At 39.8% G+C, this 283,352-nt stretch overlaps 5 protein-coding genes and 1 pseudogene across 6 annotated transcripts; 3 read left to right on the forward strand and 3 right to left on the reverse strand.

Moving 5' to 3' along the window:
* The first annotated feature begins 402 nt into the window (after positions 1-402).
* Positions 403-144,609, forward strand: ipo11 (importin 11). The gene is made up of 30 exons (XM_061729353.1): positions 403-511; positions 6,602-6,751; positions 9,912-10,012; positions 15,111-15,183; positions 19,626-19,829; positions 26,973-27,105; positions 28,859-28,917; positions 30,770-30,818; positions 39,245-39,315; positions 39,459-39,651; positions 40,342-40,494; positions 41,008-41,051; positions 42,886-42,976; positions 44,313-44,360; positions 46,786-46,891; positions 52,286-52,412; positions 61,582-61,615; positions 61,738-61,778; positions 61,876-61,992; positions 65,863-65,976; positions 67,540-67,655; positions 75,004-75,080; positions 93,188-93,267; positions 93,371-93,451; positions 97,673-97,768; positions 100,073-100,186; positions 100,893-101,014; positions 106,169-106,264; positions 109,273-109,357; positions 143,481-144,609. The coding sequence occupies exons 2-30, from the start codon at positions 6,614-6,616 to the stop codon at positions 143,643-143,645; spliced, it is 2,928 nt and encodes a 975-aa protein (XP_061585337.1). The 5' UTR covers positions 403-511; positions 6,602-6,613; the 3' UTR covers positions 143,646-144,609.
* On the reverse strand, positions 79,046-79,772 carry LOC133450826 (alpha-N-acetylgalactosaminide alpha-2,6-sialyltransferase 3-like; annotated as a pseudogene).
* A 98,385-nt stretch (positions 144,610-242,994) lies between the features above and the next one.
* On the reverse strand, positions 242,995-244,624 carry htr1aa (5-hydroxytryptamine (serotonin) receptor 1A a). The gene has a single exon (XM_061730032.1). The coding sequence runs from the start codon at positions 244,540-244,542 to the stop codon at positions 243,253-243,255; it is 1,290 nt and encodes a 429-aa protein (XP_061586016.1). The 5' UTR covers positions 244,543-244,624; the 3' UTR covers positions 242,995-243,252.
* Positions 244,625-246,276: 1,652 nt separating this feature from the next.
* On the forward strand, positions 246,277-254,770 carry rnf180a (ring finger protein 180a). 2 transcript variants are annotated; one of them, XM_061729354.1, is made up of 4 exons: positions 246,277-247,445; positions 252,797-253,046; positions 253,910-254,035; positions 254,357-254,770. In XM_061729354.1, the coding sequence occupies exons 1-4, from the start codon at positions 246,477-246,479 to the stop codon at positions 254,563-254,565; spliced, it is 1,554 nt and encodes a 517-aa protein (XP_061585338.1). In that variant the 5' UTR covers positions 246,277-246,476; the 3' UTR covers positions 254,566-254,770. The 2 variants fall into 2 exon arrangements, with proteins under 2 accessions (XP_061585338.1, XP_061585339.1); XM_061729355.1 differs by having other exon boundaries at positions 254,360-254,769.
* Positions 254,771-257,640: 2,870 nt separating this feature from the next.
* rgs7bpa (regulator of G protein signaling 7 binding protein a) lies at positions 257,641-268,721 on the forward strand. Its single transcript, XM_061729357.1, has 6 exons — positions 257,641-258,585; positions 259,427-259,593; positions 265,320-265,450; positions 265,802-265,943; positions 267,438-267,508; positions 267,714-268,721. Exons 1-6 carry the CDS (start codon positions 258,436-258,438, stop codon positions 267,803-267,805), a joined length of 753 nt encoding a protein of 250 aa, XP_061585341.1. The 5' UTR covers positions 257,641-258,435; the 3' UTR covers positions 267,806-268,721.
* A 1,366-nt stretch (positions 268,722-270,087) lies between these two features.
* Positions 270,088-277,187, reverse strand: c7a (complement component 7a). Its single transcript, XM_061729358.1, has 18 exons — positions 277,172-277,187; positions 276,954-277,015; positions 276,730-276,808; positions 276,478-276,619; positions 276,246-276,390; positions 276,004-276,142; positions 274,605-274,748; positions 274,233-274,476; positions 273,905-274,018; positions 273,647-273,813; positions 273,314-273,542; positions 272,964-273,135; positions 272,588-272,675; positions 272,099-272,231; positions 271,805-271,993; positions 271,594-271,690; positions 271,241-271,425; positions 270,088-271,147 (listed from the first exon to the last, which is right to left on the reverse strand). The coding sequence occupies exons 1-18, from the start codon at positions 277,175-277,177 to the stop codon at positions 270,960-270,962; spliced, it is 2,523 nt and encodes an 840-aa protein (XP_061585342.1). The 5' UTR covers positions 277,178-277,187; the 3' UTR covers positions 270,088-270,959.
* Between the last annotated feature and the right edge of the window lie 6,165 nt (positions 277,188-283,352).

Genomic DNA, 283,352 nt, shown 5'->3' on the forward strand with positions numbered 1-283,352 from the left:
TCTGCTCTCTGAAACACGTTTCATGTTCAGTTTAATGCTCAATAGTACACATATATGGTTCTTTAATATATTTGCATTATACTAAGATGCATTCATTTTCAATGGCTTTTGTCCTTATTGGTTTTTCCCCCTTACCTTGCTTTTACTTTTATACTTTAAGTAGTTTTGAAACCAGTACTTTTATACTTTTACTTGAGTAAAAAACTTGAGTTGATACTTCAACTTCTACAGGAGTATTTTTAAACTCTAGTATCTATACTTCTACCGGAGTAATGAATGTGAATACTTTTGACACCTCTGGTAAGAAGTCACATTTCAAGAGAAACACTTGTTCAGATTGTTCAGGGCGGAGCTTAATCGTGACGTAGCCTGTCAATCTCCTTCGTCATCTTAACGCGCCCGCTGTGCTAGCCGCGCCATTCCCACCACAGCGTGTGTTTCTCTCTCCTCCAAAGCTGCAGCGATCGTAGTTACAGCACAGATTCTCCCCCTTTTCCATATTAATTTTTAGGTGAGTCCCGTTTCATATACATTTTCATTAGCATGTGTTTCACTTACACAATTTAACACCAGCGACGTTTTCGGCCCTTGGTCTCGGATTGAATAAGTTTAGCTCGCAGGCTAGCTCAAAGTTAGCTGTGATGTTTGGAGAAATACAACAACATGCCACTCTGGTTTTCGTCTAGTTTCGTTGAGAACGAGGAGTTGTCTTTACTGTCTGCGCACATGACAGGCCAGCTGGGTCAGCTGCAGCGACATGAACTTCATAATGACAATTATGGAGCTGATTAAAGTCATCTGTGAATTGTAGTTGTTCTGGTCTTACATCATCACACCAGTGTGTGCATGTTTGGGACCATTCTGCCCTTCAAAACAACCCTTCAAAATAAAAACAACTCGTTTCCTACTTGATGACGAACATTACTTATAAGCAGTACTCGAGTTGTAAAAGAAAATCAGGGGGGATTGTGGATTTTATCATATGGGGACAGATAATTTGTGCTGATACAAATAATATAATATATTACAAATAATAGCACTGACCAAAACACCTGCAGAAATACTGCAGGAATGACATAGCAGCGGTTAAATGCAGCCTTCTGTAAACTTTAAATATCCACTGGACTTACATCAAATACATCAAAACACAAAAATAAAAAACAGTTTTCTGAACTTATCAATATGACTCTGTCATTCACTGGATAAGTAAAATGGATCACTGCAAAAACTCAAAATCTTAACAAGAATATTTGTCTTATTTCTAGTTAAAATGTCTCATTTTAGTAAAAAAAATCCCATTACACTTAAAACAAGACTCATCACTGGAAAAAAACAACAATTTTCACCAGTTTCAAGTAGATTTTCACTTAAAATAAGTAGAAAAATCTGCCAGTGGAACAAGATTTTTTTTGCTTGTAATGAGAAGATAAATCTTGTCCCACTGGCAGATTTTTCTACTTATTTCAAGTGAAAATTTACTTGAAACAGGTGAAAATTGTCAAATAAGTTATTTTTCTGATGTTATTTTTCTGGTGATGACTCTAAATGTTGAAATAGCAGTAAAACCACATTTATTGATGAAATGACATAAGGGATGGAAAGGGGGGATGGAGGTTTTACAGGGGGGAGGATTTTGACCGTTTTTATTTCAGGGCGGATGCCATCCCCCCTCAACTCGAGTACTGGTTATAAGAAAACAAGGCTTTGCTAAGAGAAGCCTGTGGTCAAATGTAGCAGCACCATGTCAAATATCTATTAAATGGTTAGGGATTAGAGCTCAAGCGTTGGTTGCAATGAAAGTGTGTCGCTGGTAAGCGAGTATTTGACAACTAGTTTGTGTTAGTGACAGGGATTGTGACACACTGTACAAAACACCAGACATTTAGCTGTCTGAGTCTATTGTAAATAGACGGCAAATTATTAGTAGGAGAGTTTCTTTAGTGCATCAGAAGGAAAGTGCTGGCAACAAGTCATCTTTAAAATCATTGTGAAATTTGTAAAGCTTGTGCTTACTGCCATGTGTGGTATTACTTCAAGTATGTACATTATTTATCTAAATCAACAAATTACAACATATTATGCCTCTATTCAAATACAATTTACTTTTGGTACATTGAGTCGTGTGTTTTTGAAAGTAGAAACGGCACAGCAAAACATGATTCTTTTGCTTCTTATTATTATCACTCTGTGTCTGTCCCCATTTTCTCTTCCTCCTGTTTTGCCCTGACTCAGAGAACCCCAGGTTTTGTGCAGCCAAGGTTTGAACTGAAACAGCTTCTGCCAGATAATAGTATGTTTATACAGATTATGGAGTTCTTGAAAAGCATTGTGTGGCAGGTACCATGTGATTCTGTTTCTCCATATGTTGTGCTCTTTTTTTTTTTTTTTTTTTTAATTTTCTTTTTTAAACCAAGCATCTTTTGTCTCACACATCCAGTAGCTGCTAAAGTTATAGCGAAATACTAATTTTTTTTTCTGGTATAAGTTACAGAGGGTTAGACAGTTTCATTATCATTTTGTCGCAATGTATACAAGTTCTCGGTGGATGGCAGAAGACGTTGAGTCTTGGAAATCAAGTTACTCTGATAGCCTGAAAGCCCCACCATGAGAGTCAAGAATCTAAAGACATATTATGAGGAGATTATTACATTTTTCATTAAAGTTTGTTTGGCTAAGTCTTTAGCCTATACTTTGGAATATGCCTTGTGATACAGAGTCATACCTGGCGTTTGAGATGCCCCTGTTGAACACAGATGTTGGTGATATAGGTGGACAGTCAAACAAAAAGATTACATGTTGTTTTGAAGTAGAGTTGAGTACAGTCACCATTTTTTCTAGTGCACTATTTACACACGACTAGTATCTCTTTGTGACCTTGATTATTAAAAAATGTACACCGCAATGTCTGTGTTTTCCACAGCGTATTTGGACATAATATGCAAAGTCTTTGTTTTACTATAATTTTCAGACATAAATCCTGGATTTGTCTTCAAGGTCTTGCATCCTATTAAACAATTAACATTTAATTTGGATCAACTTTGCGTGAAAACGCGTCACATTTTGACAGTTGCCCAAACCTGAAAATTGCATGTAGGCCTATGAGCTTTAGTTGCCATTGCACTTGTAAACTGGATGGTACAGGAAACCAGACCTTTTGTTGATGTAAAGTCTTTGTACAGTGCTACCAGGTTTTGAGCTTTATGCAAAAGAGAACGTTTTTTACAGCGTGTCGTTACATATATTAATCTCATCATGGCTCCTCTGCTGGCTCTGAGGGTCTTGCTTTTTATTCGTCTCAAAAGCTAAATGCTGACTAATTTCTTAATTTTTATCCACCAGCAATGTTATAGCATTCAGGTATATGTGATAAAAATGGACTAATATCATTATGGATGCAAAATATGTTTTGCCATAGCCAAAATTGCACAATTAAAGAGACAGAAAAGGATACTTGAAAAAAAAAAAAAAAAAAAAAAAAAATTAAATCCCAACCACAAATCACTTAATTACTGACATGCATTCGCACGGAATTTAAAATGATATGACTTCTCTGGTTACTGAAAAAAGGTGGGTAATTTGCAGCAGCATTTTTGCTTTCCAAATTGCAGACAAAATGCATTAACACATGATCAATATTACAGACATCCTCTGTAATCATTACAAATTACTGCAGGTTTCCTAGATAATATTAGTCTTGGGTGAATAAGGCCTTAAATAGCAATTTTACTCTAATTACTTAACTGGGCTCATAAATGCATGGTTAGTCATGTCTGACTGTTCTCACAGCTCCTATCTGTGTCTCTGTTTTTGCACTCTGTTTGGATTTTAATAGTCAGGGGTAAGTATATTGAGGATCCAAATAGATTCAGTGCGTTCAAACTAGCCATGACTTCTACTTGACACACCCTGATGATTTTTTTAAGTGTGAGGTCACAGTTAGCCTCCATGATCTCATCATTCTGTGTGTGTTTTTTTTTTACCGGTCTGTCTGTCTATAAAATGGTAACACATTTGTAATGAATATTTGTTGGATGGGCAGCAGAGCGAGTATGTGGGTTGCACCCATGAAAAATTTGCCAAATTTTCTCATTGTCATTTTTGCCACTGATTCTTGTTTGGTGGACTGGATGATTGAAGTCTGAAGAAACAACACATATTGACAATTTAACAATGAATCTATTTAACAAACAGGAGCCTCAGTAGCGTGTGGAAGAACCATACACAGCCACAACAGCCTGACACCTCCTCCTCATGATGGTCACCAGCCTGGTCACACACTGCTGTGCGATGGCATCCCACCTTCAAGCAGCATTTGTCACAAGTCAGCCAACGTGGTTGTGTTGGTCACTCAGGCACGAACAGCACACCCAAGCTAATCCCACAAGTGTTCAATGGGGCTGAGGGCTAATGTTGTAAGAGAAAATGTGAAATATCCAAACAAAGCAATACGCTAAACATGGTTCTGAAGAAGCTATGCAGTCACAGTTAAACTGTCAACACAGTCTGTGTTGTTACTAGGGCTGGGCGATATTGATCAAAAGTCATATCTCGATATTTTCTAGCTGAATGGCGATACTCAATATATATCGATATTTTTTCTGTGCCATAATTGGGGTTTCCCCCAAAGCATTATAACATAGCATCTCTGTTAGCTTCATTTTTTTCTGAGGCAAACCCTTAAAAAAACAGTCAGTTTTAATACAAAGCCTCGTGCCAAATGTCACACAGGTACATTTATTAACAGAGGTCTGCACAATATCAAAATGTATAAAACAAATGACATAAAAATAAACTGCCTGCATATATAGAATAAAAATGCTTCTTGAATAAAATAAATCAAATATCCCTTTCCTGCATAACAATTAAATTAAAATACACTGTGCAATTAATACAATGTAGACAGTAACAGGCAGACTTTTCCACTGAGGTTGACAGTTGTGCAAATAACAAAACATTTGTGCAAATCTCAAATAAAACATTCAAGTCAATTTGTCACAAAATAAGCTATATCAAAATCATAAAAAAAAAATGTTAAATCGATATAAACAATATTGTCTCGTACCATATCGCGTTTGAAAATATATCGATATATATTAAAATCTCAATATATCGCCCAGCCCTAGTTGTTACTATGCAATAAGGGCAGAACAGAATTATTTTATTTTATTATTTGTTTCCAATCTTAGACCAAGTCTGTTTTTAAACTGCTAATATTTGATAAATAAATGATGTAAATCAACTCAGACCATCTGGCCATCCATCCATTGTGCTTTAACCCTGTTCTTGTATACTCAGTTTATTAAAGTACCAAAGAATGGTCGAATCATCAAGTAAATTAGAATAATAAAATGTCTGATAGGGTAGAGCCTGAAAAAGCGGTCGGCGGCCACCAAGTTGTGGTTATCTCTGATCCTGGCTTTTGTGTTTCTGTTGCTGACGTTTGAGTAAGGACCACGTAATGATGTAATTCTGATTTGTGATTTTAGGACTGAAAGAAGCTGTATTCAACATCACTGTATGTGTTGGTGTCTTCAGAATATTATCTTATAACAAAGTACTCCAGAAAATCTTAGGTTTGAAGGAAAAAAAACAGGTCCCATCAAGATACTAGTGTGCATGTGGTGGTGTAGATGGCAGCCTTATTCTTTTTTACTTCTTTTTTTACTTCTCACGGGATAAAAAAAAATAAAATTCCTCGAGAATATAAAAGTAGTCTTGTGCCCATTGTTTGAATGATATCTCAAATGTAGAAGTGCTTTTCTCAGGGAAGATGACTTTCTATTTTCTGTACTTTATTGGAACCAGTTTCTTCCCTACTATGTTCAACAGTGACTTCAGCCATACTTCAATGTTTGTATTGCAACTTGAATGTGCACTTTTCTTCCAAATTTTGTACTAGTGTTAATTTAATTCAAAGGGTTGAAAATTACCTTTTACAAGTTCTCATACTCATACAAAAAAAAAATAATAATAATTATAAATAAACTTGTGAAAGTATCAGTTTCGGTGACATCTCAGCAGCTGGCAGCTGATTTTGCAGAGGCGTTCTTATGTGAAGAAAGAAAAGACTTTAATGCACACGGAATTCCAGAAAGTCTTTCTTTTTTTTCTTTCTTCTGGTGGTGAATATTTGTTTTTGAACTGTAGATGGCAGCCTTGTTCAACATTTATTCCCCACATCACCCATAGAATGAATTAATATAACCTTTTTACTTCTAGTGGGCTTAAAAAAAAGATTTTCCACAAGAATATAAGTATTTTTGTGCCCATTGTTTGGATAATATCTCGTATGTAGAAGTGCCTTTCTCAGGGTAGATGACTCTTTCTATTTGCTGTACTTTCTTTCATTGGAACACCTGTTTCTTTCCTACTATGTTCAACAGTGATTTCAGGCATACTTGATCTCTAATAAATTATTAGAAATAATAGAGCGAAGTCAAGTAAAAGCAAAATATTGTTTTCCTTCGGACACTTTTGAAGATGCTATTTTGGTTCTTCGCTGTAGATGATCTATGACACCAGATGATGAATGAAAATGTTCTGTGTTTTTAGAAACAAAAACATTGAATTCTTCTTTTGCCTGTCTCTCCTTCTCCTCTAGATATATCCAGCTATGGATATAGACAGTGCCAGTTCAGTGGTACTGCAGGCCTTAACCCAAGCTACCAGTCAGGACACGGCTGTGCTGAAACCTGCGGAGGAGCAGCTCCGACAATGGGAGACCCAGCCAGGCTTCTACTCAGTCCTTCTGGTGAGGCGTGATGTCACAGTGAAATAAATCTGTCAAAAATCTGAAAGAAAAGCCTCTAATGGAGTTGCTATTTAAGTGGTACACGTTGCAGGAGTGAAGGTGTTGCTGTGTTAAGCTTTGAGGGGAAATTTTAGTTGGCCCTCTTCATGTTTCTTTCTGTTGATGTAACCTGCCACAATGTGGTTCAAAGCTTGTCATAAGTTTAGACCAACCCTTCCAGGACCTTATTCTTGCAACAGCATTCATAGCTGTTGTGATGAGGGTAAGCTGACAACTGAATGTGGCCTTCATAAGGTCACAGAAGGATGCACCAGTTACCTCACTGGGCATCCAGAAAACTAACATTGGCAAATAATCTTTTCGGGGCGTGCATGTTATTTTATTTCTTTTGTTTTTAATTTTTTTTTGGTCTTGTTCACGTGCATGTTTTTTTTTATTATTACATGCTTGAAATAAACTGAGCTAAAATCTGTTTAATTTTAGCAGTTTTGTAAGTTAATTCACAACATAGAACGGAGGATGAGGAGGAGCAGGAATCAGTGCATCAGCATGAAATTAATATAGAATGAATACTCAAGAAAGATAGTTAAATGTATTTGTTTTGGTATCCCAACAATGATGTGCTTTCTGCATAAATGTTTTGTTAAGTGCTGCATCTGTTTGGAGTATACTTTTTGTTTGTTTGTGTGTATGTGTACCAGTAGTCATAAACATTGTTAGATTAGTGATGCTCTCTGGTGAAAGTGAAATTTCAGCAATAGTTTGTTCTTGTTACTAAATTACTTAATGTAATAATAATGAATAAATAATAATGTAAAACAATAGATATGCATTTAATGCAAATAAGGATTTTGCGTAGATTGAACATTTTATACTACTATGTACAGCAAAACAATTGTGACAGACTTTAATGTGCTTGTGTGATGATCTACAGTACAGACCAAAGGTTTGGACACACCTTCTCATTCAAACAAATGGGGAAGCGTGTCCAAACTTTTGGCCTGTACTGTATATAAAATGCCATTTTATTCTAAATCCTAGCCATTGAGCTTAAAGTTGTGAAGTTGTAATTTATATGAAAACTGTTGTTTGTCAAAGGTTGTGGCGGAATAAAAAAAAAACCAAAAGAAGTGAGACGTATGTTTCAACAAATTTTGTAAAAACTGGCCATATTGATATGGTTTCAGACAGGATTCAAAGTTGCCAGCAGACATCACCTCATACCCCAAAGCATGAACTATGACATTACTCCTGAATTATTGAAAAATGAGCAGATCCTGAAAATATTTCAGTCATTGTTAATGGTGTTAGAGAGGCAAAAGGTGTTGCCCTCAACACACTCCAGTCACATTGCAGAAAGGAACTACTGAAGTATGACATAACATACTGTTTTTTGATGAAAAGTGATGGAAATATAGACACTATTCCCCAGAAAGAAAAAAAAAAGCATTATATGGGCTTTGATTTGTATTGGCTGTAATCCCCTTTTTTCCTCGACCCCCTCACCTGAAGACAGTGATGGATCCCAGAATTAAATGAAGGGGTCTGGAAAATAATACAGTTTGATTTTAATTAATTATATAGAGTGTGGACATATATGTGTGTGTTTATATACAATCTCATAAGTGAGAAGAAGAGAGTGCAACACTAAATAGATTTTTTCCCAGCACAAGCTTTTGCATGTCCAGAAGTGCTTGCTGACATATTTACACATTGGAACACTATTACTGAACTTGTTGCTGTCCAGTTGGCTGGATATTCACAGAAATTTGTTTTCTCACATCATTTTAGGGATTATAGTGCATGTGCAAAACATGCACATTTTCTTTTCACAAGTAAAAAAGGAGTAATACTGTAAATCTCTTCAGATATAAGTTTGTCTGAGGTCTAATATACTTTGTGGAATTAATTTTTGAAATAGGTATCTTTTCACAGATTAATGAAGAGGAGACAATTTGGATGATGTCACAATGATGACTTGTGGAGATAATTTGATGAGACAGCATCTAGGAAGTCTTTGAAGATAGCCCTGACTAGTATCCACTTCGGTTTTAGTTTCACTTTTGACAACAAGTGACCACATCCTTCAAAATCTGTGCGGCACATTAGAAATGTAATACCTTGCACGTGTGCACGCTCATGAGAGATGTTTTGATATGTTACCTGCCTGTATGTTGCTATCTACTCATTCACGTATGTTACAGATTTTCATACATATAGTATAGAAACAACACCGTCTCTGTGGCAAGGCTGAGATGCAGTTACCGTAACCTTACTGCAATTCTGCAGTATACATTTGCATGATTACATGACTTCAGTGGGTTTTGAGTTAAAGATGATTCATCTTCCTTGAAAACTTGTCGCAGCAGGCGGTCTAGGCCCTAAGTTGAAAAGTAATTCTGTGGGAATTCTTTATCCTTGTTTTGTGAAAATGTACTTTGATGAAATTCAGACTGTGGTGTAGCTTTTATCGTTGTATTCACAAACTTTTTTTAAATGTCAAATGGTGCTCTCAGCAAATTTAGATTGGTGCTTCGGTGCCTCTGGTGCCATGTACTATAGCAATTAAGCCAAGGTGCACAGTGTGCTGCATCTCATTTATTTTAGGAGAGCTACGGCTGTCTCGTAGCAGATGCGGTGCATCTGAAACAACAGCTAAACCATTCGAATTTGAGTTTAGTGACAGAGAAAAGATTTTTCTCTAGTAAACTGGAATATCATGTTCAAAAGATGAGTTCTTTTATATCCGTATAAAAGCAAAAATGTGACCCTAACTGTGTTACTGATAAACCCGAAAACACAAAGGCAAAGATTCCTCTCTTCACTGTGTGGTGGTGAATAAATCTAAATATATATGGATGGTACACGGCCATATTTTCACAGGTCGGAGATGTTGCTGGCTGCAGGAAGTAAAAATTATGCAAGGATGTGCAGTTTAGAGATTCAAAGTTGAAGTGAAGTTTTTAAATGTTGTCCCTGTAAAGAGCGCTGTGAAGGCGTCAAAGGTCAGTGTTATACTTTGGTCTGAGTTACTGCTGTTTTTCACTGGTGACTTGAGCTGTTGCATTAAATTGTGTCTTTAGATGTCCTTCTACACAGTTCAGCTAACAACGATGAAATGTTGACACAGATATCCATTTTTTTGTCTCCCTCCCCACAGAATATCTTCAATAACCACATGCTGGCTGTGAATGTGAGGTGGCTGGCTGTGTTGTACTTCAAAAATGGCATTGACAGATACTGGAGGAGAGTTGCACCTCAGTAAGTGCCTGCATGCATCTGTCCCTCTCTCTGGCTGCTAGCCCTGCTCTCACTTTTTCAACCAAAGCCTTTTCTTCTGTCTTTGTGGTGTTGCTCATCTTTACGCTTTCATTCAATGCAGCCTTTCGTGCATTATCTCTATTTACCAGACATATCTTTTTTTCCAGTGCTGCAGGATTAGTTTTCTTCAGTTTGTCAGACTTGTAGTTACTTTTCTTTATTTTTTTTGTCTTTGTTTCTCTTAATTTTGGTTTCTTTTAGTTCCAACAGGTATATCTTAAATCAGCAATTCTTTCTGCTCAGGTTTTCACTACTGTCATCTTTTTTTTTTTCTCTCTCAATTATTCATGTTGTGATTTCATTTTATACTCGGTTTATGCTTTTGAGACTGTTTTTTTTTTCAGATGCTACATTGGCTTTGAGTGATAAAAGCTTTTTGTCTGTCTTTGGGTAATTAATTGGCTTCCTTTATCAGATTTAAATTGAACATTTCCTCTTAAAAATCACAGAATGGTGGCTATTCAGATGTAATCACTTCTGCCTCAGCACTCAGACCCTTCTTTGACCAATCCAAATACTGCAGCTATCGCAGGTATTGACAGTTTTCTTCACTTACCGAGTTTTTGCCTGCGTCTTGAAGTAGTTCAGCAGTCTGTACAAAGCCTTATTTCAATAATGTGAGAAGGTACACCCTCAAATTTTAAGGTTTTACCGATCAGGGAATTAGAACAAAACTGCCTGCTCCTTAACAGGTCTTATGTCAGAGGAAGAACACGACATGGCATATTACACTGCATCTCTATTCATCTATTCAAAACACAGAGGCAGTGGGTGCAAAATTAACTGAACACTTCTGGAATTAAGAGGCTAAATAGCAGCCAGGTGCTGGTAGTCAAATGGGTTTGATTGACTTATTATCATTGAAACCAAATCAGTAAAAACATTTTGGCTGCTCTCTGATCCAAAGTATTCAGGTGTGATTTTACATGATGCCAATGAGGAAATATATCAGCAACAATCTTACAAAAAGTGATTGTTGCCGCCAGTCCATCTGGTAAAGGTTATAATGGCACTTCCAAATAGTATGTCAAATATTCTACAGTGAGAAAGACTAACTGAGCGCAGCGCTCAGGGAAGTTGGAGGGTTTCAGACTTGCGTTCCGGCAAACTACAAGACTTATCGAACACTGTCCTTTGGACAGATGAAACTAATGATTCCTAAAGCCAAGCATATTATTTCACCCCAAACATCTCAAGAAAACATGGGCATGGCAACTGTGAAGTACGGTGGTGGAGACATAATGGTTTGGGCTTGTTTTGTGGCCACATGACCTGAGCGCCTTGCAGTTGAACGTACCTCTCTGGAGTCCATTGAGAGCCTGTCTGTTTTAGAAAAGATAAACAGCGGTTTAAGTTGATGCCTCCAATCCACAATCCCTACACAATGAAGAGAGAAACCACTAAAATATATAAAATGGTTTTACCGGTAAGTTATTATTTCTAAAAGTGGTCTTACAAGTATGTACATTGTAGCCCCTTTCACACAGCCAGTTCGAGGCGGGAACGTTGCGCCTTTAAGCCGCCTCGCTGTTCTGTGTGAAAGTCACGGAGGCGGAATGGGGGGGCCAAGTGGCCCCACCAATAAGCCGGCAGCGGAGGTAGTCACAGAGCCGAAACGGGGTCTGTGTGAATGACACAGCCGGCATGCCGGCATGCCACTAGACGCTGACGCTGTCGTCACGCCTCTGATTGCGGAACGCCGGCATGCTGTGTGAATTTACAGACGGGAGCGGCGTTATGCCGGCGTTGTATGGTTCTGTGTGAACCAACAAAGGCGGCGTATTGGCAGGACTTCTTTACACCAATATTGCGGAATCTCTGTGTGAAAGGGGCTAGTTTTTCCAGGCACTGCCTTTTCATTTTGCCTTTCATTCCTAGATAAATAAACGAAACAACCTGTAAAAAGATGGTAATGCAATATGTGCTTGTATTAGGATTGAAGGTTAAAATCCACAACCAAACATGCTAAACATCTTTAACTTGTTGTACCCAGGAGCCCCCGGCACAGGGGGCTCATGTTGAAGAGCGTAAGCCTGACATAAAGCTTGGCGTACAGGTACCTAGAAATAAATGTTGAACTTTTTGGTACTTTTATAGAAATGTTTTAATTTTTAGAGTAACTTGACAAGTATTGGTAAAATAAGATCTTTAATTATTCTTTTTTAAAGGTAGAATTAAACTATTAATCAAAGCCACATCACTGGGAAAGGAGAGTTATTTAGTTTCATTTCATTATTTCCTTACTTTTTTCTCTACCTTTTCTAGATGACTTTTAATCTTAAAGGAGCTTGAGGCAGGATTTATGAAAAAAATTCGTATACGTTTTAAGTTTTCTAGTAATAATGTCAGATGAAGCCTTCCAAATCAAAACGAATGAGCCCTCTAGTGTATCTCTCCGTTGCCTTGAACAGGCTGTGTGCTGCAAAATGTGCTGCAATTGTGGGCCCGAATTTCCCGCGCTGTCCTGCGGATGTGACGTCACATGACGCTGCATGCGCGTTCTCCCCGTTCTCCCGTGCCGGCTTCGCTGTTGGCTGCAGTACCCCCAACGGCCGTCGTGGCGAAGGGTGGCGCTAGAGAGTCTCATTTCTTAAAAGGAGCCTCATGCTCCTTTAAAGGAGCTTGAGGCCGGATTGTGGCAAGTTTTATGAAAAAAATCCGTATACATTTTAAGTTTTCTAGTAATAATGTCAGATGAAGCGTTCCAAACCCAAAAGAATGAGCCCTCTAGTGTATCTCTCCTTTGCCTTGAACAGGCTGTGTGCTGCAAAATGTGCTGCAATTCGGTCCCGAATTTCCCGCGCTGGGCTGCGGATGTGACGTCACATGACGCTGCATGTGCGTTCTCCCCGTTCTCCCGTGCCGGCTTCACTGTTGGCTGCAGTACCCCCGAGGGCCGTCGTGGCGAAGGGTGGCGCTAGAGAGTCTCATTTCTTAAAAGGAACCTCATGCTCCTTTTAAGGTAAGGAGAATCCAGACAAACAAAACATTTATATTATATTATTATATTATATGATAAATGATACTGACAGACATTTCAGGATGTCATAGATGGGGAATATAAAGAAAAAGAACAAAAGATATGGCCAGCTGATGAAGAAAAATGTCTACACTCCATTATGCCTGCGAGTCCCATAGCCCTCTTATTGTGAATGACTTTTTCCCTCTTGAGGGCAATGGTGCCATTATTAATGCTATTAGTTCCGTCTGTGCTGCTGTTGTGACAAGCTGAAGTGTGCTATGAAAAAAGGTCAATTGCTTTTTCATGACTGGGAAAACTTTGTCTCATGTCATAAAGTAATGATGTACATGACCACACAGACACAAGTGTGTCATTTGTCCAAAATCTTTTAAATTATGATAATGAACATTATGTTCAATATACTTAATGTACCAAAAAAACCCAGTATTGGGTTAATGAGAGCTCGCGTTCACTTTATTTCATTTCACTTCGCATTTTTAAGCTTCTTCATTACTGTCAAAGCCAATAAGATGGTACAAATATGAACAGCAGAGCAAATGCACAAGAGAATAGAATGGTATAACACAGGAAACGCATAAAAGCTTAGAATATGCATATGAATCAATATGCTTTTAGCTTGTCTGACATCCTCAGGCAAACTTTTCCCAGGGCTCAGCACATAAAAACTTCAAGAAACAAGTTTTCTTAAAATCTGAAAAAATTAGACAAGAGTCTTGAGAAGTAAAGTAAACTTTATTTGCTCTCTGCTTCAGTCTGGGTTGTGAGCTGTTTATTATAGAAAATACTCCTTACTCCGATTGGTTTTGTGCCTAAATTGATACTTGGCAAACTCCTTCTGTGGCATAGCCATGCAGACTTCTGTTCCACCAAGAGATCCTGTTGAATGGCAGCAGATTCTGTGTCAGGCCAGGTAGTTTGACTCAGAGTATTTGAGTACATTTTGTGTTACGTTTCCTTGTTACCAAATGCATTTAATTAATATTTGTACTGAATGGCGATCAATTGAAGGGGAAAAATTTCAACTCTTGACCTCTTACTATATCTTTTCTGGCCTGGTTTAGTCCAACCGTTCCCTCACAGAGAAGAGTCACTGCAGATCAAACAAAGCTGCTATGTGTTTTTATCTTTACTTTGTGATGATGTGCTTTTTTTTCCTTTTGGGAGGGATTTCTCCCAGGATTTCCCCTCCAGTAGAAGTGGATGTCCACACCTAATCTGTTTTGCTTTGATGTTTTCAAACTGCGTCCTCACTCCAGCATGTATTGTGGTGGAATGGCAAATCTGTAAAACAGCCAAAGGATTTTGGGGATTTAGTGTTTCTCCCCTTGGATATCTCTGCCGTCTTTGCATTATGAATCATATTTGCGACTTTCCTGTCATCTTTTCCCAACAACAATCAGATTTTCTGGCTCTACAGTCACACAATGCTACTTAGTCATGCACTTATATCAGTGTCTAATTTTTAAAGTTTTGAGTCACCCCCGTATTCCCAAACTTATTCAGCAGATCTTGCTCCTCTTATTAACTCGTCCGCTCTGATCATTTATCTTTCATCCACATATTTTCTCATTTTGCCCACGGTTATAATATGATTTGTGATTTACACTTAGAAAACTGTGTCTTGCTTCAGGAGCAACTGAAATAGACAGATCATGGTCAATTTCAGTTAAAGTTTATATTTTTGTGCTTGTTGAAATTGTCAGAGTTTTCTGAAAACTCGCCGCTCGTTCACAGCGTCTGAGTTAGAGGATACCGCGGGTATTTGCCGTGGTTCGCTAGGACGCCAGTGTGGCAGTCCCATCTTCAGCCAATTTAAGCCTTCTTTGTATTTGTCTCTATTTATGTGATGTCTATTTTATATCAATCTCATTTTTGCATGTGATGAATGTTAACAACATCTTAATGATTGAAAATCTCCAGAATAAGCTTCATGATGGATGAAATGAGATCTGTCAGAGGCATTGGACAATTGTCTTATGCTACATTGGGGTGTCTGTTCTACTCCACTGGCATCCGTACCACCTCTGAATATCTCTTTGAATGCTGTGTTTACAGCGCCTTATCAGAGGAGGAGAAGACATCATTGCGTGCCGGTCTCATCACAAACTTCAATGAGCCTGTCAATCAGGTGAGTGCAGAAAAATGGGACACTGTGGGGAGGAGAAAGATTTTCATCAAGATTTCCTTGCACAAAATCATATAAGTTACAAAGTAAAAGCTTAAAAGCATTTCAACACTTTGTGACAATATTGTATGTAATAAAGAAATGTCACTAAATAAGACGGCTTCAAAGAATCATCAATGACAAAGAAATTCTGTTTATTAGTACGTTTTTTTGACGGATGAGACTTTTAGTTATTGTTTTTTTGGGTTTCATCTCAAGAATGCTGTAAGTAATTGAAGATTCAAGCAGTTTGTAATTTATCTATCTGAGGGGTGTGGAAGGTGGCCCTAGATGATGGTTATCTATCCTGGTTTTGAGAGGTTTTATCTCTGAGAGGCGGTTCTGTAATGTTAAGGTTGATGGGGTCCATGTGGCGAGCAATGAATACGATTTAAGCACCATATGTTTCAACAATCACAGCCTCTCTGTCTAAAATTGAAACTCCACGAGAAATTGTGTGTTTTGTGAATGATTTCTTCAGAAGTTGTGCAATTGAAAAAATTGTTTTGACTTTTTTTAGAATTCAAATTTGAGGATTTTGAGAGCTTGGAAATTCAGCATTGCTTAGGGTTTTATTTATTTATCTTTTAACATGCATTTTAAAGAAAATGGAAGATGTGTTGCTGTGATAGACTGGCGACCTGTCCAGGGTGAACCGGCCTCTCGCTCTAATGAGCTGGGATAGGCTCCAGTGCACTCTGTTCAGGATAATGCGGGTATAGAAGATAGATGGATGGAAAATTAGTTATATAGGTTATGATTTTCACAAACAATAGTCACAATATGATTAAAAAAGGAAATTATGTTGAAAATCCTGTGATGGTAGAAAAAGTTAAAGGAAGCCCAAACTTCCTTCCCCCTGGCAACTTTTCCCAGCTAATCTTGGGGGTTTCCAAGATGTTCTCAGGCCTGCTGAGTGATATTGTCCGTCCAGCATGTCTTGGGTCTTCCTAGGGGTCTATTCACACTGGGAAGAGACCGGAAAACTTCATCTGGTTAGGATGCCTCCTTAACCAGATGCCCGAGCCCCCTTACCTGGCTCCTCTCAATGCAGAGGAGCAGGGGCTCTACTATGAGGCTCTCCTGGAAGCCTGAGCTTCTCACCCTATCTCTAAGTGAGAGCCCAGGCATGCTGCTGAGGAAACATATTATGGCCACTCTTATCTGCAATCAGGTTCTTAGATCACTACCCACAGCTCGTGATCATAGATTAGGGAAATGGGTGAGTCCGTATCAGTTCAGACCCCGATCTGATCTACCTATCACTCTTACACGGCATTTTTCAATTACTGTACATCTATCCATTTTCTATACCCACTTAATCCGATCCAGGGTGACAGGAGCCCGATGCAGCCTATCCCAGCTCATTACAGGAAAACACTTAACCCTGGTCAGATCCATCACAGGGCCACCTACAGTTTACATACACTCTGCAAAAAGAGACACAACATTTTTTGTTCACTGTCTGAAGTTAAATCAGACTGAACTTCTCCTGTTTCAGGTCAGTCAGGATTACCAAATAATTAAATTTTGCTAAATGCCACAATAATGAGAGAGAGAGAGAATTTCTTGGAGAATTTTATATTCATTTGTTTGAGGTCAAATTTTTACATAAACAAAAAGTACTATGTCTTTAAATAACAATGGGAAGCCCAGATGATGATGATGATATGGGGTTGGAAGCTCCTGATAAGTTAACTGACAACATGTGAGTTAATTGAAGGCACACCTGGGGATATATTTTAAGGCCACAGCCCAAACACTCTGCTTCCTTGTTTGGAATCATGGGAAAATCAAAAGAAATCAGCGAGAGAATCGTGTTGCTCTGCAAGTCTGGTTCCTCCTTGGATGCCATTTCCAGATGTTTAAAGGTGCCACGTTGATCTGTTCAAACAATTATATGCACGTATAAACATCATGGGAATGTCCAGCCATCACACAACTCAGGAAGGAGACGGGCTCTGTGTCCCAGAGGTGAACATGTTTCGGTCCGAAATCTGCAAATCAACCCCAGAACAAAAGCTCAAGACCTTGTGAAGATGCTGGATGAAGCTGGTAAGAAGGAGTCATTATCCACAGTGAAACGAGTCCTGCTCTGACATGGGCTAAAAGGCCACTCAGCGTGAAAGAAGCCATTACTCCTAAATAAACATAAAAAAAAAAAACTGAGTACAGTTTGCAAAAAGACATCAAGGCAAAGACCTTAACTTTTGGAGACATGTCCTGTGGTCTGATGAGATAAAATGGAGCCGTTTGGCCATAATGACCAACGTTACATTTGGTGGAAAAAGGGGGGAAGCTTGTAGGCCTGAGAACACCATACCAACTGTGAAGCACGGAGGTGGCAGCATCATGTTGTGGGGCTGTTTTGCTCCAGCAGGAACTGAAGCTCTTCATAAAATGGACAGCATCATGAAGAAAGAACTTTACATGGATATATTAAGGCAACATCTCAAGACATCATCCAGGAAGCTAACACTTGGCACAAATGGGTCTTGGGTGCAAATGGATCTTCTAAATGGTCTTCTGGGAGGAATGGGCCAGAATTCCAGCAGAGTTCTGTCAGAACCTTGTGGGGGGTTACCCAAAACATTGGACCCAAGTCATGCAGTTCAAAGGCAATGCTACTAAATACTAAGGAAATGTATGTGACTTTAACATCGGAGAAAGTAACATAACATTCTCTAAGAAATTCTCTTATTGTGGCATTTAGCAAAATTAAATCTTTTTTGTAATCCTGACTGACCTGAAGCACGAGTTTAGTCTTTTTTGACTTCAGACACTGAGACAAAAAATGTTGTGTTTTTGCACAGTTTATGTAAACGTCTGGTTTCAACTGTATATCGACAAACATACACATTCGCACACAAACACACTTACAGGCATATGAGGCAACAGGGCTAGCCACTAAGCCACCGATGCAGGCTACCGAATAATCCTTTCAGCTTTAACTTTATATGCATATATATGAAACTAAAGCAGAAAGGATTGTTTAATATTCAGAGCCTCTCACAGTTTTGCATGCACCGCCCTATTCGAGAGATGTCATTGACCTTGAGCCTCATCGGGTAACTTTGAATCTTGAATCGGCATCAGCATTAATATGCGCTTCCTGGAGCCAAACTGTTGTGTCTTAACTAGAGTTTTTCAACAGTGAGTAACTTAGTAGTTGTTGTTACTGCAACAAAATTCCAAATAATGAGCGATCAACTCTTGTGCTCAACAACTGCATAGGTGGTATTTTAAAGGGGACACAATATTCTTTTTTTCCCACCTCAGACTGAGAGCATATATTTGGGCGTTTGACTACCAACTCAAAGGCTTTATGAGATAATTGGGCCACACAACTACTACTGTACCAGTACTGAATGACTGCCAGTATTGAGTAAGGCAGTACTGCGCCAGGTTCCTAATCTTTTTTCCCCACTCAATTTCATATCTTGATGCATTTGCTGTACCTTTTGAAATGAGTAGCACGCAGCAGTGAGAAAGATTATAAAACAGACACACCCAGCTGAAGAGGTGGGGTTAGATGCAAACGCTGCTCCTTTAAACCAGCTGCTGTGAACAGAGCTTTGCAAACATGATGGGGGCTGTTGAACATCACAGGTATGCCACGAGGACTTCAGGAAATCGAGCTGCATTTAAAAAAAAAAAAATATTCCATGTTGTAGCCTGGTAGTCATTCTATTAGCCTCGTCAAACCCATAGGACTCCAGAATTCATCAGACTTCTATAGTCTATATAAATATTACCCTATTTACTTGAAATGTCCCATTATTGCAGGTGCGACTACACAGTAGAACAGGGCATCACCACTCCATAGTCTACCAAATCCTCCCGAGGAGGTTATCCTGGAAAACATTATAATGAAAACATTATAATGATATGTAAATTTATTTAATGTATTTAAAACCTCCTGCTTTGCAGAAATCCATTTTTAAACATTCTGAGAGTGGGGAAGCTTATTTTCACTCCAAAATTATATAAGCCAAAATAATAAACTACCGATAGTAGTTGAACATTTCATTCTTTAAATGAATACCTTTTTGGGGAGCTGCTTCTTCTCACTTGTACATTCATCCCTCACATTTTTGAGTTGAGACACTCAAAACATTTAAACGGCACCAGCTGATGAGATATAATGTCCTTTTTATTGTATAAACATTTGACTACTTCTTACATTAATATTCCTTGTGTTGCGTACAAGCCGACAGCATAAGTGCAGGTTACTTATGGAAGTTATATATTCTGTCTTGTATCCATGTAAACGACTTATTTTAAAAAAGATGTCCTAGAATAAGCTATTTGAAAGGTTTTGAAATATAATTGCCTTCATATTTGTTTAAGCACCTTCTGCTGTAAATATGTGGCCTCTGGTTATGTTTTCCTCATTTTTCTAACAGATAGCAACCCAGATCGCAGTACTGATAGCCAAGGTGGCCCGTCTGGACTGCCCGAGGCAGTGGCCGGAGCTCATTCCCATTCTGCTAGAGTCTGTGAAGGGCCAGGATGGCCTGCAGCAGCACAGAGCGCTGCTAACCTTCTATCATGTCACCAAAACCCTTGCATCCAAACGCCTGGCGCAGGACAGACGTCTTTTCCAGGATGTAAGTTCACTGTTTCTCACCTATTCCTTGCTGGCTTTTATGTAGGTTCTTTTTTGGAGGGGGGGGTCACTTGATAGCTGTTTGTACCAGAGCACAGTGTTCTGGATGATTGTTTCAACATCAAACTTACTACATATGTCTACTGTAACTGGACAGCTGAGATTGTAGCCTCTGTTATGGTCACAGCCCGATCTGCTCCTGCCCAGAAAAGAAACTACATGTCACATTGACGCAGACTGTGACAGGTCTGCATGAAAGCATTGACTACTACTTTATCATTTTCCACCTGGGTAGCTGGTTTGCTACTGCAGTGCTCGTAATAAGTACTAATGGTCAACATTTATCCCTCCATCTCATACAAGGTTTGATACATCTGCCCTGTGGCTCCATCTGTGCTTTAAAGGGGAAGTAAACAAACAGAAGCTGAAGTGGCTTAATTACAGAATGAGGCAAACAACAACAAACAAGTATGGACACCTACTTTGAGAAGGTCCTGTATATAGCCTACATGTATAGTTGCTACATAGAACTATAAATCCCTTTTTTTTTCTGCGTATCTGCATAATGAAATGAAAATCTAACTCCTGCTTTGGACCACTCACTTCATAGCTATTTTCTTGTTTCTCCACTTTGACTTATTTACTGTTGCTTTTTCCCTTAAAATGGTTTGAGACTAAATAGATAAAGAGTAATATTTTTTGGAGGATGTCTTAAAATAAATCTGTATGCACATATAAGTGATTAGTACCATGATTTGGTAAAAACCTTTATCCATGATACATATATGCATTTTAATCTTGCAGCAGATGTTAGTTTTCTTAAAATGCACAAGTGCGTATGTGTGCGTGTGTGTGCGTGTGTGTGCGTGTGTGTGCGTGTGTGTGCGTGTGTGTGCGTGTGTGTGCGTGTGTGTGTGTGTGTGTGTGTGTGTGTGTGTGTCTCACTGTTCCTGTACAACACTAGACTCTAGTCTACCATATTTTATTAATATTTGGATTCCATATTCTGACAGAGGAGCAAAATCACCAAAGTGAAACACGAAAGGACAAGACTGCGAGAAAGACAAGACAGTGATGGCTGCAGTGTGTGAAGTGTGGTGACTGCTGTGACGTTTGTGTGATGTGTCTTAGTGGTGAAATGTGTTGCAGTAAAAAAAAAAAGACACATGCCAACATAAGACAAACAGCAAGTCCTATTCATCCTTTTCTTTTTGTGTCTGTTTAGCTGCCGGGTGCATTTGGGGTTATGTGGCGGCAGTAACGTCGAGATGCAGTAGCAGTTATGCATACTCCTCAGTGTTTTATTCGTTTTTATCCTGTTATTTTACTATTTATTCGCCTATATTTAGTACGTGGCAACATGGCAGATCAGAGGTCGAATAATCTGAATGACCTGTACAAAATCAGAATCTTGAAGAAAGACAGTTCTATCTTGGCTCATCCAAGAGTTTGCACTTCTTCTTTCCAGCAGCAGATATAATGTACTGAGATGTAGGATCAACAGGTTTAAGAACTCAATTGTACCTGCTCCTGTGGGTCTCCTCGACAGTTCAAAGTCAGCACTTTTTTTTTTTTTTTTTAACTAATCAGTGGTGTTTGTATGATGTATATTTTATACTGTTTTTTATCCTGCACTGGTGGCTGTAGCACAGATTGCATCTCTGGAGGACAATAAGGTTAACCTTGAATATTCTTAGCAACAGTTCCTCTTACAAATATACATTTATTGTAACCTATGAGTGAGTCATAATCTTTTGCTGACAGTATGTGCAAGGTGGGTTGAAAGGAGAAACTTTGGCTAGAATTAATGTTTTGTTAACAAATCAGAGCGAAGGTGACTTTTAACCATCCGCAATTTTGCAATGCCAAGAGTATAGAAATACTCCTTTTCTGTACTTCTTTTGTAGGTTTTGCAGATGTTCATAGTAACATAATAACAGAGAAAGTGGTGATTAACAGTAGGAGTGGGGGAAAAAAATGTCAGTCAGTCAGTTCAGCGGTCATGAGACGCAGTGACCGAGACCAAAAGTTTGGCTGTGATTCAGAAAAGCCCTGCCAAAATTGTGTGCCTTTAGGAAACAAAGTGGGTCCAAGTCCCATTAAACTTTGCACTTTTTAAATTATGCGCAGACTATTTTGACTTTGAATAGCCTGCACCGTGCTCTCTCCTCTGTCATAACGTACCAGACTGTGTGCCCAGCGTGCCAAGAGTGCAGTTTCAGCAACACGCTCAACCCGCTGGGCCGAAGCGATCTTGGCTCACTAAAAGGCATCAGGTTCTGTAAATATTTTCATTGACTATTACACAGCAACACCTTCTAATACTATTTCTACCTTTTGAGATGTTTCTTTCCACCATCCTAAAGCTCCGGTTTCAAAATATAGTTGTTGGAATTTGTAAAGAGAAAAAAACATTAAGAAAATTAGGCACTTTTACATGAATGTTGGAGAATAAAGTCTCAAGACTCATTGAAGTCTCAAAGACTTAATTCTTTTGTTAATTTTCCTTACATCTCAATTCAGGCAAGTGTGTGAACATGACAGAGACACCTGTGGTGCAGGGGCAGTATTCGTCTTTCACGCATCATTAGATGGGTTAGATATTCAATTTTTGAAGTCAGTTTTCTCACATCATGTTGTATTCTTTAAACAATTCATCATGTTGCACGTAGATGCAACTATCAACTATTTTGGTATTTGACTAATCTGTTATCTTTTGGCTAGACAGATGAGCATTTACAACTGAGATGGAAAAAACTGAGATTGTGTTTTTATGTAATGCATCAGTGCTAGAATTTCACAATAACATTTTGTTATTAATATATTTGATTATCATTATTATGTTAGAGATGTTCTGATATAATTTTGTCCCTTTCTGATGCCAATTCTGACACCTGGGCTTGGGGTATCAGCCAAAACTGAGTACTGATCTGATACCAGGGTTATTTTAATCGATTGATTTATTTTTAAATAACTAGTTAAACTGTTAGTGTTTTTTCAATTAATATGAAAAAAGGCTATTAAATAAAGAAATCCAGGGATAAACCTTGCATGTAAAACACTTTGACATTTGAATTCTTCAGAGGTCCAAATGTCCATCGTAAAGCTGACTGTCTGCATTTCTCTAAGCTGACATGAAATATGTCTTATTTGGAGAGGGTCGTTTCCCAGATGTATTTCTGACCCGAAATTGTGACAGATGTTCAGTTATGCAGTGAAACCCAATATTTTCAACAACCAATAGGCTGGTTATGTTATAAAATTAAATCTGCATTTTTTTTTTTTATCTCATCATGGCGTTTTGTTTCTGGCTGTCTTTGGGAACGCCAGGGTTTTGTTTATAAAACGATATCAGATGGTGCACAGACGTAAATACTCACAGATGCCAAATATCCTCACTTTCAGCAGTGTCAGGGAGCATTAGTGATACCTGGATCACAACAACTCGACTTTTGTAGCCCTGGAATCAAACGGCACGTGTGTCAAAAATAGCTGTGATGGATGGAAGCTGCTGAAAACATCAGTTTTCTACCCCCCTTTTTTTTGCTGCTATTGAACAGTCTCCTCAACACTTCTGTTTTTCCAAATGAGAGGCCAAACTATCAGGCAAAGCTCTGCAAGTCTACCGTGTACAGTGTCAAACCATTGTCATTATGCCATAAAACTTTACATCAGGGTAACAAACATGGCCTGGTACTGCAGTTTATCGTAGGCAAAAGGGAGTTATTTATCTCATTATTATTGATATCTGTCAGATTTCTCTTAACAGCTGGGGAGGAGCCACATGCACCTGCTATGCATTGGTTTGTGGGACGGCAGCTGTTCAGACTTCTTGACATGGTGACATTGCTGTCTCAATGTTATAGAAACGTGCCATAGGGGTCTTTCAGACATGACACCGACATGATCAGTTGTCATCCCATAAGCACGACGTGTCTGAAAAGGGCTTATGGGTAGGGTATTGAGTTGTACATTTGTTATTCTCTATGGAAGTGTCTTTTTTTACACCTGGGTAGCACCTCTCTCTGAAAAACAAAAACAAAACACTATTCTGGCATACTTTGGTCCAATTATCTTTATTTACAAACTTAAGGCATTGGTTGTCAGTTTTGTGGTATGGTTGAAGTTCTTGAGATCAGATAAGCAATTTTACTCTGCATTTTCATGATCCACTGGGAGTTGGGTAACGTGGTGTAATTTGTTCTGATTATCAGCTGAATATCCAACTTCTTTAAACTCTGGGTGACAGCAGATGATGTATTAAAGAATTTCCTGAAATGTTTGAATTCCTTTTTCCAAAGCTTGCATATTAAATGAGTTATGTTAAACTAAAATGACACTGGCTGCCTTTCCTGCTGATTTTCTTATTTTATTTCACGCCATATTGCTTCCTTAATAAAATTAAAACGTCTGTACAGCTGCTTTCCTTGTTAGGAAAAGTTTACCAACTGGAAGTAAAAATATGAACAATGATAATAAGTTAATCATTGAATCAACAAAAAAGACAAGATTCCAACCAACTACCTGCCACATAAGATGGATATTTTGATATTGATGATTGATATGTAAGAGTTTGCAAAGGCTTTGGTGGTGCTTTATTTATATATTGACTATTTCCACCACTGTTGCAGACTAGTAATACATAAACTCCCATTGGTTTATGTAGCTGTTATCTAATGCCCCTTTTGCACTAGTACCACCTCAGCTCGGTTCTACCCGTTTTGCCCTTTTGCACTAGGGCTGAGACGGGTAGAGCCGCTCCAAGCCGATACTTTTTTCTGTAACCATTTCAGCGAGGTTCTATATGGGGCTGAGCAGGGACTATTTCCGACGTCACCACCCTCCGCGCCAGTGATTGGTCGGGGGGCGGGGCCGTCAGACATTTGAATCAGGAAGCGGGAGTCGGAGCGAGAGCGACTCGCGGCGATTTTATTATACAGCACAAACGTCTGTTTGGTGATCCAACTCTGAGGTGCAGATGTTCATAAACCTGGTGGCTGTCGAGAAAATTAAAAAAGGGATGTAGACGGGCTGTTTTACTCTCAGCCGCTCGCGGCTCCAGCTGATTTCTCATCAGCGCCGACATGAACAAAGGGGTTGCGCAATCGAGTACGTCACAGCAGCTTCACCCCAACCCCCCCACTTCTCCCCTGGCTGTGGAAAAACAAACGGGTAGAGGCGGGTAAAGGCGTGACGAGCCGAGCCGGGCTGAGCCGAGACTAGTGGAAAAGTACCAAAAATGTTTAACGCGAGGTAGAACTAAGATTGAAGCAACTTTGTATAAATGATTGACACTTTCTGATGCCAGTCAAAATGCAAATAGGCAGCAATGGCAAAATGGATATGATAACTAGCACAGACCATCATTCCAGCAAGCTTTTGACCACACAGAGAGAATCTATATTTTCAAACACGGGAGAAAACTGCATCTTTGCATTTTTATTGAAGCATAAAATGTGCTTGTGAAAACCCACAGACATGTTCATATATGGCTGTTTTGTCGTGACATTTAGACCAAAAAAAGAAATACCACTATATAAATCATGTATGATTATTCAGAATAAAAATACAGAGTGCGGCTATTTGATGTATACTAGTCTTGCCCCCTGAGGTGTGATGTGCGTTCAGAGATGTTTCCATTCCCTTCAGAGTCATATTTGAATTTGAATGAAGAGACATCACCTGAGGTAGTGTAGCCTGTCAGCCCTCAGCAGTCTGCTTCTTCCTTTATTTCGTTTCTCATCAAAAAGTGCAGAATAACTGCCCAGTAAATTATTTATTTATTCATTTATTTACGTGTTTGTTTATGTTGCCTAAACTCTGCTTTTGAGTAGCAATAGTGGGTCAGTATCCAGCAGAATCATTATTCTTAGTTTGAAGTAATGGTCAAACTGCTTTCTCTTTGCATGGCTTTGGTGTAAGCTGAATAGGAAATTGTCTTGCAGAGAAGCAAATGGTTCTTTTTTTCCCCCTTTTATTATTGACATTTGGCCCTCTATTACTTTTGTCGGAGTACACGTGTGTTGGGATTTGGTACTGTAGAGTTATTCAAACCAACACATTTGCCTAGGGCCAGCAAAATTATTGGATTGTTAGATGCAATATAGAACTGAATTACCTGAATCAGCCATGTACAAAACTGCTTTTTTTTTTTTTTTGCCTGTAACCTGTGCTTTATTATCAGCAGATTGGATCGAAGCAGTCAGTTTGCCATGAAATTTCATGTTAGACGGAGCCACGTTAGTGTATTTGTTCTGTGGTTTGTGACCTGAGCTCCTCTTTCAGTTCTTGTCGTCGTTTCATAATGTTTATCAGTGTGGTGGGATCTTGATATGGATTGTAGTCGACCGTACCTCAGGAAATTACATTAATCTTTGGAAAGCCTCCTCTCCAGCTTTACTGATTGTCTCTTTTTTATTAATGTGAAAACGCATATGATACAACTGGCTGTCTTGGTAGCAAACAACAAGCCTTCCGTTCCTTTGCTGCAACCTAAAACATATTTTGCAGGACGGTCTTGTTGCCTGTTTGTTACAGTATATTAGGAGTCTTGCTGTTGATCCTTATTTTCATTTATACATACGTATGTATGTGTATGTGTGTGTATATATATATATATATAATTTTTTGACAAGTTTTCATGTTTGTTTTTGTTTGCTCTTTGTAGAAAGGTAGAAAATGTAGTATATTTATTTTTCATGTTTAACATGTTAACGGAGTGTCTTGTTTGCCTTAGGCATTGTCATTATTAAATACTTGAACTTTAAGACCCCATTGTGTTGCCATTGAGATTTAATGGTTACGGCTTTTCTGTTTTTATTTATTCAAAGCACCAAAAGCATATTCCAAAAAGTTGATAGCCTTGGCAGGTGTTATATTTAAATCTGTTCAGCTAAAAGTTGACCTTACTTATAACAACATCACAAAATGCATCTGTCTGCACTTACAAGATTATCGTTTTATGTAAATGCATCAATAACTGCTGTAGTTTTCTTTTGTTTCACGTGCTGTTTACATGCAGTCAAATCTGCTGTGCTTATGCATTTGTTTCTATATTCACTTATTCAGCAAAATAAGCTTACATGTGTATATAGAACAATGTTTATCTGTGTGTGACTGATCATACCGTTATATTTGTTGCCAGCTGGCATCAGGCATCTACAGCTTTGCATGTTCCCTGTGGAGCCATCACACCGACTGCTTCCTCCAGCAAATCTATGCCAGAGATGAGGCTGCAGCGCTCGGCTCGCTGGAGAGAACACTGCTTTCTCTCAAAGGTAGCAACAACAGTTTTGAAGAACCTCGATAAGAATCATCAATAAACACACAATACAACTGCATTGCCATGCAAAACAATTGCATTTACACATTGCTTGATTAACTGCGCAATATTTCCGAAAAGATGTGTGAGCTCCTTGGAATTAACTGATGTACTGCCTTCATGTATCATAAAATGTGATCTGACCTTCATCTAAGTCACAGAAACACAGAAACACTTATTAAACATTCAAGCCATGGACCAATAACCAGTGAAAGCTAATTGGAGTCAGTATTTTGTAAAGCGTGAATCCAATTAATGAAATAGGATTTACACATTCTAGGTTGATAAAATAACAATGTTTTAATTTTGCTTTTCATAAGAAGCATCGGTTGATGGGAACTATGAATTGTGAATAGGAGACATTCAGAAAAAAAAGAAGGAAAATTGATCTGCATATACATATGACTTTGTTTTTCTCCAATGTCACCAATGTATAAAATACGCACAAAAGGACATAAAAATATTTCTATAAAATGTCTCTTTTAATATGAGACCAACATTTCTTAACATTTTTCCTTTAACAACCTGTCAGAGTAGATTAAATGTTCAGTAATGATATAATAATAAGGAATTAAATCATTTCCTGTGTTTGTCACCAGTGTATAAAAAACACCAAAATTATTCAAGACATTCATAAATTATTCCTAACAATGTCCTATGAATAACTCATTCGCAAATATAATTTCTACAACTGCATAATTTCAAAGCAGACAAAGATTCGCGCCCCCCCAGAGATCTCTGGCGCCCCCCCAGGGGGGGCCCGGGCCCCAGGTTGGGAGACACTGGACTAGGGCATCATTTTGAAAAGTGATGATACGCAAGTCATTAAACATGCAGTGTGTCCAGGGTAGAACACCATTGATCAATTGGTGCCTGAGACTTGCCAAACGGCACCGTGCCAATCTGCAGGGCTACTGAGAAGGGTTGTGCCGGCTGATGAAACCATGTGTAACCCAAAAAAAGGCCCAGCTTCTCAACATCAAAACATCATCCTTGTGATGAGGTACGGTGGAGGGAGCATCCTGGTTTGAGCTTCAGTCGCTGTCTCAGGCCCCTCAGACCATTAAGGAGGGTAAATGACTCTCCACATTAACCAAAATATCCAGCAGGATAATGTCAGGGTGGATGTCTGCAGCTAAAGCTTAGTAGAAGTCGGGTAATGCAGCAGTGTCCACCTTACCCCCGTGAGCCTAAATCCAGCATAGAATAGCTTTAAAAAAAGAACAGCTGCCGTTCAGAGTGGCTCAGTCAGAGCCCTGACCTCAATCCTAACACGGCGTGGTGCGATGCTGCCGTCTGCACTGAAGCAGCTCTGTGAAGAGGAATCCTCAAAAGTCCTTCTGAATCTCGTCTGGTCCAGATCTACCAAAAGAGCAGACGGAAGCTTTTCTTCCAACACTGGGATGTTTAGTGAGGCGTGTTAAATAAAGACCCAACTTACAGTTGTTTTTAAGTTGTTTGTGCTGTCAACTGAACCCTTCTTGTATTTGGTGGTCATTGTGACTTAGATGAAGATCAGATGGCAAATTGATGCAGAAAACCCGTAAACTCCCAAGGGTTCGCATAAATTATTTGCCGTTTTAATGTGTTTTTGTTCATTGTTTTATTTCTGGACAAATGTTATTATTAGTTTTGAATTAGATATGATCAGTTTATTATTTCTAACAGTCGTGTGTTGTCTTTCTTTCCCCCCTGTTTTCCCTTCTTAGTTCTTCGCAAATTGACAGTTCATGGATTTCAAGAGCCACAGCAGAATATGGAAGTCATGGTGAGTTTTTAAGTTATTTTATCATGTCTGCCTCAGAATCTCTATTTTCATGTTGGAGTTTTGGTTGAAAATGACTAGCGTCGCACAGCGCTAAATCTGGATGTTATGATGACTGGAAAAGCCTAAAGCCTCATCTGGGTTCAAAGAGCCGAGAGCTCTGTTTGAGGTCTCTCCCACTCCTAGGGTAAAGAAACTCCATCTCCATAAAATTGTCCTTTATGTTTAGTTTAAATCTGCCAAGGAGGGACTGGAAAGGAAATATATATATATATATATATATATATATATATATATATATATATATATATATATATATATATATATATAGATCCCCCCTAGTTGTTTTTTTAATGGCTCTTGACTGAAGTACTCAATTTCAGTCAGCTGATATATTTTGCATTATATATACAAAAAAGCCAAAGACAGATAAAAAAAAACCTCTAAATACTTTAATAATTTTAGAATAAAAACACAGACATCCGGAAGGTTTGAAGTTTCATTATTTTGAATGATTTAGTGAGTGAAATGGCATTAACTTGTTTTGCAAAAAAAAAAAAGAGAAATGTGAGCACAAAATAAATAAATGAAAATAGAAACTTTAGTCCAGATGCCTTTTTATGAAACAGCAAACTAAGATCTAGATATGCAAAAGAGGGAAAATGTGAAGTGGAAGAACTAAGAGGAAAGTTTGTGCATAGAGCAGCTTTTAGAGGCAGCAGTCACAAACTGTAAAAATCTAAAATGGCCAGCGTGTGCCATCACTGCAGCATCGTTGCATCTGTTTAATTTTACCGCTGTGAAACTCAAACGGGGGGACTGGTGTTTGAAAATGATTCCCTCATTTGCTCTTTTGAACATGGCATGACAGAGCACCATGTAATTATGGGAGCTTTTATGCCTTTAGATATTAATTGTTTTGCAACCTGGTGACCCCAAAGGCCGTAACTAATCATCAATATAATCCCAGTACTTTATTTATGTTGAATTTTGCAAATTTTAAGATGGCAAATGGCCATAAACCATAGAGTAAAAATGTAGTGAACTCTTTTTCTAATGACAGTATACATTCATATCATCTCACTTTTTTATTTGAATTTTATTTATTTAACTTATTGTCTTTGTTTGTTTGGGCCCAAAGGGAGTTACAGCCCTAACTGTTGTAGCAGAGCTCTCACAGAGCAGGAAGGTGTTCAAACTCTTTAACTTCTCATCTCTCCTTCTTTTTTTAAGTGTATTTGACACCTTTTGCTTATCACTGTTAACTTGTCTCATTATTATTATATATTCTTCATCATTACTGTCTGTGTACTATACATTTTCAAGCCTTTCTTGTCATGGCTAATTAGGTTCAGTTGTTTTTTTCTTTTCTGATGTCATGCCATCTTCCTTCTCAAAATTCTAAATGTGTCTGAACAAATTTCTGTTATGAACCGTGTCCTGTTATCAAGCTTTATTTTGTTTCTCCCCGTTGTTTCCTTACTGTAAGGAGCCGTTAGCTGCTGGCTGAAATGTGTTTGTTGCGTTCGTGATTAACGACACCGCTGCTGACCTTATGGATGAACATTAATTCTGAATTAAACCGATTGTACCTCCATTTATCATCCAATTTCTTATGCTAAACCACTACAGCAGCAGGCGATAGAAATTGATTCTCTGTCATGCTGTGCAGCTAGTCTCGCTTTTATTTGTGCTCACGAGTGTAGCGGCGAGCCGTGCTCACGTGAACGGGGTTCTCGTGTCAATATATGTGCTCCTCGGTAGTTGTTGTGTCGCAATCATGAGTTATTCAAACTTCAGAAATGTTGAATGGATTGAACTTTCTCATTTCTTCTCATTTTCTTTTTCTTTTCAGGGTTTCCTGAATGCCGTGTTTGAAAGACTAAAACAGTTCTTAGAATGCTGTGAGTACTTACTCGTCCATGACTCTGAGTCTCTGCACACCTCAGTAAACAAACACACTTATCAGTTTTTCATCCAAAGATGCAGACGGCATGTACTTAAAAGTGAAAAATTGCCAAGAGTCTATCTTATAGAAACGCTGCATAATCTAGCTGTCAGAAGTTAAGATGTTTATTTTTAAGGAGCAAACTTTTCAAGAATCCCCCCCCCCCCCCCCCCCCCCCACACACACACACACAGCTTAATGCAGGGGTTCTTAACCTTTCTGACCTTGGGGCCCAATTTTTTCAGTACAGAGTGGCCCGGGGCCCATTAAATATTAACACTGTATAGCAGGGGTATTCAACTAAAACTTTAAGAGGTCCATTTAGAGAAAATGTACTCAAGCGAAGGTCCAGAAACATCATAATATATATATATATATATATATTCATTCATTCATTCATTCATTATCTTACCCGCTTTATCCCTTGCGGGGTCACGGGGGTCTGCTGGAGCCTATCCCAGCTTATTTTAGGTGAGAGGCAGGGGTTACACCCTGGACAGGTCACCAGTCCATCACAGGGCCACATATAGACACACAAACCATGCTCACAATCACAATATATATATATATATATATATATATATGTATATATATATATATGTATATATATATATATGTATATATATATGTATATATGTATATATATATATATGTATATATATATATATATATATATATATATATATATATATATATATATATATATATAAAAAGTGCACATTTGCCACTTAACATGTGTAACTTGAATTAAACATATTTTTTTCTCTTAAAAATAAAATAGATTTTATTTTATTTTTCAAATGCTATCTTATTTTATTTCTCTACCAGCAGTTTGAATTTCCCCTTTTCTTTGTTAATTGTCTCAACACATTTTTATAATAAATGAATATAAACACATCTTAGCAATTGAACAGTTTTGCAGTTTCTCTTTCTTCCCCTCTTTTAATCTTATGCCCCCACTTTCTGTCGTTCAGTGAGAGAACTGAGCTCTAATTTCTTCTGTCAGGACTTTAAATCTGGGCTGGATGGTGTCAGGATCTCATTGTTGAGCCTGAAACGATATTTAGTTTTAATTATGTTCACTGTGGAGAAAGCTGCTTCACAGCTGTATCTGGACCCAAACATGGGCAGGATGTTTTAAGATGGTCAGTTTATTTTCTGTGACTTCAATTCAGACTTGAGTGGATATGTTTGATGAAAAACACTTTTGTCCCAGTGGGAAGACTGAACCAGGATGAATCTGTCCATTCCGGGTTGAACTTTCCTTTCCACCTGTTACACTTCTCATCTCTGTAAGAGTCAAGCTAATTACCGTATTTTGACGACTATTTGGGCGCCGTGTGGAAAGGCGCACCCTCAGTTTTGTGTGTGTCATTTCTGGATTTAAAACACACACACACAGCGCGCAGTGTGGAAAAGCCCCGTACACGGAGCGGCACCTTACAACACACACACACAGGCATACAAGTGTGCATATTTAAAAATAGAGCGAGGACAAAACTTAGTTTGACTTTACTTTAAGTTATTTACATTAATAAGTTGTCAGGACTCAGTGTGTCGGGTTCATCCGAGCCTGATCAGCTGCGACGGGCACAGCCCGCACCGCAGCTCTCTGGTCGCGCTGCAGCAGTCACTTTCCGATGCTTTTTCGAAAGCCCGAACAGTCCAGTGCAGCAGACACGACAGCCCACACATCTACGTCTACCATCTTTCACCAGTAACGACGGAGCTGCCGCCCGAGCTGCCGCTCGCTCGCTCTGGGCGCAGACCCAAGTAATCGATCCCTGATCCTGGTAGTCCAAACATACTCTGTGCAAAATGGATTTACTCTGTAAATACACACCATTTCTCTTACTATTACACGTACAGCTAGCTGAGTGTCTTTTTCATATTTGGTCGGGAGTTGCTATGCAGTCCTGCGGCCCCAACGGCCCACACGTACAAAACTGAATTCTTTTTGCGGCCCACTAGGTGGCGCTCGCGGCCCAAGTGTGGGCCGCGGCCCTATGGTTAAGAATCACTGGCTTAATGGAAGACCTATTAATCCCACCACCCACCCACTATAATCATAGTACAGTTTAGATGGATCTTGCTTCAAAGACGGTCAAGCGGATCCAGGATATGTTTTTGTTTTGCTGGTTACACAGATCCTTAAAACGTCCCGTCATGTTAAAGAGTCACACGATTTGTAGTTAACTTGTACTGCCAGAGGAGTTTTTCTAATGCCACTTTTGCACTAGTATCGGTTCAGCCCGGCTCCGCTCTGCGCGGTACGGGACGGTTCCACCCGTGTGTTTTCGCATTGCCAGGGGAGAAGTGGGCAGGTTGGGGTGAAGCTGCTGTGACGTACTCGATTGCGCAACCGCTTTGTTCATGTCGCCGCTGATCAGAAATCAGCTGGAGCCGGGAGCGGCTCAGAGTAAAACAGCCCGTCTGCATCCCTTTTTAAATTTTTTCTCCTCAGCCACCAGGTTTATGAACATCTGCACCTCAGAGTTGGATCACCAAACAGACGTTTTGCGCTTTATAATAAAATCGCTGCGAGCCGCGAGTCGCCTCGCTCTGACTCCCGCTTCCTGATTCAAACGACTGACGGCCCCGCCCCCCGACCAATCAGAGGCGAGGAGGTGGTGACGTCAGAAATAGTCCCTGCTCAGCCCGCAAAGAACCTGGCTGAAATGGTTACAGAAAAAAGTATCGACTTGGAGCGGCTTTACCCGTCTCAGCCCTAGTGCGAAAGCGCAAAATGGGGCCATAGCGGGTAGAACCGGGGAGAAGTGAGACTAATGCAAAAGCGCCATAACCATCACCACTGTCCACCAAGATGGGTAAATCGGATATTTAGACCAATCTCAAACATGGGCCTACAGTCACATGTGACTCACATGAAAGAGCTGCCATTCTTAAATAAATAAAATGTATTAAAATATTATGAATGATTGACAAGGAGAAAAACAGAATTGAAATAATCAATGAATAGTTTTTCCAGTAAAAATGCTTTTATAGACGTGACAGAATTTATTAATCAAAAGTCTGACTGTAATTACAGTTACAGGAATAATATACAACAACCCTGTAAGCAGAAATTTGATTTTTTTTTTTATAAAAAAAGGCTAAAAAATGGTGACATCATTGTCCATATTTTGGCTACTTGTGGTGGCTTTTAAGTTTGTTGCCTGGTTGGTAATTGGTGAATGGTAAAGTGGAACTTAATAAATCCTGTTTTAACTCCACTCTGCTGATAATCGAGCGCTTTTTGAGTAACAAATCATTCTGTCTTCACCTGATGGGATTCATTGTCTGATGTGGGGCAAATTAATTTGATTCAGGATTGCAGATGATGGAAAACTGCATCAACTTTTCTAAATATCTGCCTGTAAAACCACAAGCTCCAAGGAGCTTCATTGTTATGCTGATTTTGGGATCTATGCAAAACATATAGTTGTCCAAAATGAGTTTCAGGTTTGTGGAAAAACTGAAACAAATTCATATTTACTGGTAATGTGCCATGTAAAGTACTGAGAGTTTTGAGCATCATAACAGAGCCAGACAACATGGAGACGGGACTGTAGTTGTTTAGGTTCACCCCAGGTCACCCTCTTTTAATAAGGGAAGAATAAAGGCAGATTTCCAGACCTTTCATGAGTGAGCGTTGAGAGATTAGGGATTTTATTGCACCACCTTGATGTGTCAAAGGCGGTGCAATAAAATCAGCAACTAGCTTTATAAAGTACAGCTGCAGATTACCCAGACCTGCCGACTTTCAAATGTCAAGGCGTTTGAGAGCTTTATGCACTTTTGAAGCTGTGAATGGATTAAGCCTCCAGCAGTGACACACTGAGGGATCATCTGAGCAAATGGTAACAGAGTCCTCACAAGCAGTATGGAGAGACTTAAATGAGGAATCCGATGCAATTAAAGACTAATTAAAAATAATGATTGGTAATGAAAAAGAATGTGTCTGCCTTATCAGATTTATTTGTGGCAAAGCATGGCAGGAGCTCTGAGGGATTACTTCCAGCTGAGACTGTTCCGATGTCATCACATTTTTGATGCTTTTACGATTATGTAAGGGAATCTGTTTTTGTTTTATTCTCAGATCAACTGACCATTTGTTGTATGTGTGTTGAAAATTCAGCCAGTTAGAGATGTGCACTAGCTCTCATTGCTATTTCCCATGCTTTGCTGAACTCAAGCACAGGTAAACTGGACAAAGTGGGAGTGAACCAGGCATTCTTTCTGCTTGTAACCCTGTGTTTTTTAATAGGAGAATATTTTTCAATTATTTTTGTAAAAACAAAAACCTGCTCAGAAAAATGATTCTTGTCACACTGAATTTTTGTGTTTTTGCCAATGACAGCTGTCACTGGGACGCATTAGTCAGGATTAAGTCAATTAGTGATGTCTCTACTAGGCACTTCAAATTAGGTCTCTCTGTTGCCTTGAACAGGCTGTGTGCTGCAAAATGTGCTGCAATTCGGGCCCAAATTTCCCGCGCTGGGCTGCGGATGTGACGTCACATGACGCTGCATGCGCGTTCTCCCCGTTCTCCCGTGCCGGCTTCGCTGTTGGCTGCAGTACCCCCGACGGCCGTCGTGGTGAAGGGTGGTGCTAGAGAGTCTCATTTCTTAAAAGGAGCCTAATGCTCCTTTAAGTGTTGTTGGATCATCTTTGGAGGCTGAAGGAATTTTGAAATATGCTAAAGCAGTGATACGGACAGTTTTGGAGACCTCAACATCAAGAGCAAAAATCTCAAATTCTTTACTTTCCTTATGCCAACAGGAATAAACACATGCATGTGAAACGTATTCCTGATAAGAGTTGCAATGGAAAGTCTCTCTATTTGTCAAAAGCTTCCCCAGCCTCTTTGGTCTCAACTTTAACCCATTTTGGAGTTTAAAAAAAAAAATTTTCATACAGGTTTGTCATAGGAGCTCCTAACGAGTATGAGATAACGACTCCTTCAGCAGCCATTGCAGCTTACGTTGGGGGATAAAAGGTGATTTCAGATACCAGCCACAACCATCTCTTCCAATATTTGTTGTGCTGATGGCAGTGGAGACAGGAGCTGATATCTGTTGATATCTGGGCCTTGCAGATAGGAGAATCTGCAAGGTAGCTGTTTGAGAAGAATCAACTCTGCACAGCCTGATAAATTTGTGGTTTTGGACCGTCTTTGTCCTTAATTTAGATGTCTCTCTCTTTCATGTTTATCCTCAAACAGAGGCCACAGGTCTATTTTTAAGCACTGTTGCCAACTGTTGGATGATTTTATGTATCTTTAAGACATAAGGAGATCCCCCTCAGTTGTTTAGTCATCAGTTTGTGTGTGTAGATTAGCAGATTTGGCTGCTTCAGATCCTGACTCAGAGCCTTTCATAATTTTGCATAACACCTACTCACGTTGCAGACTGTCACATGCCTGCAAACAAGGTACTTTGTTGGATGCAAAGTCAATAAAAAGCTATGGTATATTGATTTACATAATGCCTGATCTGTACAAATCTTAAACAAGCAAGGAAAGCAATCTTTGAGCCACTGCAAATTAGCAGTTGTTTATAGGAATTAAATATCTTTATAAAGCCGAAAGAAACGACCACAACCCTGTCTGGTATTATCTTTGCTGCTTTCATCACTTAAATTTACTGGAAAGTAAACCATATGGGATATTTTTATTGACTCTAGCTGGTTTTATTGGGTCAACTCTTATATGGGAAGGAGTGAGTGATTTATTCTGAGTTCGTTTATGGCACTTTGTTACATACACCATAGATGCTACGGGACTCTTAATATGTGAAGTGGCCATTTAACTTGAGGGTTCCTCTAATCAAGCTTATTTTAATATTTGTGCTATCTAATCATCCTCGCTTTCACTTCCCTTCTCCTATTTTGTTGCAGCAACTATTAACAGAATAATATTAGCTCTGTCGATTGAAAGTGCAACTTTGCTGCACTATTTCTAGATCAGATTAGGACATTAGAGACCATCCTTTTTCTGATACAAATATGCCAAAGTCCCAACTGTTCTTGATATTGATTTAACCGTAGTCCCAAACTGACTGATGTCCCTTGACGTGAGCCCCAGTGAAATGAAGTTTCACTCGGTAAAAATACGATTTTATTTTATTATGATGATATGCAAAAAGTTTGTATGATCTGCCCTCCGTCTTGGTGTCTAGGAGGATTTTAGAGGTGCGTTTGCAGCAAAAAGGCGGAGGGAAATGCTCACCTTGCTTTGGTTGGCAGAGCCATGCTCCCAAACGGAGATGACAAGGCACTTAACTGTCTCAGCTGCCAAAAAAGATGGATGAAAATTGTTCAATATTCTGATCGACCACAGTGCTTTGCCAAAAGCAGAGGAACATTGAGGATCCAGGCCAGTAATGATGGAAGTCAGGTCCAGTCTCAAAGGCACAAAATGTCTCTTAAGACAGTTTTGCACAATTTGTTAATGACTACAGAGAGAACATAAGTTTAAATTATGATGTACATCGATCTTTTGTGTCAACAGTGAACCTCTCAATGACGTAAATCTCAGGTCATGCAATAACTCTCCGGGAAAAGTCTATTTACATCGAGAACAGTGTCGGGATCTAGTCATTTTTATCACATTTGGTCCCAAATGTATTGATGTAACTGGTCTGGTAGCAGCTGAAAAAAAGGTAATCTGTGTGGTCCAAGTAGAAGTTTCTGATCTGTTTAGTGATTAGTCGGAAAAGGTTTGAGTGTACCGTTAACACAAGTATATATTGAATATTTTTTGACTATGGAAGAATTTTATGCATCATTTCGTTATCGTGTCATCAGATGAGTTAATTCATGATGAAAATCCTCATTCATTAAAGAAATTCACAACATTTTTCTTACTGTCAGCGCTGGTTTGGCGCCCTGGATTTGCTCATGTCCAATAATGTCTGTAAGCAAGAAACCTGTTTAAATTGTAATGAAGTGCAGCACTGCTACAACATGGAAACTTAATTCCTCTCAAAGTTTAAAGCATCATTAGTTCGCATTTTTAATAATGTTTGGGTCTGATTTAACAAGCGTGGTCTGAGTGAATTACTGTGAATTACTCAAAGGGTTTCCGCTCAATTAATTCACTCATTTCAAAATATAATGTGGGTCAGATGACACAGCTGTAACTTTGATAATCTTACTGGATAGAAACTTAACATTTTCTTTCTTTTTTATTACATGAAAAAAAAGAGATGTGGTAAGGATCGATCTGGATATACTCATTACTTAAAACGCACACAGAAGTTGCTCTGTCATCGTCTGTGTTCGTTTGGGATTCGGTTGGATCCGCTACAGACGATAATAATAATAATAATTTGCTGTGACAGGGGAAATAAATGAGATTTTTTTTTTAAATGATCCACAGTTATAGCTGTTGAAGGTATTGTGACATCATTTTTAAAATGCTTTTAACACTATTAAAAGTCTTGGCCAACATCCCTCAAATGTGTCTAAAAGGGTGTAACAAGAAAAACTTCACTCTAGTACTCCATTCCTGGCTTTTTATGACAGTGTTTTTTTGCGCCGTGAAAAACGGGTCCTTTTCCCCCTTTCCTGTCAATCATTGCGCCGCTCCTCCTCCCAACCTCCTCCAACCCAACTGCTACACACTTCTGCCGGCGTCTCCACACACACGCGCGCACACCGAACCACAAACACCCACACACACAGCCCAGACAGGGCGACTACAGCCCGGGGATGAAGTCCGTGCGCACACCGAACCGGACTTCTAACAGCGGCGTCGGAGAGTTAAGCCGGGAGCGACAGGCGAAGCATGCACAGAAAAGCAGTCCACCGAAAACAATCATAAAAATAAAGGCATGCAAGCAGCAGTGTCCCTTATCTTAAGTCCAGTCAGTGGCCGCGGGTCTTCTTAGCAGTTTTCCTCCGGTGATGAGAAGAGAAGAGGCTCTAAACAGCGCCGTGTTAAGCCTGATTTATGGTTCCGCGTTAAATCGACGCAGAGCCTACGCCGTAGGGTTCAGCGTACGGTGCGCGTCGCCGCGTAACCCTACGCCGTAGGTTCTACGTCGGTGTAACGCGGACCATAAATCAGCCTTTATGGTGCACTGGAGAGGCGAGGAGGCAGGGAGCTGGGTGGAGGGGGCGGTGATTTAGCGGGCCGTTACGTAACGGCCCGCTACCAAACCAGATGAGCCGTTTTTGCATAGTTATGCGGAAAATCCCAGAAAGCACACAATACACTGAATGTTAAAAGTTTGTTGTTTTTTGGGTGTAATTGATGTCAAGACACCCAACAAAACACAAAAAATCAAGAAAAATGTGTTTTTCATGTCACTATCCCTTTAATGTGTGTAATTGTAATGTGTTTCAGCTTGGCTTTATTGTATTGTTTTTGTGTTTCAGGCCGTCAGGTTGGGTCAGAGAGCACATGCAGAGAAAAACTGGAAAAGACAATCATATTGTACACTAAAGTTGTAAGTCTTATTATTCCAAAGCATGATGATGTAAACTATGAATGCATTTCACAGTTTTCTAACCAGTTGCTGCTTGTGGATCTGTGTAATATTTCCATAAAACTTGTCTCTCTGTGCTTTTCTGTCTCCTGTCTTCTATGCAGTTATTAGATTTCCTCGAGTACCATCCATGTGCATTTATACCATTAATCCAGCGCTCCCTGGAATTTGCAGTCAGCTACGTGTTCACCCCTGCAGGAGAGGGAGTGACCTTTGAACGCTTCATTGTTCAGTGCATGAACCTGATCAAGATGATTGTGAAAAATGATGCCTACAAGCCCAACAAGAATATTGAGGGTAAGGTGTTAGCGCCCCTGGCTCACAGAGAGGAACTTGCGATGTGAAGGAAATAAAAACAATGTAGAAAAGCAATTAAAGAGTTCAATTTTTTTGGCTCTGATATTCCTAAAGTAGTCAAAATTGTTTCATTTGAAGCAAAAATATCTTTGGCAAATGGTCAAGAACATATATCTTGATTATAATTCATAAATCTCATGAGATAGTCTAAAATAGTATTCTGTTTTTCTGGAAACAAGGCATTTTAACATTTCTTGCAAGTGAGTTTTTGCAGTGTAGAGAGATGTCCAGCACTCGCTTCTGCTGGACCTTACTTATGTGGTCAGTAAGTTAAGATGGCCCGGGGTCTCATTTCCAGAAAATCACTCTGCCAAGCAACCATTCTCATGGGCCTCATGTTTCTTCATCTGCTCATCTTCACTAAAATTGAAGTTGAGCTGCTGAAAGTATCGAAAATGTACTTCATTTTAGTAGCTCAACTGATGCTGGAAGATGATTTACATGCAAAGATTTAATTCTCTTTTTATTCTTCCCTCTTGTTTATTTGAGCTTGCACTTTTGTCTTCAGTTCTGTACCGTGAAGTCAGTCGAGAAAAATGAGCTTAAAAGCTAAGGAAACGGAACATAATACTGTCTGTCTTTTTTTTCTTCTTATTTTCGTTCACTGCCACTCCTCTCTCCATCCGTCAGAGAGTAAACCAGAGAGTCTGGAGGCTCATAAGATCAAGACGGCTTTCTTCACCCACCCCACCTTGACGGAGATCGGGCGCCGGCTTGTCTCTCACTACTTCCTTCTAACAGAGGAAGAGCTCACCATGTGGGAGGAAGACCCCGAGAGCTTTGGTAATTTCACGTCCCCTAACACAGTAGTTTTGACAAATCTTAACTGGAGTTGAGAGCTTGACAGTTTATGACGTTAACAACGTGGCTGTCAGTGCAGAATTTAGAAGAAACCGTCAATTGTGATTAATATGTGAAATGTAACTGGAGATGGAGTTTTTTTTTTGTTAGTCCTTCAAGATGCATCTTAAAAATACAAATGTTATCATGAAGTTCCTGGTGTTGGTGCAGAACTGGTTAATGAGTGCAAAAGTGCTCAAGTCATCTTTATTTTATTTCTTAAACTTTTCTGTAGCGCTCTGTTTTTGATTGATTTAACTAAATTGAAGAAATTGTCTGCTTTATCTTTTTTTATTATCTAATTTTTCTTCTTTCTTTTATTTGTTATTGTTATAGTTTGTACAAGTTTTTTTTTTTTTTTTAACTGATATGAATTTTCTTTCCTTGTGCTTGTGTAGTCTTAAGCACACAGACTGGCATTTTCTTGCTGTAAAGCCTTTTTCATCATTTTTATAGCTGTTGAAGAAACTGGTGGTGACTCTTGGAAATACAGTCTACGGGTAAGTAAAAACAACTTTACTCACACACATACAAATACTTTCCAACAAAGGGTCTGTGTTGTAGATCTAGATCTTCAATAAGCCAAATAAAGATGGGGTTGAAATGCTCAGTGGTGACAATTTCACAGTATATGAAAAATACATACTGGAACTCATTACATTAACCATATGACAGATTGTACAAACACTAATTCTATGTAATTAAATGTTATGTCTTGTAAAGATAGTTACTATACCAAAAACATCCAAGGATTTACGTGCTGGGAGATTTTTCTTTACAGAAACGCTAAGCTTCTTAGCCACCAACGTGTTTGGGGCAATGCAACTACTCACTTGGAATTAAGAAACCATTTGTTATCAATAGTTTAAAGCAGAAATTCACATTTAACGTCAAGGACCTTGTAAAGAAGAAGTATTCTACAAGTCCTCGCTGAAATAAGTAAAGAAGTAAAAAGCAATTTATAACTGAGGTGTTTCATAACAAAGTTAGTCAAGAATGTACTGATGGCGAGGATCTAAGTCTACCAGAGAAGTTTATTACAGTCTCTCGACTACCGAGCGAGGTTGGGTCCCACGGGTCTGCACCCACACCGACGTTCCTAAGCAGGAAACCCATCTTCATCGTGACAGTGCTGTGAAGTTTCCTGTGATTGACTGATAATATTCCATAATGTGTCTTCGAAAACTTCAAAGCAGTGTTTTATGTGGGGGCATTTAGAAGATCGTATACATTAAAGCATGATAAAAGCATTTTGTGGTGCCTGCAGCTTTACAGCTCATCCCTGTGGCTGAGTGTAGTTACTTGGCAGGGGCTTATATTTCACTCTTGCTTATGACATAATCTTTTATCCTCTCTTATTTTTTTTTCTCTCTTTCTGCTTGTCATATCTTTTCCCTTCTCCACTCTGTGTTTTGCCCCCCTAATCAACTTGCTTTAATCATTTTACATAACAAACGTTAGCTTTGCTGTGTTTCTGTCATTGAACCCTGGGGTCTTATTAGTTTCTTTTCATATTCATTTAAAACCTTTTTTTCCCCACAGAGTGAAAGATTTATAAACTTGATTACTTTTTTTTTGTAATTTCTTGGGTTTTATTCTTAAATAGGGATTAATTTGATATAAAGTAAAACATCACAGAAGTACATTTTCAACTATAAGCTGTAGTGTCACAGCATTTGAATTCTTTTATCCTCGCTTGTATATGCAAACTGATTTTCTTTCTTTTTCTTTTGGGAGGTTGTCCCTGTTTGGCTTTTCTATTAGGGCATTTGTCATGCTCAGTGTGGTTCATAAATCAAATGTCAGAGCACCTGTGTTCTTTATACGGTCACCAGTTTTCTCCATAGACGATTTTCCCCTTATCAATATAACCTCCAGTCTACGTCGTATTTGCTCGCTTCTCATAAAATTGGATTATGTTTTCAGAGCAGAAGGCTTAAACTGACATGAAGAATATGTCACGACACTGCGGGGAGTCTATTATGTATGCCCTCGTCACAGTTCTTGGATCTTTTTATGCACTTGAGAGTTTTGTTTTGTGACATCTGAAACTAACAAAACCAATGAAGTAGAACAGGTCTTTATTGAAAAAAGTCTCACAAATATCAGTTTCATAGTCTTTTTATTATTGAACGGGGAACTTGTTTTATCAGGAGGAGAATGAATGTCTCCCAGGTCAGACATGAACATTTAATACGGTACTTATTCGTGTGGTCAACCGTCCACATAGATTGGATGACATAATCAGAGGTGGCTACAAATATCTTTGTGGGTCGTAATCACGATTGGTTATTAACTGTCCTTTTGTTTCCCGTGTACTGTTTGTGTCTGTAGCCTTGTACGGAGGTGCTTTTCCTGGACATCTTCCACAACTACAGCCAGACGCTGACACCGGTGCTGCTGGAAATGGTCCAGAATCTGCAGGGTCGGTGAAATGTCAGATAAGTTGTTACCTGCTCAGCCAGCCTTTGCTCCTTTTTTGGCAAATTTAAAAAATGTGCTTCTTTGGATGGTAATACCATTTATAATCAGTTTCTACTTAATGTGGTAATAACATTTATAATCAGTTTCTACTTAATGTGTTACCTCCTTGACAAACACTAAGGGGATCCCCCTCATTTGTCAAACCCAGTTATATCAAAATGTCACAAGTGTAGTTTTTGTTTTCTTTTATTAACTTTATGCGTTGAATAGGTTAAATTTGGAAATACAGTAACGCAGGTAGTTAATACTCATGTATTTCATATCACATGCAACACAAAATAGGCCTCACACTGTTGTTGTGATGTTGTTGTTTACTGTGAGAAAATTATCCATATTTTATGGATCAAATACGATGGAGCACGCTGCCTTTTTTCTTGTAAGGCTCTATCTTGAGTGCGCCATCTACAGTCTTGACATTACATTGAGGTTCCCAGTTCCCTGGTGATTACCACTACACACACACACACACACACACGCACACACACACACACACACACACACACACACACACACACACACACACCCTCTCTCTGCCCACTGCTCGTGGTCTCCTGGGTAAGTGGCATGTACAGTAGCTCTTGTTCCGTTGCAGAATTAATGGAGCCATTTCTCACATAGAAGGATTACAGAGGTCTGCTTCTGCTTTTTTATCCTTTTCAATGGACAGAGTGGAAATTGGTTCTGTTGGTGTAAGGAAAGAAAGCCAGATTGAGTAATTAGCTGGCTGAAAGAAAGCATGTATTGATTGTGAAGCCTGAGTGCAGATCAAGGACAAATGGAGAGAGAACAAACCGGCTGGTAACATGACTGAGGCGTGATTGACATAGTGGGGTCAATGCCTCTTGAAATATCTACTGCATTCTGATGTGCTCACTGGCCCCATGACATTCTACACATCTTTGTTTATTGAAGGGTATTAGTGCAGGGCATAGTTGGCTGACATTATTTGATTTGATTAGATTTAGATTAGATTTTCCTTTATTGTCCAACAATGGGGAAAATTCACATTGTTACAGCAGCAGGACAAAAGAGAAGAAAGAAACAGGGACATATAATAGCAGGTAATACCACCGGTATCAGCAGTTGTATGTGGGCTTGTAAAAAAAAAAGAAGAAAAGATTGCACATTATTATATTATTATTATATACAGCTGATATTGCACATGAATTACTGCACATTATTATTGTAAGTACCGGTACTATTCCACAGTTCCCAGTCCGTAAGTGTGTGTGTGTGTGTGTTGACATGACATCCAGTGTATTTTTGTGTCTTTGCAGGTCCAACTAATGTGGAGGACCCTGTTCAGTTGCTGATGAAGGATGCAGGTCAGTGAAAGAGCCGCGTACTCTTTCTGGTTATAACGTCCACATCGTTGCATGACAATCTTAGTTCTGTCTTTAGAACTGATTTTGGTTGCATTTTTGTGATGTGATCATTGTTACAACACTCACCTCACACTCTTAAGATGTTTGCTAGAGCTTTTTTTTGTTGTTGTACCTTTCAGAACTTGTAACTCTTCTGCAGGTCTCATGGGTCACCGCTCATGAGGTTTATGAAAAACTCATTGCGTGTTTAGATGGTCTTTGTTAACTGGATGACAGCAGAGATCTCAGCAGCGTGCTGACACTTTATTTGATGAAACGGTCAACAGCACTCGCGTTATGAAACTGTACTGCAGTCCTGTGAGCCAAGAATAACTTTCTGTTTTATGTTTACGACTGATCTTCCTGGTGTTTGATGTTTATGGCTCTGTCTTTATTAATATGATACCACTGCAGCCAAGCAATATAAAAGTTAAAGTTGAACAGTATTAATGTGAGTTATACCGATAACAATTAGGTTTGAGTTAGTTAATGGGGACTGAAGTAGAAAAGGGTAAAGGTTTATTCCCTCTTTGTCTTTGTGCTCATTAGTATACAGTACATTTAAGTATTTGTAGCCCTCAATATTTTGTATTTAGGTCGTTAACAATTTTAATGTTATCTACAATAGATGTGGTGTTTTTAATTTGTTCTGTTAGAGCAGTGTTTCCCAACCCTGGTCCTAGAGGTACATTGTCCTGCATGTTTTAGATGCTACCGTGCTTCATCACACTGTGATACAAGTAGCTGAGTCACCAGAGCTGTGCAGAACTTGATGACGAGCTGGTCACAGCTGGTAATTTGAATCAGGTGTGCTGATGCAGGGTGGCAAAAATAAAAAGTAAGTGTATTTGTGAGCCACTTCAAATGTTGACCACTGTGCTATAAAAATGTAGTAAACAGATTTAAGGGGTTTCTGCGATAATCAAGGGTTGACGTATTGCAGGTAATTGTTCTGCAATAGATCCTGCAGTGGATTATTCTGTAAAATGGCGTAAGAAATCAAAAGCTGTTTTTAAACGACACGCTGACAATGCTATTGAATAACTGATGAAAGTGAGGGTCAGCATTTAAGACTTCTTCTGAACTGATTGATGTACAAGTGATTTATAATTTTCATTCCGATTGATCAGTCTGAGAGATGTTACTCCTCCCTTCAGCAATACCAATTCTTGCTACTGTGTATAACTTTTGAATATTGATCTTTTCTGGTTCTCCACCCACCTATAATTCTTTTGGTCATCATAAGTGACATAAAATACAATGTTAGAAGCTACTTTGTTTCTTTTTTTAAATTATTTTACTAAAGTACTTCATGTTTTACAACTTGGTTTCATACATTTCTTATCGTCACACAACAGGCATTGACTCTTGACCAGCGACTAACATCCCCAGTATATTCTGTCCACTGCAAAGCCTGCATGTCATCATTCATGAGTAGAACTACTTGAGTTTAATTTCTGGAAATATTAATTACTCTCCCATGAATGGAACAAAGGGTAAAATAGGTCGCGCACATCCAATATCTCAACAGGTGCTGGTCTCAAAGCATAGATCCAGGAAAAAACAAGAGAGGAGACTGCACACTTTTGCTCCCTAGTGCAGATTTATTTAGCACATCAATACGTCATAACGTTTCGAGCACAGTTTGCGTCTGAAGAAGAGCAAAATGTACTCGAAACGTTACGACGTATTGATGTGCTAAATAAATCTGCACTAGGGAGCAAAAGTGTGCGGTCTCCTCTCTTGTTTTCTCCCATGAATGGAGCAAAGTGTACTGTGAGACCAATCCTTTCGAAAAGCATCTCCATTTCTGAGCCATATTCCTCAGTTGCACATTTTCTTTTTTCAGTTGCAGCTCTTAAACAAGTCCAATCGGCACCACGTAAATCTACTGGGGGGGAGGGGGTGCTTTACATAGTGAAAAGATGAAAAGTAAAGAGGAAGAATTACAAGTTACAGTGCAGTGGCATAATAAAGAAAAGTTGCAGTTAAACTAGAGTTACAGTATACTACTGAAATTAACATTTTGACTTAAATAATTCAACCAAAAGCAACTGTAAACAATGATTTTTATAACTTTGATTTAAAGGAACTGAGGGTTTCAGCATTCCTACACTTTTCTGGAAGTTCGTAACAGCTGCTAGCTATTTGGAGGACTGCACACAAGCTCGCACGCATTGGTTTCATACTTTGTTATTAATGACACACATGGATACCTTACTTGTGCAATCCCTTAAGACCCTTATTTTTATAGTGGAGCTGAAATATTCCCTTTTAAGTTTTACTTTGAACTGATTCTGCAAGGTATGTTGTGTAATACTCTGTGCCATTGTGAATGCTGTAACGAATTCATATCGGTTGCCTGCCCTTTTTCCCTCATCTTCAGTATACAATGCTGTGGGACTGGCAGCATATGAACTGTTTGACAACGTGGACTTTGACCAGTGGTTCAAGAATCAGCTTCTAGGAGAGCTGCAAGTCAGCCATCACAGGTATGGGGTTGAAAGTCACACAATTCTTCTTAAATGTTCATGTTTCTCTCCGATTTTTGTTTTATTGGCATTTGTTACATTTTTTGACATAATTTAAAGCAAACTTAATCAGTCACTTAAGTCTGGTCACTTAATGATATTCCATATTTTATGTTTTCTTCTATAATGGTATTTTTTTAAACAGTTATATCTCCTTGTTAAGTACTGCTTGCTTGTTTTCACACTACAAACCGTCACTTATCCCAGCTTTAACAACTAAGAATGATAAACAAAATACAAAACAAGTAAATAGATGGGAAAGGAACTTGAATGTGACAGTCTAGTCGAATTAAGTAACAGTTACCCACACCGTGAATGAGATTAAAAAGTGTTGGAAAACAGAGCGTCGCCAGATGGAAGGTGGTTTGATTGAAATTGAGAACAAAGCAATGCCCTTCTCACTCGAACTCCAAAAAATAAAAGTCTGCAGCATTCAAAAGGTCAGCAGCTCGGGTTATTGCTGACGTCAGATTGCCGGCTTGCTGATGTATCTGTAGCTCTGCAGCATCGCACTGCAGATGCAGATTTTTGGGACATTTTTGAATGTTCTCCATTGTTTCCTTGTGGTTGTTCAGAGCTGTCCTCTTGTTATTTGAATGAATAAAGCTCCTTAATAAATGGAGAGAATGTATTGTAAAGTTACCTTAAGGCGGAGGAGTGAGAATTGTATCCGGAGAAATGCAATACTAATAAATCCCATATGAGCAAAATGCATTGCGTTGCATTCAAATGCCAGCTCTGTTGCTTTCTTGATCCCTCTACACTCGTGCATCAAAACACATGCCCATGACCTCTGCTCCTCCAATAACTGGACGAAATGAAACAAAAAACAACTGTGAAAAGAAATATATAAACACCCAAAAACCTAAAGCAGAAAAAGCAAGGACATTTGTGTTTGGTAGATTATTGCTTTGTTGTAACAATGCTTCTTGGCAATAAATATTATACTGTTGGAAAGTTTATTTACGTTTTTAAATGGTGCCACATTTGTAAGCAACTTGCATTTGTTTGTGAGTTGTGCCCCACCAAATTTTCTTTGCCAAATCCCAAACAATTTATTTTAATGTTGCTATTGGCTCTTCTTTTGAGCTGTTGTTTCTTCAGATTTCTATCATCCAACCCACCAAACAAGAGTCAATGGCAAATGTAGTTATTTGGTATTGGCATCTGTCAAGACAGATGGATAGTTATAGGAATGGGCAGAATGTGTTGAGTGCAAAAGCAGAAAACCTGAATCATTTATCTAATATGATCTAGTATTATGTAATAGAACGATGCAGCAACCAAATTATAATTATTTACATATATAATATAATTGTTGACTGCTGTCTCCTTAATGAATCATTCATTATGAGATAACTCTTTAATTTAGAGGCAAATTATGCATTTGATAGGACATGAAGAGGCTACAAATGTTAACTTGTGGTTGATGCACTGAAAAAGTTTTCAAACTTTTTCTTTTTCTTTCGCTGCTCTAATGCTTCATTTTTGTCACATTTCATATGATCCCACAGTCTTTGCAAAAAAAGGCCTCTACAGGGGGAATATAGATTCACCATGAATGTTAAAGTTGGGGCATGTTTGAGCTCCTTCACAAATAGTTTTGTCTTTTCTTTTCTAAAGCAAACAGAAGCTGAGCTTTTCTTCTGTTTGCTCATCCTGTGCTCCATTCTCAGTTGCAGACACCGCTTTTGTACCGTGCCGTTCCTCTCCCTTTCAGCGAGTCAGCTCATTTAGCTTTATATTTCTATATCGCTTTCTTAACTGTAGAACACATGTGGGACAATGTTAAATGTGCTGTCAGCTAGTGGTTTCACTTATCTGGCACATCAATCCAAGACTCTTTCATCTTTTTTCTTGTAGTTTTTTCTTCCCTTCCAAAGATGCATCTTTTTTTTTTCTTTTATATGATGCAGCCCTTGGTGACACACTTATTAACAGTGGTACTTGAACTGCCGAGGTATCAAAGGTAGCAACCATGTAGACGTCTGCTTTGCAGAACTGCTCAAAGGTTGTTTTATAAGCGGATATAAGTTTTTACTGATGCCGCTTAAGGGTGTTCAGGTGGATATATGCTGGGAAACTATTGGGACCAGGTCATGTGATGTTCCAGATTCATGGTCACTTTTTATGCCGTCTGACTCATCTTTGTTGAAGTTGTTTAATCATGTGTTGTTGCCACAGCTATACGGTTTTCTACTGGTTCTTTCTGGCATGCGACAACAGTGCTTTTCAAGATTACTCACTCCATTTTTTTTCTTTAAAGCATTGTTTGTACTTTTAGAATCATTTCCAGAAAATACTACACTACTAAATATTTAATTGTTGTTTCATAGTTCTCCCTCACACTGAAAGAATATCAAAAATACTTAAGGATCAAGGGGTAATATAAAGGTAAAATATTTCTAATAGGAAAAAATGTTCACTATATTTGGATTTATTCTGTTTTATTGAATTTATAAATACATAAGGTTTTTGTGCAACTCAACTCAAACTTTATTTATAGAACACAGTTTAAAACAACCGAGGTTGACCAAAGTGCTGTACAGTTTAAAAACAGCTTAATAAAAGGGATATATTACAAAGATAAAAAAAATTGAATAAGATGAGTACAAAATACAAGAATGTAATAGAATAAAAAATAAGAGTAAAATAATAAAACATTTGAATATGTTTGAAATAAAACTATGTGCATGCTGAGATAAAGCCCATTTTACTTGAACTTAGCTGAATTCAAGCCATAGATTGTTTAGGCAGTACATTACTTTGTGTATGTTTTCATTGTTTTGGAGATTTTTATTCGGTCCATTGTGTTGTTTTCACTCAGCACTGCCCAGAGGTTGACACATCTTCTCTTGATACCCCCCCACACCCCAAAAAATAAGATATAAAATAAAAAGAACCACACACAACACCACCCACAGATCTCAACTTTTTTTTTTTTTTTTTTTTAGAAAAGTTTTACATCTGTGTTGACTTTGTTTCTCTTTTTGTGACCACAGTAATAGCAAATAAAACACAGCAGCTACTATATATATATATATATATTTCCACCCTGGCCATTTCTCACAGGAAGCTGAAAGACGACTACCTGGTGTCTGCCAGCAGCCACACTCAAAGCACATTTTCCTGGCTGACTCACTCACTTGGTGCACATTTTTCAATGACGGCAGAACACCACCAGCTGCTCCACCGTCTGGCTTTCTTGGCCCTTTGGGTATCGGCCGTTAAAGCGTTTGATACAGCGTGCTTATTTTGATCTTCACATATTTCACAATTTCACAACATAAAGATGCAAAAAAAATGAACAAATAAATATATTGGGATAGGATGCTAATCAGTATCTTTAAAGCAGCCAAACTCCTACCTTGATGGAGTAATGGCCTGAAATACTTTCACACCTGATCCGTTCTTGTTTCTGGGCTTTACAGTGTCATTTGCCCGTTGCCATGTCCTTTAGGAAAGATATCTTTGAGACCTTATTGATTTTTATCACCCCTCGACACATCCGATTCTGAATTAATTTGTGGGATATTTAATGAGGTGCTTTGATCTTAAAGTCCTCACTCATCTCCATCGGCAATCAATAAGATTATAACTACAGGGCCAAATTAAAGTTTATGGTTTTAATGAAGTCTGTTCCAGATAAGCATCTACAAGTCCAGTGGTTCTCAAACGTTTTCTACACACACATATTTTGTTTTCAAACTCAATCGCACATCTTCACACCTCAACTACCATTTTGAACAATTAAACAAAGTAAACTGCAGTAAATTACAGGTTGCAATAAAACAAACTACAACCTCATTTAAATAACAAAATAGCAAACCACATTTAGTGTTCTTTGCCGTCAGTGTAATTATGTTCAGTGTAAGAGCCTTTGTTTCTTTCTTTTTTTCTTTTTTACTGTGTTATGCCCCGTCTAGGGGTGTCCAAAACACAACAAGAAAGAGCCCATCTTAAATTAATCCATCTTTGCATTTGTTTGTTACACGATAATGTTTGTTTTTTGTAACTGCATGCAATTAAAAAGTGGAATAAATGAGGCATAACAGAACATCCTTGTTATCTATTGATATCTGCTCTAGTTAGAAAATAACAGCTTGTCCATAAACAGTTCAGCACTATATTACGCTCCAAGCACGCACCAGTGCTCCATCATCAGGACTCAGAAGATTATGAAAATTGTCCTTCTGTGCTTTTAAAACGAAAACAAATTATATCCAAACGGTGTTGACAGTTGTTTCGATAAAATATTATTTTATTTTTTTTGTCCAAGTGCATTTCATTATACCCTTGTATTCCCATAACCAAATAGGCACCAGCACTCAAATTGGTCAAAGACACATTTGCACTACCTCAGAATGAGCCCTGAAACCAATTTGGTGGATAAAGCCCATCAGTCATCCATACGATGTTACATGCCATCTTCAAGCTCTGGTCATGATGTTGTTTATTATGTTCTGGATACTTGCCCAGACTTTGGTCTCTTGACTCTGCTGATATTTGACAAGAGGGAAACAATAGTGTTGTCTATCCTTTATCCTCTTAGCTCTACTTTTCTTCATTTCTGTCGAGCTCGTCCCTTAACACAACTTCTTCAGATAATTGAAATCTTGTGTGTTGCAGGTTAATTTAATTGATGTCTCACAAGGTTCAGCCCCCCTGGCCTTGTGGATTTTCCAGATTTTAACGATAATATTTCTGTTATGTTCTTTTTACACAATAGTTTCTGTCCCTCAGGTTTTTTTTTTTTTTTTTTTTTTAACTCATTTATCAAATAAAATAGAACACATTTCTTCCTAAAACTGTCATCCCTTTTTTTTTTTACTTTGAGTTGTTGAAAATAACCACTTCCTTGCAAAAGATACCACTTGTGCATAACCATAGTGAACCAGAAATATTTTTTTTAAATAGATATTTAAAAAAACAACAAAATCATTTCCAAAAAGTGCCAAAATGAGTTTTAAGTAATTGCAGCACAGATTTTATTATTTGAATTCAAAATGCAGTAGGTCTTAAAGTAGCCTTCTAAATATAAATGTAGATATCAATAAGGGTGCTTTCACACCTGTACCGTTTCAAGCAGTTGTACCGGAACAGGGAACGTTTCCCCCTAAAGATCGGAACGTTTTGGTATATGTGAACACAGCAATCGCGCTCTGAAATGGCACAAAACAAGCGATCCGAGATCACCTAGGAGACAAAACAAACGGGCCACAGGTGTGAAAGCACCCTAAGATACACTACCAAAGCAGGCCCTCTCCTTTCTCCAATCTTTAATTTAGGTGAAGATTGTAGTATTGTTATCAAATAAATTCTCTTTAACTCACATTTTTTTCCTCCGACCTTCAGGTACAAATTGATACGCAGACGAGTCATCTGGTTAATAGGACAATGGATCTCTGTCAAGTTCAAATCTGTCCTTCGACCTTTACTCTACGAGGTCATCCTGAGCCTCATGCAGGATCCCGACCTGGTGGTAAGACAGCTACAGACACTTTTTAATGTTTCTATTTTTATTTATTGGTTCATCTACTTCCTAGAAAAAAAGACAAGAAAAGTTAAATTACAAAAAAGGAAAAAAATATACCTCTTGAAAGGTTTGACTTGATAACAAACACAGTTCTCTGCATGACAGTATAGAGCAAAGCTATATGCTGCAACTTTATAGAAACAAAGATGCATATAATGTCACTTTTCAAGCTATTGTTTCTTTCTCCACAATTTCATATTTCTTACAAAGGCCGATTTATGTTTAATTCAAAGGACAATTTTACTGTTTTACCCGTTAATATACTTTTTCCTCAACACAAATCATTAAGTTTTTCTACCTCATGAGTGAAGTGCATGTTTTTGTTCATGGAAGAATGTGGAAGATGTTTTATGTACGCAGTTCAACAAAGTTTTACCATAAGGCATGGAACTGTTATGTCTATAACTTATTTTTTTTTGGTCTGATCGAGTATTTATGAACATATATATGGTTCATTTACAAAACTTCACTATAAAACTACAAACATACAAAAGATGAAAATGCATGCATCAGCATATCAACCTAAAATAGAAACAATGGCTGATGCTTTATCACCCCGGTAGCTCTTTTTAGAGAGTTATCTGCCATAAGCCAGCTGTTTACGGTATTTTCAGTAGCTTCAAGCATTCGAGCTGTTGAAAATTCTACACTATATCTACTATATCTAAAAAAAGTATGAATCCACTGTCTTATATTGAGCACCTGCAAGGGTTTCCATCATAGGACCATCGTCTTTTTTCGAGCTGAAACACCGCCAAGACAATACGCTTATTTAATTTAGTAATATTGAGTTCTGACAAATTGTCCAGTATTAAAACCGGCACAATAACTGGGGCAGACGCTGATATCGAGTTTAAGTCTGAAAAAAGGTACGAAACATGTAGTATGGAATGCCATGTCCCGACATGTCCTGACTGATGACGCCTTTTATCGCGCCTTTGGGCAAACGACAGGCGATGACAAGTCCCAGTCACACTTAAATAAACCTGTCATCATGGTCATCTTTTAGATCGATAGCCCGTCTTCACCGTGTCACACTCTGTTGTGGGACCATCGAGTGTTGTCTTGTTTTTCACCTCCAGATGTTACAGACATCACATTTTTGTTCCCTTTCAGTCAATTCACTTGGAACAACTTGTAGCCCATGATGTGGCCATCCCTCTGGTTGAGTTGGACCCTCATGTCACAAGATGAAGTGAGAACCCTGCTTCGATAAGTCACTGCTTGGCACAAAGTTATTTTAAAGTCAAAATATGCAAATTAAGCTCACAAGGGATGAGACGACATTGCATGAAGGTCACTGGCCCCCTTAGCAGAGAACAGAGTAGGAGGAGGAGTGGTCTTGTGTGTGTGAAATTTTATGGCCACCAACTGAAGCGGCTCAATGTGAGGGACCAAGTCGGTTAAGCATAAAGACACGAAGATTTTAAAGACAGAGGGTTTTATTACCAAAATAACAAGATGGGCCCTTAAAAGAGGTAAAAAATAAAGCAACTAAACATCAACAGCCACCACAGAGAAACAAAACCAAACTGACGTCACCTGAACAAACACACACAAGGAACTTAAATACTGGCTGATCAGACCAATGACACACAGGCGTAAAACACTAAGTAATCTAAACAAACAGTGAGGATGGCAGTTGCTGCAACTTAATTCCTAAAAACAAAATTAGACTAATGAAATTATAGTGAATATTTACACAAACAACCCATTATTTCCCCCCATGATGTAGCTGCCCTTGGTACAGTCCCAATCGCCTGGGGATAACGAGGGGTTAGGGTGTATCAATCTAGCCCTTCAGAGCGAGGGATTTCAGATGCTGACTTCACCACTGAGGGCCTGAGAAAATTTCCCAGAATGCTTTATGTCATCATTTGCAGACTGAATCACACAAAAAAACATGGCGGACATTTCTTATTTTTTAGTGAATAAAATCAATATTTTGAGTTAGTTTCTGCATAAAAATGCCTTTTGATTACATTTCTAGGGAGAAATATATATTTTACTTTCATAATATTCACGTTACGCGGCGACTCGGCGATTTTACGCGGAACCATAAATCAGGTCCCGAGCCGGCAGGCCGTTCTCATCCCGAAAACGTCGGAGAAAATTTCTTAACAGGCGTTATTTGGATAAACTGAGCCCAGGTTGGGGATCTTAACGGTTACTTTTACGCCTGAAAAAATATTAAAACTTCGACTTCCTGATATGGTGTGACGTATGTGCAAACGTAACTATGCAGTCGCTTACGTACCCGAACGTGACCACGCAGTGAAGTAGCAAGTGGTGTCCCTAGGGAAGATTACAAGGGCCCTACTAATTTTTAGGGCTAGTGGTAGTGGGTGAGGGCTAGTGGTAGAAAGTAGGCGGTGTATTTGGGATTTGCCCTAGGTCTGATCAAAGTTCTCAGTCTGTGGACCCCTTTTACAAACCATATGTAGAGGAGGGGCTGGTGTCACCCCATGAAAAACCAACATCACAGACACGTATTCCGGTCATGTGGACTTAAATTGTTTCTTTTTTTAACTTAACAGAAAACATGGTTAGATGAAAATAGTATGACACCCTTTGATAGAGTTGACACCCCCCAACTTTAGTTTTCCAAGTGAAAGTAGAGAGCATAAGAGAGGGGGTGGGGTTACCACCCTGTTTCATGATTCACTGAAGTGTAAAAAGCTTTTCTTTGACTCTCTGGAATATCTGGTTTGTTCAGCTAAAGGGTCCTTCTCTTTCTATTCTGACGGGCTCTGAGAATGAAGAGCTTGCAGACCTCATCTCCTTTTCAATAAATCCCCCCAGGTCCCACAATCCCGTGTCAACCTGTGTACATGAAAGCAAACCCGGGATTAAGCGCACCCTCAGAAGTGCATTATTAACAGGGTCACCTCGACATTTGCCCCCGTGTCAGTTAATGGGGAGCTATTATGAAAAACATGTTTTTTCTTGCTTTAACATATATAAAGTGGTCTCCCCTCAGCCTGCCAACTCAGAGAAGGAGGAAAGCAACCAAATTCTGCAGTGTCTGTACAGCCGCCCGGATGAACCATCCAGTGTGATGTGGCTTCTACGAGCCGTTCAGATTCTGCTCCTGTCGTTGCGTAACGACGGGAGCGATTTACATAGGTTGGCCTCCGATGCGTGAAACCACGCCCACAACTAACTCTGGCCGGAACAACAACAACAACTCCACCGGCCGGAGCTTCCGCCATTTTCTACGCGTCATTCAGGCATCCAATCAGCACAGTGCCTCATTACCATAGCCCCGCCCACTCAGAATCCTGCATAGATAATGAGGTTAGAGACTGGGATGCTAAAGACATGGCTCAAAGGCTGAATTTCTAATTTAGTTAGCAAAAAAAATCAAAAGCTTGTTTTTAAGACATTCAAGTGCCTGTTTAAAATAGGTATTAGATGCCATTATAGGTCTCCTTTAATGTAAAAGACGCAGGCCACACTAAAGCCTGAATTATGGTTCTGCGCTACACCAACGCAGAGCCTACGCCGTCACCGTGACGCCGTCGTGAACCCTTCGGACTTCTCCGTCACTCCATTTCACTGCGGTGCAGTACCCCCCTGCGACCGCTAGATCGCGATCTTTTCCTGAATGGTTTATCCGACTTTTCCGGTCACAGTGAATGAAAGAGATGCAAAAAAACAAAACAAAAAAAAAATCACACATACACGAAGACAAGAGCGCTGAAAGTTCACGACTGCTTCAAACCGCAAACCGGAAATGCGTTGCTACCAAGCAAACCAATCACAGCCCTCTCGGTCTGCGTTTGGTCGGCGTCGCCTCGAAGCGTAGTTACAATTTTTGGGAGGTGCACGTCAGCGACGGCCTGGGCTACGGCATAGGGGTAGCCACGGCGTCGTTTTGACGCAGAACCATAACTCAGCCTTAAGGCTGTACAATTTTGGAAAATAATCTAATTCAGACGCACCCTACCCCCTCAGATCTGAGCCAGAACTTGGGGCACTTCCTGTCTCGTCTGTCTTGTCTGTCTCGATGCATTATCTTAATTTGCTTTCAGATATGTTATTTTCATTATTTACGCTAAGCACATACAGTCAATTCTTTTGCCTGCCACTGTTTATTTTTATATTGCCATGGAGTGCTCCGGGTCTCTCAAAACCTCCAAGAAACAATTTGTATTAGATGCTGTATAAATAAAATTTAACCGAATTGTATTATAATGACTCAGATGGTACATTTCTCTGCCAAGGCAAGAAATGAGGTGGAGGAAAACATCTGGCAGTTTGTTGAATGACACAAAAACCGCCAGACTGAATTTAAATGAACGTCATGGAAAGGTGAAGCACAGTGAAGGGAATAACTCTTTAAATATTGATATTTATCAATGCCCCTCTGGTTAAGATTACAAATCCTTTCGAATAGTAGAACTTGTAGGAAAGACATGCCAGGACCATTCTCTGGTAATATTACAAAAATAAAGGTGAAGAAGCATTTGTGCAGCTCTGGGATAAATTGTCACCTTTGTGTCACATGAGATGCAGCCCTACACTTTAGTTGCTTTTTAAAAAACACAGACGTGACATTAGAGATAGAACATGGATAAATGGAGTCGGTTGCAGCAAACTGTTATGCACAGAAACCAATTTGATTTAATATAAAGGCCAATATGTGACCATAAAATGGCGGTTCTCAGTTTGAAGTTGTTCTGTTCTGAACATATTTATATATACATTCCTTTTTTTTCTTTTAAATTTGAACTATTACTTATATTAAAAACTGTCCGTAGACATTCAATTATCAGATGCTTTATTTATCATTGTTTTATTGTCCAGTAAAGTGATAGGATACTGAGATTACACATGCTGTAAATTTGAAATTGCTCAAAGGTTTATGAGAGTCATTATGGGTTTTAGAGTTTTAATGATCTTTCTGCACTTCAAAGCTTATTGTTACCTCACCTGATCAATGTTGTCTGGGGCAGTTTAATACTGTTGATAATTAATTATCAATCGTAAACTTTTAATGAGGCTAATGGAGCAAACTGGTCTCTACAGACCATTCCAGTTAGATATCGCATATATCCAAAACACGCGGCTGGAGTAAACCACTCTAGGTATATATATATCTGTTAGGGAGGTTGTAGTTTATGTGCTTACCTGAAAGAAGTGTGACAGGCCTGTTTGTTTGCGAGTGATGTTGGGAATGTGCATGAATAATAAGTCTGTACATTTTGTTGATTTCAACTTTGGATCATATTAAGGGTTGCAGTTATTGGCTAATATTTGTATTTACATTATTTTATATCTACAATGCAGTGTAAAAGTTACGTTTCCATAATTTTGCTTCATAGAAATAGTTTAATATCTGAATTTTATTCATAGGTTGGCAGTTATTCATCTTCCGATTTCAAATTTTATGTCCATTATGTGAATTCATCAATATTTTTGAGACCTTCAAGCACGTAAAATTAGTTTCTCACCACAAAAAAACTTTGCACTCAGGGGTGTGTATCAACTGTTAATTTCCATCAAACATTGGCGTTAATGAGCTGAATCCAACGTCTCAGATGCCTCATATCTTTTTAAATTTTGAACTTTTCTGGTCCTCATTTCTTCCAATGGATCTTCCTTCCTTGCATTCTGGATGGCATCAGACTGTGACGCTATAATAGTCTATCGCATTATTTCCCCCTGCTCGGTAGCAAAAAAGGCTTTATGGTATTTCTATTACATCATGAATATAATTCCTTCTAATCTCTATGGGCATCAGTGTTGCACTCCAGATCATTACAGGAATTTAGTGAGATTAAAACCTCATTTTAGTTTTATATGGCGGCATTTTTCTTCACACCAAATACTACAGGTAGTAGGGGCGGGCAAAAATATTGATATGGTGCGATACTTTGCCAGCCGATTATTTTATTTATTTATTTATTAATTAATTAATTGTTTTTTCAAATAATCATGTTTCAGACAGGTTGTAAATCTAGTATGACGTTATTGTATAAATGGGCTTAAATAATATTGTTAATGTTAATTGCATATTCTGTAAATAATATGAAATACATATGCAGTTATGTTGTGACTTTAGCTTGTATATTCACAATAAAACAGCATTTGATTGTGTATGTATGCAGTATTTCTAAAGGGTTTTCAGTATTTTATGATTTTGTAGACAAGGGTCCAGTCTAAGAATCCAACTTTGCATGAAATTGTACAGTAAGCAATGTTTTTTACATGGGGCATTTTTTTCAAACTTTTTTCCCTTTGTTACGGTACATTTTATTTTCAGCATTGGAGAAGCATTAAATCACCCCATCAGATTTCAGTGACATGATAAAGTTTAGCCATATTCTGCCCTGTCACACTTGACTCTTGTCTGATGAGAAGATATTGTCTGAGAGTCATTTGAGTACTATTTTTCTTTCATTTGTAAATTTGCTTTTGCTGCAGCTTCAGACCTTTTTCATTCAATTCTCCACAACCACAGACTGTTCATATGTATTCATAACCAAATATAAATATCATCAACAATGATATTATGATTATCGGCTGTATAAACACTACAGTGCTTATTTAGGTTGGAGAAAAAAAAGAAAAAAAAATACTCTTTTTGTAATAAGAAAATATCCTTTCAATGCTGAAAGTCAAGTTGTCCAAGTGAAGGCTATATTTAAAGCAAATGCTTGTGGTATAGCTGGTTAAACAATAATATTAACATGAAAAATCATTATCTAAAAGTGTATAAATAAAAACATTGTTTTTAGGTAAGTGTTGCGTGTTTAATAGCTTCTTGGTGTGTTACCATATCCCTTGAGCAATATCTGTGATTTGTAGTGATGGAAGATACTGCAAAGTCATTGGAGATAATGGGTAATTCATTATTATTCTGATGTTTTATTATGACTGTGAGGGAATCTGTGTGTGCAGCCTTTGAGTCCCAAAGTGTCCCTAATGGGACAAAAATCATTGTTTCCATCAAAAAGTCTAATGTTCAGACGTAATATAATCAATTTCTCATCTACTACCGGTAATACAAATTGCTTGCTCCAGACCCAGCAGGTGAATGTTTTCCTTTTTTGCCAAAGATCTTAAGCGAGCATAATTAATTTTATTTGAATCATTAAGTTTGCAACCACTGGTATCTGTAGGCAAAATGAATAATAATGAAGAGATGACCAAAGAAGGAACCATGGTCTCGCTCCTGCATGCAAGGATCTATTTGTATTTAAATTAATTTACCCGTATCAAACACCATGAAACCCAATACATAATTCAAGTGGGATTACAGATGGAGGACATACCCATTTGAAAGCTAATCATGCTGATGACAACCACCTCTTTGTAATGACAAAACCAGTGAAAATTAATGTACCTGAAATTAAATTACTGACATAACATGATTGTTTCAAAGATATTAAGACTTTGATGACTGATAATTGAAATTCACGGCAATTATTTCTGGCCCTAAAAATCCTCTAAACCAACTATATCTAATTATCCAACCATTAGTTTCTGTGATTGGCATTGCTCTGACTTTCAGTGCCTTTTGATGACTTGGAGTCATTATGGAATTTATTTTTCTCTTAATTCAAACACATGATGTGGCTTTCTTTCATGTGTTTGTTGTGAATGTTATTGAAAAAAAGAGTTGGCTATATTGTTCACTTATTTTTTTTATGTCAGAAATGTCTATTTGTAAATGTTGAGTTGTTTATCATCATGTAGTTGCATATAATTTTGCACACTAATAGTTGTCTGGATCTCCTCTACCTAGTGAGTCTCATCGTTGTCCGTTTAAAAAAATCTATCTCATCTCTTACAAAGTCCGCAATTTCCAAGCTTTGTTTAATCTTTGTGAAAAAATTATTTTGTTGTACTTGAGGCTATTTTCATCGTAACATGTGCATCTCCTTTCATACCTGGGATCATTTCGTTTTTAGAATTTAAATGTTTTAATATTAACATAAGAGAAAGGAAGAAAGAGAAAATGAAAAGTCAAGTATCTAAAGGTTTTAAAATGTTTGGTTTCTTCAGTGACTATTTTACAATTAAAATTGTGAAAGTTTTAATGATTAGTGCCTGGTTTCATTCCTGTGAAGGGTGTTCTGAATACCTCAGGGGCTTTGGTAGAAGATTGTAGCAAATATTGAAAGCATTGATTTCTGGGCCGCGAGTGAGTGAGAACACCAAATTGAAAATCAGATGTCTGCCAACAAACAAATACTGGAGAAGTTCAAAAGTTTTTAAACTGTGAATAAACTGAAAACTAAAACATGTTCAAATCACATAAACCAATATTTTATTCACCACAGAACTGAGATAACATAACAAATGTTTGAAATGGGAAATTATACAATTGTTTGCACAAAATTAGCTCATTTCAAATATGATGGCTGAAAAAGCAAGAACAAAAAGGAGGTGTGGGGGGGTGGCTACATTATGAGCAGCTTGCATGTTTTGGAAGGAAATATGAATGCTGAAAGGTATATAACGGGAAATCACGGGAGGGCTTGTGTATTTCAGCAGGACAATGCAAAACCCACATTCTGCAGCTACTACAACAGCACAGCTTCATCGGAGAAGAGTTTTGGTGCTGAACTGGCCGGCCTGAAGTCTCTTTCACATAGAGAATATCTAACAAGAGAAAAACAATCTGGCACTTCATTAAACAAAAATTATGTCAAAGATGGCAATGAATCTTTCGCAGCTGGAAACCTATGAAACATGAAAATTTCAGAAACTCACAACCTCGATGCCCCGACTTCTTCAAACTCTTTGGAAAAGAAGACGAGATGCTAGATGCATTTTGTGTATAAAACTGTACAATTTCCAAGTTTAAACATTTGTTATGTAATCTTTGTTCTGTTGTAATTAAAATATTGTCTCATGTAATTGGACCATCTTTACGTTTTCATGTTTTTCAAATTTAAAAAACAACCCAACTTTTTCCAGAATTCCTGTTTGTACCTGGATATCCAGATATTTGGGTCCAGCCCTAATTCTTGTTTGTAGCTATTACATTTTCGATTCTAAGCTTAGTTCACTAAAATAATTTTGTGGTTTTGCTCTGCAGCTTTGGTTGTAATTACTTTATGTACGGTAATCACTTTTTCTCTAACTTTTCTCTCTTTCACAGGTGCGGATTGAGACGGCTACAACCCTTAAACTGAATATCCTTCTCATATTTGGATTGTTTCAGATCAGATGGGGTTAAGACTTTGCACAAAATAACTGATCCTGCGTGTTTTCAGTTTTACTAAACATATTTATCCAATCCTTAACCCTTGATCACCTGTTGATGACTTTGAGTTCCGGACAGAACAATTCACCCCAGTGAGTACAGCCTTTAAATTAATTTCATACCAAAACTGTAGTATAACTCAAAATAACGTCCCCCACTAACATTTCCCATCTGCTGTCTCTTTTTTAGTATCTGGAGTCCATTTTTGGACTGCTCTTCCAGCTGTTGCAGCAGGTGACGGAGTGTGACACTAAAATGCAGGTTCTCCATGTCATCTCCTGCGTTATTGAGAGGGTAAACATCCAGGTGAGAATTGTATAAAATAAATACATATGTATGTGTGTGTGGGTAGAGAGAGAGAGACAGAGAGAGAATAAACTAGTTGGGAGTATTTGTTACATAATACTTTATCATACTGTACACTTCTCCTCCATTTTCAGCCGGTCTTTGAAGGTGTCCTTGTGATGAACTTGTGTTCCACTGCTGGTTTGTGATGAATCACTGCACAAATTGAAGTTATCGACTCTACAGGGCACATGTGCAACTCCTAATACACAAAAAAACAGTCCAACCCATGTAGAAACAATTGTCACCTTGCGCTGTCCTCAGGACACCAAGGATGAATCGGCAGTCTGACCACACTAACCACATTTAAATCAAGTTTTTCTTTTTTCTACGACATTTTCAACTTGACTGGGCACACTTCTTTGAAAATCCCAAGGCCTCAGGCGGAACTTTTTTGGATGTTTGTTCTCATTCAGCATTAGGGCACAGCTTTTTTTTTTTTTTTTGGGATATGGATTTCATTTTTCTGAGCATCCATTAAGGCACTCTAATCTATTTAAACTGCCAACCATAAAAGAAATTGACTTCTTCAAGACCACCCGCTGGCTTATTTTTAGATCTGTTTCAAGTACCCTCCTTTAAATGATTCCTTAACTTAAATCTGTCACAGAAAATTTCTTTCATCCTTGTGAACTGTCAGTCTGGTTAAGTCGTCCCCAGTCGCTGGCCTTGGCTAAACTTCTAGAGTCACTAGAAGTCCCATTAATATTCTAGTACTTATCTCGGGGGATTTTAAACCGACCAATAAGTGTCAGCAGCTGGAAGAAAAAAAGAAGAAGAAAAACCTGGCAGTGAAACCATGAGTGCAGCTTGAGTTGAAAAATAACAGGGTGGCAGATGTGAGATTTTGTTCCTTTTTTGCCGTCAATCGCACAAATGTCACCCAAGGCTGGTTAGTGAGTCTGTTTTTCTCACCTTTTTCTTTTATCTCCCTGTATGACAAGTTCATGTTTTTACTTTTCCTTCTGCTCTTAGGCCGATCTGCCTTGAAAAAGAATAATAAATAAAAAAGTCCCTGAGTGGGGTATCAGCATGGCCACAGTCATCAGAGGGAATACAAAAAGTTTTTGCTCAGGAAAAGTCATATATATTTTGATCCAGGTTTTTGCAGCTGCTAAATTTCAACTTCTGATTTTGACTTGAAGTATTATCTACTTAAGTAATTAAGATAAATACAAATAATGCCAAACAGTTTTTTTCCCCAAACTCAGAAGCTCAGAGAAGGTGCCACCAAAAAAGGTTTAAGGCAGTTGAGTTGGACTAGAGGTCAAACTGAGGTGAAAATAAGATGATGTCTGTATATGAGAGCAAGATGCTGATGATTGAGCTACCAGGTCGGGAGATTAATGGATGTGGTGTTAAACATCCATGACATGACAGAGGAAGATGTATAGGACAGACGATGATGGTAACATGACCTGCTCAGGTTAAACAAGGGCATCTGAAATAAGAAGATGATGCTACCTCAGACATGATTTCAGCTCTTAAGAGACAATTTATTGTTGCTATGTGTCTGGTGCGACCAGTGTTTTGGAGTTAAAAATTAAATGTCAGTGTTTAATATGGACAGACAGTAGTAATTTAACGCCTGAAAGGTGTAGACACGGTGATCTCTGTGCCTTCTGGATTTATTTATGGGAGGGTTATCTCTCAGACCACAAAATTTTTGGAGGGTAATATTTAAATGAGTTACAGCAACGTGTTTACTATGCTTTTTACTCATGGTTCACTGCGGGCTGTGCCATTATTTATCACAGCAAATAAGTATGCCTTAAATTTGAAACAACTCGGTGAGGCTGAGATAGATGCAGTTTTGAGGATGCACAAATAATAATAAGAATGATTGGAGCAGACTGGCTCGTAAGGATGATATTCTCCATTTATTCAACTTTACAGTGTGTAAAATGATTAGGCACTTAATTTGAGGATTAATTTTATTATTGAACAACTACCGTGCCCTTGGTCAATCCAAAATGTTAATAAACCCTCAAAACTGAATATATAAGAAACTGAAAGTTGTTATGCATTTTAATGAAAAACCCACATTTTCCCATCTCATCGTTAATGCTACCAGCCCTTACTAGTACCCCACCTCCACCTTGCTTGCATCCGAGTCCAAGTGGAGCTCTGTGATCAACAAAACCATTCCAGAAGGGACAATCCCATCCTCACCAATCACCCAGCAAAAGCTTAGGCAAACATACTGGCGTAAGTTATCAGAAGATGAAAACTTCAAGTCCCATTATTGCCTCCAACAAATTGCTCTGTGAATGGCCGATTCTTCAACCGCAGGCCCATCCATCTGGTCTCATCAGTCCATATAACCTTAGAAAAATCTGTCTTCAGACAGAGGTGGTTGGTTTTCAGCCTTCCTTAACATGGCCATGTATCTTGAGTACAGAACATGTTGTACTTCTCGGCACTTCAGGTAGATTGCAGTTCTGGAACATGACGGCATTGGAGGATAATGGGTTCCTGGTTGCTTCACATTTGATTTTTCTCAATATTTAGCAGTTGTTGACTATTTGCAACAAAACGTTTGATGGTTCTGTGATCACGCCCCAATATCCCAGCAATTTCACGAGTGCTACATCCCTCTGAAACACTTTGGACAGTTTTTGACTTTTCAGTTAGTTAAATCTGTTTTTTGGCCCATTTTGCCCGAGGAAAAGAAGCTGCCTATTACTTATGCACTCCGTGAGATAGGGTGTTGATCTCCTTAAGCCACACCTAACCTCATTACACAAATACACATCCCCTGATATGCTTAAATCCAATAAGCATTCAAGTTTATACAGCTTGGAGATGGAAATTATGCAATAAAAATGATGATATGATGAAAATATTCACTTGCCTAATAATTGTGCACACAGTGTATTCTGGATGATAAAAGATATTACCAAAACAACTACCTCCACACGTTTTCCTGAATTGACTGCAAACATGAAATGTCCTGGAATTTGTAAATGCAAGAATATGAAACATCCAAAAACATATTTGTTTGTCAGTTCTTCATGTTTTTTGTTTTATTTTTGGTTGTTTTGTTTTAGGTGAGGCTCCATTGCTCGAGCATTTGAAAAATCCCTGTTAAAGTGTTTGCCAACATTGTTCTTTGCGTACAAATATGTAGTATTACCAATACAACGATTCAGCCTGCAAGTTTATATACATTAATTTTTGGAATAGTTTGACAATAAATGACAGAAATCAATAATATCAGAGTGCAGAAGAGCCTGACAAAAACAGATTGGCAAACCCAATAAATTTGCATTTGGGATTGTAATTTTTTTTTTTGATACCGCGTGCAGTGGTGCAGCACCTCTACTATACGAACACTGTGTCAAAGCCTGGGAACTGAAGAGACCAGTTGCTGTAGTTTACAGAGCAAAATGTCTCTTTTTTTCTGGTTTCTTGTAGGATTTCAGCTGTTGACCAGCTGATATTGTTTTCTTTGGACGGTGCATATGCCCACCACCACCAGCTTCTACACGAATCATCTTTTTATACTGCAGAGCTGCTTAGCGTTTCAGTATTACTGTTCAGCCGTTTCCTCTGAATAATCTTCTCTTCTCAGAAGTGTTTTATTATGTCTCACGCATAATCCAGTCTCTGGTTTATTTATTTATTTATTTACAGTATAATGTACAGTAAAACTATAGTAATGAGGTGTGATGATTTAAAAAAAATCTATATTTTTAGGTCTTTGTTTACCCTGTTCCTAACTTTTGAAAAATGTATTTTAGCCCTAAACCCCTAATAAGCATGAATTTTTTAAGTAACAATAACATTTCCCAGTTGAAATATTAAATATGTTTTGTCCCCTCTTTTTAGATCCGGCCATATGTTGGCTGTCTGGTTCAATACCTGCCCCTCCTCTGGAAGCAGTCTGAAGAACACAACATGCTTCGATGCGCCATACTCACCACTCTCGTCCATCTCGTCCAGGTACATTACTTCAGCATCCATTATGCATTTCTGCATCTTTTGTATGTATTTGATCCGTCATCATCAGAACTGTTAAATAGATCTGACATTTATTTGACCTGGATGAGGTTCATTTAACCACATTGTGAGCTTTCTGTGCTTCACTTGAATGTTTTTACCTCGACTAAATATCACTTAGCATTTGGCACCAGCTTGCGGTAAGAAAACTGCAGACACAAGCGCTTTTCTCCAGGGATGCTGAAGCTGCCTGCCTCCGTTTTCAATAGGATTTGAACCCCTGTGTTGCAGTGGCTCCATTCTTTCATTGTGGCAGATGAAACGCACGGAGATAATGACGAGCTCCCTTTGAGAGACACAAGTACACATCTGGCATACTGAAAGAGACCCATGGGGGTGCACAGATGATGAGGCTTTAGATTATCCAACTGTGTTGCTCATAATCATTTGAATTTCTAGGCAGTATGCACTCATTTGTAAAATGAAGCACAACCTCTCTCAGTTCCACTGTTTTAACATTTGAAGACATCATTTAAGAAATGAAAAAAACGAGTTAGCCAATTATTGTGTTTCCCTATCATTCACATGCCAGGATGGGCCGCTTTGTGTGTAAAACCTCCTTCCACGCCAACACATTTAAGGAAGAGTGGGAAAAAATATGCCTTGAATGTGAGATCTGGTTCTGGGATGAAGCGGAGTTTGCCAAATGTGTATTTTGAATATATTTGAACTGAGTTCATCTGGGAGCGCTGCAACACAATCACGCCTCTGGAAGATCTTGTGGCATCAAGTCAAGTCTTAACCTCATAAAAGCTGGCATATTTACTCGCTTGTTTTCAAACTTGGATGAAGTTTGCCTGTAAGAGACTTGTGTGTTTGTGATTTGAAGACAGGGTTGTGCCAGTTGGGGATTGAGTTAGGCTCTTTATCTTTTACACCCACATATATGCAGCAGGGAGCAAAATTAATGTCATGCCATGAGTGAATCAGTGTTGACAGTTCTGAAACCCCAATCCTGGTCCTTACACAGATAAATGATTCTGGCCTAAGACCAACACACACTATGGTTGCGTGGTATATCATGTTTTTAATTTGTCCTGGTATCTACAGCAGTGCAATAGTTGTTGTTTTTTTTATTGGACCTCTTATAGTGAACTTGATCCACGTATAATCCAATATAACTAAAACCAAGGGACGGATACATTTTTTTTTTTAAATGATCACAGCATATTTTTTCTAATAATCAACTTAATCAGCAAACTTAATTCGTTATTTTGCAGGGGGATAATAAAATAACTTTCAGAAACTGGTGGAGGTGAACTGTTTAGCATTACAGGCACATATTTGGTCCGCCAAAGAAAAAGCCATCCTCTTGTTTCTTCCATCATGGTAACAGCTTCTGGTAAACTTTGTCAGAGTGGTTCATTGAACTTCTATAAATGTACTGCTCTTTGCTCACATCTCCGCACATGTAGTACACTTTTGAAGCTCCTTGTCTGCTTTACTTGTCAGGTTGTAAGTTATTTATTTGTTTCCATCTTTCCCGACATTCTTATCTCCTGTCAGGGCCTCGGGGCAGAGAGCAAGAACTTGTACCCCTTCCTTCTGCCTGTCATCCAGCTGAGCACTGATGTTTCTCAACCGCCTCATGTCTACCTGCTGGAGGACGGACTGGAGCTTTGGTATGGATTCACTTACAGTACATCTCAAATTTGAGTTACAGAATAAAAGCATCCCTGATGAAGATATTTATGGAGACTTTAAAGATTTTCATTGTTAGGTTAAAAAGTCATCACAATATTAATAACTTTAGAAAAAGACACCGGAAACTGTCAGAAATGATTTTCAATGGCCTTCTGCAGAAGGTTGGAGAGGAATCCTGAGAAGCTTTAGGCAACACGGCCCTTCTCTTAGCTCGTCAGAACTTCTCTCAACTGGCTCTCTGCAGAGCTGGCGCTTTTATTAAGCAAAGGATGACAGGAATGACCATATTTGGAACAGTGAATGTATAGATGGACGATTGACAAAAACAGATGGTCACACACATGACTTTTCTTAGTATGAAGAAACAAACAGACATCCTTAAAACACAAAGAGTCAAGAGGTCAACTAAAACAGGACCTCTTGTTGGAGGTTTGAACAGATGGTTTTTAAAAACACTGGGTTATTTACAAACCAGAAGTCACCAGGCCAAACTTCATGGGGGTCTCGTGTTATCAGATGGTCCAACTAAACCTAGCTAACCTTTAAGTCAGCTTAACGTCTTGAAACACATGAAGGGTCAATAAATGAGCTCCTTCTGGAACTCTGTGAGGCTTTGCACAGATGTGTCTAAAGACACTGCTCAGCTGTTAACAAAGCCCTAAATACCTAAATACCATCAGGGAATGGCCTGTCTGTAACTTCTGTTCCTATTCTGATAGTTTTTTATTTTCATAATGACATTCTTAATTCAAAAGAGTTGATTAACCTCACATTTCCCTACTCTTGTCATTTTGAAACTTCACAGCACCCAAAATAAAACACTCCAGTGTCATTGTAAACATACAGGTAATGAAAACACAGAACAGTACAAAGACAGTAATAGTCGGAATCGGAATCGTAATCTCAGTCATTATGTCAGCATGACTCAGTAGTGAAAAAGTCTCTTCCATTCCTCGGACTCCTCTCCTAGTTTGTTGTCGCAAGTCAGTTTGACTAGTCTTCTTCTTCAGGCTGGGCTGGCGAGATAGGCATCAGTTGATTACTTCGGCGAGCAAAGGTTGTGGTACCGCTCGACTTCCCGCACTACTCGAGCCTGGAATTTCTCCGCTAGCTTTCACTGCAACTGGTGAACGCAGTAGATCGTTCAGCAGCCTTTACTGCTGCCGGTGCTGTCGGTGTCCTGATTTGGACAGCAAAAGGGCCCGTCCTGACGGGTGATGACGTTTCACCACTCGACTCAGGATCCGGTTACCCAGTTTCAGCAGTTCCTGCTTTAGGAGAGGGAAGAGGAAGAAAACAGCAGCGTACAAGAAGACGATTCTCATGTACAGTTCGACTAATGGCCGTCATTCAGGCCATGGCTTTCCTGAGCCTTAACTTAACAGGCCATTAGTTCACTCCAAGAACGAAATCCATATGAACAACTTCAAATGGATAGGTCCTCTCATGTTGTATCTGCAACATGTCGGAAAACTCCTACTAAAAAATTTTTAAAGGGTATTTATTATTTAATCCTCATGACGTATCATATGTACCCCTACATACTCCCACTCCCTCCTGTTGAGCCATAGAAACTCCCTATGGCTCAACTTAGCCACCAGGGGGAACAACTTCCTTGGAAGCACTGGTCTGCTTCACAGCATTTTTTTTTTTTTTCATGCCGACAGGGGTGGGGGTTTTGTTGTCATTAGACCCCCTCCTTGTTGACCTTTCCCTGGAAGAGTCAGGCTGCCAGAGTCCGGCTCCCCGGATAAGTGGCCCTCCCACTTCTTGACCTTCGCACCCTGGCAAGTCTGCAGGTCTGACCCTCAAGGGACAAGAGGTCTCCATGTCCTTCAAATCCCCCCTCCCATCACCAGATTAGATGGGGCAAAAACCTTTTAAACTCTGTCTTCTACCTCTGTCAAAGACTACAGAATTTCCTTATTTCAAAATGTTCTTATTTCAACCCAGGTAGGTTATGATCTTATTAAAGTAACACACAAAAACTGTCAGTGCAGCAACTCTCCTGCAACGTAAACAGTAGTCTTCAGTGAACTTATATATATATATAAACAATAAATCATAGTCACAAAACATCGGACTGAAAGGAATCATTCTATCAAATAATGTCTTCTCAACTGTTGTTGAGCTCTATTTTCCCCAAATCAAAAGAAATGCCAGAAAATTGTCATAAAATTGTCAGAAAAATTGTCAGAAAATTATCTCCAGATAAATCATGAGTACTTATAAAAGTCTTCAGGAGATTCTTAATCTTCTGTTTGCATGCTGCAACGCAAATGCATGCCCTTCTATGAAAACTCATAGAAGTCTTAAGAAAATTGTGGGATAAATTCCCATGTGTAAACTACACATAGACAAAAACCCACTAACATTAAACACAACTTCAGATCATCTGCATGTGGGTTCGTGTATCACTGCAAATGTGTAAATTACTTCTCCTCAACCTACACTAACCAAACTCAATTGGTGCATTTCAGATGAACTCCCAAACTAAATGATAGCAACACTGATCACAAATGTACACATTTTCAGTGTGAATAGCTAATATGCACTCAGAGTTCTTCTTTTCTAAAAAGATTGTTCAACGGGTTTGTTTCTCCTGCATACAATCCGAGTCAAATACAGTATCACAAAAGTAATCTGCAAATTAAATGGTGAATTAACCCAATTAAAACATTCTATGATTCTATGCCCTCATTCAGGGCTTAGAATGATAGAACAAACTACATTATTCCACATCTCTACGTCTCCTCCAAAAGGAGAGCTCACTTCACTTCACCACTGAAAACCCCCCTTTTTCCAGAAACACAAAAAAGTTCTCCCTCAGACACAGAGCCTTACAGCCGCTCGTAAACCGGAGCATGCTTTCACACACACACACAGAGACACACAGCTGCCGTCGTTTGTATCATTTTAACAAAACCTTCGACAGAGAAGCTCATACGAATTTAAACTTTTTACCTCTTAACATATTATCTTATAATATCCAAATATATTCTAACATGTTTCTTCTATTCAACCCCTTTCTAATATTTTGTGCTACAGGCAGACCCAACCGCCCCTCCTCTCTCTATTGGAGGAACAGGCTGCATCTCCAAGCACCATAAAATCTGCTCAAAGCAGATCACGATCTGAATGAGGACTTTCACGTATCTCACCTTTCTGTCTTTATTCAATTTTTCATTTTAACGCACAACTATGAGGTCAATAGAATCATATTTCTCTTTCTCTTAAAGTGACAGAAACTTTCAGCTGTTTACAACGTGTCATGAATACACCCACAAAGACAGTGTCTCTCACATACACACACACACACACACAGAGAGCTGCAGCTGGTCACACAGACACAAGTCACACCCTGCTGCAGCCTGCAGCAGCCCCCACTTCTCCCAAAATCCATCCTCTCCTCACAGGTTGCTACTTTCTTGTTTTTTCTTCTAGTCTTAAATTAGTCCATTTACTTCTTTTTAAGTTCCCTATATTATTATCTTGCAAGATTTGTCTCCATTTTCTTAAGTTTGAGGACGTCTCCCCATCAATTAAGCATCTTTTGAGATTCTTTAAGCATAAGTTTCAGCTTAACCACGCCTCTGCTATTTTTCGCCAGTTATTTTTCTTTCCTAAGTTTCTCTCAGGACACAAATTTCCTTTTTCAACAGTTTGGTTTTAGCCTGATCTTTAGTGAACAATTTAAATTTTTCCTCTCAATTTTGAAAACCCCAAACATTGAACAGACATAAACATCAGACAAACATTAGACAAACATTAGACAAACATAAAACACAACCATTAAAAATCATTTCCAAGAAACCTCTCCTCGTAATTCTGTACTTTTAAAGTCCTCTGACATTCAAAAGCCGGTCCCCGACCGAGTTAGATGTTGGTCTTACGCACTGCTCTTTAGGCAGTATTTTTAGAGGCCCCTATGCCTTCATAAAAATCGAGTCCCCGACCCGCCGCCAAACACCATTTTCGCTAACCTCTTGTTAGTATACACAGAATTTCACTCAAAAGAGGTCTCTCACCTAGTCTCCTAGTGCCCTTCCCTGGCTGGGAAATCTCGTCGTCTGGACTCTGGAACAGCGCAGATCAATCTGGGCCCCGTTCCTGAAGTCAGAACGCTGTCGACAGTTTTTGATGGCCCCTTTTGATCGTACGCCATGCCAATCGTCGCAGCTCGAGAGATTCCGGGTCCTTCGGCACCAAAATGTTAGGTTAAAAAGTCATCACAATATTAATAACTTTAGAAAAAGACACCGGAAACTGTCAGAAATGATTTTCAATGGCCTTCTGCAGAAGGTTGGAGAGGAATCCTGAGAAGCTTTAGGCAACACGGCCCTTCTCTTAGCTCGTCAGAACTTCTCTCAACTGGCTCTCTGCAGAGCTGGCGCTTTTATTAAGCAAAGGATGACAGGAATGACCATATTTGGAACAGTGAATGTATAGATGGACGATTGACAAAAACAGATGGTCACACACATGACTTTTCTTAGTATGAAGAAACAAACAGACATCCTTAAAACACAAAGAGTCAAGAGGTCAACTAAAACAGGACCTCTTGTTGGAGGTTTGAACAGATGGTTTTTAAAAACACTGGGTTATTTACAAACCAGAAGTCACCAGGCCAAACTTCATGGGGGTCTCGTGTTATCAGATGGTCCAACTAAACCTAGCTAACCTTTAAGTCAGCTTAACGTCTTGAAACACATGAAGGGTCAATAAATGAGCTCCTTCTGGAACTCTGTGAGGCTTTGCACAGATGTGTCTAAAGACACTGCTCAGCTGTTAACAAAGCCCTAAATACCTAAATACCATCAGGGAATGGCCTGTCTGTAACTTCTGTTCCTATTCTGATAGTTTTTTATTTTCATAATGACATTCTTAATTCAAAAGAGTTGATTAACCTCACATTCATTTAAACCCTTACATACATGCCCCCACACACACATATAAATGTGGCTGTAGCTGTTGTTTGATTACATTTTTGAGTGCTCCTCTGTTCACTTTTGACCCCTCTTGGTGTTGTCGGTCAGTGGCCTCAATTACTGACTCGCGTTGACAACACAAGTAAGATCCTAATAAAAGCCCTTTGCTTTTGAGGAGGTCTTAATGAGCTGTCGCATCCTGTTTGGCATTCTAACAGCCAACCAGTCCTGGCGGTTGAAAGATTTCTTAGTAATTTTTATGGATTACGATCTTGTTGTTTTCCTTTTGCAAATGTGCAGAGCACAAAAGATTTGGTTCAGTTGAAGAAAAGTCTGTTATTGTGGTCACAGAGTCACTGTCCTTTCTGTCCCGTCTTTAATCTTCCCTGCTGTATGTTTTTTGTTTTCCTACAAAGCCAGTGTTTTTTTTCCTTATAGTGTCTTTTTATTTGTTTGTTTTTTCCTCCCCTCTCTCTTTGTCCCCTTTAAGAATCTTTTTGTTAAACTGAAGTAGTCCTGGGTGATTTGAGAATTAGTTTTTTTCAACAATAACTGTTGGAAATTAGAAAATTGACTTATACCAAACTCAGAAAGAAAAAGAAAATATATACATATTTTTTTAAATGGCCTGCATCCCAATATTTGACATAAAACTGCCTCATTACCACTGAGCACTTCTGATCTTAAAGGAGCATGAGGCTCCTTTTAAGAAATGAGACTCTCTAGCGCCACCCTTCACCACGACGACCGTTGGGGGTACTGCAGCCAACAGTGAAGCCGGCACGGGAGAACGGGGAGAACGCGCATGCAGCGTCATGTGACGTCACATCCGCAGCCCAGCGCGGGAAATTTGGGCCCGAATTGCAGCACATTTTGCAGCACACAGCCTGTTCAAGGCAAAGGAGAGATACACTAGAGGGCTCATTCTTTTGGGTTTGGAACGCTTCATCTAACATTATTACTAGAAAACTTAAAATGTATACAGATTTTTTTTCATAAATCCTGCCACAATCAGGCCTCAAGCTCCTTTAATTGAATGCAGTGTTCTGCAGGTCATCAGCAGGTCTTTCTCTCTCTTTCTCTTTTTTTATGAGAACACAAATAGATTGAAGCAATGTTCTTCAGTCCAGGTCCTCAGAACCTTCTCCCCTGCATGTTTTACACCAGATAAATTGGATTTTACAGACTTGTGCAGACCTCAATGATGGGCTGATGATAATCCTTCATTTGAACCACGTGTGTTCGAGCCCAGAAGCCTAAAAAAAAAAAACATCCAGGATCCCCAAACTCCCTAAATGCCATGTTGATGGGACATGATGGCATGTGTGGGAAGCAATCCCAGCCAACACACTACAACCCACGGGGCCCAAAAGATCCATTGCTAACATCCCAGTAGCAGACACTTCTGGACACTCTTATTTAAGCATGAGCTAATCTGCTCACTGAAGTGTAACTGGCTGGTTCAAACAGCCCTTCAGCATTTCAGCATCGCGCAGCAGATGATGCTAAAAAGTCTTGCTTTTCGTTTTGTATAGTCGTTTAGGACATTGAAAACACAGCATTTACTGGTCAGTACAACTGGGCTCCAGAGGCAGCTGAAACACAGAACAATACAGAAGGACAGCATATCATTTTAGCACTGCAGTGAGTTAATTAATTTAACACCCTCATTCAATTTCTCTCTACAGTAAGAATAGTTAAAACGAGGCTTCTTTTGACTAACTTCATTACGATCTCCATTTATCACATGGACTTATTTATAATGCAAACATTAAAACTTTGTTGCACAAAAGTTCTGTGAGCGGTTCTGAATCTAGCGACCCATCATGGTGATGTTTATGACTGTCAGTGCTTCAGGGATGTTTGACTCTGACTGAGAGCTTTTCCAGGACCTCAGATACGTTCTGTATCTGATGGTCATAATATGACAGCTGATCAGATGATTCTGTGGCGGTCTTGTTTGGACTCGACAAAAGCAGAAAAAAAGGAACATTTGAATTAAAAAATGATACATTTTTCAGATTTATTTCATGCTTATAATGTTTATTATGACTTTAAATGTTTTATTATTGCTGGCCAGAATGCCGACATGACTTTTTCCTCTGCCTATTTTTATTTATTTTTTTCTTATCTTTGCCCTTCTGTCATCATGTAATGTATTTTTCAATTTTTTGTGATGCCTATGTTCTTCTCTTTTCCCTCTGTGTAATTTGTTCTGTTGAATTTTGCACCCTATTTTCTTTTTTCCATCTCTAATCTGTGTCTTCTGCACTCTACTTGTGACCTCTCCCATTTTCTGTTTTACTCTTTCCTTTGGTGCTTATTTCCTCTTGGCTTTCATTTTACTCGCTCTCCTCTGACTTTCCCTCCTCATTCCCCATCTCTCCTCATCATATAGGTTGGTGACACTGGAAAACAGCCCCGCCATCACCCCAGAGCTGCTCAGAATCTTTCAGAACATGTCAGCTTTGCTGGGTAAGCTCAGGAATTTCATTTTATTTTTTTTTCTTGGGGCACGGAGGCGCAGCTGGTAGTGCAGCCGTCTCACAGCTAGAAGGTCCTGGGTTCAATTCCCGCCGGGGACGTTGTGGGTGCTGAAGTGCGTGTTAGTTCCCCCATGACTTCGGCGCCCACACCCTGGGTGGGGTTGGTGAAAGGATCTTTCTGTGTGGAGTTTGCATGTTCTCCCTGTGATCCCCTGGGTAGCTAATGTTAGCTACCCTCACAAAAACATGCAACAGTCCTGGGCTATACATGCCCCCTCTGGCCAACCGGGGCGCCAGATGGGTTGGGGAGGATCCGGCCGGAATAACGTGATCCTTCCGCGCGCTACGTCCGGCAGGAGAAGCCCCACCCTGTCTGGTGAAAAGAAGCGGTCCGTCACTCCTCAGGATAAGAAGGAGACCTGAGCTCAGTGCAGGGCCCTCCCGGGACTGGTAGAGAGGAGCAATGCCCAGGACTGACTTAAGAGGAGCCCTGGATGATAAAATGGGGAAAAAATCGGGATAAAAATATATATATAAAAAAAAAAAATGATTTTTTTTTTTTTTTTCCCCGGTTTGTTCAGTCCGGGTGGGCATGTCCAACAAAAATGTTTTGTTTTCCTCCGAGTAACTTCAGGGTATTTTGCATTAACATATAAATTAAATCAGCAGTGGGGCGGTAGGATATTGCAGGAATATAAAAAATGATGCAGACCACGCTGGAATCTGTGATTGGTGTGAGGCCACATTATGGATTTCTGCTCTAAAGTGATATGCCTTTTATTTTTTATTTCTTTTGAGTACGTGTGTGTGTGTGCGTTTATTTCAAAACAGCGAGGAAACTTCTAACAACCGACACAGAAAATAAAGCGGAAAAATCCAAAGCAAACCAGCATTATATTTTCGAAAAATACTTTTACACCACAGATGTTGAGCAGAGTTGATGAAGTCTCTTGTGACAGACTTGATTTTCATAGTTTCATTACCACAGGCTATTGTAGCTTGTAAAGATCACAGTTGTGGCAGTTGGCAGTTGCCTCAAGGCACCCGAGCCACAACTCTAGGTCTCCAGGCAGCTGTGAGGGCTTGCAGATTGAATTGAGCTGGCTGGATGATTTATCACAAGCCCTGAGCATTGGGACACCTCACATACTGCTCGTGTGTGTGTGTGTGTGTGTGTGTGTGTGTGTGTGTGTGTGTGTGTGTGTGTGTGTGTGTGTGTGTGTGTGTGTGTGTGTGTGTGTGTGTGTGTGTGTGTGTGTGTGTGTGTGTGTGTGTGTGTGTGTGTGTGTGTGTGTGTGTGTGTGTGTGTGTGTGTGTGTGCGCGCGTGTGTGTGTGTGGCCTCAAGTGTGATGAACAGTGCTGATTTTGCGAGTGAGTATAACAAGTGAGTCAGATTGGTACGAGCACTTGCGAGGTCTGATTTGCTCGCTGAAGTATTTGATCCCTTATTGTGTTGATGAGAAACGTAAAAGGGAAGAAGTAAATAAGACAGTCATGGACTGGAGTCATGGTGTAGGAGGGGATTGAAGAATTGAAGAGGAGCGAATTGAAGAGGATCAATGGAAGGGAGAGCTTGATCACGAATAACAAGGAGGTGGTAGATGAAAATAAATTCAAGAACTGATGGAGGCACAATTCATACAGAAAAGGTGGTATTAAGCATAAACACGGATGGTTGCAAAGAGAGGAGAGCCTCGTATCTCACGCTTATGAGAAACAGGCAAGTCAAATCCGTGAGCAGCTTTCTTTTATTGATTATATATTTCACACTTGATTATATATTTGGTCCACAACTTAAATTTTAATTTCTAGATATGCTGCTCTGTCTACAAAGGAGTCGACTATTGAAACGATTAGTCGACTAGTTGGATTATGAATCTCATAATTATTCAATGGCTCTTATTTAGTGCTCAGCTAATAAATTTTACATGTGGTTGTTTAAATTATGTGCTTCTTCTTTTAATGAACTTTGCTGCAAGTCGTAGTATTGCATTGGCCGCCGCCATACTGTTTAGCTGATGCTGTGCTCAATTGGACACGTGCAGCTCTCAGCAGAGATCGGAGGGAGGGTGATGCCTCACTCTGTTGAAATTTTCTTTTTGCCGACAATAGTCAGCAATGAAAGTTATTGGCAACTATTTTTATCATTGATTTTTGTCGACAACATCAACGAATCGTTGCACCCCTAGTCTACAATAAATTTAAACTCAAATATTGCTCCGGTCTGTGATTGCAATCTGCTTCATTGTTTCTCAAACTTGTTTCTCGGGGCACACTGCCCTGCATGTTTAAGATGTTTCCCTGCTCAGACACACCTGATCGGATGACCATCCACTTGTCATCAAGGTCTACACATATCTGTCAATGGCTAGGTGTGTTGGAGCAGGGGCAACATCTGAAACAGAATGGTGTTGCTTGAGGTAAAGGGTTGGTACACGCTGGTTTACTGATTGAATTCTTTCTCTTGTACGCCCACCATCTCCACCGCCCTATCAGTGTGGGACAATAGGTGGATTTCCATTTTCGCTTCTTGGCAAAACAAAGGCGAAACTCTGAATTTGCAACAAAGGTACCAGAGCCGGTGTTTCCACGGAACTCTGTTTTTTTTTTTTTTTATGAGCGTAACTCCTTGTTCTCCCTCTGTATCTCGGTAACTAAAGTTGCTTTCGTCAACGAAAAATATGACTACATATCGTCGTCAACGAACCTTTATCACCTGAGGAAAACAAGACGAGACACAACGGAAATGCTGGTCATGTGATGATAACGATAATTAAATATATAATACAATATCGTAGAAGAATAAAAACGAGAATAAAATTTAGATTACAAAATAAAAACTATGCTAAAATGTGTCTCCATTTTTTTTTTTTACTAGATGAAATGTTATAACATTTGATATGCATTTTTTAAGTTGTTTCCTCTGGTTTAGTCGCTACGCGGCCCGCGGGGAATCAGATCCAGAAGATGCAGCTGCAGGTTAGAGGCTGATGCCGTTAACGCAGCTCTAGGAGCTCTAGGTTCACCTCAATTTAAAAACAAAGTGAAATAGAGAGAGGGGCCGATGGCCGGCCACGCGGGGATCTTCTCTGGGGCTGGGAGAAATATAAGAAACAATCTTTGGATACACTTTTGCTACATAGACGTGGAAAAGAAAACCGAATGGGTCATTGAAAAAGAAAAAGATGGAGAGAAATACGGCCACAAAATCACAGGAAAAAATAAAGAAGATAACCTGGTTTGAATTGTAAAATGGGTTTGGCTAAATACAATCTTTGACTAAAACTAGACTAAAATGGTCCTGGACAATTCTGACTAAAATAAGACTAAAATGCTCAGGCTTTTAGTCAACTGAAACTTGACACAGCTAAAAGGAGTATGAGTTTGTGACTAAAACTAATAAAAACTTAAATGATAGCTTGACCCAAAGTCTAGACTAAAACTAAAATTGAAACAGGCTGCCAAAAACAACACTATCCGTAACTCTCTTGTTACAAACCTGGCTCACAGTTTGCAACAAAAGAGTCTCCACACACAATTCAAGGTACAAAAAAGATGATTTATTTAACTAAATATACTCCCAAATGAAAGTAACGTATGTTGTCATGTTGTGAGTGTATGCAGTGAGTGTGTGTAGTTGTAGATGTGTGTAAAACAGAATAAACAACCAAAGCAAACCCAAATTACACCATGTTGGCCATGTGGCTGTCAGCTGCTCAATCAAGGAGAGAGTGAGCAGGCTGACAACTGAGCCTTTTATAATAGTGAGACAACACCCTCAGGTGTGGCCAATAAGGTTGGACGGCCGCCCTCTTCAGCCACAAGGACAGGAACTGCTGTGAAGACACACAAATTAGTAAGGCCGTCACACCCCCACCCATATAAATGAGGCCCCAAGGTGGTCTCAAAACAAAATAATACAAACAATACACAGGAACATTTCAATAGTTCTCTCATCCACTTCCAAACTGCTCACCCAACCCACACCCACTCAGCAACTCTGGTACCTGGAGAAGCAAATTAAGAGCAGGAGGGAGAGAAAAACAGTGCAGAGCAAAAAGGGACAACTGATAAAATGCATTATGCAGGCAACGCACGAGACAATGCATCAGCCACAACATTTTCGAAACCTTGAATGTGGCGTAGATATGGATCTCCTTGCACATGTCCATGGAGAAAATGAGTGAACCAGCCGGTTCTCAGGTAGGAGCCAGATTGGATCCTGTCTTTTCCCGTCTCCTTCTTGAAGACCATGTCGCAGTAGTTTATCCGGTCCTTTGTGGTTACTTAGATGCGAGCGTGAGGGTAGTTCGCCGAGGCCTGGCGCAGCATATTGTAGACGATGCCTTTCCCGTCCTTCCTCATGTTCCGCAGCGGCCCACACACGACGTAGACGGTGTCGTTGGCCTGGCCGAAGAAGTACTGGGGCTTCTGCAGCAGCAGGGGGACGCTGGCGTGGGAGACGACCCTTAGGGTGGTGCGCTGGCCCACGTCGTCCTCGAACCCCCCCGTGGGGGCGTTGTTCATGCGCCAGACGCAAGGCGAGCGGTCGATCTCTGGGCCGGATGCCTGGCCCAACATCTGCCCGGAGCTGGACACGATGCTACACAGCTCGCAGTGCAACTTCAGGGGCTCCTGTTTGGGGATGCCCAGGTGAGGCTTGAAGCACTTGTACGGCTGCTTGGAGGTCTCTGCACTCAACCTGGTCTACCAAAGGAGAGCAAGTTACCACTGGTGAGGGAGAGGCCCCTGGGAATGGACCATCAACCAGATAGTTACCCAGAATCACCTGCACACCCTGAACTGGCAGGGCAGGACGCACTGCCAAAGCTACTTCCCCCTTAACCTGATCTGAACAGAGCACTACCTTATGCAATGGTGCAGGGAACACAGACAACCCCATATCCCTGACCAAAACCGAATCACCAGTGTCAGTAGCTGATGTAAAAGACAACACAGATGCCACTATGAAGGAGTCTAAAGCACCAGAGTCTCGCAAAATTTTGACAGGAACTTTTTTATCACTTCCTACCAAAGAGACAAACCCATCACTGACATGCTTGTGATAACCAGGATCAATTTCATCACTGTTAGCCTGACCAGAGTCTTCTGTAGAAGAAGCAACAGATTCCTCAAGAGGAAACAGAGTCTCAGACAAAGAATGAGCAGCTAATGTTGACGGCTTGGTAAGCTGCTGAACAGCAGCGATAGCCGCAGCCCTCTCCCTCAATATGTTTTCTGTCAACCGTACTGGAACGGCTAAGGCTGCAGGTTTAACCTGGCGATTTCCTGGCTGGGACTTTTTCTTAGCCTTCAGGACAGGACAGTCAGCTTTCCAATGACCTTTTCCTAAACAGTAGTTACAAGTTTGACCTGAATCCAACTTGCTACCAGCATTTCCTGTCTTGGAAGGAAGAGAATCACTCCCGGTACCTTTTTGATGACCACCAACAACATTATCCCTCCGTCCATAGTCCCAACGTACTTTATGAATCAGGGCATATTCATCAGCTATGACAGCAGCTTTAGCCAAAGTCTTAGCCTTCTTCTCACTCAAATAAATAGCCAGGCGCTCAGGAAGCGTTTCTTTAAACTGTTCTAGCAACAGTAGTTCACTCAACTGTTCAAAAGTCTGAGCATCAGAGGCCAGTCTCCAACGACCAAAAAGGATAGACAATTCACGTGCAAACTCTACATAAGTCTCCCTCTCATGCTTTCTTGCACTCCTAAATTTCTGTCGATAAGCCTCAGGCACCAATTCATATGCTTTTAAGACTGCCATTTTAACCTTGAGATAGTTAACACTGTCTGATAAAGGCAAAGCAGAATAAGCCTCCTGGGCTTTACCAGTCAATACACACTGTAACAGGAGGGTCTGCTCAGAATCACTCCACTTCCTGTTCTTGGCCAACCTCTCAAAGAGGAAGAAGAATGTATCTGGATCATTCTCTGAAAATTTGGGCACCAACCGCAAAGAACCAGAGACATCAAAGGTCAGAGAGGTACCTGCCACAGGTTCTCCCTTCCCAACTGCTATGGGATCAAGAATCTTCCCCTCCTTGATTAAGTCCAGCTTGTAACGCTCAAACTCCTGACGCTCTCTCGCCTGCTGCAGCTCAGCTTCACGTAACCTCATAGTATATTTGAACTTCTCCATCTCTAGAGCCTGCTCCTGTGCACGAGTAGTTTGTAATTTATTCTGCAAAGTCAACAGTTCTTTTTTCGGTTCAAAAGTTAAAGGCACCTCAATCCCAGCTATAGGCCTCACAAACTTTTGCGACAGCTCTGGCTCAACCTGAGGAGAAATGTCCCCGGCCAACTGGGTGTCACTACCTTCAATTTCAGAAGACAAAACCCCAAACTGAACCAAACCATCCTTTAGTGCACACAAAATGTTAGCTTTACGCCCCTGACTGGGGATTGCAACACCAAAATGCTCTGCCACCTTCAACAAAGGATCCTTGGTGTAAGTCTCCAGCAGACTTTCACTGGGATTCTGCAAAAAATCCTCGATTGCAGACATAATTGGAACAACAGCTGACCCACAAAAACCAAGCACTTACACCTGACACTCTAGGCTAACCTGACAAACTGACTACAAATGTTTACTACCAACCCGATATGACAGTCACAATGTGGAACAACCTTCCCCCTGGCTACCTACCTAACCCGCAAACTAACTGTCTCAACCCTAGTCTTCATGCAAATAGCGCTGGTGGGAGATTTAAACACTAAGCCCAATGACCCGGCCAGGCAACCATTAAAATTGCGACCTACCTAGTCAGTCATGGATGTGTACCCGAAGCACAAGGCTGTGGCCATACTAATGCATAAAAACAACAAACTAAAACAACAAACAACGAATCCACGAATGGATATCGTTCTGATACCTATCGGGGAAGTAGTTCCACTGACAAGGCTGTTTTATTCACACCGGATCAGAAGCAAACAACAAAAATGAGGCAGGTTAACTATTATCTACAGGTGTAACCAACCGAGCCTGGAATCCAATTCAACCTAAATCACCACATATGTACCCTTTAAATATGTGAGACTCCTCCAAAACCAATGCTTCAATTTAAGCAACTGCCACAAAATTCAACAGCAACCACTGTCTCTTACTCACCAAAGTGGACGAGCCCCCATTTGTTACAAACCTGGCTCACAGTTTGCAACAAAAGAGTCTCCACACACAATTCAAGGTACAAAAAAGATGATTTATTTAACTAAATATACTCCCAAATGAAAGTAACGTATGTTGTCATGTTGTGAGTGTATGCAGTGAGTGTGTGTAGTTGTAGATGTGTGTAAAACAGAATAAACAACCAAAGCAAACCCAAATTACACCATGTTGGCCATGTGGCTGTCAGCTGCTCAATCAAGGAGAGAGTGAGCAGGCTGACAACTGAGCCTTTTATAATAGTGAGACAACACCCTCAGGTGTGGCCAATAAGGTTGGACGGCCGCCCTCTTCAGCCACAAGGACAGGAACTGCTGTGAAGATACACAAATTAGTAAGGCCGTCACACTCTGTATATCGTCTCTTCAAAAGAAAAAAAAAAGAAGGTAGAAACTGTGATGGACTGGCAACCTGTCCAAGGTGTACCCTTGCCTCTGACCTGTAATGAGCTGGGATAGGCTTCAGCAGACCCCCATAATCCTGTATAGGCTTAAGCGGGTACAGAACGTATGGATGGACGGGCAGAGACACCTTTAGTTTTGCTGCCGCTGTTGTGATAATATTCAACAGAAGACGAATGCAGCAGATGATCGTTCAAGTAATTATTCAAAGGCAAAGCTCCTTATATATATATATATATATATATATATATATATATATATATATATATATATATATATATATATACACACAGTATATCTCAAAAGTGAGTACACCCTTTAGATTTTTGCAAATATTCTGTCGTATCCTTTCAGGGGATAACACTATCTTAATGAAACTTTGATATAACTTAAAGTAGTCAGTGTGCTGCTTGAATAACAGTATAGATTTATTGTCCTTTGAAAATTACTCAGTACACAGCTGTTAATGTTTCATTAAGATAGTGTTATCCCCTGAAAGGATATGACAGAATATTTGCAAAAATCTAAAGGGTGTACTCACTTTTGAGATATACTGTATATATGTATATGTATATATATATATATATATATATATATATAATATGCATTGTATTAATGAGGCCATAACCAGGTGGAAAGTATATTTTGATGACTTTAGACTGACCAATGACATCACATCCAGTGATGCGATTATCAGGATGTCTAAAAGAACAGTTTTTGGGATATTGGGCATTTTTTTTTGTTTTTTAATAATAGTTGTTTCCATTTCAGGTTTTTCTTTGTGACGTTTAGATTTTGCACAAGTCTAGGAGTAATGTAAATAGAAATGTGACTATTTGAAAGCAGTGGCCTCTCATTCTAGTGTGGAGAAAAAACCTTCTCGCTTTTTAGTGTTCTTTAAACCCCTTCTTAAATCCCTGGGAGAAAATTAGAGGATGCAGCAATGGTGCAACTTCTAACTAGAAAATGTTTTAAATATCATATGGGTGGAGAGAGGGTTAATGTGCAAGAATATTCCTGAGCATATCTACTTTATGAAAGCATATACTAAAAGAACCAACATAGTTGGCGGTAGTAATCTAGTGGTTACACAGGTGGGATTGGGAGGACCAGGTTCAAACCCCCCGGCTGGCAACATTGGGCCCTTGAGCAATGACCTTAACCCTAATTGCTCCCCGGGCACTGCAAAAATGGCAGCCCACTGCTCTTGGTCTAAATAGTGATGGGTTAAAAGCAGAGAACAAATTTCAGTGTGTTTTGTAAGATATATAATGACAAATAAAGATTACTATAAAAAAAAATGTTAATGTCAAGGATACAAATATTTGAGTGATTTTATTTTTGTTTTCCTTCCAAATATTTGGTAGTACCAGAAACAGTAAAAAGCCTGACAGTTATGTACAGACTCTCCACACAGGTTTCTTTTAATTTTGACTAAATAGACAGAGAACCTGTGAGACCTGAGACATCCTCACACCTGGGAATACTCTGCTTGGAGTACACAAATTGTGGAACCAAGTTTTCCATTTGTAGCGCGTCATTAACGATTGACAGAACATCCTGCTAATCTGTACGTGTATTTGTGTTGACAAATACAGTGTGTATTTACACCTGTCTGGTATAACATTAGATGACACAAACAAAGACATCCGCTGCTGTCTTCAGCATATAAATACCGTGAGCATTGGTTGCTATACTGAAAGCCCTGTTTGTCTATTTCCAAAGTTAAAAGTGCTGGAGTAAACTTCACAATAAGACCAAAGCTAATGCTGCAAAGATTTATGTCCTTAAATCTGGTCTGTCCGTAACATGTCTGGAAAATGTCACGGCCACACTCCGTGTGAAAATAAGTAGAGAGACCTTTGAGGTTTTAAAGGGCTTCAAAATTAGCTGGAGTCTCGGATTATGACTGAAATTTTGCTGCTTGAATGTGACACAGAGGTTTTTTAAACTTCTGAAATGCACTTTTAGGAATTTAACCTCTATAAAAACATTATGACAACCTCTGTCAGAATTCAGAGCCTTCACTGCCATCACCATCAATTTTTACTTTATTCTTTGGAGCCTTTTTTCTTTCCTATATAGAAAAGTAAGTGTATCCCCAAGATGTTCTCCATATTTGCAATATGATAGTTGGGAGGAGTCCTTGCTTTTGTCGTAACTCACAGATACAGTTGTGTGAAAAAGTACAGTTTTTAAATTAAGGTTTTTATTATTAAGGTGAAATAAAAATCCAAACCTACATAGCCTTGTGTTAAAAATTGATTCCCCCCCCTCTTAAAACATAAATTAACTGGTTTATCACATCTTTGGAAAGCTGAGTTCAATTTCTCTAGCCACACACAGGCCTGATTACTGTTATTTTTCTTTCCTCATAATAATAAAAACCTTCAACAAACATTTTTTCACACAACTGTATCTCTACATTCATATTTGGTTGTAGATGTTGTATGACAACATTTACTTATATGCATCTTTTGCCATTAGCCGGTTGATCACCGTTTCAGTGTTCGAGCCAAATGGACCAATGAATTTTTCATTAATTTCTTTTTCTTTGCTTTCGTGGTCTCGGTCTCATGTATGAAAAGAACTTCTTCAGGTCATAATAGCACATTTCAAAGACATTTAGTGCTTTGGATGTAATTAGCTCGTAACTGCGAGTCTTTGAGGCAAAATTCAAAGTTGCTTTGATAAAAGATAATAGCTTGTTGGCAAGTTTGTAACCAATTAGCACAGGGTTTTAAAACAAACCTTTGGCACTGTGAACACGTATGTTGAGGGGGGAAAAACTGAAGAAAATGAACTTGTCTATGTTTTCAATCTTTGGCTGACTTTCATTTGAACATCCAGTAGTTAATTTATTTGGTCCACGGAGAGCCGGAGAGGGATGAGGGCCATTGACGGTTTGGCCCGGGTGGATGTCAAAGCTTGCCAGGTATGTGGCCTGGCCTGCCTGATAACGAGCCCTGTTCCATTACTACTAAACTGGAGCACCAAATTCCCTAATTACAATGTCAGGAGCCTTGCTGTAGCTAAATTGCTCGCCTAGCACAAGACTGTATCACTCCCACTAAGCTCTGAAATGGGACACCATTCAGTTATTTATGTGGTGCACTGACTTGTGTTGATGGAGAGTAAGTGGGGGAAATTACACCAGTTAATGTGAGCAAGTGACACAGCTAAAGTGCTCATTTATTTCCATGCCATTTCATTTTATTTACTTCAGTTTCAATGACAGTGTCATTCAGCCAGAGGAAAGCAATATGGCTAATGAAGCGCTAGATGAGATGAAGGAAATGAACACTGCTTCGAGAAAAAAAAAAAAGGCCTTAACAAAAAGGCTACAATCTTTGAAGAAAACTTTGCGTTTCTATTAAAATGGAGAAAAGCACATGGGGAACAAAAGTTTTTCTCTGTTAAGGCTCTTTTGGGTTAAAGTCATTTTCTTCTTCAATCCATGTGTTTGATCATTCATTTGTTGTCCAGACTGATTTCTTTGAGTAGCTTGCATTCAAACAGGAAGATGTCAAAGCTACCCAGATATGGCATTTTCCTTGATCCTTTATGATGTTGAAACTAGTTGACTTTTAAAAAAAACCTGCCTCACAGATGACTAATTTAATATTTGAATAATTCAAATGGACATATTTCAGTGTTTTGAGTGACTACCAACTCACAAGCTCTGACATACAACTCAATAATTGGTTATAGCCACATACACATCACACATGTATATGCATTACACGAGTAGAAGTTTATTTTAATGGGGCTTGGATCTTATTGGAATCCCATGATTGTTGTACTTTGCAACTAGAATCTCTTCAGCTTTATATGACCTCTTCATCCTTGAGCAGCTATTGCATCACCAGAGTAAAACGTATAATACCCCCTCCACTCACAGTGCTGGGAGTTTTCAGCTCTCCTCCTTCATGTTTTCCTACAGCAGAGGTGTCCTATGAAGCAGAATTTTCTTTTTTCATTGCTTCCCTCATGCATGATTACTCATCCATGGCTTTTCACAGACTCACTCAGTCAAACAAACACCAAAGGGATTTCGTTACTCATTTGGCAGGTGTAGCCTAAGGTCTCCCAACCTTTTTTCTGTACCTGAGACTATTTATTTGGGCGTTTCTGTGGTACAACACAAACTTGTCACTTTGGTTCCACCTAAGTCTAAAAATGTTTCATTTAATGAGCTTTTCAGATTTAAAGGATAATATGACATCACAGTCCCAGGTCAGAGTAGAATTTTGCATCCTGTGCATCTCTATGGGCATCTTATTTCCAACCATGCTGGAGAAATGGCTATCACAAAGCTGCACTAGTTTCAAAAGAGGTGGAGCTTTGGTAATAGGGAGGCGTGGAGTAAAGTCAAGTGGTTGAGCTCTTTAACCTGCTGCAATGAACAGAGCTGTGAAGACCTGATTGAAAAGAGGACTGTTACACTCACTAGTATCTAGGGTAAAGTGCAGCACAGACATTTCATTCACATCTCAGAAAGTTGTCTTAAGACCTGTTGCTAGAAACATTATTTTTCTCAAGGCTTGTTGCTGTGGAAAGGGAACACAATGAAAATATTCATTCTGAGCCCGTCTCCATACTTTTCTGGTTAAAATTAATTGGACTAGTCATGTTTATGAATTACATACTGGTTCAGCTTTCAGCTAAATTATATCTACGGATTTAGTGTGTAATGAAAATTCAATCAAGTTTATATTTTGACACCCCCTTTATGCTTTACAAGTATCTTTAGCCTAATCCTACTTCCAAAAGCAATATTTTCTATGAAAGAGGACCGTGCATTTTGTCGGTCTCCCCAACAAACATGGAAGATACGGTACCTCAAAGAGCTGTTATCACAGTCATATTTGAGGCTCATTTCCTGTTGATGTCAATGAGTATACATGCTTTTTTTATGTTATTGAAAAGCAGATTACAGCAATGTGTGTATGGAAAACATATGTTCATCAGGCCAGTTTTATGTGGAAATTTGAACAGCCAGTTCAGATTTCAATTTGCATTTTGAATTTTCTTATATTTTGTCCATAGCCACTTGTGTGAAAAGACAAATGTGATCAGCAGTGTGTCCTATAATCAGGTGTGTCTTATGTATGAATTTTTCTTGTGCTCACTGACCTCAAACCAATTTTATGTGGTACACTGCGCTCAAAAATCTGTCAAAATGTTTTAGTGCGACTTTGGTAAGCGACGAAGGCGCTCCGCTTCATCGATTGTCAGACACAGCTGACACATTAAAGTCGGTCCTTGGTTGAATACGGGTTGCAATGTCAGATAACTAATTATGTAGTGCTGGAGAGCAACTATCATCCAATATCTAGTCAATGTTACCTTACTATAATTAGACGTCAAGCCAACGTTAGGTTTTTAACGTAAAGCCAATTTATCCATTTATAATAAAATGTTGGAATACAACGTTGCTCCAATCTCACACTAACTTTGATTGTATGCTATCGCTGGCAACGATGAACCAATCAGATAACAGGACGTAGTATAACACTTACCACCTCCACTTTTTATTTGTGGATGAAATATTTAAACTGAGTGTATTTTTCTGTATTAGTTACAACTGAACGATATTCTGAGTTATTGTGAACGAGTTGAATAAAGTTCGACTTACCAGACTGTTTTGTTTAGCTTTATATGTTTTATCATGTGTCTTACAGTATATCCTGGTGCGCCTTATGTATGAAAATAGACCCGTTCATTGATATCGAATATCAATATCAATGCGGGGTGCCTAATGGTCTGCAAAATATGGTAGTTTTCAGAAAATTAGTTTTCTGCGGCTGGAATGTTGAAGAGCTCAGTGCATTACAAGATTATAAATGTGTCTTATTATTTTGAATGAGGCAAGGCAAGGCAAATGTATTTATATAGCACAATTCAACACAAGGTAATTCAAAGTGCTTTACATTGACATTAAAAGTGGCAAGACATAATTAGACAGTAAATAACAAATAGGTAAGAATAAGAAAAGAAGTAAAATAATAAAACGCACAAGCTGTTAAAAATAAGGGTAGTAGAATACAGCAGGTAAGTTTAGTTTAAGAGTATGCTTGAGTAAACAGTAATGTTTTTAGGCCTGATTTAAAGGAGGACAGTTGGAGCAGACCTCAGGTCTACAGGAAGTTTGTTCCACCGGTGAGGAGCAGAATAACTGAACGCTGCCTCACCTTGCTTGGTTCTGGTCCTGGAACCACAACAAACCAGATCCAGATGAACCTCAGGGGTCTGGGAGCTTCATAGGAACTAACAGATCAACATGTATTTTGGTCCAAGACCATTCAGGTCTTTGTAGACCAGCAGTAAGATTTTAAACTCTATCCTTTGACTCACTGGAAGCCAGTGTAGTGATTTCATGACCGGTGAAATGTGGTCCAGTTTTCTGGTGTTTGTAAGGACTCTGGCGGCAGCGTTCTGGATCAGCTGCAGCTGCCTGATTGATTTCTTGTTAAGGCCTGTAAAGATACCATTGCAATAATCCAACCTACTGAAAATGAATGCATGAATAAGTTTTTCCATGTCTTGTTTAGACAGAATCCTCTTAATTCTAGCAATGTTTTTTAGGTGGTAGTAGGCAGATTTAGTGATCAACTTTAGATGGCTGTTGAAGTTCAGGGTTGAGTCAATAGTTACACCAAGATTTCTGGCTTGATTTGTAGCTGTCAATGACATGGAGCCAAGGTGAGGGCTGATCTTTTCCCTTTCATTTTTAGGGCCAAAAATGATCACTGTCTTTTCTGCATTTAGCTGGAGAAAATTCTGGCACATCCACTCATTGATTTGGTGAATACAGTTACACAATGAGATCAGGGGACTGTAGTCATGTGGTGACACTGAAATATAGAGCTGTGTGTCATCCGCATAAGTATGGTAGGAAATGTTGTGATGTTCCATAATCTGAGCTAGCGGTAGTATATAGATGTTGAATAGAAGCGGTCCGAGTATAGACCCTTGAGGAACCCCACAATGAGTAAGGAATATTTAACATACAGTATAAGCAAATTACATTTTTCTGAGGGTGCTGTGTGAAAATGGAAGTGAATGTGTTGTTTTATCTGACTTTGTCAGTTTATTCTGGCATTTTAAGGCGCCTCACTTGAGAACGTTCAGAATGATGAAAGCCTTATTGAGTCCAGGGTCGGTGCTCAGAGATGCTCGACCTACCTTATGCCCAGGATTTTTTTCTTTTATTACAAATACCTGGGCATCTCCCTTCTATAGTTTTCTTTGTACCAAACTTTTGCGTCAGAGGACATTGGTACATTGCATACACATCTTATGAGCAAGGGAAGTCTTGACAGCTGCTTTGATGGCACAGTTATTGAGGTGAAATATCTGACAGCTGTCAGAAGAATTTATGCACCTTGCTTTTTGCTTTATGTCTCTAAAAAACTGAAGAACACTTTTCCAGTGGTTGTTATTGCATAACTAGAACTAACATTTATTTAAATATCAGAATTAAACATATAATGGTGTGTGCACTTTGGACCTCGGAACCATCAAATCGGTGCAATTTACCCCACCTATCATCTTACTCTTGTCGTAATCAAGGAAATGCTGTTGGTCTGTTTTTAGCTGAAACATCACATTCAGGTAGCATGCACATCCTCGCCTCTCATCATGTTTTTGTCTACACAATAGTTTGCAAAAAGTTGACAGTTCTGTCACAAGCGAGATACGTATTGAGCTATCTGCAACAGATTGATGTTCGTCCCTTATCGACTTACTATTCAGCAGAGAAAACCCTTGACTTTGAGTCAGTTTTCCATTATTTGTGCTATTCCTCATTACCTTTGACTTTGAAGGAGCTTTGACCTTTTAGCTCAGAAATTGTCACTTACTCTAAAGGTAATTTTTTCAAATTATTGTGCATTTGTGTTCAAATTTGGTACCAAGTGTACCCAAGTTTGTAAGCCTGTAGGATGCATTATTATATAGATAAAGATGTGCTATGTATTTATTTTATGTTTTGAGGTAAGTAAAGGTCAAAGGTCAAACGCCCAACATCCAACTCCACCAATTAATTCTATGTGTGTACCCAAGTTTCTTGTCCCCCGGTTACATTTCATCCCAAATTAAAAGTTTTATCATGTATTTGTACAACTCTCTAGTTCCCCTTGATGGATAAGCCTTTTATTGTCAGTAAAAGTGCTCAAAATGTTGAGTCCTGGCTCACTCAGAAATGCCCCTTTCGATGAGCCTTGGGGATGTACTTTTTGCCTTTGGCTGACAGCAGTATTGATCGGGTATCACTGCGGTGAAAGCAGTTCAGACGTGAGCCACAAGCTTGAAGCTGCCAGTGGTTCAAAATACAAATTTTCAGTGGTAGAAATAGAGTATCCTGAATTAAAAAATAAAAACTTCAGACAACTTAAAATGTATATATGTCAGCATTATTTGAAAAAGAAAACAAAACTCATCTGGTCCTTACTGGGTAAATGCAACTTGATATTACATTGTGTTGTTATTTTTTCAATAAAAACTAAGCAGAATACAGAAGCATTTGGTGAAGAATAAATTATTTCCATAGGGGTAAAAAGGTTAAGGAGCTACCAGGTTCTGCTAATGAAATGATTAATTTGTAAACAGGAAGCGATACATGCCAATAAAAATAGATGGTCTGGACCATTCAGCTGTATGTTACTACATGACGGACAAGGTGACATGTCAGCAGTGATCACACATAAGCAATTTTTGTTGTCTCTCAGTTAGTACAATTTACCCAATCTTGGTTATTTCCAGACCATTTACTGTCCTTCATACTACAGTGAGACTAGTTATTGACAATTACGTGCATGCAACATTTTATATCTGTGTACTTTTATTATACACATCCCCCTCCACATATAACACAGATTGGCCATTTTCACATTAAGCTGCATTGGTTCATTTGTATTCAAACCTGATCTGATTTCTCTACTTAAACTTTAGGAGTGCCAGTGATTCTGAGCTGAACATCCACATCTAGTTTCTGTAGACACAACAGTATTTTTATTTTTAAGATATAGATAGATAGATGGAGGACTTTATTCATCCCCAAGGGGAAATGTTGTTGTTTTAGCAGTCTGGTATAAATACAGTAAAAAGTACAATAAAATAAAATACTGAGGTAGAAAAGGGAAAACATTTGTACAGGGGCCTTGTATATCCTTTTTTCATCCACTTTTAAATAATACATGTATATGCTTTTTATTGAGAAATAAGAAAGATCTGACCACAAAATACAGTTAATGATCTTTGGGCTTTCCTTTATATTTTATTTTATTAGTTTTGTGATGTTTTGTTCACCCTGTTCCACGGTAGCTTTACTGCACATCTTAATTCACCCTTTGCACCATCACAATATAGATACTGCTTGCATACATGTTTTGTACACTTGCTCATTTGGTTTTTAAATTAAAGTTTGTGCTCATTTCATATGCTGGCGTGCTGCATGTGTTTATCCTAATTTTGGCTCCATACGATGTGTGCAGTGTTGAATATTCATACGTGCTGATGTGCTGACTAAGTGGGCCCAAGAACACATTAGGTACTTGATCAAATAACAGATGGCTGCCTGCATTATACCCATTATCTTGTTATGGCTGGCAGATGGCTGGGAAAACATATGGCATATATCAACATTAGTATCACCTGTATGAATCAACATGGTCGGACTGGACTGCTCTGGAGCCGCCCTGGAGGTCTAATCATCCATAGCGATCCGGTAACTGTGCCGTTGGATCAGATTTAGATGCTTTCCGGCTGCAAGATTTGGAAATAACACTCTTAGCCTTTGAAGAGGCAGTACTCTTCTATATTGCAACTTCTTTTGAGCATTTCCAAGAACGTGCAGCGTTTCCCTAGGACTCCAGCGCATAAAAACACTTACCACCTCAAAGGGAAACCTGTGCACTCCCTCATCAGCCGTGCAGTTCATTGGTTGCTTTTGGGCATTTACCTCCTTGATGCATTACCATAGCTTTGGCAACCTTTTCAGAGTGAATTGTTGTTTTGGCTACTCCTGTTAATTTGTTTGAGGATATTTCTTCTTTTATGATGATATAACGCTCACGCTATTTGTGTTATTTCACATCTGATGTTGGTGACCTTTTGAGGTGTCACTCCTCCGTTACTTTGTGTTTCATCCTGTAAGAATGAAGTCTAATGACTTGCAAGAGTTTTTTTTTTTTTTTCCCCTGATGTTTGTTTCTTAAAATCATTCATATTGTGTGCAAAGAATGCCTCTATGTCTTTGTTTTCCTTTGTGTTAACAGTAACCAGGGCAGTTTTTAAAAGACCAGCCAAAAATTAGAGACAAAGCAGAGCAAATAAATGCTTTTATTTGTGTTATATTTAAGAATAATAAGGGCCCTCCTCCATGGACCTTTGTCTTTAACTTTTTTTAATTATTTTCTGACACCTGCATTTGACTTTGTCTCTTGAATATTTATCAGCTCTAACAATGTTGGCCAAAATGTAAATTTTCCACGTTTCATGTTTTGTTCCAGAGTTGAGCTCAGAGAATCTCCGTACGTGCTTTCAGATCGTGAATGCCTACCTATATTTATCTGCCACAGAGTTCCTGCAGGTGAGTAAGAGAGACACTCGCACATGCTTAAACCATTACCAAACTACATTTATTTTATCAAAGATGTCTGTGTTCATATCATTCCTTATTTCTTTATTTCCAGAACTATGGAGAATCATTGTGTCAGTCCTTTTGCGACCTTCTGAAGGACATAACAAATGAAGGACAGGTTCAGGTGCTCAAGGTACTTTTTTATTTATTATTATTATTTAAATTTTTCATTTTTTCCTCATGTGAAAACAATGACATTTATACAATACAATTAAGTAAATACTTGCTTTTGTACAGTCAGTTTTACTGTCATGAAAGTTGACATAGAACATCGTGATTGCGTTCATTTGGGTCTGAATTGTAGGTAGGTTTTTTGTCTACGTATATCTTGGGATGAATTTCCTCTGTCAAATTTCTTGATTAATAATTTTTTTCTTTTTTTAATATCCTTTCTCACTGTAGAATGATGGACACAGATCATTATTGATATCCTTCCTTATTGACATGGTGTTAATACAAAAGACATCTGCTTTTATAGACATGCTGACACTTGCTGATGAACTATGAACCAATTTAAGTGAATTCAATTAAGAGGACCTTGCTGCAGCACTTACCTTCTCACAGCAATCTCACATCATTACACTGCTTTTGTATTTCACTGAATGTTTGATAACTTCATTAGGTTGTGTAATATGTAATTTACTATCGTTCATTTGAGGTTTCATTCACCCAAGACTTGATTAGGGTCAGATGATAATTTTTATCATGTTGTGATGCGTAGTTGCACCCTTATTTCAGGTAAATAATTCACCTGAAACCATTTCTTCTTTAAATTTTTTATTTTGAGTGGCAAATTGCCATGATCCTTGGCCCGGCTGCATGATTTGAGGGAGATTAAAATTGCAAATTGCAATTAATTATGACAAATATGAAGCACGCAGTTTGATTTTAAATTATCAAACTCATGTCAGTCTTCGCTCGGCATCAGATCTCTACCGTGTGTTGGAGCACATTCACCCATATGGCGAGCAGGGAAGTTTGGCGTTTGTGGACAGTGAATCTTAAAATGAAAGTTATTAGTGTAGTTTATGGTGTGAGTCAGGTGTGGCTTCTACTTGACTACAAATCAGATGGTGTTCCCCTCACAAATTGGGTTCAGTGTCCATGACTTAAACATGATCGCTAGTTTTGAAGAACTTTTGAAGTTTGTTGTAGCAGCCTGTGGTGGTACTTTAACTTTTGCTGATGGTTTTTGGCGCCGTCCCTCCCTGTGAGACCTGAATTGTAGCACATTGTGCACAGTGTCTTCTCTGCTTTACAAATCCTTTTTTAAAGTCCAAAATACCTTCACACAGCAGAAGTCCTTCTTTTCTTTTGGACAAATGCTTCTTCTTTGCTTGTGCGTTGAAAAGAGTGGCCATTTTTAATTGCTTGTCGAGACTGGTACACAACGGGACTAGTACTGCTGCATGACTGTAACACAAGGACAACATTTTAACTCTGTGACCCTTCTCTGGATATGCTGCACAATGTTTAATCTAATTGCATCCATGGCGTTTTATTGATTAGATAAATCAAATTTGGTTCTTTTTAGGTAACAATCCAACCATTGCACATTTCACATATACCACTGGTACCTTTAATCCAAACTGCAGTGTCATCAAGGTAGACACTTATATGTAATAGAGAAATACTGTATGTACCCGACAGCACTGCATGTGCTACATTCTTGTCCAGTTATGTTTTCTAAAATTAAAAAAACAGTCATTTGACAGTGACAATATAAACAGTGTAATTTTTCATCTGGCTTATTGCTTCATTCCAATTTTATATATTATTCAGTATTTCTTCTTTCAGGTAGTTGGTGAACTGAAAGAACACGATTTGCCTCTGTTATGGAATCTGTGCACATGGGTAACTTAATTACACAGAAGACTCGAAATATGATTTTTTTTTTTAAATGATTATTATTATCTGGATTCTTGGTTTGAGCTGCAGAGTTGCAAATAAAGCAATATCATGGATATATTACGTAGTAATCAGGAGACCACTTTCCGGTACACACTCTTGGTAAATGCATTGAGGAGATTGATGATGTGCCAGAACCTTCTAAAGCTAAACAAAACTAAGGTAATTGTCTTTTGGAGACAAAGAAAAACGATCACTGGTCAGAGTTTCAATCTATACACCTAAAAACTACCATCCAGGCCATAAATCTGCGTGTAGTAATGGACCTACATTTAAAAAAACCAAAACATTTTGACACAATATCAAAGTCAGCCTACTATCACCTTAAGAATATATCACGGTTAAAAGATCTGATGTCTCAGCAGGACCTGGAGAAACTAGTCCATGCATTCATCTTTAGTAGCTTGATTATTGTAACAGCATCTTTACAGGTTCACCTAAAAAGTCAGTTAGACAACTGCAGCTCACTCAGAACTCTGCTGCTCCCTGAACTGTGGTCTCCATTCCTAAATCAATTAGGGGGAGACAATATGGACTGACATGACTCACTAATTGAGTTGACCATTTGTCAAAAATGTTGCTGCTATCTCATGTATTCACTGTATATATATTCACTGTATTTATTAACCATTGTCTGCGTCTATTTTTTGTCTGTTTGGATGTTTTTTTTTTTTGTTTTTTTTTCTTGTTTTGTTTTGTCAATGCTTGTCGGGGCTCCTATTATAAAATAATAAAGATATTTAAAAAAAAAAAAAAAAAAGAACTCTGCTGCTCGAGTCCTCAATAAGACCAAAAAAGTGGACCACATCAGTCCAGCTCTGAGGTCGTTACACTGGCTGTCTGTCCATCAGAGGATAGATTTTAAAGTTCTGATGCTGGTTTATAAAGCTCTGAATGGTCCAGGACCAAAATACATCAGTGACATTCTGACCCAGTATGGACCTTCCAGACCCCTCAGGTCATCTGGATCGGTTTTTTTATCAGTTCCCATCAGAACCAGAAATGGAGAAGCTGCGTTCAGCTTATATGCTCCACATGTCTGGAACAAACTCCCAGAGAGCCTCTGATCAGCTGAAACACTCAGTGTATTTAAATCCAGGTTGAAGAAACACTTGTTTTCAGCTGCATTTAAGTAAAACTCCTAATCGGCATTGTTACTTTTAAGCTTGACTTTCAAAACTTGATTACAATTTAACTACTATTTTTTATCTATTTTTCTTTTTTTGTTTAAATTCTAAATTATGTTTTTCATTTTCTGCTATGTGATGATGTTTTAATGTCTCTGTAAAGCACTTTGAATCCCCTTGTTGCAGAATTGTGCTTGCCTCAACCTTGGGAACCGAACAGATTATGTTCATGCGGTTAACTGTAAAACCGCTGATTACGTGCATCTTTGACTTAATCAGGTTTAAAGGCAGTCAAGGTACCAGCTGTTTTGCCACATTGTTGCGTGTGCACGTCTGCATGCAAATGCATCTTTGCTTGTGGTACTCTCACTGCTTTACTTTGGTAAAGTCTGGTGGTGTTAATGCGGAGCTGGTCTGCTTTTTGATTGTTTGGTCCGGAGGAAGGAGAGCCTGCAGGCTCCAAACAACAATGCTGATATTACACATGGCTATATTAGAGGGAATTGAATAATCTTTGTGTGTTGGTGTATATAGTTCATACTTGGAACCGGTTGTTCTCCGATTGTTTGATAGATCAGTGGCACCAGGCTTTAAAACCTCTTTATCCTGATCTAACCCAATCTTATTATTATTATTATTATTATTATTATTATTATTATTATTATTATTATTATTATTATTATGCACTCTCATAACAAGCATGAGACTAAGAGGGTTATCTTTTACCCCAAGAGGGTAGCTTGCATTGTAAAGTACCAGATATTAGATACATTTTAGTGCAGTAAGAAAAAGCAAAAAGGTAGTTCTGATCCAACTACTCTGAGATCTCTGAGATCTATCATTTATGATACACCTTTGTTTCCTTTTCTTTTCCAAAAATTGTGCTTGCTGCCACTTAGTCACTTGCCATGTGGCTGATGGTGGCTTGGCAGAGCAGGACCTCGGCCCACAAGAGACTGAGACTGCAGCTGTGCTTATCAAACTTACCTGGCACTTTTCCTTGAATCTCAGCTATACAACTATGTGTCATAGCTGAGCCAAAACCAGCGCCTTTCCACCACAAGCTTATTCTGCTGCTTTTTAAAAATATAAGACATAAAACATCAAGTTAATACTTGTTAATGATGGGGACATTTTACATGGTTTAAGACCAGTGCTTACCAGAGAGTATGAGAAAAACGATCCATTTTCTGATGGAAAAGAAAAAATGACTGACCTTTTTTCTTTCTTGTGCTTATCCTCCCTGCTGAGTTCTTCCTGTTACTTGTTGCTTCTCTTCATCAGTGTCCCTCAACCTTCCTCTCTCTATGTCTCTGCAGGTGGTGGAAAATGTTTTAAAGGTTAGCCCCATACTGGGAGCCCACATGTTCCAGTCCCTGCTGCCAGCTGTCTTCAGAGGTATAGTGAATGGTGAGGTGAGTTTTACCTCGACGTCTCTCACAGATCCGGGCTGGTTTGGGTATTTCTAAAAGGCCACGGTGCATTTTGATCAATTACATTTTTATTCGCATTAATTCTTCAAAGTTGTTGTATAAGATTGGAAAGTGGAGCCTGCTCATTCATACACAATGCCCTCCGTGGCAAATTGCCATGATCCTTGGCCCGGCTGCATGATTTGAGGGAGATTAAAATTGCAAATTGCAATTAATTCTGACAAATATGAAGCACGCAGTTTGATTTTAAATGATCAAACTCATGTCAGTCTCCACTCGGCATCAGATCTCTACTGTGTGTTGGAGCACATTCACCCATATGGCGAGCAGGGAAGTTTGGCGTTTGTGGGCAGTGAATCTTAAAATGAAAGTTATTAGTGTAGTTTATGGTGTGAGTCAGGTGTGGCTTCTACATGACTACAAATCAGATGGTGTTCCCCTCACAAATTGGGTTCAGTGTCCATGACTTAAACATGATCGCTGGTTTTGAAGAACTTTTGAAGTTCGTTGTAGCAGCCTGTGGTACTTCTTTAACTTTTGCTGATCAAACTCATGTCAGTCTCCACTCGGCATCAGATCTCTACCGTGTTTATTCGCATTAATTCTTCAAAGTTGTTGTATAAGATTGAAAAGTGGAGCCTGCTCATTCATACACGATGCCCTCCACCCCTTGATTCTGTAGTGTGACACCAGAGAAGATAAAGCAGCATTCTGGTTCCATACTACATACATGACACCATCGCAGGGATGCAGGACAAAACAGAGGAACCACATTCAACTGCCTGCTTTTGCCCCCTCCACTTGTTCTAAATAATATCATATCAAAGTGGGGAGATACAGAAATCAGGGAACTTCTGATTCTTTAGAACAAGATGAAATCGGGCTCGATTCGGAGTTCGATTTTAGAGCGACTGATGAAACACTTGTGCTGCATGCGCTGAGGTCAGGATTCTCCCGTCTCCCTCCTTCCTCCAGCAGAGTGATCAGCTATTTTCATAGAAAATCTTGTATTAGTTGCTTTCGCTGACAGTCTGTAGAGTATTCAAGTGATTTTCCTATTCTTTTTTTAATGTTAAATGTCACCCTTTTGCACGCTATCTTTTCATGTCACCTGCAGTTTTAGATAATAATATATCATTCATACATGTTTATTTCCATTATGCTCTATGTAAAATCTTGTTAAACTATCCAAAAGTTGTGAAATGTTTGTTTTTTTTAAAGAACAATTTTTCTGTACTAATTGAAAAATAATCAGTCCTGTAAAGTAAATTACGCCGCACAGCTGTATATGGGCAGTATCGGCTCGGGAATGGTTTTGTGAGCTGGTGTCCAACTCTGTATTATGTATGTTGTGTGTATGTACTGTAATGTTCAACGGGCAACAACGTACTACAACATAGTTGCTGAAATGTAATTTATTTTAGCCAAACACCTCAAATAACTTTTAACCGCATTTTCAAACGCATTTTCTACCACCATCCCTTCAGAGCTCAAACCGAAGCTGAAGGTTCGCTGATGTCTGGAGAGAGCATAGTGGCTGATTAATCCTTTCATGAGCAATTTCCTAAAGGGGTATGCTTGTCACCAATGATGTCCACAGAGATTTCCACTCCATTAAACATCAGATTTGTATGATTAAATGGAAAGGAGTACAGATACTTAACCTACGAGGAAACGGTCATCCGGATCTCCTGATCGAGTCCATCATCAAGGTGGCAGTTACAGGAATGTTTGAGCCATTAATGGCACCAGAACACTCTCTAAACCCATCGATTATATCATGTAGACAGTACCCCGTCAGCAGGCCAACAAATATGTCAGGTATTATGCTTGACATTAACATGGTAAGAAAAACACTGATTAAATTTGCACAAAGTGACATAAACACGTTCAAAGCAGCAACAGCATGTTTTGGGCTCTTGTCACCTCTGCTATGAGTATTTTGGTTTTACTGGTGTCAACCTGGTGTACGGGTTTCATAGGTTACGTCACATTTCATGCAGACGGCATCAGGTCAGACTTTTGTTTCCAGAGTGCTGGTTTTGTGTATGTACGGGGGCGCTTTTGTCGATGCTTCTTCATCCTGGCTTCGTTCAGTACGTAAAAACAAAACTGGTGGCACGCCCTTATATAAATATGACACTTTTGTGGTATGCATTAATCATTCCTCTCTCCATTCCTCTTATTTAGTTTAATGACATGTTGGATGTTCATGTTTTAGATAAACAGATTGATGCATAGTAACCTTGTGCTTAAATAATATGTGTGAATGTGTGTGATGTACAGAGATATCCTGTGGTGATGTCCACCTACCTTGGCCTTGTGGGTCGTGTCCTCCTCCAGAACTCCAGCTTCTTTTCCTCTCTACTTACACAAATGGCTTCTGAATGCAACCAGGAGGTGAGGCCCCATGTTCGCCCTTCAGGTCTGTCACCTGAGCACCAATCTCTCCGAATGTCTCTGAGAGACATTGCTTCAAAGTGTCTGTATAGAAAGAAATTATTAAAAACGAGCCTGAACCTAATGAGCCAAGTAATTACAAATGGTAACATTTTCAGGTAATACAATTTTGACTTGTTCTCTTTCACTCTAGTAGTGCTGTTGTCTTTTTTTTTGTATTTTTTTTTTCCTCCCTAAAATCAAAAATGGATTTGCCTACTCCACTTTGGAAATTGCAGCATTGATCTTCATACAATCAAAGATATGCCTCTGTAAGTCGTCTGAAAGAGCAAAGACGATCCATTTTTGCTGATAAAACCACATTTTTTAATGTTGACGTAACATTTTTGAATGTGCTATCTAGCAAATGGAAAAAAAAGTCTATTTTTCTACCCAAAGAAATGGCTAACTCAACCCCTTTTTAATGCTGTTCTTCTGTGATCAATTATGAAAAAAAGGATTGACAGGACGTAAAAGAAAATCAATAACCTCTCAAAAACCATTAACAATGTCCTAAAGTGGTTTTAAAAGACACAAGCCAAAAGCATGTGAAATGAGCATAAGGCCAGATAACAGGTGCAGAGAAGTTGTTGCGTCAATAAATAGGAATAGGAAAATAGGAAGAAATCTGCTTTAAGAGTGTGCTGAAATGTTTCCTTATCATTAGGTGGATCAGTTGTTGGGCAGTGTGATCGAGATGTGGGTGGACCGCATGGACAACATCACTCAGCCTGAGAGGAGAAAGCTGTCGTCTCTGGCTCTGGTGTCTCTGCTGCCGTCTGACAACAGGTGACAAGCGTTTATCATGCATTCCTGTGCAGGTGGATGTTTAGCTGGCAAGAGGGAGGACAGCACATCATGGTCTTTTGTTTTGAATGTGCTAACAATAGCAACCGTGTCCGCTGTCAGAAAGTTTGACAATGGTGTCCCTTTTTCCTTTACAGTTTTATAAGCTTCGTGAAAACAGCCTGTTTAACCTGAGTCAGTGGCAACACAAAGTCCTATACACACATTGAATATAGTGATAGTCGATTAGTCATCGACTATTGAAGCAATTAGTCGACTAATTGGATTATGAATCTCATAATTATTATATGGCTCGTATTTAGCTCCAAGCTTTTAAATTTTACACAAGGTTGTTTAAATGATGTGCTAATTATAAATTAAATACAGTATTTTCTGGACTATAAGCCGCACCTGTATATAAGCCGCATCCACTCTATTTTTAAAAAAACAATTAAAAAAAGATATACAAGCCGCACCTGTATATAAGCCCCATCCGCTCTATTTAAAAAAAAAAAAAGATATGCAAGCCGCAGATATTTATGTCGTTAGAATAAATATTTACTACATGTACAGAAGGATTTTGAACTGTAAATGATGTACATGTTTGTACCTAAATAGATCCTTTCCTAACAGTGTCTTTTAACACGGCAGCAACTTTGCTGATTAAAACGGGACAGAACCAAGAGAAAATAACCAGTATTTATTTATCTATTTATCTGTTTGAAATCTACTTCTATCCGTTTCTATCTGCTCAAGAAGAAGTAGCGTTTTCTTCTTTGCATTTATTTTGTCTTAGTTTTTATTCTAATTCCGGTTAGCACTCCCCCGAGCGGTGGAAGAAAAATCCACAGAATAGCCGCACCTTTGTATAAGCCGCATGGTTCAAAACCTATGAAAAAAGTAGCAGCTTATAGTCCAGAAAATACGGTACATGAAAGATGGACACTTATTATTTATTGATTTTTATTTTATTTTTTATATTTTAATGAACTTCACTGCCAGTCTCTGTGGTGTTGCATGTCCCGCCACCATACTGCTTATCTGGCGCTGTACCCTATGGTGATGTGCATGTGAAACTCAGCACAGATGGGAAGAGAGGGTGATGCCTCACTCAAATTTAAAAAAAAAAATTTTGCCAACTATAATCAACGATCAAATTTGTCAACTATTTTTATGATTGATTTTTGATCGTTGCACCCCTAATTACATTTACACCTGAGCAGGCTGCAGGGTTTTCAGACATTCTTCATTTGGAGCTTATTGGACGGTGAGTCTCCACACAAGGTTTCAAGTTTCTGCAACGTGTCACACCTTTGTGCATTTCAAATGGCCCATGTAATGAAAATTGCAAATTACATAGAGGAACCCAAGTGAATTATTTTGCTCAGAGTCAATACCATGTGGGTCACATTCATCACCCACCAAGGAGTGGTGCACTATACAAAAAAGAAAGTCATATTTCATAAATAGAAATAATGTTAAAAATGTTTCAGAAAGACTTTCACCAGGATAGATGATAGTTATCCACAGTGGTGCTTAGTGCAGTATGTTAAGTCTGAGCCTAATTATGTATTCAAGACCCATGTATCCTTGATCTGCATTGCAATTGCTTTTGCTGAAAGCTGTAATCTCAAATGTGTTGAGCTCAATGAGGTGCATTTTGAGTGGAGATGACAGGATGGGATGACAAACAATTAGCCTGCAACTGTGCGTCTGAAATTGCAGTAGATTAATTTAGCACAAAGCATTTCTTCTTGCTGTAAAGTGTTGAGAAAGTTTTGGTTTCTTGGTTGAAGCTCAAAAATGCACCTTAAAATAACTCCATAATAAATCATTGCCTTTTTTTCTATTAATAAATACACACATCAGTTACATCAATTCCAAAATTTGCTTTTTATGTGTTGCTTTCAAGTTCCAAGGAGAAGCAATCATAACTTGTACATCTTAAAGTGTCAGCCTCAAAGTCTTTTTGAATTCAGTCAAACAGTGTCAGTTGCAGAGAAGTAGCACACAATTTGCCTTGACATTCCAAGTGTGCATGATTGGTTTCTAAAGTAAAACGCCGTTTTGGGTGATAATTAGTTTGAACATTGAACGGGACAATTTTATCTCTGATGTACTGACTCTGTAGAGTAATACATTTCTGAGGTTAGAATTGTTTCACTATACATCAAGTGTGCAGCCGCACGTCCAGTTACATAGAACACTGTTTTATTCATGAAAACTTGATCTTCAGCGTTTCTTTGCTTTGTACTTGTTCATTAATGCTGTGGCTTTTCTAGGTGATGTCAAAGCTCATATTAAAAAAAACATTACTCAATTGCAAGAAAGATGTAAAAAAATCAATATTGATATCTTTGTTGCTTTGTTTTTTAATCTTGAACAAAATGTATTACGCTTCCCCAAAGCTTTTGGCCAGCTGTGGATCTACGTCTTGTGAATTGAAATGTATTTGAAAGAAATGTTACCGAGTACAATTATAATGAATGTAGTCACCTGCCATGAGGCTTAAAGTCATCTGGAAGTACTTTAACATATAAAATGCTGACAGCCAGTGGGCACAGGCTCCACAATACCTCTGGCCAGCTTCGCTAACAAAATTGTAAGGGCTTTCCTGCAGTATGTGCAAGTAATTCTACGTTGACTTCTTCAACTGTTGCTGTTGACACACATGCTTCACAACAAGACAGTCATGAGCAGAAATGTGCACTCACAGCTAAAAATACTGAGAATGGGCATCTCTGCAGAAGGTGCAGGACCTAATGAAAAATACTCTGTCCCGGAAGTCGCCTGTGATTTGCATACAGCCCATCTCTGTATCCCGCATATGAGAGTCCTTGATGTACCGTAAATGAAAATGTACTATATTTATAAAGCCCTTTACAGCCACCTCTAGGTGAGACACAGAGCTTACCTAGTCCTTGATAGTGGTTTTGTTCCGGTTCTGTAGAGTGTCAATACAATGTGCAGTTTAAGGTAGTACTGAGTGAAAGGGAAGCATAAAAGGTTAGTGGGGTAAAAAAGTAAAGTAATAAAAAATGCTGACCCACATCAGATGTTTTTGGAAGATAATCACTGCATTCCCATGTTGTCACTCAGCCATGTCTCTGAGATGATTAAGGATTTTGCTGAATTATATACCAGTTTATGCTTTTCACAAACTGAGACTGAGAGTGATTCTGAGGATGTTTTTTTGACATTTTTTTTTTGGTTTCTTTGCTTTCATATCCTGTTGCCACTTCCAGTGATTTGGATGTTAAGCACGAAGCAGCAGTGCTCATCAACCATGAGAAAGTAATCACTTGAGAGGTTTGGGATGAATAGAATTATGCGTGCAAGAAATTCATGGATGCATAAAAATAAAGGGCTGCATATAGTTGCTGCTTTGACTGTCACTTCGAGACGATCACTAAAACCAAGGTCGGATGTGTTTGGTGATATATTCGACGTAGAAAAATGCTACTGAATTATTTGAACACACCAGCTTGTTTTTGTATTTAAAGCATAACATTTCTGGATCACAGTTATGTGTAATAGTATTGGTGCAAATAGTCATTTTAAGAAAGTTTACATTATTGGGAGTTCAATAGGGACTTGGAGTGCTTTAAATTAAATAAGTAACATATAAAGATCAACTAAAAATGACTTTCAGTATTGAAATAAAAATAAATAAATCTTTGACATTAAGAGCTTTCTGACAGAAAGCCGTTACAGATATTGAGTTGCATATCTACAATGAGCTAAAATGGAAGTGAGAAAATGTTGCATCAGTTGCCAAAACAGCTAAACGTTCACTTCGTGGTTAAAGAATGGTCAGAACCTGTGAATCAGAAAGTAACTTTCCCATAGTCAAAAGCTTATTCAGTATTGATGTGGTATGAATATGTCAAACAGCAATATCTTATTGTTATCTTGCTTGCTGGCGTATAAGTAGAGGATTATACCACCGATCTTTTACGAATCAAGGGAAAGATTAGTAAACAGATGGAGTGCTTATAGCATATTTTTCCAAACTTCTGAAGGGAGGTTTATTGTCTCAGACACGAAAGAAAATCCCTGAGCTTAACGGGTTATTGCACACATCAGCCAAAGCATTAGAACTTACTTTCAGAGTCAGTAACATCGATTATCCAAGAAGACAAACCTACGTCATGGTTTTTGATTAAATGTCACATAAAACTATGAAGCAGGTGTTGAGTATGAAGCTGGGAGACGTGTAATCCTTGTCTGTTCTGTCTTGTTCCTTCAGAGGCTTTGCTTTCGAGCTGTTGTGCAAACCTAGAGCAGAAACGAAGCAGGAATGTTCCTAATGTTTTACCTCAAGTCTGCTTCAGTAGCATACATGAACAGAAGAAACTGGATGGGAGGGGCAGCACTATATTCACGGGCAGAGACTTCAAACTTCAAACTGTTTTTCCATGTTTTGCAGAACTTTATGCTCGGTGAACTTTATCCAGCATCGCCTAGGTTCTACCTCACCGAATAAAGGAAGTGGCAGAGCTTTTGATGCCTTAGTGCCCATACCCACATGTAGTCTTCCTTTGTATTCTTTTCCTTCAGTTTTTGTATTCTTTTTGACGTTGGGCACCCACTTCCTTTCCCCCTCTCGAATAATTCATCAATGACTGCAACTCATCTCCAAGCTTGGGTGGTGGGTGTTTAAAGTCATCATATTTTAAAGATGTCAGTTTCTGCAGGCTGGCAACCGTGGGCTTTTTTTTTTCTCTCTTTCTTTTAAAATATTTGTGTGTCCTCATACAATAATACTTCTGAATTTTTATTGTTGTGTTTCTTTGTAATCTTTTAGCAATGTTATCATGTGATGTTTTCAACATTTGAAATATATTCTGAATTTTTACCTTTCTCACAAGTTAAATGCTCATGCAACCAAAAAGCTGTAATTGCTCTGTCTAAAGTGACTGCGCCCTCCTTCGGGCCGATACACATCTCTTTAAATTTAAATAGATGTACACACGCGTGCATGCAAGCAAATCATGGTCAAGAGCCCTGGTGCTGGATAAACCTACTAAGAGCTGGTCAAATTAAATGTTATGATCCAGACAGCAAAACGAGTGATGTGCAGATATGTGTACGCCACATCTCGAGAGGTTAAATTATTTCACGAGTAGTGAATCTGTGTCATCTGTGTGTTGTCAGTGTGATCCAAGACAAGTTCTGTGGCATCATCAACATCTGCGTCGAGGCTCTGCATGATGTGATGACTGAGGATACAGAAACAGCCACGTTCAAGGAGTAAGTATTGCCATTTTTTTCTTTTTCCCTCCCAAATGACTGGGTGGTCCCACATTTCAGTGCATTGCATTCTCAAACATGATGACGCCGCACATTTCCGTAATGAAAAAGCAAAATCTTTTTGAATTTCCACAGTATTTAGAAACTATTTTCAGCAATCCGACCACCATCTTAGATAGAAAAAGCTGGACTCCAGCGTTGCCCACCCCATTGGAATTTTGACATAAAAAATGTAATACATTAATAAAGAAGAAAAATAAAGCAAATCTCTGCAGTGGATTTACAAAAAAGTTAATGTATAAAAATTAAAGTCTTTATTTTTGCAGTTCTAAGACGGGGCACTTTCCTAACTATGGTAGTACAAAACTCTTTGTTTTATTCGTATTTTTATTCTACTTTCTGTTGATCTCTTCCTTCCCTCCTTGGTATTTCCTATCATGTGAGAGTAATGAATTCTTTCAAACTGTATTTGAATGTAGCATGACAAAATAACTGCACAAGTTTTTTCTTCTACCAAAAGCTGAAAATAAAATAACCAATTCACAAACAACTAAATTACAATCTAATTCTATATTTTGTTTTGATTACAAACTCATCAACTCAGAAGTGCAACACATCTTAGATTTGTCCAATGTTCAACACTCCAATAGGGACTAATAATATTTAGATTAAAACAATTATGATTTTCTTGCCAACATACTGAACAAAGTTAAAAGTGTTTAAAAGGACACATTTTTCCTAAATCATAGAATTAAGAGTCTTCCCTTCTGTCTTGTGAGATAACCCAGAAAGCCTACTTACTAAGAGTGATTACAGACCTACTCGTAGTTTCAAACTTGCACTATACCCCCACTTACTGCTCTGGTTGATGGTTACTACAGCATTATCTATATTTCCCAGCCTGCTATTGTAAGAAAAATGTTTGTGAAATGTCAGGATCTCTGGGTGTCCAGACAGGTATGATATATACACAATATACACAAGCAGTTGCACATCCTATTACCTTCTCTAACATATCCAGGTCTTATTCATAGTTTTATTTTTGGAAAAAAGATACACACACACACACGCATAATGACAAACCTTACTTAAAAACTTCTTCTTTGGTCTCGTCCGACCTGTTGACCCGTAACACCAAGCAGAGCTTAGAGGGAACATGCGCGTGTTTGATTGCCTTCTGATCACTGGAGGAAGAAATACAAATTCAAAATTGTCAGAATAACACTCCGTGCCGGCTGATGCTTTCACGAGTATGACCCAAAGCGAACACGTTTTTAATTAATAGACCAAGAAAAAAAAAACGAAGACACACCACTGAAATAAATGTTTGCATGAGTGTCCTCAAACCCGTGGTCATTGCTCAGGTGTCATCATCAGTTACAGGAAATATCTGACAAGGGGTGTTGATTTTCTGCGGATGGCTAAATTTACAAATGTACTGAATTTCTCCAGGCTTAATGTTAGCTACCAAACTGACGAGTGAATAAATGAAAAGTAGAACTGGATGTGTGTTACTGGTAAGTGTGTTTTAGTGTTTATATGTGACCTAGGTAAGATGAGTCTTCAAAAGATGAGTCATTTCCTATAAGCAATTATTCATTTTGCAGTAATTCATAAATCCTTCTTGAGAAGAGAATGAAATGAAACGCACCAGCTTGCATGTTTTGTTTTTGTTTTGCCAGCGGTGTGCTGAGTTTGTTTGGTTTCCTCTGTAATATGATTTAATGCCTTAAGGGTACGGTATTTCCAGGGCAGTGTTGAGAGGTAATTGGTTGTCAAATTGACAGCAGTGAAGTCAGGATATTATGTTTTTGTTTTTCATCCTTACTGAGCTGTCTTTGGGTAATCATCACATCTGAGCACTAAAATTAAGAATCAGAAGAACAGCTGTTTAGTGGACTTGAAACTGCAGATTCTAAGTGCACATGTGGCCATATCATTTATATCTAAAAAAAACGCACACACATAAAGCTACTCACTTATCCCAGTTTGTGTAGTGTTCTCACACTGCTTTCAGGCCATGTGAACTGTTTGTAGCGATAGAAATTGATGTTTATTGGCAATATTAGCTTATTTCCCAGCAGTGGAGTGACATCATTTTTGATTTAGTTAGTCCTCCCTGCAACTTTATAGTTATTTTTTCTTATAGCTCATTTTCTCTAATGTCTCCTCAGGGAAATACCTGGCACATTCATTATTAATTGCCTCACTGTGATGTTCACCAGCTAGTTACCATTTATCCCCATCTGTTCTGTGACGCTGGCAATGTTTGTTAGTAGAGGGGTGTTTTTTTTGGGGGGGGGTTTCTAAAAACTGCGTGCTGCTGTCAAAAAAACAACATAATTAAAGCAACAAGGTTAGAGAAAAACTAAGTTTTGATCCTAGTTTCAAAACAGAGAACTGAAAGTGCATAAAGAGCTTTAAAATGTCGTAAAGCACCAGGGAGTCACCAGTTTATACATAATTCCCTCTAAACCCTGTGACGTTGTCATTGTCATTACTATACACGTTGAATAATTAGCAAATATCAATATAGGTGCTATTTAAGGGAATATACCTAACTGTAGGGAGTTGATTGGTAATTTTTTCTCTTTTGAAAGTTTTTTTTTAATAGAATATAGTTAAAAGTTCATATCACTGGATTTTAATAGTCACAAAACCTAAGTTCGAACAACCACCCCCTCTCCCCGCAAAAAAAACCACACATATATACTACAACCATGCTCGCATTAAGGATTAGGTAAGATGCAGAAAGGATATGAAAGCCCATAAACAGACCTTACAGCGAGCACACAGGTTTCACATGCAACACTCTCTGCATGCCGATGAACCAACATGAATAGCATTTGTTTTGTTTCTTGGGACTCTGGAGTCAGAGTTCTGTAATAAAAATGTACGAGGTGCAGGCTGTTGTGTGTCTGCATGCTGCTTGCACAGAGATTTCCTCCTACTGTGTGCAGGTTTGCTGGTGGTTATTAAAATTGTGTCGACTATTATTGTGTTTGCAGCTGCATGCTGATGAGTCATTTTGAAGAACCCAAGCTAAGCGACGATGAGGAGCCACCAACCGAGCAAGATAAGAGGAAGAAGCTTGTAAGTCAAACATACAATTTGCGCACCCATTAAGTATCTACATTTGCAATCATCAAAACACTCTTTTCTGCCGCTTTCATTCTAGATTTTAAATCCCAGCGCTGCATTGCTTTTATTTTACTTTTGCTTTATGTTCACTCAGGTGCTCCTACTCTGTCCACACACACAAACAAACCTCTCCCCTTGGAATTGTATTTATGTTACACTGGCATGGTTACAATATTGCCAAACCTGGAAAACAAGTGTCTTTTTCCAAAGTGCAATAAAGATAGGCGATCATGCAGCAAGCCACAACAACTTCACATCTTCCAGCTTTTAATCTATTTCACTGTAGTCACTTTAAAGCACAGTACCCTGATTTATGTGTGTGTGTGGTAGAAGCATCGAGCAAATGTTTATGCAAGCTTTAATGTGGGTAAGTACCTATGTCTGGCCCCTAGGTGGGAGATGTAGACCAGTTAAACAGTAAAAAGATCCATTTTTGAGGATGTATGCATGAGGGTGATTTCCTCTGGTACTCCATCACACTGTGGAAGCTCAGCATTTCTAACCCACCACTCAACGCTGTACAAATGTGATTTAATTATGTTGCTGGTGTGTTAGTGGTCTTCTCCAAATAAGTGCTCGGGCAAAATTTTACTAAATAAATACAGATTCATTGGTGCTAAAATGGGGAAATACAGCTGTATAAATGTATTCTTTTCTGTGACTTCTCTCTTTTGTTTGGGCTTGTCAGCATTTGCTGGGTGGCATCCCATTGCACTTATCACCTCAGCCCAGACTCTGACTTTTTACTCCAGAGAATACAGGGTGCTTAAAGTCGAACCTCTCTCTCTGCGTCTTACTGCACGGGGGTCTCTGCATGAAAGCGACAGCTGTGCCCTCGGGATACAGTTTTCAGTTCAAGGTAGATGTAAAACAAGAAAGGAGACCCATGATATTCTTGAACATTTTGTGATTCCACTTTGGCTTTTTGTCGTGGCTTCTCTGTCTTGCAGCATATCCGCCTGTAATGGTGCGTGTGTGAACATCCGCAGGCGCTGTTTATGCTCGTCTGAAAGTACCCTGGATGTTTTGTTTGTTGGAGCAGTTTGTGACGCCTTTGCAAAGGTTATAAGCTACAACATCCATTGGTTTATGTTTTAGGTGAACTTGCACTCATGGCACATAACTCATACTGTATTTATCCAGCAGCTTTAAGGAGCAGCTGTTGAAGGCAGATATACAACACTGAGGACATGAAATGTTATTTTTTGGGGTTTACAGAGGCTTGAGGGTAGTGGAGGTGATGAAGGGAGGACATTATGCTCTTGCCGTGCTCACCTCTATACGGAGGCTGATCACTGCGCTTTCTGCTTTTAAATAACACCTGTATGGATTGTTATATTTCCCCATCCTGAGCATTAATGGATTTTTTTTCTATATTAAATGCTAATTAATGTACAAATATGCAGTGCACTACCTACTTACTTGCAATTGTTCCTGAGTACTATGATAACTTTGAGTAAAAGAGAATTAATTTTTCCTTGTTAGAGCCATATTAATAATATAGACTGTTCAATAAATGGACCAGAGGTGACTAATTGTTGGTACCTGTGCATATGTCAGCCAGTACATTTACATGCACTACCCTAAACACTAAAGAAGTTGCAGAACAGTACTGCCCCTGACCACTTTATCAGGAATAGAAACCACTTAACTAATTATTGGAAGTGCAACAACAAAGAAGTAGGAGTCATTTACCTGCTCACTAAGCTTGATGGAAATCTGAATTTGTTCTTCCCTTAAAATTGGAATAATTCCCTGCAATTATAAACAATTATAGGCCCAACTGCAAATTGTCCGTATTTGTTGAGGTTCCTGAACATTTCGTGTGTGGGGAAAACCCCCCAAAAGGTTTGTATCATGGTTGTTGGCTTGTTGCAGCAAATAGACAGGCGCACTTTCTGCTACGTCAAGCTTTCAGTGGTGTCCACCATGTGTTGTGTGGTTTTATAACTTGTTCTGAATGCCAACAAAACTAATGATGTTTGCAAAGCTCCTGAATCTTTCAGCTGTCGTCACTATTTAGAGCTGCGAGCAAAAATCAGCATCCTGATACAAAAACCTAGAAATGCAAGTTAAGAATTTACGGTTTTGTTTTGTTTTTTCTTCTTCATGAATCATATCTTTATTTGAGGCAAAAAGATGCTTGTTGCCACCACTGTTATGTCTGTGCTTGACTATGGCAGTATGATTTATCTGAGTAACTTTTGACTATTTGGATTATCGGAGTGTTTGTGGTTATTGACTTTTTTAGTGTATGGTATTTTAGTTCCAATACAGAAAAGAATCAAAAGAAAAATGAGCATTGATAATAGAAATCTACCAGCACACATAACAAGGAAGCATTAAATATTTATACATGCCGTGGATATTACGTGATGTGTACAATTCAGCTTTCGAGTATATCTGTAGCCTGTTGAACTTAAGTACAATAATATACCAGCGCATATTGTACACAAGAGGCACCAGTCATCGTGGTTGCACCTCTGATTTATCGTCCCTGTGGGTAGAGAGGCTGCCTCCTCACTGCTGCCGTCTTCTGATTCGTGCCTAAATTGGACTTACTGTGTTTCTCTGCACGTGGAGGAGGAGTGCGTTTCTGTGTCATGGAAGTTGTTGACTGTTCCACTCTATCTTGTGTTGGACTTGTAACGCTTGCTCACTTTGATCTGAGTATTTCAGACAACTAGACTCATCTAGCTGATGCTGTGTTTGGGCCTCTCTACATAATGTATTATTTGATTCTCGTGCTTCATCTACGAGGCCAGAACCATCAAACGAGGAGGAGGATGGGCAACATCAAAGACTTTCCCCACTGGCTACTAATGACATGGGCTTCATCTGTTGTGCTGTGGTGGCTCACGCCCACTTGAGCCTACTCTTTTTTTTTTTTTTTTTTTAATGCACGATAATATCCGTGCACAACACACACGTGCTGCTTATTATGCTGCCTCAGTGAAAGTGCAGATCCCCTTTCTACAATGTGGGAAATTTTAGAATAAAACAAAAACTTAAATAAATGAGTTTAACCCAGTTTCGTTTATTTTTCTGCCTACAAGTATATCCATATGTACATTTATGAAGAATTAGAATTTTGATTGATCTCGGGCAGCAGATCTCTTAAACATATTGGACATGTTACTTAAGGGTTATTCTTTATGGTTATGTGTCTGTATCCTGGACTTGGAACGCTGCAATCCTCTAGTTTAAGTTGGTGTGCCATGTTTTGTTGAAATGGCTTCAGTTTTTTTTTGTTTTTTTTTAATAGTTTAGAATAAACAGTGATTGTGATCGTAGTCGTTTTTGCAGATTCATTTCCTTTAGGATGCATAACTGAAGAGCTCCAGGCTATCATGCTAATGCGTGAAATTGGTTTTCAGTAATGTGTCTTAAGTGTCTATTATTAGTGCTGGTTATAAATAATAAACATTACTTTCTCAGGACTGTTGCCTTCATGTGTCAAAGGAGTCATGCTGATTTTCAAATTAACCAATTAAACTTGACAAAGCAAAGGCTCACTGCAGCACCACCCAAAAGCTATAAACATTATAACCAGAATAAACTATTTTTGGAGAGACTCAATCAAAAAAATAGTCTTACCAGTCTCACCATGTGGTGTCTACTGTTGTGTACTTTATAATACTATAATGTGTTATAATGCTCATAAGAAGCAGAAGCAAAGATGGAAATACCCGATTTTTTAAAGGTAAAGCCCTATAAGACTAATTTTTACGCAAAAAGACCTACATTCGTATATGAAAAGTCTTTCTTTTTTTTGATAGCCAATGAAAACAAAAATAAGATTTCATGTCTTTGGAAGGAGCATAACTACTGTAATAACACTATTTGGGTTTATGGCGGACCTTAATCGCTGCAAATCTATCCAGTAACTGCACACATGCTTGCAGCCTGAGCTGGCTACGGTTTACTGGCTGCTGCAGCAATTAATTAGTCATGGGGAAGGGCAAATTTAATGAAAAATGGCTGTGAACCCCCAAGTTTGAAATGGATTCAAGGCTGAAATTAAAAGGCTTGCTGTGCAGTGTGCAAGAACTTTTTTTCAAACTGTATACAGTGGGAATCAGTTTCCAGTTGCTGTGGGAACCAATATGGAATCTGAATAACAAATGGCTGGCATTCCACAGTTCTGTTCTTCCCCCCGTTTCAACCTCCACAGAGCACCGCTCCATCATCCCTGCCAACAGCAGCATCAATAACGACGACATCTCCAAACGTTTAGCTCCACAGTTGCACTGAAAGTGGAGGTACTGTAGGGACATGATTGTCTCTGTCTCTGAATAATTGGAGTGATTTGGTCATTTGTGCTGCTGGTGTAAAGTTAGTCATAAATGTACCAATGAGTGGCATTTTAAACAGAAGTCTTAAAAAGTCTTTAATCTAGATTTAAAAAATGCTTCATAATTAGCTATTTCCAAAAGGTCTTACCATGTCCTCAGCTAGGAATTTCACCATAAATGGTTATTCATATGTAACTGCTACTTTCTGCAGAATCTGTTGTGCATTATGTTTCCAATACATTTTACATTTTCTATTTAATACTTAAGAGGTTGAATGTGTCTGATATCAGTAAGAATGGGTGAAATACCATGCGTTTCAGTGGTTTTCAGTGCACCATACTCCATCATGTCGTCTGGACAGACGACATGCCATTTTCTGTTTTACCCTGAGCGTGTTTTTCTCCATTCATCAAAAGAAAGACCTACAGCTTTCACGTGTTTGCATACAGGACAAACAACATCCTGATGTAATTATATCTAAAATAGGACATTCTCAGCTCATTATTCTGGCTGGGCTCTAAACAGTGTGTTTGCATTTTCTGGCTTTCACTGCTCATAAAATATCTTTTTAAGCTTTGAGTTCTGATGAAACAAATTGTTCCTTTCTGTCAGCGGCTGTTCGTGTTTTTTCCCTTGTCTTTATTTCATTTTAATAAGCAATCATACAGTCTCCAGAGGTGTATATAGTTATAGGAAATGAGTTTCAGTGTGCTATCAATTCACTGTGGGCTACACAAAGCATTGAAAGCCTTCTTCCTTTATTATAGCTTCATTCTCAAGCAGGCCGTGGTGTCAGCATAATTTGGTTTATTTGAATAACAGAGCCCTCTGTCTGATAGTGTCATTTTGGAGCACAAGATATAAAGATACTCCTACGTGTACCCTAAGGCAGAGCCATTGAAATTAGCCTCCATCTCTGTAGTTTCTCATCATTACAGCAGTTTGTCAGACTAGTGGGAGAATGATAGACTTTTGCCAAGTAGTGGTAATTGTTGATGTAGCTTTTGAGCATTGCATCTGTATCATTTAAAACTTTGTTTCGTACATGGAGAAAGGAATCATTCAAGTGTGCCAGTCTGAACACAACAAAATGTGACAATTTTGTGAAATCCCCATTAAGATTTGATTAGTTGCAAAGCCACATCAGGACTTTCATAAAGCAACTGCAGATGAAAAGACAAAAAAAGGCAGCTTTTTATTGCATTTATAAAACAGCTTGTTTTTTATTATGTCTACACAAGTTTGTGCTTTATCAACAGACGGAAGCAAACGTCAGGTTTATGTGGAGTCATGACAAAACTGCTTCTCAAAGTGATCGGGGGAGACGGGTTTTTTTAGTCTTATATAAGTAATTTTCACGCATGCACCCTTCTGATTTCTTCTTTCTGATGACTTCCTGGAGCATCTGCATGTGAGATGCAAACATCCCCAACGGCTGACCCCGCCAGCTAACTCTGAAAACGTACTGTGTGCATGTGTGTGAATTTCCAGTCATTATTTCTGATAAGTGCAATTAGTGGGCATTCTCAACATACCGTAAACCAAAAGCTGCAATATTCATAATATACTTGTGCGCCTGCCCTGGTTTATTTCCAAACTGTTATGAAAACACAGCTCACTCAGAGAAACTTTCATACAAACTCTCCAAACTATCTGCCGATTTCCCAGCATATCACCCATATTTATGTGTGGAAGCAAAAAAGAAAGGAATAAATAAAAAAACGATTGATCCATAGAGGTAAACACTTTATTTACAATTAGAAGCGGATAGTTATTTGTTAGAACTTTTAAAAATGTGCTCCGCCAACTGTATTTGTGAAGCATGTTAAAACAACCAGAGCTGAAACAAAGTGCTGCAACCGAATACTGAACATGAAAACTAAAAACTATAAAAGCCAATAAGAATCGTGAAGTAAATAAGTCTTTTTTCTTTTACTTTTTAATAATCGTGCCCCACAATATTCAGCCACACTCATGAATTGTGCTGCCTAAAAGCAAATATGAATTTTAAAATAAGTTCAGTCTGTTTATTTGAAGCATTTCAGTTTAGCTAGACACAGATTTATGAAGGTATCTTGATTGATTTTCTTTGTGTCTAAAACAGACACGCTTACTGCAGCCCTGATGTTCACAGTCAATACGTTATAAAGAAGGACTTTGTTTCAGTTCTGTTTCAATCTGAAGATCAATCTTCCCTAATGCTGATGATGCATTGATCATATAAGTGGATGAGAAAAAGTCCTTAAATAAGGATTTGATTGCAAAGTCCCTCTAGAACATGAGGCTCAAAAGCGCTCTAATATCTTCCAGCACAGCAGTCTCCCCAAAGATGATAACTTCTGCAGTGAGTTTCAGTATACTTGACGGTGCCTGTATGAATAAGGAACTGGGTGTGTCAGATATCTGCCTGGGGCTCTGCAGGACGGGAAACTGAAAATTAAGATAAAGAGAGTCTGTCAGAGAGCAAGGTAAAGTGAGGAGAGACGGTTACCATAGTAACCCACCAAGAGTTTAACTCGATTCTCTTTCTGAAAAGGAAGTCCTGGAGTTTCCTTTTAGTTTTTTTTTTTCATTTTAGTGTGGAGAAACGCAGGTTTTACACTAAAGCTGAAAGAAACTATAGCTAAAGGAGAAAAAAGTGTTTAGTATTTTGCACTTAGCACCGATTTTTACTAATCAAAACTGTGATGCCTCTAATTAATACCATAAATCAGAATAATTGATTTTCTCTCTGAAGATCAGCTGTGAAATCGATCACAGCATTTAACATTCAGCATGTGGCTCATTACAGGTGAAAATCAGTATATTTTATTTTTTCCTGAGAAATCTAACCAGCAGGTATTATTCGTGTACGGTAGATGTTTTTTTTATTCTTTCAGAATTTGCCAGATGAATAACTCATGGGTCTTCACTTAGGAAGGTTGGGTTAGTTAATTGGATAATGTATTAACATTGATTGACTAGAAGTAAATAACCGCTCTGGTGGTGTGGTGGTTCGTGCTGTTGCCTTCCAGTCAGAAGGTTCCGGTTTGATTCCTGGCTTTTTGAGATTCTCCCTGTGTTTTTTGCAAGGTTGCATCAGGAAGCACATCTGGTGTAAAAACAAATACCTAACCTGTGTGCCGGCTATGAATCTCCCGAGAGACATAGGCGAAACAAGATTACGTGTAGGGAGAATATATAGAGTAGCATCTTGAACTGGTGCAATCTGGCACCCTTTTTACACTGGACAAATTGTCATGACTGGTTGCATGTTGAACATTTGAGTGAGAATTGAAACACCTGTGCTTGTACCTAAATGATTTTCATCCAACGAATTTGTTCTGATTTTTGGCAGCTACATTTACCTTAAGTTATTACTGTCATTATTCTCTGCACTTTTGTAGTTTTCTTCATCTGGTTTATGGTTTTGTTTGATCCCAAATTGATCACTCTGTATCGATCTCAGCTTGTGCATTCACCATCATATCACTCTGGCGTAACTGAATATCAGTTATTTTTTCCTTGTTGACCATCCTCTCCAACTTGCACCATTTAATCCAACTCAGACTGCGATACAGATTTTAAATGAATTATTCCAAACAAAAACTATAACAGAATGACTCATTCACTCCATTAAAAAAAACGCATTTAATTGATGAGCAATATTTGATATTTTGAACAAAGGTATGTGGTTATGTTATGCCTTGATACATTCCAGGCTCCAACAGCATCCTCAGCTGTTTTATTTTTTAACCCAGCTTTGACTTCTGATTGTCATGCATAAGAGCAGTCACATTTGTTTCCTTTAGGCATTTCTCAGTATGTGTTGTGAGTTGAAATTTGGCAATATTTGAGCAACGCGGTAAGATATGCCCCCACTCCATCTGAGGTGGAGTTATGTTGTAGTTGAGATGAAGATGATTTCCCAGGTGTTCACCGGTAAATCATCAGGGGAAGCAGCTACATCTTACATACTGCATGTTTTCCCAATCAATCATAAATGTCACTCACTATTGCTGTAAGATTTAGTTATAAATGTACCTTTAAAATAGATGAACATCACTGATGAGAGAACGGAAATGGTTTGTTTGGGACGTATTCTGACATGTGTGACAGTGCACCACTCGTTTGACAAAAGTCAGTTGAACATCTTGCTTTACAACTTGTTTTAATTTTTGGATAATATCTTGCATAAAAGCTTAAAAATGAAATTAATACAGAACAAATGAATAAACTCCTGCTGGTTCTACTATGAAAGAAACTCATTGCATATTTTTTTTAAATGTCCAATCCCTTCAAATTTTCAAAATATGCAGAATTCATTTATTAGATAATTATGTAAAAACTTCTTTATTCCTTTTGGTGATGTATTTTCTAGAGATAGAGGGACTGTATTTTCTCAAATGTGTGACTCAAATGTGTTGGGCATTTTCAAAAAGGTGAAGATCTATTAAGTTTGTTGTCTTAAAACATTATAAAATACGGTACATCCACGGTTAATTTTTATACAGCTGGTCTGTAGTTATAGTGAAAAAACTTTTTTTTTTTGTTTTGCTTGTTTATCCTCTGTACTTTTATGAACTTACCCACTAGACCCACATAAAATGTCTCATCATTTGTCTGATGTATTAACTGACACCTAAAGCAGATATTCCCAGCCTGGGTTGCAGGGCCTGATTATTGTGGGTAAGGTTGGTAGCCACTCTATTAAATCACAGTAGCTGTTGTTTGTTATTGAACATGTAATTAGCTGTGTTGCCATCAACTTGCAAATTACATTTCATGGAAGCCTTTCAAATGTTGAGTAATTTTATTAGTCATTTTACACATGCCACTGATAAACAGTCAAGCTCTTTGTTAGGAAATGTTAAGCATGAATTAAAGTCTTGAAAATGATTTGAAAAAGGTTCAGATTTGATCAGGTAACTCCATCTGTGGACGTGTGTCCACATTCAAAATTAGACTACATATATTTGACCTGAATCGTAGGGATTCTTGAAAATAGAATAAGTGGCCTAAAATATGTTTGGATACATAAGGAGGCAGCCTTTTTGGAATATTGTACGTTTGCCACACAAGTCCACGATTGTGGTGGAGGTGTTATAGATTGGTGTTGCATAACTAGTCAGTTCTGAATGCAGAGACTGATTCAATCGTGGTTTCTGCATCATACTTAAATGTAAAGGAAAATGAAATGAACTCGGGCTATCTGCACATGAAATGGAGATTGACCTTTTTAAATGGTGTAATGATTTTAAACACACCAAGAAATCTGTCAAGGAATGATTTAAAATGATGAAATAAGCAATAGAAAGCCCAGTTTTATATTTATTTAAATCCCTTTACAGGCATAGCACACAAGAAAGCCCTTCCGTATGTTTATTATTTTTTGCATGGAGTACCGTTCACAGTTCCTGATGACTAGTGAACAGTCTGGCAAACACCCTTTAAGAGTTTATTCCTGATGAAGCCGACAACACTGTCCTCTGAGCCGAGGTGGGCTCACGTTTCCGACAGCAGAATGTCACGACGTCCCTCTGAGTTTTATTCAGCAGATGATTGAAAATACGTTCTTTTTTTCTTTCCTGTGATTGTGTTGAAGTACATTCAAATTTGTAGAATTATGTTTTCCATCTGTGCTATTTACTTTTTAATAACTGAACATTTTGTCCTGTTGTACTTTGATGTGTTTCGTAGGCGCAGTGATTTTATAGTCTGTGGCTCTACTCCCTTCTGTTATTTCCAGAACAAATATTGGTTTTGAGGATGGCCTCTTTCAGCCAGACCTTCATCTTTTTTGTGTGTTTTCCTCCCCCTTCTTTTGTTGTGTCTGTATGGATTGTGCCCAAGCCATTAAGTGTGAAAGTATCTGTTTGCCAATGTGCTTCTTTTGTGATGGACTTCCTGGGACTCTTGCATTGGCGCCTTAGAATAAATTACAAATAAGAGTCTTGAAATGTATACCAGCTCGTTTGAGGAGGGAATTACGGTACTTACTCCTCTCTCCAACTCAAAAGACAAAAAACCAAGGAAACTCCATATGAGAGAAACTTATGTATTTCTGTCTTTTCTTTTTATTCATTTTCTCTTTTCTCCCTGTTGTTCTCGTGTTGCATGAATTGTTGATTCATCCTCCTTTGTCTATTCTACTTGAGTGTTATTATATAGTGAAATATGTAAATTGTGAATAAATTTTTCAGCTTGCTGTTGTCTTATTTTTTATTATTAATAGTGCCATGGAAGGTAACCTGTTTTAAATTTAAAGGCTCTGATTAAATATTTCAATCAGTTACTAATGCAGTAAAATACTACATTATAAACGACTTTGTGAAATTTTGAAAACCAGTTTTCAGGTCAAACAAGCCATTTTTTTTTTATTTTTTATTTTTTTATTTTTTTTTCGACTGCAGATCCTACATAATATCCGTATTTTGTATAACATGTCATACTTATAGGGCAGTAAGACTTTTCTCTTCATTACACTGTGTGTGTGTGTGTGTGTGTGTGTGTGTGTGTGTGTGTGTGTGTGTGTGTGTGTGTGTGTGTGTGTGTGTGTGTGTGTGTGTGTGTGTGTGTGTGTGTGTGTGTGTGTGTGTGTGTGTGTGTGTGTGTGTGTGTGTGTGTGTGTGTGTGAGTGAGTGAGAGAGAGAGATATGCATCAAAATCTATGTCAGGGTAAAAACTTTATTTGAAACTTCCTTTCTAGTTGACATACCATCATGTCGACGTCTCGGCTTGGACATTCATAAATTTGGACATTCATAAATTTGGACATTCGGGTAAACGGTTTAAGATAATTGTAACTATAGGCAACCTGGCTAAAAACACTCAAACTTTGCTGATTATTGTGGGAACCCTTTATTAAGGATCCATTTTGTCTTCAGTTATTTATATGCACAGGGAGGAAGACTTGTTTGCTCCTGAGCTGTAAAGGCATCTTTAGTGAGGAAGTGGGACATTTTAGTTTTGTTTCAGGATGATTGTCCTCTGAGCGTGCATTAATCAGCTTTTTCTAAATGTTAGAGGTAAATTGCTAGTCTTTTTTTATTTCCCTTCTTTTTTGCCTCATTTTCTCTCCAGGTCACTTCCGAACACTTTATTTCCATTATTTTCACATCTCATTTGTCTCTCCTCTTTTCGTCCTGCCTCATTAATGTTGCACTTTCTCTGAGGCATAAATACCATATCCTCTTTATCAGTGAGCCGCAGCAGGAGCATGACACTTCCGCTCCATGTCATCATCACTTCTTTTGTCTCATCTGCACTTAATTAGGGCCCGAGCACTGAAAGTGCGAGGACCCTATTGTATCTGTGATGTTTATTATTATTATTAGGGCCCGAGCACTGAAAGTGCGAGGACCCTATTGTATCTGTGATGTTTATTATTATTATTATTATTATTCTCGCCGTAAATAAATTGCCTTTTTGGAGGCCTTAAAATGCTCTAAAACTCACTAAATTTTGCACACGCTTCCAGAGTCGCGTAAAATTACGTATTTTATGGGCGACAGGCATGGGTCAAAAAGGATTAGGCTCTATAGCGCCACCTATTTTATGTTTTTCGACGAGCCCCACAATATGGTTTGACTTACAGCAATGTCCTTTATGTGTCTATTATATCTGACAAAGCCCTACAAAAAAGTCTCTTGGACCCATGCTCTAAGTTACACAGGAAGTCCGTCATTTTGAACAGAAAATGTCATTTTTCATGAATTATGGTCATTTCCAGGCCTCGTACTTTAACGAACTCCTCCTAGAGATTTTATCCGATTGGCTCACAACCTGGTTTGTACAATCTAGACACATGGCCGACGCTAAATTGCGAAGCTTTTAAGTTTCTGCCAGAGGGCTTGACCGTAGTGATCCACCGAAGTTTGAGGTCATTTTTAAGCCTCGCCATCAAACATCAATTGGCTGTAATTCAGCAATACATGATTTGATGTGGTCGAAAACGTATGTGCATGATTGTAGGTTGAGCCTGAAGACATCTGTGGTGGAATATTCAGGATCGGTTGTAGCGCCACCTGTTGGCACCAGGAATTGTCATGTCTTGTAGTATGCATCTGTGCTCCAAGCGAGATGAGTGTATTGATCTCAAAGCTGGTCACTTTAATAGGTAAGACATTGACGATGACTGACAGAGAAAACTGTACGTTCTTATCAAAGGGCGTGGCCGTTAGAGGTAGTAAAATTTCGGTGTCTCGCCATGAACATAAAAGTTGTTGTAACTTAAACATAATTGGTCAGAATTAACCCAAAATCAATACATGTAATCAGGCTTCCATTCTGAACAAGTGGATATGACAATCTTGGATGAACTCCATAGCGCCACCTTTTGGTCAGGTATACATTTTTCATCAAATTATGTGCTGCAATTGCTGTTTCGTTCATCCAATCTTAATGAAATCGACATATATGATTGTCAGTAGGTTCCTTGTTGACCGTGTCGCGTATCGTGGTCATTGCTTGAAAGGAATTGGCATTTTTATGTCACTCTGTATTTCTGGAAAAATATTAATTAAAAATCAAAGATTTTGTGTAAGGAAAATTAAATGGCAGATTCAGAGACCTTTTGGCATGACGAAAAAATCATACACTGGAACATATTATTTTTGAAGAACTCTGCCACTCTCTTTTTTGAAAATACCAACTAATAACGTAAAAAGCTATGACTTTGCCATAAAATTATTTTATTGACATGTGACTTCGTACATATATTGTTTACTGTAATGTGAAAATATTGTGTGAATTGCAATAAAGTCCTTCCAATGTGGGATTTTCTATGAATATTTATGTCGAATGAATCATTGCCACCCTGTCTCAGCCTGTCTCAGACACGTGAACGCGCAAACTGCAGTTCTGAGTTGGGGAAGAGAAAAGGGAGGGGGCGCGCTCCCGGAGCTCCGAGCCCGGACTGCGTGATGACGTCACTCACACGTGCCCTTGCTGGGAGAAACCTGACACCTCCCCAGTGTTTTGTTTCACACGCGCAGGAGAACGACGAGATGCATTCAGGGCCCGGTCGGAATTCTAAAATGAGCCGCTCCAGGCAGATGAGCCAGCTGCGTACACTATTAAAGCGTGTTCCATGCAATGCGAACAAGCTTCAGCGACAAAATCAATTCCATTGCTTTATTTTTTTTGTATTGGACTGTCCTAACTGGCTGCGAGTTTAACAGTTTCAGTGTGGACAGAGAGAGTTTAACAGTTTCAGTGTGGACAGAGAGCATCCGATGTCACGCAGCTCAACGTGATAATCGGACTCTCGCATGCAGTTATGACATGGTGCAAACGACTCCCTGGGATCTTTAAAGGGGGACCTATTATGAAAAACACGCGTTTTCTTGTTTTAACATATATAAAGTGGTCTCCCGTCAGCCTGCCAACACAGAGAAGATGATATCCCATGAAAATCTGAAAGAACTGCTCGCCCCCACCCTTACAGAAGCTGTGTTCCAAATCGTCCACTCGTTCACTCACTCCCTACTCCCTACATAGTGTACACTACATAGTGCACTACATAGTGCACTACGTAGGGGATGACCAGAGGAGATTTCGGACACTACAACGTACGGATGTTCCTGTGACGTAGCGGACGCGACATGCAACATTTTTTTTTTTTTTTTTTTTACATGCAAGTAAACACTCCGAACATCTCCGGGATCTGATACTTCTGTCAATAAATTGTTGAAAATTAATGTGTGTGCTTTTGTCAACTACTGTTGTGTGTTCCAATCCTCAGCTATAACTGCTCACGACATTGCACTAAAACCTATTTAGTACGTGCGACCTACCGTTAGCTACTGACTGACAGCTCTGACTGACAGCTCTGACTGACAGCTCTGACTGACAGCTCTGACTGACAGCTCTGACTGACAGCTACTTAACCGACGGTTGAAAGAATTGAAATCTGAAAGAAAAATGATTCCTGTGGTGGTTTGGGTGCTTTTTGCTCAACTCCTGCTTGTCAGGCACCGGCGGAGGCAAAGACAGAGGCTTCTGAGGGGTTTACAACCCAATTTGTTGATTCGCCAACGTCCACTGGTAAATAACCGAAAGAAATGTTAGCTGACATGCTAGCTGGTATGGGCTGCCCCCTAGTGTCACTTTGAACGTTTTGATTTATTTAGTTAAGTATCCATTGAATAACATTGAAATGTCCTCGAATTTCATTTAATAACTCCAGTTACATCAACTCAAAGTTATAAAAGTCTCAAATTACCAATGTATTTATATTTAACAAGTTAAATTAATTTACTAATAAACCAGTTATTACATTAATCACCAACTGCGGTTATCATTAATTAATTTGTTCGAGTACTTGCAAAAATACTTCTGTAATTTCAGCTTGTTAGGAGTGTTTAATGGTTTCTCATATCCTGACAGGGAATTGGCTTGGGAGTAACTGTACATTTGAATATATCATTTCTGCTTTCCATTGCAACATTTTAAAACAAATAAATAAAAAAAATGTAAGCGTAATGAATCACCATTGAATAGTAATAAATAATGTAAGCAATGAACTCATAAATCATCTAAAATACCTGCAGCATCCTGTATTCATATACCTTAAAACAAACTTAAACTCATAAAAAAAAGGAACATTTCAACCAGGAAAGACAAATATGAATTCAATAACAATTTTTAATTCATTATTTATTACTTTGAAAAAAACTTCAATAAAAAAGGTCTTAAGAACAGTCTTCCCCACCCAAGGGAATCATTCTGGAGGGAGCTGGAGATGACAGCAACTGTAAAACACAATACACATTTGTGAGGAAAATAGAAACAGAATATCACAGGCGTGTACTTATCACTTTAGGTTTGCACCAACTGGATATCACCAATGACTAAAGTATAACAGAAAGAGAGATCTGTGGCACTACAGATCACTATTGTATTACTCACCCTGCAAAACTTTTTGTTATTTGAGCTCCCTCCAGTTGTAGACTGGGCCTTTGAAGGGCTTCTTCCTTACAAACCTGTGTTTTTTAGAATGAACAAAATGGTTTTAGTGTCCTCATCATTTAAATTATGTTACTTTTTTTAATATGTGAAATGTAATAACAATAATAATATATTTTTTAATAATTTTAGCTGGAACCACAGACGTACTGCCGCCTAAACATCCACATGCCAGTCATCCGAGTGTATTTGGATGAGGAGGCAGATCTGAAGCCAGATTATCGGCTGACCAGAGCTTCCCTGGCCAACCTGGTTGCTATAACAACAAGCCAGCAAGACCACGGATGGGGCCACTACCTGGAGGTGCTGGTCTTTGTGTTCTGGCTTGCCAGTGCCACCTCGTACCGGGTAGTCTCGAGGAGCTTCGACATCCCTCGCACAACCATTTTTAACATGGTTCACAACATGTCGGGAAAGCTTTTAAAAATCCTACCAAGAGTTATCTGTCTACCATCCATTAATGAGCTGGAGGAGATAGGGAACGGGTTTGCCCGTCTCTCAGGCTCCCCTGCATTCTCCAGGGTAGTGGGCAGCATTGATGGGTGCCAAATACGGATTAAACCACCATCCGTTGATGGCCTGTGTTACATCAACAGGAAGCTGTTCCCATCCATACAGCTCCAGGCCATCTGTGACCAAAAAGGGAGGTACCTGGATATTTTTGCAGGCTACCCAGGGTCTGTTCATGACTCCAGGGTCCTGAAAAACAGCCCTCTCTACACAGAGCAGCGGTATCCACCCCAAGGATTTTTTATCCTTGGGGATGGTGGGTACCCCTGTCTGTCTGCCCCCATCGCCATCATCACGCCTTACAAGGAGCCAGTCCACCTGGCTACAGCAAGGCGGTTCAACCACCACCACGCCAAAGCCAGGTCCATCATCGAGCGGTCTTTTGGCAGCATGAAGACTCGCTGGAGGGCCATTTTTTTTAAGGCGCTAGAGGTGAAACCCTGTTTTGCACCTCAGATCATCGCCTGTTGTGCCATGCTCCACAACATATGCCTGGCCAACGGCGACATTGTGGAGCCAGCAGATGACTGGCCTGGTGAAGATGCTGGGGAGCCACATCACCACCAGGACCAGCAAAGTGGGGATCGCATCCGGGAGAGGATGGCTGCAGCCGTTTCTGCTCCTGATGGCCCAGTGGCAGCCCTGGAGCATCATGATTATTTGTAAATATTGTATATATATATAGGTTAGACATTACAATCATTTAAAGTTAGGATTTAGTATGTTATGTTAAACATTACAATCATTTAGGGTTAGGATTTAGTATGTTAGAGAATCATTTATTTATTTATAGATATATATATGTTAGATTTTGCAATCAGTTAAGGTTAGGATTTAGTATGTTAGAGAATCATTTATTTATTTATATACATATATATGTTAGATTTTGCAATCAGTTAAGGTTAGGATTTAGTATGTTAGAGAATCATTTATTTATTTATATACATATATGTTAGATTTTGCAATCAGTTAAGGTTAGGATTTAGTATGTTAGAGAATCATTTATTTATTTATATACATATATGTTAGATTTTGCAATCAGTTAGGGTTAGGATTTACTGTTAGAGAATTATTTATTTATTTACTATTGATCTAGTTTTATTTCTTCATCTATCTAGTTACCTTCTTCAATTATTTGTAAAATAAAAAATGTTTTTGTTGGTAACCCTTTTCTTTCTTTATATATACACAGACACATCTTACTTACAGGTCAATACATGCATTTCATTTATTTATTAATTATTTTCATCTACATTTTTTCACTAATTTTCTCAAGTAGAGACAACAGTCTCTCCTCCCTCTCTTCCTCCCTGGTGGCCCTCTCCTCTGCCCTGGCACTCTCTGCTCGTAGGAACTCGAGGACAGGGTCTGTCCTCTGCCTCTTGCGCTGGGGACTCTCTCCTGGCCTCTCTCTCTCTCCTGGCCTCTCTCTCTCTCCTGGCCCCTCTCTCTCTCCTTGCCCCTCTCTCTCTCCTGGCCTCTCTCTCTCTCCTGGCCCTGATTCCTGGGCATCGGGGGAGGACACTGCAGCTGCCATGGAACTCTCCCCCCAGGCCGAGGCAACAAGGACAGGAGGCCGGATGGACGGCCTCCCGCCAAGTGCCTCGTCCATTAGGGGGTACCACTTCCAGGAGGCCGCTGTGTCTTCCCCCGACTCTGTGCTCTGGCCAGTTGGCGGCTTCTTGAGTTCCTTAAAATTATGGGAGTATACTTAGAAAAGCAAACGTATTACAAGTTAAGAATGTTTTTTACAAAAGAGACAAATCTTACCTTGTACGTTTTTTTTAAGTTCTCCCATTTTTTCCCAGCCCTGGCTGGGCATATCACCCCCTCCAGCCCCATTTCTTTTAAGACAACCCTAAGAAATTAAAGACAAGTATTAATTTCATGCATCCATCAAATATAATATCAAATATACCTACGTGTTACTGTTTAAATTGTATAACATCATGTCAACGAAAAATAAGAAAAACGTCTGCACACCATAGGGGCTCCCATGCAAGTGTAATTTAATTAAGCATGACATTTTATGCCATGGCTTTTTCTCAGATGCTTATAAACAGGGTAAGCGGATGTACATGGTTTAATAACATCATATTAAAAAAGCTTACTCCCATCCATGAAACGCTGCGTTACGCCGCCCCGAGAACAGCCTGTTATGCCGCATACGCAGCTTTATCAGGCCCTCCACATCATCATCTGTCCCTTAGAAAATGACAGACAAGCATATACTTTTATAACAAGTCGCAAATTGTGAAGAGAACACGCGCGCACACACACACACACACACACACACACACACAAACATAACATTATAACGTAGCGTTAGCGTTAGCTGACAGTTACAAACAGACTACTCTCTACAAATGCTTACTGTTAATGACACAGGCTACTCTGTAAATGCTCATTGTTAAAGGGTTTATATAAACACGCCACTATAGTACATGTGGGTACGTTAACGTTACTTACATTTATAAGTAAGTAAAGCGCTCCCGCGCTCCCCCGCCTCCTGTTCAGCTGCCATTTTTTCTTCTTCTTTTTTCTTCTTCTTTTTTCTTCTTCTCCTCGGACAAAACATGACCGCATTGCATTGTGGTATACGGGAGTAAAAAGTAGGGTACATGGCTTGTACACTAACTTTTGCGGTGCATTGTGGGTATTTTATAGTGAACGAGGTAGTGGACGAAAAGTAGTGAAGAGAATTGGAACAGCACTACAAAATGGCGTGCACCCTATGTAGTGCACTATATAGGGTATAGGGGGCGATTTGGAACACAGCTAGAGTCCCCCAGTGACAGTGTCATGTGGTTTCCACGGGCCGTTGTGATTGGTGCATTTTCTTTACGTCACCAAAATGCAAACCACGCCCTCGGTCTCCTCCGCTGCTGAAACCACGCCCACCACCAGCTCTGCCGGCCGCTCGAGCTCCGCCATTGTTCAGCAGCGCTGGCTGTTTGAACAACGAGGGAGAGTTAAGATGAGGTTTTGCATGGACATTTACCCTCATAAAAGGATCAGATCCCACAGCACGGACCCGGGAACTGACACGAGCCAGCGGTAAGTTCCGGTTTTTTTAATGTAATTTATATTTGTCTACGAGTATGGTCTTTGCATGGGCTAAGTATTTAGCTTAGCTCCGGAGCCCCGGCGCCGCGTACGGAGCTGCCGGAGCTGCTCACGGACCAGCCCGTCGAGGGGATCCGAACCCGTAGGCTCCGGGGGAGAGCCGGGAGAGCCAGCTCTCCCCCGGAGCCTACGGCGTAGGGTACGCGTCGATTTAACGCAGAACCGTGGACACGCTTTGCTACGGAGCAACGCTTTGTCTCCTCCCCTCCTACACGTCATTCAAGCAGACAATCAGAGCAGAGCCTCATTATCATAGCCCCCCCCTATGGGGGTATTATTGTTCCAATATTATTTGTGTGTGCGTAAAAAAGATGTGTCCATGTTATAACGATTCGTATTCGTAATGATAAACATTTGTATGTAAATAAAAAAGTTGTACCCAAAATTCTGCTGTCACACACATGAGTGATAAATTATTAGGGTTAGGATTGTTTTTATGTGAGTATGAATCTAAAAGCTGTGAGTGCAAAGTCTTGTGAATACAACTCTAATTTCTACGACTACGAGTTTTCACTGTCAACACGAATTCAAGTTTATGGGTACGAGTCGAAAAACTGTTGAATGACGTCACAGACAGGTCACAGCATAGACATAAGAAAATAGAGAAACATATTTTCTCATCAACAAAACATGTTATTTTCTGTCTAAAAAATGGCAAAAATAAGAACTTTATTGATCCCACATAGAAGTAATTTATGTTATATCTGCTATAGAGAACAAGGTAGTTCAGAAAAACAATATATATCCCCCCTCACAAAAATAAGAAAAATATAGAAAAATAGATCAACAAAACAAATTTAAAATGTTTCAAATAACAAAATAACATAATTGAACCATTTTTCAGACAATAAAATAATATTTGAACAATTTTTCAGACAATAAAATAATTGAAAAAATCTGAAAAATAGTTAAAATATGTTATTTTGTTACTTGAAAATTTAAAAATATGTTTTGTTGATGAGAAAATATGTATCTCTATTTTTCTTATTTTTGTGAAGAGGGATATATATTGTTTTTCGGCACTACCTTGTTCTCTATAGCTGATACAACATGAATTACTCCTATGTGGGATCAATAAAGTTCTTATTTTTGCCATCTGAGAAAATGAAATATATTATATTTGGTGCCTAACTGTTTCCCAAGTATATTAGTGCATGTGTGAATGAATAAATGAGACGTAAAACGTAAATTTCTTTGTAGAAAGGCGCTTTATTAAAATAAGTCCATTTACTTGTATTAGTTTACAGCGCAGTCTTGCCACATCCAATATGGCGGCGACTTTGACGCCATATTGGATGTGGCAGTTGTATGGGGGTATTATTGTTCCAATATTATTTGTGTGCGTAAAAAAGATGTGTCCATGTTAGGGATGTTAATAATTAATCGATTTTCGATTAATTGCCGTTATGAAATTACCCGATTAAAATTAAAGATTACAATTAATCTATTTATTTATTTTTTTTTTTTTTTCGTTTAATTTCACCAGCTGGTATTACGCCCGGACCACATTTAATGCGACACAACACGCTGCCGCCGCGGCGCGCACAGAACAAAGAGACGGCGGATATGTTTGGTTTTAGTAATATCATGCTCAGGCAATGAGTCTGCAATGGCCCAGACGGGAGACACATGTAGCTCAGTGCTTAACTTTTATTTTTAATCCACTCTATATTCTTCTGGTTCTTCTCCGATATGTCCCCCTAAAGCCTGAATTATGGTTCCGCCTTAAATCGACGCAGAGCCGCCGCCGTAGCCTACGGCGTAAGCTCTGCGTCGTTGTAACGCGGAACCATAAATCAGCCTTCACCCGGTACATACATAGGTTTCTCTAAACATCTGTCCCCGCTACAGTTTTAACTAAAAGAAAATGTGCTCCAATACAGCAGGTCTCATCATTTTATTTTGAACACTGCCAAAACTCTAACTTAAAACATAACTAGAACTTAAAATTTGCTTTACACAAATTACACTATTATGGCTGCTGCTACTACTAATAGCCTTGAAGTGCACTTTATATTATATTCCTTGTGGTACAAAAATGTCTTTTTGTTACTTTTGTATCAAATGAATATTTGATTAAGGAATACATTAATATGTCCTTTGTATTTTATATAAGCAAAAAAAATTATGTTTGTATCTCAGATGGGGGAAAAACGCCGCTTATCAACTAATCGATGATCGATCGATAAGGTTATCAACTGTCAATTAATGAAATAATCGATAATTTGCATCCCTAGTCCATGTTATAACTATTCATATTCGTAATGATAAACATTTGTATGTAAATAAAAAAGTTATACCCAAAATTCTGCTGTCACACACATGAGTCTGATAAATTATTAGGGTTAGGATTGTTTTTATGTGAGTATGAATCTAAAAGCTGTGAGTGCAAAGTCTTGTGAATACAACTCTAATTTCTACGACTACGAGTCTTCACTGTGAACACGAATTCAAGTTTATGGGTACGAGTCGAAAAACTGTTGAATGACGTCACAGGCAGGTCACAGCAATTTAAAGGACTAGGACTTTGAAAATGCCTTTTTATAAAGCTTGTTTTTGTTTAAAGCAGATTTCCTAAGTTCTATAGTAAACCATGGTTTGTTAAAAGGAACCCTGGTTATTAAGACTTGTAGTCCCTAATTAGCCACAATTGTTCTCTTATACTAAAATATGTTGTTAGAAACACATAAAATAATCTAATTGCTTTAAAAATCTACAATGTTTATCACATATTTTGACCTGCGGGAGGCGCCATGTTTTACCTGCGCAATGCATTCTGGGGGCGATGACGTAGAGCGGTGGCTCTGGGAAGATAAGCGCGTTAGTTTAACTGGGACAGGTATCTAAACTACTAAACTAAAACATAAGCCCCTTTCACACAGCCAGTTCGAGGCGGGAACGTTGCGCCTTTAAGCCGCCTCGCTGTTCTGTGTGAAAGTCACGGAGGCGGAATGGGGGGGCCAAGTGGCCCCACCAATAAGCCGGCAGCGGAGGTAGTCACAGAGCCGTCACAGAGACGAAACGGGGTCTGTGTGAATGACACAGCCGGCATGCCGCTGACATGACGGTCGGACTGACGCTGTCGTCACGCCTCTGATTGCGGAACGCCGGCATGCTGTGTGAATTTACAGACGGGAGCGGCGTTATGCCGGCGTTGTATGGTTCTGTGTGAACCAACAAAGGCGGCGTATTGGCAGGACTTCTTTACACCAATATTGCGGAATCTCTGTGTGAAAGGGGCTATAGATGAGCAGCATCTCCCGGCCGTGGAGGCTGACGAGGGAGCCCATAAGACGTCTCGGTTCAGGCAAACTGGATCAAAGTTCTGTGATGCACGGGAGATCTGCAAAAATGATCAAAGTCGTGCGCATCTTACCAGTGCATTAGGCTACGTAGCCTACGCCGTAGACGGCGTAGCCGGGGCTTTAGAGCCTGCAGCGCACCGCCACCCGCTCTCCGCTCTGCGCTCTCCGCTCTGGCCGGGATGGAGACGCCGGTGGGCATGATGCACGTTTGGGTGGGCATAGCCCACCCCTGCCCCCCCCTAAAACCGGCTTCGGTGCTGGGTGATGACAGACCAGAGGCTGAGGGGACTGGCCCGGGACTTTGATGAAACGGGAGGTGCAGACTTCGCGTCAAATAGGCAAGAACATCTTTATTTAATTTAATGATGCCAGATCTGGCTGGGGTTTTTATTGTAGCATCGGCTATCTGCTAGTTGAAACGTGTGGTCTGTTAGTCTATCTGAGTTTTATGGTGTTTTTATAGTTCATTCTTTATGGTGCTGTACTTTTTTTTTTTTTTTTTTTTTTTTTAACTTTTTTGTAGGTGCTTCGTCACCTTAATGTTTGGCTGTGTTTTGATCTGTGTTTCTGGTGCGCCGTCACCTGTTTAGCTGTGTTTTCATCTGTTTCTGGGTGTCAAAACAGTGGACGGGGGCTAGCAGGTGCCACCGTCTGACGTCACTACCCAGAATGTAAACAACAATGGCGACCTACATGTTAAATTATATTTTCAAATTTTATAAAAACGAAGACATCAACAAGGTTTTTTATATCACATTGTTATAATTGATACCAACATTTATCTTTTAAGACCTACATGTCTTAATAGCCAGGGTTCCTTTTAAGGTTTTCAGAGCTTCCTTTATCTTTAGAAATAAGATAAAAGTTGTGTTTAGAATTGTACTGTGTGGCACAAAGCTTTCATCCAACCAGTGTGCTGTTAAACTTAAAAGTAAAAACGTTTTACTACCTCCTCTCGAAACACTGAGCCAGGTCTGGTGAAAAATGTGATATTTAATGGTTTGCATTAATGGGCGGGACCTGGCTCAACAGCGCCCCCTAGAAAACTTTGTGCCTCAAGCCCCACAATACGGTTTGACGTACATGCACCAAAATCGGTACACACCTGTATCATGTCACAACTTAAAGAAAAGCCAGGCCTGGTGATACATTTGATATTTCATGGTTTGCATTAATGGGCGTTGCCTAACGGCTCAACAGCGCCCACTAGAATACTTTTCTCTGCCATAACTTTTGAAAGGTTTGACATAAAGAGTCGTGGGTGGTGTCATGGGACTCGGTATTGAGTCCTTGACCATAATTGGCGAAGATTAGCCCCGCCCCTTCTTCTGATTGGTTGTCCCTATTTCCTGCTATAACATTTGAATGTTTTGACATAGAGAGTCGTGGGTGGTGTCATGGGACTCTGTAATGAGTCCTTGAGCTTCTTTGGCCTTAATTAGCCCCGCCCCTTCTTCTGATTGGTTGTCCCGATTTTCTGCTATAACTTTTGAATGGTTTGACATAGAGAGTCGTGGGTGGTGTCATCAGATTCTGTATGGAGTCCTTGACCTTCATTGGCCTGAATTAGCCCCGCCCCTTCTTCTGATTGGTTGTCCCTTTTTTCTGCTATAACTTTTCAATGGTTTGACATAGGAAGTCGTGGGTGGTGTCATTTCTGATATGCTTATGGGGGGCGGTGGCCGTGAGTGCGAGGGCCCGTTCATCGCTGCTTGCAGCTTTAATTATTATTATTATTATTCTCGCCGTAAATAAATTGCCTTTTTGGAGGCCTTAAAATGCTCAAAAACTCACCAAATTTTGCACACGCTTCCAGAGTCGCGTAAAATTACGTATTTTATGGGCGACAGGCATGGGTCCACAAGAATGGGCTCTATAGCGCCACCTATTTTATGTTTTTTGACGAGCCCCACAATATGGTTTGACTTACAGCAATGACCTTTATGTGTGTATTATATTAGACAAAGAGCTACAAAAAAGTATTTTGGACCCATGGTCTAAGTTACACAGGAAGTCCGGCATTTTGAACAGAAAATGTCATTTTTCATGAATTCTGATCATTTCTAGGCCTCGTACTTTAACGAACTCCTCCTAGAGATTTTATCGAATTGGCTCACAACTTGGTTTGTACAATCTAGACACATGGCCGACGCTAAATTGCGAAGCTTTTAAGTTTCTGCCAGAGGGCTTGACCGTAGTGATCCGGCGAAGTTTGAGGTCATTTTTAAGCTTCGCCATCAAACATCAATTGGCTGTAATTCAGCAATACATGATTTGATGTGGTTGAAAACGTATGTGCATGATTCTAGACTGAGCCTGAAGACATCTATGGTGGAATATTCAGGATCGGTTGTAGCGCCACCTGTTGGCACCAGGAATTGTCATGTCTTCTAGTATGCATCTGTGCTCCAAGCGAGATGAGATTAATGATCTCAAAGTTGGTCAGATAATAGGTAAGACATTGACGATGACTGACAGAGAAAACTGTACGTTCTTATCGAAGGGCGTGGCCGTTACAGGTAGTAAAATTTTGGTGTCTCGCCATGAACATAAAAGTTGTTGTAACTTAAACATAATTGGTCAGAATTAACCCAAAATCAATACATGTAATCAGGCTTCCATTCTGAACAAGTGGATATGACAATCTTGGATTGAAATCCATAGCGCCACCTTTTGGTCAGGTATACATTTTTCATCAAATTATGTGCTGTCATTGCTGTTTCATTCATCCAATCACAATGAAATCGACACATATTATTGTCATAAGCGTCCTTATTAACTGTGTTGAGTATCGTGGTCATAACTTGAAGGGAACTGCCATTTTACGTCACTCTGAATTTTTTGGTAAAATAATAATTTAAAATCATAGGCTTGGTCTTAAGACAATAAAATGTCAGATTTAGATACATTTCGACATGACTAAAAAATCATACGCTGGTACATATCGCTTTTGAAGAACTTTGTAACTCTCTTTTTCCAAAAATTTATTCATATACAATTAAATCATATTTTTGTCATGCCATGTCCAATTAACTTCGTAAACTTCGTAAAAATATTGTTTACTGTGATGTGAAAATATATTTTTGTCATTAAGGTGCGTAAAACGCACGATTGGTAATGAATATTTATTTAAATCCATTGGATTTAAAGCAAGCTGGCTCTGTGTGCCGGCCGCAGCTCCTGCAGCGGAGCGGAGGCCGAGGGGGAGGGAGGAGGGGGGGAGCGGGGAGACGTTGTTGCGTGCGCACCGTATTGACGTTCCTCACACGACATAAATCCTCCAGTGTTTTCACACGAGTCCCAACCTAATCTGTAAGTATTTTTTTATTGTGTGCATAATTGTAGAGTCGTCTTAAGACATCTATGGTGAAATATTCCTGTGGAATAGTTTTCACCGATGTATTTCGGCGGCGCATGTCTGTAATGCAGCTCGCTTTTTACCATGTCTTTCATGTCTCTGTCTTCTACCGAGACAGAGACCACTTAAATAAAACCACACTGATTTTGAGTCAAACCCGTCTTTTTAAATTCAATTTTTATACAGAAAATAATTACAGTGCATGTATTACACCTTATTTCACAGCAGCTTTGCAATTTTATTATATTATTATCGGCTTTCAGCCGAGATCTGGTCGGCACCGCGCAGCGCCGCGGAGGAGGTGCATTCAGGGACCGGTCGGAATTCTAAAAAGCCGATTATCCTCCTGGTGCGTTCAGGGACAACTGGAATTTACTGTATTTGGCGAGAATTTACCGTTGCTTCATTTGCTTAAAAATTATTTAAAGGTGACCTATTATGGCATTTAATGTATATTTTAAACAGGCATTGAATGTCTTAAAAACAAGCTTTTGAAGGTTTTTTCTACATAAATGAGAAATTCAGCCTCTGGGCCATGTCTTTATTTTTACCGTTTCTAACCTTCTCTATGAGGGATTCTGAGGGGAGGGGGGGCTATGTTAATGAGGCTCTGTGCTGATTGGCTGCCTGAATGACGTGTAGCAGAGGAGCTTTAAGCCTGAATCACAATTGTGGGTCAATGATGTATAAGGCCTTTGAGAGGCCTATTTTTAAAATACTTAAAATAAAGATGTATTTGGCCATTTTCCAAACATTTGGAATGTAGTGTGCATATATGTGAAAACTTAAAACAAAGGTATTTTAGTGTTTTTAAACCTACATTAATAGGGCAACGACCTTAAAAAAGTCATTGGGGGCGACCGTTATTTATCTCAAAATTAATAGATTTCCTTAACAAAATGTATATTTTAATTATCAGTAATTAAATTAACTTTTCAAGAAAGATAGACTCATGTGTCCTTTCATTTTTGAAAACCATTTTGAAATACATTTTATCTATAATGGAAGTGTCACCCTCATAAAGCCATTTATGCATACTATACTAATGATTTATATTTGAACCAAAACTCATAGACATTAAATTTTGAATTTGCGTATTTCCTAAGTTCTATAGTAAACCATGGTTTGTTAAGGTTTTCAGAGCTTCCTTTATCGGTACACACCTGTATCATAGCACAACTTAAAGAAAAGTCTCCTGGCGCCATGGCCCAAACCCAACAGGAAGTCGGCCAGTTTGAATTAATCATGTAATTTTGGCGCAATTTATGCCATTCCTTCAGCCGCTTCTTCGCCAGAACCGTAACGTGCACCCAGGTGTGTTATACATCAAAATGTGCGTCTCCATCCTGCAATAACGTGCATAACTTTTCTCAGTCAAAAGCGTTACCGTGGCGATGATAGACGCCAAAAAGCGCGCCCCCAATTCATCTGATTGGTCCATACAGATAAAACTTCGTGCCTCAAGTCCCACAATACGCTTTGACGTACATGCACAAAAATCAGTACACACCTGTATCATGTCGCAAATTAAAGGAAAGTCTCTTGGCGCCATGGCCGAAACCGAACAGGAAGTCAGCCATTTTGAACATTTTGAATTCATCGTGTAATTTTGGCGCAATTTATGCCATTTCTTCGGTCATTAATTCAGCCCGAACCCTAACGTGCACCCAGGTGTGTTATACGTCAAAACGTGCGTCTCCATCCTCCGACACCACGCATTACTTTTCTCTGGCAAAAGCGTTACCGTGGCGACGCTAGACGGCAAAAAGCGCGCCCACCCTTCATCTGATTGGTTCAGACAGAAAAAACTTTGCGCCTCAAGCCCCATAATACGGTTTGACGTACATGAACGAAAATTGGTACACACCTGTATCATGTCGCAACTTAAAGAAAAGCCAGGCCTGTCGATACATTTGATATTTCATGGTTTGCATTAATGGGCGTTGCCTAACGGCTCAACAGCGCCCACTAGAATACCTTTCTCTCCCATAACTTTTGAAAGGTTTGACATAAAGAGTCGTGGGTGGTGTCATCGGACTCGGTATTGAGTCCTTGACCATAATTGGCGAAAATTAGCCCCGCCCCTTCTTCTGATTGGTTGTCCCTATTTCCTGCTATAACATTTGAATATTTTGACATAGACAGTCGTGGGTGGTGTCATCAGATTCTGTATGGAGTCCTTGAGCTTCATTGGCCTGAATTAGCCCCGCCCCTTCTTCTGATTGGTTGTCCCTTTTTTCTGCTATAACTTTTGAATGGTTTGACATAGGAAGTCGTGGGTGGTGTCATTTCTGATATGCTTATGGGGGGCGGTGGCCGTGAGTGCGAGGGCCCGTTCATCGCTGCTTGCAGCTTTAATTTATTTTCTTTCTCGCAATTCTGGCAGGTTTCATCTTTTCTTCCTATATATTTTTTTTATTCGAATATTTATTTTTTGGCACACCAGGCTGGTTCATATTCATACATATTGTTCTCTTGTGTTTTTTCTGTTTTGATATTAAGTTACTTATTTGTTGTCTTTAGTTCTTACAACCGATTCTGAGGCCAGTTTTCCTTTTCTTTGGGTTTTTTTGGCTCTTAGGATCATGCATAGTCCCACTTTTTGTGCCATTGAAACTGCTCTTCATCCTGTAATTTTGTTGCATCTTTAATTATTTTCATGTCCATATTTTCTAATTACACCCCAGGTATGTTCTAGACGAAGCACATTTTTGTCCTCACAGTAGTCCACTCTATATCATTGTCACCCACACAAATTACTGTGGAAAATTACTGTTAATACATGATAAAAGAGGGAACAAGATTACTGTCAAATTTATTCATTAACGCTTTTAACACTTTTTCCGACTGTTTCCTGACTGTTTACAAAGACATTAGATTGATGTTGGGCTCTTCATCTCTTCATTCAATGTCTGATTTGGTTTAAAAAAAACAAAAAAAACACTAACAGTTGTTGATTCCAGTAAATAAGGACTGTTGGATGGGAGTTTTTCATTGGTATATGCAGACGTGTCCAGGCTGTGTTGCACGTCGGTTGTCTTGTTAGTTTTGTTGGATCTGCCAGGATGGCACAAATTAAAAGTTTATCATTCTTACCGGCGCCTGGATAGGAATTCCTTTCGTAATTTTTACAACTTCCAGCATGAATATAGACTCTTGATTATCCAGGGTAATTGAAAATACCTGTGCTGCTGTGCATCGCCCAGAAGAATATGAATTAAAAGTTAAGCTACCGCAGCAGAGAATATAAAACTGTTAATGCATGGCAAAGATGTTTTGGGTTGCGCTAGTCTCTCTGTCTCAGAAGTGGTTCCAGTGAATCAAGCTGGTGGGACTTAGATCATGAAGGATCCTCCACGGTGCCATGTCTGTGCACTGCAGGATTTCAATGGATGACAGTCCTGCTTTTTAATTTATTCAGGCATGCTTTCAGTACTTTTTCCTCTGTGTTGGGTAGGATATAATGCAACATATACCATGCTGAATTTCATTCAAAATGGCAGAGAGATGGAGCACGCCGGCCAAAGAGATTACATGCTTAATTTTGGTGTCAAACTGGATCACTTTCATTAAAATGATGAAGTTGGGCATTGACCGTATTTTGATTTAGCCTCGGGGATTTTGCAACAGTCTATACAAACGATGGTGAACACATTTATTAAAGATATATTGTCGTTTTCATCAAGCTTACATCCACCTTGTGCTTTGGTGGATTTGGACAACTGGCATGGTGGCTCCTCAAACCTAGACAGCTGAAACATCAGCCTGCAAGAGCTTTACTCAGTATCATCAGTTTGTGCACTCATCCTACCTTGTATAGACAATCCAGGCGTGTGCTGATGATATAATGGTGTGAATAATGGACTGTTGGTGTAATTTAGTATACCCATAATCATTTTTTGATAAGTGTGTTGCGGACCATGTTCATACCCGTGGCCACAGTTTAGGATCTTTAAAAGGATACTTCTAACCAACTGTTTCACTGTGAAACTGCATAAGTTTGAAGTTTTGTTGGTTTAAGCCAACGGAAGTATTTGTGGATATGTTTGATTTGACTTCAGCTGCAGGAAATTCACTGAAACTTTGAAACTTAATATGTGTAAATATGACAGTTCTGACGAATGTTAATAACTGTAATGTAAATAACACATTTTATAAATGAAATACAATAAGAATCATAGCCCTTTATTTATTTATTTATTTATATATATATATATATATATATATATATATATATATATATATATATATATATATATATATATATATATATATATATACACACACATACAGTACAGACCAAAGGTTTGGACACACTTCCCCATTTGTTTGAATGAGCAGGTGTGTCCAAACTTTTTTGGTCTGTACTATATATATATATATATATATACATATACATATATATATATATATAGATCATGTATATATCATAACCTAGTACACTGAAACCTTTTGTAATATCACATATAGGAGGATTCATCATGTGTTATACTAGTATAATGTTCTTGAACATGACAACGGGAATCAAAGCAGATTACTGATTTTGTCCCAGTTCTGGAGGTTGTGGGGCCTGTCAGGCTGCAGAAATTAATGTCTTCCCTCCAAAACATGTGCTCTGAGCATCGATTTACACAACATAGTTTATAGCTTACACTGCAATACATCATACAGCCTCGCAACTCACTGCACAACACTCACGAGCGTGTGAGCACGCACCCTCTTCTTTTTGCAGTTAGACGTGAGGCTCCACTGGGTATGAGACAAAGTCTGGAAAAGTACAGATGGTTTCGTCATTAGCTCCATTTGACGGTTGCTTCATTGGTTTATTTTCCTTTTTGCATTGTCTGTTAAACGAGCAGCTGCAACAGCAGTGAAAATAAAAGAATGTGATGAATTTGTAGCTGAATTATAATTGTATCATAAAGATTATTATTTAGGTAGTTCAAAGAGCAGTAAAGGGGTTCTCTGTGGTGGGAGAGGTTTTAAATCTCTGGCGCGTAAAATGTAAAAATATAAAATGTATCCCACTGTTTATTTTAGAAAGAAGCTTTCGTATTTTGGGGATTTTTTTTAAATAAGACTTCATTCATTGGTGTCTCTGGCTTTCTGTGGTCCCTATCCTGTTGTTTCCTCGTCTCTCTCTCCTACCTGGTGCTGAATAATGAGGTAGAGCTATAAGAGCCAACTCTTTCTGAATGCTTATTGTCATCGGGCGCTTTCTTTACGATGCGCTGCTGCCTCTGGCTTTACTGTTGTGCGTCGGACTATTCGTTCTCTTTTCACGCTGCCTCCCCAGTGCCTCGGTTGAATTTCCCGTTCATGTTTCTTTTCTGCCAAGCAGTCACCACTTCTGCTTTTGCCAGATGCCTCCTTTGCACTTCTGCTCACGTCACCTCATTTTTACCAAAGATTTTCGCCGGACATAATCACAGATTGTGTTAATTGCTCTTTGAGAGAGAGAGGCCGCACTACTGAACGTTTTGTTTTAGGCGTGGTACCACATTTCCGGAATGTTTTGCAGTAGTGCTGGAGGTTGAATTTTGCCTTCTCGTATCAACCCAAGTCATTCTGCTGGTTTTCTTAATAAAACTGCCCCCTCCTCCCCCCTTTTGCCCTTTTTTCTTAAAGTCTCCTTCAGAAATGATCCTGTTTCACCAAGTAGATGTACTTATTCATGCCCCTGTTGCATATGTTCTTGCCTATGTGTAGCAGTGTCAGGAAGGTGGTGTCTGTTGCACCAAATTCCCCTTTGAGTCAGTATTAAACCAAAAAGTTGCTTATTAAGAAATGTTTTACGTACACGTAACTTGGAGCCATTTAACAGAAACAAAAGCATTCCCGTCTACTGAACATTGTGTAAAATCTGCTGTTAATATCACAAAGTGAAGGAACAACTCGCAAGGAGGCATGTTTTCATGAAATCTACGCGTGAAGGACTAATTCAGATGTTTTAATTCATTTTAATTTAGTTTCAACTATGACTTGTATGTTTACAGAACTTTGAGTGGTGTGGTGAATCCTTATTTATATAAACAATGCAGTTTTTAGTGGAAAGGGTAACAAGGGGGGGGGGGGGTCGGGTTGGGTTTTAAAGGAAAGGTCTTGAGCTGAAACACCCTTAGCTTTATTATTAGACGGCTATAAGAGACGATATCAAAACATTAAATCGTCACAACATGAATAAAAGTAGCTAGAGCGGAATATGTGTTTGCAGCAATAGCAATTAATAGTTTGTATGCATGTTGTATGTCATTATGTGTGTGTAAATGACAAAACACTTTCATACAAGTTTACACTCATCAGTTTCACACAAAAAATAATAATAAACTCTGTAACCGAAAAAGGAATAGGCTGAAGCCAAAGCTTATATTTGCCTACCCTGTACTTTCCAACAGAAAACCCAGATTATCTGAAATATGAAAAGAAACAAAAAGAGAAATTTCCCTTTAAATTGTTCTGCTTAACCAAATTATACTCCAATCATTTAGCATTGTAATCCTTAATTATTTTACTTTTCAATATTTTTTTAAAATTCAACAGAGATTTACACAGTTTCACTTCATCACTAAGTTGATTCCATAATTTGACTCCCAAAAATGAAACACATCTATATTTAACATTAGTCCTCACACGACATCTTTCAAAGACCCACAGCCTTCTTAAATTATAATTTGTTTAAAGAAATTTAAAGAAATGCTGAAAACAAGCAGGAAGGCTATTATTCTTAACTCGAAACAAACTTTCTAATGTTTTTAAATATACAATATCTATGAATTTTAATATGCATGACTCTACAAATAATGTATTAGTAGTGTCACGATAAGAAACTTTATTTATTATACTTACAGCTCTTTTCTGGAGTTTAACTATAGGGTCTATATAAGTTCTATACGTATTCCCCCAAACCTCCACACAATATGACATGTATGGCATGATAAGAGAGAAATACAGTATGTGCAGACATTTTTTATCCAACAGATCCCTTGTTTTGTAAATTATACCAATAGATTTAGACAATTTCTGCTTAATATAATCTATATGTGGCTTCCAACAAAGTTTATGATCTATAATTACTCCCAAAAATTTAGTTTCATATACTCTTTCAATTTCAACTCCACTTAGATTCAATTTAATTTCACAATTAGTTCCAGCACCACCGAACACCATAAATTTCGTTTTACTTTCATTTAATGATTTATTGGTATCAAACCATTCTTTTAACATGATCAAATCCCTCTCTGCTGTTTTCAACAATTCTTTAATGTCTGGTCCTGAACAAAATAAGTTTGTATCGTCTGCAAATGTAATACATTTCAACTTATTCAATGCTGTATAAATATCATTTAAATACAATATAAATAGCTTTGGTCCCAAAACAGACCCTTGTGGAACACCACACATAGATCTCATAATCCAGCTCCTCTCCCAAATTAGAGATGAACCCAGAGTTTTGGAAAACCTTGCATCGTGCTGTGCAGTTCAACATTGCTGGCTTCCATCTACAGCTTAAATTCTGTTGTTGAAATTAAAAGTGCATATAAATACCTTCATATGTGACAAGTATATGCCTCAATTCTTCTGATGATGATTGTTACAATATGCATGGTAGAAGATGGTTTTGCCATTAAGCCGCCAGTCTTCACTAGTTTTATCGCTCAATAATGACTAAGAACTAATTGCCGTGACAACCGTTGTTTCAAGTCATCTATTACAGACAAAACATTTCTGTTATAATATTCATGCTTCTCAGTGGGATACATGTTTTTTTTTCCTTCTTCGCTATCTTCATCACCTTCTTCTGCAGCAACGTTTGAGTTTCTTTGTGCTTGTGCAAGTAAGAGTGAGTACACTTGCAGAAATGTCAGGTTTACATAACATGATAAAGGAGAGTAAGTCGCAGAGAGATTTGGGTCTTTGAATTCAGCACTGGAACCTGCTTCCGTCAGGGGGGAGGATGGCGGTCGCACCGCGTCACATGGTAATCGTTAATCCGTGAGGAAGTCCCAGCAGGCTCACGAGAGACGGATATGAAATATGCATCCCATAGCTGGCCCATGACCGACTCATTAGCATGAGTGCAGTGTTTAATGTAAAACTGGGGCCGATTTTTTTGTTTCACTTCACGCACAGTTTTATCCGTGGCATCGTGCTCCCAATACTGGCAGTCCCGTTGTCGAGGCTCTCCACCTTATGCTCTTCTCTGTTTCCTATACGCTCCCGTGACCTCATGGGAGAATATGTATGGCTTTTTTCTCGCCCGAGTCATTTTTCTTTCTAGCATATGGGTGCTCACTCTCCCAAAGAAACGTGTTTATTTTCCATGAAAAAGTCTGATATTTATAAGGGCTGTCATGTTTTATTCCAGTACCACTGGAAATTTCTTTTTACAAAAATGATGTTTGAAGAAACAGTTCATGTCCGGTAGTATGTTCAAAGTAAATACAAGGACTTTGTAATTCTTTATCCTTCTTTCAGTGCTTTGACTATAAAATATTCAACCTTTTTTTTTTTGTGTTTTCCATTTTCCTCTGCAGCTGGCTCTGGAGGACCCGGTGCACAGCGTTTCTCTCCAGGAGTTCGTCTATGAAAAACTGAAGGCGCAGCAAGCCCTGATGGGCGATCAGGGCTTTGGTGTCTTGATGGAAACGGTTGACAGGGAGCTCGTCAGGCAGCTCCAGGAGTTCCTCCAAGGCCTCTGAAAGACTTCAGTCCTTCATTAACTGACACAAACATGTTTGCCTAACGCCACCCTCTCCCGCCATTTACTACAGTAAGATGAGAAGCGATCTGCCCGAGAAGCAATCTGCCCGATGTTCCCGATCTCTACTCATGCTATGCCTTATCTATATCATACCTGGCCTCGTCAGCAGCCCTTAGCTATCACCCTTTGTTCCTCTCTTACGGTTTCCCCCAAATCTTTTTTTTTTAATGAAGATGGCGTTTCTGTGGGTTCTTGAAAGAATGTTAACACCCACATGAAAGCAACACCACACTAGAGCTTCAACGCATCTTTTCTAGTCTCTTCACTTTCTATGGTTTTGATGGGAAATGGGTGGAAAAATTCAAGGATTGGTGTGAATATTGGGACAGTCGTGGAGTTCGAGAGAATTACCTGCAGGAGCCGCGGACTATTTTCTACGGAAAAAAATAAAATCATACAGATTGTAGCAGAAACGTGGACAAACCAAACCCGAAGGACCTAAAGCAGTGTTTACAGAATATATTCTTAAAAAAAGAAATGTAATTTTGTATGTATGTAAAGTATGGATGATGATCCGCATGATGATATTTTGATTTTACTTTGTTTTTACTTAGTTTTCTTTCAGTTCTCTCCTTTTTTGTTGATTTGTCATAATAGAGGTCAGGTTGAAGTAACTACTGAGTGTGTTTGTCTTTCTACTTAAGTTTAGCTGGAGGGGTTTTGTTTTGTTTTTCCTTTTTCTTGCCTCAAAATGCAAGATTTTTAAATGGCAAAGAGTGCTGAACCACAATTTTGTGTATATACATATATATATATATATACTGCTGCTAATGATGACGATGTGTCGGAGCACTTTAACAACTTAACACTTTCACATTTCTTTTTCATCTTCTCGCATTAGTAAACTTCAGCTCACGTCATGGGCTTTGGAGCAGAACAACAGGACTGAAATTCCATAAAGACCCCGACACACGGACCTGATGCAACTGTTAGGAGGTGTCGTTCAATGAATTCTGACCCACGTGGCCGTTCAGGAATCACGCAGCCTCCAGAGAGGAGGGCGGTGTGTATCCGTCTAACAGCGTGACCCCCCTCTACCCCCAGATTTGGCTTGTATTTGTAAAATGTAATTAACAAGAGAACCAATTACTGTTGTAGATTTTTCTCTGAACAATTTATTATTTGGGCTTTAAGCAAAAAAAAAAAAAATGTAAGACAAAAAACTGCTTCTCTTATTTCAGTTGAATTTAGACATGTATACAAGTGGAATGTGAACCTGTTTCATCCAAATATATGGTCTAAAATCTGTTTTGTTGTCATTTGAACCTTGTGAAGAAAGGAAAAAAAAAACAGTTTGTGTGTAAACTGAAAATTGTGAGCTTGTGCCCTGCCGTTATAATTTCTCCTGATGGGACTGATGGAACAATAAGGTTCTCGTGCTCTTGTTACAGCCGGTTTACGAGCCTCCGTGGAAAAGGGAGTGTCCTGAAATGAGCTCCTTAGACACTGTCATAAAGATGAGTAGCAGTCAGAATTAAAGCCTTATGATTTCAGCCTTACTTATCCTTGACAAACAAATGATCTTTGTACTAACATGTTCACTTCTTTTTTTAGTTTAGCAGTATAAGATTTCTTGTATTGTGTTAATAATGGCGATTTTGAAATTTTGAACACCACACACAGTAGAGCGATGTACTTGGGTTATACATTTGGTTATGTTTTGATGGAAAATAATCATTGTTGCTTTTTTTTCTGAAGCGGTCAATAAAAAGAAACCAAAAAAAAACAAACAAAAATGCAGTAATCAGCCAGAATAACAGCCTCTGCATTTCCATTTCTCTGTTGTATTTGTTTTATGTGGCGACCGGGTCATATATTTCTGAATTTCCTGCCGTCTTCTATATTTCTTTTTTGTGAAATGTCATCCCGTGATGTGTAGTAATACACCATCAAACACTGATGGCTGAGAAGTGGAGGCACCTCAGTACACTGAACGAGAAGTATGATGGTGAGTTCAGCATACTTGATGAACAAGCTGTGATCCGGATGGGAGAGTCCTGGTAAAATGAAGGATACGTGGTTCGATAATGAGGCAATAACCATAGAGAGGTAATTGTACTGATGGGAAAATGGCATAGGAAAAACAAAATAAAGAAGAAAATGAATAACAATTTATGCAGAAGCAAGGCGAGGTTTACACCCATGCAAGAGGCTCATTTAAGGCTGGAAATGTCAATGGTGAGGAGAAAAAAAAAGGTTTATTTGGCATGCATAATGTATAGAGCCTTGCAGATGAAATCATGTTTGCAGTTATCCTGTTTTGTTGCATCACAGTTTGTGTATTTAATGGGTATGTTACTGCACTTCATGTAACAGACCTAAATAAAATGGTAAAAACTGGCAGAGTTAGATGGAATATATATCAGAAATATATACACCACCGTTTGCTTTAAAAACCCTAAATTTCCACAGATTCTTGCCTGAAGCCAAGATTAACTCTGCCATCACTGTCTCCAAAACCCAGATGAAGAATCAGCTTCACTTTTCTGGTGTGTACCGATTTTCGTGCATGTACGTCAAACCGTATTGTGGGGCTTGAGGCACAAAGTTTTCTAGGGGGCGCTGTTGAGCCATTAGGCCACGCCCATTAATGCAAACCATTAAATATCACATTTGTCGCCAGGCCTGGCTTGCGTGCAAAATTTGGTGACTTTTGGGGCACGTTTAGGGGGGCAAAAAGGCCCTCATTTCGTCGGAAGAAAAATAAAAACGAGAATTCCTACAGATACAATAGGGCCTTCGCACTGTTAGTGCTCGGGCCCTAATTAAAGCTGCAAGCACCATTGTGAAGGCCCTCGCACATATGGTCACAGCCCCCAGGTGGTTCCACCACATTCTTGGTCAATATCAATATAAAGTACCTTTGGTGTCCCCATCCAAGTCAATTTATCATCTTAAACATATTAGAAAATAAAAATCTGAGGTTCTGGAGGCAATGACCGAACATTTCCAGACATGAGTGGACAAGTCTCTTGACATGGATTTCCACCAATTTATGCCATTTTCTTTCATTCAGTGTATTTAATTTTGGCATGTCCTTCATGTTGCTCCGCTAACTTCAGTGAAGGCAAAAACTGGTTAAAGGACAACATTAAAATACTTTATATATATATATTTATATATATTATATATATAATATATATATATAATTATATATATAATATATATTATATATATATATTTATATATAATATATTTCCTCATTTTTCTCAACATGTTCTTCAATAAAACTAGTAACTTTGATAAACTTTATTCCATTTTTGTAATCATTTTAAACACCAACCAATCAATCTTATTTCTATAGCGCTTTGTGCAGATGAAAAAAAGTGTTTTTCAATGAAATGTAACGGCTCCCTGGACCTTCTGTTCAGCCTGTAGTTATGGGGTCATTTATGTTTCATGGATCAAGTGACGTAATTGGTTACATCAACACAATTTTGTCTTTCTTAACTGGGAGTTGGATTAACTACTGCAAATACATCATACATCATAATCATTCCTCCCTGATATTAATTTTCATCATTTTCAGTTTTTTATTTTTTTATTAACCTGTGTAACTTCACCAGTTACGGATTTACTGAGATGTGCTACCGGTGGCGCATCGAATTGAGGTAAATTCAGGTTCTCTAAAACTGTCCATCACAACAATTTTTGCCAACTCTGTTACATTTGCATAAAAAAACTGCTGCTTAAGTAGTAGTAAGCAATTATTTCAGTAATGTTAGCATCTGCCCTGTGTTGTCTTTGTTTTCAGTATGAAACGGAGACAGGCAGATATCTCCAATTTCTTCAGTAAGAAGAAAATAATCTGGGAAAGTTCAGGTGACCAGCAGGAGTTTGAGAGTCAAAGTCAAAATGAATTCATCCAGTCGGCTGAAACAGGCCAGCTGGGTGGGGGGGTCTCTCCCCCTCCCACCAGCTCTGGAACCGGTTTGGTGGAAAAGGGGTACCAGTGTCCTATGGACCCAGCTTCTTCAGAAAGAACAAATTCTATATGTCAAATACACTGTTTTATATATTCTATAACAAAGGAAAACACTGTAGTGGCCAATGGAGGAAATCGCAAAAATCGGCCACAAAAAAAAACAACTTACAGTTTATCATACAGGCTTTCACATGTCTAAAACATTCAGGCCAGTTGCAAACATTTTGTATCAATAGTTGGAAGATAAATCTGCAGTAGTCGACATTTGAAGTTGATTAAATGAAAAAAAAAACAATATGAAATAATTTTTTAACAACACTGTTAACGCAAAAAGTCTTGTCTTAAGACAACTTGTGTTTTGATCCACTTCAAATGTTGACTACTTTTTCTCACTTTGACGATTTCTTATTTGTGGAAAATGAATTGCAAAATCTGGATAAATAGTCGTCTGTGTGATAAAGCTACACAGCCATAACCCACTTACAGTCAGCCCTAGAAGGATTTGGACAATTATTTATTTATTTCAACCTTATCGTCTTTCATGTTGTATGGAACTGAGCCTTCGCTGTGCTGTCACCCTATAAAACTTTACAATACAACGAAATACATGAAATTGACAAATGTAGATGATCAGTGGAGAGTATAAGTAGACCTTCTTACTTTTGTATTTTTTTTGTATTTTTTTTTACAGAACTCTTCATTGTGTGTATGGCGCCTGAAGCAACCACTGCTAAAGGGTTACCAGCTACCTGATTGTGTCATGTTGATTATATGTGGCCTGTGGAAGTGGGAGCGCGTCAGCGGCGTTGTGTGTGGGAGTGCGTCCCCCTGTGTCTGGGCAAGGACCCTGATTGAAAGTGGCGGATCCTGTCTGCTTGAGTAAGCCTGTAATTAAAGTGTGAAGTTGTTGGCGTGTGTGATCATTTTGTGCCGATCCTGCGTGACTCTCAAATAGATGCGTGGGAACCACTGGTATATTGATGAGTCACCGCAGCCATTTTCTCCCGTGCATCTGTGTATAAAATGTTTGCTCATGTTCATATCTTAAGTAGTTCTGCAGGAATGTGAGAGGTCTGATTAAAGGGTCACACCATGGTCGAACACTTAAGGAGTTTTACATGGCAAGCGTGATGGCTGAACATCCAACGATGCCAACTGGGCTAGTTAAGCCACCCCCACTCTATTCAGCAGCAACATGAGACACATTACCTCACTAGGAGACAACAAAGATAGGAGTTGCTAAAAGTTGAGTCCTCAGGTTCAGATTCACTCGCATCAACATTAGTTTTGGAAAGACTGATATCAATACATTTTAAAAGACAGCAATGTGTCTTTCCTATTAATTTACCTGATAACATTAATTGATATACCAATTATACAAAAGCCCTTTAAAACAACAACAGCTGAAACAAAGTGCTGCACATAACTGGATACTATAAGAGGCAGAAAGCAGATAAAGATTAAGCAGATATTTATGACATAAGAACAACTGAAATCCAACACAACAAGACTGAGTAAACCACATACGATTAAATAAAGAAACTAGCTGAGGTTGAAAGCCAAAGAAGGGAAATGGGTTTCAACACGAGTTTTAAAAGTGGACAGTTAATAATAATAATACATTTTATTTATAGGGCGCCTTTCATGGCACTCAAGGTCGCCGTACAACAACAATACAGTCAATAAAATAATTAAAACAGACTCGTAAAAAATATAAACAGACAACTGCACAGAACCCGTAGCAGAGCAACCACAAACAGAGGAACATCTGAAGATGTGGGTTTTGAGGAGGGACTTGAAAAGGGAGAAGGAGTCAGTGTTCCTGAGGTCAGGGGGGAGGGAGTTCCAGAGATGAGGGCAGAGTGGCTGAAAGCTCTAGACCCCATTGTGGACAGACGGACTGGGGGGACGGTGAGGGTGATGGAAGAAGCAGACCTGAGAGACCGGGTGGGGACGTTGATGTGAAGGAGGTCAGAGAGGTATGGGGGAGCGAGGTTGTGGATGGCCTTAAATGTGTGGAGGAGGATTTTAGGATTTTAAAGTTGATCCGGTGTTTGATGGGGAGCCAGTGGAGTTGGTGTAGAACGGGAGTGATGTGACTGGGGGAAGGTGTTCTGGTGATGATGCGGGCTGCAGCATTCTGGACCAGCTGAAGTTTATGGAGGAGTTTGTGCGGGAGACCAAAAAGAAGGGAGTTGCAGTAATCCAGGCGGGAGGTGACAAGTCAAAGCAAGGCAAATGTATTTATATCGCACAATTCAACACAAGGTAATTCAAAGTGCTTTACATTGACATTAAAAGCGGCAAGACATAATTAGACAGTAAATCACAAATAGGTAAGAATAAGAAAAGAAGTAAAATAATAAAAAGCACAAGCTGTTAAAAATAAGGGTAGTAGAATACAGCAGGTAAGTTTAGTTTAAGAGTACGCTTGAGTAAACAGTAATGTTTTTAGGAAGTTTGTTCCACCGGTGAGGAGCAGAATAACTGAACGCTGCCTCAACAAGCGAGTGTACCAGGATTGCGGCGCTTTTGAAAGTGAGTGAAGGGCGGAGGCGGTTGATGTTGATAGGGTGCTGTCGAGGACGACAACCACACTCTTGGAGATTGGTCGAGCTATGCAGGACAAGGTCAGATGAAACTAATTTAAATTTTGTTTAATTAATATTGGCTCAATCCATGGCAAGAAACCCAAGGGGGAGACCGAGGAGTTGTCTCTGGTAAGGTTGAAACTGGGATATTTAGTGAGGGTGGACCTAGAGTCAATGAGGACTACCTCAGTTTTATCACTGTTTAATTTGAGAAAATTGGAGGAAAACCACAATTTGATTTCCTGCAAACAGGCACAGAGGGAGGAGGGTGGGAAGGTGGAAGTGGGTTTGGAGGAAACGTAGAGCCGGGTGTTGTCCGCGTAGCAGTGGAAGTGGATGTTGTATTTACGGAAGATTAGACCAAGTGGGAGGAGATAAATGGTAAAGAGGATTGGGCCAAGGACAGAGCCCTGGGGGACACCGGAGGAAAGGGGGGATGGATGGGAAGTGAAGGATTTCAACTGGATGAACTGTGTACGGCCAGAGAGATAGGAATGGAACCAGTCTAGGGGTGTGTCAGTTATGCCAATGGAGGATAGTCTGTTGAGGAGGGGTTGAGGAGTTAAGGGACCTCTCTAATGTTCGAGAGCAGGTTAATTCATAGTGATATTAAAATCTTGTGGTTCATTGTGTGAAAGGCTGCAGTTAAGTCAAGCATAACCAACATGACATGATCATGAGAATCCCATGCCTAGAAGATATCATTACTAACCCTTAATACTGCTGATTCAGTGCTATGGAGGGCTTTAAAGCCATTTTGAAAGATCTCCAGTGAGCTGACAGCGCAATTTTCTATTTTCTATAAAAAATGTGGGGCGGCAGCTTAGAAATGGGTGTATAATTAACCAGCACAGGGTGGTCAAGACCAAGTTTCTTAAAGAAAGGTTGCACTACTGCATGTTCAAGTTTAGCAGGGACCACACCAGAGGACGCACTGCGATTTATAATACTACCAACAGCTATACTTGTTACTTACCGCGCGACATTGATGCATTCAAGTCAGTTACAAAGTAAAAATAAAATTATCAGGAGCTAAAAACTTCATGTGAAGAATCAAATAGTATTTTTTTTTCTTTTTCTTTTTTTATGTAACGTCCAATTTTAGAGAAAAAATAAGTTACATTTGCATCATGAAAACATCAGGATACTTAAAAATATTCAGTGTATAGGATCTTTTTTTTTGCTGTTTGTCTTGTTCTCAGAAATAGTCCTGAAACGCCTTATGATGCAACTTTTATTGTCAACATATGCCTCATCACACTTCTTCTGGACAATATGCGGCCATCAGTTCTTCTTAGTGCTTCACTACACTCTAAGAGCAAATAAATATATTAATAAATAAATAAACAATCCTCACAAAGTGTGAGAGTATAAGATAGTGAAGTATTGAAGCCCTTGAAAAGAGAATAAAACTTCAAGGGCTGCCAGATTAAAATCTATATTTGAGAGTAAAAGACCTTCAGAAAGATTTAGCACCAAAGCTATGCACTAAAACTTAAAATAAGACTTCACACTTCACATTGGAAATAAAAGTGGCATATAAGAAGTTAAAAATACATCTCTTTCATATAAACTACAAAAAGAAAACCTAAAGAGCTCTCCAAAACCCTACTTTCCTCAACGACATGGCAGCTGACATGCAGCAGCATCAAATATGTAGAAAAATTAACTATTATTCTCACTTCTGTAAAGCACTGAGATTTTTTCATTTCTTTTTATTTGATTTTATTTTCTGTACAGGAGAAATTGAATGGATGAGTGCTTGAGATGTATCAAGTACTTTTCCCCATAAATAGATATCTCAGGCCAGCAGTGTTATCATATCCTCCCTCGACATAATGGTGTACATGGATGGCATTCCGGCAGATAAATAATCCTTAAGTAAATCCCATCTAATCCCTGAAATGTCTGGGAGGGAATGGCTGATAAGAGGTAGCCATAAAGGGAAGCAGATCGGCCTCTGTCTAGAGGAACAGCAGCAGCTCTTATCAGTGGCATTATAGAACTACTCCGTCTCCTTATCAGTTCCCCACTGTTTAATGGCACTAAGTACAAGGTGAATAAAAAAAAAGGAGTGGTTAGAGTGGTCATGTTCCTGTAAATTTAGAGAGAGGACGTGTGTTTGCATCTAAAAGAAAAAAAATTACTTTAGCATTGAGTAGCTGTTGAAAGATGAATCCAGAGGAAACGTGCTTAAATTCAAAGAGGACAATTAGTTTAAATGGAAGGGAATTAAATGTAAGTGTAATGAGCCACCTCCGTACTGGTAATGATGTTGAGGTCCAGCTGTATGCAGCAACTCTTGCTCCAATTCATTATAACGAATACAGTCGCAGAGATTAAAGAAAAAAGTGTTTTTATGGTAACAAATACTCAACAACATCAAAAGTGGAGACCGGAGGCAAGAAAACAAATATGTTTGTCAATTTATATCATCACGTTGTCACATATTTGTTCTGATTCTTCTTTGTTCTTGTGTCCTTAAGAAAGCATTCACACAAATAACAGACTTGCTTAAATTTGCAACTATTTCCAACTTTTCTGGCAAAGACTGAATACTCGTTACAGCCAAACCTCCTTGCTTCAGCCACAACCCTTTACTGAATACCATCCCTGCTCTCACACACCCTACATGACAAATGTTTGACACAGTACCTGTCAATGGGGTGCACCACCAGATAGAGTAATAAGGGTGTGAAATAACAAACACACACACACATTTTTCTGTCTCACACCTCTCCTTTCAACTGCTTTATACTTCCTTGATGTCTGTCTTTTTTCTGCCGGTGACTGATTAACATCGCTTGATACAACTTTCTTCTGCTTTTCCCTCCTAAAAGGAGATTTTAAAGTAACATAAATACTATGCATACATTATGTATATAAGTGCTTTTCTTAATTCAGGTCAAAAGCACATTTATGGGGAGGGAAACCATACACACACTTTTTTTTCTCTTTTTTTTAAGTATCATAGCTTAAAATGATAGAAGTCTCCTTGCTGCTGGCTGCTGATGGTTCCCACTTGTCCCATTAATAATAAACACGAGATTCATGGGTACCCTGGACCCTGGGACATGTTGTTGGACATATTTATTTTTGGTTTCAACTTCCCATTACAGAGGTTTTACAAGGAGTCAAGTCACCCTGGCACTGCGCTTACTTATAATAACGTGTCTCTGTACGATGTCTTGACAGAAGTGAAATGAGGCAGAGATGTTGTTGCAAATAAAAGTGTTTGCTCCTTCCTCAATTTTGCAAAAATACTGCTCTACTATAAACTGCAGACTATGTCCTCTTATTTTATTTTCAGTTACATTTACACGTACGTGTGCAGTCTTCTTTGATCAAATAACTTCCACACTACAAGCCTCATTCACATGCTATTACAACACTTCTTTCTTACAGTTTTCTTGCTTTTGCAAGTGCCTTTTCTTTATCACACACTTAAACAAACAAAGTGTGCAGGTTTGGCACCTTCCTCAAGGTCAATTAAACATATCATTGGGGGACTGCCAATGGAAACTAGCTCTGTAGCTAAAATTGGGTGCATTTGCATTTTTAATTCTAAATGTATATGAATGTACACTGTCCCTTCCCAAATAAACTGAATTGAATTGAATTGAATTGTGGTGGCCCATTATGGGATACAGTATGCGTAGTCGACTGGCCACTTGCACAGTGGAAATTTGGTTTTGTTTCCATTTTCCTGCATCATGGTACAATTAGAACTTTCTAGTAGTTTAGTATGTGTTTCAGATATGTCCTTGGTGTTTTCTTGTCTGTCCTGGGAGTGTCTGCAGGATAAATTCTGGGAAGAGTGGGATTCACAGTTGATGACCAGCATCGCCTGCTTTTAATTTCTAATCCTGCTCTCCACACCTCACAAGTCCATCAAACCCAGCTCATTGATCTCATCGATCTCTGGCACTGTAGTGTAGATGAGGGGCTGTACAGGCTGCGTTCTGCCTCTCACCCTCTCAACTGCAGCAGAATATCAGCCCATACTCCAGCTGGAGCCACTTTACTCCTATATAGAATAGTATTAGAGTAGTCAAGTAGCATGACATATATACGATACAAATGAGCTGCAGTTTAACTGTAACTGCAGAGCTTCTCGTTGGGCATATTGACTAGCTCAGCCGGTTTGGATATTTGAGGTATTCATTCTGTTGAGAAATCCATCACAGGCTGTTCATTCAACAAAAGCTTGTGAATAGGGTTTGTTTTTGGTACAGACATATATCTGCAGGACCAAATAGATTAATTGCTGACAGAATAAGTAAATGCACTGGTTGTCATTTGACATACTACCGTTTATTCAACATCCATCTAGTTTGGTTTGTTAAAAGTGTGAGAGATCCATATTCAGTACATTTACCTGATGACATAAACTGTGTTTCAGTATGATTTCATCTGAGATATGATCACGAATAGAATCCATGAAGGATTTTACAGATGATTTAATCTGAAATCTTGAACATACCCAGCTCTTGAGCAGGTTCTAAGTTCACTGCAAGTCACCATGGCGACTTAGTCAAAGTAAAGACACTACAAATGCTGGCTTTAGACTCAAGAGCACTGGTGGTACTGGAGGGTTTGGGTTATCTTACATGTCTCCTCGAAATGCACCCAAATCATTGCATTGGTCTCATTTTGCATTTCTCCTCTAAAATAATTTGTTTGGGTTTCTTGTCATGGATTGAGCCAATATTAATTAAACAAAATTTAAATTAGTTTCATCTGACCTTGTCCTGCATAGCTCGACCAATCTCCAAGGGGAGGTGTCATGGCTGAAGAGTGCCTTGCTCCACCACTTTCATAGTCTGGGACAGGATTTAAATATGTTCTTGCTTCTTTGCTCCAGCCACAATAACCTTGAACAGCAGTCACATAAAGACAGTGAAATTGGAAAATTTAGCAGTGCAATGAGATGGCAAAAATGCAAAAATGTCGCCACAAAATGCTCAATAATGGCCTTTATGGATCTTTACAATCTTTCTCTGAAACAACCAGACAGGCCTGCCTTACTGCTTACTGCCACATCAGCAGCTTTATAAAAACTTGCCATTTTCATGATCTACTGTAGGTGGGCGTTGTAGTTACGGAGATTAAAGGAATCACATGCAGAACCTTCAAGCTGCAATAGACAGTCTGGGAGGTAGTTACTTTAAATGAGCCTTACAAAGTAAAACCGCACTAATGACACATTTTTGCTGCAGATCTTGAAGGGGAAAAACAAATTCATACACAGACCTTTGTCAGAATTTAATCCGCTTTCAAATTAATCTTTTTTTTTTTTTACACATGTATGTGCAAGCATGGCTTCCTTGGGTTTCATACTATATTCCTTTCCTTCTTTGCACTTCTCATTTCGTGCTCCTTTTTCTTCCCTCCATGCAGTTCTCTTTTAATGTGAAGCCTTTTGAACAGATGTGTTATTCTTCACTCCCTCCACACCCTCCGCTTGTAAATTGTGCATGACATGCGTAGAGGGATCACTGCAGTGGAAGTTCTTGGAAACTAAAGCCAAACTTCTATCCTGTGCAATTAGCATCCCAAAGTTACTTCACTGATAATATTGTCTGAGAGAATTCATCATTGCTCTTTGAACTATCTTCCTCCATCTCTTCCTTTTTTTATTGACAGGTTTGGGGAGTAGCAAAAAAATCTAAAATGATTTGACAGTGTGCTGCAAAGTGAGGTTAGAAGGCAAAGGAAGTTGTTAGTGGGGAGTTCATCGGCAGCCGTGTGTGATTGTGGGGTAAGATTCGAATGGAGGAAGAGGAGCAGGGCTGAGATAAGAGGAGAGGCAATCTCACAAGTGAATACATTAAGAGCTTGAGTGCTTTGATGAAAGTTGTCTGTAGCTATGATATACATAACAATGTACATCTTGGCAGCTGCCGCTCTTCGTTCCGGTTATAATAAGACATTCATTAACAAAAGAAAAGGGTGGGTATTCATGGTGGACCCCATGTTTTCTGACTCATAAAAGCATATATTCCTGCTGAGCAGTTGTATTTTCATGTGTCCTGGTGCAATTATTGCATGACTTAAGGATATTTATGGTCCCAAAAAATCTTTGCAGGCACATGAACGCATAGGCTGAACAGTTTGTACCTGTGCACTCCGATAACACTTAAATTTATACAGCGGTGATGTTCCATACTCGCGTATATACTGTAATCACTCGTCTCTTTCCTAGAAAAGAAAGCTATTTGCTCAGACAAACATAATCTCCTGCATCGACATTTTTATTTGAAACTTGCATAATGGGAACGTTTACAGCAGTCGGTTACAGCTTTAGAGGATTTAAGGAACAATTGCAATCTAAGCCTTTTCCTAAAACAAGACAGGTCCAGAGTGGCGTGTGAGATTCTTACCATCCATCTCTTGTCTTTGGCTTTTCATTGAGCGTACGTTTTTAGTTTACAGTACACTTAACTTGACTTGAATGAACAATGGATGTGCACTATAAAGAACTTGCCGTTCAGTTTTCAGTTAAATATAGCTCCGTGTGCATTAGTTGAGCATTGGTGTAGTTACCTTTTCATATTGCATACAGCAAACATTTCAATTCCCCTGAGCAGGGCGATGCTGTGTGAGTGTGAGGAGAGTTGTAACAGACTGGTGTGAGAACTGATATTGATATTGAACTGTGCCTCTTTTGCGGTTGTGGGTGTCGACTGAAAGTAAAATTTTCCTTGATCATACTCCATTGGAGTGGAAATAACTTTTTGTGTTTTATGCTAAATATACCTGTAGAAAACAGGACTTGCACACGATCATACACACCCACCCACAACCTGCACATAAATAAACTGAAATCCGGAATCCAGAACGTCTAAAATTATGTTATGGTCAAATTTACACAGCATGTGGGTTGTAACAGGAAGCCCTAGTGTGATTGGTAGGAACAATCCGTTTTCCACTCAGAGATGTAAACCACACTGCGTACCAAATGTGAATCATACAGTCCGCTTCAAACCTCTTCAAATACTTCTCCGTTAAGATCTCACTCAGCCAGATACTGGCACAATGACTTGATCTGCAAACTAAATCGAGAAGAACGATTTGACTCCATCACATTTAACACTTTTTAGTTTTCCACTGCATACATCATGGTGTCAGATTACATGTCGCTGTACTTTTTTTTGCAACAGTGACATTTTTCAAGAGAGAAAACTGTCGTGTGTCAGTTTTATTTTGACTTCACTGCAGAGTAAGGCTTTATTCACACTGCCAGCCAAATCCAATTGGTATTCATATCCAGATTGTATCTAGATTGATCTCTCGACAGTCTGAACAGTCAAAAGCTATACAAAATGTACATTTTCTACATTTGATTCAAACGTGAAATTGGATTGCATCTCAATTTGTAAGGTCTGGCTGCTCAAGTAGCTTGTCAAATAGTGTTTTGTGTCTCAAGGTGACACAGGAACGACTTCAAAGAGCTGCCCTGGACCATGCCCCCCTGCTGTGCTGCCATACTGACACACAAGCACACACAAGATAAGAGGATGTCAGGGCCCTGAATCAGAAAGCAGGTTACACAAAATATCTGAGTATATGGAACCCGAAATGAGAGAAAAAAATAATTTTTATTGTTTCACAAAGCGAGGTAACTTAAACCTAAGAGAGGGTTAACTGAAGCCTGTTGCACAATCTGGAGTAAGTTAAACCCTGAGTCTGTTTCCAAGGTAACATAAATCAGTCAAGGGAAGGTTCTGTTCCTGATTTCCTTTATGTTTCCTCCTCTTCATAAATCTGGAACATGTTTATCTCCATCAGACAACAGACAAATCTTATAATGCACATTAAGGTGAGATCTGAACAGTGACATGTGTGATGGTAAACGGTGCACTGGTTACGACTGAGCTGCGGTTGAGTCAGGAAAGTATAATGAGGATCCAAATAGTTTGTATATGAGGATCCAAATAGTTTGTTTTTTGTTTTTGTTTTTCCAGATGATTTTAGATAGTGTTACCATTTTTGGAACAGTTACATGTTCAGGAGCTTAAAAGCTATATTCTGGCCAAGAAACCTGTACGAGCCATCAAAGATGAATTTCAAAGGATTATGAGTACATGATTTAGAAATCAATATCATTAATGATTTACAATATCATCATGTTCCCACTGGCACCCTTCTTAATCCATATTGACACTTCTTTGATTATTTTTTCCCGCCTTGGTGGGACAAATTATTAATCAAGTGAGTGACAGCCATGAGCATGTTATCTGTGTGAACGTTTATTACAGTTGTCATCCTTAATCTGTCCAAACTCACCACATGATTCATATCATAGACAACATACATCTCTTACATGCTTGTGTAAGTGTGTGTTGTGTGTGTGTGTGTGTGTGTGTGTGTGTGTGTGTGTGTGTGTGTGTGTGTGTGTGTGTGTGTGTGTGTGTGTGTGTGTGTGTGTGTGTGTGTGTGTGTGTTATTAAATCGTCATTGGGAATTGGATTTCTTTAAACTATTCTATCAGTGTTGAGATAATGTATACTTTCTAATGATTTACGTAGCTCAAAAACCAACGATAATCAGTTTACACAAGCACACAGCTGCAAGAGAAAGGATCCACACATCATCACAGGCTCTAAGATGAGTCACTGGCCATAGTAAGATTGGCATTTTCCACTGTCCTCTTAATGCATCACTTCTCCCTTTGGGTTTTCCTGAGACAATAATCTTTTGTTCTATTTCAGGATTCAGAAAAAAATGACCAGAGTGACAGAACCACAAGCGCTGGCTTTATTGAAGTGGAGATGAAGCGCCGCTGCTTTCAGATAATGAATATGGGCAGTTTGAAAAAACAACAAAACAAAGACGCATATATTCATGATATATTTATTTCATAAGGTCTTTAACTTTTTTCTGCAATAGCTCTTCCTTCCCTGAAAGTCAATTGGCTGATCTTATTATTATTTTATTACCCATCCACTCTTGTTTATAATTACATTTAAAACAAAACAAAAAACTAAGTAAAAAGGTTCTCAGGTTCATAGCTGGATAAGAAACCACTGCCAAGCCTAGGTAGGCAGCTCACTGCAGACTTTCCTGACAGGCAGACAGGAAAGCCAGACACACATCAACTAGCCTGGAAACTACCAAGTGTGGTGCTGCCACCATAGTCCATACAAATGGACTCCGGGGCTTTAAAGGTCTTTGAAATCACCTTGCCAGAAGTCAGCAGCATTAATGGCCGTGGCTCCATCTTAATCCGTAAGTGGCTAAGCTTGCCAGAAAATGCCACACTGCTGTTCAGATGCAGTACTCTTTGGCCGGAACATGATGGAGCTCCCTATCAAACCCACCAGCCTAGGGTACAAATAGAAAACATCTCTCCTTGTGCTGGAGCTTTAGAAGTCAACACACCTGCAGGTGTGCGAAGGTCCCCATCCACACATGACACAAATGGAGGCCTTGGGCTGAGGTAGATCATGTCATTTCAGTCTGCAACATTGAGAGGTTTGGGGTGTCCAGACCAGTTACGCTACCCTGGTCTGAAGCCACCATGAAAAGGCAGAAGAACAATATCCCAGGGCCTGGACAAGATTACAAACACATCATTGAAGCAAACATCTGGAAGATGTCATAATCCAGACTCAACCTTCTGCTAAGGGCAACATATGACTTCCTCCCATGCCTCTTGAAACCTCCCACAGTGGTTTTGTGAAGAGATATGCTTTCACCTCTATAGAAGCGCCAAGACAAGCCTCCAGCACATAGTCAGGATATATAATGTGGTGCTGACCCAGAGATGCTTTATGTGGTGCCAAGATCAAGTCCTGACAAAGCTGGCTGAGAACCCGGAGAGCTGCAAGATAGCAGCAAACTGTACACAAGCACAAACTAGCCTCCTCAGAGGAGGATTAGTAAGCTTAAACCAAGTAATAGTTGCAGATGTTGGAAAGAGTAAAAGGCTTTCTAAGAGCAATTGTAGCAACTACTCTCCATCCAATCACTGTCATGTGGTCCTCAGTGGAGAACAAGGCCCTGCTTGGGAGGAAGGTATGACAGAAGCTCATGAAAGGAAACAACTAAAGTACTCCGACCAGGCAGCAGCATGCCAAGAAGCTTGGAGAGCCAGGGTTCATTCAGTGGAGGTCGACTTTGTCAACAAGACAATCGTTGTTCAAGTGCTAGAAGATGCAGGAGCATGCACGTGCAGAGGGGGGGCGGAGGGTGCTCAAGCACCCGCCCCCTTGGCTCAGATACCAAAGTGCCCTTCTGTCAAAGGCCTTTTTATTTTTTTCAAAGGCCTTTAAAAATAATATTTCCATTTTCAAGTGTGGACCTATCGATCCACTCATTCACCAATATCATCTAACAATTAATAATATATCCGCTAAATAAAATGATATAATGAACATCAACCTCCTTGACATGCACCTGGCAGGCCCTCATCACGTGACCTGCCCCACACCTCGCAGGTCTGCAGGAGATTGACACTTCAACTGAGGATATATTTTCACTTCTCGCTATGGTTTGCAGCAGTAGCATTATGTGCACATTACCTGTGTGTGTTGTTTTTGTTGTTGTTGTTGCTGTAAGGCACTTGACGAATTTCACTTAGTCCAGTGTCTTACTACAACAACAATTCTTTGCAACTGTGCATGTGCTGTATATTGCTGTTAGTAATTAGTAGCCATTAGCCGCTCGCTGACAGAGAGAGCTATAGAAATGCAGCTGCTCCTCTTTCTATGTCTTTTTGCCCACTGTTTTAGAGATCATGTGATTTTAATTTAAAGTAATTTAAATGAAGTTGCAATCCCTCACTTGGTTGCGTGTATGTGAGTACGTGCGTGCGCAGGCACAGGTTTTTATTTTATCTATAAGGATATTTAATTGTGCAGACATGCCTTGTAAGGAGAGGAGGTTGAGAGAGAGGAAAAGGAGTGGAGTGAGGTGCTAAAGGCCGTAGATCCATCACCAGCTGGTAGAGAGCAGCAGGAAGCACATGTACCAGTTATTTATGTTGTATGTATGTTGTCATTTCTTTAGTTTTGATTAGTGGGTATCCAGACTTATTATAGTTTTGTATTTTTCCATTAGGCAAGGCAAGGCAAATTTATTTATATAGCACAATTCAACACAAGGTAATTCAAAGTGCTTTACATTGACATTAAAAGCGGCAAGACATAATTAGACAGTAAATAACAAATAAGATTGAAAAAATTAAGAATAAGATGATAAGAAAAGAAGTAAAATAATAAAAAGCACAAGCTGTTAAAAGTAAGAGCAGTAGAGTACAGCACGTAAGTTTAATTTAGGAGTACGCTTCAGTAAACAGTAATGTTTTTAGGCCTGATTTAAAGGAGTTGACAGTTGGAGCAGACCTCAGGTCTACAGGAAGTTTGTTCCATCGGTGAGGAGCAGAATAACTGAACGCTGCCTCACCTTGCTTGGCTCTGGTTCTTGGGAACCACAACAAACCAGATCCAGATGAACCTCAGGGGTCTGGGAGCTTCATAGGGAACTAACAGATCAACCATGTATTTTGGTCCAAGACCATTCAGTGCTTTGTAGACCAGCAGTAAGATTTTAAACTCTATCCTTTGACTCACTGTAAGCCAGTGTAGTGATTTCATGACCGGTGTAATGTGGTCCAGTTTCCTGGTGTTTGTAAGGACTCAGCGTTCTGGATCAGCTGCAGCTGCCTGATTGATTTCTTGTTAAGGCCTGTAAAGATGCCATTGCAATAATCCAACCTACTGAAAATGAATGCACGTTTTTCCATGTCTTGTTTAGACAGAATCCCCTTAAGTCTAGCAATGTTTTTTAGGTGGTAATAGGCAGATTTGGTGATAAACTTTAGATGGCTGTTGAAGTTCAGGTCTGAGTCAATAATTACACCAAGATTTCTGGCTTGATTTGTAGCTGTCAATGACATGGAGCCAAGGTGAGCGCTGATCTTTTTTTCCCTTACATTTTTAGGGCCAAAAATGATCACCTCTGTCTTTTCTGCATTTAGCTGGAGAAAATTCTGGCACATCCACTCATTGATGTGGTGAATACAGTTACTCAATGAGATCAGGGGACTGTAGTCATGTAGTGACACTGTAATATAGAGCTGTGTGTCATCGGCATAAGTATGGTAGGAAATGTTGTGATGTTCCATAATCTGAGCTAGGGGTAACATATAGATGTTGAATAGAAGCGGCCCGAGAATAGACCCTTGAGGAACCCCACATGTGATCTTGGTTGACTCATGGTTTCCAATTGACACAAAAAAGGCCCTATCATGCAAGTAAGATTTAAACCATTGAAGCACAGTGCCGGTAAGTCCCACCCACTTTTCCAGTCTGCTGAGAAGAATGTTATGATCAACTGTGTCAAATGCAGCACTGAGATCCAATAATACCAGAACAGAGGATTTGTCTGCATCATTATTCAGATGAATATCCTTTAAGACTTTGATGAGTACAGTCTCAGTGCTGTGGTGTGGCCGAAATCCAGACTGAAATGCGTTAAAAAGGTTGTTTTGCATCATAAAAGCATGGATTTGCTGGAAAACGACCTTTTCAATGATTTTCCCCAAAAATGGCAGATTTGATATTGGCCTATAGTTAAGTGTTAAGTGTTAGTTAGTTAGTTAAGTGTTGTAGCATCCAGATTTTTTTTTTTATTACTGCAGTTTTCAAGGCATGGGGAAACTGGCCTGTTTGAAGAGAAGTATTTATTATCTGCAATACATCCGGAGCTATGCAGTTAAAAACTGTTTTAAAAAAGTTTGAAGGCAGAATAACAAGACAGCATGTTGTGGGCAGTGGCGTCTTTGCATTAGGGGCCGGTGGGGCACGGCCCCACCAGAGTGCGCAGCTGCGCAGGGGAAGATTATGTGTCATTAAACATAAGTTCATAATAAATTTGTCTCCAATGAAATGTCCGCAGTTTTCATTTGATGCAACTTAATTTGATCTGCTGACACTTTTTGTAGTGTAACTGTGTGTAAATAGTTCGCCCTGCCTGATCCAGCCCCTCCTCTGTTTCCGCTCGGTGGGGCACGGCGGAGATGGCCCCTCTGCCTGTAATGTTGTTACTGGTGAACTGCTGCGCGCGCGTGCGCGTGTACAGCGCACACACTAGCTTGGACAGTGGGGCCGCGAGCTCAGGGCCCCAGAGCGCCTCTCATTGGCTGCTCTGAATTGAAGCAGATGTCGGTCAAACAGCTCACTCTGTGATTGGCTGTTCCCAGAATTTCCCAGAATGCTTTTCGCCGTCATTTGCGGACTGAATAAAAAAAAAACTATTTCTAGCGAGAAATATATATTTTACTTTCATAATATTCACTCAGTGAATGTACATAATCACTCGCTTGTCTTTTTCAAACCGCGCCAGAATAAAGGCTGATTTATGGTTCTGCGTTACACCAACGCAGAGCCTACGCCGAGGGTTACGTAACCTACGCCGTAGGTTACGCGGCGACGCGCGACTTACGCCGGCTACGTACTTTGATTGATAGGTGACGTTTCATTCTTTCTATTTGAATGAAGTTGATTATTTGGTGAGTGTGCGATTTAGCACTTTATCAATTGAGCAGAAGTTGGAAATAAAACGTTTGGGACCACATCGACCGGATGATTTAACCATTTGTCAAGCCGGAAAAGACAAAACCAGGACATTTAATAAGGAATGGCTCGTCAAAAAAGGCGCTCTACTGCTTTCCTTGTGAGTTCCGGTGAGTCTAACAGATTTTTATAGTGGAACTGACCATGTACTTATATTCTTTGAATTATAGTGGACTTTGTGTAATGCGCAACTGGTGATACATGTGTGGGTGTGGGTGTGGGGGGACACAACCTCACGTGGGCTCCCCGACGCTGATGGAGCTGTTTACCTGTCTGTGGTGCTGAAATGGTTGTTTGGCTGTGGTATACTCTCTGTGGTGGCTTTATTAATTGCTGTGTATTGCATGTGCGCCGTACACGCCATGCTCGTGCACGGTCGTGCTTGTGCATTGTGTTTTTATTGTTGTCACGTTGCTGTTTCGATCTTGAGTATTTGATATGAGCTCTTGAACAGTGCCCATTTGGTAGCGCTATTGATATGATAATATATGTCGTTAGATTGGCACTGTTTGTGTGATGATGGCATTATTCAGCTTCAATTTTGTGGTCAAAGGTGCTGTGGTCCCTTCTCTCACTTGATACTGATTGCATAAGATTTTCCAGCATGGCCCCACCAAAATTTACAGACCAAAATCGCCACTGGTTGTGGGCTTTAATTTTGAAACTGTTTCCGTTAGGTTTGTGTAATCTAAGACGCTGAACTGTCCCAGCTTTACTAGAGGATGGGAAGGCCAGAGTGTTATCATTCCTGAGGTGGAGCACATTGCTTGTCTTATCTGTAAAATTTTGTTTGTGAAAAAGTCAGCAAAGTTATTACAGGCCTTTTTAGACAGCAGTTCAGGGGGATTTGAGGCTGTGGGATTTGTCAGTCTGTCTACCACAGAAAACAGTGTGCAAGCATTATTACTGTTTCTATCGATAATCCCTGAAAAATACGATTGCCTTGCATTCTTCAGTTTCTGGTTATAGTTGCGAAGACTCTCTTTATAAATTTTGTAATATACCTGAAGTTTGTTTTTTCGCCATTGCGTTCTGCTTGTCTACATATCCTTCTCTGTGCTTTAACCAGTGTGGCGTTTCTCCAGGGTGACTTTTTTCCTCCCGGACAGAACTTTGGTCTTAATTGGGGCGATAGAATCAATAACAGTCATAACATTGGAACTGAAACTATTAACAAGGTCATCAACTAGAACTGAGGAAAGGGTTGGTGATGGTGTAAAACCCTGGGTGAATAATGCACAGCTGTTATCATTTATATAACGCTTTCTGATTACCTCTGCTTCACCTTTCATAGGATTGGCAACAGTGGTCATTTTAAACAATACACAGTAGTGATCAGAAAGAGCAACATCGTTCACCACAACCTCTGAGATATTAAGACCTTTGGAAATAATGAAATCTAAAACATGTCCTCGGTTATGCGTTGAATCTGTGACATGCTGGGAAAGCCCAAAATTATCCAGAATATTTAAAAGTTCCTTAGCACATCCATCTTTGGGATTATCAACATGAATGTTAAAATCACCCACTAAAACAACACAATCAAAATCCATGCACATAATTGACAGTAGTTTGGCAAACTCATCAACAAACCTTGCATCATATTTGGGGGGTCTGTAGATGGTCACTAAGATTGCTCGACAGGGGGATTTTAACTGAATGGCAACATATTCAAAGGAATCAAATTGACCATAATACACTTTCTTGCATTGGAAGCTGTCCTTGAACAGAGTGGCAACTGGCAATTAGTTTCAGTTTGTTATTATAATACAGGGTTTTTGTCATGGGTAAGCTTTAAGAAGTTCAGAGCAGGTATTACAATACAAAACACAACAGAGTTTTGTTTTGTAATGTAACAAAGTAACAAATGTAACAAATTTATTGTCGGAAAGTGTTAAAGTCGTGTTCCATGCGTCCCTTTTTAAATTTCAGCACCTGCCCCTCCAAAGGTCTCTGCACGTCCCTGGAGTGGTGGATAAAAGAGATTGGTTGGAGGACAAACCCCCCACCCGATCAAGAGATGTACTGGTTTAGGGTGAAAAACAACTGTGGACGGCAGCTTCTTGGGGATGCAACAGACTGCAAAGATGAAGCAGGAAACAAAATGAACTCAATATGCTTGTTGCTATAGTATATCTGAAAAATTCATTTTTCTTTATGCCCTCAAAAAGTTAAATAATATATATAAGTATTGTGATTGCTATTAGGCCCCTGCACAAAGTCATACATTACACTTTAATCAGCTGATATTGATGCAGCAGTGCAGACAGATTTTCTGATTATCTAATATTTTGCACATGCTGCCATGCTTAAATTCCTTTTTAAACTGATACAAATTGTTTTATGTTTATAATTCCACAGAAAATGTTCCAGAGTAGCAAATCTCACAGAAGTATTCACACTCCCTGTTAATAGCTGCACTCTGCTGTGTTCTTCTGTCCTACTTTTGTCGGCTCAGACAGTACTGACTTGGAGCCTGGAGTCTGCTAACTTCAAGGGATGTGGAGTTGGAGCAGCAGCATTATTCAGTGGGATCACTGTTCTTCTCGTTTTTTTCCTTTCTGTTTTTTTGTTTTTATGCCTCCAGTTGGGATTTATAGGCTGCTGTAAAACAGCAGTCTGCATTTGAAAACAACGCTACACCAGGCGCCTCAGAGTCGGTAGGAAGAAGTTTCCCCCTCAGGGGTTTTTGCCGAAGGTGGGCTTTCCAAAGTGCTTTGGAAGAAGACTTTTGAAATCCCACCTGTGTTGGAAGTTACATTCATATTTGGAAACTGCATTTTTAATTATAAATAGGCTACAGAATAATAGTAAATATTAGAAGAATCTTTATTTATAATATTGTACCTGCCATTATCACCACAGGTGAAGGTTTTCTCTGAGCTGGAAAAGACGTGGAGCCATTTTTCATGCAAGCAGTTACTTTCTGGACGATCAAATGATTTGATGCCTCTGTGGTGTGCACAGTCTCCACTCAGCCGCAGCAGAGATGTGGGGCTTTGTTTCCTCAGCGGCACCAGGTTAGAACGATTAGTTCAACAATAACAAGCTGTTAATCAGCCTCGGTCTGGATTTTTTGGATTATTTGGAGCAGTGCGCTGAAATTCTTCACACGCTACTTGAAGCAGTAAAGACCAGTGTGAGCGTAACAAAAAAACATTAGAGAAATTGTGTGAAGACTAAGAAGAGCCTCTAGGATAGTTGAAACAAGTGCAAATTTCATTTGTAGCATGCAAATCAATATTGGCTTAAGATCATTTTCATTCTTATATTGGCTGATCCTCTCTCAAGTGGATTAAGTATCTGTCTTATTGAAAGTGGGTTTGGTGTAGCTCTTGGCAGTAGGAGGTGCATGCTGGGTAGGAGGAGAAAGTTTTAAGTTTAATTTAAGTATTTATTTTTGTTTGCTCTTGTCCTCATTCTTCATGCATGTCACTGTGACAGATGGTAATGGACACCCCGGCTTTGTCATAATAATTACTAAACTGTTGCAGCGGCATGAGTTTCTTTCTCCTGAGACTTCTACATTTTGAAGATGGCGCTGTTGTCAAAGGAACTTGAGCAATATTTTAAATAAAAAAGCCGCAAACCTCAGCTTGACCTTCACTGAAGTCATAAAACTTCTTTCCTTTCTAAAATGATGAACAAGTTTGCTCACACTTAATGTGGTTCCAGTCCACACTGCATCTACCGCATGATGGATGCTGGGAGGGCTCCATCACTTACAAACAGACATGTTATGGCTGAATGGCTCTGTGCCACTCTTGGAATGATGAAATGTTGTGTTACTCTTTTTTGTGTGTTTGTGAATTTGGAAGCTATTTTAGTCAAAATGTCACAGCAAACAAATGATGTTTGTGAATGTATTCAGAACTGATAGTCAATGTGATGTAATGAAGGCAGTTTGCAGACGCAGACATTTTTCTTAAAGTTAGTGGAGTTTATAGTTATTTTTTTCCGTCAAATATGCTGAAGGTGCTCATCCGTCTCTTTTACGTGTAGAAAAGCTGCAGTTCATCACTGTATATGGGATGGACGGCACCTCTCTGATATGCCACTCATTTTTATCATATTTGTCTTGTCTGAGTGAAACTTCTTAGTTTTTGACATTGACTGATTCATTTGAGTCCCTCAAGCAAACATAGTCCTTCAGCATTCGCAGTGGCATGCAAAAGTTTGACCACTGCTGGTCAAAAATTACTTTCAAGATGAATATTTTTGCTAACATTTCAAGCAAACGGTCAATGGCAACCACGAATGGATTTGTTTCCCATTGAATCATCAAGAGTCCGATAACTGTTTTTTTTAAACAGTTTTCAGAGTGAAGATCGGAAATAAAAACGTTTAAATGTGGACTTTTATTCAGAGTCTAAGACTTTAATAAACATCTTTGGGCTTGGTCATGTGTTGCCCTAAAATGAAGATAAAATGTTAGCATCATGAACAGTGGAGGTCAAGATAAGGTTTGGAAGACTAATACTAAAATTTACACCCTTTGTCCGTGTTGGACTGCTTGAAAATCAAGGCCTTAAGGAAGATTTACATTACCTTTTTATGGTGCTGCTCTGTGCTACCATACATCAAGATAAATGCACCCATTTTCTGTTCAGTGACGCTGGCTCATTCCAATACACTCCGGACAGGTCGTCGGTCCATGTTAAGACCACGCAGACACGTACAAATGAACCACACATGCTCATACTCAGATCTACAATCAATCTATCATACTGATTAACAACCTTATTTTAACTGCAAAAGGAGGTCAGATGTTAAGACATGCGGGACAGTGGGCCCCGAGGACCAGTGTTGGGGACCACTGGTAGGTGGTGACTGAGCTATGGGTAGCAAGTCACACTCTGCCTCACCCAGCTACCTTTTTTGCTAGTGCTCTGGTTAGGCAAATTGAAGGGGTCCTGAAATGGTCCTAGGTGAATCTCGCTTGATCAGAGGACACTACTGGTGCCAGCTTGAGTCCCTCAAGCAAACATAGTCCTTCAGCATTCGCAGTGGCATGCAAAAGTTTGACCACTGCTGGTCAAAAATGACTTTCAAGATGAATATTTTTGCTAACATTTCAAGCAAACAGTCAATGGCAACCACAAATGGATTTGTTTCCCATTGAATCATCAAGAGTCTGATAACTGTTTTTTTTTTAAACAGTTTTCAGAGTGAAGATCGGAAATAAAAACTTTAAAATGTGGACTTTTATTCAGAGTCTAAGACTTTAATAAACATCTTTGGGCTTGGTCATGTGTTGCCCTAAAATGAATATAAAATGTTAGCATCATGAAAAGTGGAGGTCAAGATAAGGTTTGGAAGACTAATACTAAAATGTACACCCTTTGTGCGTGTTGGATTGCTTGAAAATCAAGGCCTTAAGGAAGATTTACATTACCTTTTTATGGTGCTGCTCTGTGCTACCATACATCAAGATAAATGGACCCATTTTCTGTTCAGTGACTCTGGCTCATTCCAATACACTCTGGACAGGTCATCGGTCCATGTTAGGACCACGCAGACACGTACAAAAGAACCACACATGCTCATACTCAGATCTACAATCAATCTTTTTAACTGCAAAAGGAGGTCAGTTGTTAAGACGTGCAGGACAGTGGGCCCCGAGGACCAGGGTTGGGGACCACTGGTAGGTGGTGACTGAGCAATGGGTAGCAAGTCACACTCTGCCTCACCCAGCTACCTTTTTTGCTGGTGCCTGGTTAGGCAAATTGAAGGGGTCCTGAAATGGTCCTTGGTGAATCTCGCTTGATCAGAGGACACTACTGGTGCCAGCTAGAGGCCATTCAGGTGGGGTCCTCCAGTAGTCTGGTAGATTTCAGTCCAGCTATGGAGACCAGAAATAAAAAAAAAAAAAAAAAAAGAAGACCAGAACTGTAAAGATGTCTGTTTCTGCTGCAAAGCTGGATAACTAGGGGTTAATGGAGGTGGACTCCGTTTTGGAGCCAGCCCCTAGTGGCCAATGAGGAAACTTCCATTTTCTTGCTACAGCATTAACGTCAACTCTAAAAACCGGATGTTGCGCCCTAACAATAACTAACATGCAGGAGTTCCTGGCTCTCGTAAGGCCACACAGTTATAATTTAGCCTAAAGTGAAATAGCGGAGCAGATAAGTCACATAATCGTGCATTTGGTGATACAAGCATGAAAATTGGCATGAGCAGTCTCCATGGGTCACTTGACAAGAAAATTGGTTGGGCCACTTGAAATTTCAAGTTGGCGGCCATTTTTCAAGATGGCTGCCACCTTGGTCGATCAATTAAGTGATGTAATTGTTTGGTTGGTGATATAGGCATGAAAATTGGCATGAGCAGTCTCCATGGGTCACTTGACAAGAAAATTGTCCGGGCCACTTGAAATTTCAAGTTGGCCGCCATTTTTCAAGATGGCCGCCACCTTGGTCGATCAATTAAGTGATGTAATTGTTTGGTTGGTGATATGGGCATGAAAATTGGCATGAGCAGTCTCCATGAGTCACTTATCAAGAAAATGCTACCAGCCACTTGATGGCAGCAATTTTTCAAGATGGCCACCACCTTAGTGGAGCAGTTAAGTGATGTAAAGTTGGTTATACAAGCATGAGAATTGGCATGAGCGGTCTCATTGTTCCCCTGACAAGAAACTGCTCACAGCCAATTGGGATTTCAAGATGGCGGACATTTTTTCAAGATGGCTGTCACCTTATTGGAGCATTTAGGCAAATACAAGCATGGAAACTGCCGTGAGCCGCCACTGGATCCTCAAAAGATCAATTTTCCCATATACATTTTTTTTTTTTCAGTAAAGAGGACTTAGAGTCATTATTTTTTAAGTTTTGGATGATGCCAAAACAATTTTATGCCATGAAAAAAACCTCTAACACTGAGGCATAAAAGTACATTTGTGTTGATTTGGTGATTACGGTTAAATTAGACTAGAGATTAGACAATTGCAAAACTAAGTGCAAAGATGGTGCAGCAACCCATAGGCACTCGAGAGACCATGAAACTCCATTTGCTGTTTACATTGGAATGGCGGTGTATGCTAAAACACGAAAGCGACAACTCATTGACCTACTTCATGAGAATGGGATATGCATCTCCTATGACAGGGTGTTGGAGGTTTCCGCACTGCTAGGAGAATCTGTAGTGAACCAGTATGTGGTAGATGGGGTTGTCTGCCCACCGATTCTGAGAAAGGGACTCTTCACCACATCTGCTATGGACAACATTGACCATAATCCCACAGCAACAACGGCCCATACATCCTTTCATGGTACAAGTATTTCCATGTTCCAACATCCAGGTCTTAACAATGAGGGTGAGATAAGGCCACCACTCCAACTTTCAGATGACAGACCAAGCAAAGTTCCTGAAATTCCTGAATCCTTCTCGAACATCCAACCAGCTTTCTTCAGAAAGAAAAACCCAGAGCCCCATCCTGTAGCCAACCTACCTTTACCAGACCTCACTGTATTCAACAGAAACTTGGCACCCGAGTTTGACTGGCTGGAGAAAGTTAGCCTAACCCAAGCAGTCAATGCTTCTGCCAATATAACATGGTCAGCCCACCATGCATCCCAACGGAGGAGCCTGGATTTTAAAGTCAGCATTACATCACTGCTTCCCCTCCTCCGAGACCAAGCCCACTCTGTTGCAACAGTAAAGCATGTCATGGACAAAGTTAGTGATACAGTGGCATTCCTGAATCCAAGACAAACGCCTGTCATAACTGCTGACCAGCCACTCTATGCTCTTGCAAAACCAAACCCTCTGCAGTGGATGACAGCGACCTGCAAGCTTTGGAGAGATTTGTTGTGCTAATGTATGACAGATCCAGCGATGTCACAACTGTGAATGAGGCGAGGCTTGATCTCTTTGCCAGAAAGCAAAGACCATATGACCTGATCCCACCAACTCAAGCAGCACTCAAAGAGCATGCCAAACGTGCATCTTATGAGGCTGGATACGTGTGGGGACAGGCATTAAAGCGACAACCACAAATGCCAAGCCCATCTGACTGGGGATGGATAAAACAAGATGAGGAATGGAAAATCTTTTGGACTCCTTTTCCACCTATTGCAGAGAGTTGTTGGGAGTTGACCAAATGTGGATGCACCAAGGCATGTACTGGAAGGTGTAAGTGCTTCAGATATGGACTCACTTGTACATGTCTGTGTAGTTGTCCCTGCTAGATTCTATCTGCATATTCTTTTTGCCAGGGTTACTCCCCCTTGGCACCTGTGTTTTCAGGTGTAGACCTATGGCTCGGCTCCCCATGGCCACATCAGTTTGTCTTCAGTTTTACCAGTTAATCACATTTTTAGTTTAGTTCTTTAGTATTTTTTTCCACTGGCTAATTACCAGTGCGAGATATTTTTAGTTGAGGAGATACTTTGTAATGTCAGCACCTCTACCTTTTATTTGTGAGGGATATTTTCAGTTTATCATGGTTCCACGGCTATGTCAGTCAGAGCTGCTGTTGCCTCTAGATCTGCCCATATTGCCATTCAGTAAATAATTGTTCAATTATTTTTTGGAGCGCTATCCATTCAGCACCAAAGCTGGCCATTTTAATAATCTTCCTTTTTGTTTCTCCATTCCTTAGTATTTATTTGACAACGTTACTGTCTGTTCATTTAGGTAAAAAAAATAAAAATAAAAAAAAACAAAACAAAAAAAAACCTCCCTTGTGACTGTTACCTTGTCGTGGTAAGGGAGCTGAACCCTGAGAGCTATGCCGTTAGGAGGCAACTCCTGGCAGATTTTACCACATCGGACAGGTCAAGGGTGAGGAGTTAGACAAAATACAGTAAAAAAATCCACTCTTGGCCTTTTTAGGACCTCAAATTAACATGGGAAAATATATTATTTAAAAATCCAGGTGGCAATCTCAAAGAATGGCTGCCATTTTGAAATTTCAAGTGTGAGCAGTTTCTGGTCAAGTGACCCATGGAGACTGCTGATGCCAATTTTCATGCCTATATCACCAACCAAACAATTACATCACTTAATTGATCGACCAAGGTGGCGGCCATTTTGAAAAATGGCCGCCAACTTGAAATTTCAAGTGGCCCGGACAATTTTCTTGTCAAGTGACCCATGGAGACTGCTCATGCCAATTTTCATGCCTATATCACCAACCAAACAATAACATCACTTAATTGATCGACCAAGGTGGCGGCCATCTTGAAAAATGGCCAACTTGAAATTTCAAGTGGCCCGACCAATTTTCTTGTCAAGTGACCCATGGAGACTGCTCATGCCAATTTTCATGCTTGTATCACCAAATGCACGATTCTGCCTAAAATCCACTCTTAGCCGCTCCACTAAAATCCAGAGTCCAAAACCAGAAAATCAAACAAAATGTCTGCGTAAACAAGAAGCTTGCTGACTAATTGAGGTGTCAAGAAACGAAAACAAACAAATGTTGTATGTGTCCCAACATGCTTTAGGCAGTGTGTTTGTGACGAGAGCTTGTTCATCATTGTTCATAATATGTATTCTGCTCCAGGTATTTATGCTCTTATTTGTTATTGTTGATAGAAGATGTATTGATTTTCCACTGCAAACAGTTTAAGTGTATATGGAGTTTGTTTATTTGTTTGTTGGGGATCATAAGTGAAGCTGCATGCACAGTTACTAATGCAACTAAAAGATATGTTTACAATCCAATTACATGGATAGTGTGTAGTTACTGTGACACTCCATTCCTGTTGATACCTCGCAACTAATGTAGGTTAAATTGAGAATAAATCTTAAGATTTATCATAAATATTATGCCCTTTAAAGATGAAAGACCAGTCTTATTACAAGGCAATGGACTAGTAAGTTCTGCCTGCTGATGCTGTGTCACTAATGAGCCTCTATATCCCGACCCCTTCATCCAGCAATGAGGCCCGCTGCAGATTCCCAAGTGATGATATTTTTTGGAGCTGAAAGTGAGAAAAAGAAAAGTAACTGAAACTGTAACTGAAAAAGGCCATTCAGATAAACTGAAGTGGTTAATGGATTGAGAAAAACATAACAACAGAGGGTTTTGTTTGTTTATGGTGTTGTATTTTTTTGGTTATGGATTTTCTTCTTTGACTCTGAATTTTGTTTCTGTGAATTGATTTTGATTCTCAGCGTATGTGCTGTTGTATCGACACCACAGGAGACCTTCAAACCAGTAACTCGGTACTGCTGCAGGCAATGAGACAATGATAAAAAAAATGTATGGCTTTGCTCTTCACCACAACAACAGAGGCAATGGAGTGGCCTTGGATCAACAGATAACATAATCATCCTCGGACTGGAAGGAAGGCAGCTCAATCTCCAACCCTTATGCATGTCCAAGTGTTCTTGGGTAAGAATCTGAACCACCAGACTGCCTGTTCAGATCTATAAAACAATTCAATCTCTGTTTTATGCTCATACTCCAGCCCTTTGATGCAAGTTCTCTTTGCTGGTATTCCCTAATCTTGCAAAAAGACACACTGACAAGCATGCTTCTGCCTTGGCTTCTCCTTTGGAGTATATTAAAATAGATTAGACTACAACCTACAGAGGATGTTGGTTGTAAGTAAACTCCTGTTTTGGTAATCACCCTTTCAGATCTAAACCAAATAAACTGTATAAATAAACAGATCCTGAAATCAACTCTGTCATGACTTTTGCTGAAAGGACTTTGCTTCTGAGGACCGTGTTCTTAGAGAGTGCTTCGCGACTACAGTCTTTTTTTTTCTTCTTTTTTTCATCCAGTAATCATCTAAACTATACTTTCTATACCCTTTTTTATTTGTATTTTTGCTTTCAATCACCAAATTAAGACTGAGGCACTGTGCCAGAACTAAGAAATGAAGGAATTATGACCTAATGGCTGACGCTCCTTTGCAAGGCAGAGAGCCAAATGGCCACACATTATTAAATATTATGCATTTCATTTGCATTCAGGAAAGAGAACTCCTCGTTGCAAAACATTGATTCAGGTGTTGTGAAAGAGCACTGTGTGTCCCCACTTGGATGCAATTGATTCCTATCGATTTTTTTTTCTTTTTTGAACCAAGGCCTTTTGTGCTGCACGAGGTTGTTTTCCAGACATATTTAATGTTGGAGATGTTATTATGAGTACGAGGCTGGGTGAGTAAAATTTGGATGAAGGCGAGCTGTGAGTGAAACGATTTGCTATGTGGGTCAGTAAAAGAACCAAACCTGTCAGTCATCCTACCACTCAATCTCTGTTTCTCTTACTGGATGATTATCCGTGCTTTCACACTCTGAATTCTGATACTTGTGGCGACCGTTTGTGTTTAAGAGTATTGTATTTGTCATACCCGGTTTGCATTTGTTCTAATTTAACGTGTTACTACTATCAGCAATGAAGAACCTTGAGGCTCTGCCTGGCAAATCATGGTAGAAAATCATGTCAGCGGCTGTCAGCTGTTATATTTTTACTCAAATTTCAACAGAGTCTCACTCTGCATGTAATACCTACATTTGCTCACAGTTGAAACCATCCCGGTTTCACGGTAAGGGGTCACAAATTGTAAAATAAGCCCAAATCCAATGCTTCAGTATTGTTCCATTATATACCTACAGTATGTTAAGCAATTTATTAATCTGTCACAAAATTTACTTTTTGCAATTAACATCCACAAACACAAATATCAGAAGGTAGCAGCGATGACGACTGACATTAATGTGCACACTGTTGTAGGAAAGACCTTTGCTGTCAGTCTCCATAGGTTAGGTTTAGTTATTGAAAATACACGGTTGCGGGGACGTGGTTAGAGTGGCCATATAAATATTTTTTTCATGTTCTCTGACTGAGAATCTGAAGTGTTTTTGTAGTAAATGATCATCTTAGACGTGGTCTGAGGCTAGAATTAGGTAAACTTATGTTGTAGTATTCCTTTACACAAAACACTTGGTTTTCAGCGTCCAGAGCTTGGTTTTGGATTTTTTTCTTCTAACATCAACCCTCCATAACATCACAAAGATAGAGTTTCTATGAAGGTAAATGTGTTTCCAAATTCACGAGCTTGTGCACTTTGAAACAAATTTACTTTAAGAAGGTTTAAGGTATGGTCATATTCTCCAGGCAGTGTAAGTCCACAATAGCAAGAGCTTCAGTGTTAGTTTTAAAATCAGTAGTTTCAAACGGTGCAGCAATGATTGAACCCATCCATCCTGGAGGATCTGTAGTGCTGCGAACTACATATATTGTTTTTTTTTAAGACCTCTCAAAAGAAATGTGTTTTGGGTTGTGAGTGACACTGCTTGATTTGCAGAAAGACCAAAGCTGACAGCCAGTGCTGCTCTGACACTCACGCCTGAACCACAGGTGGTAAATAAACTGTGCTGTGTTTTTAACAAGCATGTCTGTGAATTTTAGTGCAAACATTGTAAATACTATGGCTGCTGAGTCTGGTACTTTTATTATTTGTCTACTACTAACAAGAAAAAATGTCAAGTTACAGTATGTCAAGACAGCCTTGATTGTTGCTATATTATGGCTGTGCAGTCAAAACATGTTGGTGATAACACCATAAGCTTTTCTATCTCTTGACTTGACTTGCCCAAAACACTTCAGCCAAATCGGTTGGTTTTAAGGAAGAGCCTCACTTAGTGATCCTGAGTCATTGTTAGCCCGGAATAATTACAGGCTTTTGGAGACTTGCTGAGAACAGCTCTCAAATGCCTTAATGCCTTAATAACCCCTTAATGCAAATTGTGTTTTAATGACATGAATGACATTAACGCACACACTCTTCAGGAAATATGACCCTTGGCCCAACGTGTACTTTGGAGAAACAAGAAGCGATATAGCTGTAATACACTGTAAATTACAATTCACAAAGCTTTGGTCATGTGACTTTTTGGTTTTCTGAAGAGACTGTAAAATACAAGAGTGTGTTACTTTTTTTTTTTTCTAAATTCCAATCAGGATTTAGGACCTGTCACAGCACTGAGTGTGTTCTGCTAGACGTCCAACATGACATCCTCCTGTCCCTGGATGCTAAAACACTGATGCTGCGAGTGATGTTGGACCTCCAGCATTTGATCCTGTTGATCACTCAGTCCTGAATCCTCTGGCACAACAGGCTGGCCAGCAGGGAGTTGTGCTGCAGTGGTGGAGTTTCTCCTTTATGATTACCAACCTCTGCTCTGCTCTACTGCCACCACCCCACACCTGTCCTGCATTCTCTACACTTGAATTCAGAATCCATTTTAATCTTTTGTTTTGTTTTTATTGCTATAAACAATCTTAGTCTGTCATATCTATGCAAGGTTTTAAGTTTTCATTCAGCTAGCCAACATTGTTCTCATCCAGTTGCTTTCTCAGAGGTTCCACGGACGAGGTGGAAAAGTGGGGGGATCTTTCTTCTGCGGTCCTAAACTCTCACGGCCCCCTCTTTTATCTTTATTGGATTTTTAGTGATATATTTTTATTTTCATAGTTTTTGTTTGTTATGATTGTTTTTATTGTATATGTTTATAGTTGATTTTAAATTTAAATTTTTTGTGAAGCACTTTGGTCAACTCTAGTTGTTTGGAAGTGCTCTGCAAATAAAAATCGATTGATTGTAAATTATGTTTATCAAAATTGCTTGAATAGGTAATGTTTAGGTGAACATTATTTTGTGTTAAAATGACTCATATCAACATCAAGTGCTGCATTTTGGGACAAGGTTTGCCCTCTCTAGGCTTTCAATTTATGTTTTTACCATATAATAATACAACAATAATTTGTTTGAAGCAAGGATAATTATCTGCTCCTCTATGATTACACTTTGAAAAATATATTTTTAAGGTAAACAGAACTTAAAGAAAAGATTTATGTGAATAATTGTGATTAGTGGCTGTGATTCTGATTGAAAGTTCATCGATTGATAGCTCTAGTGCTGAGTGAAGGTGGTACCAGAGTTTCAGATAAGATGAATGGAAATTAGAACAATACAACAAAATTAAGGTTATAGAGTTACAAACCTTTACAATGAAAAACACAACATGAAACCTTGACATCTCAAATTGTGGGTATTTATTGTGACATTATTACATTTTCCATTATGAACACACCTTGCGATCATTTTCTGATGAGAGACCAAGCTGCAAATGCATTTATCAGTAAATGGCAGTTTCAAAACAAAAATATGAGAAACATAAAGCTTTGTTTGTATTGTGTGCGTCGGTATGAAACTATTTGCATTAGACCCATGCTTGTGTAGCAGCAAATTTAATCTGCACAGTAATTCTGCAAACACGATAAACCCTTGACTATTTCTTGAGAATTGCATCAGTCCCCTTTGGACATGTAATATATGAAAAAAGAGAAAAGAAATAAACGTACTGTATAAAAGTCTTAGATATAAATACCGTTATTTTAAAAATGAAGTTCATCTGGAGAGATGAGACTTGTCTAAATTGTGGTCCCTTTTACTCGTGCTACACTAGCCAAATTGTAAAATATTGATTTAAAGCTCCCTTTCAAGAGCATATGTTGGAGTATTGATGCAGATTCTTTACTAATGTGTTTTGTGGCCTTTAAATTATAGTCTATCAGTAACTGGCAGATCTAACACAATCAAAGCACTGCATGATTTTTGGCCCTCTGCTCTTATTGTGGATTTACAACCTGTCTCTTGAGTGTAATTCAAAATGATTAAAGCTAGTTATTAGTCCCAGACCCCAGACTATGATCCAATAAACAATCAGAGTCTTTACTGTATGAGCCCAGAACACTCTGACAGTGATAATTAATCTTTTAGTTACTCACTTCTAGAGGTAATAGATGGTTTTACTTATGGCCACTTGTGTCTTTGCTCTAATTTCTCTCAAGGCTTTTCCTGTCTTTATGTATCTTAATTTGTTTTGGAACATTTTTTAATATATATATATATATATATATATATATATATATATATATATATATATATATATATATATATATATATATATATATATATATATATATATATATATATATATATATATATATATGAATTGTAGTTCATTACTGCTCACTGGGACTTCTATCAGTGTGATGCTGCTTACTCCTCTCACATTTGATGTATTATGCAGATGAGTTCCAGATTGCTCACTGATCACAGTGATGGTAGCCTGATTTGCAAGCAGTGGTAATAAGGGTAATTATCAACAATTTTCACACTAGAAAAGAAGAGAAAAAGTGTTTCTCATTAGCGTTCGTAAAACTTTGAAGAAGTAAGTTTGAATACAGCTTCAACTGTCACTTTGTGGCTATCCTAGTGAGTTTCATCACTGATCTCTGATCCACAGACGACTCATCTTGTTCTCTTAACCTTTTCAGTTCAATAAGTTCAGATACCCTTAAATGTTGGTGCCTGAGGTAAACATGCAAATGAGCTCATTGGTTATTTCTCTGCATATAAATGTAACCGTGTTCCTCAAAATACTTCATGTGACAGAATTTTTTCTTCTTCTTTTCCATTTTACTCCTTGATGAAGCAAGAAGGCAGATTGGATAGTTTTAAACTCAGAGGAGGGGTTGTTTTTTTCATGAAGAGATGTGGATCAAAGAGTAGGTCCTGCTTTTTGAAGCTTGCAGTCACTCTTCCTGTTTCAGAAAATTATAGCACACTCTCACTAAAAGCATCAGCTGAGGGGAGCAGTAGCAGTGCCCCCTCCACATAAGGAGCTTTTTCTGCATCTCTGTCCAGATGCATGTGTCTGCCTATCAGCAACAAAGATGTAGCATTCATGTACCACACTTTCAGCTGGAGGAGTGCAAAAAGTTAAGGGGCTTTCATGGAGGACGTACTCTAGTTTGAAGTTAATGCTGCTCAGAATATTTCTTTGATTAGTTCTGTTTTGGTTTGGATACCTTGAGCGAGTTGAGGGCCACCAGTCTGGCATGAAATAAATTGCAATGGAGTCAGGAAAGGATTTAATTTTCATAAAACACTTCCAATGGAAACACTGAGACTCAGAGAACAGATCCACTCACTTGGCACGGGAAAGGTTTTCTTTCAGAATACCTCAACATGTTTTTTCAGGTCAGCATGTGTACAAAGGAGATACTTCCCGGAGGGTACTGTGTAGTTACTCAGCTTGCCCATTCCTTATTCCTCCCGGGATTCAAATCTGTCTCTGTTTGCTGTGCTTTGGAACATGTAGGATGTTCTGTAGAAGTGAGGATCTGATAGGAGTTCCTGAAATCAGCTAGCTAAAACAGAAGTGTAAATTACCTTGGGTTTCTTGAAAAATTGTTGCTAAATTTAGAGATTTATGATTAAGATAACGTCCAGAAAGAAATCTCATAAGATTTTTTTTCACTTTTAAAGTAGTTGTCGTTTAGCTTTAACCCAGATCAGCAACATATTTTCAGGGTGCTGCAGCGCAGCCAAAATGAGTGGGGCAGCCTGCAAACCAACATACATCTTAAATCTGGAAGTTTATTTATACATCGTCCTATGAAATACGTTAAAAGTTTATGAGTGAATATATCAACATACTGTATTAATAATTATGTAAAAATGTGATGAATGGTATTTGCTTCAAATCTAAATGTGTTATCATACACGTTTATCATAAACCCATGTTTGCTCGTAGTGAGCCTAAGTTTAATTTTACTGTAAATAATGAATGGATGCATGAATGTTCAATTTCAGTATCAAACATGTGAGCTGTTGGTGTTGATATGTTTTACCAAGGGTGTTGATGGAGTGAAAATATCATGCTGGCTTGTTTAGCCAGTCATGTGAAATTGTAATCATTCTCTAGATCATAAGAGGTTCTTAGACAAAGCGATATATCAGGTTTAGTTTAAAATGTGATATCAGCTCCACAAAAGATGCCTTTACACCTTTTTACTTTTTTTCCTTTTTTATTTGCACCATAAAAGAGAAAAACAAAAACAACAATTACAGACAAAAGTAATATGTGCGGGAGAGGTTAAAAAACCCTGTACGGGCTTATAAAAAGCCCCTCCCCAAGGAAATAAAAGAATTGACAAATAAATCAACAACAACAATAATACTGGTATTCACAAAATAAACAAGGAGCAGGAAACGCAAAAAACAAAAACATGATAGTATGTAGGGTAATAATCCACATCTAACATACTGTAAAATAAACTTTTAAGAGTCTTGATTTAACAGAATATTTTTAAGTCTTAACTTAAACATTTTGATAGAAGAGGATGATTCAACAATGAACTGATAGGAATTCCAGATTAAGGAGCCTCTATAAGCAAAAGAAAACTGGCTGTGTGTAGTGCGACTGTGGCAGGGTGGAGGAGCTGCAGCCACTCAGGTGATGGGTCACAGGTGTGGCCCATCAACCTCTCCACCCTGCCAGCCTTGATAAGGCGGGGCTGGACAGCAGCAAGGGGACTGGGAAGCTGCTGCTGGTCGTGGTGCTTGTGCACGTGTGTCCTGGGTGTGAGGTAATAAAAGGGTTTTGCACTAAGCTCTGTGTCCTCTCTATCCTGTCGGTCGGGCCCCGTGGCACTCGCCGTGCTACACTGGCACCCAACATGGGGCCCGACGGGATGGAGAAGGGAGGCACGGAGCGGGCCCTGGAAGCGCTCGCCCATGCGATGGCAGACCTGGCAGCCATGCTTCAGAGCCAGGGGGAGCGGCAGCTCGCGGCGCTACAAGAGCTGGTGGCCGCAGAGCGACCCACCCCTGCGCCACGCTTGAGGTTCGCCGCAGCAGCGTGGGAGGAGCTGGCGGCGCCGCAGCCGAGAGGCCGGGAGGCAGAAGCTGCGGGCCGCCAAGCGACGGCTCCCGAGGCGGCGGGACCCACGAAGCGGCCCACCCCTGCACCACGCCTGAGGTTTGCCGCGGCAGCGCTGGCGGCGGAGTCGGAGGCGGCTGCGGAGTCGGAGGTGGCTGCGGAGTCGGAGGTGGCTGCGGAGTCGGAGGCGGCTGCGGAGTCGGAGGCGGCTGCAGAGTCGGAGGCGGCTGCGGAGTCGGAGGCGGCTGCGGAGTCGGAGGCGGCTGCGGAGTCGGAGGCGGCTGCGGAGTCGGAGGCGGCTGCGGCCGCGGATGCCGTCTGGACCGAGGCCACCATGGGCCCGGCCCCGAAAGCGGCTTTCTGGGCTGTCGGCCCGACGCCGAGGGCGGCCTCCCGACCGTTCCCGCTGGTCGGCCCGACGCCGAGGGCGGCCTCCCGACCCAGGAAGGCCCGGGGGCGCAGACAGCAGTTCCGGGCTTCCTCTCCCGCTCCAAGGGGGGCGGGGGGGAGTAGGCTCGGCCGGTTGGACCCCGGCCTGAGTTTGGCGATGGGGGTACGTGGCAGGGTGGAGGCAGCCACTCAGGTGATGGGTCACAGGTGTGGCCCATCAACCTCTCCCTAGCACTTGCCGTGCTACAGCGACAAAAAGGGGGATGAAGTTTATTACTGTGTCTTGTGTTGTAAGTATGGACCTGAGAGTTGGCTGTAAAGAATTCATGAAAAGATTTGGAAAGCAAGTGGGAAAGATGGATACATTTATAAATAAATATGCCTGATTGAAGTATGTTTATGTCGTATACTGACAATATGCGAAGTTTCCTAAACAGAGGGGCAGATGGAGAGAAATAATTAGAGAAGGTGGCTAATCTAACAAATTTCTTCTGAGTGATTAATAATTTCTGTAAATTAGAAGAATAAGTACTGGCCCAAACAATATTACAATAACTGAGATGTGGATAAATTAAACTGTAATAAAGTATGTTTAAAGAATTCTGCGATATAAAAGCACTATTTTTTCTGATGATACCGATTTATTTCAATACTTTGTTGTTGACAAGATTAATATGTTCGGACCATGATAACCTTTCGTCAATTAAAACCCATACAAATTTGGTAGAGGAAACCTGGGTTATGTCGTTATCCCTAATAGTGATCTTTGCATTGGCTTTACAATATGCTTTATTTTTTCCTCTAAATATAATAAAATTAGTTTTTTTTTACATTTAATGTTAACTTATTTATCCGGAACCACTCACAAAATTTAATAAGGCCAGAGTTGGCTTCACTAATCAAAGAATCAAAGTTACTGTGTGTCGAAATCAAGTTAGTATCATCAGCAAACGAATGGGGAGCATAGTGGAGGAAAGGATGCAAGATCATTAATATATACAAGGAACAATAACGGACCCCCGGAAAGTATGGACCCCTGGGGGACACCATATGATAACTGGGCTCTGGAAGAAGTACAACCATTGACAGAGACAAATTGTTCACGATTTGAAACATAATTGACAAGCCATGTATATGAATACTCATGAAAACCATAGCGATGTAACTTAGAAAGTAAAATAGCATGATCAACAGAATCAAAAGCTTTCGATACAGTAGTTCTAAAAAAATAAGCAAAGCGTATTCATTCTTGGTTATGGCTGTATAGATTTTTTCAACCAGTTGTAGAAGGGCCATTTCTGTAGAGTGGTTTTGCTGGAAACCATATTGGTGCTCATGTAAAATACTGTGTTTGTTTAAATGAGGTAACATTCTTTTTTGAACCAGTTTTTCTAAAATTTTCGAAAAACATGCTAAAATAGAAATCGTTCGATAGTTATTAAATGATTTTGTATCCTCAGATTTATGAAGGGGGATAACTTTAGCATTTTTTAGATCCATAGGCACACATCCTGTCTGCAATGATAGATTAAAGATATGTGTTAATGGTTCTACAATAGTTAAAGACACAGATTTAATCAGCGAAGCACCAATATCGTCATGCCCCGGAGCAGATGGTTTCAGTTTATCAATAATTTCGAGCACTTCTGCTGTATCTGTATATTCAAACTGTAAAAGGGGTGGGTATTGCCCTTTATGTAGTCCAAAGGGTTTCCGTTAGAAGGTCTAATGTTCTCTGCCAAGGAGGAACCCACTTGGGCAAAAAAATTATTAAATTCACACACCTTTTGAATATGTTCCTCATCACAGAGCAGCTGTACTGCAGTTGTGATATAGCAACAGATGCCTGGATACTGGATTATAGTATTAGAGGGGCTTTGTTGCAGTGATCTAATGTTTTCTTATCAACAAAGTCCAGCCTGCAGATGTAATGAGCAATTGCTTTGGCTTTGTGTGTTGACTTTTTGTTTAGACGTTTAACCAGGGCTCCAGAGCCCAAACGGTTTCAATTTGTACACTTTTTTTTTTATGATAAAGCCAATTCTTCCTCTGTAGATATACGGTACTGTATATAATTACCTTCTGAAGCTCTCCAACAGTTATTTATGCAAACAGAGTAAAATCCAGAGATTTCAAAGTGGTCTTTGTTACCGGAGAAAGGCTTAGCTCCAATTACTAAAATACCAATTTATTTTGCTTTTTTAAAGTGCAAACCTTACGTCTGCATGGGAGGTATGTTTAAAATTTAACAAAAACTTAATTTCACAACACAGATATATTCGGAATATATAGACAAATTTACAATTTCATTTAAAACACAAAAAATGTTAAGTTAGAGGACAATGGTGTTACAAGATATTTTCTTTTAATCACACTTTCTAATCTTTTGGGATCTCAGAATATGGATTTTTCCAGGTATATCCATCAATCTTTCCGAATAAAATATTTCCTGGATCCAGCAGTGGACTGTGTCAGATGATGATAATTTCCCAGCATACTCCCAATCTCATGTAGCTATTGGGTAATGTGACAGTTTTTCATCCTGTGCTGCCTGACTGCTCGAAGTCATGCACATCATCAATCACAGGTTTCCCACTTTGAATAAACATACTCCAGATTCCACATTTCTTTCTCTAATCTTTTCTCCATCATGTGATGGTAAAAAGAACTAATCACATTATTTTTTTTCTTGTAAGGTATTAAATTCAAATAATCTTTTGGCATGTAATTCATGCCCGTGGAAATACTGTTATCAAGCCTTTTTCTTTTTCTTCTGTAACAACATTTTCCCCCCACAGCAGCCATGATTTAATCCCTGTTCATGCTGACTTTGGTAACTTTTTGTTTGAATCCGTAATGCTCTCACCAGAAGCAAAACTGTTGGCTGGAGGACTTCATGCATTGCCTGCTGTTAGTTTTAAGCTTGATCAATGCAAAGTGCAGTTAGAACAAAGTTACTGTAATTGTAAGGGGGAGTCAAAAATAACCCCTTAGCATAATATAGCTGGATTCGGGCCACTAAGTCTCTTTATACCTTCTTTGTCATAAAACTGCTAGATTTTCTTCACAATTCTTGATTCTTTTTCTTGATGTCGGCTTGTAAGTTTTCTCAGATGCTGTTTGCAAAAGCTCTGCTTGCTCTTTGTCCCTACTACTAAATCATTTCTGTCGGTCATTGTCATCCATTTTTCAAGGGAGTTATATGGTCAGTCACGGGTCGACATATTCAGTTTGCACATGAACGCCTGCTTGAAAGTAGCTTGACAAGGTCAGCTAGCGCTGGCATCAGTTTCTGGACTATGTTGGGCCTCTGTTTTCACTGCAAAAGGTCTTGCATTGATGTGATGTATTCAGGTTTGAAGTACAGCAATTGAATGTAAATGACTGCTTCTCCATCTACACGTAGGTGTTCTTTTAAAAGTTCAGTTTATGCAGTAAGCGGGGTCTTCTCACCTGCATCAATATTTTAGAAAGTCACTGTGACCACCAGGACAGGACCAGGCTGAAGTTAACTTTTAAAAAGTGCGTATGTGCTTAGCAGAACCAGGGAGAGCAACCACTGGCCTTCACTGGTCGTGGTCCCATCCAGTACTTAATTTTTTCTCCTCTCTTTCCATTTGACCTCAAGTGTGAAATGAGAACACAAAGAGTTGATTTTTTAGAGTGGAAAGGATGAGTGTGAGTAGTCTGTCACAGGAGAATGATCTTAACAGGCTTGTCCACCATAACATCCTCAACCTCCTAACCCTTTCTGCCAGCACACTCACGTCCAGCTTGGTTCATCAATCACTGTAAAGTCTGCAATGACAAAGCCTCCAATGATTGGACGATTCCCGATCACAATCAGGCCAACCATGGCCAAAGGTGGAGAAGCTGCCAAGCACTAGTCCGCCTATCTGATTAAGAGCTGATGAGAAAGACTGCAGAGAGCCCTGGCTAAATGCACACATGCACATATATATATATATATGTGAAGGAGAAACCTTCTTCCAAGGCAGGTAAATCTGACTCTAAAATAATAATGAATATTGACTAAACAAATCTGTAATAATATCAAAAGTCGTAAACTGAATTTTATGCAAGGAAAGAACAAATGTAAACAAGACAGGCTCCAGCTTCAGTCGCCACCTGCTGTGTCTCTAACGCTAATGAATGTACCTGCATGAAGTCTCAAAGCAAATTAATTAGTTTTACACAAGCAGTTTATGATGCTTGGCAGTTTGCTGTCCATCTCTGCCTCACATTCAGGACAAGCACATTCCTCCACCTTGACTGATGCATGAACAATATCGTCAAAAGATAAATCCACGTTTAAGAGGGAAAAAAGGGACTAAAGACAATCAGAAAAATATTGAGCAGATAGGAGAGCAAAGATCTTTGCAAGACCTTTCAGACGTGTTTTCCTCTTCTTTTTTTTTAAAGAATGCAATGCAAAACAATGCAAGACATTTACATGAGAAATGTAATTAACTAGGAAAAAGATTCTGCAGGCGGGCTGATAAATAATCTCTACAGCCTCCCTTTTTTTCACCGCAGCAGTAATCAAAGGTTTGATTATGGTTTAGTGACAAATTACAGAGCTTTGTGTAAATCTGTAAATATTTTAGTGGTCATTCTGCAGCTTGAGTGAGAGATAAATCTGTCGTGGCCTTGGCAGCTTTTACCGGATTGGTATTCGAAACGAGGATTGTGGACTCAACAAAAACCCAGGCGTGATGGAGCCTGTTTGGTGCACGACTGCCTGGGAATGCTAAACAGGTTTATGATGGACAGACGTGATTTACAATTACCCGTGCTGTTTCTCTTTCATCAATGCCTCCCCAACGGTCAAAAACCATTTTTCTCAACGTCACTTTATGATCATCACCAGCCGTCACATTTGACAGGTCCCGTTGCATTACCTGAATTAGTGTAATATGTGTTTACAAATGTATTTGACTTTACTGTGACCTTAAATCACACCCATAAACCGTGGCCATGACAATGTTCCACTCAGAACCGACCAGCATGAAAAATGTCAATCACCTCCTTTTTCCTTTTGACAGACAACCTGGAGACCTTCACTGGGCGGGACGGGTTCAGTTTTATTGACATTTAGTACAAATCTTCCCACCTATCCTTGGATCCCCCTCGCTTTCCACCAGTCATGCCGTTCAAATAACTTTTTGTGAATTTTCCTCAAACCTTACCCCTCATGTCTCCCAACATGCCACTCTTAACGTCTTCTGTTTGACAGTTACAATGACAAGCTAATTTCTCTTTTGCAGCAACATTTAAGAATCAGTCATCACAACTGACTGCAAAAGCTAAGACATTAAACTGCATTTATAACTAATTGCAGTCATTTTTATTTTTATGTTGTCAGTTTGAAATAAAACTTACATTTTTAGACCAAAGCCTTTATACCTGATTAAAGTTGGGTTATGCCTCAAACCTGTCAGCGTCATGGTTTATAAAAGCTTTTGCTTCTTTCAAAGCTGTCTCTGCTTGCCTCCATCCACACACTTCCCTCTGATTCCAGCAGGACTTTGATAATCTGAATAATCAGATGAGTTTGGCCTGTGTGGAACGCTTGAAACTGGGCTGTACCAATTCAGTCTGCAAAAGCTGTGAAGAAAACGAACTGAGTGGTAAATTATGCTTGTGATGTGACGGACATACAGTTATTATAGCTCAGATTGAACTGTGTTATGAAGCTGGAATAATATAAGTCAGGCAAAAGTCTAATTTAATTTTCACTTGATTGTTAAAGTCCCCTAACAGGATAATACGGTATAGAAAATTGATGGATGGATGGATAGTTCAAGTCTCTGCTGCAGTCAGTGAGCATATAACCTACTTAGATGAAGTTTAGAAGCCACATAAATCTCCCCTGGTTCCAGACTTTTGAACCATTTGACTCTTTTGAGTCTGGTAGCTGACAAAAAAGCACAGTTTCACACTCAGGAGGACTAACAATCAGTACCATGGGTGGGAGTAATGCGTTTTGCTCTCAGGTAATATGTTGTTGTAAAAAGGAGGAGTGAAATAAAATAAGCTGTTGCATTTCTATTTTTTTTTCCTTTTTTTTTTTTAATGTTCCTCCGTTGAGAATACTCACTGATAGGAGAAAATCTCAGAAAACCCCTGAAGACCTTTTTTCTTTTCTTCTCATATTGGGAAGGTCACAGTGGCAGATCTTGGATTTTTCAAAGGGGTCATCAAGAAACCACTTTAGGCTTGTGTGCATCAGCAGGGATCTATGGTAGTTTTATTTTGTTTGTTTTTTTAATATTCTGTGGCTCCAGTGGCCTTCATTGAAGGTTGCTTGACAGCTAATTTGGGCCGGAGAGAGGGAGAGACGTATAGCAAGCAGAGTTCGGGCTGGAACTCGAAATTTGGATTGCCTGCGCGAGGACAATAACCTCTGAATATGGTAGGCCAAGTCAACCAAGGCAGTTACACAGTGGTCTGGGGTAGTTTTAAGGGGCCTAAAGCGAATTACGGCCCAATCCCAATTCAACTTCACTCGCCCTTCTTTTCTCCACTCGCCCTTCTTTTCTTCCCTAACCCCTAAAAAAGAAGAGGGAGATTTTAGGGCACTTGAAATCTAGGGCACTTGGCCCACGTGCCTGTCGCATTTCTCCTACTGCCCCTCGTTTTCATCCCTACCCTTATCAGGAAGCTGAGAGCCAAAAGCTGTTTTAATTTCAGCTGTAGCGCTGTTAATATGGCACTTTATTAAGTTTTAATATTTTTTCAGGTATAAAGGTAACCTTTAAGATCCGCAATCGGGGCTCTGTTTATCCAAATAACGCCTTATTCCTAAGAAATTTGACCCGATGTTTTCGGAGATGAGAATAGCCGCCGCCTCCGGGGAGCAGCAGCAGCTCACAGCCGGGGGGACAGATGTGTCCGTCGGGTCAAGCTGCTCCGTCGTCCCGGGAGAGAAACCTGCAGCTCTGTTGAGAATTACGCTGGCTGAAATAAATCATGTAGGAAGATGTTGGTTTAATAGATGAAATCTAACAGTTGTAGCTACGCCTGTTAAGAAATTTGCTCCGAAATTTTGAGATTTCTGTCTGCCGGCTCCGGAGCTTGGGTCCGCGTTAAATCGACGCAGAGCCTACGGCGTAGGGTACGGCGTAGGGCGCGCGTCGCTGCGTACATCGACGCAGAGCTTACGGCGTAGTTACGTAACGTAACCTACGCCGTAGGCTCTGCGTTGGTGTAACGCGGAACCATAAATCCCTTTATTCTGGCGTGATCTTCGGCAACTTGATCTGAAAGTGTGTAAATTACCCAGATAACAGCTGGATTACTTGGTGGTTTCTGAAAACTATTATATCAGAAACATCCAAAACAAATCTGACGAGTCACAGGATTATTTCTCTCTATTTCTCTGAGACGAGTATGCCTGTTTGCCTTCGGTCGGCGAGTCAAATCGACGCAGAGCCTACGGCGTAGCTTACGTAGCCTACGGCGTAGGTTACGTAGCCTACGGCGTAGCTTACGTAGCCTACGGCGTAGGTTACGTAGCCTACGGCGTAGCTTACGTAGCCTACGGCGTAACCTAACAGCCTTTACTCCGGCGCGATTCTTCGCGAACAACGGACAAAAAAGGGATTATGTACATTCACTGAGTGAATATTATGAAAGTAAAATATTGGTTTGTCACTAGAAATGTAATCAAAACGCATTTTTATGCAGAAACTAACTCAAAATATTGATTTTATTGACAAAAAAATAAGAAATGTCCGCCATGTTTTTTTTTTTGATTCAGTCCGCAAATGACGACGAAAAGCATTCTGGGAAATTTTCATACCTGCGAAGTGAGCATCTGAAAACCCTTGATTTGAAGGGGATATTCTCAGCCCCTCGCCCTCGTTATACCCACTCCCCCTTGGTGAAAAGAGGAATTGGAACACCACTACCTTCACGGGAACGCGCAAAAGTTAGGGGTAGTGAAGAAAACGAGGGTGAGTGGTTCCATTGGGACGCAGCCTACATGTCTCTCCACACATTTTCAGGAACCTTTCCTGGGCTGAAATATGTACTTATGGTGGTTTAGGTACTCAGAGTGGCTATGTTTTTAGTGGGAAATCACATTGTTTAGCATTCTCACTATCACAATCGATTATTCTCCTTCATTGCCACAATTGCAATGTACGCAAACATTAAACATCTCTGCTCCTTTAATCCTAATTATGACATTCTAGATTGTCTTTTTGATTTTATTTGGTCTTAGTTATCTTCTCCATCTTTTATTCATAGGAGGTTTCCAAGAAGCGAAGGTGGTGCAGTCAGATTTGAGTTGGGGCCTAAGCTGCCGTGGCCCCGGCCCTAGAACCAGCCAGGGAATATACTGGAAATGACCTCTGACATTATTACTAGAGGAGAGAGTGAAGGACTTGGTGAACCTGTGCAACAGTAAAGTTTAGGTGGTTGCTCATTGTTATATAGGCCAATGGCATAAAATAAATAATGAAATTGATTATTTAAATGTGATTGCACAATTATCTGGTCGTCTACTATAATAACATTTCCTCTCTAGTGCCCGCTTTATAGAAAATGATCAGAATACACAGCGTTTTGAGGAAGCACCATTAGATGTTCCCTTTCTATGCAATATTTAACTGAAGATCAATAATATAATACGGAAAGTCTGTACATTTATTATACATTTGGATTAAAAAAAAAACAAGCAAAAAACAGCCACCAGTAACATAAAGTTAAAGGCTGACATTTCCAGCATCTATAATAACTAAATAAAAATAAATAAATACATTTTAAAATCTACAGAGCATCAGAGGACCACTATTAGTAAATTATATTGCACCGGCACCTAAGGAAAATTCATAATAGTCCCAGTATGTGAAATTGACAGCATAGAAGAAGGAATAATTGCTTAATATGTCAGAGGGAATTAAACTTGCAGGTTCTTTTAGTGACACTGGGGCATTTCTAATGCTGCTCTAACCGAAACCAAACTGTTTTTCTTACGCAATATTTGCTATAAGTTATTCTCTTTTCTCAGAGACACACACTGTGAACGTTTTGTTACTGTGTATTCTTCTGCCTCTGATAAAGAAAGAGGAGAAAATAGACTTTGTGGTGTGAAATTGAAGGCATGCGTAAAAATGTTATTTAATATTACACAATCAGTGAGAGGGGAAATTTGACTGGCAGGGATAAGATGAAAGAATTGCTTAAGAAGTTTTCTCATAAGGGAAAGGGGAAGTCAGGAAGAGTAAAAGTGATCATGAATGCGCTTTAAGTGAGAAACAAGAGATGGAATAATAAATGAAGTCCTCTGGCAAACAAGATTGTGGAACTAATAATGTAAAGGAGACCTGAGTCTCTCCGAGTTGAATACCAGCGTAGGTGTGCATAACCATGTAAGTGGGTGTTCAGGTATAATGAAAGCTATATGAAGACTAGCATTATTTTTCTTCTTTTTTTACCCATTTTATCACCCAGTGCTCATACCTAATGACATTTTTCAATAACTTATTTTTACAGCCAGTTCCTTATCAAGATCACTCCTAACAAGCTGTTATGGAAAAACAGGGCATATACTGTACAGTTATCACAGGAAGGCAGTCACAAGGATGATATATTTATAGACTGAATCACTAGTATATAGCATATTTTTGAATAATGCAAGGGATATAAATGTGATTGATGGAGGAAAATAAAGCATTGTGACATGTTTTCATTTTTTGTCCCCCTTTCGTTGAAAGTACATCATTTATGAGTGCATTAGCTTACATACAAGTGGAGGTGTGCTATCTTGAAAACAAATGTATGTGTTTAAATGTATAGCACACTCATCGTACCATTCCCGCTGGATCCGTAGAGGTAGGAGCTTTGTGCTCACTGCTCTGCAGTTTATCAAAGACAGCTGAGATTTATGTAAGCCCAAGACATAGATCATTTCCCCTCACAGCTATTTATGAAACTGTTTTTAAATCCACACTCATCCGCAGGTGTGTTTTTGTGAAAATGACATGCAGATTACCATGTTAATAGATTATTTAATGTGTGTGCTGACACTCTATCTTCACTGGAATACATTCAAGGATTCAAAACAAGGATACTTTCAACGTGATGTGTTTTTTACATACTGCATTTCTGCATAGATACACTTTAATCTCTCAAGCTGAGCGAATTGCAGAAACGATTAAAACTTTGTCCTTGCTCCTCCTCATGGTGCATGTGATGCCACAACTGTGAAACGACAAAGAAAAAGAGATCAGCAAGACAAGACTCAGAACTCTTACACCGAGCCTGTCCTCGATTGAAAGCCTTTAAAATGTATTGAACTAATACAATTTGCTCCTCAGATAAGTTACATATGAATCTTGAATCTGGGTTTTGGATAATGTCAGAGACAGCATTTCCAAGATGATGGGAGCTTGTTTCACTTCTCACTGACGTGTCTTTTAATGTAGCATTTTAGAAACACCACATGGACGTCATGCAGATTTAAAGAGGTTGGGCTCCAGCAGTACGCAGTGAAAAACTGTTAATCAAATGGAGGAAACAACAAGTTCTTGGGCCACAAAGATTACTCTCAGAGCAAAGTGTAAGAAACTAGTACGCAGCAAAGGGGTGTTTGTCACATTTGGCAGCGTGAGTCGGTTTTACTGGGCGCAAAACTGTCTCTGTCAACAGACACAGCTGGCTCAGCTGTTCGAGCAGATTTTCTTTGAACTACAGTAGATGGTTGGTGGTTGGAGCCTCAGTCCCACAAGTGTCCTTGGAGAGAAATGATTATAAGAAGTGCTGTATGTGTGTTGATAAATGATCTTTAAATGGAAAGTGACTGAGAACAAGGAGACATTATGCAGCAAAAGACCTAAAGCAAATTCTTTATTTACTGTGGACTAGTTAAAAACATGAAAAAATTAAATTAATATTTTGTACTGACTAAGCACATTTACTGTCTGTTGAGGATGTCATTAAGGAGAGAACTGGAGAAAGAAGTTCACAGAAAGAATAGGCTGAAGTTTCTCCCAGCTGCTGAAATCACCAGCTGTGATTGGGAACATTTAAAGCTGGAAGGAAAAAAATAAAAAAAAGTAAAACAGGTGGTGTCAGTGATGTTAAAGGAGCTTGAGGCTCCTTTTAAGAAATGAGACTCTCAAGCGCCACCCTTCACCATGACGGCCGTTGGGGGTACTGCAGCCAACAGTGAAGCCGGCACGGGAGAACGGGGAGAACCTGCATGCAGCGTCATGTGACGTCACATCCGCAGCCCAGCGCGGGAAATTTGGGCCCGAATTGCAGCACATTTTGCAGCACACAGCCTGTTCAAGGCAACGGAGAGATACACTAGAGGGCTCATTCTTTTGGGTTTGGAACGCTTCATCTGACATTATTACTAGAAAACTTAAAACGTATACGAATTTTTTTCATAAATTCTGCCTCAATCCGGCCTCAAGCTCCTTTAACAGGTAACTGCATCCATGGTTGGGTACAAAAATAATAGGCTGAATCCTTGAGCAGAAAAAAAATAAGCATAGGATGTTTACTTTTTCAACAAATGTACAAAAAAAAAAGAAAAAACATTTTAGGATAAAAGGGCAAAGGCAAAAGCCTAAATCAAACACCTGAGATATTGTGCGTTCAGAACTGTCCGGATATCAGGGATTAATGCGCAATAATGTACAGTACTAATCACTTTGGAGTCCCTTTTCCAATTGCCACTGAAAACACTATAGTGCCAAAAAGGGGCCTTGTATTAACCTCGTCCAGAGGTTAATACAACTTCACTTCATTATTTTCCCCGGCTCCCGTCATAGTCGAGGGTTTCTCTTGGTCTCGGTTTTACTGTCTTATCTTTTCCTTGCAACCTCTGTTCAGTGTTTTGTTGTTTTACTGCTTTGGTCTCAGGGGTTAGGTTTTTATTGCATGCTTTGTATTTAGCTTGTTTGCTTTACTTATTCTCAGCTTGAAGGCTGACAAATTCAAAAAATCTCTACACATGATTTGAACACTTTAAAATAAAAACCCTGTGAACATTAATCAAAAACAAATTGCATCATTGACTTCTTTGTTAAGTGTTTATAACCATTACTTTGTATGAAGTGTTTTTGTTCATATACTTAGGAATACTTTGCAGTCTCAGGTGTACAAAAGTCTCCCCTGGATGCAACTTAGATAGAAATTGGCGGTGAAAAAAACACCTTGGGGGATTTGGACAGCACTTGACTAAATCCGTGCCTTGACTATGAACAGTACTGCAGCTGTGATTGATGACAACAACACAATTACTGACAAGAACGCACGTTGACAAACGGCTGTTATTTATTGCCCGTTAGTTCGGATCCGACTTCCTTTGTTCGCCACAGTCCTGAATATTCACACCTGTGTCTTGCCAACCCCTTGATCCGTCTTTCCTCCTTCCTCTGCCGGTCTATCCGTCTTGCTTTCCTGTTATGCTTCTCTGTTTTGCTTTCCTCTTTCCTCATTCCTGCATTTGTTGGTGTTTGGATATCCTGCGGTGCAGCAGCTTTTTGTTAAACTAAAAGGATTTTTTTTTTCTGCCTCCCGGTTTCCTGCATTTAGCTCCTCGACTCCTCCACTCATCATTCACTTTCTGTCAGTTTGTCAAGTAAGGTGATGAATCATAACATCATTTGTTCATTGCCTTTAGAAATATTTCCTTCAAGTAAATCAGACGCTGGATGGCTGTCATCATGTATTTTAAGCATCTTTTTTGGAGTACATATATTCCTAATTATGTAATTTTTCTCAGTTGAAATGCGTCCGAAAATGCAATGGCCGGATTGGTATGAGTAACAGGACTGAAAAAGAGACGCTAAGGAAGTCTACTTAACAAACAAACCTTCACATATTTGGGGAATGTCTCAACAACTACAAATATAATAGTGCAGAGAAATAATCATATTTGTCAAGTTACAGTTAATCTTTGTCAGTAATCAGGTTATGGCTTTGGTATTTTGTGTCAAATGAAATGTTTCATTCAGTATCTGCAGATGAGGCCAAAGTTGTGACAAAATTGTTAGTTTAATTATCCAGCATATTTCTTTTGTTTCCAGGTGCAGGTGCACGAGAGTCAAGACCCATGTTTGTGTGTTGAACGTAGATTACTGATTAATGGTAACAAATCCCATGTAATTAAGCTTAAAATTTAAAAGACATATACATATATATTTAGTTTGAGATTTTTCATTCTAATCATGGAAGTTCATCAGCAGGGCACCGTGTCAAATTACAGCAGAAGCAGATGAGAGTTTGCATGTATTTATGTGCTAATTAGTACATGTACAATATAAATGTGGATTGAACACACATGAGGGGGCCATATATTTAGACCCCAGACAGCCAGCGTATTAGCCTATGTGATAGGTGCACTTGCATGGCAAAGAAAGTAATAACTCCAGAGAGAACCTCATAAAAGATTTAGTTTGGTTCAGCCCGCTCTTGCAATGAAGACTTCAAATCCTTTCTTAATGATAATACATTTGGATTTTTGTGCCTAGGCTTTGATCTGACCAGTCCCTGCTTATTAGGCATACATGTAATCGGTGATGAAAGTAATTGAACTATCTGCTCCAAAGAATCAGAGCCTGCAGGTGGAAGTTGGAGGGGAGGTGGCATTTTAAGAGCAGCAGGGAGCATGCAGGGTGAAAGATATCTGAAGCCACGAGGGAGGCAAGAACCTCTTGTTATTTGAACAGACCTAATACAAGATGAAGTAAATGGAACAAAGCCTGCAGAGGGCTGAGAGCAAACAACAAACCCTTGATCAAGATGCCAGCCCGAACTAGATGCAACGGGGTTATCTAATTAATTCTTAAAAGTAATGCATGTACTTTGTTGTTCATATTGGAAAAGTGAGGGATTAACTATATTAATCTTTTTGGGAAATTAACTCTTAACTTCAAGGAATGATCATATATACATACATACATACATACATACATACATACATACATACATACATACATACATACATACATACATACATACATACATACATACATACATACATACATACATACATACATACATACATACATACATACATACATACATACATACATACATACATACATACATACATACATACATACATATGATAATTAATTTAATTCTCAGATTCTCTGAGAATCTGAGAATTAACAAGACTCATTCTGAAAACTCAAACTGGAAGAAAGATGTAGAAAAGGAGGAAGAAACAAAAGTCTAACACTGGCAGTGAAACAAGGACACTTTTCAATAAATCATCAAGAAGTCCTTTGGTTTATTTCTAGAAGAAGAGAACAGTTAATCATGAAGTGATTACATTGATGGAAACTTCAAATTAGCAGGCTCCCATAGTGGGACAAAAATCAAAAATCAAAAGTAAAGAAGCAAATCATCTGCCAGATGTAATTGTATACATCTAAAGATACCTTTACTCTGTCAGCTCTGAATTTGCCAAGAAAAAGTAAAAAAAACTTTTAAAAACACATCCTCACTGATTCTGATGCAATCTGTGATGCTCAGTCTTTTTATGTCCATCTATCATCTTCTCTTTCGCAGTTTGCAGCTGGGGTTTTGTCCGTCAGACTCTCCCCACGGGCAGCTTCTGTGTGTGGTGTCAGAATTTGAGCTCAAAGAGATGCCGGACCTCTGAGAATTCAAGCTTGTCAGCCCCGTACTCGAGACCTGAGCTGAACTAAGAGAATCTCTTCAGATGTAATAAGGTTTGCCTTATTTCATCTCGCACACACTGTGACTATTAACTTGTTCTCCACATGTCTCAATCGTATTGAATACTGTGGGGCTTTGCGCCCTCTTTTTTTCAAAATTTCCTGCATCTTTTTTTATAACTTTATAAAAAGATATTTTCAATTCAATTCAATTCAATTTTATTTGTATAGCGTCTAATACAACAAAAGTTGTCTCTAGGTGCTTTCCAGAGACCCAAAACATGACCCCTCATATTTGAGAAGACATGCAATACACATATACAAATAAAAAAAAAGGTCCTGCATGTTTCACAAAGAATTTCTGTGTACTACACAACATCATTTTTTGTGTAAGGTTCAAGGATGGCAACTGTCCAAAAAGGGTTGGGAATCGCGGAATTACATGCAGCATATGTTGCTGTTTCTGAGCTAAAACTCCTAGAAACCATCTGCCTTGATCTCCTCGCAGTCCTTCTATGATTCACACCTAGTACAATCTCTGGGCCAAGCATTCTTAGTAATAAACTTTACAACTGCCACTATTTATTACCATGACATTTTTCATAACTTGAACAGTTATTGACCATAATTGAAAACTGCAGTGTCTGCAGGACTCTGCGTACCTCTGACCTTGAACTGTCCAGTGTTTTTCAGCCACAGAAATGAGAAATACAGTACTTAACCCTTTTAATTTACTCCCAAGTCTCATCCATTTCAGTGAAATATTTTCACAGTTCACTGACTCATTATTTCACACACTACCGCTTGAAATAAAACACAGGCTCTACCACATGCACACAGAAATAAAGATTTTTAAACTTCAGCATATGTGAAAAGCCTACTTTGAAGCTCCCGTTTGAAGCTCCTGCTTATTCTGCTCAATTTGCATTCTCCTGCACATTTATAATTTACTGGGATTATCTTTTAACCGCTAATTTTTTTTTCTTCATTTATACGTTAGGGTAATGTTGTATAATAAAGTGCGCACAATGTTGCTTACTTATCGGTGAACAAATGAGGAACTAACCAGTACTTAACCATTAGTTAATCATCAAGTAGTGACGGGGGATAGCATGGTGATGGTTAGTTAATGTTCCTTAATTACTGGGAGACAAATGAGGAATCAACCAGTACGTAACAATTAGTTAATCATCAAGCACCCAAGTGGGTTTAAAGTAAGTGATGGTGGGTTAATGTTGCTTAATTACCTGAAAACAAATTAGGATATATATCTGTTTGCCCTCCCTCAGTTAGATTAATTATCTCCTCGTGCAGAGCCATGCTGCCTTCCCTCCAGCCAATTATACATCAGTAAAGATGTCAAGCACTTGGAAACTGGAAGTGGAACCCTTTTGAAATCAAATACTCCACTCTTTATTATTGTATATCTCTAGTGCAGACAGATCATAACCTATAAGGGGTTATAAAAACAAAAGTGACTTTAAAATATAAAAGGATTTATATATGATTTATATAAACAATACATTTCTGCAGTTACAATGACAAAAGGAAAAATACAATCAACAGCTTATAGAAAATCTAATTTCTAATTTCCTAACCAGGCCTCGACTCATCTCTGACATTCTGCTGGAGGGAATTTTGGTCCTATTACCGTATGTTCCGGTACCCAGGTTCAGCCATCCTCTTCTTTCATTGTGTGATCTCCCTTGGTCTTCTTTTATATTCCTTAATTTGACTCTTCAAACACATTTTAATATGTGTGATTATTTACGTCATGTGTATCATTTACTTACTTTCCAACTCGTTTCTCACCCATGTGGAGTCCTTTTGATTCTGGAAATCTCTAAAAACTGTAATCATTTTTTCTTACGTGGATCGTCACAGGATATCAGCATCTCTTGGTGATAATAAGAGTAGCTACACTATGAGACTGAACTATGAATTATTTTTTGAGAAATTTCATATCCTCCATCCATCCATTATCTATACCCGCTATACCTATACCTATACCTATATCTATACCTTTGCAGGGTCACAGGGGTCTGCTGGAGCCTATCCCAGCTATTTTCAGGCGAAAGGCAGGGGTTACACTCTGGACAGGTCACCAGTCCATCGCAGGGCCACATATACAGACAAACAACCAGACAAACTCACACCTACGGGCAATTTAGAATCACCAATTAACCTAGCATGCATGTTTTTGGACTGTGGGAGGAAACCGGAGTACCCGGAGGAAACCCACGCAAGCACGGGGATAACATGCAAACTCCACACAGAAAGACCCCGCTGGGCCTGGGACCGGGGACCTTCTTGCTGTGAGGCAACAGTGCTAACCACTAAGCCACCGTGCTGCCTAGGGGTCATTTTCAGATCCTATAATATGAAAATACTTATCTGGCTCTTCAAGGAGGAAGACTGCAATCAACGTCTAAAAGCTCAAGTGAAAATGTCAAGAGCATTCAGTGTTGATTTTCCCTGAAGGCCCTTGGTGTTCATCGGAATCTCATTATCAATGTCTACATACTCTGAAAACTCTTTTTGTAACAATGGTGATTGACGGGATCCTCTCTACCTCCACCTCTTACATTTAGTCCAAATATAAAAGCAGATCTCCCTAATGAGCTCCTGCTTTACATCACATGGCAAAAATAGAGCTTATGGCCCAACAGATCTCATGCACAGGTAGTTCTCTTTCATAGCATTCGTTTCGTGTCTCACATTGTGAACGCCCTCGGCGTGACCTCATCAGAAGCTCCTATTACATTCCGCCAGCCAGGATTGGCTGGAGCTAAGCACGTGAGTGTCAGGGAGGGAGGGACCCTCCCCTATAAAGGGACCTGACACTGCGCTGCAGGTCATTCAAAAACCTCTTCTTGCTACGAGCAGAAGTTCCAATTTTTCTCTCGTTTTTGACTGTCTCTCCGTGGCTTAGCTTAACTGTCCACAGGCACGAGCGAAAACTCGGTCACCGGGCGCTTTGTTCACGGCGTGCGCAGTTACTCGGGATTTGACTGCTATCTGGGAAGTAGCAATACTTCACCAGCTAGTCGAGTGGCAACGCTCAAGGTAGCAATACCACACCGAGTAGCACTACTCGCGCTAGCCTCACCAGGCTACCACAGTAACAGAGTCGCAACACCCCCGCTGTGTAACCCGCCTGAAAGTCGCAACACTCTCAGTCGGTGTCCGCTAAACCCCAACCACACCAGGTTAGCATTAGCATCACGCAGCCTAGCTTCCCAGCTAACGAACCCTGCTAGTGGTCAAGGCTGACACTAATGCTTATGCCCCCGCTAAGACAGAGGAGAAATCACAGGCGCGAGCCTGCCCTTGCGCGAACATTTCGAGCGTGGACACTCATCTGTTGTACGTGATGTGTCTCGAGCTTAAACACGCCTTTGAGTCCACGGAGATGTGCGTTCATTGTGAACGGTTTCCCCTCAAGGCACTTCGGCGCCGTCTGACCCGCCAGACGAATCTGTCCAGCAGCGACCCAGTTCTGGCTTCCACCTCGGAGGAAGCTCCGGAGCCAATAGATCTCGCTGCCGTGTTGGTTCCCCAAACCGAAGCGGGGCCGAGCTGGAGCAGCCAACCCAGCTTTGTTGACCCGCTCCGCCGGGAATTAGACGGGCCCGGCCTTGCGTCCGATCCGCCGCTCTGCCGGGAATTAGATGGCCGGTCGCGGCCGGTCCCCTTGTTTTCCCGGTGGAAAGGGCGGACACAGTTGCTGGAGTTGCTCTCGGCGTGATAAGCCTTACAGAGGGAAGCATCCTGTGGCAAGCAGCTCCATGCTTGATTCAATTCAATTCAATTCAATTTTATTTATATACAGGGCTGCACATAAGTGGGCCGCCAGAGCGCATGCGCCGTCAAAATCCACAGTGCGCTGTCAATCTTGTGCTGCGAAGCGCTTTTGCGTACCAACAGCTGGGGCTCATATTATTGGTTGTGGCCAGACCAGAATACTAATATTAAAAAATCTATTGGGAGAGCTTTTCCCCAGAACTGCCACTCAAAGTTGGTACTGGCCAATCACAGCGCGTCCTTACTCCCCCTCCATGCTCGTTGCGGCGGTGGGTGGGGGAGGAAGAAAGGTAAGGATCAGCTTTACTGAACAAAACCCGACACGTCTCATCAAAATGTCCAAGAAGCAAGCGCCATTAAGTAATTATTTTGGCATTCCACCACCACCAACTACAAAGAGACGCCAAACTGAACCACTACCCGAATCGAACAGAAAACGTGTATTCGCTGAGAAGTGGCTGCATGATGTTACGCGGCGACGCGCACCGTACGTTTGCGCTCCCGCGTATCCTACCCCGTAAGCTCTGAGTTGGTGCAACGCGGAACCATAAATCAGCCAGTGTCCGTCACAGCATGCAGCAGTTTCCTGCAGCAGCAAGACGCTGCTCTCTGATTATGGCTCACAGTTTATGAAAACCCCAAATAAAAAATAAATTAGAGAATATTTTATGAAATCAATAAACAATTCCATCATCAAAATTATAACAAATAAATGTTCAACATATCTTGCTTTGCATGTAATAAGACTAGGTAATATATTAGTTTCACCTTTTAAGTTGAATTATTGAAATAGATTAACTTTTACACCATATTCTAGTTGAATTATTGAAATAAATTAACTTTTACACTATATTCTAGTTGATTATTGAAATAAATTAATTTTTACACCATATTCTAGTTGAATTATTGAAATAAGTTAACTTTTACACCATATTCTAGTTGAATTATTGAAATAAGTTAACTTTTACACCAAATTCTAGTCGAATTATTGAAATAAGTTAACTTTTACACCATATTCTTCACCTGAAGCAATATTCTACACCTTGGCTGATGTGGACATACAGAGCATATTTCAGCTGCTATATGGTTGGCTGTCTGTACAGTCATGCAAGTTCAATGCTATTAAAGAACATGTTTTTTCATATAAAATAAACACATTTTTATGCAGTTTAGAAGTTTTGGGGCTTTTTTTTGGCTCCTGCGCTGCTGAAATTGGGGCGTCCTTTATTTCTATTTCTGAAAGTTGGCAACCCTAGGTGCAAAATATGCCGTGAGCATCCCAATCTGGCCGATAAAAACTAACTTTTATACTGACTCTACAGACTAACACGCACCATAATTTGTTAATTCATCTTTATAAGTGAATAAATATCGTTTTGCCTATAACTTATTCCTGCATCCCTCTTTTATCGATCCGGCGAGACGGGTCACCGCGTTTTTGGAGGCCCAAGTCACTTATCCAGGGGCTCCTCTGAGCACCAGACCAAAATAATTATGTGCAGCCCTGTTTATATAGCGTCTAATACAACAGATGTTATCTCTAGACGCTTTCCAGAGATCCAGAACATGAACATAAACATAAACATAAACATAAACCCCCGAGCAATTATTATATAAACAATGGCAGGTAAAAACTCCCATAGTGGGAGAAAAGCCTTAAGCCAAACAGTGGCAAGGAAAAACTCCCCTTTAGGAGGGAAGAAACCTTGAGCAGGACCAGGCTCATAAGGGGGGACCCTCCTGCTGAAGGCCAGACTAGGGGAGTCAGGGACTTCAGCAGCACACAGCAGGCATGTGGAAGCAGCAGCGGGATGACCAGAGGGGGGGGGGGGCGGTGCAGGCAGGCGGAAGCAGCAACAGCAGACATCCACGTAGGCAGGTGTAAGCAGCAACGGGATGACCAGAGGGGGGGGTGGGGGGGGGGGGGTGCAGGCAGGCGGAAGCAGCAACAGCAGACATCAACGTAGGCAGGTGGAAGCAGCAACGGGATGACCGGGGATGGGGGGGGGGGGCGGGAACACAGGCCAGAACGCAGCTCCCGAGGCTCCGGCCTGCAAACATGCACAAAAGAGAAAAAAGGGGGGCCGGCACAAGAAACTACAGGAACGATGGACAAAAATGATAGCTATGAGATATTTATAATAAATAAAAATGGTAATGGAGAAGAGAGGCAGGGAAAAGGAGAGGAGAAGAAGGGTGAGAGGCACCGCCCAGCGGATCATGTCGGTGCCCTCCTGCAGCATAAGCCTATAGCAGCATATCTACCGCAAAGCTATATTTGAGACTAACTATTATAGTCTTGTTCTATAGCTGCAACTATGACTACTGACTCTAACACACTAGAGTTTACACTACCTAGAGATTTACCAACACCAGCTAGAGGTTTACTAAACACTAACTATAGGCTTTACTAAACAGAAAGGTTTTAAGTTTAGTTTTAAAGGTGGAGGTGGTGTCAGCCTCCTTAACCCAGATTGGAAGTTGGTTCCAAAGTAATGGTGCCTGATAGCAGAACGCTTGACTGTGTGGGAAGCCACAGCCTCCGCAACATCCCTCCGGTGGAGCCCGGGGTGGCGGCTCACCTCCACCCTGGGGGGGCCCTGTCATCAGCAGGGCCCGCGCTCCCACCCAGGGCGGACCGCTTTCAGTCCAGCCTTGGTGGCGGGGCGGCTGCACTGTCGGCCCGGGCTCTCGGCGCCACTTCCCTCCTGCTGGCCGGGCCGGGCTGGGGGGGTGGCGCAGAAGCTCTGGAGCCGATGGAGTTCGCTGCCATGTTGGTTCCCCAAACCGAAGCTGGGGAAGTCGGCTCAGCCTCATGGACCCACTCCTCACGCTCCCGCTGCATAAACACTTTCAGTCGGTGCCCGCTAACCCCCAACCAGGGTTAGATTTAGCAACCCACACAGCGTAGCTTCACAGCTAACAAACCCTGCTAGTGACCATGGCTGACACTAATTCTGAGGCCCCCACTAAAGCGGTCAGCGCCTCAGGCTCCGCCAAGAGCACGGGCTCCAAAAAGGCCCGTGGCAGAAGTAAGGCCCAATCCCAGGATGGGGCCCCGCCTGACCGGCCACCTCCGACCTCCACCCACGTGGTAAGGAGGAAGAAACGTCTGGCCTTATGGGCTCAGATGCGGCGAGCGAGGCGGCCCTGTCCGCCCCTCTGGCTTCGCTCGGGTCAACGGTTCTGTTCCCGAGCCCCTCCACAGAGTTCAACACGTGGGCGACGGGATGTTCGACCCGGCCCAGCGCCCCGTGGGGAGGGCCGGAGATGTTTCGGCAGCCAGAGGCTCCCGACAGTTGCCGAGCGAACTTCTTACTGTTGCAAAACATTAAAATTGTACCAAATGTCGCATCCAGGCATTGTGCCGAGGGCGCAGTTAAAACAATGAAAAACAAAATAAAACCATTGTTGAACGGCAATGCGGTCACACAGTCCCCAGAGGGTGTGGCCCCTCCGTTAGGTATAGACGGATGTGCCACGAACGGCACGCGCATCCGCAGTTTCGAAAGAGCGGCGCTGCGCTCCGGTGCCACGAGGGGTAGCCCTTACCCTGTGTGTGACATACGACCCCGTCAGTCCTCCAGACTGACCCGTCAGCCCGCTGTAATTAACACTCACAAACTCAGAGTGTGTTGTGTGAACACTAAACAGGGGATACAGGCTACAATTTGCCATGTCACCCCCGCAATTCAGGGGAATAATCCAGTCTCAAGCCTTAGGCGAAGAGGCTTTCTTTCTACACGAGGAGATTTATTTCCTGCTAGAGAAAAAGGCGATAAGAATAATTCCTCCAGAACACAATCGGAGAGGTTTTTATTCAAGATATTTCCTGTTTGCCAAGATGAGGGGGCACGGCATGCATGCAATTCTAGATCTCAGAGATCTGATCACACGTCTCAGGAAATACGAATTCAGAATGTTAACGCACACGTCTCTGCTGCGTTTTTCTGCGTCCGGGCGATTGGTTCACTTCGACCTCAAGGACGCATATTTTCACATCCCAATATATAGAAAATACCTCAGATTTGTTCAGGGGACATGCTACAAAGATCTAGTCCTCCCGTTAGGTCTCTCACTAAGCCCAAGAGTGTTGAAATGCACAGGGGCAGCTGTGCGACCACTCAGGAGGCGGGGTGTCCGATTGGCCACGTACATCGACGGCTGGCTTATTGCGGCATCCTCCCGCCAGGAAGCAGCATTGTGTCTCTCAGGCTTTACCAAGGGCTGTTAGGGCTGAGGACTTCAGCCCTAGTGACGAGTACTAGGGGACGCTTGCACATGAAGGGGATGCAGTGCTGGGTGGCTTAACACATGTGCTCATCTCACATATATGTTGGCTGTCAGTGGTGGACAGTAACGGAGTAAATTTACTTGAGTACTGTACTTAAGTACATATCCAGAGGATTTGTACTTTACTTGAGTATTAGATTTATTTGGTACTTGTTACTCTTACTTGAATACATTTCCAAGACAAATATTTTTACTTTTACTCGAGTAAATTTCTAGGAAGGCTGAAAAGTACTTGTTACTTTCAGGTCTGCTCTTTTTTCTTCTTCCCTAAAATCCTATTGGACACAAGCTGTTTTTGTCAAAGGAGGAGACCTATCACAGTGCAGGCTCTCCACTGGGATGTACGTAAAGCGGAAATACGTCAAGCCTCCTCAAAACGATAGCCCCAAAGTAGCCTGCGTTTGTCAAGACAGAGCCGCAACAAGTCAAGACATAGCCGCAACAATGGCTACGCCTGCGTCAGGAGAAGAAAGACAATCCGCTGAGTCGTCTGAGTCTGATAATGAGCCGGACTCGGAGCAGGGACTTTCACAAAATCCTTGGCCGTATCTTAACTCAATGTTTGAGTTCGACCGAGTAAAAAACGAGGGCACAGACAAACCACAGACAAAATAAAAAAATTTAATTAAATTAAAATTAAATTAAAATTAAAAAATATAGTAATTTACTGATGTGGAAAATAAGAAATTTACTCTTAGAGGGTCTTCATGCTCGTTCTACCAGGGGTCTCACTACCTCATTTGCCCTTTTCAGAGGGGTCTCCATTCAAGAGATTTGCGCCGCAGCAAGCTGGGCCTCTCCACACACCTTCGCCGGGTTTTACAGGCTCAATGTTACAGCTTCCCCATGGGCACATTCAGGGCTTAGTGTGGCTAAACCTTAGCAGGGCTCATCCCGGGACAGCTAGTCCTCCGATGGCGTCTGCCCGGATGACACTTGGGTAACATCTGCCCAGCAATTCGGGAGTCAGTATTTTCCCAATGTGAGACACGAAACGAATTCTATGAAAGAGAACTTCAGGTTACTTGCGTAACCCCGGTTCTCTGAGTAGCATGAGTGAGTGTCTCACCAGAACACCTTCCTTGCTTTTTTGTAGCGAGGAAGAGGTGAGTTTTTGAATGACGTGCAGCGCAGTGTCAGGTCCCTTTATAGGGGAGGGTCTCCACCCTCCCTGACACTCACATGCTTAGCTCCAGCCAATCCTGGCTGGCGGAATATAATCGGAGCTTCTGATGAGGTCACGCCGAGGGCGTTCCCAATGTGAGACACTCACTCATGCTACTCAGAGAACCGGGATTACGCAAGTAACCTAAAGTTTTGTCGTTGTGTACATCCAAATACCAAATAACGCAAAATCAGCAACAAGATTGCGCTCAGAAGATACAATAATTGTGTAAGAAACTCTAAAGAAGTGTTGCTGTTTTAGTATATTTAAGATAAAAAATCATAAGTCGTTTACCAGAGGCCTGGGAATTTGAGAGTTCTGCAAAGTGAATCTTAAATTTATATCCAACATATTTTCAGTGTTTGAGTCAGATGTTGATAGAAAAAAAGAATCTCACCATATAACGTTACTTCTTTAGTAAAATGTAGTTTTGAGTACATTAGGTAAGATTTGAGAGCCTGTATAAAAAAAAAATCTTGAATTTGACATTTTTACCCACAGAAAGTTCATACAAACTTGTTCTTAATGTAAAGTTGAAGAAAAAATATTCATAAATGTGCATACTCAGATTTACGTATATACAAATGTGCCCTATATTTAGTTGTATTTGTTTATCATTTTTATTTCAATATATTATTTTTTTTGTACAACCACGACTGGATGATTACAACCTCTCACATCTACTGGGAGCGCACAAATCTGCTTCTAGATCTATGCTCAAATTTTTGTAAAACTGGGCAGGTTCAGCCAAAAGTCAACTAACCAGAGAAGTCTAAGAGCTTGTTTTTTCAATTTTGTTTTCATGTCTTTCTTCCTTTTCTGAATCTAGTGAATATGATTTGAGGCAGTAAACAAAAGGAGTCTTTTTTAAGGTTAAAGTCAGGATTGAGACTATTCTCAGAAGTATGGGTGCCTGTAAGCAACCCACAGTCACATTGAAGCGTGCAGGAGAGGAACCTGCTTGCTGCATATGCTGGTTTTATGTGCCTTTTTGTGAAGTTGAGAGATACCAGAAGAAGGCAGTTCATTAATGATAGAGCAGAACGTGATTAAAATAGATGTGTGTTATTTTCATGCCTCAGGTTTCTGAAACTGAAAGAGCCAAAAGCATGCAAGCTTTTAATGATGGACGACTGGACAGTATTTTACAAGGTTATATGTAACTGGGAAACTCCTGGACCACTTCCTACAACGATCCATCTTGTCTCTGTTTTATATTTCATATTTTTCAAAATGTTGTCAGAACTTACCCCAATTCACTTTACGTCCTTTGGCTTTGCCAAATTGTCTTTGATGCCTATTATTAATCTTTTTAACAAAGTCTGTTTTGTAACATCCCCTGAAAATAAAGTACTCTGCTCCCATTTTCTCTCTCTCTCTCTCTCTCTCTCTCTCTCTCTCTCTCTCTCTCTCTCTCTCTCTCTCTCTCTCTCTCTCTCTCTCTCTCTCTCTCTATATATATATATATATATATATATATATAATATATATATATATATATATATATATATATATATATATATATATATATATATATATATATATATATATATATATGTATATGTATATGTATACGTGTGTCCTCTATTGTATTTTTGCCCTAACAAAAGTTGTTAACAAAAGGAGAACTGATCCCATTGGAGAAATCGCCCACGTGAAGTTAGGTTACAGATGCAGAAAGTTAAAGGGCATAAGATTCTCTCTTCTAAAGTTTATTTGATATCAAACTAAAAATGTATTTACACAGTTCCATAGCCTGAATTTCAGGAAAACATTGGAACTGTTGGTCACTGAACGAGGTAACTGGATCTCTTCTTCACCTGAATGATAAGTGGCTTGGCCCAATCCTTTCCCATGCCTTCTTTTTTGTCGTAACATGTCTTTGATGTCATCAGATAATTACTCCTTTTAGAACTCAGAAAGGGGCCCTCAGCATTCACGGGATGGAGCAGTATCCATGGTGACAATCTATGTTATTACACACTGCAAAACAGAAAACAGTTTATTTCACAGGATGAGGCAAAACGCTTTGGACCGGTTAAGTAGCACATTTGGGGTTGAAGGAAAAAATTGAGACAAAGGGAGAAAAAAATAGACAGAAATTATGAGGGAGGAGAGAGATGGGACTTTTTTTATATGTGTTAGATTGTGATGGAAAGAGAAATAGATCCTAAAATGAATGTAACTGTTTGTGGATGCAAAGGAAAGCTTGGGGGCCTAATGGAAGAAAAACAAATCCACCGCAGCTTCTTTTCTGAGTTGATAAGAAGCCGTTTTCTCATATACTATCAATAATACCCACTCAGTGTGAAGTGAGAGTGGGATTCTTGTCCCTCTGCTTTATCTATCCTTCTCCTTTCCTTTATTAGACATGATGACCAACCTAAACTCCACTACACGTCAAAGCACTTTGAATTACGATCCTCTTCACACTCCAGTGCAACAATGAAATTGGCCATCCCACGATTTGCAGTTATTACCGCTGGATACTGCCCAATGCAATTATAACAGAAAAATGCATGGCTTCCAGCCAACGTTTGACTCCGATCGGTTGCCTTCTTAGTTTTATTGTATCTGGACAAGGTGAAGAGAGTCACACGCATCACGGGTGTGTCGCATAATTCTTATGTGGGCCTACTGTATATCTGCTTTATTCAATAAGTTATGTGAAATTCCCATTATTTATACACACTGAACACTGACAGCTTGTGTGATTTTGTAGAAAACCAATCAATTGTCTGTAGTTCACAGCAGGTTTAATAACAGGGAAAAGTTAGAAACACATTTGTTAAATATATATTTGACCTCATCAAAACCATTTTGTAGACTGGTGAATATATCAAGGAACAACATGGAAGCCATATGGTGTGAAATTGCCCCCCTGTCTACAGCCATCTGTGAATGATCTACCCACATCATGTTTGTTGTTGTGTGTGTGCTGAAGCATTACCCGCAGCACTTGTTTCAGTGACCCCTCAAATACATCTCTCTGGTCTTGAGCAGCAGTCACTTCCCTGCACTGCATCTTAATGATGGAGGAGGGGACACAGTTAGAGGATGGATGCAGTGGGCAGGAAAGTGAAAGAAAGGGACAAAGAAGGTGGCGGAGTGCATTATAATGACACACAATAGGAAATATGGTAAGATATCATGCAGTGGATCAGTAGGCAAGGCAAGTTTATTTCTATTGTACAATTCTACAAAAAGGTGATTCAAAGTGCTTTACAAAGACGTTAAAACATAAATAAAAAGCATGATTTAAAATTTAAACAAAAAAGAAAGAAAAAAGAACAATAGGTACAAATAAAATAAAATCAGTACTTAAAATGTGACCTGAACACAAGATTAAAAGTATCAGTGCAGGTTTGGAGTTGTATTCAAATGCAGATGAAAATAGGTGCGTCTTCAGGTGCGTCTGGATTTAAATAGACTGAGTGTTTCAGCTGATCTGAGGCTTTCTGGGAGTTTGTTCCAGACATGTGGGGCATATAAGCTGAACGCAGCTTCTCCATGTCTGGTTCTGATGCTGGCAATTGATAAAAGATCAGATCCAGGTGACCTGAGGGGTCTGGACGGTTCATACTGGGTCAGAATGTCACTGATGTATTTTGGTCCTGGATCATTCAGAGCTTTATAAACCAGCATCAGAACTTTAAAATCTATCCTCTGATGGACAGACAGCCAGTGTAACGACCTCAGAGCTGGACTGATGTGGTCCACTTTTTTGGTCTAGTGAGTAATGGAGCAGCAGAGTTCTGAGTGAGCTGCAGTTGTCTAACTGACTTCATAGGTAAACCTGTAAAGATGCCGTTACAATAATCAAGCTACTAAATATGAATGCATGGACTAGTTTCTCCAGGTCCTGCTGTGACATCAGATCTTTTAACTGTGATATATTCTAAGGTGATAGTAGACTGACTTTGGTATTGCCTTAATGTGTTTTTCATAATTTAGGTCAGAGTTCATTACTACACCCAGATTTCTGGCCTGGTTGGTAGTTTTAAGGTGTATAGATTGAAACTCTGTGGTGACCTGTTATCGTTTCTATTTGACAATTTCCTCCATTTTGTCTTAGTTTAACTGGAGAAAGTTGTGGCACATCCAGTCATTAATCTCCTCAATACATTTACCAAGAGCCTGTAAAGGGCCTCGGTGTCCTCGTGACATTGTTATATATATAACTGCGTGTCTATGACATAGCTATGGTAGTTTATTTTATTGTTCTTTATAATCTTTTTTTATTTATTTTTCTTGTCTGCATATATATTAATAGTTAATACCGTGCTGGTAAGAACCTAGAGCATATATATATATATATATATATATATATATATATATATATATATATATATATATATATATATATATATATATATATATATATATATATGCATATATATATATATATATATATATATATATATATATATATATATATATACATACATACCCATTTTTTTATTATGGGCATGTAGATGTTAAACAGAAGCGGTCCCAGGATGGAACCTTGAGGAACTCCACATGTGATTATTGTCTGCTCAGATGTAAACGTACCCAATGACACAAAATACTTTGTGTCATTGGGTAAGTTTACATCTGAGCAGACAATTTTTGAACCAGTTTAATACAGTTCCAGAGAGACTGGCCCAGTTTTCCAGTCATTTGAGTAAAATATTATGGTGAACTGTATCAAATGCAGCACTGAGACCCAGTAAAACTAAGACTGACATGTTTCCGCTGTCTGTATTCAGACATATGTCATTAAAAATGGAAGGCATCATAGCAGTTATTTTGTATTAAAAAGTTACTTAGCTGTTGAAAAAGTGCTTTTTTAATGAGATTTGAGATCTGAGATCTGAACCTGCTGTTGATGTACCAACTGCTTGTCTAATACTTTGGATTTTGTCTGTGAAGAATTTTGCAAGTCATTGCAGGCCACAGTTGCAACGGATACAGGAGGGTCTGTTAGCCTGTCAACTGTAGTAAATAAGGCCCAAGCATTAACATTCAGAACCATTTTCTATATCATTCTTTAGAGCAGAGAGGATGGATGAGTCTGTTGCTGAAGCTGCTCTCCACCTTGTCCAGTGTTTCGCAGAGGGGGTGAGAGTGATTGTCCATGATAGCCAACAGTTTTGCCAACATCCTGTTCTCCACCACCTCTTCCAGGGTCACAAGATTAGAGCCAACAACAGACTCTGCCTTCCTGATGAGTTTGTTCAGTCTGTTGGCGTCCTTTGCCTTGATGCCCGCCAGGACACCGCAGCAAAGATGGTGTTCACCATTGCAGACTGATAGAACCTCTGTAGCATCTTGTTGCAGACATGAAAGGACATGAGCCTCCTCAGGAAGTAAAGCCGGCTCAGGCCCTTCTTGTAGACGCCCTCGGTGTTGGTTAGGGGTGTAACGATACACTAATCTCACGATACGGTACGATACACGATATTGAGGTCACGATAACGATACGATATTATAGCAGTATTTTTTTAACAACCTTGAATGAGGTAGTCATGAGGAAATGGTCTTTTATTTGAAAGACACAAAATACAAAATAATTCTGTGCGTTTGCCCTATTGTTACAGTTTGTAATGCTTTATAACTGTTTAAGTTTTAAAGAGAAAGCCAGGCCAACCATTTTCCACAAACTCAACTAAAAGTAAATGTCAGGTTTGCATTATGCATCTTCAGTTTCATACAAGTACAAATATTTTGCCACAAACTGAATAGTTTCTCCCATGTATGATTTGACTTTTTTCTTTTCCAGAAATTTAACAACTAAAATTAAATAAATAAATTAGTAAATAAATACATACAATTTTACATCATAAAAAAAGATTGATTCATGCTCACCTTATAAGTGTAAGAGGAGATTTATTTTTGTTAAGAAGGTTATTTTGTTAATTCAGGGTTCATTATTTTATAAATATATTCTTTATATTCTGTAAATCAGGGACTATAATTACACTAGTCAGTTAATCTGTATTGATTAGTCTGTTTTAGATTGGGCGGAGTGATACAGCACTAGGTGCTGTGTTGATGTTCTAAAATCCTACGCTGTTGAGCGGACATTGAAGTACACCTGGAACTAAGCAGAAGTTGTCTCCGTGTTTATCCTACTCACGACCCCAAAAAGGTTTAATTTGATAAGGTAAGGCTTAACTCTACACCAGACTTAGATAAGTAAAGGTTCAGACCTCAAAACGGGACTGAAAAACGGGACTAGTTTCTTCTGAGCGGAGGAAGATTTTGGTCCGCGCGGTCCGGCCGCGGTCGCGGTCGGATGCGCGTTTCTAGTCAACACAATAGATTAATATTAATAACCCAATATCGCGATATATTTTGTCACCTCCACGACACGTATTGTGACATTTTTGTATCGCAAAATTTCGTGGCACGATATATTGTTACACCCCTAGTGTTGGTGGACCAGTCCAGTTTATTGTTTAGTCTTACACCCATGTACTTGTATGAGTCCACTAAATCCTGAGCCCAGCATTGACCCGCTCCATCATCTGCTCAGTGAATTTCAAGTGAAGAGGATGACTTGTCAGGGGTTTGGGGGGCTGATGAAGCTTGATTAGCTTGATTAATGTTACTAACATCAGATCAAATTGTTTTGTAAAAACTGTATTTTTTTCCCCTTTAGGCTCTCTGTTTACATTTTGGTCTGGGTGATGAAGAAATCAGAGAGACCACCACTGATATGTTTAATGAATTATCTGCCCTGCCTCCTTCACCTGACACTTGATTAGAATGATCTATTTATGTCAAACCTTTATTTTTTTCCCAAACCATAACAAGAGGTTTTGTAGCCTAAACCTATTCGTTTCATTTTGTTGCCTAAGCACACACATTAACAATTAGTCCAAACAAGTAATACAAAATAAGCAAAATAAACAATAAACAAATAAGAAAAAATAATTAATGACATAGAGTAGACTTGTATAAATACTCACACTCACTCTAGAAAGTATACCAGTTATATTTGTCCATGTGTCCCTTGTTTGTCCTCATTCAGGGAAGACTACATTTTGCTGTTGTTTCAAATCATGATGTTTTGGTTTCAGGTTCGCTTTCACAATGCTATTCTGCTCAAGCTGCCCAACTTGTGGCTCTGACTGAAGATATTACGGCGAAAGGCAAGAGTGTCTCCATATCAGACTCTAATGCCGTGTGTAAATGTCCCACTCGTGTTAACAGTGAGGGTATGGGTTCTATGGGTAATGCTCAAGCAGATGCTGCTGTGAGAAATACTGCCAAATTTCATGTTAACTAGTCACTTGTTTCCACGGCTACTCATGCAGATGACAATGTTCTTCCTTCTTATGCCGATGACACACAGCTTTATATTTCAGTGTCACCAAATGACTACAGTCCCCTGATCTCATTGAGTAATGTATTCACCAAATCAATGAGTGGATGTGCCAGAATTTTCTCCAGCTAAATGGAGAAAAGACAAATGGCCCTAAAAATGAAAGGGAAAAGATCAGCGCTCACCTTGGCTCCATGTCATTGACAGCTACAAATCCAGCCAGAAATATTGGTGTAATTATTGTCTCAGACCTGAACTTCAACAGCCATCTAAAGTTGATCACTAAATCTGCCTATTACCACCTAAAAAATATTGCTAGAATTAAGGGGATTCTGTCTAAACAAGACATGGAAAAACTTATTCATGCATTCATTTTCAGTAGGTTGGATTATTGCAATGGCATCTTTACAGGCCTTAACAAGAAATCAATCAGGCAACTGCAGCTGATCCAGAACACTGAAACTGGACCACATTACACCGGTCATGAAATCACTACACTGGCTTCCAGTGAGTCAAAGGATAGAGTTTAAAATCTTACTGCTGATCTACAAAGCACTGAATGGTCTTGGACCAAAATACATGGTTGATCTGTTAGTTCCTATGAAGCTCCCAGACCCCTGAGGTTCATCTGGATCTGGTTTGTTGTGTGTCCCAAGAACCAGAACCAAGCAAGGTGAGGCAGCGTTCAGTTATTCTGCTCCTCACCGGTGGAACAAACTTCCTGTAGACCTGAGGTCTGCTGCAACTGTCAGCTCCTTTAAATCAGGCCTAAAAACATTACTGTTTACCCAAGCGTACTCTTAAACTAAACTTGCCTGCTGTATTTTACTGCCCTTATTTTTAACAGCTTGTGCTTTTTATTATTTTACTTCTTTTCTTATTCTTACCTATTTGTTATTTACTGTCTAATTATGTCTTGCCGCTTTTAATGTCAATGTAAAGCACTTTGAATTACCTTGTGTTGAATTGTGCTATATAAATAAACTTGCCTTGCAAGGACGGATTATCATGACCACGGGCCCTGGACACAAACTCGCTATGGGCCCCTACCTACAATAATATCCTACGTGCACGGTGCATGCCCTCCCCAATCACTCATTTTGGTCACACAATGGCACAGAGAATCCACAATCACACCGTGTGATGGTGATGGCGGAGTGGCGGAGCGTGGGTCTCAGTACCGAGGGGGCGGAGCATTCTCCATGGGCCCTTATGATAGTCATTTTAACGTTCAACAACACCTCATCCTACCCATCAAACTACATTTATTCTCACTTTTATTGAGCCAAGCCTATAGGCCTATGCTGCAGAAAGCAGAGTAAAGTCACAAACTTGTTCAGAAGCACACACACACACACACACACACACACACACACACACACACACACACACACCGGCCTGACAGCTGTCAATCACACGGCGCTGACTCGGACTGACTCAGTTTCATCTTTGATACAGTTTAAATAAAAAAAAAAACCATTACACATATTTAGATAGATAGACACAGCGGTCTATAACATAATTTCTGAGCTCTATAACAGAGAATAGACTCGGCGGTCTCGTTGACAACAACACAAAGCTCATTCAAATAGGCAGGCGGTCAAGAATACCACAACTTTCTGATAAAGAAATTATTTATGAAGGTTACACTGACTCACCAATGGTAGTTGACTCTTCCATAAAACTTTGTACATGCTTAGTCCTCTTTTAAAGTTTAGCGCTCATCTCTTTCATGGCCGCAAATTTGCCTAGTCGGCAAATTGGCTCTAACTGTTAAGGCTGATTTATGGTTCCGCGTTACACCAACGCAGCGCCTACGGCGTAGGGTACGCAGCGATGCGCGGAGGCTCTGCGTCGATTTAACGCGGAACCATAAATCAGGCTTTACAGCAAATCAGCGTTGGCTCACGGCTCTGATGCGTTCAGGACAGTTGTAAAGTAAGAATTAGTCTACACCGACCGCACAATGCACATTTTTATTGTAATTATAGCCTACAATTTACGATTATATATGAACGTATCACACAAAACGGGGCCCTATCATTGGGCCCTATGAGTTTGTAAATTTATTTTAATTTACACATAAAAAAAAAAAAAAAATGTTTGAAAGCCGAGGGCCCCCATTGGCTCCAGGGCCCTGGGCACTCGCCCACTTTGCCCATAAGGTAATCCGTCTATGTTGCCTTGCCTTGCCTTCACTATCTGCAGTTTCTTTCCCAGACGAGGAGTGCCCGTGTGCCGAGTGTCACTTTGATGGCGATGTCGGGTGGTCAGCTGATTCAAAACCCTGTCTGCCTAAACATTTGTTTCCCCATTTTTCAAAATGAACACATGGTTTTGGATAATGCATCTAAGTTAGTTAGTAACTTTGGATACTGGTTCACAAAGGGTTTCTCTTCCTATGGTCAGCAGTATTGTCAGGCTTGTGTCACCTGTGCTTCACACAATGTGGCAGGTGCAGTGCAGATACCTGTGGCTGAGGACCCACAGCCAGACAGACCCTTTGACCACGTGATTGATTTTATAAACCTGTCACTCAGTGAGGGGGAAGAAATATTACTTGATGATGGTTGACATTTTTAAAAAAATTTTCCCTACTTCTAAGGCTGACAATTTCATAGTGACAAAGGCTTTGCCAACTTAGGGTTACCCTTTCAACTTTAAAGTGACAATGATGTACATTTTGTTAATGGGGTGCTTTCACAGGTCGGGAAATTCTCAGGGAATGAATCTGAAGAGACACTAAGTGTATCACCTTGCTAATGGGGTTGCTGTAGAGAGGGAGAATGGTACTTGAAGTTTAAAGCCCCTAGTACATTGCAGATACCCTGCGTTTAACACCTGAATCAACTGTCCCGTCAAGCTGACACCACCATCATCGCCTCTGAGGGTACACTTAATCGCGGGTCAGGCCTAATGTAAACAGAAGTGATACAAAGTGGGCGGTCATGGGTCGGATTTTTTGATGAAAAGACAAGGATTTCCAGGACCTTTTCATCCTCCGAGCTGTGGATGTCATGAATTGGCATATTACAGAACCGTAATCTGTGACTGGCTACAAAACCAACAGTTTGTGGCTTTACAAGAAAGAAAACTCAAGTAATTAACAAACTGAAGAGCCTCAGGAAGAAGTTCTTTGCATTCAACTACCAAAACAGCAAGAGTGGCAGACGGAGACTGCTGGCCATATTTGCACAACACAATTTGGGGAAAGTCATTACATATATCCCGCATGAACTCAGCATGGATCCACCACCCGTTCTATTTCCTGTTTAAGCCAGCTCTTTTGATGCTGGTGAAGCCAGTGAGGCCAACCAAACAGACAGCAGGCCGTCATGTTGTGGAGTACCACTCCATTACGCCTCACGAGCTGTCTTCCCTCCTCTCAACTCTATTTCAGGCACTGGAGGGGGGCAATAACACGCCTTACATTACACTGCACAGTATGCATAAAATACAAGTTCATTATCGAAGGATAATAACATGGTCTAAAAATGCTGTAAATTAACAAAATGTTGTGCTGAAACAGGTCTGCCTGGGAAGAAAAGCCTTCCCCATTGTTCTCATGTTAGATTAGAGCTTTATTTGTCGCTGAGCCAGCGTCCCGGCACAGTGAAATTACATGAGTACACTGGTGCAATACACTGGGAAAGGATAAAACTGGGATAGAGGAGGGTAAAAAGGACAGACAGGGGTTCCCGGCACAGGCCATCCAACTGAGCACCGTGGCCTTCATGGTGCGGCTCTCTCATGTAGGATATGAGAATGAGATGAGGACCTGACCAAAATTCCTATATGCGGAATAATGGCATAACCTCTTCCAATGGTTCATCCAGGTATTGGAGCCATTTCTAATCACAGGAAGTACAGTACAATATGAACATGCAGCACACTAAACAGATACAAGCTCAACTGATCAAGAGGGTTCAGTTAAGCTTCCAGAAACTGACGTAACTCATCCTCTGAGTCTGTTACCATGATAACTGATTCTGTAAATCTGGTCGCTAGCAGGTTTACTTCTACAAACCCCAGGTTTCTCTTTGTCTCCTACATAAAGCTGAGTTAGGTTGAGATTCATCAGAGAATTGATAGTATGACACTCATTTTTGACAAATCTGTATGATGACATGTCACGTTTGCATCAGGAAAGCATGTTGATGATCTGGGTAGATATTTTACAGGCTAGCCAGCGGCCATTCATACTTGGAATCAGGCGCGTAGCCAGTAATGGGCCTGGGTGGCACTGGCCCACCCACATTACTCACTGGCTCTCCCAGCCAACATATTCACATAAACGTATTCTAAAAAATTATATATGAAAGGGTATAAATATAAACGTGATTTGTTGTTGACTTGTGTTCAGCCTTTATTTTTTTTCTTCTGATTAAAACAGAACTTTTGAAACAAGTTAGGGAGCCTCGGGACATAATTGATTGCTCTGGTTCCGACAGATTGAGCTGCCTTTAGCCAGCAAGCTAGCCGGCGTTGCAGCCGACTTTATCGTCACAACAATGGCTGAACAGAGTTCATTGATTAGTTATTTATAAAAAAAAAACTTGAAGAAGACTCGCCACTGCCAGTGCCTCGGACTGAGTCCACCCAGCCCACTTCTTCACACTCAGCCCCAGAGGAGGTTAGCCCTGCCGCTAGAGTAGGTTAGCCCTGCCGCTAGAGGAGGTTAGCCCTGCCGCTAGAGTAGGTTAGCCCTGCCGCTAGAGGAGGTTAGCCCTGCTGCTAGAGGAGGTTAGCCCTGCCGCTAGAGGAGGTTAGCCCTGCCGCTAGAGGAGGTTAGCCCTGCCGCTAGAGTAGGTTAGCCCTGCCGCTAGAGGACGTTAGCCCTGCCGCTAGAGGAGGTTAGCCCTGCCGCTAGAGGAGGTTAGCCCTGCCGCTAGAGGAGGTTAGCCCTGCCGCTAGAGGAGGTTACCCCTGCCGTTAGAGGAGGTTAGCCCTGCCACTAGAGGAGGTTAGCCCTGCCACTAGAGGAGGTTAGCCCTGCCGCTAGAGGAGGTTAGCCCTGCCGCTAGAGGAGGTTAGCCCTGCCGTTAGAGGAGGTTAGCCCTGCCGCTAGAGGAGGTTAGCCCTGCCGCTAGAGGAGGTTAGCCCTGCTGCTAGAGGAGGTTAGCCCTGCTGCTAGAGGAAGTTAGCCCTGCTGCTAGAGGAGGTTAGCCCTGCCGCTAGAGGAGGTTAGCCCTGCCGCTAGAGGAGGTTAGCCCTGCCGTTAGAGGAGGTTAGCCCTGCCGCTAGAGGAGGTTAGCCCTGCCGCTAGAGGAGGTTAGCCCTGCTGCTAGAGGAGGTTAGCCCTGCTGCTAGAGGAAGTTAGCCCTGCCGCTAGAGGAGGTTAGCCCTGCCGCTAGAGGAGGTTAGCCCTGCCGCTAGAGGAGGTTAGCCCTGCTGCTAGAGGAGGTTAGCCCTGCTGCTAGAGGAAGTTAGCCCTGCCGCTAGAGGAGGTTAGCCCTGCCGCTAGAGGAGGTTAGCCCTGCCGCTGGCTCGCTGGCACCAGCGCTCTCTCCCGTTCAACCTGCGGTTCCCCTCCATATCCGCAATTGATGAACCACCTTCACAGGCAAGTTTGGGTGTATTCCCAAGCACAATCAAGAATAGAAAATCCAGATGCTTCTCAACAAAGTGGTATGGACATTTTTCTTGGTTGGAATACAGTTTAAACAAAGATGCGATTTTCAGACATTTCCCCAGCGGAGCTGACTGCCTTTAATCTGTCTGTTTTCATGTTTTCTGCTTAAAAGTTTTTATAAGTCCACTTTTTCTGGGACAATATGGCCCACCCACTTTTGTCCTGGCCCACCCTAAAAAATATTTCTGCCTAAGCCACTGCTTGGAATATCCTCATTAATATTTCTAAGCGCTTTAGGTCTAGAATTGTTATAAGGATCATTTCATATTCTTGTTAACACTCTTGTTCTGAACTTGTTGCGCTGTCGATTCTTCTGTCACTCTTCATCAAACAGATGTATGATTGAGCCTTTGCCATGTAAATTATAATTAAATACACTAAACTGTAGCCATTTATCAGGTCTTCACTTATATATATATATATATATATATATATATATATATATATATATATATATATATATATATATATATATATATATATAGTTAACTTTTTTAAAGCAGGGTTTTCATGGCGTGTGATGCAAATCTAAATGTTTCCTAATTAAGTGTTTAAATGTAACAGCATAGCTTTTATACCAAACGCCTTACCAGTATTAACTCTCATTCAACATATCTAATACCTAAATCCATCTATCTGTGTTAAATGTTTCAAAAAGAATGTAAGGCAAACATGACTGTTGTGCAACAAATACAAAATGTTGGCTTCCCATGAAATGCAACAATTTTTAGAACCTTGAAGTTGCTGTATAGGTACAACTTGTGAGCCTTCAGTGTGAAATTGAGCCACAGACCAAAGTGGTTATTAAATGTTCTCTAGTGAGACTGATTAAATCATAGTGACCGCGGGGAAACTTGCTAGTGCTGAACTTGAGTCTCTCAGATGAAGGCTTGCTGATTCTTACTTAATACATCCTCCTAACACAGACTGCTGAGTAAGCTATATCCTCACAAATCCCAAAGCACTTCTTGAGAAGCAGAGACTGTATGCATCTGTGATAAAATAAATATAAGATCCCATTGTGGGAAATATTCTGATAATTTCTGTTTTTGGAAGATATTCAGGTATCAAATGACTGGTGTTAAGAACACACTAGCAAAATCTTACACAAAATCAATAAATTTCCTTCTATTATAGCTTCAGTATTTACATCTAATTTAGTCATTCCTTTTCTCCAACATGCAAATGAAACATTACTTATTTCTAGTATATCATATATAATGTTTGTTTGTCTGTTCTTGAGAAAGGTTGCATCATTGTTTGCTCTACCTGAGGACTCTTCTTTTTTCCTTTTCATTTTTTAAAGACTTTTCTCCACAGAATTTTTTTCAGGAAATTGTTAAAGCACAGACCCAAAAAAGAGCACAGATGAATAAGGAGGGATTTTTGGAACATGAAACATTATTTGGAGGATGTTATAAAGTTCTTTGAAGCACTGTTGTGATTCATTTAAATTGACCTGATTTGAGAAGCACAGAGTAAAAAGGAACGGCAAACTGGCCAAAGGAGAGTAGAAATTCCTGAAAAATTAAGTTTAGCAAACAGACCAAAGGCTGAGTGAAAATTAAGAGACAGAGGAACTGTGTGTTAATGAGAATTATGAAAGAGCAATGGAGTCTCATGTCTTATGCATCTCAGTGTTTCTCCAAGAGCGTGTGTGCATGCTGGCATAAACTACAAATCCCTCAAGCATTTTTAAAGCCAGGCCTTCCTGCTTTCCAATTTATGGAAGTCGCTCATGAATAATGTCTTACTGTGGTTGATATTAAACTGAAGTTATGAGCTTTTAACTATAGTGGAATTTAAATTTAAAATGAGTGGTATCCTAATTATAAAACAATGGTGTGCCTCGATTTCAGCTATGCATAGTTATAAATTATGTAGCCTTTTTGACAGCAACTAAATCGCTCAGTTAAAGACAGTTACAAGTGAAAGGTTCAATACATGCATACATTGATCTGTGATAGAAAATCTATCATAGATCATATTTTGAGAAAGTTGTAACATGAGTTATCCCACATGATGCCAAACGTAAAAAAATAATAAAGCTTTCAAACAGATATAGACAGCATCATCACTTTTGTTAATTTACTTATCATTGTCTTGGCATTATAATTCTGATTAATGACCTTCAGTTAAGATCAGATCTGTCCTGCAAAAGTAATGATGATACAACACTTCCTTGCAAACCAATATATTTTAGATGACAGTTTTCGTTTGTTACTTTTTACAGCTTTTTTTCAATATACAATTTGACAAGTGAATTTTGTCTCCTGTTGGTTGTGTTTTTTTTCTATGTTCCATGATGTTGTAGGTGGACCTGAGACCTTGTCAGAGATGCAGCACACCTGGGAAGACTGAGCTCAGCAGGTTATAAATTAGACCTGAAAGATTCCCCTGTCCGTCTCTCTTTCTTGGCTGGCAGACCTTGGCCTGACCTCAGTTTGTCTTTCATGCTGTGCGCATGAACACTCATTCACACATTTATCACTCATGCAACCATGCCATCCATGCTGATTTTCTGACAAACTTGCTCTGAGCTTTTTATTTATTTCTTTCTTAAAAATGATTCACATTAAAAAAGCCTATGTGTCTTTGAAGAGTGCATGGTCTGATTCATGGCTTTGCAGTCCATTCCCCTCTTTGGTCTATGATAGAGATCGTATTCCATCAACTCCATAGGAAGAAAAAATAAATGAATAAAAACTCTGTATAGCTCTCTATATACTGCTGTGCAGATGTGAGTGTGGATGGATGCATGTGGTTCACAGTGTTAAAGCCTGCCTTTGAGTGGTCAGAAGGACTAGATGCAATCTACTCAGTCTTAAAGCAACAAATATATAACATATAAGTATCTCATAGCCAGGGGCGGGGGGTAAAGAAGGCTAGGGAAGGCTATGCCTCCCCAAATACAATGCCAGGTATTTTGCAAAAACGATATAATATGTGCGCAACATTAATAAAAAGCTGCAATATTGAATGTGTGTTGTTGCTTCAGCTTCCCTAGTGACAATGCGGTGATAATTCAGCAAGGCTTTGGTTAAAAAAAATGAAAAGTAGCCAGTTACACCCCCCTGGTCTGCGGACCGCTCAGGTGATCAGAACCGCAATGCATTATGTTGTTGTAAACATCCGCATTTTTGCCCGCCAATTACAAATGCACAGCCAGCAGCGCTCCTTTCAAAACACAACACAAAGCTCCAAGTCAAGACAAAGATGGATATACGTTCATTTTTTAAACCAAAAGAGAAACAGACACAAAACATTGCCAACAGCTGTGCTACCAGTGACAGTGAGTCGGAGGAGAGCGACTGCACTGGCTGCAGCCACCGCGTCAGCGACCCCCACCAGTGTCTAACACCGGTTCACCTGATGGTGCAGCCGGCCATATGAGCAGCGATGACCCGGGAGGAGGAGGAGACTGCACTGCCGGTAATCCTGCTGCACCGAGTGATTTAGGGGGAAAAGACAGTGGCCCCTCTACGGTAGGCCTACTTATTTTATGTCATGAGTCGATTCAATTCATCCTGGTGACTGGCGCGGTGTCGCTGTACTGCAGATATTGGTCAAATTATGCGCAAATCATTGTTACGCAACTGTTTTGGGTGAAAAAAAACCTCAGGATTCCTCCCTATATATAGCTTCACCAAATATTTCAGTCACCCGCCGCCTATGCTCATAGCCATCATTTTTGTCCATCGTTCCTGTAGTTTCTTGTGCTGGCCCCTGTAATGGGAAATTTTGGTATAACAATATTTTTTGTCTTGTATGCTTTAAGACTAATGCACAAATCCTGTTTCCAAGTGAACATTCCTATGGCAAGGTCATGCTCCTTTGACACAGAGCCTGGCATGGTTGCCAGGGTGCTATTTTGTCTAGTTCCCAGCCTGGCCACTATAAGATAGCGTGTGCTTAAACATTGCTAGGGCATTACTGGCTGACTGAGCGTCTGCTCAGATCGGCACTGTGTGACCTCCATTCATGGAATGTTTCTCTTTTTATTAAAACTCCAGAAAGACAGCTGAGTGTGTCCTGACATTCATTTTTGAACACCTTTTTTGAACGAACAACAAGTTTTGCCACCAGACCCCCCTTTTTTCTCTTTTGTGCATGTTTGCAGGTTGGAGCTTCGGGAGCTGCGTGCTGGCCTGCGGTCCGCACCCCCCCCCGGTCATCCCATTGCTGCTGCTTCCACCTGTCTGCACCCCCACCCCCCCCCAAAAATATGGTGATACGTGGGACGGTGGGCGGGGGGTCTTATAAAATAGGGCAGGACACACGTTTGGGTGGGCACAGCCCCCCCCCAGATCAATTGATAAAATCATGAGCAATTTAACAAGACCTGAGATCACGAGGGGACAGATTTCAGTGCATAAGATGAAAAGCAATATTTCTTTAGTGTTTTTTCACTACATGTGTCCGGTGAAAGTTTATCAATACTTCTTCCAATTCTGGTAAATGATGATTTAGACCTTGACACTGACCTGACTGAGTGCTGATGTACTTTCCCCTCCCTGTTATAAAAAAGACGTGGAAGTGTCAGGCACATAAGGAATGGACACAAATGCAGACAAAGGGAAAACTGTTCAAAAGATTTATTTGAGTAAATCTGAGCAGGCAGGGGTCAGGCAAAAATCCATCCAGGGGCAGGCAAAGGTCAAGGTCCAAAAAGGCTGTCAGCGAAGGCAGAGGTACCGGCAAGGGCTAGGCAAAAACGTGGTCTGGGGGCAGAAAAAGATCAAAAACTTGAAAACTCACTTGGCTTGGTAAACGGCTTGAAGAACACAAGACAATCTGGCATGGGCTGAAGAGGGACTGAGGCTTAAATGCTGTGGGCATGATCACCAGAGTGATTGCAGGTGTTGTCAGGTAGGGGGGAAGGAGCCAGACACACCCACTCAACCTCAGGCCGTGACAGGACCCCCTCTCCGACGAACGCCCCCTGGCGTCCCATCCAAGGCCCCAGGATTGTCACGGTGAAAGTCCTTAATGAGGGAACGAGCCAGGATGAACCTGGAAGGGACCCAACACCGCTCCTCAGGCCCATAGCCCTCCCAGTCGACAAGGTACTGGAGGCCCCTGCGGCGGACCTTCAACAACTTCCGGACAGTAAACACCTCACCACCACCAACGACCCTGGGAGGCGGAGGGGGCCTGGAGGGAGGGGACAAAGGGCTGAGAACCACAGGCTTGACTTGGGAGACATGAAAGGCAGGGTGAACACGTTGCATGGGCCGAGGCAGTGAGAGTCGTACGGTAGAAGGATTGATGACCTTAGAAATTGGGAAGGGTCCAACAAACCTGGGCGCCAGCTTCCGGGACAGGACCCTCAGAGGTAGATTCCTGGTGGAAAGCAGGACCTTCTGTCCAACACTGTAGAGGGGGGCTGCTGAGCGACGTTTGTCAGCCTGCTTCTTAAAGTAGGTCACTGACCATAGCATACGAGCTCTGGCCTGCACCCAGGTTCGCCGACATTGCCTAATAAACGCCTGAACCGAGGGAACTGCCACTTCCTCCTCCTGTGCTGGAAACAGTGGAGGCTGGTAACCCAGGCAGCACTGAAAGGGGGAAAGACCAGTAGCATTAGTGGGAAGGGAGTTATGCGCATACTCCACCCAGGGAAGCATCTTACTCCACGATGCTGAGTTGGCGGAGGTCATGCACCGGAGAACCACCTCCAGGTCCTGGTTGGCGCGCTCCGTCTGGCCGTTGGTCTGTGGATGAAAACCAGATGACAGGCTGGCAGTGGCACCGATTAGTTTGCAGAATGCCTTCCAAAATTGAGCAGAGAACTGTGGACCTCTGTCTGACACAATATCCTGGGGTAAACCATGAAGTCGGAAAACGTGGGTGATCAGTAGCTCCGCTGTCTCTTTGGCTGTGGGTAATTTGGTCAAAGGAATGAAATGAACTGCCTTAGAAAATCTGTCAACAACGGTGAGAATACAGGTGTTTCCTTCGGACACCTCCAGACCAGTGACAAAATCGATGGCAATGTGGGACCAGGGTCGATGTGGGACAGGAAGGGGTCTGAGAAGGCCAGCTGGGGGTCGGTTACTGTGCTTGTTCCGGGCGCACGTATCACAGGCCGCCACAAACTGCTGCACATCTGTCCTCATGGATGGCCACCAGAAGCGTCGTCTTATGAAGGCCAGAGTCCGCTTTGTACCCGGGTGACACGCCAACTTAGAATCATGTCCCCAGGTCAGTACCGCAGGGCGAACAGCTGTGGGGACAAACAAGCAGCCAGTAGGCCCATTACCTGGGTCGGGTTCCTGATGCTGGGCCCTCGGAACCTGGGACTCGATGTCAAAACTTGCAGCTCCGACTATCAGCTCGGGAGACAAAATGGGCTTAGGAGCTACAGACTCCTTCTCTGGTGAATAAATCCTGGACAAGGCATCAGGCTTAGTGTTCTTAGAACCAGGGCGATAAGAGAGGGTAAAATTGAAGCGTGAAAAGAACAGAGACCATCTAGCTTGGCGGGAATTGAGGCGTTTAGCTGACCTGATGTACTCAAGATTCTTATGATCCGTCCAAACGAGGAAGGGCAAGACTGCACCCTCGAGGTAGTGCCGCCACTCTTCAAGGGCCAGCCTCACAGCCAACAGTTCGCGGTCCCCTATGGTGTAGTTGCGCTCTGTAGGAGACAGGCGATGAGAGTAATAGGCACAGGGGTGCAGTTTGTTGTCCTTGAGGGACCTCTGGGACAGCACTGCACCGACTCCGGTCTCTGAGGCATCCACTTCGACTACGAACTGCAGAGAGGGATCAGGGACAGTTAACACAGGTGCAGTAGTGAAACAATTCCTGAGTTTAGAGAAAGCATTCTCCGCCTGGGAATTCCAGAGGAAAGGCACCTTGGGAGAGGTCAGCGCTGTGAGTGGGGCCGCAACCGTGCTAAAATTGCGTACAAACTTGCGGTAAAAATTGGCAAAACCTAAAAAGCCTTGGAGGCCACGCCTCGTGGTTGGGGTGGCCCAATCAGCGACTGCCTTAACCTTGGAGGGATCCACATGGACTTGGCCTGCACTCACAATGTGTCCCAAAAATGACATTTTGCTTTTGTGGAACTCGCATTTCTCTGCCTTCACAAAGAGACGGTTCTCCAGGAGTCGTTGGAGGACCTGCCTGACATGATGTCTGTGTTGTTCGAGGGAGGAAGAGAAAATCAAAATGTCATCTATATAAACGAAAACAAAACGATTGACCAAGTCTCTCAGCACATCGTTGACCAAGGCCTGAAAAACAGCAGGGGCATTAGTCAAACCAAAAGGCAAAACAAGATATTCATAATGCCCTGTGGGAGTGTTGAAGGCTGTTTTCCATTCATCCCCCTCCTTTATCCTCACCAGGTGGTAGGCGTTACGCAGGTCAAGTTTCGTGAAGATTTTAGCACCTTGTAATAATTCGAAGGCTGTGGACATGAGTGGCAATGGGTAACGATTCTTCACAGTGATATCATTTAAACCTCTGAAATCGATGCATGGCCTGAGTCCTCCATCCTTCTTTCCAATGAAGAAGAACCCTGCACCAGCTGGGGAAGACGAGGGGCGGATTATGCCAGCGGCCAGGGACTCTGAGATGTACTTGTTCATCGCCTCAGTTTCTGTAGGGGAAAGAGAATAGAGGCGCCCCTTGGGGGGCATGGCTCCCTCCAGGAGGTCAATCGAACAGTCATAAGGCCTGTGAGGAGGAAGGGAGACAGCACGGGACTTACTAAAGACAGTCCTTAAGTCCAGGTACTCAGGAGGGACCGATGACAAGTCTGGGAACTCCTCAGTCCTATCTGGCTCCAGGGAGAGAGAGGTGGCAGCAGAGGTTAAGCAGTGAGAATGGCAAAATGGACTCCAACTCATCATTGTGTTATCAGCCCAGTTAACATGAGGATTGTGAACTGACAGCCATGGGAAGCCTAGGACAATGGGGACATGAAGGTTATCCATTACATGAAAAGATATGTGTTCATTGTGATTACCCGAAATCCGCAATGCAACAGGCTCTGTGACATGAGTGATATGCACGAGACTCCGTCCATCAATTGCACGAGTCAACACGGGCTGCTTCAAGGGAAGCACAGGGATCTTTAACTGACGAGCTGTGGCAGCACAGATGAAACTTTCATCAGCGCCAGAGTCTATGAGAGCTGTGAGGGGATGAGCACCATCCGACAGCAGCAGCAAAACAGGCAAAAAAGAACGCTTAACAGGGGAATTACCTTGAGCAGTGCCCATCAGAAGCCCTGTTTCTACTGATGGGCGTTGGCTTTTAACGGACATTTGAGGCAGAGATGACCCGTCTGGCCACAGTAGAAACAGGCATTCCGGAGGCGGCGGCGCATGCGTTCCTCAGGAGACAGCTTAGCATGATCAAGCTGCATGGGTTCTGGAGGAGGGGCTGCCTCTAGAGGTGCTGGTAATGAGGGGGCAGCGTTAAGCCAGGGACGAGGGCGGGATGAACCTCTCTCAGAGCGCCATTCCCTTAGTCGAGCATCAATCCTGCCAGCCAGCTTCACCAGCTCCTTGAAGTCGTCAGGCAGGTCCTGAGACACCAGTTCATCCTTTACAGTGTCAGAGAGTCCATTCAAAAAAGCATCAAACAATGCAGTATGCCCCCAGCCACACGAGGCCGCCAAAGTACGGAAATCAATGGCATAATCAAAAACAGACCTGCTGCCTTGCTTAAGTTGGAATAGCTGCCTGGCAGCATCTCTGCCCGTAACAGAACGGTCAAAAACCTCCTTCATTTCATCAGCAAATCTGTTGTAGTCATCACAAACAGGGTCTTCAGAATCCCACATAGCTGTTCCCCACTCCCTTGCCTTGCCAGTGAGTAACGTGATTACATAGGCTACACGTGAGCGCTCAGTAGGAAAAGCAGAGGCCTGCAGCTCAAAAATCAGTGAACACTGAGACAAAAAGGAACGACAGGTTCCGGGCTCACCATTGTAAGGTTGAGGTGGGGGTAGCTTGGGCTCTCTGGCAGCAGGCTGACGTACATAATGCTGACTGGAAGGGGCGTGAGCAGCAGCAGCCGAGGAAGCCTGCAGTTGTTGTATCTGAGTGTTGAGAGTTTGAACTGAATTAGCCAAAGAAGTCAGGTTGTGGTCTACCTTACGTAGGGTTTGTTGTTGGGATCCCAGAATGGCTCCATGTTCGGAAACCGCTGCTTGCAGGGTGTTCATGTCTGCTGTGTCCATGGTGGCCAGATTGTTCTGTCAGGCACACAAGGAATGGACACAAATGCAGACAAAGGGAAAACGGTTCAAAAGATTTATTTGAGTAAATCTGAGCAGGCAGGGGTCAGGCAAAAATCCATCCAGGGGCAGGCAAAGGTCAAGGTCCAAAAAGGCTGTCAGCGAAGGCAGAGGTACCGGCAAGGGCTAGGCAAAAACGTGGTCTGGGGGCAGAAAAAGATCAAAAGGTCAAAAACTTGAAAACTCACTTGGCTTGGTAAACGGCTTGAAGGCTTGGAGAACACAAGACAATCTGGCATGGGCTGAAGAGGGACTGAGGCTTAAATGCTGTGGGCATGATTGCACCAGAGTGATTGCAGGTGTTGTCAGGTAGGGGGGAAGGAGCCAGACACACCCACTCAACCTCAGGCCGTGACAGGAAGTGTCTTACTTTCTGTAAACCTGAAGACATGATTATGCGGAGAAGTATTTTTTATTTCATTAACCTTTATTTATACAGGTAAAATCTCATTGAGACCCAGGGTTTCATTTACAAGAGAGACCAAATAATGTTTTCTGACAGTGAAGACATTGCTGAAATCCACCATTTATCAGTGTGTTTTATTTCATTTGAATGAACTAGTATAATTTAAGAGCAGGACAAAATCATGTGAAGTTTTAATCAACAAAATCAGCATGAAAACAAGTCAGCGAAGATTACATAACATGCGAGGACACTCACAAAGGAATCTTACCAGGGAAACGGTGCTTCAGAGCAATGTTGCAATGATAACAATTGGTCACACTGTTTGCAGCCATTGGATAACACCGTATGAAATGGCTCTGTCTCCTCTCATTGCCTTTTACACCCTGTCTACCCCCAGTCTCTCCATCTCTCAATAACATTTAAGTGGCCTCTTCACATTTAAAACAAGAGGTCACATGATGGGTTGAATTGCTCAGAAAATATGGATGGGGGAAGGGTCAAGGATCTCAGCCAGACAGCAAGTGAGTGCTGCTCTTCTGTGACTTGTTTTTATTTATTTATTTTTCTTCAAGTACATTAGATAGTCTATGACACTACACCGTGAAAAAAAGAGAGGCCGCTACTATGTGAATAGTGAGTGCAGTGAAATGTGGAAAGTGCAAACATTTCAAAAAAAGGAAGGAAAAGACAAAATAGGCAGCGACACAAGAGTTTTCTGTTTGTTTACACACCTCTTCCAGCTAATAATCATATTATCTCAAACCACTTACCACATTCAAGGCTATCGGTTTGATAAAAGCAAGAATCAACGAAAAAGAGCAACAAGTTGGAGTCAATCTGTGAGAAACATGTTGCTTTCTGATCGTGTTACTCCATTTAACATCAACATGATTTTGGATTCATGTGGTGTAGGGTTGTAATTTAGAAAGACATATCCCCGTGAAGGCTTCTGCCCACATGAAAGGGACTAAAAAGCAGACTTAGAAAACAGAGATGGGTTTACATTTCCTTCCTCAGAACCCCTCAGACTCTTTTGCCACATTTATTCCCATCACATCTGAGTGATTAGCTCAGAATAGTAGAGCAGTAAATCTGTTATTTCTCAGAGGTGCCTCATGTTAGGTGGTGCCATGTTTGCCTAACGCTTCCTGCCTGTACAAACGGTCATGCCTGAATACCCAGCAGAGTCTCTGCATGCCCTCTTATTTATTTCTGTCTGTAAAACGGTGAAGTCAGAGCACCATAAGATAAGCCCTCCAGCTGCTATTAGGGCTGCGTGTATCTAATTGACTTCAGTTAGAGGCTCAGTTTGCAACTGATGAAGTGTCAGTAGGCTTTTTTCCTTTTGATTCACAAAGCTGCAGCTGAGTTCTCAGGCAGACAGATGGGTTGACTTTGATATAGGTTCTCCTGCTTCTGCTCACTAACTTAATCCTACTTGCACAACTTGTATGAGGGCACACAAATCAAAGATGGTTATAGATGTAAAACGCATACATTCAATCAGCCAGAAAATTATTTATGACGGTCTCATAAAGGCAGTTAAACTCTCTAAGGGGGCTTGTGCTTATGCAGACACATCCGGATGACAAACATGCATTCACAGTATGTGCAGCTGTAAGTACAGAAGTAACTTGCTGTAGAAAGTCCATGTATGAAAGAAATGCAGCTTTCTAAAGGCTTTCAGCTTAGCCATGAGCTCAGACTTTGACTGATCTTTTATATGCTTCTTAGGAGTTCTCCCTTTTGGGAGTTCAGAAGACACTTTCTTCACCAAGTTGCGAAAAGGCCAGAATCTTTGGCATAGGCTTAGGGTGTATGACAATATTTCAATATCAAAAGATAAATCTCTTTCTTTTGGCTCTTTATTAAGTTTTTCATCTCTTTTTTTTCTTTGTCCCTGTTTGTTGCCAACTTTCCTGCACTTACAGTGTTACATCCTCTTAGTGACGTTCACTCTGTTGGTGATGAAACATGGACAAATAGATGTATTATTACATGTTAGAAACAAACCTTTAAACTTCGCTTGGCTCCAAACCGAGCAACAGAATCCAGCTGCGCACCAATGAATCTGACTCAGACTTGGTTCATTCTGTCTTGTTGAGATGCAGTACACCTACTCTGAGACTCCACTTCATTGACTTCAGCCCAGCCTTTTAATGCTTTCAGACCTCAGTGGTTAGTGGAAAAGCTGAGGTCACTGAAGGTGGACACCCATAAATGAATCTTGGACTTCCTGACACAAATGAAGTTGACAGTCGGCTATTAAGCACTTGTTCCAGCGTTGTGTCCTGGATTCTTCTGGACTCAACTTTGGGGCAGTATCAAAGGATACAGAAGACACTGCGTCTGGATGTAATTTGAGAAGTCTACACCCAATCAGGAAAAAAAACCAATATGACACAGATACAGCGACAACCAAACAAGTGCCAACAAAAACATCCAACATGGCTTGTAGTGGAGTAGGAACGGCTTTGAGTGACTGTTGTTGGTTTGGCTGTAAAAACTTCTTCCAAGGTTTTATAAGCAATTCTGCAATTCTGCCTTTTTGAACTCTTATGCATGAGTCATTACAGAAAGCCTTCACCTGCCAAGCGAGGATTTATAACATCATCAGAGACACTGACAGTTCCTCAAATCCCTCTTACCATCCTAGAAGATGTCACACCATGATCACTAAGACGTTATACGTCATGCTCTGGGGATAATAATATTCTTGCATTCAATTAACCAGTAATTCTGTCCCTAGTGTAGCTGTAGCTTCTATCTACTTTTTTTTTTAACACTGAACTCCTCACTCTTTTGTGTAGACAAGATGTCAATTTATTTATGAACAGCATATGCTTCTAGTCCCCACAGAATAACAAAAAATGCAAGTGTAAGTGCTTGCTGCTGTGCCCTCATAAATACATTTTTTTTAGTTTTACTCAGCCCATCTACTGTAGAGAATAGACTTGAATTGTAATGTCTCTCTCTCTCTCTCTCTCTCTCTCTCTCTCTCTCTCTCTCTCTCTCTCTCTCTATATATATATATATATATATATATATATATTTTATTTATTTATTTATTTTTTTTTCTTTTACATTCAATTAACAAGAATTTTTTATTTATGTACTATATATATATTTTTTTTTTCTTTTACATTCAATTAACAAGAATTTTTTATTTATGTACTTTGTTGATTTTGTAGGAACAAAACTGTTCTTGCACACTGGTGCTTGGCATCACAACAATAAAGAAATCTTAATCCTAATCTTTATAGACTGTGTATTTCACCCGCTTGCAGGCTTTATGTAACTAGGGATCCCCCTTTTAGTATTCAACTATGAAATGCACTATGTGTGTCTTTGATACATCTGGACAACTCAAATGTATCTGATACAAAAAAAATAATAAAATCTGTATGTTCTGCAACATTTGGGAAGTTACACCCAAAAGCAAATCTTTATCTGCAGCTGCCAGGAGTTTATTATAGATACAACAACAAAAAAAGCTTGTCTTTCTTTAGACATGAGTAAAACATAACAATTTTTATGTTTCTTCCTGTCCTTAGAAACAGTGCTGCTTTGAAAGTTGCTGTGCCATCAGTTTGGTGAGCTGCAACGAAAGATGGAAACTGGACAATCAGCTGGGCTTCAGGGAATTACTCTCTGCTTTTTCTGTTCATTAGTGTGTGTCTATTGTCTCTCTGTTTGTAAGTTTAAGTGCCCAATTAATGAGCACTTCCCCTGCCTGTGTCAGCATCTTGTATGAAATTAAAGCAACATGAATGAAAGTGACCTCTCAATGGACACAAAACAGTGAGGAAAGAGATAATGTTATTATGAAAGTATTATACTTCCATTGTTACCGAGGGCAGATGCTTTACTGTCAAAAACCATAGTTGCTGAGTGTTTTTTTTTTGTTAAGGTGATAGATTCTCCCTGGCAGAAAGTGAAAATAATGCAATAGGCCAAGTGACGTTTCCTCTCTAAGATTTCCCCCACTTTCATTCTGTTTCTGGCTCTTCTTTTCTTTCTTTTGTCACTGCTTGGCATTGCCGAGGTGCTAGAAGCAATATGGTCACCTCTTATGACTTGAACTTGTGTGAAAAAACCGGTACAGCTTACCACACTCAACTGAAGTTTTGTGCAAATGTTCATAATGTTGCACTGTGCAGCCGTGGAAGGTCGGATCTTTCATTTATGTACTATTGGATTAATGCAGCAGCATGCATGGCATGTTTCATGAACTGTAGAAAGATATAACTGGGGACTTTAAACTGTAATCTGCTGTGTTCCATTTAAATACCTGTGGGTATTCAGTTTTTACAGGAAACACAAATATGCTTACTCTGTACTTTTATTTTCATTTATTTGGCTCTTGAAAATGTTCCAATCTACTAACTCTCTAATAAATAGCAGTGTAGGACTCCTAGCTTGAGGCAGGATTTATGAAAAAAAAAATCGTATACATTTTAAGTTCTCTAGTAATAATGTCAGATGAAGCGTTCCAAACCAAAAAGAATGAGCCCTCTAGTGTATCTCTCCGTTGCCTTGAACAGGCTGTGTGCTGCAAAATGTGCTGCAATTGTGGGGCCGAATTTCCCGCGCTGGGCTGCGGATGTGACGTCACATGACGCTGCATGCGCGTTCTACCCGTGCCGGCTTCACTGTTGGCTGCAGTACCCCCGACGACCGTCGTGGTGAAGGGTGGCGCTAATGAGTCTCATTTCTTAAAAGGAGCCTCATGCTCCTTTAATGGGGGAAGTCATTATAAAGTATGATGTGAAGGCTTTATTTACATGGGGATTTCATGTCAAACATGCAGGCTGGTGCAGGCTGAAGCCAGAGGTGTTACACATGGGCAAAATCCCACAAGCATGGCTAACTGCTTTATATGATTTATACGATTAAGCTAGTTCACCTCCACAGGCCTGCCTGAGACCGCAGACTCTCTCATCATTGATCTTTGGAAAATGTAGCACAGCGCTTCTACAATTGGTGGCTCCAGCAGAGCCACAGCCTCACCTTTAACTGCAAATGGCATTGCATTGTTTTGCAGGTGTGCATGTCTAATGGTCATTTTAGATGTGCATTTATTACATTACCTACATTCCACTTAGATGTTCTCTTGCAGAGTTGTTGCTGAAAGCAACCACTGTTTTCTCTCTTTGTGTATCTGCCCGTGTGCGTGTGTGTGTGTGTGTCTCTCTGTCTCTCTTGTTCTCTCTCTGTCTCTATCTGTGTTTGTGTTTGGGTTTCCTTCTGTTTCACCGTCTCCCTGTCTCTGCGCCACTGTCTCTGGCTCTCTTTCTGTCTGTTTGTCTCTCTCTGTCTCTCTTGTTCTGTCTGTCTCACTCATTTCTCCATCTCTGTCTCTTGCTCTCTCTCTCTTTCTTTGACTTTCTAACTCTTTCTGTCTGTCTCTTTCTCTCCCTATGTCTCGCTCTGTGTCTCCGACTCTCTCCATCTCTTGTTCTGGCTGTTTCTCTCTCTCTCTCTGCCTCTCTCTTTTTGTTCCCACAGTTGGTGAAGTCGTCATAATTAACATGGTGGAAGTGGGTGGAATGGTTCACCTGGGATTTTGCTCATATTCTTGAATTTTCTCTTTAAACATAGACAAAAGAGATCAATTCAAACAATGACTGCTCTATTTTTATTCATCAAAAATGATATTCAGAGCTAATAGCAGGCCAAATTCTTGTTCACATCAGCCAGATCAACTATTGGCTTTCAGAATAATGTCTCATTATATGGGAGACTTTGAGAACTGAAGGGTGAAATGAATTGATTAATTTACTCAATTCACTTGATCTGCAATTTTCTGCAAGGCTTTCTTTTCTGGCTTTATTTGCCGCAACAGATTTTCTCCTGGCATTTATGATCAATTTAAATTCTAAACTTTTTTATGATTATTTGCTTCTCTTGGTAGCCAAAAATTGCATAGGTATGCTCCATTGTTTTTCTAATTTAGGAACTCCAGAGGAGAGTGACAGGTCATTCCCTTTTTTTGTAAGCGGGAATCGTACCTATAGTGGAACGCCAGCACTCAGTAATCCAAGTGATAATCACTACCCGCGTCCCAACTATCTGCTACTGTGGCTTTTGTATTTCTAGAGCCGGCTCTCCAAAAGAGCTCCTGGCTTTATTGAATTAATTTAGTGGTATACCCCAAAGGTATACAATATATTTTGTGATTTTTACAACAAAAGTTTAGACCGGGCAAGATGGATTCTCTCAGGATTGTGGCCTCATGAATCTTGTGACAATCCAGCTGCTTCACAAGTGTCTTGGGATTGGGATTTCCATCTCCACTGCCAGAGGAGATTGTAAATAGAAGCTGTGAAGTGCTTTTGCAGCATATAAAGGATTCTATCAGCTCTCCTTTTAAACCTTCTAAATAATTTCACCCTGTTAGGAATTTTCCTACAATAAACAAGAAAATACTAATAAAAAGATAGCACTGTGGAGATGCTGTGGACTACCAAGTGCTTTCAAAGTCAAAATCAAGGTCATATTTATTTTAAAATGTCAATTTTATTGGGATATTCATTATGCTAGTCAGACTAATAGTTCTACAAATAATGGTACTTATCTCTGGGGGGCCCTACTGGCAGGGCCGCCGCAAGGGGTGTGCGAACCGTGCGACCGCACAGGGCCTCGCGCCCCAAGGGGCCTCGCGCTATGGGCCGTTTTTTTTTTTTTTCAATTTTTTTTCAATTTTTTTTTTTTCCCCTTATAAATATCAACAGTCACGTTCCATTACAGACCTAAATGTGTACTAGTCTGTGCATATCAATAAATATATGTGCAATGATGCGCGTGTCTGTTGTTCAATACAACTGATCAGACCAAGCGCAGACACAAGCTGCTCTGATCCAGACGGTGGAGTTGGAACAAACTGTCACACAATGTCGAGAGAACAAGACAGAATCAGGAAATTTCGATCAGGGGATGAAAAAAGAAAAAAAACTAAAGAAAATGGAAGAGTTTAATGCCTCTCTGAAAGGCTCGTTTGATAAATTTGTTACAAAAATCACCGATCCGACCGGGTCTCAAGCAGCCGTGGAGCCCCGCGTCGAGGCAAGAGATGATGATGAGGCAGGGGAAGGTATCCAGTATTTTGCTAATTGGAGAGTTAAAATTGCGCATATAGACACCCGATCCGACCCGAAAAACCCCCAAAATTTTGCGGGGGCCCCCCCATCCATTTCGCACAGGGCCTCGCAAATCTCCCAGGCGGCTCTGCCTACTGGTCCCTGATCCTGACCCTCATCCTCTTTGGTAACACACATGTAAGCCTTACTTCATTACTTCAAGATCGCTGAATACTGGAAGCATTCACAAACTTGTTCCGGATGAAACTCAGCTAACACATTTTGAAATCTTATGCTTGAAATAAATTGAATTGACAGAGAGAGGCACAATGGTAATGGTGTTGTTTCAGGCAGTGCTGATAAGTGTTGAATGATGATGACTGGAATGTGTTGCTTGAAGTATTCAGTTTTATCACGTTCTCCACAGCAGGGTATGTGTTTCACATACTCTCATTAATGTTTGTAATTTATTACTGTGAATGTTTCCCATCTTTGCTTCTCTGTGAGCTCTATTCTAGCTGTTATTTAAGCAGAATAAATTTAAACTCAAATCCCTCTCTTCTTAACAGATGCACACACACCTTACTTATTCAAGACTCAAGATAACTTCATTAATATTGTATAAACAACACACATAATTTGATGTACTGCTTAAGGGGTTACATCCACTGAAATGAACCCCATGTTAGAATTTCCATCTTTGCAGCACAAATTTACAGCCTGGTACAAAAAACAAAAACACTTGACTTGAGTCCAGTGAATAAAGACCTAACAGGATTATTATAGCATAACTAATTATATTTTGAAGATGATATATAATGTGCAGTTAACTGTACAAAGAGATCACTGTGGCTGGTTTTGGGTTGACCTGGAAGGATTTGGGGATTGCTTAGCAAAACAGGCTGAAGCAGCTACTGTATCTTCAGCGCGGGTGGAAGACTGATAACCACAGGACGCCATTGTGACTAATGCCCGTTTGTTGGATCCAACCTTATGTAGCCTCTTGTAGCAGTTGGATTATCTGTTTGAGAAACCTCTAGCTTGGATCATTTTCCGTATCATTCTGTACCCTTCCGACCAGACCACTAACCAACAGGTAGCTGAGCTGCATTGCTTGGCTGCGTAAGCCTCTAGGCTTTGTCCATCTGCAGGGGACCACGACCCAGACCTTGATATTCGGTGGGTGACGCAGGCCTCTGCAAAGGTCTTCATTTCAGCTCTAGCAGCACTTGTTGTTTCATTGACGTCACAGAGGTTTTTCCAGTTCTTTTAAAAAGGTCTGTGGTTCTGCCTAAAGAAATTGAACACATGCACAAGTAAAGTAAATTAATAAAACTTAAGCTAACGAATCATTATGCTCTTATCTAAACACAATCCAACTTATGCTAAAGTGACAGTTTAAGGAAAGAGCACTTATGAGGATATTGCACTTTTGTCATGAATTAGTAAATAACCATATCAGCTTAAAATGTATGAATAAATTTGATTTCAGGACCAAGTTAAGTGTAATAATGAATTTGGGATAGGACTTTTTTTTTATTCTTGCATGCTTTGATGGAACTGTAATGTTTGCCAGAGGGCAGAAATTCAAACAGCTGATGAGCAGCAAGAGAAGACTCTCCCAGGACGTAGCATATTTCTGCAGGAAGCAGGATGCGTATGTGTCTTCGGGACCAGGCAGATGCTTGTTGACAATATTTTGTGCAGCATTCACAACTCTCTGAAGTACCTTTTTATCTGCTGCAGAGCAGTTCCCATGCCGTGCACGATGCCGTGGGTCCGGGTCCTCTCAAAGGTGCAGTGGAACAAGGACATCAGCAGCTGTTGGGACTGGTTGATTTTCCCGTGATATTGTCTCTGTTTTTTCTTCATCGTTTTCTTTTTTTATGAGGTAGTGTGCATTACGTCTATGTGAGGTCCTCTGACATTTGTGTAGTCAAGAACTTGAGAGATCCTCACAATCGTTCATTTCTCAGCTTGTTTTTCTGTGTTTTTGCCCACCTGTGATTATCATGAAGTCTAGTTTGCATCCTTTTATTAACCAAAATAACAAATAAGTGAAGCAATAGAAAGATGCTGATGTTCAATACATCATCTCTGTGTCTGTCCACAGACATTTCCACCCTAATGTTGCAAAGCTGAAGAACATATCAAACAGCACTAAGAGATCCTGTGAGGAAAACGTGAGTTAAAAATAATAATTACAATAAAAAACTAAAAGCAACAGTGACGTTTGTCTTTTGTTGTGTAAGAGACAGGTGAGTTTTTTGTATATTTCAAAAGCTGAAGTTCCTGACTCACTGTTATTCCAACAGCGGTGAGATCGAAGCTCTTTATCTCTGTTATACTTCTGAATTGCCTGTGAAAGCAGCAAAGAGAGCAGTGGATTACATGTTGTTTACTCTTACCTGTTTTTGTAGTTGCTGTTGTCCTTGAGCACATACTGTATCCTCTGTCACAGTGATGAGTTTTTGCGAGGGTGTGTGTGCGCACACACACGCACACACACGCACACACACGCACACACACGCTGTCTTATCCATCAGCACATTTATTGCAGAATGAAACACAAATTACACATCTGTGTGACACTGTAAAAAAATAAAAAAATTGGTGGTATCAGAAGAAAATACTCAAACCTTCATTTCTCCATGTTGGAAGGATTTCTGTGCTGCTCAGTTTCAGGCAGGGACAAAGAGAGAACGTGCTTTTTGTGTGTGGGCTATGAGATCCTTGAGACATTCTCTGGGAGATCCAAAAGAGCTGGAAATGAGAAGAGGAAATATGACTTATGCTTGAGTCATATGTATTTCTCTCTTACTGTTTCCACATTTTGCTCTTTTATTGCCTCTGTTTTCATTTCAGCTCTCTCTTACATATCCTTTTCTTTTTTGTAAATAATTTTTATTTGTGTTTTTTTCCCTGTTTGCTTTCTTCTTATCCTCTAATGTTACCACCCACTGTTTTTCTCCTGTTGCTGTACAGACATCTTAGTTTAGCACAGTGACCTCTCGTGCTCAGAAGCCTATATGTCATCAGAATATATTGTTTGAAACCTTTTACACACTTTGATATAAAAAGTAATTCTTGTATAGAATAAATGGAATGTTATACTAATACGTAAACTGTAATAAATTGGTTGGACGTGAGAAAATTTCACTGATCATATTTCTTTCTGTATATCCTTTACTTGCATCAAAAAACTACCATCTCCTGTATTTGCTTTAACAGAGCAAATGCTTTTGTTTTGTTTTATTTTATTATTTCTATTCGTCATAAATTATTATACACTCACTGGCAATGTTAGTCCTTTTATCATCCAGGCTATTTTTTGCAGGAAAAAAAAGAGGTTGCAACTAATATTTTTCTACTGTCCCATTTATGAAAGTATCCCCCAGGTAGCCTAGATTTGCTGGTTTATTTTTAGGTTGTTGTTTTTTATTAACAACAACATTTCTTTACTCTAACAGGCTTGAGTTAGTGAAATAGTCTTGAATCTGAGTTCTGTTTTTGTATCAATACTAACATGCATGCTCGAGGAGCCAACAAAGAACAGCTCAAGTAAGTAATAACTCAAGTAAGTCATACAAAGGAAGGATGTGATCTGCTGGACAGAATTGCAGTGACAGACTGTTAAGTGAGCAGTGGGTTGTCTCCTGAGGAAAAGCTGAGAGAGTGGAGATTAGAGCAGGGCAGATTCACAAAAAATAAACAGATAAAAAAACAAAAGCACAAATACTGACACACAGAGATATTGCTTTTTCATCTCAAATCCTATTGGAACGCCAACAGCACTCAGCACTCTCCACCTTTAGCTTATCTGACTTTCTGTTTAATGATTGAGAGGGACTTCTGTTTTCATTATTGTATGATCAAAATATATATCATATTTTCACAGTCCTGTCTCAAAATGACCAAATAACCAAAACAATGTACATAAAGTTAAAAGTACACATGCTCATTTGATTTGCTGTGTTATGCTGCACTTAAATTGCCTCCAAATTATACAAATGGAAGCCTTATTTCTGGTGGCTTTTGATTGATATCGATCAGTAAAACTCTTTTGAAGAAGTGCAGCAAAGGAATGACAAATATGCAAACCAAATTAAATACTGCTTTGGTTACAGTAATAGGGTCTGCACAAACTGTCACATCACCCTTTGTGTTAAAAAGGAAGAAAATCTATGAATATGTAATATGTGATGTGTTGTTAGAGGTGGGGGTTGATGGCTTTAAGTGTGTTGAGACAAGTGAGTTTGCCTTTTCTCCCAGATTTATCTGAAATGCCTCTTTATGACTAGCAACACTTTTACATACAGCGTGTGTGTGTGTGTGTGTGTGTGTGTGTGTGTGTGTGTGTGTGTGTGTGTGTGTGTGTGTGTGTGTGTGTGTGTGTGTGTGTGTGTGTGTGTGTGTGTGTGTGTGTGTGTGTGTGTGTGTGTGTGTGTGTGTGTGTGTGTGTGTGTGTGTGCGTGTAAGAGAGAGATTGAAAATGAGGATTCCCTGGAAAAGAGTAATTGGCTTTGCCTTGTGCTTTAGCCAACCACTAATCTTTCTTTGCAGGTTTTGTGTATGATATTTGTGGAAATAGAAGAGCAGTTTGTGATGCTCAAAGTTTAACAACAACCATTGGTTTCCGAGAACATAATAAGACATTTCATGCTTTATAATCTTGGATGTCAGTTTTTTCAATCACTTTTTTTTCCCTTTTAAACACCCTTGTCATATTTTGAGGCAATAAAACCTCTAGCTGTTGAAAACACCACAACAAATTATATTTATATATTTTCCTGAGTAAAGCATTTAGAGCTTAAATCGTGAACATCGCAGTTCAACTTTATTTTACCTCAGGCAAGCCATCAGAACTGCATGTACACTATTATGCATGTGCTGGCTCTTCTGCTTATCAGCTAGTGAGAGAAAAAATGTATGTATGTATGTATGTATGTATTCATATAACAGACGTGTGCACAAGCTGACATAACCATTAGTTAGAATCAGGTGTGTTGATGGAAGGAAACACCTTAAACATGCAGGATAGTGGGCCCTGAGGACCAGGGTTGAAGACCACAGCCTTACTGGAATGAATTTACAATCCCAGCCTCTGATATTAAAGCTCAGAGATGCTTTGTAATCCTGTTAATCAAGACCAACATGTAATGATATTAGTGTGATTCACAGCTATACTGTCTTCTGTGCGGTGGCTCACATCACATCCTCTCGGCCTCTCATAAGCCCAGAAGCTGGCCTAAAGGTTACAAGTACTGTATGGGATTAATTTTCCAAAAAGCATTTTGATTGCAGTGATGCTGCATGAAAATGCCAGGGATATACACCTACTGAGGTTTTATGTCTTCCTGCTTCCTTTTTATATGTCTCCCGGGTCCAGATACAGTTTCAAACTCTTTGATTTTTCAAAATCGATTACAATTTTTTTTATCTTTTTGATCTGAGGAATTTATCATTAAAAAATGTAATATCTTGAAATGTTCTTTTGTTTTAATTTCATCATTTTTGAAGTGAGTCATTCACATAATAATTCTTTTTTGGATGAACAGTCTTTTTTATTTTATTTTTCATTTTTTTCCTCATCTGAACTTCCCGAGAGTTATTTGTTATTCATTGTGACTATCAGCTCATTAGTTCAGCTTTAGTGCAGAACAAATTACTTGGAGAAGTATCACTTGGATAACATGATTAATGTGAAAGTGATTCGTGTGAGATATTAAACCAAATGTTTATTACATAAAATGCTAAATAAAATTGTGACTGAATTGATATATTCATCTTTTATAATTGTGAAAATAAAGGTCTAACCCAATATAAAAGCTACTACTCTGTGACTGTTAATGAGCTGTGGCTGCACAAGTTTTAATCATGATAAGTTACAGTCATATGCTGAGTTTTATAAGGTTGTTTTTTTTCTTCTGCTATCTATTAAATGTGCTCACTGTTTCTTGTATAGGGTTGGTGGGGGTGGGAGTCAATCCCAGCTGCAGTTGGGCCAGAGGTAGATTACACCCTGCATAGGTCAACACAAAGAGACAGACAACCATACAAGCTTACACCTGAAGCCAAAGGAGAATCCCTGAAGAGGATAACACACATGTCTTTGGACCGTAAAAAGAATCAGACTGACAGGCACATGGAGAAAATGCAAACTACAAGGAGAAGCTACCAGCAAGTTTGAAGGAAAACTGGTAACCCCTGTGTTGCTGTGCCACTGAAGTTAAACTGCCAGAGATGATGAATTGTTCATGTTATTTTCAAATAAACTAATAAGAATAAATCCTCCACAAAAGAAGAAGGATTTATACTTTTTTCGTTACCTGCTGGGAAGTGATTATTGTTTCATGTGTGCAATTTTTAACATTTTATATGACAATACTTTTAAGGCCCAGCAATCATTCATTAATGCACCAGTTACACATTCTTTCCAAGACCTCAGCTCAATCATGTGAATAAATCATCATCAAACATCAATAATTGCTGCTTAAAGAGGTGGAATTGTGGGTGAGAAAAATAAAAGGATTGGACTGAAAAGTTATCCAATCTTCACTTTGGGATTACTAGGGGATCTTTAAAGTCAAAAACTCAGACATAAAGTCTCAGCTGGCAGTTTGCCCGTGGTTCTAACTCGCACACAATCCCTTGAGCTTTTTGTGCTGCCACAGGACGGGTGAGATTGACGCCCATCTTGTGGCCTCACTGGGGCGTCTTTCTGAAAGCTGTTTTCCTCTTTCCTGTTTCAATATATGCCAGTCTCTATCTTTGTATCTGTTTTTCTGTGGATTTGTATCTGGGATTTAGGGGACAGATTAAATGAGTTACCACATCTGTCCAGCCTAGATGTTTCCTGCAATGCTTTGTGTCATGTAGCCATTAAAAAAAATGTGTTTATTATAAGTAACCATCTTTGCTTTTTGTTTTGCCTGTGTGTGGTAACTTTATCATTGAGATTTTCTTAATGTCCACAAAGCTCTGATGGGTGCTTTTTTTTTCTCCAACACACAGGAGACAATCTTGGAGTCAGAGTGGGACAATGAGGAACTGACTAAGCAGAGAAAATGAGGCAGACTGAGACATTATTGTATATCTAATCCCAGGATCTGATGGAAAATCGGTTGGTCCTATTTGATATCCATTAGCTAAATAACCCATGACACAGAATACATTGATAACCAGGCCATCTCCCATCAGCATCATGACAGCCTGTCAAAAGCAAGTGGATAAGTTGCTCACTGCTTTGTTTGCAGGGCAACACAGAAAATTGGATTGATTCCTCATGACCTAACTTTTATGACGCTGTATAAAACAGATGAATATAGGCCCTAATCTTTTTCTTGCTAAATTAATTCTCATTTTCTGAACAAAAATAGACTCAGATTTAATGACAAACTGATTGCTTTTATTGTTCCAGTGCTACAAAGCTCGTGGTGTGGCACAGAAACCTCATGTCTCATGACAAAAATGCATGAAATCAGCACAAGACACTTCTTGCATGGTAATACAACGACGTTTGTCGTTGAATGTGGGATATTTAGAGGCTACAACACTGATGTAACATGAGCTTGTACATTTAGAACGAAATTTCAGCCTTTGACCCGTTTCAGAGGTGCTTTATCGTTATATATCCTCCAATACACGCCTTAACCAGACTGTCCCTGAATGAGTCCGTGAGTTATTTTATTATCATTTTTGCTGCTCCACACAGTAGAGTGAACATTCCCCGCCCGGAGTCGTAAGTAAACGCAAATGTTTTCACTGTATGTTTTAATGTCTGTGAAATTTGCATTTTAGCATCTTCTTGAAAGCATTTTGGAAGTCTTTGTTGAAGTAGGCATATATGATAGGGTTCAATAGGGAGTTGGAATAGCCCAGCCAGTTTATAACTGCACCCAGCCACTCGGGCATGTAGCAGCTGTCTGCACAGAAAGGTAGTACCAGAGCGACGATAAAAAAGGGCAGCCAGCAGAAGATGAAAGTTCCCATGATGATCCCGAGGGTTTTCACGGTTTTGCGTTCCCTGGACAGCGCCAACTTCCTCTTTGCCCCCGAGTTTTTTTCATTCATTGTCTCATAACCCCGCGATGACTGAGGGGTGTTGGGCAAAGGTAAGTGAGTTTTGGAGTTGCTGATAACTTCTATAATCTCCAAAGACTCGCCCTCGTCTCCGTGCTTCACCGCGCCGTTTACGCACGGGGACCCGGGCTTGGACTCGTGGCAGCGCTTGTTCCAGCCTTTGCCACCGGCGCTCTCCCCGTTCTTTTTCTTCATGAAGATGGCCGGAGACACCGTCAAGCACTTGTCCGAAACTTTTGCTCTCTCGGTTTTCTTGACGCTCTTTCGAATCCGAAACCGAGCCGCTTTGAATATCCGTCCGTACAGGATCAACATGAGGATGAGAGGGATGTAAAAAGCCCCGAACGTGGAGTAGATGGTGTAGCTCGGGTCCTGGCTGATGATGCACGCGTCCGGGTTCGCTCTGTCCTCCGCGCTTCTCCACCCGAGCATCGGCGGGATGGAGATGGAGAAACCGATTAGCCACGTAACGCAAATCAGGAGCACAGCTCGCTTTGGTGTCCGCTTATTTACATAGTCGATTGGGTCCGTTATGGCCCAGTATCTGTCCAAGGCAATTACGCACAGGTGGAGGATGGAAGATGTGCAGCACAGTACATCCAGAGAGATGAATAAATCACAGATCCCCTGTCCCAAAGTCCACTTGTTTAAAACCTGATAGAGGGCCGCCATTGGCAAAACCAGCACTGATACCATCAAGTCTGTCACTGCCAAGGATCCGATAAGATAGTTGGCCACATTCTGGAGAGATCTCTCGAGGGCGATGGCTGCCACGACGCATGCATTGCCAACGATGGAGCAGAGAATTAGGGCCCCGAGGAACAGAGAGGTGATAATCTGGTAACTCAGCATGAGATCTGGCACATGCCCAGACCCCGTGCCATTCTCAGCCCCGACCCAGTCTGCAACCACGTCCATCCCTTCAGGGTAGCCGGCTGTCGTGTTGTTGCTGCTGTTGCTGCTTATTGTAAGAAAATCCATAATGCCACCACTCACGGAGCTGCAACTTTTTGTCAGAGCAGTGGTTGGACTCGCAGCTAAGTGAGCAGAAGCAGTCAGCCGCTCAGACCGCTGCCGCTCTGCGCTTTACTGCTTCCACCGGGCTGCTGTCAGGACGCATGACGCACACGTGTTTGTGAGTGTGCACGAGAGGGGGAATGTGTGTAGCAGCCCATGAGTGCTGAGTCCTGACAGCCGGGTGCGCTCACTGGTACTCTGGATCATCTGAGCATGGCGACGCCGTCAATTCATTTATACCAGCAGCTTCGGGTATACGTCAGATCGGGAGGAGGTCGCCCTGGACTTTTGCGCCTTGGCTCTCCTTCCTTCTCCGGTTTTTCCACTGCTGACAAACGACAAGGGTGCTACTTTTTCTTTTGCCCCTACTTTAAAATGCTCTTTGGAGTCACTAACTTCAGTATTTTTTTATTTAAGCGTATACATCTTCACGCGGGTAGGAGTTAGTCAGGAGTAATGCTTATAAACTTGATGAAGAAAAGTGACTCGAATGGAAAATATTCATCTTCAAAATATCGTGTCTCTTGTTTCAGTTCACTGTTTTATTAAAGCATATGTTTATCATTACAACTATAAAACATTTTCACAGTTTTTACAGGTACTGAAATATTTTTTTCGGAGATGTAGAAAAAGTCTAAATGAGCTGGTCGTTCGGAGCCAAATGCAGTTTCAGGACCAGGGACAGCTCCTGCAGCGGCTGTCCAGAGAGGAACGCTACTGCCACCTGCAGGTTACACTGATTATTACAGCACATGGGAGTTCCTGCTATGCTCAGACGATTACCTGTTCCAATGAGGGAAGCCGGCTGCCATCGGTGTCACTTTTTCTAATTTGATAGTTGGACTCCAGAGTAAGAAGGTGCAGAAAGAGAAATAGAAGTAAAATGTATGTATTTGAGTGCGTGCGCGTGCATGTGTGTGTGTGTGTGTGTGTGTGTGTGTGTGTGTGTGTGTGTGTGTGTGTGTGTGTGTGTGTGTGTGTGTGTGTGTGTGTGTGTGTGTGTGTGTGTGTGTGTGCGTGTAAGAGAGAGATTGAAAATGAGGATTCCCTGGAAAAGAGTAATTGGCTTTGCCTTGTGCTTTAGCCAACCACTAATCTTTCTTTGCGGGTTTTGTGTATGATATTTGTGGAAATAGAAGAGCAGTTTGTGATGCTCAAAGTTTAACAAAAACCATTGGTTTCCGAGAACATAATAAGACGTTTCATGCTTTATAATCTTGGATGTCAGTTTTTTCCAATCACTTTTTTTCCCTTTTAAACACCCTTGTCATATTTTGAAGCAATAAAACCTCTAGCTGTTGAAAACACCACAACAAATTATATTTATATATCTCCCTGAGTAATGCATTTAGAGCTTAAATCGTGAACATCGCAGTTCAACTTTATTTTACCTCAGGCAAGCCATCAGAACTGCATGTACACTATTATGCATGTGCTGGCTCTTCTGCTTATCAGCTAGTGAGAGAAAAAGCTGACACTGTGGTAATGGGTGTCACAGGAAGAAAAAAAAAACATGGCTCTGGCTTTTTCACCATATTTTTTCGTGAGCTAGTGGTTGCATAGCAGTGTGTTTTCTATAGGTTGCTCGGAACAATAGAGAGGCCATGAACAGTGCACCTATTGTGATGGGGCTCACCATGGGGACTTTGTCTTTGTCAACAGTGTGGAATGCCCCAGGGGGTTCACATGGGCTAGCAGGGCAGAGAGCTTCACTGCTCACCTCCTCTGAACTGGAACCCTCCCTCTAGCTCTTAAACAGAGCTTAAACCTACTCATCCAGAAGAAGTGGGATGCTGAAAGAAGCATGAGGGATGGATTGCAAGGGTAAGACAGGGTTAGTTGGTTGAAGCTGTATCAGATGTGTTCCACTGTGGACTGAGGGACCTAAAACTAGCACCATGAGCTTCCAAGGAGGAGTCTCTGTTGCAAATGGCTCAAGCATGGAGGAACCTGGTGACGAAAACAGAAACCATGAAACCCGCACCACGTGTTCAAAAGCTTTGAGGACTAGGCTGAAGAGTACCGACCCAGCCTTGGAAGGAAGGTCAAGCAACATGGAGCAGCTGGTGAGACCTCCCCTGCCTGGAAGAAAAGCACACCGAAAGACCGGTACTGAGGGCAACAGAGGACGATGGAGAGAAGGAAACCCAGGAAGAAATGAGGACAGACAAAGGACTGAACATTTAGGAGCCAAGGAAAGAGAAAGACAAAGGCTAAGAAAGGTGGAAAGAGCTGAGACACATGACGAGAGAGCCCAGGAAAAACAAGAAAGAGGAAGCACTGACAGTTTGTCCAGCAGTAATTCGGATGTTCAGTTGAGCAGCATTTCGGAAGCTGGAGAACGATCAAACAACTCACAGAGAGGACACGCATATCCTAAACCTCAGGGAATTGGCTTTACCCGGACTACTACTACCAATTTAAACTTTCAATCAACTCGGCCTGCTATCCAGTCCAGATCCACACCTCTGTCACCACAAAGACTTCCATCCAGGCCAGCAGCAGGAAACACACACAGCTACTCATTTAATGCCAGAGATACAGATCCGTTCTGGGTGGAGGTGATAACAGGAGCTGCATCTGAACAATCATCTCCAAACCATCAGAGTCAGACTCACAACCCACATGCCACCACCTCAGAACCAGAAGAAGACGAGGATGAGGGGAATGCGGAAGATGAAGAGGAAGAAGGAAGTGGGGTGGTGGAGGTCATGAGTCAAGCCATCCCCACCGGAATTCTGCTGCCCTCTGTTCCTTTTGGGGACATGAGGATGAGTAAAAGAGAAAAGAACAGGATTAAAAGTCTGAGAAAGAGGCAGAGAAGAAGAGAAAAATGGAGACAAAGTCAACAGCAGGACAGCAGACAGGTAAATCACACTGTTGGCTCGGAAGCGACTTACCCAATACACAAAGACTTCTAACAAGGACATTAATCTTTGAGTCACATGAGTAGTAAAATTATTGAACTAATGTTAAAATAATACTTTTAAAATGCAGAGGGGACATTAAATTGTTGTATATTGTAATTTACCAATACAAAAAAAAAACACCAGGAAAGAAATTCATAGATAAAGAGGCAGATAGATCAATAGATAAAGCAGTCCCCTCTCTTGTCCTCCCCTGACCAGAAAATCAATGTAAAAGATCATTGCAATGGCTAGAAATGACCTGTCTGTATTTCAGTGGAGCTGAAAAAGCCTCCAATTGAAGATACCGCATTGTTTCATCAATATACATGATCAATATATCAGGTGTACGTAGTAAAGTGCTCTCAGAGCTCCAGAGCAGTCCCTAACACAAAGCCAACTTCTTTTTGTGATGCAACAATTTAAAATCAGATCACGGGCTAATCACATTTTCTCTCCTGTTATATAACCAATGCTATTCTCAATACTACATATGCTTTGTCATCCCTCCTTTTTTATGGATGCTTATCTAAAAAGTTTTAGTTTGCATAATGCAGCAGACCTCAAAATAAATTAGGAAATTACCATATTTAATTTTACATTAATTACATTTTATCATTTAGCAGTTGAGTTTATCCCAAGTGACTGAGAATCAAAATGAGAATCGACTTTTGAGCTTCTGTAAAGCAAAAACCACTCAAAACATTTGTATCTACAATTAATGCCTGATAAAGAAAAAAGTTAAAGATTTGTGAGCATGAGTGCATGATATAGGAGAGAAAATACTTGTGCAGTATTACGTCTGACCTATATTTATTTATAGCATCTTATGTTACTCTGTGTGTGTGTGTGTGTGTGTGTGTGTGTGTGTGTGTGTGTGTGTGTGTGTGTGTGTGTGTGTGTGTGTGTGTGTGTGTGTGTGTGTGTGTGTGTGTGTGTGTGTGTGTGTGTGTGTGTGTGTTTGCATACATTCATTTCATCCAGACTCTGACACTTGACAGCCATATCGACACCCAGCTCATTTCAATAGCCATTGTGTGTGTGGGTAAAAGTGGGGTTACATCTGAATTAGTTGCATGATGAGGCTTGGGCAGAGAGCCCTTCAAAAGAGAACAGACAAAAGAGCAGAGAGCTCTGACTGGATGCTGCAGATCTGCCGTCATGTTGGAAAACTAGAATTATTCTAACTGCTGTGTTACAGAATGATGAATAGAATTAGTTGATGTGAGACTTTCATAATATTGGTGTCCTAATTCAAGGCTTCCTGCTGATAATACTGGTGGTAGTTAACATATTATTTTCTCTTGCATACTTGGGGAGTGTTTTTACTGCAAGGTTTTTACTGCAGATGATAATACTTGTAAGCCACTTCAGTCTGTTGATCGACTTTATGTCGGACCATAAAATACTGTATTTTTGGTCCAGCAGTATATTTTGCATACATTTTATTAGGGATTTACTGGTGTTCTCAGCTAACTTAGGGCAAAAATGTTAATTTGGCTCATTAGATATTGTTTTTAACTGGAATTCTGAATGAGGCTGCATGCTCATCTATCAATTACTTTTATTTTTACTTGGGAGAAGTTCAGTAGAACAACAACTTTTACTAGTTTTTTTTAGCTCTTCTACTGGCTGGCCAGTCACAGTCACAGTCCCAGTGGTCATTCCTTGAGAGAAAATAGGTGAGTTGCTTATTTCCTTAACATCTCCTCTCTTAAACTCTTTACTCTTGGACAAAAAGGAATCACCCGGCAACGTTTCATGGAAATATTCAGTAGTTTATAGTTTTGCTCATACATTGTGGTAGTTGTCCTCCAAGCAGAAGGTCTGTGGATTGAGCTCTATCCAAACTGTCTTTTCTCACAGTGCTGCTCTCGTGCCTGGATAAGTAGGGTAAGTGATGCCAGGAAGGACCTCTGACCTACAAATACCAGGCCAAATCAGTACACACAACACAATTATCTACAGTGGCAACCCCTAAAGAGAAAAAGCTAAGAGAAGAAGAACAAAAAGAAATACACAAGCACAGATGTACTTTAGAACCAAAATATTATTTTCATTAGTGCTTCTATACCAAAAAATGCCAGTTTTATTCATTTCAGTCAGACAACTCTGGCAGTAAGTTTGAAACACTTTATTGTAACACATATTTAGCTTTGGCGTTTAGGCTCCATTCGAGCAAAGTGGAGGTGGGATTGAAAGGAAACTTGGTTACGAAATCTGAAGGCATCTAAGAATGCATACGTCTTGCTCCTTAAATAGGTCAAAGAACAAATTGAGTAATTGGAACGAACCATTCAGAGGAGAGAATAAGCAGGTGCATTTAGGGATTTTACAAGGGAGTGTGTTCTATATCATTCATAGACTTATGGGTAATTTTATCCTTATAAATTGACATTTTTATTTTGGATGTGAATTGTAGTTTTGCAATGAAGAGTTAAAAAGAAACACCTAGCATTCCAACCTTTTACTTTACTAATTCGACTTGATATAAAAGAAATAATGAAAAAAAAACTCATCTTTGGTGACAAACTCAGATTTCTTTTTTTCTTTTTTTTTGTAATATTTAATCTCTCTATCTGATCTCCCTTTTCCTGCTCTGCCAGCTGCCCTGCGGCAGGAGTTTCCCCACTTATGAACCAGGTCCTGCTCAAGGTTTCTTTCCTCCTAAAGGGAAGTTTTTTCTTGCCAATGTTTGGCTTAAGGTTTTTCTCCCACCAGGAGAGTTTTAACCTGCCATTGCTTATGAAATAATTGCTCGGGGGTCGTGTTCTGGGTCCCTGGAAAGCCCATAGAGATAACTTCTGTTGTAATAGATGCTATATAAATAAAATTGAATTGAAGTGAATTACTTTCCCATCTTCATGTTTTTGTGGCTCCATTACCATAACTATATCGTTATTACATTCTTTTAGTCAAAACATTGATATAACTTTGCTATGTGGTACAAAATGAGTCTTAGTTTCTGAATTTCCATGTACAGTAACTCTGCAGCTGCGTCACAGCACTTTGTGCATGCCGCACGCACAGAGATGCTGTGGGTGTTTTTTGCTTAACAGCAAACCACAGGAAATGATTTCATCCTGTGTGATGGAGAGGAACTCAAGTGTTGGTTTTCTCCTAATGCTTTTCTTTCTGCTTGTTCTAATTGCGGTTGAAGAAAAGCTGCCCTCATTTTGGTTGCCGTTTGAAGAAATACTCTTTAAGAATTAGAAGTTAATTGTGTTGTCGTTTTATCAAGGAGTTTGTCTAATTTGCTTTTAAGGTTGCAAAATAGGAGTTTGATATTGAGTTTAATATTGAAATCAATTCATCAAATTGATCAGTCTGTCCCAAGTTATTATTATTCTTTTTTTTATATTCATGTATCTATTTAGCATTGTGACGAGGACGAAGGGGCCAAGTTATTGTGCATGTTACCAAACAAGAGCCTGAACGATCAGCTATGATCACTCAAAAACAGTGTGGTTAGTGTTTGATCTCCTGTGTTAATGACACACCTTGGGAAGCAGGAGGTTGTTCTGCAGGGAAGTCCCTGGAGCTCCCCCTGGGTGATAGAGTGGTAATTACTCCAGAAACACCCTGTGCCGTTTTCAACAGTAGAGTGCCACACAGGAATACTCCAGGGGTCTGCCGACACATGTCTGAGGAGGAGGAGGGGGTACATGAGAAGGCTCAGGTGTATCCTCTTACATGAGTTATAGCTGAGATTCAAAAATGGGAAGCTGAATGTGTATTCAGGTGCAAAGACACTTGGGAGAGAGGATAAGTCAACTGTTCAAGAGACAGAGGGAGACTGAAGAGACTGAAGCTGTGCTGCATGCTACTGTATGTAAGAATGCTGCAAATGTCTAAGCTGAACTAAAAATAGTGAAACAATGACCTTCTGTGGGTTAGACTTAGTATATTTATTGTATAGAAGTGTTTATACTGTACATGACTCATAGTGTTGCTGTTGGAAAGCCAACAGTACATTCAAGTGGCATGCACTCAGATCACTTCTGTTTCATGTAGTGAGCTTAAACAAAGACCCAAATCGAGGTTAAATTATTTTAACAATGTTTACACTTTGCCAGGAAATGTAAATGGACTGTCCTGTAAACTCACACCTGTCACCCTCATGTCCTCACACATTATTACGCTGTATCTGGGTGCGTGACAAAGAGGGTTTTAAGTTTGTTTGTTTTGTTTCTGATGAAAAAAGGAAAAAAGGATGATAATATAATGAATATAATGGCGAGATCAAGTATGGGAACCCCTTTGAATTAACGGCTCTTTTGCATGAAGTTACCACAAAATGTGATCTGATCTTCATCTAAATCACCATAACAGATGGGAGAAGGTCTTAAACTGGTAACGGGCCATCATGTTTCCTTGTGTCTTCACTGGACATTCACTGTGAAGGAGGGGAAAAAAGGACGAGTAAACAGTTTGAGTTAATAGCTTCCTCTGGATCAGATCTGCACAACATTCAGGATGAATTTTTCACTGTTTTCACCTTCTTACAGAACTGATTTTCCTTTTGTTGCTTATCATGTTGTTTCTCGTCCAAACCTTAAAAAATTACAACCTATCATACCAGAACGACACATGCTTTCAAATTAACACACACATATTTAAACATTTATAAACATTTTCATGAGCAGCCGGTCTGGGAAAAGGAAATGTTTGTTGTGTGTTTGTTTTAAGACACAATGTTGGCTCACATATGCTTGAATTCTGAATTTTCAAGATGCTGCTTGATTGTTAAATGTTCATATCAGATTTTACAAATATGGGACCCAAATGTAGAAGGCTAACAACCTGGAGAAAAATCAACAAAGTATTTTATTTTAACAAAAGGTGCTGCTTCAGTAAGATAGCATAAGTTGCAAAATGAAAATACTTTAGAGAAACAACAAGAAAATGACTCTTTTGTGACTGATGAGCTGACAACACACCAGCAGGGAAAGAAGGAAAAGCAGAACAATATAGACACTGGAGCTGACAGGCGACAGATGTGAACAAGCAGGACAGAGGAGAGCAGGGGAAGTCAAATCTAAACTAACACAAAAGGAATGACACTTTTGAAATAAGACATGGTGTAAAGCAACTAGTTGACACAGAGAAGAGCAGATATATTGAAGAACAAAGTCTTCATCAAGTGTAAACTACAAAAAACCCCAGAAAATGAACAAACAACCCCCTGCAACAAAAAGCAATAAAATAACAAAACACAAAACAGGAAAACCTAGAATACGTAATCAAAACACTACATTATGACAGTTTGAAGCTGTTTTTTGACACGTCTGCCTTTTTCCATCCACTCCCAGAGTTCAACAGGGAACCCAACGACCACCAGCAGCAGCAGCAGCAGTGAGGATGATGAGGCCGTGAGCATGAGGGACAAAGAAGGTTTTATCTGCGCCGTGTGCCTGGACGTGTACTTTAGTCCTTACATGTGTCATCCCTGCAATCACATTTTCTGTGAACCCTGTCTGAGGACACTGGCAAAGAACAGCCCCACTAACACCCCCTGCCCCCTGTGCAGAACAATCATCACGCATGTCTTCTTCCAGAAGGGTGAGATAAAGGACCACAACACTTTACCTAACACAATAATAACGGTTAAGTGAAATGAATGAATGAATAAAAGAATAATAAATTAGCATGTACATATAAAAGTCGTGATAAAAACATAGGATAGCATGTGCTTCAGTTGAATGTCCTGCAGTTGTTGGTTGTTGCTCAGACCACATCTAAGCTGCAGATTGTTCACAGGGCCCAGCTGCAGAGATCCTATAGGGAGCAGGGTGGACTTTTAGTTCAGCTCTCACCAGATGAGTCACTGAAGCCGAAAAAGCAAAATCAAACACACTCTGAACCCTTTTCTTTGGTGCTTTCTAGTGGAAATTCAAAGAGGTGTTCCTTTTTTTGGTGGACACTGTGATCCAGGAAGACCAGATTGCTTTTGTACACCAGTGAAAACTGAAACGCCAACCGACAAGCATTTGCCCAGCATGTGTTTATGCACATGTATATTCTGAGATTTGACAAATGTATTTTTATGTAATATCTTGATGACTAAATACTAATTATGTGCAATCTAGACTGATTTGGACAAAGCTTTGAATAAGTAGCAGCGTCTGGGATTGACTTTGGCCTACTTCTGGGTGCAGAGCGTGATTGGATAGCTGGTTATGAGGACTGTAGAAATGCTGAGAGCCCTTGTTAATGATTAGATGACAAGATTAGATTCTCGTGTTGATTACCAAAACCAGGGTCACACTCAAACAAGGAGAAACAAGGACGATATAAGAGAGTCCAGTGATTCTATATCTGCAGTTATATTGAACACATTGCCTATTATATATCCATGATATGAAGAAGTTGAGATCAATGTCAAACTATAACTACTCTTAAATGTATCTTTGTCATTTCTCTAGAGCTAAACCAGACAGCAAGGACATTCTTTCCAAAGGAATATCTTTCCCGGAAGCAGATCTTCCAGAAAGCAAGTTGTGCGAAGTGGCCTCTTCCAAGCTGCAGAAAGCTCTTCCGCATCTTTGGAGGCAAGTTTATACAAGTAGGACCAACAGTTGGGTATGATGCCAGCTGCTCAAAAGGCTGTACATGAAAACTAAATACTGAAAAACTGAAAAGGTTTCAACAGCATTTCAAAAGCTAAATTAGTTTGTTTCAGCGTGTATGAACAGGGACAAAAAATATGCCAATTTCATACCACCACAGATGAAACTGCTCTTGTTACTCTTAAGAAACTATCTGGAGTCCTTGTAATACTGATAGATTATGCAGATGGTTTATGTTTGAGCGTTAGAACTATCTGACGTCCACCACCAGGTAGCTGAAATGACTGATTTGTCTTTTTAAAGCAGGCTTCCAGCGACAGCCAACTCCCATTACAAGACGGCAGTTTCCCCATGGAGGAGGCTACCGCCTGGAAACCATGGACTTCGAGGACGACTCTCGAGGTTGGCGATTTGACATGGACATGGTTATCATCTACATCTACTCTGTGAACTGGATTATCGGCTTCTTCATATTCTGCTTTCTTTGTTATATTTTTTTCCCTTCTTTTTGACGGTCATAACAATGATTACAGGAGTGAAAGTCAAACAGAGAATGTTGAAGACTGATGAAGGATAAGATTAATTGTATGTATTCAGGAAAAAGTGCAAACTGAGTTGTAGAGATGAAAGATGCAGATGAAAAGGTGTGGTGGAGGGCAAACATCTGCATTGCAACTGGTGGAAGATGGTTTGGGCCAGTTCTACCTGCCCATCTGACCAATAAATGGGGTCCCATAAGGGTTTGTTGTTCACAGGTTCCGTGTTGGCTTCATGTGAATTGCTGAGGTACATTGATGATGAAGGACATGGTTGTCTTATTCAACTCCCACTTGGGCCAATTCCATAAGTGAACCCTAGTGGGCAGTTCACGTAGGGCCAACACGGAAGCAGGGCACAATCCCATATGGAGCCTAATTTTCCTGCTCATTTATATCTCAGATGGGCCCAATATGCAAATGTTGGCTGGGGGATGTTCAGATGGACATTTTCTAAAAAAAAATGTAGTCCGCCTGCGAAGAGGAAAGTTGATATAACAGCTCATATGTTGAAGTGTTTTAATTTCAACACTGCTGCAATAATAATAATACTAATAATAATTATTATTATTATGATAATTATGGTAATAATAATAATTATTATTTTCTTGAAGCCCTTGTTTTATGATGATATGAGGCTTTGTGTTCCTTTTTTACCATACACAATAGGAAACTTATATCTTTATAATTACAATGTGTTACATACAATGCATCTTGCTATATGTTTACATTTCTTGTTAAATTTTTGATTAGAGATACATGTTTTTTTCTCTTCAAGATCATTCTGGAAGAAATAAGTGTTTGCACTGAATGAAGCTCTTTTATATCTAAACATGACACAAAGATGCATAAAATTTTGTAAATGCAACTTTTGAATCTGTAAATCGGAAATTATTTCCAATTTAGGGAATAAACTCAAGTGGTTAAGTCAAATGAATTGTATTCATTCCTTTTTCTGCTTAAGTTACTAAGCGTTTGTTTTTTGTTTTTTTCTTTGATTGAGCTTGCCATAATGAATGCAAAACAGGGCATCCATGATCCTTTAATTAGTGTTGATTTATTTATCAATTTACTTATTAAAAAAAAGGTTCCTACAAACTTGTAAAACTGTTTATATCATATAGATTACGTATATGCCAAAAACAAAAAGAGGGCAAATCATTTAGATGTTTAGTTGACCATTTATTTATCTGATGACTATATTCTAAACCACACGATTATTATGAATTGCATATGGGGTACAGATATCTTTGTATCCAATTGTGAAGAAATTCAAATATAATAATTTGCGATTCTTTTACATTTTTATTTACTTAGTCATTTTCATTTATATAGTAAATATAGCGTTATGTGTGTTGGTGATTGCAGACTCCAGCATTGTTAGTTTGGTGAAGCTGATGTGTTGTCAGATGGGGACGGTATTTATGCATTGAACAAGTACTATTAGAGTTTATTTTGCAGAAAGCAGAGGCTGTTGTTCAGAGCTTTCTCTGATAATAATAAACTGGTGAACTCACCAATATTACACATGTGTAGGCCTATAATGTTGAGCTCAAACTGTATTTTTCCACACAAGAGTGTTTATTCTTCACTTGGCAGAAGCAAAAGGTTTAAAGATGACTTGTTCAAAAGTACTTTCCAGTTTTATATCTGTCCACTTGAGGACAGCATGGATTTAAGATTTTAACTGCAGAGAAATCGTTGTTGTTAAATGGATTTGGGATGACTCCCTGGAGTCTGCTAAAGTGGCTAATGTGCAGCCACACCATGTAAACCCATGCATGTGCCAGATGATGGCTTTTGAATAGCTGTCAAATGTAGTGACCTGAATGACAGAGTTAAAGAGTTGTGGGTCGCTATGACTCGGGGAAGAGAGGAATCAGGGCCAAGTTGGGGAAGGTACTGAACCCCAAGTTGCCCCTGATTCTATATTTCTTTGTGTGACAGAAAAGAGGAAAAAGAACATCACTGTGTATGAAGAATAAATGTGGTTGGAAGTCTAAAAGCCCTTTTAACTGGCATAAGACTATAAAGCATCTCAATGAGTTCACCATATACACTGATACGAATATTGTGCTTGATCTACTTAAAAAAAAAATCAAAAATCAAAATTCAAAATTAAGTTGACTTTACTTGCAAAAATTACGTTGACTTTACTTGCAAATGAATTTTGTACATACTAAAAATTGAGTAGTTTATCCAAAGACTAGTCTTTCTTGATCTACATAAAGATCTCATGCGAAAAAGTTGCCTTAATTTTTTTAAAGTAGATCAAGCAAGATATTTTTTTTTTTTTTTTGTGGTGTTCTAATTAAACAAATAAAGCATGTTTCATCTAAACGTTGGTCAATCTGCCCAATAGATTAAAATTGTCAAAGGAAAAGTAAATACAACAAGATCATTGCTTGTTGTTTGTGTGTAAATGGAAAGATTGCCTGGGATTACATAAATACTGCTTGTTAAGGAAAAAATGCACAATGTGTGGTTTTTTGAACAAATGCAGATTAAGTTCAAAACTAGATCATGTAAAGCAACAAACTTAATTTTTAATTGTTAATATCACAGTTTTAAATATGTTATATTTACATGGGCTTAGATTTATTTTTTTCAGTGTATGAAGGATAAATGCTGTTTGAAGTCTAAAAGCCCTTTTAACATGGCATAAGACTATAAAGCATCTCAATGAGTTCACCATGTAGGCTACCATTCAAAATACACTCTAATATGTCTTTGTGAATTGCAAACGTTAAAAAAAAAAAAAAAAAAAAAAAATTGTCCAAATATTTCCAGTCCTCAGTCAAAGTCATATAAGCTCAATTAGCACAAAGGATTCAGTTTGACTTGTGGTATTCAATGCAAATGTGTAAACGGACCCAGTTCCCCCTCACTGGAACACTGAAGTCGTTTTTATTATCAGGCTGTATATTAGCACTCGGGTGGAGGCAGAGTGAGCAGTAACGGGGGATTCAGACGTGTAGGGGTCCACACAGGCTGCTGCTGCACCTGATCAGGGCGGGGGGCTGCTGGTGCTGCTGGTGCTGCTGGCGTCCCTTGGGTGCGCAGTGTTGCCAGCCACACAGCCACGTCAGGCCTGTAGCAACCGCTCGTCTTCTGCTGCCTCACCAAGGTTAGAGACAGGCCCGCCTGAGTGGCTGGAAACACACAAGGAAACAGACTCTGGGAGACGGGTTGAAGCCTCTTCACCGGGAAGGAAGTTTTTGTTTTTTTTCCCCACCATCCACATCGTCTCCGGTGCAGAAGCGCAAAGTGTTGGCTGCGAAATCGTCATCGCGGACACCGACGACGTGTATTAGGTCTCTATAGGGGAGGCTGTGCAGCTAAGGGGAAGATCATTATCGCTGGTGCTTGATGGAAACGCGCAATCATAAGAAATGGTTGCACTTGGAGGACATCCGTGAATGCGGTCGTTTCCTCCCGACATCGGCGCGTCAAACAGGAGTCCCCTGCAAGCTCGACTCCCGGCTGGGTGTGAAGTGTTCACTGTGCACCGCTGCGCTGCTGGAGTGAAGGTGACTTGAGCTCCTGTAGCAGTGGAGGCAATGCGGAGAGGAGCCACAGGCGCTCACTCCCTACTTCTCCTGCACCCTCAGGCTCGTCTGCAAAAAAAAGATTCGCTCCTTCTCCAATATTAAAGGGGAGGAACGTCAAAGATAGACCAGGGCGACAAGGCGGAGGGGATCTGAGTCCAAACGGAGATTAAGGTGAACATAAGGTGCAGGGCGGTGAGGCAGGAAGGGGGAGCAGCTAAGTGCTGGAGTTTTGGGGGGATCGGACAAAAAAAAAATCGTTCTGTCTTAGGGTTGTTTTAGTAGTGGATGTGTATGCATGAGTTCTGCATCGAATGGGCGCAAAAACCGCCCCAGACCCGCCGGGAACATCTTCCAGATCGGCAAGCCTCCTTACCGAGATCCACAGAGGAGGGAGAGCACCGAAAGTACCCGCAAAGCTCAACGCGCCGTGGCCGACTGCAGAATGGTAGGTCTGCAACACGTCAGTGCCTGCATGCATGGGGCTCTTTCATGGCAAAAAAGAGTGCTTTTATCTCAGCATGTCTTTTTTCTGCAACAACGTCTGTGTATACAGTCTGCACATGCGGCAGCTGTTCGCCTAATGAATGCAAAAAAAGACTGTACCAGACACGACAGCCTAAAAATAGCTGCGTGCATTTGCATGATTTTTTTTTTTTTTTGGTTGGTAATGAAACCCAAACTGAACACCTCTGCCTGCAGACTTATAGTTTGATTTGCATTAAGGGACTGCAACGATGCAATTTGTACTGATTTCAAATTGACCTGAATTACACGACCATCTGTAGAGATGATCGTGATCATGGCACAGACGTCCTGCGTTCAGACACACGCTGACAGAGATGGTGCTTTACCTTTTCACACATCTGCGATCGTCATGGCACCACACTGCCTGTCTAAACGACTACAGTAGGATGCCATGCAGAAGTTGCACAAAACGTGCAAAACACTTGGTGTACAAGTGTTTCGTGAATGTTTGGTTGCAAACAGCGGAATTTGGCAAAATGAAATCCCAATTATCTCATCAATCATTCGTGCACTGTCTCTGCGGGCTTTACTTTACATCCCGTCACGCGTCTCTGGGGGTTTTGTGTCTGCATTTTGTGCACGGTTGATGGTATTGGAAAAACACCAAACTGTACGTCCTAGGTGGCACATTAATTGCTTGACATTGTCGTTCAAATTTTGTTAACAAAGGTTGTGTCATACAGTATATGCGTGGTTATGACTTGATAATATTATCTGGAGAACTTCATTTTGAATGTTCTTGTTATGTAATTGTTACACAGATAGTCCAAGAATTCAACACACTTGTGGCTCTGTACCGTGAACTGGTCATCTCCATTGGCGAAATCACTGTGGATTGTCCTTCCTTACGGGCCGAAATGCTCAAGACCCGAACTAAAGGCTGCGAAATGGCGAGAGCGGCGCACCACAGTCTCTCCTTGATCTCGGGGTGAGTTGGCACAGGCGCTGTCCACGGTGCTGAAATGTATTACAGACACGCCGTCGTCCACTCCGCCAACGGTACGACTAGGAAAGTAGTTCATTTTTACTGAAGTAAATCTCTAATTTGCATAAGCACCCCTTTTTAGGGTGTCTGCGATTATAGTTGTCTAAGGTTGCTCCTGCACTCTTTAAAGAAGTGTAGGAACAAGAGTGCACACGTCCGCCTGCTCCACTTAATATACTGACTTTTGGGGGAAGCCTGTGAGGAAAATGGAACATTACATCCGCTTTTAAAAATCATGACATTTCAGAACTACATGAGAGAGATCTTTACCAGGAAGCAATCAAATCAGCATATGTAACCGATCACTTCCATTAAGCTGTGCTTAATGCACAAACTGGAGTGAAAGTGGGATGCTTCCCAGGACGAAAATCCAGGATAATTATATCAATAATACCAAGCCAATGTTTGTAATATAATATGAGAATTGTCTGTGTCTCTTTGCCTATTTTCAATGTTTTGTCTTAGTTATTTTCACCTAATCACGGATATGTTTCTAGCTTTTGAAGGGCCCTTTGAAAAACTCAGCTTGGGGACCAGTATTTTTTTTAAATCACATTAAATGAGGGAGTTCAAGTAGAACTAGCAAAATAGACAAGGCTAGCTGAGTGAGTACAGTGTGTATGAAGGCCATTTGAGAATTAGAAGTTTGAAAGAAAAATTCAGAAGTTGTAACTTCATGAATATGCAGGTTTGGAAGAAGAATCTCAGAAATTCAGAGAGTATAAACTTGCAAACATGAGATGCAGAGAAATCATGACTAAGAAATTGCAGATTTTTAGCCAAATACCTAGAATTTTTGACCTTACACATTTGCCTAAAATCTTATCCTTATTCCTTCAGTAATTCCTCATGGTTTGCAAACACAGGGTAAAAACAAAGTTAGACCAATAAACAAAAACTCCACCTGCCGGCTAGACTCCATCCAAACCACATCAGACCGATATCTGGTCCCACATGGTGGCAGAAAATAACAATCAAATTATGACCTTGTAAACTCGTAAATTTGCACGAAAACTCTTTCGGATCACAACTGCTCATATTTGATGCATAATGCAACTTCTTTACAGTAAAGTACTTTAATTTGTGTTAGCGTGCTACAAATAAAGACGGGCAATTTAGTTATCTCCAAATATAGTTTGTTGACCTTGTAACTTGGTGTTCCTTATGGCTTTCAGGGACCTGTGTGCTTGTTATTGTCACAAAAAAAAAGTGTGTGAATATTTAGATACTATACATATAGATAAGTACATTATTTATCTTGGATTTTGCAAAAAGGTTAGGTTTCAACTTAGTCCACGTTTACCTGAATCATTTTTTTTCTGGTGAATTACTGTACATGAAGTGATATGTTCATGAAAGATATTAATGAACATTTTTTTCTATCAGGGTTACTTCAGGGTCTGATAGGCTCTGTACTTCTCTGTAACATCAATCACGATTCATTAAATATTTAGTTTCCTATATCAAATGAAGTATGCATATCCTTCTTTGTATGTTGCAAATGGTGCCGCTATAACTGTATGTGAAACCCTTATTACTGGTTGGTAAACATGTCTGCTATTTGTTTATTAAAATAAAAAAAATAAAATAAATTCCCTTAGTAATCCCACAATGGGGAAATGTATTCTCTGTATTTAACTCATCTCTAGTCAAACTATAGCAGTGGGCTGCCATTTGCACCCGGGGAGCACAGCGCAGTAGGGTTAAGGGCCTTGCTCAGGGGCCCAAAGTAATTGACCTTGGTTGCCCTCTGTAACCACTAGGCCATGTGAACTTGACATGTGAACATATTAATTATACAATATTAATGTACATTTCAGTTTCTCCTTCATTATAAAATAGACATGTTATTTAAACTACAAGATAAACAATGCACAGCAATTCTTTTCTTTTTTTTCCCCAATGTACGACTCATAACTCAAAATGCAGACATAGTTCAGCCCATTTCTTTGAAACAAATGCATAGTGATGCCACACACTGATTATTTTCTAAACATAAGTAGGACAAATTTTAAATCCCTTTCTTCAAAACCAACTTTAACTTTAACTACAGCCGGTGAGTATCTGTGGCTCCAGTGATGGAGGGATCGTGTAGCATGTGGGCGGAAAGATGATCACCCTGCTGACAACTGCGGTTTAGCAACGGTGCTGTAGAAGGCAGCATTGTCACAAAATAAGTGCAGAATGGAGCAGAAGCTTGCTGTTGGATGAGGGGATTCCACAGCATGATTAGCATGAGAAATGTTTGCACCAGACACGAGTACCACGCCTACATCTCTGTCATTTTCCTATCACACCTGCTAAATATCTGATACCAGTGTCTCCTTGAACAACAGATTTATTTAGTTGTGAAGTTCAAACACACTGGCATGTCTCATAAATGCAGTGTTTATGTCACTTTTAAGCATTTTCAGTGGTCTTTATATAATTCTTTCAAAAAGTTAAATAAATGATGTATTTACCATGCTAGCACAAAAAAACACAATACAATAAAAAAAACAGCTCAACAATACTATGTAGTCTCTGATTAAAGTTAAGTAACAGGAAAAAGGAGCACAATTCATTCGTCACCAGCAGTTTTCAGAATTTCCTGCCATTAAAATCTATTACTTTTTCTAGCATTAAGACTTTTTCAGTCTACACTATATGGATACCTTCAAAACCCTAGTGGTCTTGTATTATGTTCTCTTGACTTTTAAAAGTTTAAATTTGACTTGAACACTAATATACAGAGATTATAGGTTGTCTTACTGTTATTTTAAGATGTGATTGATTAGTTAGTAAACAAAGAACAAAATAAACAAAGAAAACATGTTTTGAAAGAACAGGCACACTGATCTTTTTTTTTAAACTACTTTCTGATCATGCAAGCAGAATTTGCACAATGTAGTTTAGTCCTTTAAACTCCAACTGCAGGACAACACAGCCTTTTCATCTATCCCCAGCTTGTATTCATATAAAATATACATTTACTGGACTATTAACAGTAAGTATTTGTTGAGTTTTTTCAACTCCAATGCAGCAGAAGGAAACACAGGTTCCCCTCAGAAAGACACCGGCCTGAATTCGAAACAAAAGCACTTTTTATGAAGCAACAGTTGTAATGTAAGCACCACATAATGCATCACTTTTAAGATTGAACAATGATTTGAACTTTTTTAAATGTAATATTATCCCATGCTGTTGCAAAAAAACAGTAAGGGGATGCTTGATTGAATTCAACAAAACTGTATGAAATTTGAGAAGTAATAATACACAACTCACTGACGCAGTGGTTAACGGCATATCATGTAATACGAACCAATCTGAGCTAGTTCTGGGATTGCTATCAAATTAACAACCCACTCCATTAATTTGGTCACAGTTGCAACATTTTAGATAATTTCTACAAGCTTTTATTACCAGCCTGGAACACGGCAACATTGCAACGCTCTGTGATATAAAGCCAGCGGCTGGATCCATAAAACAGATGTTTCATGTCTAAAACTGTGTATGTGTATGAAAAAATGTGTTTATAAATAGGTTTTTGGATGGATTTGTACCGTTTGAACGAGAAAACATGATTACCACTTACGCTCACCGGCCAATATACCGACCACTTTATTAGGGTATACCAAGTGAACTTACTAAAGTGAATTTGTAGTACTTTTCTAAGTGTGACAAACAAGAAATAAGACAAAACAAAACAAAGTGCATGAAAAAAAGAAGTTGTATATATTTTCACCCCTCAAGTTTAATACTTTTTTAGCCCCTTTTTGCAGTAATTAAAGCCACAAGCTTCTTCTGAGGTTCTTGCTTTATTCAGCCACTGAGATCTTGGCCCATTGATCAAGGCAGAACAAATCCTTAAAGTAGTGTGAGTTTCATTTATTACACAGCAAACTTTAAGTCATAAAATGACATCTCAGTTGTTAATGCCGCGACATGTAATTGTTTCTCTGTAAACAACTCCTAGCGTTGATTTTGCAGTATGTCTGCGGCATTTTGTCACGCTGAACCCCTGTAGCATTCCAAACTGACTAAAGACTGAAAGACTGATACACGTTTTCTGACAACATTCATCACTCCTTCAATTTTAATTTACCAGGCCATGGTGATGAAGAGTATCTCTACCTCATGATACTTACGTCACAATTCTTCAGTGTGAAAATGATATACTTTGGGGGACGAGGAATGCTGGGTTTTTATCAAAAAGGGCATGTCTCAGTTGGAGCATTTTTCTCAATGGCCAAAAACGCTCAATTTTATAAAATACATCTGCAAGCCTTTTGGGAAACGCTAAACATGTGTAGCCAATGGCTCTCACCACATTTCCATAGGCAATCTTTATGGAGTGTAGGACTTAATGTTTTCCATCAGACACACAAATCTCTGCTGTGGAGCTTATGAGCCCCTTCAGGGTTACCTCGGACCTCTTTGTTACCGCTCTGATTTATGTCCTCGCTCCTGGTTGACTGTCCCTCCTTAGGACGCTTGTTGCTGTTCCTTATCCTTTCCATTTTTTAAAGAATTGATCTATTTCTGTTTTTTGGTTATTTTTATTTGTTTATATTTGTTAATAATTTAACCACTCTTCATAATCTGTGCAGTGTACTTTCCCTCTCTTCTTTAGATAGATGAGCTAGACTCTTCAAAGTGATGTTACACATGTGTACAAGCCTTTTTCCAAGTCTCGCTTTTGACTACAGATGAATGTATTCAATCCCTCAGTCATTTCTAATAGAAATTAAAAGAAAGTTCTTCTGAATCATTTAACAAAGATGCAACATCAAAAATAATAGTTATTGTGTTTTGCATGATCATAAATTAAGCCTTGTATGACTGTAGAGTTCTATGTACTGTTTGCATTGTTTTGCAAACACAGGCATTGACTAGCCCAGAATGGACAATCCTCACTCTGGATCGCTTTACCGCAGCCTCTCTGGCATTGTCATGGTTGTAAGAGGTTTGAATGTGTGTAAAGCCAAAAATATTGTGATAATTGTTGTTATGTCTTAAAATGAAGTCTATCTCACCATTATATCATTTAATCTTCACATCATCAGGTTTAAGTTGGCCTGAAAACAAGCACAAACTTTGAAGTTTGCATAAGAGAGACTCTGACTGTACATTCTTCTTCTAACTAAAATACAGTGTGTGGGATAAAGTGAAAAACATAAAAAATAAAAAAGTAGTTAAAGCTACTATATTAAACATGCACTGTAGGTGTAAAATAAAAGCATATGAGTGAGACTGTTGGTGCTGAAAGGTTGGTTCAAAATGACTATATAATGTGTATCTGATCATAACCCTTAAACTCATTCTCCACTAACTTTGAATACCTGTTTGTTTTTTAAGGTAATTTGGTAATACAAAGAACATTTATACTGTTTTGATATGTTTTATGTCACTTTAAGGTAGCTTGAAGATATGAAAGTTTTTTTTCTAAGATTTTAAAAATGAACTGCACACTCAGGTTTAGGATTAGGAAACACACTTATTAACTGGTCTTGTCAACATGTCAAATTATTATCATCATGTATTCTCAAGCAACATACCAGATTAGTTCATTTCTAAAAAAAAATAAAAAAAATGAAACTATAATTGTGAACTTTTGTGTGTGAAATTGGCAGAGTTCATTAACCTCCCAGCCAGTAATTTTACTTTGCCTTCACCATGTTTCATTCCAGGCCGGAGGATGGGGAAATCCATCCGGAGATCTGCAGGCTCTTCATCCAGCTGCAGTGCTGTCTGGAGATGTACATCACGGAGATGCTGAAATCAGTCTGCCTGCTGGGATCTCTGCAGCTTCACAGGAAAGGTTAATGCACAGAAAAGGCTGATGGGCAGCTTATGAACAGCTTGTTTGACTTCAATTAAAATGAAATAATTAACTGAAAAGCATGAAGTGATTAGTTCTTAGAGATTAAAATAACAATTTTTCAGTACATTTCACAATATATACACATTTGTTATTGTGAAATAACTTTTAACCGGATTTCATCTGCAACTTTATCATTATTAAAAAAAATAAATCTATATACATGTGAACCTAAACTATGGTGGTGCTTGTGTATCAGTAATTCACCTCCTATGATCTGATTCTTAATTTCTGATATTTTATGTTTTGTCTTGGTATCACACATGATTTAGACTGCTTACTGTGCTTTAGGTAAAGATTCACGCAGCCTTCCTGGTGTGGACAGTCGGACTGAGGACTCTGACATCCCCATCCTGGAGGACACGTCCTCCTCCCCCACTGAATGTTCTCAGCTCTGCTTGCAAGTGGCCACTGACATAGAAAACATAGAAAAGTAGGTAAAATAGCAACAGCAACAATAATAACAACAAGGCCAGAATAACACCCTTTTTATTATTATCATTATTAAATTGGATGAAAATCAAGTGTGTATTAAAGTATGAGATTTTATGAGATTTGTTCATGCTTATCAGGCTGAAAATGGTTACAGAATCAAATCAGGTTTGACTTGCTCTGAAAAGACGCACAGACTTCGAAGTATGCGTAAGAGACACTCTTACTGTGCATTGTTCTTCTTTATACAATACAGTGTGAGCAAACAAGAACGAGGACAGTATGAGTGAAGTACGACCAACGTTTTAACCAACGTTTAACCAACTTTTAATTTTTTTATGATAAGATGGGAACAAAGCTGAGGTTTAGCCTAAGTGAAATGTGATACATTTGGAGAAAGGAAAATGCAGTTGTCCAGTATAAGAACTTTACTTTATCTGCTGAAAGTGGTGATGTTAGTGTCATGGTTTGATCTTGTTGAGCTGCATGTTGGCTAAGACAGGCAACCATTATTGATATAACTATGTTAGCATTTTGGAGAAGCCACAATTTTGTGAAACTCCAGTAAAAGGGAATTCAATTCAATCCTTTGACTTGATGAAGAAAAGAGACTACATTTGTGAATCAAAAGTTTAAATTCATGCTAGTTAGGTACGATGATGGCTGCTGCTAGCAGAACTAGCACAAAAGTGTATTACAGTATTTTGAAGAAAGATAACATTCTGTAGATGGGGAGGAAATTTCCCCCTTTTTAAACTCACATATTTCCAAGAGAAAATATCGGAAATTCTGACTCTTGACAAAATAGTTTTGCTCCTTAATAAAAAGCGTTTTTGAAAAAAAATCCTTTCAAATCACAACCCTGATTGTGCATATCTGGGACAGGATTTGGGTCCCTCGCAATGACTCATCGTTGAGGCTTCAAATAAAGATTTCTCCCCCAAACAGTGTCTATTGAGGCTGACCTTGGAGCTTTAGCGCCCCCTAGTGCTCACGGTGGGGCCGTGCAGCTGCATAGTCTGCATATAGAATGAACTGGCTCTGGAATAGTTAACGTTAAGGAATAAATAATAAATGTTTTTGAACTACCAACTGAAGGTCCTTACATTATCCCTCATCCCAGAATAGAATGTTTTCTGTGAAGAGGATTAGACGATAATTCCACCAAGCTAATGTGCAGGACTGATCAAAAGTTAGGATATAATCATATGAAAGATTAGACCATTAAAGAAAAAAAGAATCTATTTTGGTTCTTTTATCCACTTTTAAGGACATAAGAACGTATGTGGAATTCTGATCATCTTTTAGTTCATAACAATCATTTTAAAGGCTTCAAAACATTTCAAGCACCACTGAGTCCCTTTAATCTAGGTTGAGGTAAGATAAAAGGTAATCTGATTCATGTTAATTATCTGTATGTTTATGTTCATTTGAGAATGTACTAAATGATGGATGCTTCAGGCACACAGTATGAAAGCCCTTATTTGTACTGCAGGGATATGAGAGAGATGAAGAACCTTCTCAGTAAACTCAGGGAGACGATGCCTTTACCACTGAAGAACCAAGGTAATAAAAATACCAACCACTTTCACCCTTATACTCACCTCCCCCACGCACCATAACCACGAGAGTCATTGACACTTGGAATTGTTTCATATCAGACTGTTTTACTTGGCAGTTTTGGAAAAAAAGCAACAAAAAAAAAGCATCACAGTTGAAAACACTCCAAACATATGAGTTTTCAGTGGGACCCCTTTGCTTTTTTCCATAGATGACAGCAGCTTGCTAAATCTGACTCCCTACCCACTTGTCCGACAGAGGAAGAGGCGGTTCTTTGGGCTCTGTTGCCTGGTAACCAGCTAAGGGCCCCACCTTCGTACGTAGGAGGCGGCAACAAAGACACCATTACCCACCGTCTGTCACCACTTGTGTCTGTCACCAATCTATTACTGCCATTTTCAAATAAATAGTCTCTTGCTCTTTTTTTCAAAGGCTACCCATTTTATAATTTTATTTTGTAATACAAAGAAGAATTGTAACTGCATTGTAATGAAAAGAAAACCCATGAACATATATTTTAAGATATTTTGCAGAAGCTTTTCACCTTTTTGTTTTCCTTTGGTAGGTTATATTCGCTTGTCCACTGCAAGAGAGAATGAATTATGTGAAATATTGTCTGTCCTCAATTACCTCCATAATCTAGAGTGAATGATGAAAAGATTCATGTATAAAAAAGGGAATATAAATGTCTGTTTTTGTCAGAAATTAGGTGATAACTTATGACTAGATGCCATTTTTGAGGATGGCACTTGCAAAGACAAAGTTATACCTTCGTCTGTCTAGGATGAGATTGCAGGTTTCTGCAGAAGAGGCCTGTTGCGTATTACTGTCTCTGTTTTATGTTTCTTGTTGTTTTTTCCTCTTAATATATTTAATTTAGTCTTCCATAAAACAGGAACCTTTATCGTACATAAACTTTCCAGCTTCAAAGTGGAATAAATGATATAATACTCAAACAAATAAAAACTTCTTTGCACACTATACCTAGCTATGAATCGAGACATTAGACTTGTATATACACATACTCTTTACTCAATGCTCTGAATTATTCTCAAACTTGAAGGAGATTAGCAAAAAAAGTGTTTTGCGGGGGTATGTGGAAAAGATTTTGTCCTGATTGTGGCTGTTATGCAGACACAGGACACGTAATATGGGTATCACTCGTTGAGGATGGCTTTCGAAACTAATGGCAACGTGAAGACATGCTAGTCAAAACTGTAATAGGTCATTTTACATTGTTAATAAAACTTTTGTTATTGAAACAAGTTTACTAGTTTTTATTTTTGTCTTGCATGTAATATACTGCAATTCAGTGGGGGGAGACAGAAGATCAAAAGAGAACCTTGTCCAAATCATGTATGAAAACTCACTGTGTTGGATTTAATTTTGGTTATTTGGTCATTTAACTGAGGACTATGCAGCGATAAGCAGTGTTATTTCTTTTTTTTTACATTGGCTATAGACCGGAATAGTTTAATTTAATTTAATCTCATCAAATACTCACACTTATGTCTATTGTTTAAAATCATTCATGGACTTGCTCCTCCTGTACTGAACCAGTTTATAAAGGTTTATAAAGGTGGCATCAACATCCACACGGAGTGCAGCTAGAGGAGATTGTGTGGTCCAGTTTAGAAAAAGTGCTTTTAGCCAGTCTGCATTTTCAATCAGGGCTGCTCGTGAGTGGAACATACTACCAACTGAGATTAGAAACCAATCAAATTATTCTTCTTTTAAATTTTATTTAAAAAAGTGGTTAATTAGTGGGCAAGGCTGTCAACATTGAATTTTAGTGCGTAATTCTCCTGGCTTGCTGCCCTACCTGTCGGTGTTTGTCTGATGTCACCTGTCATGTTGCCTATTAGTTTGTCTAGTCATAATGTTGCCTTTTGTGCATGGCTTTTTATTCTGTGTTTAGTGCTTTTGTCTTGTTTGTTTTTGGCCTGTTAGTGTGTTACTGTGTCTTGTGTTATTAATACTGACATTACTGTTGCTGCTTCATGTTGTTCTGTTTTCGTGTGTAGCAATTGTCTGTTGTTGAGTTTATGTTAACCTGTGTGTTTATGTATTTTAGCTTAGTTTTTACCTCTTAATCTCTCTTTTGATATAGCCTTTTTATTCGGAAATGTTTTATTGATTGTAGCTAATAATTCCTTCTTTTAGGTTGACTATTTTTACATCAGTCCAGGGACAGCGGATGCAAAATTGCCTTTTGGCTAATTCCGGCACATTTTACATTGGTTTAAATGTGTTATTAATGTGCATTGTCCCTGTAATTTAAACCTTTAAATAAAATAAATAAATTTGTAGTTTTATGAATACTACCAAACAGAGAAATTAAACATGTGGTGCAGGCAGAGTGACAACCAGACTCTGTGAACAAAATACAATCCAAAATGCTAAGCAGTGCAAAAGGGAGGCTGGTCAATGATTGTTTTGTGGTAAAAAAACTTTTATTTTTCAAAATGTTATCAGCAATTCTGCCACCATTCAGGTTGTTTTGAGCAGCGACATCTGTAGATCCCGTATGTGAGGTGGTAAAGCCCACCGCCGACCCTCTGCAGCTGGTTCAGTAGGGTCTTCTCTAAGGCCTCTAATAGGTCTTCAGAGTTATCAGAAGGCTACAAATGATTATCATTATTATCATTCATTTATATATTTTCCATTTCAAAAGGTAACTAAAAGGTGTAATGTGTTTGACAATAATCATTATGTAATGGCCTCTTCAGTGTGTCATAGCCAAATGATCCCGTTTGGGAAATTACACAGCCTTGTGCCACCTTCATCAAAACATCAACTGAGTAAATACTTAAGAATAGTGGGGTTCATCAATGGTGTGCTCATATGTGCTGACATGAAGCATTTTGATGCACATGTGAAACATTGTATGGCTGGTGCCTTCGCACGTGCATGCGTTCACTCTGTGAGAGGGCAGCAAGCCAGAGGCAGGAATACACTGCCAGCAGGGGGTTGTGTGGCGGTGCGCGCAGTGCCTGCTTAAGTAAGCACAAGACATCATTTTAGCCTGGAAAAGAGAGTTTAGAGGATCTCAAGGGATACTTACAAAGCTGTTTCCCTCAACATCAAGCTCTGCCTTGCACGCTCTGATGCATATGCAGTACAGACAGCACATAATACAATATTTGGAGTAAAAGAAGCTGTCTGGAAAGGCAGTATGAGCAAAATCTACAATGTGCTGTCTGCAGATACTTTTATCTTAAGTATATTCGCAGTGTCGGAGGTACATTGTTAGTCATACACAATAACTGCAAAATGTAAGATTGAACTGGAAAGCTGACTTACTGTATTTCTAAAACAGCACGGTTTTATTCTGACTCCTGCATAAAAAGGTGAATTTAGATTTTGATGTATATAGTTGTGCTTGTAGCAATGCCGGCTATATTATGTGAGATAGAAGTAACAGGCAAAAGAAGGAGATATCAGTCAGATGTCTCACTTAATCCTCAGCACATGGCACAATACTGACGACTGACAGCTTTTCTCCTGAACATCTCCGAACTCCTGCTTCACATTCGCTCATGGTTTGTGTGGCCGCAGTCACATCCTCACCAACGCGGACACACACGTTTAACCCGGGGGTCAAGCAATCAGCAGGCCCCTTACAGCGACAATCGTTGGTTTGATCTAAGGAAACAGGGTAAACACAAATGGGGAATGATGAAAACTGCAAACACTGCACATTGTCATGGATTTGTAATCTTGATCGTATGTTCCTACCGTCACAGTACTCCCACATATGACAGTTGGTGCAGCCTGTTGTGTTGCGTTGCGGCCACGCACAGTTGCCGTGCTCTGCTACTTCATGCTTTTTCCCCATGCACTGCAGTGCGTGCATTTTGCAAACGGTAATGGGAATAAACCTTCTTCCCGCTGGAGATGCAGCACACACTTCCAGGGATGAGCTGAAGAAAAGAGAAGAAACAAAGACAGCATTAATCCCAGTAAGATCAATCGCAGTATTTATGATTCATGTGTCTAAAATACCTATTCTTAATAATCCCTGCTTTTATGAATGTACAAATTCGTAAATATTCATCAGACCAAACTGCTAATTAGCAAAATCATTGTACCTGCACTCATGAGGGATTTTGCAAACACATTTTCCTTTTGAAGGCTTCTCCCATACTTCACATTGCACTTCAGGACGGATCTGCTGCTGCTGTGTCTCTGGAATACAGGAACCAGTCATCTACAGAGCTTACTGAAATGGACCGATGACGCGCAAGAACAAGTGAAGTGAGTCTTGTTTATTCATTTGAATAAGGCCAAAAAAGGACGTACTTGGACTGCATCTGATATCTGCCGGGTCCGGGGAAAAATGCAAACTGGGGTCACAAGTGATTGTTGCTTCTCCTTGTAACGTTCTGTCCTCTGGACAGGACAAAGTAACTACGTCCCCGATCATGTAAGCCTGGCTTAAAGGAGAAGCTATGACATCCTTGTTGAGGGACTGAAGCCTGCAGGCTGACACTATACAAAAACAAGCAAACAAACAAAAACACGTGGAGCTCAGGAAGACAAAGGAAATGTATTCACTGGGATTTGTAATATCACATTGTAGTTAAACATTCTTACCGACACACAGTCCGGGATCTGCAGACCAGGTTTTGTCGGCAGTGCAGTCGAGGGTGCCCGAACCAATAAGATAGAATCCCACGGTGCAGGTGTACTCCACTTTGCTACCAACAAGGTAAATGTCCTTAGGGTTCTGTGATGAACGTAGTCAAATAAAGACACCTTTAAATTCCATTTTCAATTCTGACCTATGAGTGGAAAACTTTGAAATGGGGCCAAAAATGAGACAGAGACAACATAAATAACTAAATGAAACTGAGGAACACACCGAAGCAGGTTCCCCTCACTTTACCAAGATCTTAGGTGACACATCAATTTGATAAAACTTGTATATAAATAAATAACACATTTTCCAAGTCTCAAACTTCTTTCGGTGGCAGTGTCGCTGGTTTTGGCATAATTTTGTTCACATTGAACTCCAGGTGAATAAGGTGTAAAGGCAAAGTAAAATCTGCAATGAGTAAGAGTGTTTTGTTTGTTTGTTTTTACCACAATGTAGCCATTGATTAGAGGAGGAGGGGTTTCACACTCCTCAGTTGGTAAGAGAGTGTTGTCAAAACACTGAGGCTCCATCGTTCTGGAGAGAAAAAAAAACATTTGTATGTGTGTGTATATACACACATGTATATATATATATATATATATATATATATATATATATATACTATATATATATATATATATATATATATATATATATATATGCATGTGTATAGTACAGACCAAAAGTTTGGACACACAAGTTTGGACACACAATTCTCATTCAGAATTGTGTTATGTGTTCAAAGTGTGTTGAAACTTTTGGTCTGTACTGTATGTATAATGGTTATCATTAAATAAACATTATGTTGTATCTTTCTCTGACTTAAAGTATTCCAGTTCTTGATCTTCACAGTCAGACGTTTCAGTTGCTTCTCCAATACAGTTTCGTCCCCCGTTCTGGGGGGAAGGATTGGAGCAGGAGCGACTTCGTGACCTTCGACCCACAGAGCACGACGACCACGCGGACCAACAGGACCACCCACCGCTTATCACTCCTTCATGGACAGACATTTTGAAACCAGAAAAGACCGTACGTCATAAGAAATGTTAAACTTTTGAGTTTGTTTCTCCTTTTTTGTGTACAATTAAAAGAAACAACATCTATCTTGTGTGCTTGACTGACTGCAGTGGTAAAAATAAATAAAAAACAAGTATATGAAAGGCAGCACTCACCCGGTTGGCCCTCCACCTCAGCTCCCTGCTCACAAGCCCGCCCAGATGTGCCAGGTTTGCAGATGCACTTGCATTTGTCTCCAGCCATGACAACAATGCCATTGTTTCTGCAGGGTTGGCAGTGGCACGGGTGGCTCTCTGCAAGGTACTGCTCTATGGCCTTTCGTAGGTAGAGTTTCTTCACCCCGGCACACTGAACCTCCTTCACCAGCTCTGACAGCGGTCGCAGCTGGGAATTCAAGAGATGGAATAAAAAGAGTCAAAATCATGATTAAAGACAACTCCACTAACATGCACCGAATATTCAAATAGTTTATTTAACTTTCTCTACACCTTTTGTTTGATGATCTGCGGGAATGATCTCACAGATTCAGCCCAGTTTGAGTACATTTCCCAGTTCTTGCTTGGCTCATTAAGGTCGAGTCTCTTCAGTGCAGCGATATGTGAGATTCCTCCCCCCTCTACGTTTACTTTTTCCACTTCATTGCTCCTACGACGTTCTATTCAAGAAAGGTTGAATGAGAGAAATATTTTGAAATGTGTTCTTTTTTTAGGTGGCAGTACATTTGTTAAAGAACGCCTGAAGTATACCGGTGGTTAATGACATTTGATGATTATTATTCCAACATTCCTCGTGGTAGATGGGGAATATAAGAATCCAGCGTTTGGTTCTCACACATTCATGCTGTTGCGTTTTTTCGCTGACTTGAAAGGAAAGGAGAAACAGAGGACAGTGCCAGAAATGAATAGCAAGATTAAGGTAAAGATTCATGCATCAATTTTCATTTTTAATTAATTAGTTGTTTGGTTTATGAACTACTAATCCATTATATGTTGTAACTGAAAAAATTAAACACTGACTTTCACACTGGCTGTTTTTAAACTGTAATTTAACTGCTTATGACTAGTGAGTCCTCACCCGTTCTTCTTTCAGTTTCTTCATCAATCGCAGCAACGACTTTGAAGGAGCCCCCCAGGCTTCCCTCAGACACGTAGTGTGTACCAAACCTCTCCACTATCTTCCTGTAAGCTGAGTAATCGTAGACAGAAGGGAGTTTGGCCAGTGCCCTCCAAAACTCCTCAGATATTGGGAGGTAATTAGGAGAATTGCTCTGGAACTGTGAAACCTCAATGTCGTTCTTTAACACCAAAAGCTTTTGAGTCTGCAGAGAAGGAGAATGATCTATCATATATCAGTTTGGCTTCCTGTTTTGATTTTTCCTTTTCAAAGTAATGTCTCATGAGTTTTGCTGTTAAAGAAACAAAGAAAAAATGATAGATTTCTACATACCCGAGTTTGGTCATGCGACTCGTGGAAGTCATAGTTCTTATATCCTGTGGTGGTCCCAGACACTGTCTCTCTGTTGACGATGTGCTTGGCATAGTGCCACTTACTGGAGTACATCTCATCACTGAAATCATTCTGGACTTTAACCTACAAAAAGCACAGATTTAATAATGGTTGGGGTTTCACATTGAATAATGTTAAAAGTTAGTGAAATAAATAACAACAAAAGTTGAAAATAAAAGCACATGTTGAAATCTTAAGTCTTTAAATGGTATGTGGATACACTATAGAAACATCCAAAGAGTCTTAAAAAGGTAACAAATCCCCAAAAGGACAAACTCTCATCCATGAAAGAAAACACTCGGCTGCCTGGAAGGCCACATTTTCAGTTCAAGATTTGAACTGAAGATTTTTTTTATCTTTATTTATTAACGTCATTGTGAAACATAACTGCAAGAGACCATCCTTGTGACTAATTTGACAAACTTTGCCAAAGAAAGAATACGCACTTTTTTGACCAATCAGCTGATCCAATTAAAGGGAACTTTTAGGAGGGGAGGCTTTATGAAAGAGAAGCTAAATGGATTTATTTATTTAGTTATTTATTTATTTATTTGTCAAATCAGTGAAAGGGAAGTAAAATACAATGAATATAGCCCTCCCAAGAGCACACATGGATGAGTCATTCCCGGAAGAAGCACTTATTGTGGATTTTTTAAAGTACGTTAAGTGATTTCTGTTGATACTAGAAGGAAAAAAAACATGCACAGAGTGTGTTATCTCCTCCTTACCCCTTCCTTCAGTGCTCTCAGAGAAACACATCCCATCGCAACCACAAACCCTCCCTTGCCAGTAAATGGATGAAGCAATGTTTGTTATGGTTTTAAAGTCAGGCTGCTACCACTTTGAAGCCAGAGCTGCATTTGAAGATCAGTTTGTTTTTTGTTTGACCGTGTACTCATGAGATAGACGGATAGAGAGTGGCAAAGTTTGCTGACTCAGAGATCACAAATAATAATTTATCCTATCTTTAAAAGTTGCATTACAACAGTGTAAAAAATACATTAATGATGTGCATCTTTGTTTATAAAGTTACTAAATCTACATGTCACTTCCTAATGCATTTTTGTATGTCTAAAATACGGGCATCTCTGATGCATATCCTGAGTTTTATAAAACATGTCCACCAATAACACCACTTGATGGCACCACAGTGTTAGAAAGACAGGAAACTCCTCAAATGCTGTATAAAAGTAGAAGAGGCACGTGATGCAATTGATGAGACCGTAATTCCTTAAACACACTGACTAATGCCAGTTTTCTTTTCAAAAAAACAAACTGTATGAACAATGAAAAGAGATGTCTAAATATTAATTATAAAAGTGTTTCTTGGAGTACCAACCAAAAAGTTGTACTGTGTAACACTGAGGGGCAGTCGATATATCATATTGTGATCACCACTATAGATGGATCTGCACTGGCCCCCGAAGCTCTTTGTGTTGATGACACTTCCTCTCCTCTCTCCGGTCACGGCATCAAACCTGCAGAAACATTAGAAACATGCACTGGCAACGTGACACCTGCTATCAATATTTGGATGAGTCAATAATTGCAAGTAGATCTATTTTAAGATTTGTGACTTACCCAAGTCCTAGTAGCTCAATATTAGGAGGGGGGACTGTGTGCACGCATATAATGAATTTTTGAATGGTGCATCCACGTTCATCAAGTCCATCTTCCTCACAGTCCTGATCTCCGTTACACATCAGAGACTTACTGATACACTTTCCTTCAGGTTAAGATACAGACAGAAATATCTGTGATTGTGTATTCAACCCTGCTTGATTGTGGAAGTAAGGAGAGTTTTAATCCTGACCTGATCTGCAGCGAAACCTGCCTCCACATCCCTCATCTAGAGGGCAGCCTTGTGTAGTTTCACAGGGCCTGGTCTCAGTCCGCACTCCATCGCAGGGGTTCCCCTCAAACTGACTGTAGATAGACATAGCTCGGCTTCTTGTCTGTAATTTACCACAATGGGGAGAGAGAAATGTTAAGGGAAAGCTTGTCAAAAGAGAAATAAATGTTGAAATACAAGATTATAAACTATGAGATTTCAGGAAGGAGGAACCTGTAATTTGGTGCAGGGATCGCAGTCGGACCAGCTGCCATAAGACCCCCACTGGCAATGAATCCTTTGCACACAAAACCTTGGAAATGAAATGAAACCACACAATTTAATCAATTAAAAAGAAAAAAAAGAAAAGGATAATCAAGTGAAAAGCAATAACCACACAATAATATTGTAAACTGTGATGTTGTGCTTTCAATGCTGAAACAGTAAAACAGGTTTACACATTGTTTGTGGACAGAAAAACCACCCATGGTAAAACTGCTGCACAGAGTTGTGCAATGTTCTGGGAAGAGAGAAGAGAGGAGAAGAGAAGAGACTGCTTTTATAATTACATTGAAATCCGCCACTAATCACATATTACTTACATCAAATGTTTTGCATAGCCCAGAAGTTTTGGGAGTTTGAAAAGTGTCCATGGTTAAGAGGAATATCTACTCACCTTCATGGTGGGTGAAGCTCTGCAGACAGAATAGATACGTGCACGAGTTCACACTATTTATGTTGAGCAGTGTTGCAATGTTGGGAAGACAACCAGTGGGATTAATATGAGTTTAAAATCCAAAAATGTGTGTGTGTGTGTGTGTGTGTGTGTGTGTGTGTGTGTGTGTGTGTGTGTGTGTGTGTGTGTGTGTGTGTGTGTGTGTGTGTGTGTGTGTGTGTGTGTGTGTGTGTGTGTGTGTGTGTGTTCTTTGGAAGGGATGAGTGCTTTTACAGTAAAGCAACTCCAGCCAAACTTCAGAGATTTATGCGGTGACTCATTCTTAAACTAAACAACAATGAAAAAAAGAGCAAGAGAGTGAAAGGAGAAGAATAAAAGCAAGCAATAAGTTTTTTCAGTATGATTCTGATGTGTCTCTCAGGAAAAGCATCTCCTTTTTACGGGAAGAGCAGAGGTTTGAACCAAAAGCACTGTTTTAAAGTACCAAGTACTTTAAAAGCCAGAAGGACCTTGGTCACTGTATTACAGTTTTTCACAATTGTTTAAACACATTTCCTGATAGACTACTTCACTTTCTCAAAACTCTAAACCAAATGTACAAAACTCACACACAAAATGCAAAATCCTACACTTCTCTTGCAAAAGCACACTCTACCCTCAAAACAGTGTTAACTCTTCACTAAATGGTATTTCCTTCACAAATGCCAAACACATACATCATTTGAGTAGACATTTCTTAGCACCCACTGAACACTGATGTGCAGAATGGAAGACACTATAGTATGAATGGAAAACACTATATGAATACCTCAGTAGAATCATGCATTTGTATGTTCAGTGTTACACCTTCAGCTGTTGGATGTAATACAGTTTTTCACAATTGTTTAAACACATTTCCTGATAGACTACCTCACTTTCTCAAAACTCTAAACACAAATTACAAAACTCACACACAAAATGCAAAATCCTACACTTCACTTGCAAAAGCACACTCTACCCTCAAAACAATGTTAACTCTTCACTAAATGGTATTTCTTTCTCAAATGCCAAACACATACATCATTTGAGTAGACATTTCTAAGCACCCACTGAACACTGATGTGCAAAATGGAAGACACTATAGTATGAATGGAAAACACTATATGAATGCCTCAGTAGAATCATGCATTTGTATGTTCAGTGTTACACCTTCAGCTGTTGGATGTAATATATCACCATATAGTATTCTTATGTATAGGCTACTCAAATAGAAAACAACACACAATTCTTTACTGTAACAACAAATAATATTTTTACAGTACAGTATTTGGACTCAAATACTGTACTGTAAAAATGCGACATCACAGCAAGCTGTGGATGAAAACTTGACAGAAAATAGAAACAGAACAAAAGTATTAGGCTGCATCCTGCCTTTCATCCCTGGCTGGCCACAGGACCTCGTCCACGTCGCAGGCGATGTTCTCCCTGGCCAAGCAGCGGGGGAACAATCTCCTACAACGCCGCATGAAGCCTTGACAGGCCTCAGCAGTGACATCGCCACATGCGTCCTCCATGGCCTGCAGCAGTGGGATCCGTGTCTGAGGATTTCTCTCGTTCCTTCCATCTCCAGGCAGAGAAAAACTCCTCAATTGGGTTGAGGAAGGGAGAGTATGGAGGGAGATATAGAACATCAACTTCTGGATGGACCCTGATCCACTCACGGACCAGAGCAGCCCGGTGGAAACTGACATTGTCCCAGATAACAACGAACCTGACCACCTCTGTGTCCTCCATCTGGTCTGGCTGGACAATAATATTGTAGAGCTGGTCCAGGAATGCTAGAAGAAGTGCAGTGTTGTAGGGGCCAAGGGTGGCATGGTGATGGAGGACGCCGTGGGGATTGATGGCAGCACACATTGTTATGTTCCCTCCACGTTGGCCAGAGACCTCTGTGATGGCACGCTGGCCGATGATATTCCTCCCTTGGCGCCTTCTTTTTACAAGGTTGAACCCCGCTTCATCAATGAATATGAATTCAATAGCAAATTGCTGATTGCATATTGCACAACAGCCTTTGGAGTTTAGAAATGTGATTGACTGTGTGTTCTGTGTGAACAGCAAGAGAGGGAATTCTGGAAGAGTGTGCAGGATATTGGGAATTGTGTGTAGTGTTGTGAGAAATGTGTGGTATGGAATGGGAATTTGAGTCTAGAGCAGTAAATGTGCTTGGAGTTCAGCAGGATTGGTTCAGCCACCTGAAACATGAGTTTCAGGTTGTGCACATTGATGTGATGTGATGTAATGTGATGTTCCAATAAATGTGTTTAAACAATTGTGAAAAACTGTAAATAACATTTACTGTGAGCCTAACATCATCAGAAACATTTTCTACAATAAGAAATGCACCACTGATTTTAAACTTTCTTTGAGTAAGATTTCCTCAGACTGAAGCCATGTTAACAAAAATGGGCTACCTGTTCATACTGTAATTATTATAATCATATGAATTTTGTTGCAGGGCTTGTGAAACATCTCGCCCCTATTTATAGTTTCTGGCTGCAATCAGTGTGTTCAAGCTATTTAAAGGCAGCTGTTCTTTTTACGGACATATTCCATCTCTCAAATGTGTGAAAATATTAATCTGATACTATGATCACCTTAAATAAATTGCACACATGGATAGTTTTGATGGGGCTGTGCCATCTATTTATTAGTGTAAGTGCATTTATTTACATTTACTGACAAAGCTGCTTGGCTGTTTTCATATTTAACACACATGACAGACAAGAACTTTCAAGTATTTTCATAGTAGCCCAGATCATATTAAAAGGTGCTATATTAGAATGAAGCATAACCAAACAAACCAGGATGATAGAGCCCCTGTTATTTTTCACAGCAGGTGTAATGCTTTTATACTTTGAGGCTCTAGGTTGTTACCTCAAACAAAAACAGATGCAGTGCATTCCCAAAACTTCAACTGAATTATCTTAAAGTATGTCGAAACATTTTTATTACTGTGTGTGTTTCCACAGTCCACAGAAGCTATTACATTCCTCCGTCACAGACAGTTTAAGTTCAGGGAAAGTCCCTTGACGTTTTATAACTTCAAAAGCCACTGAAAACATTGCAAAATGTTGAATAAGTGATTTTAAGATCTTCAGCAGCCATTGTAGCTTTTGCAGTGGATACTCAGGGTGAATTCCATCAATGTCTGGCCAGAGTGCTGGACAGAATCACAGCTGTATTGAAATGTGATTTAGGCGAGCAAACACTGGAGGGCAATAGAGATTTGTGAGCCACCAACTCCTCATCGCACCAACGTGAGCCAAGGTTGAGAAACCTGCAAACATTTAAAGTATGCTGCAAAAATGCATTTCTAAGTAAGTAAAACAAGCCTTTGTTGAATTAGATGTCTATGTTAGCCTATTTTGCTAGTTTTGAGAACTCCAGTCAAGAACTTTTCAAAGTCAAAGCCATTGTTCCTTAAAATGAGACAATTTTGACTAGATTTAGGGAATGTTTGACTTATTTCTATATAGTGTCTGTGTTTTGCAATGTACAGTAGTACAGTAAGTAAGTAAAGTTTATTTATATAGCGTAGGCTACGGCGTAGGGTGTGCGTCGCCGCATACCCTACGCCGTAGCTCTGCGCCGGTGTAACGCGGAACCATAAATCAGCCCCCGCTGTGCTGTTCTTTAATTTGTAGCGAGTAACGACGTGTCCAATTTTAAATATAGCGGATTAAAAGTACGATTTTTTCCTTGAAAATGTAACGAAGTAAAAGTAAAAGTACAGAAAAATGAAAGTATCAATAAAAGTACAAATTCTCAAAAATCTTACTTAAGTACAATAACGAAGTACTTGTACTTCGTTACTTTACACCACTGATAGCAGGTATATGGAAGAGTAAATGGGTTAACGAGGAGTGTGATAAACAAATAAAATAGGGAAAAATGGTATATTATACTTGCTTAAGATATGTTTAGATATTTATGTGGATATTTATGTAGTATATATTATATGTTGAGAGGGATAGTTATAATTATGTAATATATGTAATATATTTATTATGTATGTAGCATATATATATTTATAGAGATATTTATGTAGTTTATATTGTGTATATTTATATATATTTATAATATTGTATTTTCTATAAATTGATATAATATTTATGTAATATTTATATTTTCTATATACTTATATGGATAATTATGTAGTAATAGGCATGTTTACGTAGTATTTATATAGACTATATTTATATGGATATTGTGTAGATATAATAATAGCAATAATGTAAATTCATAGAGTTATAAAGGGGTAGGAACTAGGAAAAAGTGTATACTTCTTCCTACTCCTTTTTCGAACCTATGTGCATAGGTGAAGATGTTACTGTTTATTTTTATTTTTTATATACATGTTCAAAATAAATACATTCATTCATTCATTCATTCATTCATTCATTCATTCATTCATTCATTCATTCATTCATAGCACGTTTCATAGGTTAAAAGCTACAAAGTGCTTCACAAGCCACGCACAAAAAGATATGACACAGGCATAAAACAGAGGAAGAATAGAACAAACATAAAACAAGAAAAAATATGCACAACTTTTAATTGAAGCAGCCCAAGTCTAATCTAAATAAGTAAGCTTTAAGCTGCTTTTTAAAAAAAGATTCAATTGAGTTCATGCAGCGTAAATAAGCAAGCAACATGAGTAGTGCTTCCTGCTGCCTCTCAGAGATAGAAATAACCAGGGGTCAATTTTGTAACGCCTATAGTTTTAGGAAGTCAAATCAACACAAAGCATGATTTAAAATCAGTTCCAAAACATACATGAACTGGCATATTTACATCAATAGCTCTGACATTTTGAAAGTAAGAAGAAGATTAATAAGAAGATTCAAACTTGGGATTCACAACCTGTAGGAAATATTCCACCACATCAGCACTTTATTAACCTAAAAGAGAAACTTTTCCAGGCATATCAGTTTTTGAGAAAAAAAAAAAAAAATTATAAAAAGAAGGTCTCTCTTTGTCATATCTGTTTTTATCCCTGGGTGTAAGGTCACTCCCAGTTTCCCACGCTGTCAGACTCACCTCATTCTCAGCTTCCTGTCACTCGTCTGCTTCAGCAGTCCTCTGCCCCACTTTCTCTGTGAATTTCATTCATGTTCTGTCACTCATCCCTCCAGAGCATCTTTCTTGCCGTCTTGGTCCTCCATGTCAGCCTCATTCTGGTAGTATTTTCTGAACAGAAGTTTCCATTACTCAAGTGTAAACTTTAATTTACCAGTGTGTTTCAGTGGCTCCAGTCCAATTTCTTGACTTCATTTGGGACACAGCTCCGCTGCGATGCTTCCTCAGAATCTAATTGTCATTTAATTGCTGTTATTTTACTCTTATTTCATGCATATCAATCACTGATGTTCATCTTTTCAAACTATCTCTCCTCATTTAACGGTCACGTTTTAGCCCTTCACAAAGGACACAGTGTCCTTAGGTGGAAGTGCTTAACATTCAAATTCTAATTAAGTATTAGTGGCCCTATTTTCGAAATGTTTTTGCTGTGATTCTCAAATTTTCCTAATAAGTTGATGAATAAAATCAGTGGAACATCATGAAATATGTTTTGTTGAATTATGTTATTTTGTTCAGACAGAAAAACACGTATAAAATAAATTTTAAAATCTTTGTCACATGCAGCACAAGATGATGTGCCGTTACCAACATAACAAAAGAGTGTTTATCTTTATTATGTAGCCTAGGTTTAGAGAGTAAAAGGCAGATGTTGAAAGAAGAACAAGGAGGTGACAAAGCAACTGAAATTCAATCCCGATGTTGCCTGCCTTTCGTTTGGCATTTGCAGTTTTCATGTTTTTATCTCTGTTGAAAACCTTTCTTCATAGCTTCCTTTGTTTATACTTTTTTACCCATGTGGTAATATTGCAAGATCTTTACGGCAACCTTCTTTTTTTCCTGTCACTCTCTAAAAAGGCTCATTGTTGGCAGACCTGTCGTCACCCTGTACACGTGTATTTTCAAACGTAGACACAGGACTGCCAGGTGGAATTACTCCTCCACATACTCTAAACTTTTCTGAAAGTGAGCATCTTGCCGCTGCTCCTCTTTAAACTGTCTGAATGCCATCATCCATCTCAGCCTCCCACACCTCTACCTCCTCCTCATCTGTGTGTGC

The sequence above is a fragment of the Cololabis saira genome, chromosome 9 (genome assembly GCF_033807715.1).
Source record: "Cololabis saira isolate AMF1-May2022 chromosome 9, fColSai1.1, whole genome shotgun sequence".
Taxonomy (NCBI): Eukaryota; Metazoa; Chordata; class Actinopteri; order Beloniformes; family Belonidae; genus Cololabis; species Cololabis saira.

Coding starts and splice junctions, on each gene's coding strand:
- rgs7bpa (XM_061729357.1), top strand. CDS start 258,436: ATGAGTTCTGCATCGAATGGGCGCAAAAACCGCCCCAGACCCGCCGGG. Junction 259,594..265,319: donor AGTCTCTCCTTGATCTCGGG/GTGAGTTGGCAC, acceptor GTTTCATTCCAG/GCCGGAGGATGGGGAAATCC. Junction 265,451..265,801: donor TCTGCAGCTTCACAGGAAAG/GTTAATGCACAG, acceptor ACTGTGCTTTAG/GTAAAGATTCACGCAGCCTT.
- ipo11 (XM_061729353.1), top strand. CDS start 6,614: ATGGATATAGACAGTGCCAGTTCAGTGGTACTGCAGGCCTTAACCCAA. Junction 39,652..40,341: donor GCCCAACAAGAATATTGAGG/GTAAGGTGTTAG, acceptor TCCATCCGTCAG/AGAGTAAACCAGAGAGTCTG. Junction 46,892..52,285: donor CTGCAAGTCAGCCATCACAG/GTATGGGGTTGA, acceptor TCCGACCTTCAG/GTACAAATTGATACGCAGAC.
- c7a (XM_061729358.1), bottom strand. Junction 274,749..276,003: donor TTACACAGTACAACTTTTTG/GTTGGTACTCCA, acceptor TGCTTTTTGTAG/GTTAAAGTCCAGAATGATTT. Junction 273,543..273,646: donor CGCAGATCATCAAACAAAAG/GTGTAGAGAAAG, acceptor TTGAATTCCCAG/CTGCGACCGCTGTCAGAGCT.
- htr1aa (XM_061730032.1), bottom strand. CDS start 244,542: ATGGATTTTCTTACAATAAGCAGCAACAGCAGCAACAACACGACAGCC.
- rnf180a (XM_061729354.1), top strand. CDS start 246,477: ATGAGCTTCCAAGGAGGAGTCTCTGTTGCAAATGGCTCAAGCATGGAG. Junction 247,446..252,796: donor AACAGCAGGACAGCAGACAG/GTAAATCACACT, acceptor ATCCACTCCCAG/AGTTCAACAGGGAACCCAAC. Junction 253,047..253,909: donor GCATGTCTTCTTCCAGAAGG/GTGAGATAAAGG, acceptor TCATTTCTCTAG/AGCTAAACCAGACAGCAAGG.